Here is a 288,358-nt window from a genome sequence, read left to right as displayed (position 1 = left end):
GTACACACTGGTGAATGTATACTCCCCCAATACGGACCAAAATGTCTTTTTGAATCAAGTTTTAACACAAGTCAGCCTCTTAGAACAGGGCACGGTCATTATAGGTGGGGATTTTAATAATGTACTTGATCCAGACATGGACAGAACCCCACGGGCAGCTTTATTACCCCCGCACTACCGTAATATTGTTACCAAAAAATCCATGAGCTTTACTAAACTTATTGCGAAACACAACCTTTATGATATCTGGAGAGTCCACAACCCCACGTTGAAAGACTTTACCTACTACTCATCTCACCATAACTCTTCTACTAGAATAGATTTATTTTTGACACACCCGACTACGCTACAACACACTTCCGGCAGTTCCATCCATACTACCACATGGACAGATCACTCAGTCCTTGCATTCACATTGCAGGAAACATTCCAGTTCGAGACGAGACCGCCCTGGAGATTGAATGACACACTCCTTTCTGACAAGACGATAGCTGACCAGATCGGTACAACTATTGCGGATTTTTTCACCCTGAATGACAATTCCGAGACTACGGACGTCAATCTCTGGTGTACTCATAAAGCGGTACTGAGGGGACGCTTGATTAGCATTGCCGCTCACAAAATCAAACAATCTAGATTGAAACACAATCAGCTTTTACGGCAAATACATGACTTAGAACAACAGCAGCGCATTATGCCCACTTCCGAGATTAAGGCCCAACTAAATCAACTTAAAGAAGAGGTCAATCTATATTTTATTTTGAGTAAGTGTCAGAATCAGCTAATTAGACTAAAGAGCATGCATTATGTAATGGGTAATAGAGCTACTTCCATTCTTAAGAATCGCTTAGTACAGCAAACGTTATACCATAGAATAGAGAAAATTCAGACAAACTCTAGTGAAGTTCGAATTAACCCCAAAGACATAGCAGATACATTTGCTGAATTCTATACTGCTTTATATAACCTGAGGGACGATCCAGCTATACATGTCCCCACAGAAGCGGACATCCGCGCATTCCTTGATCGTATGCACTTGCCGGCTGTCTCGAGCTTGGCATTGTCCGCGTTAGACAGGCGTATAGAATCCGAAGAAGTTAGGAAAGTGATTGTCAGTATGCCCCAATCTAAGGCACCCGGCCCTGACGGATTCACAAACAGATATTATAAATCCTACTCTGCACTCTTGACTCCGTATCTCACTAGAGCCTTTAACGATGCAGTCAGCACCGGGAAATTTCCGCAAGAAATGCTGAAGTCGTACATTTCCACCATCCCTAAGCCAGGGAAGGATGATACAAAATGCCCCAATTACCGCCCAATCTCACTATTGAACGGTGACTTAAAAATATATGCCTCTGTCCTAGCAAACAGAATTCAAGCAGTACTGCCTCAGTTGATTAGCACCGACCAGACAGGGTTTGTTAAAGGACGTCAGCTACATGACAATACCAGACGACTTATTACTATAATACATCAATTGCGTAGACTCAACAAGCCATCTCTTATATTAGCTCTGGACGCTGAAAAGGCATTTGACAGAGTGAATTGGTTGTATCTCAAACTGGTCCTCGAAAAGTTTAATTTTCCTCCATTTCTGATATCTGCTATTATGGCCCTCTATTCCAGTCCGACGGCTCGGGTTAATATTCACGGTTTTCTGTCATATGTCTATATGATTGTGATGGTTTCCTAACCTTTTCTAAGCTCCAAAAAGCTTATGGTCTCTTAGATGTACAATTATACACATACCTACGTATACGACACTATTTCCAGGCGAATCAATGGTTGGGGAAACACCGGCCCACCCTGTTTGAGTCCAAATGTTGGACGCCTATTTATAAAAACAAAGGCACCTCTATTATATACAACTTATTGATACAGCACCGTGTGGATGAGGCCCCTGCCGCCCTTGTAAAGTGGCAATCAGATTTACAAATACCTTTATCGGTGGACACTTGGAATCAGCTTTTCCAGCAAACCTCTAAGTTTTCGAAAGCACTTAACCACCATGAACTAACATTTAAGATTATGTATAGATGGTATATGACTCCGGATAGGATACAGCGAGCTTTTCCTCTTTCATCCAACTTATGCTGGAGATGCCATAGTGCTGTGGGGACAATGTTACATGTTTGGTGGGCCTGCCCACTGGCGCAAACATACTGGTCCGCCATCCGGGACTATATCCACCAGCATACGGGCATACTCACCCTGTTTCAACCTGCACTGTTCTTATTGGGCCTGGGAATTCCCAAGGTGGACCGGAAGACCAAAAAATGGATTATCCAAGCACTCCTAGCCAGCAGGAGCCTTTTAGCACGATATTGGAAACAATCTGCCCTGCCTTCCACCCACGAAATATCCAAGGAGGTTGAGCACATCCAACTATATGAGCGAGTATTCTGTTTTTGCCAACAAAAGTCGTTCTGATGTTGATCCAAGGAGTACTGTAACTACCCCCTATGAGTCTTGCTCTATGCTGAGATAGTATTGTAGTCATGAAGCTCTGTTGGAATATCTTTTTGGCGTTATGGGGTTCTCAACTGCATTTTCTTATATGACTTACTGTACTTTTGTGTGGCAGCCAGATCTCCTTCCCTCCCCTTCTTCCTTCTCTTTCTCTCTTTTACCCCCCCCCCTTTTACTACTCTTTGAAAAATTGGTTGTATGACTGATCAAAAATTGTTAAAAAAAAAAATCTGTTTAGAAATAAAAAAGAGCATATACTACACTAGGCATATGCATCTAGGCGTTAGCCATGCTTATTTTATTTGCTTCTTGGAGATAAGCCTTGTACACTATTAATGGATGTATGAAGTTGCACAGGCATTTCTAATATGATCATTATTCATTTAGTGAACTGCAACATTACATGCTTTGCGACAGTAAAGGGGTGATTTCAAACCTTGTAAGTTCTAATGCTGGGACACAGGCGCCAGGCTTATAGGCGAAGCTTCCTCTGTATTCCTTGGCAAAAATGAGGTCCTGCATACTGGCTTTGCCTTCAACAACCTTTATACATTGTCTCTGGACATATTGTTTGATTTGACTTATATCTCTGGTTTCAAATAGCAGCTTCAGTGAACGTTCAAGAATCTGAATATTTAAAATATACATTGGTGAAAATGAAGACATAGTATCAAAAGTAAAAATATGCAAACAAATACAAACACACACAAAATCTACATAATCATAATTTGCAAAAATAAATACAATTTACAGGAAGGTCATATTTTATAAAATACAGTTTTTTTTAACATTTCTTTTTCTCTACAATAATACCAGTACCTTGTATAATCATAATCAAGCTGCATAAGTCATACTCGTGACAAAACAATCCTAACAACGACACACACACAGAACAATGTCACAAAAATCTTCATTAAAAAAAATGCCTTGTATATGGGGCCAATAGCTGAACCAGTGAGTGGGCAAATCTCACAGCTTGTTAAAATCTCAATCACTTACCACTGGTTAGTAATTTCCACTTAAAAAAAGACCACTGGGTGCTACTAAATGCATACCAAATTATGCAGAAGATATAACCACAAGGTATGGCAAAAAATCTCTTGGGTTGTTAAAAATGACCTTGTAAGTTTGTATGTGTGGTGGTAGAAGCAATTCATATTTGAACTATTCCTGCCTTCTAAATCTGCCTTATGTTTTTAGAATCCCTTAAAATATTCATTTTTGGTTGTATTACATTTACTGTATATAGGAGAAGACCTGATACATGTAGGCAATATATACTCAAACAGCCCTATCTGTGTGTTACCTGCAAACAACCTTTCTTCTGTTGAAGGAAGACCTAGCTGTTAGGTTAGAACTACCAATATCATGGGCAGTGTAAACTAGAACAAGTGAGGGTTCTTCTTACGCTCTGCCTAGGAGTGATCAGTGTATCAATGCTTCAATCCTCCTCAGGGTTACCGCAATCCCTATGTAGAGCCTTATAGGCCCGAAACATGTTGTGTATGTTATGTAGTCTGAATAAATAAGTTCACAGCAGAATTGCTTCTTAAGTGCTCTCCTCTAATTACTACTATAAGGATCATGGGCAGTGTCAAAGATCTTTGCTGTTTTATAGCCAGAAAGGCAGATAACCTTGTACATAAATTGGATTTTCATTATGGTTACTGGGACAACAAGCAATACAGAGCATGATGTTGAAATAAAGTCAGTACCATTGCTAATTTTGCCTTACCTTTCCAACAGCAGGGCAAGCATCTCTTCGGACTGTTTCAATTCCCTTGGCATCAAAAACGGGATCCTTTTGGTCAACTGTTTCATACATATAACCAACATATCTTTTCTTTGTTTGCAAGACACAGGGCAAATAAACCTGCAATATATGGTAAACACCATAACATAGTCATTTGGACTGAAAAAGTTGCACATCCATTCAACCTTTTGGTCAAACAGAAACCTGCCTAACTGCTCACTAATGCCAATTCCTTGCAAAAGGTTAAAAGTATTTATGCAGTTTTATGGAATAGTAAGAAGATGAACTGCAGCTGAAAATGTCATATTAAACGCATGTAAAAATTACATTTAAAAACACTAGGTATCATCAATACACAGCATTTTCTGTAATGATCACACAGAACCCCAAATAATCTCTGGTTCTTAGAAAGGGCATTCTGCAAAATGAGAAAGTCTGACAATGTTTGGAATGGGATGGAAGACACTGTCATTTTATGTTTCTCTTTCTGCTATCCAATCATCAGTCTTACCTTTTCAAACTTCAGTTTTATAGGTTTTGGGTTAGTGGCGGTTACAGCTTCGGCAATTTCCTGCCCAATCTTGAAGGACTGTTCCTTTGTAGCCCCTTTCAGCAACACAAACATGCTGAAAACAATAATGAACAATCTAATATTATTAATTGCACAAGAGTTTCTAAAAATGTCTGTGTGTTAAAAACAACTGTTGTAATTAGGCTACATTTTCAACATTCTTCACCTCTACTTTAATGTACTGTTTGTTCATAGGTTGCTGCATAGTGTGTATATATATATATATATATATATATATATATATATATATATATATATATATATATATATATATATATATATCATATTTGTGCTATTTTCAAACTCCATATCAGAGTCCTACATGATTGCCATCATATGAATTACCTGTCTGTATCCCCATAGACGACCTTTGCTCCCCATTTCTTTGTGTCATTGACAAGCTTTATAGCACGTTCCAAAGTCTCCCGTGCTTTGTGGATAATACTGTCTCCAATCTGTTAAAAAAAAAAAGGATTAAAAACACCTCCACTTCATTGCCTTGATACATTTTATAGACAGAAATAGCAAAAATACACTTAATTATACAATGTAAAAGTAAATGGACTTCAAAAAGCCCACTAGTATTAGCCTTGATATTATACTGTGGAGCTCTGCATTAAAATATAAAACACTTGTCTGTCTCAGTGACTAAAAGGTGGCAATGGGTGATGGATTCCTTTTAGATGCTTAAAAAAGTGAAATTCACAAATACATTAGAAGTTTTCAGTGGATAGAATTGTTTTACCCTACCTCCACGCATGGCATCCTCCCAGAGAAGTTAGCAGCAGTATAGCCAAATGTAACATTGGCAATTAATTTGAGACCCAGTTGGCGAGCATCAAGCAGTCGTGTAAGGCTTTTATCTTGTTTATAATTTTTCATTGACTGTTTCACCATTATCCGTGTCTTTAGTATCTCTTCAAGCATCCTCGGTAGCACCCCTTTTCTGACACATGCCTGAATTATAGGCAAATAATACATTGAGCAGTGTGTGAATCATTCAGCATTTTCAATTTATCACATGGATGCACACAAGTTTTATTTATATTTTTCCTATCCTAAAACTGGATTAGAAGTGTAGCTATGGCATATGTTGGAAACCTGTGAATTACAGGAAGGCCATCTCCCATAGACTTTTAATCACATACGTTTAATTTTTAAAAATAATTTCCTTTTTCTCTGTAATAATAACAGCACTTTGTACTTGATAGACTCTAAACTGCCTGAATACAAATTGGTGGCTGAACAATCCTATTAGGTTTATTTAGCATTTTAAGGACTTTTAGCAGGCTTAAGGTATGGGGATGAATTACAGAAAGGTCTCTTATCCTGAAAATCACAGGTCCCAAGCATTCTGGATAAAACATCCTATAACTGTATACTAATATTTTTGGTTCTGTTTATATGTTTATACATGAACTAAATGCAAAACCACAAAACACAAGGACCTATTTACAATTCCCCACTCAGTGTCGGACATTTTTTTTTTGTACTTTGACCACCGCATGGGGCATTGTGCAATAGATCAGCAGGTCTGTGAATGTGCCATGAATGGAATGCTGCCTGTGTTATGCATGTAGGTGCCCATCCCTTACACCCCCACCTGCGCCAGGTAGGAGCGGCAGGATGTGTAGCCCGCATCAGGGCCCTAAGATAGACAGTAAGGACAGGGCTGAGCTGTGCGCTTTCAGTGAGCACTGGATTTCATATCCAGCACTCAGTGCAAAGTGTAGCATCCAGGGGCCGCAAGTGCTTCCAAAATTAGCATTAAGGAGCGCTTAAGATCTTGCACCCCCCAGTGTCTAAGATGTCCCATATTGGATCCCAATGTGCAATGGTACAGTGTATTCTGGGCCCCCATCTACGGTGTAACCATATATCATTAATTTTATATCAGAAATTTTTCAGGGATCCCAAGAATAAATTAGAATACTTTGTCCACAGTAAATGTAATGAGTTGAAAAGACCTCTCCGATAATTTTAAGATCTACAATGCATAAAATATGATTCTGTTAATATGTACTGACATATTAAAATTACATGCAAGTGGGAACCTAACAAAACAATGTTCCTTTTTACCTTTACAAATGCAACTCCATTGGGAGATACTGTGATATCATTTCGTAGCTGGTACAATAGATCAGGAGGAACTTGAAGAGATGAGCAGCCAAATTTGAAGTCTTCATATCTGGTATTAAAAATAACATGTTACGAGTTATTTGTGGTAGCTGCTATGATAGCTTATGCAGGGAAAACCAGAGTTCAAAAACAACAAATCCACCTACCTTTTTACTCAAATCAATGCCCATTGATTTAGCAACGCAATTCTGGAGATATTTAAACATAAAACCTCAAATTTAAATATTGGTCCAGAGCAACCCAAAAGCCTCCCAATTATTCTATTCTTGTGCAATAAATGGACATGGTCAATTTTGTCACATATACTATCAGGACTTGCAGTTACCCCAGGTTAAATGCAATAAAACTGCAATATTCCTAAAATTGTCCTCATGAATTCAGATCTTACGGACATTTTAAAGACATTTTACCAACAACTAACAAATAAAAGTGGATGAAGCCAAATGTGGACCCGAGTACCTCCACCTGTAAACTGCCACTGTTCTTAATACACTCAAGTTCAGTCTTATGCCTCTATTGTAGCCTTAAATAAAGGGGCAAAATCATGAAATGGTCTTTCCTAACTATATATATGAATATATGCCCTAATGTGTGCACATTAGGATTCGTTTTGGCCAGGCAGAAGGATTCGGCTGAATTAGAATCCTGATGAAAAATGCAGAATCCCGAATAGAATCTGGATTCGGTGCATCCCTAATATATATATGTGTATATGTATATGTGTATATATATATATATATATATATATATATATATATATATATATATATATATATATATATATATATATATATATATATATATATATATATATATATATATATATATATATATATATATATATAACTGTATATAGATGTTCCCTGGGCCAGTGCCTGTTTTTTGTTTTTTTTTTAAAATGAAGCACAGGCCTGGGTAAAAAATGTAAAGGTTTAATTCACTGTGGAGTTAGAAACATGTATATATACTCCACAGTGAATTAAACCTTTACATTTTTTACCCAGGCCTGTGCTTCATTTTAAAAAAAAAACAGGCACTGGCCCAGGGAACATCTATATACAGTTCTGCTATATTCATCGTCTCTCCCAGACATCCCTTTTTATAAATATGATTTCTCAGCCTCAAAACTATAGGCCAGTTAGTCTGACGTCAGTGGTAGGAAAGCTTTTCAAAGGGTTAATAAAGGATAAGATACTGGACTTCATAGCAAATTATAATACTATGAGTTTGTGCCAGCATGGTTTTATGCGTAATAGATCTTGCCAGACTAACTTAATTTCTTTTTATGAGAATGTAAGTAGAGACCTCGATTCTGGGATGGCAGTGGATGTGATTTACTTAGATTTTGCTAAAGCATTTGATACAGTGCCACACAAAAGGTTACTGTTTAAATTAAGGAATGTTGGCCTGGAACATAGTATTTGTACCTGGATAGAGAACTGGCTAAAAGATAGACTACAAAGAGTGGTGGTAAATGGAACATTTTCTAATTGGACCAGTGTTGTTAGTGGAGTACCGCAGGGCTCTGTACTAGGTCCCTTGCTTTTCAACTTGTTTATTAATGACCTGGAGGTGGGCATTGAAAGTACTGTTTCTATTTTTGCAGATGATACTAAATTGTGCAGAACTATAGGTTCCATGCAGGATGCTGCCACTTTGCAGAGTGATTTGTCTAAACTGGAAAACTGGGCAGAAAACTGGAAAAGGTTCAATGTTGATAAATGCAAGGTTATGCACTTTGGCAAAAATAATATAAATGCAAGTTATACACTAAATGGCAGTGTGTTGGGAGTTTCCTTAAATGAGAAGGATCTAGGGGTCTTTGTAGATAACACGTTGTCTAATTCTGGGCAGTGTCATTCTGTGGCTACTAAAGCAAATAAAGTTCTGTCTTGCATAAAAAAGGGCATTAACTCAAGGGATGAAAACATAATTATGCCTCTTTATAGGTCCCTGGTGAGGCCTCATCTGGAGTATGCAGTGCAGTTTTGGACTCCAGTCCTTAAGAGGGATATAAATGAGCTGGAGAGAGTGCGAGACGTGCAACTAAATTGGTAGACTGTCAAGGTTGGGGTTGTTTTCTCTGGAAAAAAGGCGCTTGCGAGGGGACATGATTACACTTTACAAGTACATTAGAGGACATTATAGACAAATGGCAGGGGACCTTTTTACCCATAAAGTGGATCACCGTACCAGAGGCCACCCCTTTAGACTAGAAGAAAAGAACTTTCATTTGAAGCAACGTAGGGAGTTCTTCACAGTCAGGACAGTGAGGTTGTGGAATGCACTGCCGGGTGATGTTGTGATGGCTGATTCAGTTAATGCCTTTAAGAATGGCTTGGATGATTTTTTGGACAGACAATATAAAAGGCTATTGTGATAATAAGCTCTATAGTTAGTATAGGTATGGGTATATAGAATTTATGTAAAAGTAGGGAGGAGTGTGTGTATGGATTCTGGGTTTTCATTTGGAGGGGTTGAACTTGATGGACTTTGTCTTTTTTCAACCCAATTTAAGTATGTAACTATGATGTACAAATGTGGAAATTTTTTTATCCTACTACCCAGTCTAAGTTAAGAGAGGGATGTCTGGGAGACAGCAAAAATGTAGTAAAGAAAGAGAATAAAGATGATAAATTTGATCAGATATTTATGATTTTGAAAACAAAGTAGAATATACTAATCATTCAAGTTGAAAATTTTACCTGAACGCCAAGCAATATTTACAAGCAATCAGAGACATTTCAGGTTGAAACAGTTAAACTAACTAATCTAAATGGAGCAATTGTACTATAAAACTTTTTATAAAATTTTTGCTGCCACTGCCACCAGAAAAGTCTTTCCACTTTTTACCGCTTACACTACTGAAAGAAAATCATCCTTTTCCATGCAGATGGATCTCAGCAAAAAAATGCTCAAGTGGTCAAAATGCCCTAACTGCCATTAACTATAGCTTACAAAGAAAACACTTACTTCCCCAGGTTCTCAACGTTTCCCAGACAAGTAGAGTAACAATAATTATATGCAATTACAATCGATGGGTACAATGACTGGAAATCCAGCACCAAAATGCAGTTGCTGTAAAATCGAGATTCTGGCTCCATGACGAGAGGAATACATTGGGGAGCTCTCATTTGAGATCGCTGTTGGATACTTGGAGTCAAAGGTATGTAATTCATTGGCTTTGCAATGCGAAGCATCATTGACTCAACACGGTACTATAGAGACAAAATTAAAAATTATTTTTACTGTCAGGAGAATCTGCATATTATGCTCTGGCTTTTCATAATGCAGTGCAGCAACAGCAAAATACAGTACTTTTAATAAAATGCCCAGCAGAACTACATTTCTGTAATTGGTTACTGAAACCAGACATAGATCCACTTTTAACATTTAATTTTAAGGAAAGCCAATAACACAACACAAAAGGCAAGGCAGAATAACCCAAATTTCCATCCACGGCATTAATTTGTTTCAGGGGAATATTTATATTGGCTTTATACACATACAACAAAAAGAATGTGTATTACCTGTGACCCTCTTGTTAGGACATGTAAAAACTGAATCCCAAAAAGTCTTGCAAGTTCACTAGTTCTCCCAATCAGGTCCAACTTCTCTAATAACTGCAGAGTTCCATGTACTCGACTCATGTAATAATCGGCCATCTTCCATCTGTAAGTAAACCACACGCAGGCTTACCATTAACAACATAAATGTATGAATTAAGCAGTTTGGAACTGAATAGAAAACTAAGCTTTGAAAAACCAAGTAAATATAATGAATACTTTACTTAATTGTAAATTGAATGCAATCGCAGATACACTCACTTGTAAGCAACTTTTCACTTATAATCATGGACTACCATACCCAGTTATATCCTATACCCATATATCTATGTCATGTGTGTCAACACATGACATAGATAGATGGCAAACACTATAAAATCACAAAACCAGCTGACCAAAAGAGTAGATATTTGGCGTGATGCTCCAAATTACAGAAAAAAACATTATCTGGAATAAATGCACTATGCAGTCTGACTAAGGAGAAAGACTGCAGAAACAAAATTAGGTACATTTCTACATGACTTCAAATGCAAAAACAGTTTCCAGAGACATTAGTATTTAATATAAAAGTGTTAATTGTTACCTGAGCACATCTTTTCTGTTATCAAACCAATCTGATAAGGATCGAAAAGTAAACAATGGAAATCTTTGATGAAGGATATGAAATGCCACATTTTCAAAAGTATAGTTGGTCAATGCCGCCTGAAAGATAGAAATTTTAAAAAGGTCAGAAGAAGCACCAGACTGAATATAGGTCAACAATTCAAAAATTCTTATTGGGCTGGCACCACTCACAAACTAGTATCACCCACCATCTAGGAGGATTATCAGTTGGGGCAATTTTTTAAAGGTTTCTGCCAACTAGTATCTACATGGATAGTTTAATTTTTTTTTAAACTGTAGGACCTATTTAAGAATAAATTTTGCAATTAATTGCAAAATTGTGGCTATTTTGACACTATTCAAGGTACTTGTGCCTACACATGCTCCCTAGCAACTAATGGCAAGCAACAATGCATCCCTTCAAGTTGTTTGGATATATCGTGCGTGGAGCTCTGAAATTAATACCAGCTTTGGCCTGCAAGTAACTCTTAGCTGAGCATTGTTGAAACCACGCACCAGAAGTGATGCTATTTGCACACAAATGCTGTTATAAAACGTGTGCCACAACAAACTCCAGTGTGGTTGCAGAGACCCTGGAATTCTAAAAAAAGATGCATTGTGTGAGAGGAAAACTGGTAATTGGTAAATGAATATTGCTATTTTTGACATACCCCAGTGTTTGTTAAAAAGATAGTTCACTTTTACTATTTTATTATTCTCAACTTTTCAGGTTTTTTTTTCATTTTTGTTCATTTTTTTAAATTGTTTGCCTTATTGACTTTTAATTAATATAGAAAAAAACATATGCTGGTATATCTTACAGGCAATAAAAAAATAATGCTGTTGTCCCTGCTTTTGACAGTGCCATTGCCTCCCTTTAGTTGCCTATGCCCCAATGACCTCATACAACCCCCCCCCCGACAGTTAAGCAAATAAGCCCCTGCTAATTTTTCAAATTATATTATAGACAGGAAGATTTTTGTCTTTGAAGTAATAAACACATGTAAAATCAATTTACATTCATTCAGTAATATTTCTATTAGTCAATGAATGAAAATTAATTCAATTAATGATACAAGGGAATGACTTGTTTATGGGGTCTGAGAGTTACCACTCTTCAGTGATCACAAACAGTGGAGCTGGCCAATGAGGTGTCTCGTCGTAGTGCTTAAGGACCCAGCATGAGGTGACAGTTGTTGGTGAGTGCTTATTTGTTGTTCTTGATACCCCCTGGAAGTAGAGCAGAGTGACTGGGGATCTAAGTATCTGTAACTTTTTTAAAGGCTGCTTAAACCAAAGTGTCTGAAAACTTCTGATCTATATTGCTGTATGTGGTATTCAAGCAAACAAAAGTGAGATGTGCGTATAGCATAAAAATAAGGTGTGCTGCTGTAAATACAGAATGTAAAAAAATGATTTCTAGTCTGCAGCAAGAACATTAAAAGTAAGAAATCTAAAAGCTTACTGGAAATAGTTTCTGCAGATTATAGTAGTAAATATGACATGTGATACTACCTCACTTCTCATCATCCTCCAAACATTTAGTACAATCCGACCAACTATGTTGATTTCACTCATGGTATCTGCTCCATATTCATCCTTTTCTGATGAAAATCTGTTCTCATTCTTATCATCTGCATGTTAAATACAAAATTAAAAATGTTAACAAAAAAAAAACCCCACATGCATGTACTACCCCTGCATGCACAGATGCACTATTCTAGCAAAAGTAATGAAATGGTGTGTTTATTCACTCAAGAAATTTTGTATACATTGCATACATACAATAGTCCATTATGGACCCACCTGGCACCCTGGAAAGCTGCTGGCACAGATCTACATTTAATGCAGATGCCCTCTGCAAGAGATAACCCCAAGAATGCATTTGGACTTCATATCCCAATAAAATGTCAGGGTCAAACCTATAATTAAAAAAAAAAAACACACACAAAATACACAGGTTACACAAAATACACACCTTGTTTTTCCCCCACACAAAAATATGGCAGGCTACCATAGTATTACATGTATTACATATCCCCACTCATGACTGTAAATAAATGTGACCAGTTTTTTATTCATCTAAAAGCATGTTGAAAAATTAGAACAAATTTCTGTGCCAATTGCAGGATTAACAAAGCAAAAATACAACATACCTTCTGACAAGGCTTAACAACATCACAAACAGCTGTTTCTCATCCGTTGCATATGTAACTTCAAAGCCTGTAATGCCAGATCTGGCAAGAAATGGCGTTTGTCTTCTACCACCTGAAAGGACAAAAATTATCAATGTAAGGAAACGATAAATTGTAAAATAAGGCACATCAGCTCAAGCAAACTATAAGTACAGAACAAGCTAAACCTTCCTGCAGCATAAGGGTAAGGGCATACCTGGAGATTCGGGGAATCGCCTCTTCTTTGGGGCGACTAATCTCCCCGAACTGCTTCCCCGTGTCTTCCGTCTGCTTCAATGCATTCGCGGTGCTTCGATTTCCGAAGTCGCCCAAAGTTTCCTCATGAGTAAACTTCGGGTGACTTCGCAAATCAAAGCTGTATTCAAGGGGGCAGCCACAAGTCTCCATTTATACCAGATGGAGATAATAAAAACTTGGAAGAATTCATAATTCGCCCAAACAATAATCAATATTAACAAGCAATTTACAAAAATACATCCACCCACAAAGATCAACAGCCTCTAGTCTCTCCCTCACTGCATGAAAGGAAAAAAATACCAACTAAAGATTACAAAATAGCCCATGGGTTGTAATGCATTATGACATGCAAGAAGTAGCCACTATAAAAACCGAATTAAAAATATTTTCTATGGTGCTACAAGGACAAAGAACCTGCTTGACAAATATTTACCATGACCATTTGGAAATCCTTAGCGAAATATTAACGAGAAAGAATATATACTTGATATAATAGCTTGTGTATTCATATAGGATAAAACAAGAACCAAGATAATAGTAATTAAAGTCACAGCAATGTCCAAGAATCTAATTTAAAAAGCCTTTATTAGACTTATGGTTCAGATCTCTGACAACAAATTACATTTTAGGCCCAGACACAGCCTTTTTTTTTCAAGTACAGGCATGAAACCTATTATCCAGAATGCTTGAGACCTGGGGTTTTCCAGATAATGGATCTTTCCGTAATTTGGATCTACATACCTTAATTCTACTAGAAAATCACGTAACCATTAAATAAACCCAATATCCTGGTTTTGCTTCCAATAAGGATGAATTGTAACTTAGTTTAGATCAAGTACAAGGTCCTGTTTTATCATCACAGATAAGGAAATCTTTTTTTAAAAATTTGGATTATTTGGATTATTTCTGGATAATGGGTTTACAGATAACAAATCCCATACCTGTATAACAAGAACCAAGTCCATACTTGAAACAAACATTAGAAATAAGGGAAAAATTTGTGCATCATTATCACCTAATTTAATTTGGCATTTAATATCATCATCATCATCTATTTATATAGCGCTGTCAAGATACGCAGTGCTTTTAATATAATTATAAAGATTATTAGCAGACACTTGTAACATGAGAATATTGGATTTAATCATAAAAATACACAACGAGATAATCCACTTTTACAAAAATATATCTATATATATTACCTCTACAAAAAACTACTACTCAATTATTTTTTTTACCAAACTTGAGCTGCAGGCTACACCCCAGCAGGAGCTGCATATATGACTTTAATGTTCTTAAATTCAGATAATAAGTATAATAATGTCATATCAATAAGCTGCTGAAGCACTTGGCCAGGCATGGGGAATAACTCCTTGGTGATATAATGATTCAATATACCATAAGGTGATGACTGTGCTGAATTACTGTTAATGCAGTGAAAGCCTGCTTATACCAGATGCTATTCAAGCAACTCAGCTACACACACACACTGCATTTCTTTGAAACAAAATTGAGAGATTTTAACTCTCACTGAATACATTCAAATTACTCCTTTATGCCTGTGGCCACCTATACATCTAAATCCACTGATTTACAGCACACATACAGTCTAAGGATTCAGAGCCATAAATATATACTTTCTGGCCCTGAATCTTACATTTTATCTGTGCTAGTAAACCAGTGGTTCTGCATACATAGTTTGATAAAAGGACATTCTTACATGTCTCTATCAAAAACTCAATTTTATTAAGAGAATTAAAAACCCTCAACTTTGGTTTAAAATAAACTGCTTTAATGTGGGTATAGCAGGAGAATACCTTCTATTACAAGAAGGCTTGCGCTACATTAATTGCACATTGGAACCTTTTAGCTCTCTTCTCCCTAAACTCTCTGGATCTTTTGTTTGAACTAAATATCCAAAAGGATGCAAATAAGTTTATCATGAAATGCACTATACGTCACAGAGTTAAATTTACCCAGGATCTGGTGTTTAAATATAGTAGCCCTAAGGGGACAGTATATTACCTTTTTTTTTTTTTTTTCCAAAATTAGTTCAGTGAATACAGCTTGTGTAGAACAAACGTTTCGCCCATTGCTTTCTTGCACTAAACATGGCAAAAACTGAAAGTAAAGCTACATTCTACGTCCTATGCTTACAAGGCATCTCAAAACAAATAAATAGTTCATTGAGAAACTCTCTGCATAAACAACTGCCTCCCTTCCCAAAGCTGCAGCTTTTGTCAGGCTTAGAGAATAGAAGCAGCTCATTATAAATAGGACTTTTCAGTTGTATTCAGAAAGAGAAGGACACGGACACTGCACATGCATTAAAGTAGCAGCATTTGTTTGAGTGCGGAAGAATCTGAACACAAGTGGATGAAAAGATGTGAACAATACCTGTAATTACTTGCATTCCACTCTAGATAACATTAATATTTAGGTTGCCTTGTTATTTATTATATGTGTATAAGGGACATTAGCTAAAAATTAATTAAAAAGAATAAAGGCTTTTCATTTTATATAAAACAGAAAACAAAACGAATAACAGAATTGCAAAGCAGATTAAAGCAGATATATGTACCATCACTATTAGCTTCTTCAAGATGAATTACAATAGCACCAGTAACTTGTCTTTTGTTGGTGTTTGACAATAAGGAGTCTGATGAGATGCAGTAGAATAGAGCACATATGGGGTCAAATTCTGGATCAGGTTCCAAGTCTCTTCGTGTTCTTGCATGTAACTCCATGCACATAAGTGTTAAATGTTGCACCTACAATAGGAAATACAGAAGTAAATGTTTTGCATGATCATCATCTTCATTTATTTACATAGTGCCAGTGATATATACGTAACTCTTTATATTAATTTACTGTATAATAAACAGGAATTCAATTTTTTACAATTTTACACTTATTATAATGCCTGTCTTAAGAAAAATAGGGTATCAACTTTTTTTCTATATTAGGTCTTTTCAAAGTATTTGCTTAGAGATAGCTTTTATTTACCATATCTGATTTCTTGTGGGTCAAGTATTTACCACAACTTGACAGGCTCCTTAAACAGTCTTAACATTTTCAAAATGTTATGTAGTGACTTGTAAAAGTATTGCACATGAGTGTACCTGTGACTGTGTTTAAGGATCTACCTTAAAATGATACTGACACTAAAAAAAAAACTACATTTTAAAATATGAATGTACATTAAAAGTTACCTATGTTTGCGGAGAGATTTGTTTATCTAAGTAATTGTTAGTTGAAGTGTCTAAACCTGACTGTTTTGCCAACCTGACTGTCCCATCTCAGCCTGTCAGTTAAAGTTTATAATGCTAACAAATATGGCAGCCCCTCATACATGAACATGGGGCATGTAAACGCATTGTGCAAATACTTGATGGCAAAGTTATAAGCAGCTTTCAAAGGCAGTAACATGATCAATGTAAAAAGAGTATAAATTGTCAGTATCTCTTTAAAGGCACTTTAAGGTACCAATGAGAAAAGCCAAGCAATCCAGTCAGGCCTGGTTCCTCTTTAGAAACAATCTTCAAAAAATCTTAAGATCCCACAAGCATCTCTACAAACCATTAAGCGCACATATAAATAGGCTGAAAGGCTGTTGTGCAAGGAAGAATCCTGTACTCCTAGCCCAGCATGAAAAATTCAGCCTGTTTGCAGATGATCACCAGGACTCCTTTTGGAGAATGGTCCTCTGGTCAGAGAAACAAAAATAGAATTGTTTGTGTGAATTTGCGAATAATGATGCTTTGTATAGAGGAAGTATAGTGAAGTTTAAAGGGGTTGTTCACCTTTAAATAAACATTTCGTATGATGAGCAAGACAATTTGCAATTGGATTTATTTTTTTATTTTTTGTGGTTTTAAAGTTATTTTACTTTTTATTCAGCAGCTCTGCAGTTTTGATTTTTGAATTAGAGACTAGAATATGAATAGGAGAGGATCCGAATAGAAAGATAGAGTAATAAAAAGTATCAATAACAATAAATGTGTAGCCTTACAGAGCATTTGTTTTTCAGTGACCCCCATTTAAAAGTTGTAAGAGTCAGAAGAAGGCAAATAATTTGAAAACTATAAAAAAAATAAAAAATGAAAGCCAGTTGAAAAGTTGCTTAGAATTAGCCATTCTATTACATAACTAAAAGGTAACTCAAAGGTTAACCACCCCTTTAAGTATTAGGTTTCTTCTGTGTACACTATTTCTCTGTGCCCTGTGCACTTATGTTTTGCTGCTAAATCATTAACTGCTGCAGCAAATGGTTATGTTAAAATTATTTTTGTGAACTATATTTAGAAAGGTAAGTTACCTCATGTAACGCTTTTGCATCCTGAAGGTTTTGAACACTGACTTTAAAGCCATATGAGTTATTTAGAGATGGCCCCTCAATCTGAGATGTTTCCCTTTTCACCTGAGCCATAGTAGCAAACTGATTCTGTGGGAAAAAAAAACAGAAAAGCTATAAAGTAAATTCAAACACCTGTCAGCAATCCTTTAAAGGTGTTATAAAATAAACTGCAGATATTTGTTTAGGCCATTCAGAACACTTAAAATATACACATATTAGACTCCTAGCCCTATACATAGAAACACACTGCCACACCATATAATTGAAAAGTACTATTGAAAGATGGAAATGCAGCAGTGTTTGACTTTCCTTTGAATCAGGAACAGTAAAAAAAAACAAGTTATCTTTTGCAGTATACCATTTTAAAACATGACACTGTCTAATTTCTTATCAACCTAATTTACAGTTTGGATGACAAAGTTGAGCCATGTCCATCAACTTCATTCTTATTTTAAAATGAAAATTGCAGTTGAGGAAAGCAAGTAAAAAAAAAAAAAAAACAGTCTTACAAAGCTGTCTCCACTTTGGCTACAGAAGTGAACAACTACTTAGTGACATCAAAATGTCAATTTACAGCTTTACAGTCATGACTGACTAGGAGATTAGTTGCATCCCTCTTAAACTGGCCATAGATGTAAAGATCTTTAAAAGATCTTTTCGTTATCGTGAGAAGACGATTATCTCGAAACGATTGTTTAAATGTACGATTTGTCCATCAACTAAAAAGACCATTTCAAGCGATATTGCCAGGAAAACTGAGGGTAGCTGCCTGCTTGGCCCTTTAAACATAGATAGATTGCACTGGGACCGATAACATTTTTTTTTAGCCTGGCCGATCAATTTTTTGATAGATACCGGACGAAATATCGTAAGCTGTACGGTCATTTGATTCCCACTAACCTCACGATAATTTGAGGGATTGGTTGGATTTCGCTAAAATAGGTCATTCACCAAAGAAAAATCTTTGCGCCTATGGCAACCAATCTCCTAGTCTGTCTTCACCTAAAGCAGTGTATAGTGTTGCACCAGCGTATGCCATAGGTAGCAAGCCAAATGAGTGAGTAATGAGTGGTAATCAAGACACCAATGTCTAAGTGGTTTACAGAGTTAATTAGGATTAGTCTGTTTTACTACAGTTAGCCTTTCTTATCTCTTTCACTTTTCTTCTTAGTGTTAATTAGTGTGAGTTTTTTTTGTTACCTCACTTTTTTTCTTTCCACATGGAAGGCAGGGTGCACAGTGAAAACAATGGGGTTGTACTTTGCACCCTGCCTTCCATACTAGATGAATTGCTACAGGTCTCTGCACTCCATTACGGACCAGATAATACAGCACTATGTGCATTGTCTGTCATTCATATGGGCAAGTTAGGGAGAGATTGCTGCATTGGTGTAAGGTATACAGTGTAGACAAATCCAGGACAAAAGGGATGTGATTTTATGTGCAGGCCACATGGTATGCTAAAACCTAGGAGATGAAGGAATTATCTGCACGCACAAGATTTGGTATTGAGTTACAATGCATGCTCTTGCCCAGGTTTTCTTAGAGGAAGTTGAATGATGTCTAAATGTGATGCAGAAAGAATTAAGAGCTACAGTAAGTGACTGATCAGATTTACACTGCCGTTTTAGATGCAGCTGTATTCTAATTCACCTTGCCCTTTAAGCCTCTGATGAATATTTGCTGATTTTGCTTTAAGACATATACATACTAGTGTGGTCATTAATACGCCCTTGTCTTGCAAATACAACTAATTACGGCATTTGGGTTACTCTTGACCCTATGATGTATTATTATTGGTATTACCAACACCTCCTTCAACCTTGTTCCATGGTAAAGTGATGCATTCTGGGACTGGAAGGTTTTGTTTTGGCAGGTCAGATGTAACTTTTTTATTTATTTATTTATTTTTTTACCTAAAACCAACTTAATAAGCTTGTCTAAAAGGGACATTTTCCTTTCCACCCGACAGTGTGTCCTTTTTGGTAGTTTAATTTATGGCTAGCAGCACATATTGCAATTATATAATCTTTGTGAGCATAGAAAAGGCAGATCTGCTTTTGTCCACCACTTCAGGCATGGCATTGACCCGATAACCAAGATAAAAAAAATGCATAGTATAGCATTTCTGTGCTAAATTCACACCCCTATCACCAATGGCCATCCTGTAATGGAGTCCATTATATGTAAATAATTGATTTTTTCATATAAATTTCTCGTAATAATAATAATACAATACCTTGTACTTGATGGTAAGAACTGCATAAATCTATATACCGGTAGGTGGCAAATCAATCCTATTTTCTTTCTTTAATAAGACTTAAGGTATGGTCATCCAAATTACTGAATAAAACTTATTTGGAAAACACTAGGTTCCAAGCATTTCAAATAATAGATTCCATAGTTGTATCGGCAATCTATATATACTAAAACTTTGCAAATACAAGGAAACATGTTGCTTATGTGAAATGTACTAGTACCTTCATCTGAGTTGTTAGGAGTACTCTTCGAAGTTTATCTGGATTGCATCCTCTCCTCTGGCTCAATCTTTGGGATACGGGTTCTAATTATACAAAATAAATTAGATTACAGATTGTTATAATGATATATAAGGTTTCCTATGTCTCTCCTCTATTTTAAGGGAAATATTTAATTTGCCCTCCATGGGAAGTTTTATGAACAATAAATTATGCACTGTGTTCTTAGAGTCTTCTTTGATATGGTTAACGTTTTGATATAAACAATGTGAAATGACTTGGATCATTTTAAAGAAATACTGTCATCTTAAAGGGATACTGTCATGGGAAAAAACATTTTTTTCAAAATGAATCGGTTAATAGTGCTGCTCCAGCAGAATTTTGCGCTGAAATCCATTTCTCAAAAGAGCAAACAGATTTTTTTATATTCAATTTTGAAATCTGACATGGGGCTAGACATATTGTCAAGTCATGTGACTTGTGCTCAGATAAACTTCAATCACTCTTTACTGCTGTACTGCAAGTTGGAGTGATAACACCCCCCCCAGCAGCCAAACAAAAGTCAAACAACACTCAATAGTAAAAACCCATGTCTCACTGAGACACCTTCAGTTACATTGAGAAGGAAAAACAGCAGCCTGCCAGAAAGCATTTATCTCCTAAAGTGCAGGCACAAGTCACATGACCAGGGGCAGCTGGGAAATTGACAAAATGTCTAGCCCCATGTCAGATTTCAAAATTGAATATAAAAAAATCTGTTTGCTCTTTTGAGAAATGGATTTCAGTGCAGAATTCTGCTGGAGTAGCACTATTAACTGATGTGTTTTGAAAAAAAACATGTTTTCCAATGACAGGATCCCTTTAAATAAAAATATTACAGGTATGCTGCAAAAAAACCAGCATAGGTAGAGAAACAATATTGCAATATGCAACAGAGTAATTTAATAGATATAAGTATGTCTAGGCTCCATCTAAAATACCTGTAACTACTCATTTTAATTCAGAACATGATGCATCCTTAATAGTATTAAAAACTTTTTCATTTAATAATTTTTTGAATTTCCTTGCACTTTCAGAACAGCTTGTTGAAAAACAGAATAAAGCCTTTACTCAGAGTTTAAAAGTACAAAACAAGAGCACTTCAGTTAGAAAAAATACATAGATCTGAAATACATTAAAAAGGCAATTTTACAAATTTTACAATTTTTAAGCTTCATAACCCCTATGCAATATTATTAACAGAATAAAGCCTTTACTCTGAGTTTAAAAGTACAAAACAAGAGCACTTCAGTTAGAAAAAATACATAGATCTGAAATACATTAAAAAGGCAATTTTACAAATTTTACTGAAGGGTATCTTCATAACCCCTATTTGCAACATTAATAATATTGCATAGGGGTTATGAAGCTAAAAATAATTAGACCCCTTAATGGTGAAAAGGTACTAGAACCAATTCAAATTGTTTTATTTGAATCTGTGTACTCAAGGGAATTGAACAAAAAATGCCCTAGAAAGCTTTCAATTAAATCTTATAAACAAAATAGTTCCTCCAGACTCATAAGCCATTACTCTTATGTTGATTTTACAAGTGCCATTTTGATCACGGCAGTCATCTCAGCGAGAACCGCAAAGCTCTAAATCTGTTGCTTCCTGACAGACTCTACTCAGTCAGCTGAATGGGAAAGAAAATGTCTATGAGTGATGCTAGTGCTTTTACAGATAAAAAAAAAAAAAGACAGTAAAAGCATTTGCTTTTGAATGGGGAATGGCTGCCAGTAGGTTTTTATCTCTTTTATGTGCAGATTTATCGAATTTAAAATTGATGTGAATTTTTTTTTTAACTCTAATAAATTCCAATGTACTCACAACCCTATTCAAAAATGTGATTGTCTAAAATTCAATCGATTAGGAGCAATCCAAAAATGTGTTTGTATTCTAATTGAATACGAATGAAACTCAAATCGAATTTTCCTCCAAAGAAAAACTCGAATGTCAGGAAGGCTATTAATATATTCAAATGGGTCAATGTACCTTTGCTATTGATTTGTAAAAGAATTTGTCAGGTTTTAGGTGGCGATTATTCGAATTAGAACTGTATCTACGGTCAAAGTGGGCTAAATCTCACATTCGATTTTACCTACAAATTGGGGGATTTAAATATGAATGTGTGAATTTTGACACCTAAATAAATTTAAATTTACTATTCGACCCTTACTTAATCTGCCCCTTAGTGTATATGAGAGAACTGTGGTGATCAAATCATTCCATGTGCAATCCAACAGACAATATATAAAAGTAGAGGCCATGCAAGGAGAGACTCTAAAAGCAGAAACCATTCTTTATTAAAGGGACAGTAACACCAAGAAATTAAAGTAATAAACATGTCATGTACTGTTGCCACGCACTGGTATGTATCTCTCATAACTACTTTGTTAAAGCAAAGATAGGATGCCATGACAACAGCTGAATGCAGTTGTGGGAGAAGCTGTTAGCAATTAACTAACATACTGGGGTAAAAGAAGGACTTGAGTCAGGTTGTGGCAGTTTCACACAGGCATTTTATAGGTACAGGTCTCTACAATCAAAGGCTTCCACTTTTACCGAAGTTACATCCTATGCATGTTCTAAAAAGTGACAGTATATTTGTAGCCCCTTAATAAGCACTCAAAATAGACCAGAAGTCAAAGGAGTGCCACAGTAAGTAATGTAATCAGACTAGAGCAAGAGAAAGTGTGAGCAAGCCCATGAAGTAATTAAACATTACAGTTGCCTCATGTTGCCCATGATTTTATACCTGATAACAAAGGACTGTACAGGAGAGCTTCAGAGGACTCTGCTTCAGGCTTTCTTTCTACGACAGGTGTACTGTGAATGCAGGTGTGTGTGGATTTCTGCTTGCCCTGCGAAACTTGAGAAGGAGAAAAGACAGAGAAATCTGTGGATTCATTTTTCACTTCAGTTTTTGCTTCACTCTCCAAAAGTGGCGATGGGGAAATACCTCTACTTTTAAAATCCTTGTCATCTACTGATGGATTTGTATTATCAGGAGAAAGAGTATCTTGCCAAGGAGTCAGAATTGGAGAATCAGGTGAAACAGAATTGTCCAACAATTCATCTTGATCACTCCTGCCACCTGAGGCAGGAATGGATGCGGTAATATCAAATTCCCTTTTAATAAGCTGAGGTTCTGCACTGTCAAGTACAGGAGGGGGACTGGCTAGATGAATTTTTATATTATTAGCAGTCTCTGGTAGATCATCAGAACTTGCTGGCTGTGCCAATAAAATATGGATTTCCTTTGGAGGCAAGCTGTTACAACCAACAGGCACAGAAGTGGTTTTAATAGCATTGCTTTCACTTGCTTCTTGAATTTCTTTATCTTTGCATGCAATCTTAGATGTCTCATACAGTTCTTTGGCTTGAAGCCACACTTGAACTTTTTGTGGATGTGGAGCACTTTTACATGGCATGATCACTAGTTTTTTATCATTTTCAGAATCAAGACTATCCTTTCTTCTTTCAGCCATCAGGCGGCTCACCCGAGATGGTGAAACAGGTCTAGGGTTTTGTGTCATTGCTGAAAATGCAGTCTTCCAGAACCGAAGTCCCTCCACTGAAAAGTCGCCTTCAAACTCAAGAAGATTATATGGCAATTTTGTTTCTATTGTGAGAATTCTCCCACCAACCTCTCTGCAAGGAAAACAATATAATGAATAGGTGATTCACTTTAATATCTAGATGTACATTAGCAATTTATTTTGGCTTTTTTTTGTTACTATTTATAAAAACTTATTCAAGAGAACTACACACTCATACATGTAAGCCTCCATTCCCACTTAATTTGTAAATCATTATTGTAGGGACCCACTTCCAGCTGTCAGAAATTTTCAGTTTTTCTATCTGGTGCTCAATTACAATACAGTACATATAATATATGCATACACGAACGTTTGAAATACATACAATATTAAGATAAAGGCGATAAAGGTGAAACTAAAATATCAAGCTAAATTTACAGTCTTCAACGAATACACAATTATTATAAAAGTATTAGATATATAAAATCACCTTGGTTTTTCTGGCGCATCGGAAGGATTGCTAAAAAATGGTTCTTGGTAAATAGTTTCCATAAGGTCGTGGTCCAACAAAGTTGCCATTATTTCCTCACGACTTGGGGGTGACATGAGAGGTTTTAATATGTGCACTGGTCGTGGTGTAGAATTTCCATTTTTGGACTGTGATGGGGAACTAATGGATCTTGGAGAACTGTCAGGAGTTGGAGTTAGTCCCCCACTGTGTCTTGATAAATATAATTCTAAATCATCAGAAACACTATCACCTTCTGGTGAAGGTAAAAGCCCTGTAAATGAGGAATTGGAGTTAGGGGGATGGGATGCATCAAACATTGTGTTTTTAATTTGGCATTTAGTCCCAGTTTGAGTCCATTCAGAGTGAGCACAGTTAAACGCAACATCTTTTAGACTAATGCCTCTGTTTAACCTGTATTTGTCTTCTGACTGACAGTTATAAAGCCCATCGACTGAGTGTGTATTATGGCTATTTTGAGAAATTAAGCAATTTTTCCACTGGTTTAGGAGAGGGTTTTGTTTAAAGTCAACAGATTTTTCAAACATATCTGGGCTAAGCGAACTTGGTCTTATCAGCGGATGCCCTAAGGAATAGGGTTTCTTCTTCTCTGACTGTTGTAACTCATGATTTATACCTTCATTATCCGAGACAGGAATAGGAAAAGGATCACTCAAAAATTTTTGTGGTAAATTTTGATCTGCTGGAATAAACTGGCTCCCAGAGTATAAGGTACAAAGACCAGTCTGACCTACAGCATTAATATCAAAGTTGTAGTTATGCTCAGGTGACAAACTGTCTTCAATTGAGTAGCAGCTTTCAAAGCTAGGTTCAGAAAAAAGTCCAGGGCTTCTTTCAGATGTACAGATTTTGCTCTCAGAATCACACATATGTTTTCCCATGCCAGTTTTAACATTCTTAGCCACCTTAGATTTTGTGCTTCTTGGGGCCCTTGTTTTTTTACTATGTGTTGCAGACTTTCCACTTACACTCTTTGGCTCAGATGGACTAGATAAGCTCAATTTAAGCTTAACAGTTGACTCTTCACTGCTTGATGCTACCTTCTGTTGTTTTTTATGAAGCAATTCCTTAAGGACAGCTATTCCAGAATGTGCATCAAGAAGTTTCTGTGGGGAAACAGACTTTATACTATTCTGAATAGCTTTTGTGCAGGAGAAAATTTCTGGTAAACAATTTTGACTCGCTCTCTGAGTGGCAAATTGAGCAGCATCAATGCTATCCCCTTTTTGCTTTTGTTCTACTGCTGTTGTTTTAAGAGTGCTTTTCAAAGTTGTCAGAACAGAACTGTTTGGTGAATTAAGTGCTTCATGGCCTTTCTCTGAAGATATGACTGGCGTGTTTGAATCACAGTGCTTAGATGTATCAGCTACATTTCCAGCATGATTAAATGAACATGGTAAAAGCTTTGGCTTTTCAGAGACAAGAGAACTTGGGGAATTCTGAACATCTTGAAGTTTGCCAATAGATGTCAACAGCCTTTTCTGGGCTTCTGCAGGATCTTCTCGAGTCATAAGTGAGCTAGTTAAAGTGAACTGTGCATTTTGTATTACCTGAGGTGAACGGGTATATGAATTTTGGGTTTTGCTTGGAGTTGAGCTACACTCCTTTATTTGAAATGCATTAGGAAATTGAGTGTTCATTGCATTAATACTAAATGTTTTGATACCTGGGCTTAATGGTACAGATGCTGTTGCTGAGCAGTCTTTCTGAATACTTGAAAATTGCTGCAAATGTAGTGGTTTTGGGGTTCCTGTGAAAGAACTTACATTCCCAGGTGAATCATTCTGAGTACTATCTTTTGAAGGTTGCGTTGAGTGCACATGCCCTGTAGAAAATCCAGATAAACTGAACTCTGTTGTGATGGCTGGAAATGACTGCACAACTCCATTTAAAGCAGATGGAGTTTGTTCTTTATGCAACAGAGAAGATTGTTCAGAAACTCTGGGTTCAGCGTTAGTTTTTTTATCTTTAATTTTTATGTGCTTTCTTGGAGCCTTTTCACTTTTTTTGGACATTGACTTGCCTTTCTGCTTTTTCCCATCTTTGCCTATATCAGACTGGCTGGCTTTTTTTGGCTGTTTCCTAATTGCAGAAGGACTAGTTGATGTCTTTTTTCTAGGTTTGTTTGGCTGAACTCTCTTTTGCAGCTTTTTCACTGAATTACCATATTCTTTATTACCATCTACTAAAAGTGAACTTTTAAAAAGAGGCATTTCTGCAACTGGAATTGACACAATTTCTTCAGCTCTTGGGTCAGTGGGTGACCAACAACGAGGTGGAGACATATTTATGGGGCTTGGACATCTTTCCACAAGAAAACCAAGTTTTGACATTACATCTTTGTAGTCTGTGTCACAGTCTTCTGTTTCAGCATTATATGTTGGCATAGGAAGTGATAAAAAAGAACGTATTCTTTTTCTCCGTATAGACACAGCCCTCTGCAACATTTTTGTTTCTGTTTTAGGTAGTCTACCAGTTTTTTTCTTTGCAGATTTTTGCTTTGTTTTTCGTTTGTTATTCTTCTTTGGTATTACTGGAAATATTGGGTATTTGGTTGCAGGAGATTCTGGCACTTTGGGCCAGAAATCCTTTAAAGGTGCCATTCTGTTATATTGTTTTATCTTATCCTCTGTTAATTTGACCTGTTCCTCACTGGGATCTAGTTTTTCCAGTTTCACTTGCATGTTTTTTCTCCCTTTAAATCTATTAATTATGATGTACTTGATAATTACTGGTGGTAACTTATTAGAAACTTTTCTGCGCTTGTGCACTTTTTGAAAACTCTCTACATCATCCATGGTTTCCTCAGGCTGAGGTAGGCTTGATTTTGAGTTTGTTGCACCCTTAACTGGCTCCCCATCTTCACTTTCAAAATTGACTTTCCGTTTTGCTCTTAAAGTGTATTTATTTCCACAGATTTCCAAGGATGGTTCTGAATCTGTAGCCCCTACCTCAAACTGACAAGTAAAAGCGTTCAGTTCACAAGCATTACTTTGAAATGCACCGTCATCCATCATTACTGCCATATCGCATGATGGTACTCTGTCAACATCAGGAGGACTTTTACTACATGCATTGCCAGGGGCATAACTGCTGTCCTTTCCAACTGTGTTTATAGGATCTACAATATCCTGGTATGAAGGGCTTGGTATTGTATCTATACCTGTAACTATACTCTGTTTTTGAAGATTTGTATTTTCACGGTATTCTACAGACCCTTCATAACCTAAAAGGTCCTCAATATCTTTTGCAGTAGCACTGGTGTGCTCATTTTCGACAACTTTTTTTTTAACCAGTTTCAATCTTGACTGTTTTTTACATTGCTGAACCTTATAAGTTACTGGGGCAAGTTTTTGGGGACGGTTTAAACAGTTTGAAAGGACAACACTTGGAAAAAACTTATAATGTGTTGCCTGCTGATTACCACTGGTCATGTCTGTTGCATGTTGTTGAAGCTCTTCAGATCTAGCCTTACGCTTATTTGGGCTTACATCATTTATGGCATTATCTGCAGTGTGCAGCATGACTCTGCTAACATCAGCAGGAGGTGTCAAGTCACTGCTTTCATTAATAGTTCCAGAAAAAATTTTGTTTGGAGTAGAACTGCAGCATTTATCACCGACGTCTGCAGACCTTTTCATTTTATGATTACTAAGCTCTGTGAGATTTCTAGGATTCCGATCCAATATGCCTTCGCTAAGTTGGCGAGTTATTTTTAAAAAAGATATGTCCTTATCGGTCTTTCTAATACTTGTGAATTTTCTGCATTGCAAATGTCTATTCACTAATGGGATGCCATCTTCAAATGCTGTCTTGTCAATTGCTGGAACTGGAGCAATATCATTCTTGCTTGCTTCTTCATGTAGAACTTCTGGACATGTAGAATTATTAAAAGATGATGGGTATTTCATATTGCAAGTGCTATCATTTGTGAAAGAATGGACAGAAAGTTCAGGTCCCTTTTCTTCAGCTGGCTGTGGAAGCTCTTCTATCAGACCTTCTTTTTTCAGAATATGAGACGAAAGGGCACTTGTGTGTTGACACTGAAAGGCTGTTTTAGCAGAAGACTGTGGTTCGAAGGAAGCAGCATCTTTGTGAAAGATTGAATTCTTTAGAGATAACTTGCTTTTTGCAATAACGGAAGAATGGGTAAGGGTGCTTTCCTTATTCAGAGGGTTATCTGGAGGGGGGAAGAAAATTTTTAATTACAATTTAAACTTGCTTAAGAAGGTTACCAAGTTTGAACAACTGATTAAACCAGGTGGATACAGAACAACACTTAGGTAGAAACACTAAAATAAAAGTGAACATTAACAAAAAAACAATAAAACACAAAGAAGACAAGTTAAATATATTTACAAATTAGATGACATCATTTTGGTGTTGCTTTATCTAACACGCATGTCGCCACTAAATAATATATGATTATAAATGATTTATTGTCTTAATTTTCCAGAAACTACCAATGCATTTTTTATTTACCACTGTTTTCATCTGCTGTGCCATCTAACTGAGGTATAGAAAGATCAGCTAAAAGCAGCCGGTTTCTACTCCATTCCATTTCATCATCTGTGGAGTCATCTTCAGAAGAGCTTTCTTCGATACTCTTAAAACTAAAAAAGGCAGAAAAAAAAATGTATTAGGTTAAGTGCAAAGATATTCATAAAAACTAGTTAAAACCATGGTTTTCTAATACCACAATATTTCCTTTTTCTAATTTCTAATACTGTCTAAAGCAGGAATGGCCTTTTCTGTTCAGACTTATAGAAGTATAAAAATTTGGCATAATTGGCCTACATAATTTATAACACATTTATGACATTTAGCCTGTTGTAGGTTACAGTTCCTACCACAAAGCTGTCATAAAGCTGTCTAAATGTGCTTCGAAAACCAGACAACATCAGGATCCCCAAAAATAGACAAACTGTAGAAGTTATGATAGAATCATGTAAAGTGCATACAAATCATTAAAAAGCATAATCTAATAGAGAGTATGTCACAATGCTGGCCATGAATCTAATTAACTTTTAAATATTTATACAGTCATAACATTTACCCATTTTGTACAACACACTATGACGATACATGATAAAGTATTGTTAATGATGTTAACTTACTCACACATTTAGTTATATATTTTTGTCATACTATGTGCACACCAGAATATTCAGCAACTGGGAAAAGTCTAATGTGTTTAGGTCAATTTGCAGTGACTTGGTATCACTTAGAGGTACAGTAACAAACTGTGCTTGGCATAGAACAAACACAAAGCATTTTTACCTGCTTAAAGTGGCTTCCAGCCACTTACTGTATCTTCCTGTGTGTAACACAGGTAAGATGCTTTAATTCCATTCTCCATGCTATGTACCATTCAGAAACCTCACTTGCAGGCAATCAAAGCGTAGGGGAAAAAAAACTTTAAGTAGCAGCCATGACACCACTCAGAAATTTAGGATTTCTATTTATACAAGACTTTCTGTCGTGGAATTTAAGTGGGCAAAATAAGTTATTTGGCATTATGCATTAAAAACTTACTTTCTTTTGGTATTATGTTCTTCAGTGTTGTTGTCCCATCTCTGAGACATTAATATGCTGAGCTCCATTTCCTCCTTTTCCACCTGTGGCTCATTCTCTTCATCATCACTATTCTGCATACTGTTGTATCTTGCAGATAAAGAGTGCTGTGATAACCGTCTGGACATGTCCATCTGGTACTCATCCTCTTCAAGACCAGCTAACAATTTAACCATGGCTTGATCTTGGTTGTCGTCCACTAATAAAAGAGCATTTTTAAAAAATTATGATTTCTTAACAATGTATTTATTCTATAACAATAAAGAATAAATCCTGGTTGTTCTACACATTTAATTGACTTGGAACTTACCAATAAACCTTCTTTAGGTAAAATACAGCTCAAAGTATCTCTACAAATATTTTACGGATATTATCCTTAAATTAGCATCTTTTGATTCCATGGTGGATTGTTAGTGATCAAGGTGGAGGAGCTGGGCATTGGCAAGCCTCTAAGGATCTACTACCAGACCACTTGTCGTCCCTACATAACTGTGCTTACAGTACATGGGACAGCAAGAGGCATATGCGGAGGATTGTGAGAATGGTTACAGACAACCCAAAGATCACCTCCAAAGACCTGCAAGAACAGCGCAATTTGCAAAAAAAAAACAAAACACAACATTTGGATGGCAGGGTGATGAGAAAGAAGCCCTTTCTGCACTCGCGCAAACACACACAGAGTCACTTGTTGTATGCAAAAGCTCATTTAGACAAGCCACAGTCATTTTGGAACAAAGTGCTTTGAACTGATGAGACAAAAATTTTGATTTGGACATAACAAAAAGTGATTTGCATAGTGGAAGAAGAACACTGTATTCCAAGAAAAACACCTGCTACCTATTGTCAAATTTGGTGGAGGTTCCATCATGCTGTGGGGCTAGTTTAGGGACTAGAGCCCTTGTTAAAGTCAAGGGTCGAAATTCTTCAGGATAATGTTCAAGCATTAGTCACAAAATTGAAGTTACGCAGATATTGGATAATTCAACAAGACGATGACCCTAAACACACTTCGAAATCTACAAAGGCATTTATGCAGAGGTAGAAGTACAATATTCTGAACTGCCCCCCGACTTGAATGTAATGGAAAATATATGGGATGATTTGATATATTTGTCATATATTAAAAGGAAGTTGCTACCAGCCAATGATAAACAAAACTGCAAGAATTAGAATTAGTCATCTACATATGACTGTAGATCTGTGTTTATTAAAACACAAACATGTAAACAGAGACTATGCTCCTATGTGAGTACACACACACTCAGACAGATAGATAGACAGACAGACAGAATGACAGATAGATACACACACGCTCAGGTGTTGACCCCTTATCTGGCCCTCTCCAAAAGCTGAAACTCGGTTGCCAACAACAAAAATGGCATCTGCCCTTTCATCCCACCATCTGCTCCAAAATCTAGAAATCAAATAAATTAAACCAGTAACTAGTAACCTAGTAGCACAAAAAAAAAAAAAACCTCACAGTTTCAGTGTTATGCACCAACTTCTGGATTCCTGTGGGATCAAATACATTTTTTTCCCCCAATTTCAGTAGATATTAAGCATATTGCTCTGAATTATGGAATAAAATATATGGAAAGAAAACAGCTTTACATAAAAAATAAAAAAAAAAGGTCACATTTTTAAAAAAAAAAAAAAATAGGTAAAAAATATGAGCAAACCATTCATTATACAGTGTCATGGTACATACACTTACTTGACAAAGATATAAATACTTACAGAAAACAGGAGACTGACTCAGTCTCTGTGACTGGAAAATTTGACTGGTTTCCATGACGTTTAAAATGGCTTCCTCATCAATGACAGCGTCCTCTTGCTCTTCACCAACACATCCTTTGTTCCCTGATACAGTGTGAAGAGAGAATTTGCTTAAGATCCTATTTTACAATAATAGCTAACAAAGATGCATGCATAGATAAAAGGGGATTGTGCATTTTGCAATGTTCTAGTTTGTAGAATAAGTCTGTTTTCTACCCAGAAAATGTCAGATGGGAAAAAATTGAGTCAGGTGGTGGTGAAATAAATAAATATATGCCCCCACAATCTTTCCCACTTAAATAATAGTTTTTACAAAAGCCAATAGGACATGAGCTGCAGCAAATACAGCAAACAGTCCTACTGGCTTATGTATGAAAAATTCAATTTGGTGCGCAATGTGGGGACAAAGTGAGAACAAGAGGCAGGGAATGATTGTTGGGCAATGTGCCTGGCCCAAAAAGCCTGGGGAGAACACTGTAATTTCTATATCTGGAAATCAAAGTCCCCTTAGCAAACTTTATGTACAAAATGATAATATGTTGTGCCTTATGTAGTGATCACAACATGAGATTAGTTTTAAAACCACATTAAAATATTTTTTGACTCAGCCCTATCTTGACATCAGACAAAGAATAAAAAAAGAAAATTATTAAAGGATAATTAAACCTTTAAAGGGGTTGTGTTCCTTCCGACACTTTTTTCAATTTAGTTGTTTTCTTTTAGTTCACCAGAAGTAAATTCCAATGTATTTATATTTTCTATTTGTGATATTGCCGTTTAAAGTTCAGTTTTCACCTACTTTTGTCATTCTGAAGCAGCTTTGTGATGTGGGGTCACTGACTCTGTAAACTGTTCTAGAACATACATTAGTTGATACATTCCCCTTCTTTGGCTCTGCTGAGCAGAATCTTTGAGTTTCATTAAAGGCAGCTGTTATAATTGGTACAATAGTTGCTAATGTTCCACAAATGCTGCTGAGAAATGTATTAACTAATGTAGTATACTGCAACAGCTCAGAAACTGATATTTGGATGGAAATCTTTAAAATGTGTGCAATGACATGCACATGCCATTGCGGTTACTTCTGCAGACAGAGAAACTGTCTTAAAATACAAGGTGTAACTTTAACCTAAAAATAAGTCATTATCAATGCTATACCAGGTGTGACGTAAGGCTTAACATATATGGATCTTTTCCGCAGCTAGAGTATACATGTGAATGGACTGCTTCATTCTTCACCTCCTCTGTCTGAAAGGCATGGGTTCAGTCTGTCAGTGCACACACAGGGTGGATTTTGACAGGAAAATGCACACTTCAGCTTTTCACCACCAAAATCTATTGTAGACACTTTTCTTAGGTTAAAGTAAAACCTGGCAATTTACTCCAGTATTCTCTTCCCTTTGTCTGTATAAGTAAAGGCCATGGCATACATCTGCCATTGCCCACATTGTGAGAATTGATGCAAACCTGAGAAGAAACTCAGTTTCTATAAAGGTAATTTCCAAAGCTTGGAAAATTAACTTGTTCTGAGAAAGCTTGCTGTAATTATAATTTTAGTTAGGAAATAATGTGTTTCACTTTTACACCAGTTTAGTTATGTCACCAGTCTTACCATGGAACTTTCTGACTGGCTAACTAGGAGACTCCCATCAATGGCCAAGGGTAGACAGTGGCACAGTGTCCCCAAAATGTGTTTGCATTTGTAGAGAATAAAATTTGTGAAAAATGTTTTCACTATATACACAGTTAGGTCCATAAATATTTGGACAGAGAACTCTTTTCTAATTTTGGTTCTGTACATTACCACGAATTTTACATAAAACAACTCAGACCCAAAATGCTTTAGTTCCTCGCATTTTTGTGCAAACTTTCTGTTCAACCCACTGAATTAACAGTTCAACTGCATCTGAATTGTTTCATTTAAAATTCATTTTGGTAACGTACAGAAAAAAATTAGAAAAAAGTTGTCTCTGTCCAAATATTTATGGACCTAACAGTACCAAAAAAAATTTAGCCTCAGAATGTATTTGCCTTCACAAATTACATTACTACAACTAACTACAAGATAGTTACCATCATTTGCTGTCTTCTGATACTTATCTGTCATTTCTCCAATACGGATCATCTAGATGAATTTGCAGCTGAATCCGATTCACAACTTATACAGTTAGGCCCATAAATATTTGGACAGAGACAAATTTTTTTTCGAATTTTGGTTCTGTACATTACCACAATGAATTTTAAATGAAACAACTCAGATGCAGTTGAACTGCAGACTTTCAGCTTTAATTCAGTGGGTTAAACAAAAAGATTGCATAAAAATGTGAAGAACCTTTTCAACACAATCACTTCATTTCAGGGGCTCACAAGTAATTGGAAAAATTAAAAAACTGAAAATAAAATGTTAATTTCTAATACATGGTTGAAAACCCTTTGCTGGCAATGACAGCCTGAAGTCAAATAAAAAAATATTTTTGCCACAGGATATGAAAGAATAGGTAATTCGATGATTTTCAAGTTATTTCTACATTTAAATGTATTTTCTCCATTCCTGGCTCTGACTCCTGAAACAATGTTGCAAGTCAACATTGTTTTAAGAGAAAGGAATAAACAAATGCGGTTTCCGACTGCAATTATATTCACAAATTCATTTAAAATACCTGAAATTCATAATGAATATATTGGAAAGTTAATTAGAATTACAATTTCTTTCATCATGCAATAAATAAATACATACAAGTTCTTGGGTGGAGGACTCCTCTAACATAATTTGTTTTCAGATCACTGTGAATAAAATAAAAATGCTCATTCTTACTTTGTGGTTCGTCCCTGTGAACATCCACCATATTTGCTTGTGAACAAAGAACATCAGGTGAATCTAGCTGGGAGTGCAATGTAAGTTCCACAGAGAATTCCTCAGACAAGTTACTACAGTCTAGAGAATTCGGTAGTGTCCTAAGTAAAACAAAACAGGCAAAATGGTAGACAAGATAATGAGGTACACAAGATAATGAAGTATTAACATTTGTTTTATGTATAGTGTCTATTTGATGTTTTGAATCCATAAAAGCTGAAATAAATATATATATATATATATATATATATATATATATATATATATATATATATATATATATATATATACACACACACACATACACACTATAACTTGCTAATTAACTGGTTAGATGACAGGCCAGTTTGAACATCAGTCCATGTTTGGATCAAACAGGTCAGAGAAAAATCACTATATAGCAAGCATAAATCAGTATTTTTGTGAATAGCTTTACAAGGATTGTTTTATTATTACAGAGAAAAGGGGAATCAGTTTTAAAAACTAAAATTATTTGCTTAAAATGGGCTATATGGGAGACGGCCTTCGTGTAATTCAATACTTTCTGAATAATGGGTTCTCGGATAAAAGTGATCCAAATAAAAAAAATATATTAAACATATAAAATAGTGTTATTAGGTCTGAAAACTTTCCACAATGTTCACGCCCCCAATCAGCATCAACATTGAACACCTTTTAGGTAAGTTTAATTTGTGTAATGATTATTGATCGGTACCATTTAACTTACTTACAGACGAGTACTTACAATGAGAAGTCATTTTGTTTCAGGATTTCTTTAAGTCTCTTCTGAAGGATTTTTTCACTTTCTGACATTGCAACATACCCACGATCTTCAAAACAAAAAGACAGGTTTACCCAAAACAGGACCATGGTAGTTTTTCCATTAAGAAGTTCAGTAACTCCTCAAGGCAGGTCTCAAGATGAATATGTTTATATTCTTGAACGTTAACCATACCCTAAAAAATGGCTACATCACTGGATCAAGCAAAAACAATATATCAGTTTCTGAAGGGCACATATCGCAGGGATTAAAGAAGCTAAAGCACAGAAGTATTAGGGAAAAAAACTCATATACGTTTAAATGGATGAAAGCATGATTCACAGAACAACATTCTCCTGCAAGTTAGAGGATTAGAAGGTTATAAAATGAAATCAAACTTTCTCTTATACAAATGATTTGTTGCTTCATTTACAGATATCCATATAAGGGTTCTCAGATCATAAAAAAATGCAATGTGCTTTGTTTCCAAAAAGCTATACTATGATCCAAAGGCTTAAAAGGAAACTAAAGCTGATTTTCAAAATCCAGAATCAATGCAACTTTTACATAGTTTTTATACCATCTGTTACACAAATGATTTGTGTACAGCTCAGATCTTAGATTATACTCTTTCAGGCATTTAGCATCAGGCCTTACCAAATGTGCATATTTGTGGATGTTCACACAGTAAATATCTCCATTTACTAAACAATCCACCTGTAATGTAAGATCAGCAAACATGCAACATTGATAGGACAAAGCACAGCTTTGCAAACGTATGTTACTTATGGCACAGATCCAAGTTTTTGAGAATTATTTTGCAGTAAACTGTGACTTCAAATGCTATATTCAGCAAGGCCCCATACTTATTTTGCTTCTATATATTTTTAATACACGTTTTTGGGAATTACAGTCTAGTTTGTTCATTTATTTTCTATGGCTAAATGTCATGTGTTTAATGGACAATTTCTGTAAACTCCTGCAAAATATACTAGCGTTAAATATAAAAAAAAAAATTGTGTGTATTACACATCTGATAGTAACTAAATGGATAACTCTTAAGACTTTTTCCTGCAGGCCACATAGAAATGCTGATGAAAATAAAAGTTGCCCATTGTAGCAGATCCTTTGCATATTTGTAGAAATTAAATGGATTGTTCACCTTTAAATTATGTTCAAGTATAGTGTAGAGAGAGTGAGGCAATGTGCAATTTGTTCTTTGAGTTATTTAGATTTTTATTCAGGAACTTTCCAGTTTCAAGCCCAGCAAAGTGGTTGCTATGGTCCAAATCACCCTAGCAACCATGGCGATTTGAATAAGACACTGGAATATGAATAGGAGAGGGCCTTGATAGAAATATGATTCATATAAAGTAGCAATAACAATACATGTGCAGGCTTACAGAGAATTTGTTTTTAGATGGGGGAATGACCCCTATTTGAAAGCTGGAAAGAGACAGAAGGAGGCAAATAATTTAAAAAGTACAAAAAAATGTAAAATTAAGGCAGATTGAAAAGTTGTTTAAAATTAACCATTCTATAACTTACTAAAAGCTAACATAATGGTGAACCACCCATTTAAATACTGAAGCAGTCAGGATTCTTTGTTTAACTAAGGATCTTTGAGTAAAATATAGTTTAACTGGATGATTGACCTGTGTAATGTGACTATTCCTCTCTCAGCATCTGTTTCTCTTCATTCTGTCTTCATGCAGCAGTTGGGTGTCAGATGAATGAGCCAACATATCTTATAGGGGGGCTCCCTTTCCTAGCAGATGTATTAGAGCTCACTCAAATAACTGATTCCATTACAAACAAAATAACTGCCTTTTGCACAAATTCTGCATGTAGAGAAACTGGATTTCTGGTTATTTTAATAGCGTGAGCTCTAATACATCTTCTAGGCAAAAGAAGCCCCATCCATTCCTGAATGAAGACAGAATGAGGAGAAAGATGCTGAGAGAGGGATAATGAAGATAAACTTGACTTTAGAAACGGTACAGATTTTTAATAGATTGTATTTAGAATTTTTATTATTTCAGTGTGCTGAAGCTTATATTAAATATAATACATTTCACCATTTTTAGAAGCTGAAACAGGACCAGGGACAGCTATCAAAAATCATCACAAACTATCACAGTTCCACCAAATACGAACTTTACAATGTGCCTTTCAAATCTCAAGTAAAGACTGGGAACCAGTTGCTTCTACCTATACTATACTGTCCTAGACTCCCCCTGCTGACTAGTACCCTTCTCTGATGGTGACAATGTAAGTGTAACTTTAAGCAATTGCTCGAGTGCATCTAGGACCTCCTAAGAAGCGAGCTACCTTTTACACTTGTAAGTCATCTATGAAAAATTCAGAGAAGGGTAATTGCATGCCTAAAAATTTATTTGCACAGGTCTTATGTACATCAGACCATACGCCGGCTCAAAACTTTAATGTTAAAATATTAGATCTTTTGCACCTTTGCAACTCATAAGTCTAAGTTTACCTTGAGAATCTGGAGGGCTTATTTGTGAGGACTCTCTCTTTTCTCTACGGCGCTGTTTTTCATCTTCCCATATTGCTTGCAGTCCAGGATTCTTTCCTATCTGAGCTGCATTTAGAGACAAATTACAGTCAAAAACACAAGTTTAAATGTCTCAGGTTGTAACTGCATACATGCCACATCCCCTAGCTGTGAAAAAATACTGTAAAGAGATAGCTCTAATATGAATTAAAGTCTCCTTACATAAAGCATATTGATAGGTGAGCCTTGCCACATAGCAGGCAACAAGCTTACTAAGTTGTAATGAAATGGAAGCAAATATCTGATTGGTTGAAGTCAAGTTAGCTTAATGACTATACAATGACTATACAATAGATTTTATTGCTTCTCTCTAACAAGGAACAATAAATAGTATATTTTACCAGCTACAAGCAGCAGTAAAATATTGCCTTGTCTCATATTTTGCAAAATATTTACAAGAAAAAAATATCATATTAATGTATCTAAGAAGTGTACTTTACCTCAATATACTGCTTATATCTGTGTTCTTACATGCATTGACAAAAAAAAAAAAGGTAATTGAAATGGTCCTGTAATTGTATGCACCCCACACCATCGAAAAAAAGTAGTGGATTGAGGGTACCCCAGAAATTAAACAGCCAGGTATACTTATATTATCATAATTAAAATAACCTACAGAAGTGTATAAATATTCATATAAGCTAAATATAGATTGCTTGGGGGGCGTGGCCTGCATGGGGAAAGGCTAGGACGTGTGCCGTGTGAGCTCCGACCTGGGGTGCAAAAATACTGCTTTTATCCTGTTGATACCCGGTGAAAATTGTAATCCTCCCAAGAGGCAAGTACCTTACCAGGGTGGCAGCTACTCCTGATGGTGCGGAGAGGTCGGAGCAAAAGCGCGGCACAAGCAAAATCTTCGAGGCGCACCATGGCAAATCAAAATGGCGCCGATCCGTCTGCACGCAGCATGACGCCTGAACACACACTGGGCGCACGGGATGCGGCTGCACAAAGGCTCGCGCAGTTTGTAAGGGACCCACAGGCTCAACGGCCTGCTAAAGGTGAGACTAGCTGTCCACAGGGCACTGATTCCCAGCGGTTTGAAACTCCAGGGAAGGCTGCAGCGCCTGATCCACTACCCCAGGCCTCACTGAGCCCTGAGCCCATAGAACCCACGTTAAATGAGGTTCTGTGTGCAATTACTTCTAATCACATTGTGCTCATGGGGAAGATTGATGAGCTTAAAACTGACTTTGCGATTTTGAAACATGACACCCAAAAGCTAAGGGAGAGAACGGGGGAAGCTGAGAGGAGGATCAGTGATCTGGAAGACCTTACTCGCCCCATTCCAGGCGGCCTAACTGCTGCAGAATCGCATATTGCTTTATTGGAGGCTAAGGCGGATGATTTGGAGAATAGGCTCCGAAGGAATAACATCAGGATCCTGGGGCTACCTGAGAGGGCAGAAGGAGCTGCAACTGAAAGATTCATTGAACAGTGGCTTACTAGCACCTTTGGCCAATCGTCATTCTCATCGGCTTTTACAGTGGAGAGAGCTCATAGAGTTCCAGGGAAGCCACCTCCGCCAGGTGCCCCCCCCGCGACCCCTAATAGCACGTTTGCTAAACTATAGGGACAGGGATGCGGCTCTGGCAGCGGCTAGACAGGCAGGAGAGATTCTTTATGAAAATCAAAGAATCTCCTTATACCCCGACTTCTCTACAGAGGTGAGAAAACAGAGAGCACGGTTCACAGAGGCAAAGCGGCTCCTGAGGCAGAAACAGCTACCGTATGCCATGTTGTTCCCGGCGAGACTGAGGGTCAATCTCAGTGGTAAAGCCTATTTCTTCACCAAGCCGGAGGAGGTCATACAATGGATGGAGGAGAGACCACGCGACTCCCCGCGCAGAGATTGATGAGGATTTTCATGCAGCTTGGAATATGGTGGGGCCATACCTAGTGTATGGGCGATTGCGGTTGGCATTGTGGCTCCAGCTCTCCTTTTTCTTTATTGTCCTGGGTTTGGTGGACACATTCGCTTATCTAATTTTCTGCTTGGTTACATCTGGGACTTCTCGCAGGACAGGTAATGGTCTTTATATTACTGCCTAATGGGACACATTTTCAGTATATCTATCTTGCCCCAGGTTGGAGGGCACCGGTGTGGACTGTCGGTGGGCACCTCCTGGACTGGACTCTGTGCGGGTACTAACCCCACGACAAAGTTAAGGCTTGTTTCAGTTATGGGCAGTAAACTCACTTGTAATATGTTTATGAAGTGGGTGGGGTGGGGGTGGGGAAAAGGGTTTTTGGTTATGAATGTTTTGTTGCTTGATGTCACATGTAACGGAAGATTGTGTAAGGTTCTACTACTGTGGTTTGGCAGACAACTGCCCATGATATCTAGTAAGATATCAGTTAGGAAACTTGAGAAACATGGCATCGGTTAACATCTTATCGTGGAATGTGAGGGGTATGGGGGACGCCATAAAAAGAAGATTAGTCTTTGATTTTATACGTAGGCATAGACCCCAATTGATATTCTTACAGGAGACTCATTTGGTGGGCGGGAAGACGCTGTCCATGAAAAAGCCTTGGATAGCTACGATGTATCATTCAGTGTATTCCAGCTATTCTAGGGGGGTCTCTGTTCTGATATGTAGATCGTGCCCCTTTGTAGCGGAAACGATTATTTCGGATAGACTTGGAAGGTTTATAATAGTGCAAGGCACTTTGTTGGGAAAGAAAATAACTCTGATTAATGTGTATGCACCCCCCCACTATCTGATGGTTTTTTGCAGGAACTGACCAACAAACTACTAACCATTGCAGTGACTCCGCTACTCTTCATGGGTGACTTTAATGCGGTAGCTCAGGCGGATTTAGATAAACTTCACCCCCCCAGAGTATCCTCGGCAATTTTAAATAGATGGCTGAACACTTTTCAACTGGTAGACTTATGGCGGGTGCGTAACCCGGGGGTGCGGCAGTTCACATGTTACTCTCCTGGTTCCAATAATATGTCTAGAATTGACTTGGCGGTAGGTTGCCCGGAGTTTAATAAATGGGTTCAAAAGGTAGAAATACTTACGCGAGGCATATCTGATCATTCCCCCATTCTGCTCACCATGTCGGCCTCGCAATCACCAGCTGATCGGATTTGGAGATTGAGTCCTTACTGGGCTAAGCATGACCAGCTTCAGGAATCCATTCATACTAGCATAGAAAATTTCCTGGCACTAAACAAGGAAGAAGTCTCCCCACAAATAACATGGGATGCCTTTAAAGCTTTTATTAGGGGGGAGTTTGTAAGTAATATTAAGGCGCTGACAGATAGCTATCAAAGAGATCTGGTGCAAAAATCTGCGGAGGTGCAGGAAGCTGAAATTAGATATGTGGCACAACCAACTGACCAAACTCAAAAATTATGGCAGGACAAACAGAGGGCGCTACAGTTGGCCCAGGTGGAGCTTACAAAAAAGCATATCCTTTATCAGAGGTCCAATATTTTTGAGTTTGGAGATAAAAATGGAAAGTTACTGGCTCTATTGTCCAAAGAAGCGGGTGGTTCAATGGCTATACCAGCGATTAAAGTTTCCACTGGGGATATTGATTCCACTCCAGAGGGTATCAATGATAGGTTTATGAGCTATTACGCAGATCTCTATACTTCCAAGATGACAGTAACGAATGAGGAGGTAGATCAATACTTGTTTGACACGGACATTCCGGTATTTGATGTAGGTACAATAGCACAGCTAGCCGAGCCAATTACACAAGAGGAGGTGGAGGTGGCGATTGGAGCCTTCCCGGGGGGTAAAACTCCAGGTTTAGATGGCCTCCCCATTGAGTGGTATAAGCAAAATGTTAAAAAGATAGCCCCTCTGTTGGTTAATTTGTATAATGATGTCAGGGTAGGGGCACCCTCCCGGAGTCTATGAGGGGAAACGCTCATTATACTTGATTTCTAAACCAGGCAAGGACCCCTAGAATGCTCCTCGTATAGGACCAATATCGCTTATTAATGTGGATGCCAAGATACTGGCAAAGGTGCTTGGGAATAGATTGGCACCACACCTGGCCAAGGTTATTTCACCGGATCAAACGGGCTTCATTGCCGGACGCACTACTGATATTAATATCCGACGGCTGTTTACTAATATTTCAGTTGTACATGATACCCGACTGAGGGTGAGAGGGTGGTGGCGTCATTGGATAATGAGGAAGGCGTTTGATTCGGTGGAATGGCACTATTTATGGGCCACAATGAGGAGGGTGGGTGTGCCCATAAGAAATACATCAAATGGGTGCAGGCACTTTACCACTTCCCGGTGGGCAAAATTAGAACGCAACACCAAAAGTGTCAAAGGCCTTGGCAATTGGAAGGGGCACTAGACAAGGTTGCCCCCTGTCCCCTCTTCTGTTTGCTCTTGCCATGGAACCAATGGCCTGTCGCATTAAACTTTCGCAGGAGGTGCAGGGGTTACACCTGGGTTCGTGTAGGGAAATTATCTCCATGTATGCAGATGACACTCTCCTTTATCTTCCTAATCCGAATTATGCCTCTCAATGGGCGCCTGGCCATTAATAAACTCACACACAAGGTATTCAGGGCTGAAGATAACTGGTCTAAATCAGTGCTTTTTCCCCATTGACCCCCTCCCGCCGAACCTACCTCAGCATTGTCCATGTCTTCAGTGGCGGAAACCTTTAAATACTTGGGCATATGGGTACATTCGGATCTCCAGAAATATGCTGAGTTGAACGTACAACCCATCCTCAAATATATACTGGAAAGGAGGGAGGCTGGTGCATCTCCCCCTTACCCTACTAGGTAGAATTAACTTGTTTAAGATGATAATCCTTCCAAAACTCACATATGTATTTCGACAGGCCCCGATTGGCATTACACAAAGCTATTTTTTACCAAACTAAGAGTATGATGTTGTCTCTATTTTGGAACAATGCTCCACCCAGGTTAGCCTTGGCACTCTGCAGCTCTGGTAGCCAACTTCTTTCAACAAGATCCACTCACCTTATAAGAAGAATATGCAGGCACACAAAATGCCTCAAACGGCCACGCTCCTCCACACTATATCCTCAAACCCATCCCCCAAGGTCAGGGCCCCTGGCAAGACATCCCCACCACTACACACCCACAACAATTCAAACCGCCGGATCATCACATATCCCCAACTCTCCCACCTCAAACCATCTCCTCCTGTGCTTCCACGCTCCCACACGGCCTGTCTCATAGCCACGAACACCAGCGAAAGCTCAACCACAACAATCATCATACCTCCTTTGAACACACAGACGCCGACACTGCCGCCCAAAAACTGGAAGACCAACCGCATCCGGTCTACACAAAAGAAATTACCCTTCATCCATGTAATCACTTGCAATAGCCTCATTGTCCCACAATCGACACGCCTCCTAACCTTTCAACTAACGTCCGACCCCACTCACGAATCGTACACCCTCGTCCCTAAACGGGTATACTCAAACAGCTACGACCTACATCGCACTCCGTATATTCTCACCTCTCGTTCGATCCCAGCCTACCCCTAGCTTGCGTGTGGCGCATCCTACAGTCAATTCCAACGCGCTCATATGTCACGAAATTTAATCAATTGTAGACACTCTCAGCTACACAGTACATCGCACCGCCCACACGATCCCTACTCAGACATCCCTCGTATCAAGCAGCATCCCTACGCGCCTGCCGAGCTCATATCCACGATGCCGGTGAGCGAACCAAGCTCGGGTTAATCCCTTCTCTTTCATCCCAACAACCATCACTACAGCCTGCACGCCGAGGCAGCATTCCTATGGCCACCACAGCTTATCTCTGGGCGAAGCCACAACTACCGTCGAGGTCGCTGCGCGCAAGAACTCTCGCGAGAATTCTGCATCAATATAAGGCGATTGCGTTACTTCCTTTCTCAGAATTCTGCGTCTGTACCCCCAATTAAATGTTGACCTAGCACATCCTCCACCGATTGCAGTGTGGCGCACTGTCTTGCAATTTTACCCCAAATGCCAGCCGCACTGTTCGGGATTCTCCCCACTGTGGTGTAATCCCAGACTCCAGCATCTCCGCACTATCCCGCAGCTATGGGCACGATATGGAATTAAGTACATCTCCGACGTTATGCCTGATGGTAACCTCAGTTCCTTTCAGGACTTGAAGCAGAAATTCTCTCTCCCTAATCAAATGCTCTTTAGGTATTTGCAACTGAGGCATGCTATAGCAATTCAGTTTCAGTCTGGCCCACCGGATATTACCCCCAGGAAAGTAGAATTAGATATTCGCTCAGAGGCTATTAGGAAACCTCTTTCATACTTTTATGCCCAACTGGTCAGGGTTGGTAGTCCCTCACTCACCAAACTGCTAACTAGATGGCAACAGGATATCCCTGGGCTTACTTCGGAGGAATGGGAGGAGATTCTGGAATTGAGTTTGGATGGGATTATCTGCAGTAGGGATAGAATGACCCAATTGAATTACCTGCATAGAATATATCTTACTCCCTACAGGCTGAATAAAATGAACCATGATTTGAGAGATGAATGCCCCAGATGTTCTAACTCGCCAGCAAACTTTATGCACATGATTTGGAATTGCCCGGTTATGCAGACGTTTTGGGGAGAGGTCAGTCAAATCATTAGTGTTAAAACTGGTATCCCAGTGCCACTGCATCCTAAGGTGTTGCTATTGAATCTGCTAGGGGAGATATCCCACAACAGGGCGCAGCGGACGCTTTTGATCACTTTATGTATGTACGCAAAAAAAGCTATAGTTTTGAAATGGAAATCCAGAGGGGGCCCAACGGTACAGGGCTGGGAGCAACTCATTAACAATGCGCTCCCCCTGCATAAACTCACATATATGAGAAGGGGCTGTCTGGAGAAATTCAATAAAATTTGGGCACCTTGGTCAGAGGAGGATGAGAGTCTGGGCTAACTGCAGTAGATGAACATATCTGTCTACTACACTGTTTTTTGTTTTTTTTTTATTTTATTTTATTATTTTTCTATGTATAAGTAGTTGGAATGAACCTGTGTATAATAACCTGAAAGTGAAGGATGGCATCAAGCTGGTTAATGTTTGTAATGATTGTTTATTTGGTTAATGAGCAGGAAAACTGTGTTGCAATGCTATTATACAACTGTATTTCTGTATGGCTATGATTGCACAATAAAAGAATTGTTAAAAAAAAAAATATAGATTGCTTAATATTCACATGGATTATCATTACTAAGAAGATTTTCAGCACAGAATAGATATTTGTTCAGGTCCCACAGATTTCCGTCTGAGACATGAAACAAAAAAAAAAAAAGGAAATAAAAGTAAATACCTTCAATTTCTTGTCGGTTTATAATATCAGCAGCTACGCCATCTACTTCTAATTCACAGGTACTTATTGGCTCCACATCTTCCAAAATCAAAGAGCTGTAAAAGAGTAAATTCCTGGTAAAAACTCTACAACTGAACAATGAAATGTACCATCCTGTGAAATGCAGAGGGTTAAAGGAGAACTAAACCTCCCACGGTGATAAGTCCCCACTGGCTCCCCTCCCCCTGCACAGTCTTACCCCTGAATTCTGTCCCCTCGAGAAATAGCGACCGCACATGCAGAGTGAGCGCAGCAGAGCTCAATGGTGCCATCTTCTTCTCTTCGGTAATCGTTGTGTCTTCTTCCTCTCCTTCGGCAATTTCCATCGCAAACCGGAAGATTGCTCCAACTGCGCATGTGCCAATATGCGGCAATTACCAAAGACAAGAAGATGGCGTCTGTGAGCTCTGCTGCTCTCACTCTGCATGTGTGGTCACTATTTCTAGAGGGGACAGAATTCAGAGGTAAGACTGTGCAGGGGGGAGGCAGGGAGGGGGGCAGTGGGGACTTATCACCATGGGGGGTTTAGTTCTCCTTTAAGAATGAAAAGTCTCACTAAGGGGTATAAAATTAAACAAAAATAATCGCAATACAGGTATGGGACCTATTATACAGAATGTATGGGACCTGGGTTTTTTCTGGATAATCTTTCCATAATTTGGACCTTCGTACCTTAAACCTACTAGAAAATAATGTAACCATTAAATAAACCAAATAGGTTGGTTTTGCTTCTAATAAGGATTAATTATATCTTAGTTTGGATCAAGTACAAGGTATTGTTTTATGATTACAGAGAAAAGTATTCATTTTGAAAATTTTAATTATTTGGATAAAATAAAAAAAGAGTCTATGGGAGACAGCCTTTCTGTAATTTGGAGTTTTCTGGATAACATGCCCATACCTGAACTTGGGCAGCTCCAATTGCCAATGAAGTAGATGTTTCTAATCTGGTTACACACACAATTGCTAATTATTTTTAAATTTACTTTTGGCAATTGGCTAAGAGTAACGGTGATCAAAAATAGTGGGGACACCTAGGCATGAAAGTGCAAACTGCCAAATGCTCTTCTCGCCCCCTTATCAAGGGGATCCATCCTGCAACATCTTACATAGAGTAATGAGTTATGGTGACTTTACAGACAGGGGTTTTTATAAAGTTGTCAAAAGCCCTTTAGGGGTAAAGTACAAGTAAGTTTCATGTGAGGAAAACTCAAGATGCTACACAGTCGTCAAATGGGTTTTCATGAGACAAATGATAAGACAATATACTTTATCTGCTGTCAGACAATATTTGTACGTTATTTTTATGTTTAATATATAAAAACGCATCTATTTAACAGCTCTACGGACAACCATTAAACTGCACCTGCATCTTCGCCCAACCTGTGCGTAAAGAAAAAAAAAAGGAACAAGAGCACTAAAACGTTATTTTTATGCCTTATACCTTCCCTGGTGCAACGGGTGGGTAAAAATCAAGACCAAATGAAAAGTTGAGTAGAATAGCCCTGCTATTGGAATTATGTGAATTTCTATCATAACCTGTGCAAAGTGCATAATTTTACAAACCTTGGTATTTCATCTTCTTGCCATTGGACAAAAGTAGAAGAAAATGATCTTTCTTGGTCCCTATCTTTACACACACCTGTACCATGTGATGAGCTATCTCCTAGAAAGCACAAAAGGAAAACAAATGTCACATGCATTTGATGCCTCCTTCATATCAAAATGTTTACCATGCTGGACCTCTAACAAATGCTTCATTCCAATGCATGTTATTTCAATGATCCAATGCTTGTTAAAGGGGACCCATCACCCAAAAAAAATATTCAAAATCTTATTTTATCACATTAGTCAAGCAAAATTAACTTTACTTACACTATATAAATTATTTGAATCTGGTTTCCATCAGTCTGGGTGACAGGTCCACTTTAAGGAACAAAACAAAACATCACCTTTAAGAAAGAACTTTGTGAGGATATTGGGACAATGTTTTATTGTCCACTGCATCTAGAATAAGGAGGGTGGATCACCGGTCCTAGACAATTACCTGATCACTGTGCTGGGGGATGTTGCTCCTATTTTAAGTATTAGAGTAATGGAACATGGGCATTTTGTGCAATACATGACAAGGACAATGATTTTTAACTCAAAGGTATTTATAGCAATTTGTTTTTGGTCACACTAGAGATGATTTCATGAGGGTGACAAAACACCCTGTGGGCCATTACCCTTAAGCACATTGCATAGTAAATCTCTACTGCGCATTGTCAATGCCACTTACAATGTATTGCACTATCGGACAAAAAAAATCAGCAAGCAGCAAATCTACATCATGGTGGGAGTATATGGAGGAAAATTGGTATTGAAGTTTTGTCCTCTGGAGAATAACTAGAGGACTACAATCTCTACAAATAGCTCCATGGAAACAAGATTTCAGAGTAAGCTTATCGCGATTCAGTATTGTTTGCCCAGCGTGAGCCCTTATATATTCCAGATGAATGTATGTGTTTCTTTACAATGCTTCGGTGTATGCAGTGCTTTACAATATTTACAATACAGTAATAGTACAAAGAGGGGTACCAACACTGCAATAAATACAAATAAATTAGGCATGCACTGAAACCACTATTTTGGATTCGGACGAACCCCTAAATCCTTAGCGAAAGATTTGGCCGAATACCAAGCCCGAATTTGCATATGCAAATTAGGGATGGGAAGGGGAAAACATTTTTTACTTCCCTGTTTTGTGACAAAAAGGCATGAAATTTCCCTCCCCACCACTAATTTGCATATGCAAATTAGGATTCAGTAAGACCGGGCAGAAGGATTCGGGCGAATCTGAATCCTGCTGAAAAAAGCCCGAATCCTAGCTAACCAATGGGTGAAAAAAAAAAAAAAACATATTTAAAGTGGACCTGTCACCCAGACACAAAAATTTGTATAATAAAAGTCCTTTTCAAATTAAACATGAAATCCAATTTCTATTTTTTATTAAAGCATTCATAGCGGTTGTAAGCTCATTTAAACATCTCAGCTGTCAATCAAATATTGTCCGCCACTACTCTATGCCAGTGGCATATAGGCGGGGCAGACAATTACTTTCACTTTCCATTCAGCACTTCCTACATGTCACTGCTCTCCACACATTCCCCCCGTTCTCTTTAACATTTAATTGTGTAACCAGGGCATGGGGATGGAAATCGGGTCCCCCATTCTGGTGCACAAACAAGATTCTGAGATGATACAAGGCTTGTCTTAATAAGAGTGTCCACAAAATGGCTCCTGCCTGTTTGCTATAATTTTGAAATCCCAGACTGAAGGAAGCAAAAATTAAATAATTTATATAGTGTCATTAAAGTTCATTTTGCTTGACTAATGTGATAAAATAGGATTTTGAATAATTTTTTTGGGTGACGGGTCCCCTTTAATGTATTTGAAAATAAAGTCACTAAATCACAAACACAAAATGTATTTGTTAACTCCTTAGCTCATATGATTGTTATCTTAAAGAAGAACTAAAAGCGAAAAATCAATATGGCCAAACATGCCATATTGTATATACTCAACGTATTGAACCAACCTAGAGTTCAGCATCTCTATAGTAGTAATGATCCAGGCCTTCAGAGTTGTCAAATGAGTTTCCCATCTTAGATTTTGGAATGTCTGAGACACACACATGCTTAGTGTGCTTTGATCGGCTATTGGGAAGCTAAGTTTAGGGGTTGTCAGAAATCATCAAGCAGAAAATTAGATTCACCTGTCATTTAAGCTGATCCTGCAGGGCTGATTATAAAATTGTTCTGGTTTCTGAGCTGCCATGTATCAGTTATCTGAATTATTAACTAATCAGCCTTATATTGTGGTCCCTAAGCTCAGTAACAGCAGCACATAGCATGTGCATTGAATCAGCAGAAAAGAAGGTGGGAACTACAGGGGCATCCTCATTGGCACAGATTTGTACTGCTAATAGGCTGTGGACCAATACATGAACCAATACAAAATGCAACACATTTCTGCCCAATGTCTTTATTTAAGCCTTAGTTCTCTTCTAATGAGAATAAAATTAACCTATTCCTGAAAAGGAAACCAGAGAGCAAAGCCACCTATAATTTATTAAAACAATGTATACAATGTACAATTTCATTTGTAGAGTTATCCATTTTGTATTTCTAGATGTATTCTATTTTGCAAGAGAAAAAAATATTAATTACTTAAACTGTTAAACTGTTAAAACTAAAAACTGTTCCTTATGGTGTTGTGTACCGTAGATTTATGGACTCTCAGAGAGCCGAGTCCCCTGACTTGGGCACAAGATGGTGTGGATGGCATAAAACCGGAATCTTTTTAATTTTTCTCCCATAGCGCCAGATTAATTGCAGTGTAGCTACTTTAATAAACCATTATTCTTTCAAGAATCTAACAAATGTTCGATCATGTATTTCATTATGGTATGAAGTTGTATGACTTATGTACATATGAATGTCAATGCATGTGTACAGGTTTTTAATCAGTGTAATTAATTCATATATATTACGAAGGAAATAAAGGCATTGTTAATTCTAATGTCATATAATCAAAAATTGCTTCATGGAAAACACAGGCATCACATATTCACATTTTACCTTTCCTCTGAGCTCTTCTGAACTTTACAGCAGCAAGATTGATTAAGTTCATTCCATATAAATTATAATCAATGAATAGCTGAAGAAGATAAGGAACATGGGCCTCATGGGGTTGATAGCACTTATTCATTACAGCACCTCCTTGTAAAAGTTCACTGACCCTGGGCATAAGAAGATAAACAAATATATAAACATTTTGTTTAAAAAGTAACAAACCCTAAACATTCTGGGTAAAATAAGAAACCAGAACAATAATTCTTAATTTTCACCTGTCACACTGCTCCCTGGAGTTAAAAAGCCTTATTTAGTAAAAAAAACACACATACAGAACAATGTTTCAAGTATTTTGACTTTTCTCACCTTAAACATTGCTCTGTATCTTAGCTATGTAGTAATAAATATTTTTTAATTACATTTGGTTCAGCAGTCCATCAACAAATTGTATTTGTTGAAGTGTTAGCCAATGTATAGGCACCCAGATCTCATCTTGCAAAAAAGAACTAGATAAAACGGGGACAACAGGATGCTGTTGCCAATTTTATTAGCCAACAATTCCATTTAAACTAATTTTTTAATAAACATTTTGAACAAAAGCAATACACTTAAAAGGTAGAAAAAAAAATCACAAAATCATCATATCTAAATCATACAGTAGCTGCAATGAAAATGCACAACTGATTATTTACATAAAACTGGTATTGGGAAAAAGATTTCCAAAATATACACAGAACCATGGTGATATACCCAATATTACAAAGAGCACTGTAATAACCGAAATTACAAGGGGTTGGTGGGCCTTCCAACAATATTATGCGGAAGGGAGAGATAGTTTCAGTCCCAGCGAGATGGCCTATTAGGCCCAAGGTTCCCAAATTTTAAGAAATTTGTCAAAACTCATGAGTGCCAGAAAGAATTGATGTGAATTTTTCATTAATCATTGTATTATTTAAATGAGCTTTCAACAACAACATATTGAGCAGCACTGTAAAATAAATGTGTTTATACAAAGAAATCACATGGATTACACACATATAACATACAGAGTTATATACATAACAACCAGTACTGGTACAAAAGGTGAGGAAGGCCCTGTGCAAAAGAGCTTACAATTTAAAAGGTATAGGGAAAGTGTGGGAGTGAGCAAGATCAGAAATAAGCAAGGTGAGAGATGTAGCATATGGTATTGCATTTGACAGATAAACCAAATGAGGGAAGGCTTCTCTAAATACGTGTGTTTAAGAGATCTTTTGAAAGAAGGTTGGGAGAAAGCCGGAATGTGAAAGAGAATTCCAGAGGAGGGGTGCAACCCTTACAAAATCTTGAATGTGACCATGTGATGAGGTAATGACAGAAGAGTAGATGAGCAGATCAGTAGAGGAGTGTAAGTGGTTGGGCAAGTATCTAGAGATGAGTTCAGAGATGTAGGATGAGAGTTATTAAAGTCTTTTGAATGTCAGGGTCATTCGTTTGAATTTTATTCTGTAAGTAAGTGCAAGTCAGTGCAGGGATTGACAGAGTGGCATAGTTCATTATGGACTGGAGAGGTGACAGTCTCTGGCAGGGAAGGCCAATTAATAGAGGGTTACAGTAGTCTAGATGTGATATGATGAGTGTGAATAAGAATTTTGGCAGCATCTTGGGTCATAAATGATCGTATTTTGGATATGTTCCTTAGGTGAAAGTGACATACCGGTACGTTAATAAGTGACTGGATATGAGGATTAAAGGACAGGGCAGAATCAAGGATAACCCCAAGGCACCGGGCCTGGGATGATAGTGGAATTGTTAATTATGTGAGATACTTCTGGGATGTTACAGGTGTGGGGGAAAGAGAATCATTTCAGTTTTAGAGAGGTTTCATTTAAGGTAGCGTTGTGACATCCATATAACATATATCCATGTGACATCCACTAAAGCTGGCCATAGATGCAAAGATCATCGAACGATCGGACTTCCCCATCTCCCGACCTGCCACTAACCATTCCAATCAAATAAAGTAGTAAAAGAACTATTGGCCGGGGGTGGAAGCATATAGAGAAAATAATAAGGGGCCCAAGGGGAGAAGATGATATACCAAGACACTGAAGGAACGATTAGTGAGGTAAGAAGAGAACCAGGACAGGGCCGTGTCACAAAGGCCAAGAAAATGGAGGGATTGGAAGAGGAGAGAATGACCCACCATGTCAAATGCAGCATAAATATCAAGAAGTATTAGTAGTGAGAAGTATTTGTTGGCTTTTTCTCTTAAAAGGACATTAGTTAGTCAGGTTAGGGCCAAGAGTTTTCTATTTCACTACTCGCCAAGTCCTACCCCTTCAGAAGCCAAGTTCCAATATATTGCATTGATGAGCTCTAACAGGATCGAAACAGGCTGTCTGCAAGTTTGGATATATGGCTCTGAACCATTAGGCTGTATCTGTGCTATAAAACCAGCGGTTCTGGATGCATAGTTGGTCAAAGAGACATAAAGGAGTGATTTGCACGACTCAGCCCATGATGCCTTATGGGAGAATTAAAACTCGAATTTTTGGTATTTAGGCAGTGCTCAGTATGGCATGAGATAAGTAAATAACTTCTGATTTCAGAAGGCTTCACTTTGCCTTTAGTTGAGAAAGAAAGATTCCAGTTGAGAGTGAGAGATTAAAAATATAAATTAAGGCTTTGATTAGACAATGATTGGCATTGTGGAGAAGTTTGGAAGGAATGGGATCAAATGGGCAGGTAGTAAAGTGAGAAGAAGCCAAAAGTTTTGAGACTTCCTTATCAGTTACAGGAAAGAAGGAGCACAGTAGAGACTGGGGAGTGAGGCGGGAGGGTGGTGAATGTCTAGGGGGGGTTTAATAGTGTAATGTCACTTCTGATGGTGTCAATTTTGTTTTTGAAGTTCTCAGCAACATCTTGAGCAGAGACAGATATGCACAGAGGGAGTGAGGAAGGGGAAAGAAGAGTGTTAAAGGTAAAGAAAAGTTGTGCAGGTTTTTAGAAAGGGAGTTAATAAATGTAGTAAAGTGCATTTGTTTGGCATGGGGAAGGCTGGCATTATTATTATATTAGTGCAGGGCAGATTTGCAGTTCCAGTAGTCAGATTCTAAGCGGGATTTGCGCCAGTGAAGCTCAGTTGCAAGAAAGTGTCTTTGGAGAGCTTTAGGATCAGCAGTGTGAAAGGAAGGGTGTAAGTCAGGACTTGGCATTAAGTTGTTTAGCTGCCTTGAATATAATAAGGTAATCAGTTATTGTTAATATATGACAGTTAAATATAGCTTTCCAATGGAACTCTTTAAATGAACATGTGTAAAAAGGTAAAAATGTACATGTGTAAAAAGGTCAAAAACTCTCAGCCCAAAACATTGAATTGTAGGGCACAGCCACCATATCTGACCCACAATGCCTTCCTTGACACAGTTTCTAAAACAGAGAGCATATTGAAATACTGATGTGCGGGTTGACCCAAAACCTGCATTGACCCGTTTGTTGACCACCAGTGGGGCGGGTCTGGGTTGAAATTTGACCAACTATTGCGGGTTAGGGTCGGGTCCAGGTCAGACTGTGAAAGCACTGCTGCTGAAGATTCCCTTTCTTGGAACCAGAGGTGCACACAGAAGTAGTACTCAGAGTAAGAAGACTCAGGTACGGGCTGGGCTTGGGTCCTCCAATGGCAACATTTTGTGACTTAGGGTCAGGTGCGGGTTAAGGTATTGCGGGTTAGGGTTGGGGTCAAGGTATTGTGGGTTAGGGTCGAGTGTGAGTTGAGTTTTTCCTGAGACTGTACATCACTAGAAGGCATGCTTTCAATTGTAGCTCCTGTCAGAATTCTTCTTTCCAACATACGTTATATGAGAAGGAGGTACATTGCTAGCAGACTCCATCAAAGTTCAATACAATAGAGAAAATAAACCTTCTGAATTAGGAAAAGTAACACAGTTTCAAAACCAAAAGTACGCATAGAGGTCTCTATATTTAAGATTGGAGGTAATGTTACAATTGGTAAAAAGCAAGCCAGTCCTGTAAAAAAAGGCAGGAGGATGAATTTGTATTATTAGAATCAAATTGGGAGCAGGATCAGTAAACATTACTGGTATACATGCCGGAGACCTCTAGTGACCAAACAGAGGTAAAACCATAAACTCAAACATTTCTCCAAGGCATGTTAGTAAGTAAAAAAATATACTTTATTTACATCAATAGTTAAAAAACATGAAAAGTATCCCCTCTAACGCTTCATCCAGAGTGACCGCCGAGTGGCTATAGATAGCGCTGAAGCTCTGCTAACTGCCTGTGTTGCGTCTAAGGCCGCCTCGCAAATATATTCATTTGCGTCTTTGATTTGCGTCGCCAGCTGCGAAAGTTCTTGTCTTGGCACTCCCGAGAGAATTGCCTGAACAAGGGATTCAGACCATGTTTGTACTGCCCTGCTAACCCATGCTGTAGCCAGGATAGGGCGAAGGGCCGTGCCTGAGGCTGAGAAAAGGGAACATAGTAACCCGTCCATTTTCTTGTCCATCTGGTCCTTAAAGGACGAGGCATCTGGTACTGGAAGAGCTGTGTTTCTGGATAAGCGCGAAACTGGAGCATCCACTGAAGGAGGAGAAGACCATTTCTCTGTGGTATCTGCAGAAAATGGATAGAGTTTGAGGAATCTGCGGTTTGGTTGGAAACGACTTTCCAGCTTGTTCCACTCCTGTTGGATTATTTGCTCAAGTTGTGCATGAGAAGGGAAAGTAGGTGCAGATCTACTACGTCTTTTAAACAGTATCTTAGACTTATCTGTACTGGTCTCTGGTTCCTGTATGTTAAGAGTCTCCAGAACTGAAGTGATTAAATCATCTATCGCTTCAGCAGAGAATTTTGAAGGTTCCTCATCTAACATGTCAGAACTGCAAGATAACTCCCCCTCTGATAGACCAAGGGTCTCCTCCCTGCCTGGTACAGGTGAGGAATCTCTGGAACAAATGTCACTCTCTTCGTCCGAAGACGAGGGTGCTCTACGTTTTGATCCCCTATGTCTGGGTTTATCTAGTCTTGACAGGATTTTATCCAAAGATGATGCTAATTTTGGTATGCCAGTAGCTAACTGGGCTGCCCAATCAGGAATTACTGTCTGGATTGGATTAGGTACATCTGTGACAGTCACAGTAGGTGTCTGAGGATTTTGTTCTGTTTGAATAGGAGCAGGGCCTGGGAGTTCTTTCTCAGGCTCAGCTGTTTTACACTTAGAGCAACTAGGCTCTTTTTGCCCTGAGGGGAGCTTTTTGCGGCACTTGGCACATGCAAGGTATTTTACCGCGGCTGTCTTCCCCCTGGAAAAAAATGGCCTCACTGTTTTCCTCAGACATGGTTGGTAAGGAAAAGCCTAATAGGAGTAAAGGTCGCTCTGATAGAGCCAGGGGGAAAGTCAGGGAAGGAGGCTAGTATTTCTAGTCGCCGTGTCCTGTAGTTGCACAGTTCCCTGCTCGTGCTGCGCTGTTCAGTAAGCGACTGTTCCCCTGAAGAGAATGCGCCGTTCCGGTTGGTAGTTTCGCGCCAGTGCGCATCACGTGGTGTGCGGCGGAAGAAACCCGGAAGCGCTATAGTAATCCGCTAGTATGCGTATGTGCGCTGTTCCTCTCCGTGCGCTAGAAGGAGAGGACGCGCATATTAAACAAGAGGCCCCCAGAACATGCGGCTATGCTCCCCTATCCGTTAGTGGGATAAACCGGTCGTCTTTGCCCGCTGTCCTCTCCTTGTTTGTCGCATCCTAGCGATGCTATGAGGAGAAGGGCGACGGTCCGCTCCCCCCTCCAGTCATAGGGGGGAGGGAAGAAGGCTCTTACTGTTATAAGACACCTGGGACTAGGGTATACTTACCCTCCCCCAGGGTCCCGAAGCCTTCTGTGTCCTGGCCAGTTCACTCCTCCTGCACAATGAGAGAAGGTGATAAGAAAAACTGGATGGAAGTAGCTGTGCAGCAATTACCCCAGAGACACTTCCCACGATGGGAGAAATATGCCAAGGCATCCTACACAGTGTAGGTGACTGGTATAACTCCTTGTACAATAGAATAAAAATAAAAGTTTCTTGACATCTCCTGACCTCCTGAGGACACAACAAAAAACTGGAGTAGGCTCCGCCTGCTGGGGGGTATAGCCAGCGGAGGAGGAGCTAATTTTTCAGTTGTTGTGTCCTACCTCCTAACGGCATCAGCTATACCCCCATGGTTCCCCTGTGTCCCCCAAGCATACACTAGAGAAATAAAGAAGTGTAGGGGAAACAGTTTTATTACTATAGAATTAGCATTTTTGCATAACCAACTACAGTTAGTAAAAGGCATCTCTGTGATTGTAACACTCTAACCTATATCTTCTTACAAGTTTGACAAAAGTGAAATACAAGAAGAGTGAAAGAAATAAATGTGATCTGAAATTCTATTTAAGTATTAATAATTACAAATCGAAATATGTTTGGGTTATAAAATAGTAACAGTTTCCCAAATATGAAATTTGCATGAGTAACCTTTAGTTAATTGGTTTGAGTATACTTACCGTTTCACCATTGCTGGATTGTAGAGATAGATCTTCATAAACTGTATTTCTTTTTCATGATAACCATAGAATGGCCTGTAATAGGAAGTACAAAAAATATAACATGATTATAAAGCCACAGTATTTATAATTATGATTATAAAGCCACATATTAATAATAAAATTTTTTTTAAAAACTGTATAAATCGGGCCAAAAAAAAAAAAAAAATACACACACACACAAATATATCTTTTTATTTTTTTAAATTGGGAATTGCCAAGCTGAATAATAAGTGGCCTCAGTACATTGCAAAGTTTTTAGCCCACTATATTGTTCAAGAAGCATTGCCTTTTAGAATAAGGGATGTGTGCTTGTTTGTGCTTACAAGAGGCATGGAATAAATAGTTCAGACATGTTACAGGTAAGCTTTTGAGCCAGTGCCAGCATTTAAACTAGCAAAATTTATTAAAACCTGCTTTCTATATATTTACAGAGATGCACATGAAATTTTGGTCAAACAAGTTACAAAACTCAGGTAACTTAGCTTTTAGGCAACATTAGTAATAAGTGGAAATAAGATGATAAAACAAGATGATAGCATTCTTTCCAACATTCCCATTACAAAATCATGTGTCTTGCCTCTCTGTTATTCAACCCGAATCATATTCCAATCATTACCTTTACACCAAGACTGATCTGCGCAAACTCTGCTACTGTTCTAACTGGCTAACCCTGTACATGGCCGGAGATTGGGGGATATCTAAGTGTGTGTATCCAAACATAAGGGGGAGTGAAGGAACAAAGGACTTAAATACTGGAAACAACTTTTGATTACAGGTAGCAAATCCAAACTGAGCACGGTAGCAATTATGTTGGCTACAGGACATGACAGAGAAATGAGAAATCTATCAAAAGATTGGGTAGGCAGTGAACAATGAAAGAAGTGAAAGAAAAAATGGAAAAAAAATTAAAAGGCAAAGCTAATGAGCCACATGTATACTTACACTCCAGAAACGACTGTAATCTTAAATACATGTTGGGAACTGGCTGCAGGGTTGCCTAAAGCCACATTAAGTGCTCTGTCAATGCTGAAAGCTATCTGACGAAGGTAACGTTCAGGATCCTGCTGTCCGTATCCATCATATGGAGTATACAGGTAAGGGAAAATACCATGAAGATGCAGGCAAGCCCTCTGACCTATCAATCAAATGGAGAAAAAACAGATCTGTGTTATATTTCTCTTTTGAAAAGATAATGAAACCAGAAATCAACCCTTTTTTTTACATCTATCATAACATTGTCTTTGCATGATTTTTATAATTCTGCCATTAATTAAAGTATTTGCCCAATGCTTTCCAATTAACTATCTGATCCCCCATGTTCAGCATCAGTAGTTCATTAGCATTGAAAACTGACAGGTTGAGAAAGGACAGTAGTGTTGGCAAAATAGTCAGGTTTAGGAATTTCAAGTAACAATTACACATATATCTGCAACAAAAGGTTTTTTTTTAAAGTTTTGTTCACCAGAAATAAAGACTTTCTATAATTTATTTGTGACCATTTTTAAAGTTTAACTTTTTCACCTGTTTTTCTTTCTTAAAGGAACAATTCAGTATAAAAATAAAAACTGGGTTATTAGATAGGCTGTGCAAAATAAAAAATGTTTGTAATATAGTTAGTTAGCCAAAAATGTAATATATAAAGGCTGGAGTGAACAGATGTCTAATAAAACAGCCAGAATCCAACTTCCTGCTTTTCAGCTCTCTTACTCTGAGCTAGTCAGCGACTTGAAGGGGGGCCACATGGTACATTTCTGTTCAGTGAGTTTGCAATTGATCCTCAGCATTCAGCTCAGATTCAAAAGCAACAGATATGACCCATGTGGCCCCCCCAAGTCTCTGATTAAGCTATGATTATGAGTATCGTAGCAAAGAACACATAAGGTTTGTTGTAGTAAAGTCTAATTTTTGTTTACTGGCCTGGTGTGGGTTTATTGTGAGTGCTACCCCATCCAGATTTAGGGTTGCCACCTGGCCAGTATTTTACCGGCCTAGCCGGTAAAACACCTGCCAAGGCCGGGGCCGGTATTACAAATTTACCGGCAATGTAGCTGCCGGTAAATTTGTAATATCCCTAACTAAAGCCCTTGGCCTGCCCCAATCTGCAGAAAATCTACCTTTTCTTCGGCGCCTGGCCAGTTGCACGCCGCCCCCTTTGACGTCTTGCCCCACCCCTTTGATGTCACATCCAATGCACGCCGCGACTCCGCCCCATTTGCAATCACTCCCCGCCCCCTTCCGTCGCCACATCCCACCTCTTTTTACTGCCCCCAGCACCAGCCGGTGCAAATTTTATTGAAAGGTGGCAACCCTATCCAGATTCTGTAGAACTACTACATGTGCTGAAGGTCTAACGCCTAGGCACCACATCATTGTGTGCAAATGTCTACTTCTATGCAGTGCTGCATTGGCTATATCTTTATAAGTTTGAACTACTCCTAAAGACTAATGGGGTTATGTAATTAAAGGCACTAAGTTTACCCAGGGGCAGTAACCTATAGCAACCAATCAGCAGGTAGAATTTCCTGGTTACGTGTTTAAACGCAAACATCTTATTGGTTGCTACTGGTTACTGCTCCTGGGCAAACTTAGTGCCTTTTATTACATGTGGGGGTAAGTGCTGTAGTTCCATGAGAATCCAGAACAGTAAATAAGTAATCACCTAAAGGACACAGTGCCAGTTCCAGCATTTTAACACATGCATGATTCCCAGCTGAGTGGGTGGCAAAATGTTCAAATGTGATTTTTAATAGACACAGTAATGTTCTGATTCACAATTCAGCCCACCCAAGCTCCACACCCTTTTTGTTGTATTGCCAACTTGTAATTTTCAGTACTCTGAGAAATGCCCAAGCAAGTCCCCTTCCCTCGCCCTTTTCACTGACTGTGTGGAGCAGTGAAACAGACCTTTCTGCCGTGCTGTCTCTTGTTGTACTTCTCATAATAATCAGCTCTCTGCTGGCAGGCTGCAAACAGCAGACCGTTTATAATTGATGCTCACTCTGCAATCCACTGATCATGTCTGCTGTCTGCAGCCTGCCAGACTTGCCAGCAGAGAGCGGATTATTAGGAAAAATACAACAGGAGACAGCACGGCTGCAGAGAGGTCTGTTTCACTGCTCCGCACAGTCAGTGAAAAGGGCAGGGAAGGGGACTTGCACGGGCAGTAATCAGTTGACTCCCAGACAGTAGATCAGGAGCGGTCCACTTAGCAAGAAACAGAGCGGCCCCTCGGGCAATTGCCCGTATGGGCACATTGTCAGTCCGGGCCTGAAGTAGAGTCCTGACTGACTTGTTATACATCAAATCACTCCAGCCTTTATACATTACATTTTTGGCTAACTAACTATATTAGAAACATTTTTTTATTTTGCACAGCCTATCTATTTACACAGTTTTTATTTTTATACTGAACAATTCCTTTAATGAGCTCTGTGAACTGTTCTAAATGATACATTAGTTGATACATTTTATATTAAATGGATAAATGTCTTATCATTGGTCCTATTCAGCAGAATCCCCGAGTTTCGTTAAAGGGGAATTCCACAAAAACATAACTTAAGCTTTTTGAAAAGTAAACATAATTTCAAGCAACTTTGCAATATAAATCAATTAATTATCATGATTAATCATGATTTGTAATGGTTTGGAACAGTTCCCTAAGCCTAGCCCCCTGCTCTCCTTCTGATCTGTCGGACTACTTTGCTGAGCTGGCTGACTATTGTTACTTTGTATCAGCAGCCAGCTATCCTCAGCCTGTATCCTCCAAAACCCACAATTCCCTGCATACATGATTTCAATAAGAAACAGAACATTATAGTGCAATGCATTGTGGGTTATGTAGTTCCTGCATGCTGTCTGTAAGCTGTGGATAAGTTGTTACAATTTGTAACATCAGTGTTTTAGTCCCTCCTTCTCTGCCAGGATTTCAAATGATTCAGAAAGAGAAGAACTGTTAAACAGCTGGATTTCAGCATATAAAACGGCATTTATACATACTTTTTGAAGTAACAGGTAACTGTGAGGGTATATTATGGGTTTGTGTGTTATGTGGGCCTCTTCATCAAATTTTGTTTTGGAAGCCGAGTTCCCGTTTAAAGGCAGCTGTTATAATTGATACGATACTTGCTAATATTCTACATATGTTGCTGAGAAATGTATCAACTAATGTAGCAAATTGTAACAGAATCTGAACCTTGTTTACTGAGCTGCCAGCAGCCAGACTGAAACACCAAACAGAAACTTTAAACTTCAATCCTGGAAAACTGTCAAAAATAAAACATGGAAAGTAAATGAAACAAGTCTTTATTTCTGGTTAACAATTTGAACTGAAAAAAGGTGTTTGGAAGGTGAACAACCCCTTTAATTACAGGTTAAATTACAAGATGCTATACAGTAGCGATGTGCGGGTCGGGGTTTCCCTGACCCTAACCCGCCCTGCTAATACCCGCGCCCGCCTGCACCCGCTTCCGGGGGTCCTTTTATAGACTCGCCCCACCGATGACGTCACAATGACGTCACAAAAGAGGGGCGGCGTGAGCAGACGCGACACTATAAAATCGGAACCCGGAAGACGGATGCCGGCATTTGAAGGTGACGGGCGGAGAGAGCAGGAGAAGAGCTCAACCCGCACCCGCCCGGAGTACTGCGAGGTCGACCCGAAACCCGCGGGTATCGGGACGGTCCGCACATCACTACTTTACAGGTATAACAGTTATCCAGGCATTATTTGCTTAAGTACTTGGATCAATATCCATTACTATGTGAAACATTGATACATTCAATGTAACAATAGAATGGTAAGCACAGTTCACAGTAGGTTGATAACTTTAGAAGCAGTACACCTATAAAACTACATTGCCAGATAAGGCATACTGTATATTGCTTTGTATGTATCACTTTATGGTGTTTTAGCTTAATTCAACATGAATGTGCTGCACCTAGAATAAAATCAAGTGCATGGCATATTGTGCTCCCACACATCTTATTGTTTCAGTTTTCAATGAGAAAATCCAGAATATAGGCATGCCTTTTCTGGTTCTAAGATAATTACTGACGTGAAAACAATTGCTAAAATCAGAACATGTATGTTATAAGGATTCAGTAGCAATATATTTGCTATCCTCAATCATGAATGGCAGGGGACCTTTTTACCCATAAAGTGGATCACCGTACCAGAGGCCACCCCTTTAGACTAGAAGAAAAGAACTTTCATTTGAAGCAACGTAGGGGGTTCTTCACAGTCAGGGCAGTGAGGTTGTGGAATGCACTGCCGGGTGATGTTGTGATGACTGATTCTGCTTTTAAGAGTTTGGATGATTTCTTGGACAGACATAATATCAAAGGCTATTGTTATACTAAACTCTATAGTTAGTATAGATATGGGTATATAGAATTTACATGTAAAAAGTATAGAGGGGTGTGTGTATGGATGCTGGGTTTTCATTTGGAGGGGTTGAACTTGATGGACTTTGTCTTTTTTCAACCCAATTTAACTATGTAACTATGCACAAGTTAGGGTGCGATGCCTACATTGCTCCACCTGCCCATCCCTGCTGAATATATATATATATATATATATATATATATATATATATATATATATATATATATATATATATATATATACACACATACACACACAGTACTCCTAGGCAACCCAGGTCTCCGTCATCTGAGACCTGTCATCAGGTCCGGACTGAGAATTAGGCCCTGGCATTTCAGGTACACAGAGGCCCAAACAGCCCCCACCAGCCCACTAAATACTGACTTTCTATGGCACCTTATAGCAGCCCCTCTGGCATTTGCCAGAACCCACAGATTGCCAGTCCGGGCCTGCCTGTCACAATCCTTAAAGAGGCAAAGGCAATTTGCACACTGCCTTAGTGGTTGTATACAACCCATACAACTCAAAAAGATGGAACCCACACAATCACATCTTGTATAGCACAAGTTGTGTCCATATTGAATTTGTTCAGAAAACAGAAGACAATTAGCCACCATTTAAAATATAATTTGCACAAATAATATATGACCAGGTTTACTAACTAATAGCTATATTGCATTTAAGATGTGCCCCCTAAAAGCTTGTGTTCATTTCAATCTGCTTATTTAAATATGGTGCAATAGGACACATATAAAACACAACTAACACAGGGGTGCAAATATAAGCCATACATTACATTTTCAATAGTCCATCATTAAAGAAGGCCCTAAAAATACGGTGGAACTTCAACTTTACATTGTCTGATTTTTAAGCTTTTCCCCATTGTAACCTGTTTATGTGGTCCCACCAAAATATAATTCATAATGTATTTCCCTGATTTCACATTTTCCTGGATTTGACGCCATTTTTTCCTGGTCCCCTGAAAAAGGTAAACTGGGGGTTTTACTGTAGAATGGATTACTGAACAAAAAAGCTGAAAGAAATTCAAGTACTTTTATATATGCTTTGACTTTTTTTAGATATGTATCTACTATTACTAGTCACACAGCTTACACAACAAAAAATGGTTGATTATGTCCATGGGTCACAAAATTAATTCTGAGAAATAAACAAATACCGATACAAATCTATGCTCCCCCACACCCAACAGCTCTTTCCTTTCCTCATCAAACTCTTGTATTGAGAACATACACATACGTGATCAATGGACAGGTTTATTTTATTTAATGAACATAACAGTCAGTGGGTGAATATGGATTCCCACCACTTCTTTTTTAATAGTGTGAAACTATTAACTACTATATTTTGGATTCTGAACCTCCAAATTTAATATAATGATCATATGAAGATTTACCACTGTCTGAATGCTGCTGGTACAAAATCACAAATTTATTGGAAACACCAGATCAAGATCTATACATAGTTATAAGGGCAATGTTTCCCTCAGTCCAACAATAAACTATAGCCAATGCACCACAAGCTTTTACAGGCTTAGCTTTTGCGGTATCAGCAATCCTTATATATAACAAACCATTAAAGAAATCCGTGCAGCATTGATACTATGAAACAATTCAGCCATGTGCAGTAAACAGTAAAAGGCAAATGCCCAGGGGATAAAGATCAGCTCTACTAAACCACAGCAGCAGTTCCTTTATATAGTACTACTCCCATATGAAATTGTAGCTGTCTAGTCACAAGCTCTCTAAAGATTTAAATAATCGAGGTGTGGTACAAACAATTTTTAAGAACCATTTCTGTTCTGCATTATTCTACAGTGACGGCAAATAAAAACAACAAACACAAACTCAACGCAATTGGGAAATTACAGATTATTCATACATATACAGTAGTTACATAGTAAATTAAGTTGAAAAAAAAAAACCACATGTACATCAAGTTCAACCTTTTATATCTTTATAAAATCTGCCTAATTGCTAGCTGATCCAGAGGAAGGAAAACAAAAACACCCATCTGAAACCTCCCCAATTTGCCTCAGAGGAGCAAAAAAATTCCTTCCTGACTCCAAGATGGCAATTGGAGCAGTCCCTGGATCACATCGGTACTATCAGTTACTCTGAATATCACTGTATTTCCTAACTTGCTAAAAAGCCAGTCAACCTCTTAAAACAAATGTATCTGTACTCATCTAACATATCAGTACAAATCCACAACGTCACTGTTCTCACTGTAAAAAAAACTCTTTCCAAATATGCAGTTTCTACTTGCAGATTCTATAACCAAGTCTAATATCTACAAGGACTCCAGGGTCCTTCTCTATTGTGGGTTTGCATAACACAGTCCCATGAAAGGTATAAGTGGCTTGCATATGTTTAAAACCCAGGTACAAAAACTTACATTTATCAACACTAAAACTCATCTGCCCCTTAACCACCCTGTAAAACCCAATTAAGAACCCTAATCTATGTAGAGTATGTACTATAACCAACCACCCTCTGTACACTATCCTTTAGTCCATGCCCAATCTATGTACAAACATTACTAAGATCAGCAGCCATTAATTTAGAAAGCAGTCATGTGGTACTGTACCAAATGCATTGACAAAATACAAACTTTGTATGTGATTGCTTAAAAAAACCTTAAATTGTCAACTGCTGCCTTGATTTAGCTGAGCCATCTGTGCCTTTATCAAGTGGGTCATGCAAATCTGACTCCTCTATTTTGTATACACTGAAGAGAAAGAGATATGGCACATTTTCCCTCTTTATAACCACATTATTTCCATTATTTAATGGAGCTACATTTTCAACTGTTCAATCTCCTGCAACACTCTAGCCATTCTCTCCCCCAAAGCTGCTGCACCTCATCATCACGGAGGTACACACCCATGCCTGGCCAGAGTCTGTAGCTGAATTACCCTAATTCTCCACCAAACCCTCCTCCATACACCAATTTTTCTTTTGCTCCTTGCCACAGATTACCCTATCCACCTTTCTAATAATTGGATCCCCTATAACTATGACATGCATTTCCTTGCTAGCAATCCTCCCCCCTACCATATCAGCTATTTCAGAGCTGTCCTCCCCAGCATCTTCAGCCAAATATGTTGCTTTGGACAAGCTGTTACCCTCCCATCCCTTACTTCCTCTCTTAACTGTGACAAACCTCTTATTAGCCTCCACTGTCCACTTCACTAGCCCCTGCTAGTGGTTGCTCTACAAGTTGCCTATCCCCCCCCCCCCCGTTTGCAGCCCCACTCAATGCTGCTAGTTGCTCCTTAGATTCTGCAAGTCCAATTCCAAGAGGAAAACCAATTCTCCATGGAACTGTTGCTCGAAGAACATGAACTCATCCTGACACCATGTGCACACTGCATACTCCCAATTCCTATGTAGTTTCAACTGCCTTTTGGTTTCTAACACTTGATAAACACTTAGACCATGTGCAACACTCACTTAGCAGCTCCCTAAATTGCAATGCAGTGTGACATTTATATAATGCTCTCAGAACAAATAAAGGACCAAGTTACCAATTCTCTTATGTGTAGAGCGCAAGTTGGTGCCAAAACTCACATCTCACCTGCAGAGTAAATGTAAGTAACTACCAATTGTTAAGTGATCCAGCCCCTCATGACATCACAGGTTCAGAATGAATGTAAGTTTAAGTGTTGAGCCAGTTGTTTAAGTGTTCAACCTCATGTTACTCGTCCATATTAGTCACCCATGGATACAACTGTAATTATACTCAGAAGTAAGAAAACAATTAATCCATTATAGATAAAGAGACTATTCCACACAAACAACAGAGGAAGAAGAAATAGCAGAGATAAGCAAATGAGCATATAACAGCTGGGTTTTCTGTGACCAACAGATCTATTATGCATCCTGTATTAGATAAGAGGGATCCAATTATTGCCTTCCATCTCCCTATTTTGCATTTTCTCATGCAGGGATGCCATTAGTAATCATGGGGGCCCCATACTATTTAGTAAGCAGCACCTGCCTTCATCCCTAGGCAGACAGCTAACCATGACTGCAGCTATAGTTCTATCACAGTCACAGCTGCATGTATAGAAATCATTGATACAAATAATTTAAATACCAGAAACACATGTAGAACTATAAAGAAAAAAGTAATGGAAACAACACTACTTTTAAAAAATTTTATACATACTTGTGATACATATTCTGCTTTATAGTTTCTTGCCAATTCCTCACATTCAGATTCAGTGCAGAGAACAGCACTAGAAATCAACATAAAATGGGCAGGCCATCACACTGTAATCTAAACTGCCAAGAAACATATCACATTGGAAAGGGAACAAATTATCACAGCATAAAGCTTATTAACCATTGACTTCTAATGATAAGTAGCTATCAGTGTCTGAACAGACAGGTTACAAGTAAAACCTCAGCGGTGAAGGGGTTCATTTGTTTTCATTTCTTGATTTTTTTTCTTTTAACTTAGGGAAGGAAGCAAACCAGAATACTAAATGCATAGAACAATATCCAAATAAGGGCACAAAAAATAGTAGGAATGCAAATAATTTATGTTTTTTTATCGAATTGATGGTTTGCTTTAGCTACAGTTTTGGAAGAGAATTTGATTGTTATGGAACAAAAGATTCTTGTTTTGTTATATCACCTCCACCATGCTGTGTTTCAGCTGAAAATGACTAGTTAGAATGCCATGTTTCCTAATACAAAAATGCAGGATAATTTAATCTAAACTCAGAAAAAAGGAGATATTATAAAATGTAAAGTTGTTAAAAGAAATTAAACGAGGCCTCTTAATTAGTGATGAAGGAGAAGCAATAAAGCTCAAGTGCACTGGCACTGAGACAGGCTTATTTACAAGCGCAAGTGTATTTTTAACTTTCTGCACAAGTCACCATGTATTTTTACTCACAATGCATCTTTTTTTCCAAAATTTCAGCATAATAGTGGCACAAGGTAGCGTTGCATTAAAATGAGCAATAGTATGTGCACTTCTACACAAACTAGATGCAATTTCTCTGAAAATCCTTTGTGTTGGAATGTCATACTTTCTGTCCCTTGCCATCAAAATGACAACTACATTTAGTGATGGAGACTGCTGTGTGATGCTGGAGCTACTAGCCGTAGCTGATCTCTACTACCTGCTGACCCAAACAAACCGAACAATAAAAAGGTGGTCATAAACATGCATGGTATCAGTCTGCTCAGCCCATGGGCGGATTGTAAAGTACACTATCTTTGTTTCTTGCAATAAGCTTTATTGACAGCATTATGTTATACTAAAAATAAAAATAATTACAGTATGATGCTCTCAAGTAGTAGGTGAATGGAACCATATGAATAGAAACATAAGCAAGTAATAAGTAAAAATAAAATTGTTAACCTCTCAGAGGCTAATTATTTCTTTACTGCCAAGGTCAGAAAGCCCCATTTGAAAGCTGGACACTGGCAAATAATTAAAATACTTAAAGACTTTAAAGAGTCTTAAAGACTATTCAATGTCCCACTTTATTTCTGCAATAAAAATAGATACTACAAATGCAATGGATTGGTTACTAAGATGTAACACTAATGACTTTCAATACTGAAAACAAAATCAAATCAACTAATAATTCAATTTGTAAGCTTAGTAAAACACTAAAGGTGGCCATACACGGATAGATCCGCTCGTTTGGCGATGTCGCCAAACGAGCGGATCTCCCTCCGATATGCCCACCTTGAGGTGGGCAATATCGGGCTGATCCGATCGTGGGCCCTAGGGCCCAACGATCGGATCCTAGCGTTCGCCAAACGGGCGGTCGGATCGCGGGACCGCATCAACGAACAGATGCGGCCGCGATCCGACGGGATTTTTAACCCCATCCGATCGAGATCTGGCCGACTTTCGGCCAGATCTCGATCGGGGAAGCCCGTCGGGGGCCCCCATACACGGGCCAATAAGCTGCCGACTTGGTCTGTCGGCAGCTTTTATCGGCCCGTGTATGGCCACCTTAAGGCATCAGTGGTGAGAACTGCACTGTGAGCCTTTCATCGTTTAACATACTTATTTGATTACATGGTCTATAAAAGTGTATGCTTTTCTTACTTCCATATTCCTGGCATGGAGAGATTGTACACAAATTCTCTGTCTCATGAGAAATGGGCTGCAGTTTCATTTGAAGAAATTCCAAGCAGCTGGCTCCCATGTTCTCTGCCATTAGCAAGACCATGACATAACGACGCCTTTCCTGTGCTCTGCATTCCTTTCTAGGTTTTTTTCCAGCTAGTATTAACTGCTGGTGCTTAAAATTACCTGTGTTTCATGGCCACAAGTTTCCTGTTCATACATAAAGTTAATTCAGGTACAGATTGTCTCCCATTATACAGCCTGAAATTATAAACATATTCCCTATTTATTACCAGTCACATTCCTCATGGAAACACAACTTTGTCACTTATACAGTATTTTATACAATATAAGGATATACTCATGTGTCCATATCATTTATAGCCAAGTTACAGAACTTGTTCAGTAGATGAGTTGCACTCAATGTCAAATGGAAATAAATGAATACAAAGTATCTTTGCACAATTTGTCCGGAAAGTGCTAAGTCTGCTGATAATGTATTGAGTACTTTTAGCAAGGAAAGAGGATAGAGAAGTTATTGGCATTCTTGCAGAAGCAAACGTTTGAATACTTCTTTACAGTTTGACAGTATATGGTTTGAATATCTTTATACACAAGAGTCACAAATAAGATGTAAACAATATACTTATAATTGGTGGTTAATGATCACAACTTGTTTAGTACAATAAACAACGTAGCCCCTTTTGTAAAATATAAGGCTACCTTCACATCAGAGTGCCATGACCTGTATAAAAGTACTCGGCTTTCTGCCTTGTGCCTTTTATGGACATGGAACACCATGTCGACTTATAATGCAGGTATGAGACCTGTTATCCAGAATGCTGGATGGTTTTCTGGATAAGTGGTCTTTCCATAATCTGGATTTCCATACCGAGTCTGCTAAAAAAATATTTAAATATAAATTAAACCCAATATGATGGGTTTGCCTCTATAAAGATTAATTATACCTCAGTTGGTATCAAATACAAGGTACTGTTTTCTGACCCGCAGTCTGGCCATCGGCTGGGCAGGTTTGGGGCGAAATTTAGCCAACCGTTGCGGGTTACGGTAGGGTGTGGGTCAGACTGGGAACATATACTCCTATACTGCTCCCGAACATTCCCTGAATTGAAACCAGAGGCTTGCACAGAAGTAGCATGAAGAGCAAGATAATGTGGATTCAGGTTCTACAATGGCAGCATTTTGTGGGTTAGAGTTGGGTGCAGGTTGAGGTTTTGCGGGTTAGGGTCAGATGCAGGTTGAGTTTTTCCTGACCCTCACACATCACTAGTATCAACTAATATTTCAATTTAGAACAGTTTACATACAGAGTCAGTGACTCCCTCCCAGAGCTTCTTCAGAAAGACATACAAAGGTGTAAAATTTACCTTTAAACTTCAGTATATTAAAAAATCTGTCAAAAATAGATAGTAATTGAAAAAAATCTTTATTTCTGGTGAACAATCCCTTTAAGGTCTGGACACAAACACTTAGACCTTAAGCCACCAAGCACCAAGCGGCTTTATCACTATTACAGTCTACCTTTTTCCACATTTTCCAGTTTGTTGCAATGTATGCGACTGCTTTGAGCAATCATACGCTTTAGGGGCTTATGTAATAAAAAGTAATTTTGCACAGGTGCAGTAACCCATAGCTACCAATCAAACAGAATTAGGTTTTCTTTAATTAGGCAAACATTTTTTTAGGTGTTGACTTGCCCTTTAATAATAAAGGTTTACATCTGTGAAGTTAGGGCTCATTTGCCACCTGTGCCATTTTTGGCTTGAGAAGAAGCTAGCTGAATTCATGTATTGTTTTGTGGTTAAGCTAGGAATCTTCCCATTAGAAATACTGTGCACGTAAGTTTACATAATGTTGGCCATTTAGCTAGCTGGTAAGACACCAGCACTGTTTCATGAGTAAAGGACGACAGGAAGAACATTATCCTCCTCTGGCACTAGAACTATGTCTGGCAGCACAGGCAATAATCTACAAACAGGATATGAAAGAGCCAAAAGAAAAGACCGAAGGGCATTTTCATTCTTTAACATCAAGCATTATCAAAGTTTACTGATGGATTCTTATAATATTTTTTTATAATAAATAAGCAATATTTGAATATTTTCATTCTAAAGTCACTGCTCACGTTGGACTCTGCAATTAATCCATAACATCTGCCATGGTTTACAATCATATAAGAGGTGGATATTCTAAAAAAAAACTAAATCCAAGCAGATGGCATGCCCCTCAGGCTCTGTCAGTATATATACAGGAATGGGACCTGTTATCCAGAATGCTCGAGACCTGGGGGGTTTTGGATACAGGATCTTTCTGTATCTTTCTTCATACCTTAAGGAGAAGGAAAGCTACCAAAGCAGTTTATTGCCAATAGATTAGCCACAACAGCACAAGCTGTAACACTATATTTATTCTGTGCTTTCCCATACCTGAGTAAATGGCTCTAGACACTCTCTCTGTTTGTTTAGGAAAGCAGCTACCATATTAGCTTGGTGTGACATAACTTCTTGCCTAAGTCTCTCCCTGCTCCCCCAAAGCTCTGGGCTCATATTACAGCAGTGACGGCAAGAGGGAGGTGAAGAGGAGCAAACTGAGCATGCTCATGCCCTGCCCTGGAGGGTTAAGCTTAAAGAAGGAAGTCTGACACAGAAGCCTGTGTACACACAACAGAAGGAAAGAAATACAGTTTTTCTTTTGACAGAGGGTTTACTGGTGTATTTATATAGACCTTTCTGATAAAGCTTACTTAGTTTTAAGTCTACTAGAAAAACATGTAAGTAACTAAATAAACCCAATCGGATGGTTTTGTTTCCAATAAGGATTAATTATATCTTAGTTGGGATCAAGTACAAGGTACTGTTTTATTATTACAGATAAAAAGGGAATCATTTTTAAAAATTTGGATCATTTGGATAAAATGGAGTCTATGGGAAAGGGCCTTTCTGGATAATGGGTTTCCGGATAATGGATCCAAAACATAAATATATAGACATTTAAGTGTTTCCTACATACACATTTACAATTCAAATCCATAAAAGTAACATCCAAAGTGAATGAATTTAAGGACATCTTTCTACAGACGGATAACCTTTAGGAAGTTATCCTTTCTTTGCAAGATGACAGGCAGCTTAATGGGCTCTTGAATCCTCTCTGTGCATGCGACACTGAATGGCATTGAACAACAAATCACCCAAAAGCTCTAGTGCATTTTCTTGCTGCTAATCACTTAGATATGCTCTCTGACACTTTAAGTCCTATTACCCCTTGTGCCATTGCTTCTAGAGGGTGTTGCGGTGTCACTGCACCAATGTATCACTGGCTTCAGAGTGATAAGTGGATTATATGAAAACTATTTGCCATATTATTTAATGACAATAAGGGGGGTATTTACTAAAAGCCAAATCTATTATAGTTATATAATTTTTTTATTAAACAAAGCCGACCTATTTCCCATCCACTAATTTAACTCATTTATCAAAAATCAGCTAGAAAAAGTCAGTGCAAAAAAAGTCGAGACAGTATCGTGCGACAGGTTTTAGGTAGAGTATTTTCAGATTTGGATTTTCAGCAGCTTTGGGTTACAATAAATCTCTAAAAATGTGAGGTTTTTTTTTCCTCTAGAAATTTTAGTTTTTCCCTTTAAAAACTCGGCCAAAAAGAAATCGAGGTTTAATAAATAGACCCCTTTCTCTCATGATAGAAATTGAATTACTAGCTGCTGGAACAAAATACTTTTACATTTATTTAAAAGCGCTTTTCCTACCATTTTTGTTGTGCAATTTGCCGAGGAATTCTTATGAATGCTACTTGGTTGTAACTTTGTGCAGAAAACCAGTATTCAGTATAACGGCCATATAGAAACTGGTAGATTTATCTTAAAATGTTATTGTTATTAGTGGAACTCAATCATAAGGATTTGACCTAGAGTCCTGCAGCGGGTCAGGTACCTGCGGGTTACCCCCAAAAACCTGCTCTACCCTGCGGGTTGTGGGTAGAAGTTCCGGGTGCGGGTATAGACACGGGTTGTCGGTTCTGCGGGTTTGCAGGTCACAGGTCGGGCCTGCTTCCGATGATGTCATTTCCGGTTTACAATGACAGCACTTCCTGTTTTACTCACTTTTTTCTGATCACGCCTACTTCCGATAATGTCACTTCCAGTTTACAAAGACAGCACTTCCAGATTCTTTTTTTTTTGTAACTTAAATTTTATTTGGTTTAGCATTTAAGTTTCCAAGCATAATAAAAGCACAAGGTACAGACATAACAGGAAAAAAAGTCATGTATATCGTTTTCACAAAGTTCTCAGTTGGTAAAAAAGAAGGAGTGTGGGAGTTAACATGGATGTCAGAGTAAACGTACAGAGTTACAGAGATGGTTGGAAAACATTGAACGACCAGAGGGCTTGAAGTATAGGTCAATGAAGCAATAGAGATGCAAGAGGCCTGCAATAGACAATCATCAGCAATACAATTATCAACATCCTTATTCTCATTCCCCCCCTTCCACCATACGCGTTTGAGATACATAATAGACCCATTTCGACCAAACAGCGTCATGCTTAGGTAAGGATCCGCGATGTTTGGCCGTCATTTCTTCCATTAATTTCATATCCCTGATACGGGAAATTGTCTCGCCTATGGATGGGGCACGAGAAGACTTCCAATTGGAAGTAATAGACAATCTGGCCGCAGTGTAAATGAAATTCAGAAGCTTCTGTTCTGGGGGGGAGATGCCTACATGTGGTAGGCCTAGTATTGCATTAGAGGCCTGAATTGGGATCTCATAGAAAAAGAGTTTCGTCACCAGATCCCTAACCGCTTTCCAAAATGCAGATAGTCTCGGACAGGACCACAATATATGGGAGAGAGAGCCCTCCTGCCCACAAGCCCTCCAGCACAGCGCTGAGGTAGTTGGATACATTTTGCTTAATTTCACCGGGGTATAGTACCAATGGAAGATAGCCTTGTAAACGCTCTCTTTCTGTCTTACACAAGTGACACTTCTCCTGGCATTCTCCCATACGTCCTGCATTGTAGCATATACCTGTGTTTAGGAAACGGTTCCTCTAATACAGTGTTAAGTACAGAATAAATAGTCGAGATCAACGCTTTCTGTGGCAGACCCCGGAGACACGTCCTTTCAAAGAACGTCAGTGAGCGAGATGGAGGACGCCCCTGGAACACCCCCTTAATGAAATGTAGAATTTGCAAAAAGTCATAACACCAGGTCTGGGGGATTTGATACTTCTCTTGAAGTTCTGCGAACGAGTGGACTCTATTCTCCAATGGCTTGAGAAAATCATATATTCTAAAGAGGCCCTTGGAACCCCAACGGTTCTGGAAGGCGGGAGACATCCCCGGGATAAAGCGAGGATTAGCCAGAACGGATTGCATAGGGGACGGGAAATTGGTCAAGGGAGATTTCTTGGAGCAATGTTCCCAGAGTCTAATAGTGAATTTAGTTGCCTGCAAAACATTGGGAGGTAACTTCACCGGTTTAGGGGTCTGCCACAGAAGAGCATTCGGGTGAATAGGGGCCAGAGAAAGCGAGTCAATGAGTGCCCATCTAGAGGTAGGGTGATATGTGGTCCAGCCTAACACCTGTCTAAGTTGTGCCGCTTCGTAGTATCTGCGGATATTGGGTACTGCCAATCCCCCCTGAGATCTATTCATAGACATTACCTTTCTGGAGACTCTGTGTCTCGACTTCGCCCAAATGAACTTAAAAAACATGGTTTGAATATTCTGCAGGACAGCATTAGGCACCGTCACAGGGAGGGTCTCAAAAAGGTATAACAGTTTAGGCAGGATAGACATCTTAACAGCTGATATCCTACCCAGCCAGGATATCGTGTAAGTGCCCCATTTTTCCAGGAGCGAAGAAATGGATGGGGGGTATAGTTGTATTTAAATAGTTGAGAATAGGAGGCCGTCAACTGTACCCCAAGATAACGGAGCGAATGTTCCCTCCATTTATATTTAAAGTTGGCTTTCAACAGTTCCCTCACATGGGAGGGAGTATTCAAAGCTAAGGCCTCTGATTTCTGGAGATTCAGCTTATAACCCGAATAGGTGCCGTATAGAGTAAGCAATTTGTGCAGATTTGGGAGAGAGATTATGGGGTTGGTAATGGTTAGAATGACATCATCTGCGAACAGGGCCACCCGGAACTCACTATCCCCCAGCCTCGGACCCGTGATGTCAGGATGTTCCCGTACAGCTGTAGCCAGCGGCTCGATACTAAGGGCATAAAGAAGGGGAGAGAGTGGGCAACCCTGCCTGGTACCATTTGAGATAGAGATAGATTGGCTAGGAGCCCCAGGTAATTTAAGGGTCGCCGTAGGTATGGAGTAAAGAGCCTTTATTGCCGTCAGGAATGGGCCATCGAACCCCATGGTATGTAGCAGATCGAACAAAAAGCCCCAATCCAAGCGGTCAAACGCTTTTTCGGCGTCCAAACTAAGGACGACCGCTGGGATTTGGGCTCTATTAATAAGATCAATTACATCAATAGCTCTACGGGTGTTGTCACCTGCTTGTCTGCCCTGAATGAACCCAACTTGATCAGGGTGGACAAGTCCAGGCATTAAGGGGGCAAGTCTATTGGCCAAAATTTTCGTAAATAATTTAAGGTCCGAATTCAGTAGAGCAATGGGGCGGTAGCTGCCACACTGGTTGGGGTCCTTTCCCTCTTTAAGCAGTAAGGTAATATACGAGGTCAGCATTGTCGGTGGAATAGGAGAACCAGTGAGAAAGGAGTTAAAGAGTTGGGTCAGGTAAGGAAGAAGGACACCATGAAACGCCTTATAATATGCATACGTAAAGCCATCTGGGCCTGGGGCCTTCATTGAGGGAAAGGCTTTTATGGTAGCTGCAATCTCCTCCGCAGATATGGGAGCATTGAGAGTCTCTAAATCAGATTGGGAGAGCCGAGTTTTAACATTATCCCTCAAAAACGCCTCTCTTAGCTGATCCACGGGCCTCCCTGACACAGAAGGACGGGTACCTATGTTGTACAATTTGGAATAATAATTACTAAACGTCTCAGCTATGGCCTCAGGAGAATATACTAGCTGGTTATCTCCTGTATCTATCGATGAGATAGCCGTCTGGGCCAGTTGTTCCCGCAATTTCTTGGCTAATAAAGTGTGAGCCTTATCTCCACTCTCGTAGTATCTCTGTTTGAGCCATCGGAGGGCCTTTTCCGTGTCAGCTAAAAGTAGGGTTTTAAGGTCTCTACGTGTCTGGGATATTTTTAGTCTGATCAGTCTGGTAGGAGTATGACTATAGGACTTCTCCCAATGTACCAGCTGACGCTCCAGCTGCGATATGCGGAGTGTTCTCTGTTTTTTAAGCTTAGAGGAGACGGAAATAAAGTGGCCTCTGAGGACTGCTTTATGAGCTTCCCATAAACATGTTATATCCTCTACCGACCCTCGGTTAGTGTCAAAGTATTCCGTAATGGTTTCTAAGGCCTTCTGTTTAAACTCTGGGTTATTCAGGAGAGTTTCATTTAAGCGCCAATGGGAGGACCTCTTAGGCGGGTGTGTTACCTCTAATTCTAGCATCACTGCAGAGTGATCAGTCCAAGATGTGGGGATAATAGTGGAAGTGGCCGGGACTAAGAGAAGGTCTCTAGACACAAGAAAGTAATCTATTCTAGTGGAGAGTCTATGTCTAGCGGAAAAAAAACGTATATTCTCTCTCAGTGGGGTGGTGCACCCTCCAAATGTCCCTAAGGTCAAGTTTACGGAGTAATTGGCGGAGTCCTTTGGAGTGCTCCGCCGTGTCCCTGGCAGTGGGCGGGAAGGACCGATCTCTCAACTCCGAACACACTAAGTTAAAGTCTCCGCCAATTACCGTGGGAACCGAATAGTCCCCTCTAGCTTTGCTCAACCTGGAGCGTAAAAACTTCAATTGCCTTCTATTTGGTGCATAGACATTCATAACGGTCAAAGGCTTGCCCCCCAGTGATCCCCTGAGAATCAGATATCTGCCGGCCGGGTCAGTATCCACCTGAGAAACCTGGAACGGACAATCCCTATGTACCAGAGTCAGCAAACCTGCCTTCTTAGAGTCTGCCGAGGCCTGATAAACCCTTGGGTAGAGATTAGACTTCAAGACGGGGCTAGGACCATCAGCACGCTTAATATGCGTCTCCTGTATCAAGGCAATATCAGGCCTGAGCCGATGAATCTCTCGGATGGTTAAATACCGTTTAACCACACTATTTAAACCATTAACATTAATCGTGAGAAGCTTAACCATTATGTACAATCAAGATAGGGATGCTCATATGAAACACTGACATTGTAACTCGTGCTATAGACCAAGCGTAGCAGTGAGAAGTATATAACCATTTGAGGAAAAACCAGCAACATATAGGCAGTGTAACAACAAAGTAAACCCACATGTAGCAAAAAAATAAGTGCAATAGAGAACCGGGGAGAAAAAGAAAAAATAAAAAGTAAAAAAGATATAAAGTCAATAAAAAAAAAAATAAAGAAAAAATTCCAAAAATAACGAACCCAAAGTCACGCAGAAAATCTGCAGGTGTATGTCAATGGGGTCAAGGTAGACCGTACACAGCCTTACTGGGTAGCGTCCCGGAGGTGGTGGAAGTACACAAATATGAAGAACAGAGATAGTACTCACGGATCCTCCATGGCAACGGGAACCACCACATCTGCAGGCATGGGATAAGGCACAAAGAGAATGTGAAAAAATCTGCCGAATGGATGGACGGCAGGCTCACACAGATGCAGGTGAGGACGGAACATTCTTTGGCGATGATCCTCCCACCTTCGTCCACACTGGATGAAGCTTGTCCTGGGGTCCAGAATCTGCAACCGAAGCCTCCTGCTGATGGTCTTTGGAGGAAATACCCAGATCCTTAAGAAAACGTGCGCCATCGGAGGGATCTTGGAGTATGTATTGGCGGTTCCCTTTCGTAGCCATCAATTTAAAGGGGAACCCCCAGCGATATATTATCTTGTGGGCCCGGAGGGCCTGAGTAACAGGGCGCAGCTCCCTTCTTTTCCGCAAGGTGATTGGGGAGATATCATTAAAGATTTGGAGCTGATGACCCTGGTGTTCAATGTGGGGGGTATTGCGAGTCTTACCGGTAATAGCGTCCTTGCTTTCAAAATAATGGAGGCACACCACCACATCCCTGGGCCTGGTCGCACCTGGTAGCCTAGGTGCCAGGGCCCGATGGGCTCTATCAAACCGCCAGGCCTCCGCTGGGAGATCAGGGCAAATGCTGGAGAAGAGGGAGCGTAGGAAAGCTCTGATGTCTTGAGGGCCTACCTCCTCCGAAATGCCTCTAATGCGTAGGTTTTGGCGCCTGGACCTGTTTTCCACATCCTCAGCGTGGGCTTTGAGAAACACTACTTCTTCTTGCAAAGTAGCATGGCTGTCTTCCAGAGCATTATAACGCATGATTAAATCGTCCAAGGCCGCCTCCAGCTTGTCTGTCCGGTCCCCCAGGCCGTTAACATCAGTGCGTATGTCATGGAGGGCAGCGCGTATCGTGCTTGCGACAGACTCAGCGATCTTTTCATGCAGCTGAGAAAGCTGTTGTGTGAGCACTGGTACAGTCACCAAGTCAGGTGAGGGTAGAACTTGCCTCAATCCCCTTGCGTCGCCAGACAGATCCCCCTCTGAACCTGGGTGCGCTGGCGATGAGGCCTGCGAAGGCGGGCGAGGATCCGCATCGGAGTCATCGGCGCCATCTTGGAGCGCACGTTGCGAGGCCGAGGGAGTTTTCTGCAAAAAAGGCGACATCGTGCCTGCCTGGTCCTTATTTTTGCGTTTTCCCATGCTGGGGATACTGTCCCACACTGGCTGCTGGACCTGGTGCAAAACAAAAACGGCTCAGTCACGCTAATTACCAGGGTTAGCTGTCCCGGTACACGGAGCTCCGTGAACTTGCGACTGCACTACTCCATGCCGCGCATGCGCCCCCCCAGCACTTCCAGATTCTTGATGGTCAGCGGGTCGCGGATCCGGGTTGCGGATAAGGTACTTGCGGGTCAGGTCGGGTAGTGGGTCCAGGCGTGTAAGAATTCGGGTTGCGGGTATAGGTCGGGTACGAGTTCCAATACATTGACCAGCGCAGGACTCTAATTTGACCAATAATATTCTAACAAAAATGGTTTTACTCTTGATTCATTTTAGAGTGTTCCAGGCAGGCTCTCATTATACCCACCTAATAACTACTTAAAGTCACCTCAGATAGTCGAGCTTCACCAAGGATGTGCCATAACATAGGGGTAAAATATGCATTAATAGAGAGGGTCTGCCTTGTCTCATTGAGATTACTGTACTTGATGCGACTCTCACATCACTTAAAAGACATAGCGCACCATCCTTTTTTCTGTTAAAGGGGTGGTGCACCTTTAAGTTTATGTTTAGTATGTATAGAATGGTCAGTTCTCAACCACCTTTCAAATGGTTTTCATTATTATTATTTTTTTTATATTTTGAATTATTTGTCTTATTCTTCTGACTCTTTCCCCACTGACCCCATCTGAAAAACAAATGCTCTACAAAGCTACAAATGTTTTCTTATTGCTACTTTTTATTACTCATCTTTCTATTCAGGCCCTCTCTTATTCACATTCAAATCAATGCATGGTTGCTAGGATATTTTGGCACCTAGCAACCAGATTGCTGAAATTGCAAACTGGAGAGCTGCTGAATAAAAAGTGAAATAACAAAAAATACATATAAATAAAGCTGGCCATAGACGCAAAGATCCGATCGTACGAATCAACGGACTTTCCCATCTCCCGACCCTCCACTAACCATTCAGATCAAAGTCTTACCATTCCGATCAAATAAAGTAGTAAAAGAACAGATCAGCCAATGTTCTACATCTGAAAGCAATCGTATGATAGTTATGTCTGACAAAGCTAGTGAAAGTCTCCCACTGATAATCGTACGATCGGCAATACATACAGAAATATTATCGGCAGGCGACAGAAATTTTCTAACTTGTCCAATCGACCAAACAACCGATCTTCGCCGGACGAAAAATTATGGGACTCTCCACAGACGGTCCGAAAATCGTACGAATCCACAATTCGGATCGTTGCGTCTATGGCCAGCTTAATAAAAAATTCAAGCAATTGCAAATTGTCTCCGAATATCACTCTCTACGTCATACTAAAAGTTAAAGGGGTGGTTCACCTTTGAAATAACTTTTAGTATGATGTACAGAGTGATATTCTGAGACAATTTGCAATCGGTTTTCATTTTTATTTTATTATTTGTGTTTTTTGAGTTATTTAGCTTTTTTTATTCAGCAGCTCTCCAGTTTGCAATTTCAACAATGTGGTTGCTAGGGTTCAAATTACCCTAGCAACCAGGCACTGATTTGAATAAGAGACTGGAATATGAATAGGAGAGGGCCTGAATAGAAAGATGAATAATAAAAAATTTGCAATAACAGTACATTTGTATCCTTACAGAGCATGTGCTTTTTATAAGGGGTCAGCAACGCCCATTTGAAAACTGCAAAGAGTCAGAAGAAAAAGGCAAATAATTATAAAACTATAAAAAATAAATAATCAAAACCAATTGAAAAGTTGCTTAGATTTCTGTCGGCTGCCGATAATATCTCTGCATGTATTGCCGATAGTACGATTTTCAGAGTGAGACTGTCATTAGTTTTTGTTGATTGCTGTCAGGGGCAGAACATCGGCTGATCTGTTCTTTTGTACTTTATATGATCGGAATGGTTACTAGCAGGTCGGGAGATGGGGAAGTCCGATCGTATGATGATTCGTACGATCGGATCTTTGCATCTATGGCCAGCTTAACCTGCTGCTCCCAACCCAGACCTGGCCCGCCATTCCCCCTCTATTTAGACCCGCGCCCACTCCGCAGTGATGTCACAAAACGGGCAGGGCAGGCGCAAGTCTATAAATTCTATTAAGTCCGGAAGTGCTCGGACAAAGATTTTGTGGAGGAGCCGGCCTAAACCCGCGGGTAAACTAGTCCGTAACTATTATTACTGTAATAGTAGTAATGTAATACTTTAGTAAAGCTCAGAAAATACACTCAATATGAAGCAAGCGAAGAAATGTATCAACTAACATACCAAGTTTAGAAAGTCTGCCCCCACCCCCCAACTGAGCTGCTCCTATAAAAGATTAAAATGAAAAGAAACCCCTTTAAATTGGAATTTGACTTTGAAGATTACAATTATGCCCTATATATTAATGCAACCCAGGGTGGGAGATTCAATCATTTAATTATAGTTTGTTATTTTTCTAAAAAGATAATAATACATAGTTGGACATATTAGCTATTTGAATTGAACATAAAATAACTCCAGCCGGGCGTGCCCCTTCGTCAGGTGACCTGACGGAGTGGCACACCCCCGAAACGTTGTATTGTTGGATTGACATTAAACACGGGAGCAATCCCTTGAGCATGCTACGTGTGCTGGAGTTATTTTATGCTCATTAATGTTGGAGGGGCCGTCCTCCTATACCCCAGGCACCGTACGTAATTATTGGGAGAGGCCAGGTGTGCGTGTGCGACTCCTTTGCCTATTTGAATTGAACCCTTAAGCAGTGCAGATCAACCTAAGGCTAATACCACAACAAACGTTACAAACAAGTAACCAGTATATGCCGTTTCAATGTGTCGAAACAGCTTAACGCTGTACACGGTGGGCCGGGGGGCACACGCCCCAGACCTTCAGCAAGGGGAGCAAATACCAGGAGACTTCAAGAGAGGCTGGCACAAGCCTGGGACCCATGAAATAATAAACCCGGAGTCAGATAGTAAAAGGTTAAAAAAGCTTACATTTTAATTTCCCAAAAATTAAGAACCAGGGCCTGACGCGTTTCGTGTCTACCAAGGACACTTAGTCATTGACATCTTCATAGATGGCATGAAATTGAAAAATCTTTGGAAAGTCTCTTGCATTATGGAAGTACCCACCATCCTGAGGCAACATCTGCCATAGATAGACATAGTGTATGTTCGTTCAATTATAAGACTACAGTATGATCTTTCAAAACTGCCATCTCAGCATCCCCAAACAAAACAATGGCCTCACAATTTTTCCAAAAACCATCCAATGGGCAAACCAAATGATTCTATGTATTGCCAGTTTACTAGTGTGTTGCACTGTGGGGTTTCTGTACTTTGCACCATGCCTGTTTAGTATATTAGCCTATTTATAAGGGATACATCGAATCAGCTTTTTTGTTTGTGTGACCAAAAGTCATGTCATTTTAAGGATTCAGATTCTGTTCAGCCTGAATTGCGGGTCAGGTCGGGTATTTGGCTGAATGTAAATCACGCTGGACATGTTCTGGTTGAAAGTTAAAGGGGTGGTTCACCTTCAAACAACTAGTTGTTTTCAGATTGATCACCAGAAATAACGACTTTTTCCAATGACTTACTATTTTCCTATGTGTGACCGTTTTTCTAATATTGAAGTATAAAGTGTCATATTTCACCTTATGAAGCAGCTCTGGGAGGGGGGTTGCCGATCCTGTAAACTGTTCTAAATGGATACATTTAGTGGATACATTTCTTAGCATTGTCCCTGCTGAGCAGAATCTCTGGGTTTCATTACAGGCAGCTGTTAGAATTGATACAATAGTTGCTAATACACCAGATATGCTGCTGAGAAATGTATCAACTAAATGTTTCAAAATTGTTTAGATTCTCCACCTGAATTACTGAGCTGCCACAGAAACATCAGAGACAGGAACATTCAACTTTAAACTTAGATTTTAGAAAAACAGTAAAAAATAAATAATGTAAAGTAATTTATTTCTGGGGAACAATCTAAAAACAACTGAATTGAAAAAAGTGTTTGGAAGGTGAACAACCCCTTTAAATCCATCCTTCCCTTCTCTTCATATACAGGTACGGAATGTTTCTCTGACCCTTAAAGGGGTTGTTCCCCTTTGTAGGTAGTTCACCAGAAATAAAGACTTTTTTCAGTTGCATTCTATTTGTAACCAGTTTTCTAATATTGGAGTTGAAAATTTTATTTTTCACCTTATGTCTTTCTGAAGGAGTTTTGGGTGGAGGGTGGGTCACAGACTCTGTAAACTGTTCTAAATTGATACATTTCTTATCTTTGACCCTGCCTAAAAATTTCATTAAAGACAGTTGTTATAAAAGTTGCCAAGATTCTACAGATGCTGCTTAGAAATGTATCAACTAATATAGCAAATTGTAACAGTTCAGAATCTGCAACAGGAGTACTGAGCTGCCAAACTGAAACACCAGAGACTGAAACAATAAAATTTACATTTTGGAAAAAAATTAAACATCCTATCAGTTTATTACACCAAATTCCAAATTAAAGGGGTGGTTCACTTTTAAGTTAACTTTTAGCATGTTATAGAATGGCTAATTCAAAACAACTTTTCAGTTGGTATGCATTATTTTTTTATTGTTTTTGAATCTTTTCAGCTTTCAAATAGGGGTCACTGACCCCATCTAAAAAAACAAATGTTTTGTAAGGCTACACATGTATTGTTGTTGCTACTTTTTACTACTCATCTTTCTTTTCGGGCCCTCTTCTATTCATATTCCAGTCTCTTAATCAAATCAATAAATAGTTGCTAGGGTAATTTGGACCATAGCAACAAGATTGCTGAAACAATTCGAAAACCTCAAATAATAAAAAATTAAACCTAATTGCAAATTGTCTCAAAATATCACGCTCTACATCTTATTAAAAGTCAACTAAAAGGTGAACAACCCGTTTAAAAGGACAACAGCTAAATAAAGCAAGGATGGCAAGCAATTTACATAATCAGCCATACAGCTAAATCCTCACTAAAAAGAAATCCAGTTCAATAACTGGTGATATACTGACTGCTTAATATTTCATAGCCAACAGCCAATAAACAGGTTAGGGACAATTTCTTTGTCTTTGTGAATATGCTTACTACCTTTTAGCATTGTAACATAAAAATTATTTCAGCATCTAATTCATGACATTGATGGCATAGTTATCATAGGAAAAGTATTTCATATTTCATGTGATGAGGCGATAAAAGCACCTTCTCAGCACAGCTATTTAACATGCAGGATGATATTTTCTTTACATTAGCTATCTCAGATACAAAACAATTTTCTCCTTCTCAACATCAAGCAGAAGCAAGCTCCTTTGTCTGACTTCACAGACAGTATACACGACTTGTGTCAGTAAGAGCCTTTCTCTACACACAATTATATTTCATCTCGCATATGGAACTGCAGCCACTGTAACCCTCACTGTTACATTTATGATTTGGGAAGTGCAACACTGCTCAAGGACATTATGTTAAACTAACTATATTAGAAACATTTTTTATTTTGCACAGCCTATTTACCCAGTTTTAATTTTTATACTGAAAAATTACTTTAAGGCTGAGGGCACACTAGCGGAATAGTAACATAGTAACATAGTAACATAGTAAGTAAGGTTGAAAAAAGACACATGTCCATCGAGTTCAACCTTTTTTTTTTTTTTTTTTTGTTTATTAACTACCTATCTGCCAGTTGATCCAGAGGAAGGCAAAAAACCCATCTGAAGCCTCTCCAATTTGCCTTAGAGGGGGAAAAAATTCCTTCCTGACTCCAAAATGGCAATCGGACTAGTCCCTGGATCAACTTGGACTATGAGCTATTTCCCATAACCCTGTATTCCCTTACTTGCTAAAAAGCCATCCAACCCCTTCTTAAAGCTATCTAATGTATCAGCCTGTACAACTGATTCAGGGAGAGAATTGCACATCTTCACAGCTCTCACTGTAAAAAACCCCTTCCGAATATTTAGGCGGAACCTCTTTTCTTCTAATCGGAATGGGTGACCTCGTGTCAGCTGGAAAGACCTACTGCTAAATAAAGCATTAGAGAGATTGTTATATGATCCCCTTATATATTTATACATAGTCATCATATCACCCCTTAAGCGCCTCTTCTCCAGCGTGAACATCCCCAATTTGGCCAGTCTTTCCTCATAGCTAAGATTTTCAATACCTTTTACCAGCTTAGTTGCCCTTCTCTGTACCCTCTCTAATACAATAATGTCCTGTTTGAGTGATGGAGACCAAAACTGTACGGCATATTCTAGATGGGGCCTTACAAGTGCTCTATACAGTGGAAGAATGACCCCCTCCTCCCGTGACTCTATGCCCCTTTTAATACAGCTCAAGACCTTATTTGCCCTTGATGCTGCTGTCTGGCATTGCTTGCTACAGCCAAGTTTATCATCTACAAGGACTCCAAGGTCCTTTTCCATAATGGATTTGCCTAGTGCAGTCCCATTAAGGGAATAAGTGGCTTGGATATTTTTACATCCCAGGTGCATGACTTTACATTTATCAACATTGAATCTCATTTGCCACTTAGCTGCCCAGATTGCCAGTTTGTCAAGATCCTGTTGCAAGGATGCCACATCCTGGATGGAATTAATTGGGCTGGATAATTTTGTGTCATCTGCAAACACTGATATATTACTTACAACACCCTCCCCTAAGTCATTAATGAACAAGTTAAATAAAAGTGGACCCAATACTGAGCCCTGGGGGACCCCACTAAGAACCTTACTCCAAGTAGAGAATATCCCATTAACAACCACCCTCTGTACCCGATCCTGTAGCCAGTTTCCTATCCATGTGCAAACGACTTCATTAAGCCCAACAGACCTTAGTTTAGAAAGCAGTCGTTTGTGGGGCACAGTATCAAACGCTTTGGCAAAATCCAAATAGATCACATCTACTGCCCCCCCACTATCCAGAATCTTACTTACCACATCATAAAATGCAATCAAATTCGTCTGACATGACCTATCCTTCATAAAGCCATGCTGATTGTTGCTCATAATGCCATTCATTAGGACAAAATTTTGAATGTGATCCCTTAACAAGCCTTCAAATAATTTGCCCACCACAGATGTCAAGCTTACTGGCCTATAATTGCCAGGCTGAGATCGTAATCCCTTTTTAAATATTGGAATAACATCAGCTTTTCTCCAATCCATAGGCACCATACCAGATGACAGTGAATCTGGAATCTGAGAAAATCAGAAATAAGGGCTGGTCTAAAACTGAACTAAGCTCTCTTAGAACCCGGGGGTGTATGCCATCAGGCCCTGGAGCCTTGTTTACATTAATTTGTATTAAAGCTTTTTGAATCATATCCTGAGTCAGCCACTGACTAGATTGAGCTGAACCATTCGTGCAGTTATTAAGCGAGCCTGTGAACCCAGACTCCTCTATTGTATACACTGAAGAAAAGAACTGATTTAACACATTTGCCTTATCTGTATCTGTTACAACCATACTGGTACCATTATTTAATGGAGCAACACTCTCAACCTGAATCTTTTTACTATTAATATATTTAAAAACTTTTTAGGGTTAGTTTTCACCTCCACCGCAATTAACTCTTCATTTCTTTTCTTAGCCTTCCGGATTGCTGATTTACAACATTTATTACAGTGTTTATATTCATTAAATGCAGCTTCTGTCCCTACAGATTTGTAGTTTTTAAATGCCTTTCTCTTCTTTCCCATTAACATCTTTACCTCTGTATTAAGCCACACAGGATGATTCTTAGAGCTTCTACGTTTAGTCCTTAAGGGAATAAATTGAGAACAGTAATGATTTAATATCATTTTAAAGGACAACCATTTCTGTTCTGTGTTTTTAGCTGAAAACCTAATGCCCCAATCAATGCTCTGTAGGGCAGCCCTCAAGGCACTAAAATTAGCTTTGGCAAAATTCATGGTTTTTGTTGCCCCAGTATATTTTTGTTTTTTGCACCAGACATTAAAAGATATAACATTATGGTCACTATTACCCAGGGGTTCAATGACTTGCACATTTGCTATAAGTTCTGGGTCATTTGAGATCACTAAATCAAGAATAGCATTTTTTCTGGTAGGCTCCTCAACAACCTGTGCTAAAAAATTGTCGTGCAATAAGTTTATAAACTTGTTCCCATTAACTGATCTAGCAGTACCGTTGCTCCAGTCAATATCTGGGTAATTAAAATCCCCCATTATCATTACTTTACCTAAACTACCTAAAAAGGAGGGTTGTGGGTGCACTCCTAAGGCCATATAAAATATATATTACACACACATACACAAGTGTGCACCTATATATACAACTTTACTTTGCCTTCATTATAGTCTCTTCGCAATCACATTTTTTTAAAAATGGGCGTTGGTTTGGGCAGTCTCCCTTTTAAAAGCTGCATATGCAGGTGGTAGGGGAGAATCTAGTCCATAGATTGAAACCAAGCTTTTATATTTTGATCACAGGTAAACAAGTTAGGGACCGCCATATGGGGTTTACCTTGACGTGGTATGGCTGCTTATCAATTTTATGATCATAACTTTGTAACAAAAACCCTGTTTTTCTTTTTTTAGACAGGGGATTATTGTATATAAATATGTTTTTATATGGATTTAGGAGTGTTCCCTCTGAGAGTTGAGCCATGCAAACAGTGGCTTCAAACTGCCCGCTTTCACGTTTTTCAGGCTGATCTTCACTTGGCTCTTAGCAGCCACACTCAAGCAGAAACTGTTCTTTTAAAGGACAAGGAAAGGCTGGACCCCAAGTATGTAATATTATTATCCCCTATGATGTACCTGATCGCTAAAGTAATACAGTGGAACCTCAATTTTACATCCTCTGATTTAAAATTTTTCCTCATGTTACATTGCTGTTTTGTGGTCCCACCTATATATTATACATAATACATTTCCCTGATTTTACATTTTCCTGGATTTACACCATTTTTTTCTGGTCCCTTGAAAAACGTAAAATGTGGGTTCTACTGTATTTTCAAATACTTATGTTTTCTTCTGCTGTGACCCCCCATACTATTTTCTATAAATACTCTGTTGCGACTACCATGTTCCTTCCCCTGATGTCACTAAGATGGCCATGTCGAACAATCTAAGCATGCACCAAAATCACTAATTCTAACTTCTCACAAGACACGCTCGCGCATATTATTTCTACATTCTGCACAAGCTCAGCGCAGTTTTGGTTGCATAAAAACCAGATTTATGGGCAAATATAGCCTCCTGTAGGATGCCAATACACATAGGACTACCAAAGAGCCAATCATATCCTTTATTTGGCACCTCCAGGAACTCTTTTTATGCTTCTGTTGCTTAGCAAATTTTTACATTTGAATGTAACTCACAGGTAAAAAGGTTGGAGACCCTCTAACATAATCCCATTTGGAAACCATTCATTGGCTTGCTAAAGGGTATTGCAACATTTTACCTCTGGTGAGGAAAACAATATGGCAGCCCAAACTGAAAATATGTAGAGGAAATGCTCTTCCAAATGCACAAGGCTTGTGCTTTAGTACTTTATCAAGAATATAAGGGATTGTCTTTGCAACTAGTTTTACATGTTTAGTGGGGAAAAAATGAAGTGCCTGTCCAGTACTGTTACGTTAAAGGGGAAGTTTAACTTTTAGTTAACGTTTATTAGGCTAAGTAATAGCCTACTTTTATCAAAGTGTCAATTGCCTTCCTCTGCTGCCTCTTCCAGCTTTCATAATGCAGTCAAGAAACCTTTTTCTTCTTGAGGCTACAATTTTATTGTTATTATTACCTATGTTTCTATACAGACCTCTCTTATTCATATGCTAGGCTCATTGCTAAAGTAATATGGACGCAACCAGAGAGAAAAATCAAAATAATTAAAAAATAAAAAAGGAAGACTGATTTAAATTCAGAATATCGTCGCCTATATCATAGTTAACGTTAATTTAAATGTGAGCTACCTTCATAAAAAGGAAGAACATTCCCAATATATAAATAGCGTTACTATTTACCAATTATACTATTTTTCAAAAATATTTTATTAAATGTTCAATAAAAACTATTATCATAGCAGATTCGCCATATGAAACATTTATCTGCATGTTAATTTACAGGAATAGGAGATGCCATGATTGTTTGGAGGAGGTATATTCTCTGCTCTGTTGATATGCTTTTAACAAAGCATCTCCCAAACACAGGTGCTCTATTGTTTCACTCAGCAAAACATATATCATTTTCTTAACCAACAACTCGATAAAATTCAGCGCTGTGCAATATGTTGGTGCTCTAAAAATACATGTTAATAAATTATAAAATAATGTGCCTTTATTGTAAATAATGGGTAACTATGAGACAGATGTGTTCTGTTTTTTAAGCATGTTTTTTTCCTGTGACAGTATTAGGGGCATCTGCACGTTTATTCAAGATCTCACTATAGTGGTTACCATGGTGACATCAATGGCAGTAGTTAGGGACCTTTCTTTCTGATTTAGAATTTCTAAGCTTCACTATGAATAAAAGCTTGCAAAAATGTTCAACGATGATCCAAATGACTGCTGCATACATACTTAAAAAAAGACATGTTTCTTTTGGTCACCCTGTTTAGGAACATGGATGTATGCATATGTACATGTATGTATATATGCTTTATTTAATAAAGCATTTATCAATAGTTCTGGGAGAATACATAATTTGTATTTTAATGTAAAACAGAAATTAAATTTCTACAATCTATCTTTTTTCCAAAAAAAAACTTTTGTGTATCACCATGCATTTTCATTGGTGAAAAGCACTGGTACCATTCTAACTGTGTAATACACTGATGGGCATAGGCAAGTTTTTTTTTTTTTGGTTCTTTGGTAAACCTGGTAAACATAACTAGTAGCACCAAAAATAAAACAGTTAATTTGACATGGCATGTTTTTCCCTATTCTGCATAAGTACAAATCTTCTCTCTGGAATACAATCCCTTCTCAACTGCAGCATGCTTACCCTGCTGTGTTCAGCTTGTTTGGGTCTGTTTTGTTCACTGTAACATTAAAAATACAAATTCAATCCCCAGCGGTAAGCTACAGATATTTTCAAAGAAAAATATAAGCTTCATAAAAAATTTTCCCTGAAGGACTACAGCACATGGAATTTATTATCCACTGGCCAAGAAGCACCATAGGCGGCTATATCTCAAAAAACAATGCCATCTGTGTCCTCAGCCTAAGTGAACATTTTGTTAGGACACCTTAAATTCCTGGATCTTTAAATAAAAAGAAGGCCCAAATGAATACCAAAACCAAGAGAGCTGCATTGCTGCCACCATAATCCAATAAAAACTGAGCACATCTGGAAGTGCCAACAAAATTTCTGACTCCCAATTTGTTATATTAAAAAAAATATTTCAGTAGACCTAGACTGGTTTATTAAGGCAGACACTTCTATACGGAGACGCTTTACAATTGGTCTTCATTTTTTAAAGGTTTTTCAGTTATTTAGCTTTTTGTTCAGAAGCTAAAGCAGTTTATATTTCAGCAACTATATGGTTGCTAGGGTCTTATTTACCATAGTAACCAGGCAGTGGATAGAATGAAAGATAGGTATATGAATAGGAGATGCCCACATAAACAGAGAAGTAATAAAAAGTAACTAATAGTTTGGCCTCACCAAGCAATATATTTTGGCCTTTGGGGTCAGTGACCCCCATTTCAATGCTGGAAAGAGGAATAAGATGAAGGGAAATAAATTAAAAAACGGGTAGAAATACAGCATTCTATAACATACTTAAAAGTTAAAGGGTATGTCAACCCCAAATTAAAAATGTGCCTAATAAAAGAAAATATAATTCTAATCAACTTTCAAAAATGTATTTATTAAAATGTTTCAGTGTTTTTAAAGTTACAGCATTTGTAAAAACAATTTGTGATTGAAAGCACCATTTGTCTAACCCGTCTGTTAATTTTTTAAACAATGTTGCAAAAATACCTCAGCAGTTAATCAGTTGTTAATCAGCTTAATTGTCTTACATTGTATCAACAGCATGAGCCACCAGGGCAGAGAATAGAAAGGGACAAACACTGCTTTCAATAACAATATATATACAAATAACTTAATATCATGGTTATATACACCAATAACATTCAACCTGAAGCTTTCACACTGCCGATGAACAAAAAAAACGAGCCCCACAGGTAAAGTTTATCCCTAATATTGATACAAAGAATACATCGGTGGAATAGAAATTTAAAAAAAAAAAAAACATGAAATACTCTGCAACAACAGAAAAACGGTTGCCAAGGAACACTGTATCTGAACCAAAACCACATTAATGAATGCATACAATATGCCAAGCAGGCATCTGGCAAGCAGAGGCCGTAAAGATGTTTCTGAAACACATTGCCCAGCACCCTACCACTGTAATATACCAGCAGACTACTTACTTTCTACATATTAGACATGCGTATCACCTAGACATGCCTAGACATTTAGGCTTATGTTACACCTGAAGATTTTCCCACCGGTGTATTTATGCTGAAACCCAGCCAAAACCACCAATCAATAAGTTCAATGGCAACAATAGTTATGGTTTAATACATGCTTGAACAGAACAATAGCCAAACACAGAAGTAAAAATAAGCACTTTATCTTTTACATATCTGTAAATAAATAGAAATGTAAGGACATGTATTTTAACAACAGCAGTGTTACTATTATTGCACATGGTACCCCGTAAAGCAAATTATTAGTACATTTTAAAGCTTTATTGCATCAAAATCATTGTGTCTGCAAGACACAGAACAGTTCAATCATCAGGACTACAAAATGTGTTTTGCGCATGTACATTTTTTTTGTCAGAGCACTGGGAACAGAAAGAAATATCATCACTTGTGAATGACAGTCGTGCAGACACAAATAACCTTGGAGACAACAGCAGACATAGGAAAAGGGAGGAGAGAGAGCACAGCTTGCAGGTGATTCGACAGATCCTCCTTGATGATTAGCAGGCAAAGGCTTGTGTCTATAAGAGGTGCAACTCTGCATGCCCTCTGGGTAACACTACGCATGAAGGGAGGCGCTTCCCACCTCACTCACAGGCAGGTCATGTGAGGTCTCCCCACCATCTCTTTATAAATCCTGTTAGCAGTGCATGGAACGGCACAAAAGATGCTTTTTTCCCACTGTGTACTATCACAAGGAGCATTATGCACCCTCTCACAGCAAACTAACAATCATATATACATACAGTAAAAAGGATTCAGTGCCACGTCTACTTTATTGCTTGCTTCAACGCTATTGTCTCTAACTGACCACCATAATACACTATGGTTGCATTGGTTATTTGAGAGAAAGGTGGGACATAATAAGAAATCTGAATGCTTTAAAAAAAACAAAAACCAAAACACTGCAATGGTTTCAATGAAAATAAGTTAATACCTAAAGGAAATGTGTTATTTCAGCACCAACAATGAAATGTGTTTTGTTTCAAACATAATACAGGTTATTAAAAAATTATAGATTGCAAATACAGCAAACCATACAGTTATTCTGTGTACATTAACTTGGAAATACAGAATGGGTCTTGAGCATGCGCATAGCCCTACCTGACAAATGAAGTGTTTAAATCTAACCCAACATGTCTATCTAAAGATCATACACAAAAACATCTGCCCCTCTGCTCAGCCAATCGCTTGCCCCCGTTAACGAAGGGTCCTCTGAAGGTCAGCTTGGAATGGACCACATTAACAACTAGGGATGCACAGAATCCACTTTTTTAGATTCGGCCGAACCCCTGAATCGTTTGTGAAAGATTTGGCCGAATACCGAACCCGAATTTGCATCTGCAAATTAGGGGTGGGAAGGGGAAAACATTTTTTACTTCCTTGTTTTGTGAAAAAAAACTCGTGATTCTCTCCCTGGCCCTAATTTACATATGCAAATTAGGATTTGGATTCAGCCGAATCCGAATCATGCTTAAAAATGCCGAATCCTGGATTCGGTGCATCCCTATTAACAACCATGGACCACCTCACACAATGCCACTTTCAAGCCTGCCCAATAGATATGTGGCTAATTATCCACCAGAAAGGTCAATGAGCTGCCATATGCTGATCATATGCAAGCTCCAGTCTCAGCTTTCCAAATATTCTAAAGGTGGCTATACATTCACAGACTTACATAGTGGGTCTTCTGTGTCTAAAAGGAAAAATACTGAAACATTAGCCATACATAGGGATGAAGGTGTAGGTAATCGTTATGTTCATTTGGTACAACAGCCTGAAAAAGTAAAGAGGATATGCTGCTCTTCTTGTTCTATCAGCAAATAAACCCGCTGAAAAGATGCATTGGCAGAATACATTTTCAGCTTGGACATATCAATTGCGACCCAAAAGTATCACAGGACAACTTGTGGAAACTCGCCACACACAGTTGAGCATAAATGGTTGAAATTGGTCAAACTGCCAAATTGGGAAAGCTTTACCCCTATCATCTATATGATGGTACCCTCTGCTTGTCAGTATTCAGAACAATGTGCGAAGATGTGCTTCAGTTCCACTGCTTACTGTGAATGTTTTATTACATTTCAGCTCATGCTTCTCAATCTGACTGCGTGACTTGGTTTTAGAAATGCACATAGCTCTTCTGTTTCAAAACATTCTGAAATGATTAATTAAGGAACTGTATGCCAATAGAAGGTTACTGTTGGGGGTTGTGAGCATATTCACATTATTCCAAATACACATGTAAAGGCATATTGGTAAGGAATCTACCATACTGAAACCAGTTATCCAGAGCAGGCTAAAATACAGTTCTCCACACTTTGAAAAGACCCCCTATTAGGTTTCAAGCATTCCGAATCAGATATCCTATCTGCAAACCTACCATTTTAATCAAGTGCTGGCAGCAGAATTTCCATTTTACAGGCATTATAAATCTGACTGACTCACAAAAACAGATACTGTACACTCAGCCATACATGGTGGAATCTTTTCATTTTCTCCTTTTTTTTCCCCAGACTAAACAACTGTGTCTTTTGGTGCTCGGTAGTACGTAGGATAGCCAAAGAGTTCAGGATAATCTTCAGCACACATAGCTTATTAATATTTTAAAGGGGGAGGAAAAGTGGCAACACTGTAAACTTGACAAGTATATAATATTCGAGCAAAATTATGTTTATGATTAGCCTCTCAGAGTCACAACTTTAAATATGAAAAAAATAGAATGGGTTTATTATAGAGAACTAGAAGTTGTGAATGTTAAAGGGATCCTGTCATCAGAAAACCAGTTAAGTTAAGAAAATCAGTTAATAGTGCTACTCAAGCAGAATTCTGCACAGAAATCCATTTCTCAAAAGAGCAAATAGATTTTTTTATATTCATTTGTCATTTTGTCAATTTCCCAGCTGCCCCTGGTCATGTGACTTGTGCCTGCACTTTAGGAGAGAAATGCTTTCTGGCAGGCTGCTGTTTTTCCTTCTCAATGTAACTGAATGTGTCTCAGTGAGACATTGGTTTTTACTATTGAGTGCTGTTCTTAGAACTGCCAGGCAGCTGTTATCTTGTGTTAGGGAGCTGCTATCTGGTTACCTTCCCATTGTTCTTTTGTTTGGCTGCTGGGGGGGAAAGGGAGGGGGTGATATCACTCCAACTTGCAGTACAGCAGTAAAGAGTGATTGAAGTTTATCAGAGCACAAGTCACATGACTTGGGGCAGCTCGGAAATTGACAATATGTCTAGCCCCATGTCAGATTTGAAAATTGAATATAAAAAAAATCTGTTTGCTCTTTTTAGAAATGGATTTCAGTGCAGAATTCTGCTGGAGCAGCACTATTAACTAATTAATTTAAAAAAAAAAATGCATTTTCGCATTTCAGTATCCCTTTAAGACTTCATTTTTACATTTAAAAAAGGACTGTGAGACAGCATTTGTGACCTCCAAATATAAGGCCCCAGTATTAGAAATATAGACATTTGGGTTTTCCACTCAAAAGAGATTTTCAATCAGTGACCTTCAGCTAAAACATGGACCATCTTCCACTCTGGCACAGTTATTTCCACTCACCGATAGCTCATGTCTTTGTTACAGTCCATGACAGCGTGTACAAGACATAAACTTCCTAAAAGACTTGCATTCCGGAATGAGCGTGTCCCAGTTTCATATGCAGCTAGCCTGGCTGTCCTTGTAAGTTTGATCTTTTTTTAGTAACCCTTAATGCTGGGTTTATTTAGTAGCCCACAGTCCTGGTGTGGATATGTTTACCCTATAATCAAGATGAATGTCCAACATGAAGCCCTCCAGCAATTACTGGACCACCTCTCCTAATCAGCATTCTGCTAGGGAGTTGCATTTCAGCAACAGCTGTAGGGTCATACATGGTATGCAGTCCTGGTGTAAGTACCCAAGGTACTTACATTGCTTAGTCTGTTTTATAAACACAATCTATGCATCTGTAACGTCAATCTCTAACAGCAGCTATACATCTGTGTGACCATTTCTTGTGGTCACGGTCACATAAATGTTTCAGCTAAGATCATGCTCTGTGTTGTGTCATGTGCATAACTAGATCACACATATCTATACATGCCAACATTGGTTCTAGGGTGCATGCTCTGCCCCTGCTATGCAAAACAAAAGAAAAGCTATAAAGCAATCTTTATAAAGTCTCCTTTACTACATCCGCCAGATGTGGTTTACAAAATATAGTTAAGGGCATTTTGGTGTGAGGACAGTAGGGAAATAAAAAACAAATTGGGGTGTCAAATTGTTGGCCCCCAAGCAGTAACTAGAATCACTAAACTTTTCCTCAGCTGGCACGCAGAGGTACTTTTCTGAATAGTGCCACCATGTTTACCTACCACAGGTGTCCCTTAAAGGAGAACTAACCCCTAAAACTTAATAGGGCTAAAAATGCCATATATTATATACTGAACTTATTGCACCAGCCTAAAGTTTCAGCTTCAGCGCTGATTATTAAATTCTGATGCTAGTTGCACTGGTTTCTATGTTGCCATGTAGTAATTAATTATCTGTATTAATTACTAATCAGTCTTATATTGTGACATTTATATTCTATATATACTGTATATTATGAGGGCGTCCCTAAGCTCAGTAAGTGACAACAGCACAGAGCATGTGCAGTGAATCAGTAGAAAAGAAGATGGGGAGCTACTGGGGCATCTTCAGAGACACAGCTCTTAACTGCTTAAGGGCTGTGATTGCCTTGGGCTGATACAGAAGCACAAACTATAATGTACAACATTTCTAGCTTACTTCTTTAGTTGAGCTTTAGTTCTCCTTTAAGCTGCCTTGGTCTTGACACATGTGAAATATAGTATTTCTTGGAATCCACTGTACTACACACACATCCAGCTTAAAGGGCAAGTAAGTCCATCTTGGTGCTTTTTGCCTATAAGTCCACATACCCCATTACCAGCCATATAGCCTGTTTCAAACTGGATCCAAGTGATTGGGCCTATCAACACAAAATGCCTACACCACATTCAACTTAGCCAGATATTCTCATAATCAGTGTGTGCACAGCAGCACTGCATGCCTATTCAGTAATCCTGCACCAGTGCCTATTTGGGTCAGGGAAATGAGCAAGCACATACAGATCTATGAAGTGCATGGTGTTAGTTGCCATTCTTGGTATGCCCTGTGAGCTATGAGGAACATTTGGCTAATATAGTCACTATCAAACAAACAGAAAAAGGGCAGTAAAAGTGTGATATATCTGTTATAAGAAGGGCTTAAATTGGACACATCCTAAAAAAAATTAGCATTACTGTTCCTGTAATTCAGTGCAAGAAACACCTGGTTGTGCTGGGCTAAGTAACAAAGTACCCAGGACCTGTTAATTTTTAAGAGAAGAGGTACATTGGCCTTGAATTAAAAGTTCATTGATTATAGATTTTAGTTTAGAGTGTGCATACCAAATTGGTATCTTCAGTGGTTTTTACTTTCCTTCTCAAAATCCACATCCTTGCCAGCGTCTTTGATAATATGGCAAACCATGTAGAAGTCTATGTACTTAGTCCTGATGTGGTACACATAACAGACTGCCCAAATCTGGGAAAATGAGCCTCTAAAAGTAACCTATGGCAGACAATCAAATATTGGTTTCCTTGTTGCAGATGTAGCTGCCTAAACAAAGCAAACTGACTGCTATGGGTTTCTGGCCATTTTGTTTGCCAAACTGCAAATTGTTTGTGAATAAGCTCCAGTGTAGGCACACTGGAGCTTATTCACAAACAATTTGCAGTTTGGCAAACAAAATGGCTCACAACTATGAGCCTGACTCTTGACCAGACCACAATTAAAGCATCATCCAGACACATGAATGGATAGTTCAAATATAAATAGATAAGCTGCAGCTCATCGTTAGGGTAAGGGCACACCTAGCGATTCGGGGAGATTTAGTTGTCGACTAATCGCCTATTCTTTGGGGTGACTAAACTCTCTGAATGCCTTCCCTCTGTCTTGCACCGGCAATAATGAAAAGTTGCCTGCAGCATGGCACACAAGCCGCTTCATATTCCGAAGTCGCCCGAAGTTGCCTAACGAGTAAACTTCGGAATATGAAGCGCCAAGTGTACCATGCCGCAAGCGACTTTTCACTATAGCCGGCGCAAGACAGAAGTAAGGCGTTCGGGGAGATTAGTCACCCCAAAGAAGAGGCGACTAGTCACCAGGTGACTAAATCTCCCCGAAATCACCAGGTGTGCCCTTACACTTACAAGTACTTTTTTTGCTGGTTGTCCTGCGGGGGGGGGGGGGCTGTGTTAATCTCTCAATAGAATCAATCAGAAGAAGAGTTGAAGTGCACACTTGATAAAGTGCCTAGCCCAAAACATGTAGTGTTTTTCATGTCCCCAAATAAAATTTGCAGTCTAAAGCTGGCCATAGACGCAAAGATCCGATCGTACTAATCAACGTACGATCTGACTTTCCCATCTCCCGACCCTCCACTAACCATTCAGATCAAAGTCTTTACCATTCCGATCAAATAAGAACAGATCACCCAATGTTCTGCCCCTGACAGCAATCGTACGATACTTATGTCTGCCAAAAGCTAGTGACAGTCTCCCTCTGAAAATCAATACACGCAATACACGCAGAGATATTATCGGCAGGCGACAGAAATTTTCTAACCTGTCCGATCGACCAAACGACCGATCTCCGACAGACGAAAAATGTCGGGACTCTCCACACATGGTCCGAAAATCGTACGAATCCACGATTCGTACGATCGGATCTTTGCGTCTATGGCCAGTTTAAGACTACTGCTGTGGATTTGTCCTGCACTTCAACTCTTCTTCCGAATGACACATGAATGGATATCCATATACCCTGGAATGGCTCTGTCTTATGTGCCTGGAACAGACAATGTCACCCTGAATGGTGAACCCTGGGGCATCCTTTAACTCAGCCTGTATGCCTGATAATGGAGAAGGTGCCATAACCTAACTTGTGTTCCTGACCGTGGGGAAAATCTTTTGACCCAGCCGGTATGAGATAGACTCGCTAATCCAGGCCAAATGCCCTATGTGTAATGTCGGACTGGCCCACCGGGATACCAGGAAAACTCCCGGTGGGCCCAGGTGTCAGTGGGCCCTTGTGCTGCTAAAAATTTGGCCTATTTCCTGGCCATTTCCTATTTCTTTGAGAACAAAGAGGCTAAATAAATGGAATAATAGATTATAGCATGTAAAAATAGAGACTAGGAGAATAGAGGTTAAGTGAGGAGAAGAAAAATAATAGTACAGAGAGTGGGCCTCTGGTCTATGGTTCTTTGGTGGGCCCCTAGTCTAAGGTTTTTGGGTGGGTCCCTGGTGTCCCAGTCCGACACTGCCTATGTGTCCAAATCTAAAACGGCCAGTTTTCTAAATCGTGTTTAACCTAGAGTGATCCATGGACAAGACTGTGTGAAATCCTTGATGATGGCCAATGCACTGCCCCATAGCCAGATCATGTCCCAGACTGCACATGTTGTGCTCAGTGTCAGAGCCTATATACCTGATCTGGTTTAGGTCCTTGGTTTTACTCAAAGAAGGCACATGTACTTGAACATGCCAATGTATCATTTTGGCCCAAGTTAGCCCATGTCACACTGTGTATAACAAATCCTGTCAAGGCCCTAGGTCAGAATGCCACATGTGGTCATCAGGGGCAATCCTGGCCCCTCCACCGCCTGAGGCAGCAGCAGTTGCTACCGCCCCTCCTCCCCAGTTTGCTTACCTTTTTGCGCCTGAGGGGGTCCACGAGGGCGGCAGAGAGGGCCAGTACGCTAGCGCATCCACTTTGAAAACATGAAATGTGGCACTTAAAGTAAAAGGAGCGGCATTTTGCCGCCACTGGTACCTAGTGGGGCGCTGCTGCCTGAGGCGAGAGCCTCAACTTGCTTCATTGGCAAAGCGCCCCTGGTGGTCATAGATTGTTTCCCTGACCCAGTCTATGTATGACTGCAGATAGTCCCATCACACAGCTGTGTTGCTAGTCCTAGAATAGCCTACTTACCATATCTAGGTGCCTGAACTAGGACAGGCCATATAACAGGCTGTGTGCATAATGCTGAAATTATTCTTGTGCTGTGTACCTCACACTGAGACAAAGCTTGTCCAGTGTGTGTGCTTTAACCTGTGTTGCCCATGTGTAGCAGACCCAGGGGTAGTCTGTGTAGCAGTTTGTGAGCCTGGCCCTGGTGTGCCCCATGTCTTTGCTAGCCTGACTCTAGGGATCTGTGCCATGTCTCACAAAGCAAAAGGAATGTGTCAGTTTCTCACCTGCAGGGGTGGCTCCGAACACCCTCACCACTGGCACTCTCCTCACCGGACTGTCTCTGAAGTGGGACCTTGTTACATCCAGCCCTGGCAACGGGGCAGCCAAATAATAATCCGCCGTGACAAGGCGCAGCGAGAACATCTTGTCTGGAGCAGTGGGGGCTCCCACAACCCCCTGGTAGCAGGATCTCCGCTTCCTCTAGACTTCCCCCGCTACAGACAGGAAGATGTGTCTGCAACCCGGAGACTTCCCCGCGCACAGGGACCGCCCAGCAGCAGCAGCTCAGTAAATATGTGTGCGACGTGAGGCTGGGAGCAAGCGTGTGCCGGCGGGGCTGCCTACGGGTAATACGTGTCTGGTGGCCCCAGTTTGGGCAGCACTTGCTGTACATACACATATGTCTGTGGGACAAACACGTCTCTGGCAATAAATGTTCGTGCCTACGTAGCGCAAATCTTACATGCCCTTCTCTATCTCCCAGGCATATGTACAAACACAATGTCCATGTATGTCTTTCCTGTCATACTATCTACATAGCGCGCAAACGCCTGCTCCCTCCCCCAATGGAAATGGCTTGCCATATAAATACACATATGGAGGGGGCTTTACGCACTGTCTCTCAGCGCTGACTATCCGTGGCCACAATCACTTTCTGCCCCCCACCCGGAACCTCATGACGGGAGCGCGCTCTCCAGTCGGTCAGCGTGACTTTGCCCTACGGTCAGGCTCGGGCTGCGACGGGCGCAGCTGTTGTTGCCATGATGGTGACGACACTGCGAGGGAGCGTGAGAGGGAGAGAGTGGGCGTGGCTTGATTGCGTGCCCCTGCACAAGGTGGGGGACTGGGAGAGGGCAGTGCTCGGTTTCCCTGCCCGCTGTTGTTTGGACCGTAGTAATACACTGATTGCTTTCCACTCACAGGCAAAAGCGTAGCCTACAACTGTACAATGTACTTGTATGACTGCTCCCAGCGGCGGACAACTGACTGGGCGCCACAAAGGAGCCAGTTTTTGTATGTGTGTGACTGTGTGTGTGTATGAACACATTACATGTTATGACACAACAAATTAAGGGTTAAAATGGGGAAACATTTACTCGGTTGGTGGAAGCTGGTTTTGGAACAGGAGACAAGGGCCTTTTGAAAGGGACGTGGACCCAAAAATAAAATTTCTAACCACCTTTCCATTATACATAAATACATTACTGATGTCAAAAAGGTAATTGCCGTTGAAAGCAGTACTGCTCCCATAATGCCAGCTCCAGCCAAGAATCCATCCCCCCACAATGCCCTGCACGCGTCTTCAATCTGTCAATCAGCTAATTTGCTACATTGTTTCACTAGTCAGTCCCAGCAGTGCAAAGAATAGCCAGGGACAGACATATACTGCTTTCAATAGCAATTCCATTAACAAACAAGTTTAAAATTACCCTCTTATTGATACTTGGGGGAGGCCATTGGATGGGTGAACAATAGCTGTTGGTGTTGCACATCCAGTTTATGTGACTCAGGGTTAACAGGTTGATGGGTTTCCAGCCAAATTGGGCTACTTATTTAAAGCCCAGGTGGGTTTTGAAAGTACAAACTAGCCATGCTACAGATTTGGGTTACTTTTTTGGCCTTTGGTTGGTTTGTACTTGGGAAACCAGCCAAAGTTTTTTCTTGCCCTAATGTGCCAAGCCTGCCTCTCCCAATGCCTGTTGGGTAATGTAGTTTTGTTTAACAATTTGCCAACTGCCAAGTTTAATGTAAGACTACAGTCAGACCTGGATTTGTGGAAAGGCCACCTAGGCCCGGGCCTAGGACGGCAGGATTTTAGGGGGGCGGCATGCTGCCCAACCACACCCACATTGGTCCAGATGATGAAAATTTGCACGAAAAAAGGGGAGGGGACAGGGGCGACAAATTGCAGTGGGCCTTGGGGCGCCCACTATGTAAATCCGGCCCTGACTACAGTACTTGAGTAGAAGTCGGGAGTTACCAGATTTTGGGCTCTGTACCCCAGTATCCTGTCCCTCTTAAGCATTCTCGCATAATTACGGTGACTCTTCAATTTCAGACAATTTTGGGGCAAAAATCTGCTAGCCACCAAAATGTTTAGAGGTTTTACCAATATTTATTGAAATTGTAAATGAATTAGGGACTCGTGGGGCCCTATACCTCCTGGGCCCCTTTTGTACTTACACCCCTGGTGAAAGGACATCCCATTTTGCTTCATAGAAAAATTATCAAATCAGTGATAATTAGAAAAAGGCATATTTTCACAAATATTCATTTTTTTTTAGATTTTTTTTTCACTGCACACAGTGTCGGACTGGGATGCCAGGGGTCCACCAGAAAACCTTAGACTGTGGGCCCTTTTTCCAAACTATTATTCCTCCTCTCCTCACTCAACCTCTTTATTCTCCTAGTCTTTTATATCTGCTTAATATATTCTTCCATTATTAAGCATTTTTCCCATAAATAAATAGGGAATGACTATGAAATAGGCTAAATGTTTATAAGCATGAAGGCCCACTGACACCTGGGCCCACCGGGAGTTTTCCTGGTATCCCTGTGGGCCAGTCCAACACCGACTGCACATATTGTGCTACTTTTAAAGTGCCTTTTGGCTGGTTTTGTAGCTGAATTTGGCTGGTTTTGAAAATTAGACATGGAAACCCTGATGTGACTCATCCCTTAGATGGGGCCTTATGTCCTGCACTATCTGGGGCCTCCTCTTCTGTAACTGGCCAGCACATATTACATGCTAAGGCACAAAGGGATTATGTTTTGTGTGTGAACATTTTTCTTTGTTTTAGCCAGTCATTTATCTGTATAACACACACACACACACTCACGTAATCATATTTTTTATAGTGTGTAGAAGTATCATGCAACCAATATAGAAATCACCACAAACTGTAATGTTGGATATAATCTAATCTACTTGATGGGAATTTTAGAGCTTGACTAAACTGAAGTGGGTCATGAGGCCTAGAATAACATCCTTTATGTTTCTTAATGATTTACAGCTGCGGTGCAGCAGAGCTTATGGTATGTACATGGGGGCGTTGCATGTGCTGCTGAGCGGGGGGGGGGGGTCACATAGAAAAGCAAGCGCAAGTAAAGAGGGGAAGTACAAAGCTCATGTTCTTCCCTGTGTTAACTTTTCCCTGTATCCCTGCTGATACACAGCAATGGGGATAAATGATGCCTTATTTTACATACATTTTTATCCTAGGTAAATGTGCTACACTGCAGCAACACTTGTGTAAACATAACATATGCACAATCTGGAGGTGTCAGAAATCTGAATCTTCTTCAGCAGGCCAGTTGTTGGGGACTGGAAGGCAGAAGCCCCAGTGGAGATCCTTTCTATATTAGTGAGTTTTATAATGCAGCTTGTTGGCCTTAAAAGTCTTGCACTCTATGCTGGGGCCTTCATGAAGTTTCCACGTGTCCAGACATGTATTCCAGTCAGATGGGTAAACGCCTTTAGCTAAAAGGACAGTGGCTTAGAAAAGTTTAGTGTACAGACAGATGAGGAGATTAGTTGGCCATGAAAAATCTTCCCTACTGCTGGCAACTAATCTCCTGCAATTGCTTTCCTACCAGCAAAAATGTAAATCGCTAGTGGGAAAACATGCAGCACTTCATTTTTCGGATGTCACCCAAAGTTGCCTCATGAGGAAATCAAATTATGCTTAGAATAACTCATATGTGCGTATTCGTAAAGCTCAAATGTAAAATTTCGCTGCCAAGTTCATTTAGAAGTCAAGGGGAGTTGACTATAGCAATATCTAGTGCATTTTTTCAATATGTTTTTTTTTTAAATTTTTCAACCCATTGAAAATGATAGAGTAAAAATTCCAGCTAATCAAATGCTTTCATGATTTTTTTTATATCCAGGTGTCTCGTATTTGTTAAAGGGATACGGTCATTGGAAAACATGTTTTTTTCAAAACGCATCAGATAATAGTGCTGCTGCCGCAGAATTCTGCACTGAAATTCTTTCTCAAAAGAGCAAAAATATTTTCTTATATTTAATTTTAAAATCTGACATGGGGCTAGACATATTGTCAGTTTCCCAGCTGCCCCCATTCATGTGACTTGTGCTCTGATAAACTTCAATCACTCTTTACTGCTGTACTGCAAGTTGGAGTGATATCACCCCCCCTTCCCCCCCCCCAGCAGCCAAACAAAAGAACAGTGGGAAGGTAACCAGATAGCAGGTTCCTAACACAAGATAACAGCTCCCTGGTAGTTCTAAGAACATCACTCAATAGTAAAAATCCAGGTCCCACTGTGACACCTTCAGTTAAAGGAAAACTTTACCCCCAAAATGAATATTTAAGCAATAGTGCACAATTAATTCTTAAGAACCCACGGGGCGGCCCTTATTTTTTAAAATGGCAATTTTCTATCCAGGATTATTCAATGGCACATACTACTATAAAAAGTATATTATTATGAAAATGGTTTATTTACATGAAGCAGGGTTTAACACATGAGCTGTTTTATGCAATATCTTTTTATAGAGACCTACATTGTTCGGGGGCAGGGTATAGTTTTACTTTAAGGTTACTATCCTTACTATTTGACTTAATATTTTAAACATAAAAGCAGGTGGGTAGTTGGGAATGCTGTTGTACATACGTTTGTTATTCAGTAAAAACATGACAGTATTGTCAAACTGGTATGCACTGCAGCAGGCTGCAAATATGAAAGCTTTACTTTCTGCCCAAGTGGCAGTGTTAGTGTTAACATATTGAATAAATTATCTAGCAGACGTTCTGTCCCCATGGTGCTAGAGCACCAAATGTGGTGATACTGCTTACATTGTGCACAGTGCTTATTATTCACATGCTAAGGTTCTGCACTGAAGAGAAGGTGTTTGCCTTGTAAGGCAGCAGCTGTCATTAACAGAGTAATGTCTGGGAAATAATTCAGTTTTCCAGTTTCAGTCCTTATTTTATAGCAAAAAAGCAGTAAATTAATAATTCATTTCTTTACCATGTCTAACTCAAGTCTCAAAGATTTGATTGGACACTTATAGTCCTGCAACATCAGGGATGGATTCTTTAAAGGGGTTGTTCACCTTTAAATGAACTTTTAGGGGGTTATTTATTAAAACCCTAATGTTAAAATCTCAGAAAATGTGCGTTTTTTTTCACTAGAAAATGCACATTTTTAGAGGGTAAAAAAAAAACCTCACATTTTTCAAGATTTATTATATCCTGATGCTGCAAAAAAGCCTGAATCTGAAAATCCGCCATCTCGGACCTGTCAAGATCCTGTATAAGTCAATTGGAAATGCATCTACCGTATATACTCGAGTATAAGCCGAGTTTTTCAGCCCCCAAAATATGCTGAAAAACTCTACCTCGGCTTATACTCGGGTCAAGCGCAAAACGGTCGCCGGCGCCTAAGAATAGTCGCCGGCGTCCAAGAATAGTTGCCGGCGTCCAAGAATAGTCGCCGGCTTCCAAGAATAGTCTCCAAGAATATTCGCCGGCATCCAAGAATGGTCGCCGGCATCCAAAAAGGAGACGCCGGCACCTCTAATGGGAGCAGAAATCCTCAATTTTTTGATTGAAACTTACCAGAGGCTGCTGCATTTCTCACCCTAGGCTTATACTCGAGTCAATAAGCTTTCCCAGTTTTTGGAGGTACCTCGGCTTATACTCGGGACGGCTTATACTCGAGTATATACGGTATCTCAATTTGAAGTTTTTGCTGAAGGTCTTTGCTGGGTTTAGACAAAAACTCAAAAAATTAGAGCAAAGCCTGAAAAACTTGATCAATTTGGGAAAAAGCCAGAAAAAGTTGAGTGAATTGGGGTTTCACTCGATTTTATCGGGTTTTGAAGAAGAAAACCAGCACTTCGTCAGAAGAAGGGGCACGCCCACGAAACGTAACATTGCAATAAACACTCAGGGCTTTGCCCGCATGCATTGAGCTCTGAGTGCTGGTTTTCTTCTTCCTAACGTGTTTCATTAAGGGTTGCCGATCCCTTTCAACTGTGCACCGGGCCAGCTTTTACCGGAGAGGTCAGGGAGTGCTGGTGGGTTTTGGAACTTTATCGGGTTTTGCCACAAAATGATTGAATTCACTTTAAAAGTGAACCACCCCTTTAAGCAACATGGCTTGAGAAGGATACAATTTTTGCCATCTTTGTGCGTACAGTAGCCTAAGGGCCCTGCTCCCATGGTATTTTGTTACAGACGATTAATTTCCTCTAGCATGGGCAAAAAACATCTGAAGCTCCTTCCCACCAGCTGAAGGTCCCTTGCCTGCATCTTAAAGCAGCGGCAATGCATTTATTTTACCACCGGCTACTTACCCATGTGACAGGGACCTAATGCATGCAGAATAATCCTTCAATGAGAATCCAAAAGACTGGTCAGTGTAAACCTTGTACCCTGTTCTTTGTTCTTATAATTAGAGATGAAATCAGAGACAAGATGTTTGCCGTAGCACTTGAAGGTAGGATTTGTGGAATATTTTGTCTGCAATTGCTTTCTGCCTCATCTGAAAAGTCAGGGTGTGCAAAAGGTGAGGGGTTGTGTACATTTTAAGAAGCATGAACAATTTTGACTTTTATTTTTGTTAATAAACAAAAAGGGGGGTTTGTGGGTGCACACCTAAGGCAAATTTCAAAACATTTAAATATTTAAAGCCCTGTCTAAGTAATTCAAGTAAATATGCAAGTGCATGTTATTTTAAAAAACAGGGTTTTTTTGTTACAAAGTTATGATCATAAAATTGATAAGCCACCATACCACGTTTTATTTTTGTTCAATTGAAAAATACAAAAAAATCGGCAAAATCATTTTTTTTTCAGCAACTATCCATCAAGAGTTGTACTGACTTGCTGTAAAGTGCAATAATCGACAGAAACAAATATTTTATTATGTCTACATTCAGTATATGCATTAAAGGCTAAGGAATTCTGTCTTGTAGGCCAAGCAGCCATACCAGATGACATTTACGAACAAAACAAAGTAGAGGCACATTTTATCTTACTGCACCATCTAGTGAAAGGATCATGTATTACAGATCTTTGGAAAAATGTTACAGGTATCATTGGATATCATTATAAGAACCGTCAGAGAATTGCAGTACCCCTTAAATGACTTACACATTCAAAAGTGAAACGTACATTTGTATTGCCAATGCAATATTTCATATCCAGCAAAATCAAACACATTTTTGTCTTAGCATCAATATGTGTGATTAATGTATGTTAGTGTTAAGCTGGCCATAGACGCAAAGATCCGATCGTACGAATCATTGTACGATCGGACTTTCCCATGTCCCGACCTGTCACTAACCATTCAGATCAAAGTCTTACCATTCCAACCAAATAAAGTAGTTAAAGAACAGATCAGCCGATGTTCTGCCCCTGACAGCAATCCTACGATAGACAAAGCTAGTGACAGTCTCCCACTGAAAATCGTACGATCGGCAATACACGCAGAGATATTATCGGCAGTCGACAGAAATCTTTTAACCTGTCTGATCGACCAAACGACCGAAAAATATCGGGACTCTTTACACACGTTCCGAAAATCGTACAAATCCACGATTCGTACGATCAGATCGTTGTGTCTAAGGCCAGCTTAAGTCTGTAAATGTATGTGTGAGGTGTGTGGGTTTGTAAGGTTGATGGTTGTAGTAAACACTTGAATGTGAAGCACCACGATAGCCATGCACACTTTATATTAAAGGAAAACTATATCCCCAAAATGAACACTTAAGCAACAGACAATTTACATCATATTTGGGGGCATATTTATCAAGGGTCGAATATCGAGGGTTAATTAACCCTCAAATTCGACCCTCGAAGTTAAATCCTTCGAATTCGAATATCGAGTATGGTTTCTTTGTATGTTTGTGGCCCTTATTTTTTAAAATGCCAATTTTCTTTTTATGATTAACCAATGGCACATACGACTAGAAAAGTACAGTATATTACTATGAAAATGGTTTATTTACATGAAGCAGGGTTTTACATATGAGCTGTTTTATGCAATATCTTTTTATAGAGACCTACATTGTTTGGGGGGGTATAGTTTTCCTTTAAACACAGAGAATAAAACAAGCAAGTACAATAATGCTCAGACCCCAGTGAAATGCCCTCATTAAGAGTAAAAGTAAAAAAAATGCTGGATATCATGTCTGCTTCCTCCCAGCAGATTGTTGGAATATCAGGAACCTTGAACAAGACACCTTGTAATGTGCAGGCCTGCTATGCTTGCCCTCATCAAGGTCTTAGGATTGACTGTACTTGAAGTAATGGCAGTTTTCCAACAGGTGGGGTTATAAATACCTCCTCCCGTAACAAACGCAAGATGAGATGGTTTGTTTGCTCTGGCCACCGATAAATATTAGTGTTTCTCAGCCAGGCTGGCACATGCTCCTGAAAGACAAATAATCAATATGCACATTCATGTTCACTAAACATTATTTTAGGTGTTTTTTTATTTATTACATTGTTTTCCAAAGCTTTAATAAAGGAGATACAGTCTGCTTGCAGATTTCTTTCTTTCAAAATGAATGACAACTTAAAGGAGAAGGAAAGTAATTTAATACTTGGGGGTGAAAAAGTTAGGCACCCCCAAGTGATTGTATTCAGACTGGTGCTCCTATCAGCAGAAAAGTACACCAGCATGGGTTCTTCCATTGAGCACCATGGAGTGATCCTCTTCCTGCTTCTTCTTTCATCTTGTGGGAGTGTACTCACAGTAGAGCAAAAAGCCAAACTTTAATGAAAAAGCCGGTTATTTCATTCTACTGTGCATGCGTCTGCCCTGGGAAATTTGAAGAGAGAAGAAGCAGGAAGAGGATTGCTCTGCAAGAACCCTGGTTGTTTGCTGCTGATAGGAGCACCGGCCCAGACTGTTAGGTTAGTAAATACAATCACTTGGGGATGCATAACATTTGGCACCCCCAAATATAAAATGACTTTCCGTCTCCTTTAACTCAGACTTCCTTATCTTCTCTAGAGACCATTCTAGAGTGTGCTACTGCTAACGTATACAAGAAACCAGTGCAGGTCATGGAACACTAGCCAATGGACATAACCACAATACATCCAGGAAATGCTACAGTCATTTTTAAAAAGCAAAGACCGATAACAGCAATCTTCCATTGTGTTTTCGGAGGACAGGATACCAGCTTCACTTCAAAGATTTAGAGACACTCTTGGGCTTCTGTGACACAACCTCCTAACATTTATATGAATTGAAATTGTGTGTCACTTTGTCACAGGCTGTTTTTGGTTTATAAATGCTGAAATTTGTGTAGACATATTGTTTGTACTATGGAAAACAACCACCACATGATCTCACAAGCCAGTGTTTTTCCAACCAGTGACTTTGATGTTGCTCCTAGTGGCCTCAAAGTAGGTTACCATTTTTAAATTTCAGGAACTGTTTTCCTGCTTGGTGGCTCACCAGCACTTTTTTTACACCTGAGTGTGGCTCACAAAGAAATATTCGGGGCCACCTACCATAACAAAGTTCAGTAAGAAAACATTTGATGCTTTAAGTTGAAATATAAAAGAAGACACTGTAACTGTAACATGCCTAAGTATTTATTAATCAAAAAAAGTCTACAGCTATATATATATATCTTACATCTAACAACTTCTCTTTCTCCTAATATCCACCAAAACCAAATTTGTTTGTTAGCCTGAGAAGTGAATGTCAGAACTACATAAATACAATTTTAGGAGGGTTGTCCAGATACATTTGATCATATATAGAAAATTATTTTGGCATAGAAATTAGCTAAGACCCTGTTGCTTAACATAAATTGTATTAAAATATTCTCCCCAATAGATATGCAACTTACCATTGTAGCATTCTGGAAAAGCACTGGAATGAATCTGAAATTGAGGCTTCCTTGTTTTATAAACTCTATTTGCATCTAAAAATAAGATATGTAATAAAACAATTCCATTGTGTTATATGAATATTTTATTGCAAGAATACTGAAATTGTAATTAATACTGTATAGCCCAAAACATATGTATTTGCTATCGGTCAAGCCACTAAGCCATGTCACAGCAAAATGGCCATAACTCTGCATAAACAAAGACAGCAGAGACATAAGCATTTCTTATTGGTGGTGTGTATAAATGGAAAAAATTTAGCAATTCAAATAATTATTAGTCTTTAAAGGGCCATCATGAAGGGAAAATATATAGATAGATACTATTTATGCATTCTTTATTTTCTTTTTTAAACCATAATTTTTCTAAAGATACAGTGAAATGGGTTGCTAATTAGAAATAAACTGGACTGAAACATGGATAAAAGGGTAAAGAGTGAAGGAGTATTACTATAGTAATAAACGGGAGACAATAATTCAATTTAGTTAGCCTGAAAGCATCTATAAAGACTGAAGTGAACATTAATCTCGTAATTGCCAGAACACAAATTCCTCCTAACCTGTTAGTCAATCAGCATGTGTGTATAACTTTATTTACTAAGTGCTACATGTATAGGCAGAGCTGTAGACATTTTACAGAGTAGAAAAGTACACATGGGGAGGACAAACAAAAATAAATACTAATACTAAACATTCATAAGTATGAATAAAAAGAGACGAAGTGCCATGAGCTAAAAGAAGAGTATGAAGGAGGTCCCTGTCCCCTGGAGCTTACAATCTAAGCAGGTGGATAAAATACAGACACAAATCAAAGGGAAAAGTGTGCAGAGATTTTGGCATTGGCCATTAGGTGCCAGGAATGGACCAGACAAGATATGTTCTAGTGCTCCAAAAGGTAGGATCTGACTTTCTTTTTGAAAAGATTGAGAGTGGTCCCATACAGAAGAATTCAGGCATAGACTTACAGAGGTAAATAGCCACGTAGTAAAAACATTTTAGACAAGAGATGGCAGTGAGAATGGATATTATAAAAAGAAAGTGACGGAGTTGAATGAAGATGGCGGCCAGGAATGTAAAGAAAGACAAGTGAAGAAATGTAGTGAGAAGCAGAGCAGTGAAGGTCTTTGAATGTTAACAGAAGGAGTTTGTATGCTATCAATTGCATACAAGCAGACATGATAGGGATTTAGGCAATGGATATACAAATTCCCTCTTAGGGGAGACAGGAGGATCCTTGCAGCAGTAAGACAGAATGCAGAAGAGAGAAGTTGTAGTCTGTGAGACCGGTTAGTAGGAGATTGCACTAGTCAATACGGCACAGGATAAAGGTATGGATTAGTGTTTTATGTAGGAAATAGCAGCAGGTTTGGGCAGTGGCATAATACGGTTAGAGACTAAAGGCACTCATCCAAGATAACCCCCAGACAGCATGCCAATTAACAGGATCAATGGTCGTTGCATTAATAGTAAGGGTAAGGTCACACGGGAGATTTAGTCGCCCGGCGCCTCTTCTTCTGGGCGACTAATCTCCCCAAACTGCTTTCCCCTGTCTTCCGCCTGCTAAAATGAAAACTCGCCAGCAGCATGGCACTCGCGGCGCTTCGTTTTCTGAAGTAGCCCAAAGTTTCCTCGTGATGCAAATTCAGACGACTTCGGAAAACGAAGTGCCACGAGTGCCATGCTGCAGACGATTTTTTTCATTAGTCGTTGGGCGACTTAATCTCCCCGTGTGCCCTTACCCTAATGGTAAAAGAAGGGAAAAGGGCCAGGTTTTGATGAAAAGACTATAAGCTCGGTTTTAGTTAGCTTCAGTATGAAGTGGTTCATCCAAAATTCTAAGCTGTCAGTTAGAGATCAGGGTCCCAGTGTCAAAGGTTAATGATAGGGTGTCTGTATACAATGGACTAAAATGGGGCATAATTATTCAGTTTAGTTTGCTGAGCATGCAGGTCAGGATCAAAAGCAATCTTACTGAACAGTTATATCCTGTGTGACCCCTCCCCATTCTAGTCTCTTACTGACTAGAGAAAAGATTTTTGTACCTTTCGGTCACGGTAGAATGCCTGTGTCACGGCCTCTGTCCCAGGTAGAGGCTAGTGCAAATGCGAAATCTTTAGAGTTGTGAACAAACAGGCTCCAAACTGCAGAAGCTGTGCTGCAAGTTTTTTATTTTAACACAACATGTTTCGAGCTGTGTGGCTCTTTTTCAAGTGTCTTACTGACTTACAGGTTAGAGATGCAAAGGAAGAAGTAGTGTTCTGGCTGTTATATTAGCTATCAGTTCACTCCAGACTGTACTTTCATATTTCATATTATTAATTAACTAAGTTTCCTTCTTACTGCTGGGCATTAGCACAACAGAGCACCTTACTACTTACCATTCTGTGTATGTATCTAGTATGCAGGCCATGATCATCTGATGGTCGGGATGAATCAGCCTCTACATCCACCTTGTATTGTGGACTGATTGCCACGATTATCATGACACTCATCTGTGGCAAAAAAAGAATGCACAAAAAATGCAATGAAACAGGTTTGTATATTATAAAGCATGTGTTAGGTCAAGAGAAATTGGGTCCTTAGCTGTGCATAATGGCTGAGACCCACCTAAAAAAATTACATAATTTAATGATTGCCAACTGTAACGGGCCCGAAGGCACAGTAATAGTGTAGACCAAAGAGGAGACCAGACCAGGTTCGAGGTACAAGAGGGTTTATCCAAAGAATCGTCAAAATACAGGCAAATAGGTCAGACTAGGCAGAAGACAAGCAGAATCGAAGAACAGGCAGGAATCGGTACACAAGAATCAAATATAGAAATCACACCCAGGAACTCTGTAGCAGGAACCTATAGTTGGGCAAGGACTGGAGGGGAAAGTAGGTTTAAATAGTCTCTGGGTTGGCGCCAAATTTTGACGCGCTTGCGTCAGACGCAGACGCCAGCGTCCTCACGCTGACGTCTTGACGCCGGCGCCCGATTCTGACGCCGGCGTCCGTTCCGTCGCCGACGACCAATCCGGGAGTGGGAAGAAGGTGAGGTCATAGAGCTGAGCCCAGCAGGAGCCATGTGGTGAGGCAGGTGGTCGCCATCTTGGACGCCATCTTGGACGCCATCTTGTCGACCAGAGGTAGATTCCATTACAGTACCCCCCTCCTTAGGGGGGGCCTCAGGACCACCAAGTCTAGGGGAGAGAGGGAATAGTTTATGGAATCTACGAACCAAGATGGGCGCATGGACATCTGAGCTCCTGACCCAGGAGCACTCCTCGTGACCGAACCCCTTCCACTCGATGAGATATTGAAGAGTGCCCCTGGAAAAACGAGAGTCCAAGATCCTCTTCACCTCGAATTCCTGGTGATCGTCGACCAGGACTGGAGCTGGGGAAGAAGAAGAAGAAGAAAAGGACACAGCAGGCTTAAGGAGAGAGACATGGAAGGCATTCGGGATCCGCATCTCTGGAGGGAGTTGAAGACGAACCGCCACCGGATTGATGATTTCAATGACAGGAAAGGGACCGATGAATCTGGGACCAAGCTTTGGGGTAGGAATCTTCAGGCGGATGTTACGGGTGGAAAGCCAAACTTTGTCACCAGGAGCATAGGGTGGAGCGGAAACCCTCTTCTTGTCGGCAAACCTCTTCTGGACCAGGGAGCTCTTCTGCAGATTAGAGGCAACAGCAGCCCAAATAGCCATCATGTGAGCAGCCTGATCGTTGGCAGCAGGAACATTAGTGAGGAGAAGATCCTGAGGGAACGCCAAAGGATTCTGACCGTAGACACAGAAGAAAGGGGACTGATGCGAGGAAGAATGCAAAGCATTGTTATGGGCGAACTCAGCCCAGGGAAGGAGATCTGACCAGTCGTCTTGGCACAGGGAAACATGGCAGCGAAGAAACTGTTCCAAAGCCTGGTTTACTCTCTCAGCAGCTCCATTGGACTGTGGGTGATAGGCAGAAGAAAATTGCAAAGAAATGTTGAGAGCTTTGCACAAGGATCTCCAGAATCTAGACACGAATTGTGAGCCACGGTCAGAGACGATCTCGGCAGGAAATCCATGGAGGCGAAAAATATGTTGGATGAAAAGCTTGGAAAGTTCAGGAGCAGAGGGAAGTTTGTGGAGGGGAATGAAATGAGCCATTTTGCTGAACCTGTCAACGACAACCCAGATGACAGTGTGACCGGAGGAGACAGGTAGATCCACAATAAAATCCATGGCAAGATGAGTCCAAGGACGAGATGGAATGGGTAATGGAAGAAGGAGTCCTTTGGGAGGAGAATGTCCAGACTTGGAAATGGCACAGATGGTACAAGAAGAAACGAAATCTTTAACATCCTTTCTCATGGATGGCCACCACACCAGGCGAGAAAGGAGTTCGGTAGTCTTCTCCACTCCGGGATGACCGGCCTGTTTGGAACTGTGAGCCTGGGATAGGATAGACTGGCGACAATCAGGAGGGACAAAGGCAACCCCTAGAGGAATATTGTCAGGAGCAGAGGCTTGAGCGGAAAGGATTTGCGAAGCCAAGGAGGGAAATAGGGCAGCGACGATCTTGGAGGAAGGCAAAATGGGTTCAGGATCTTCGGAGCAGGGAACTTCAGGAACAAAACTTCTTGACAAAGCATCAGCCTTCCTATTTCTAGAGCCAGGACGAAAGGTGATGACGAAGTTAAAACGGGAGAAGAACAGTGACCATCTGGCTTGTCGAGGATTCAAACGTTTGAGGGACTGGATAAATTCAAGGTTCTTATGGTCTGTAAAGATGGTCACGGGAATGGAGGATCCCTCCAGTAAATGTCTCCACTCCTCCAGGGCGAGTTTCACTGCCAATAACTCACGATTCCCCACATCGTAGTTCTGCTCGGAGGAGGAAAATTTCTTAGAAAAGAATGCACAGGGATGTAGCTTCCCATCCAAGGATGATCTCTGTGACAAGACAGCTCCAACTCCCACATCTGAGGCGTCGACTTCGAGGAAGAAGGGAAGAAGAAGTTCGGGGTGTCTGAGAATAGGTGCAGAAGAAAAGGCAGTTTTCAAGGCTTCAAAGGCTTCCAAGGCTAGAGGAGGCCAGTGCTGTGGTTTACCCCCTTTGCGGATAAGGGCCAGGATAGGAGAGATCTTGGAAGAGAAACCTTTAATAAATTGTCTGTAATAGTTGGCAAAGCCAATAAATCTTTGGATAGCCTTGACACTTGTGGGGAGGGGCCAATCAAGAATTGCGGAAACCTTGGCTGGATCCATCTTGAAACCCTGCTGGGAGATGATGTACCCAAGAAAAGGGATGGAAGACACTTCAAACGAACACTTTTCCAATTTAGCGAAGAGATTATTCTTTCTTAGGCGAAGAAGAACTTCCTTCACTTGGGAGCGATGCTCGAGGAGATTTTTGGAAAAGATAAGAATGTCATCCAGATAGACGACGACACTTTGCCCCAACAGGTCTCTGAATATATCATTTACAAACTCCTGGAAGACCACGGGGGCATTACATAGTCCAAACGGCATGACTAGATATTCATAATGCCCGTCTCGGGTATTGAAGGCGGTCTTCCATTCGTCCCCTTCACGAACTCTAATGAGGTTATAGGCACCCCGAAGATCCAGCTTAGTGAAGATCTTGGCCCCTCTTAACTGATCGAAGAGTTCGGATATTAGGGGGAGAGGGTATTACGGGGGCATTACATAGTCCAAACGGCATGACTAGATATTCATAATGCCCGTCTCGGGTATTGAAGGCGGTCTTCCATTCGTCCCCTTCACGAACTCTAATGAGGTTATAGGCACCCCGAAGATCCAGCTTAGTGAAGATCTTGGCCCCTCTTAACTGATCGAAGAGTTCGGATATTAGGGGGAGAGGGTAACGGTTTTTAATGGTGATTTTGTTTAACCCCCTATAGTCGATGCATGGTCGCAGACCTCCGTCCTTCTTTTCGACAAAGAAAAATCCAGCACCAGCAGGGGAGGAAGAAGGGCGGATGAAGCCTCTTTGGAGATTTTCCTGAATGTAGGTCTTCATGGCAGCCGTCTCAGAGGGGGAAAGAGGATAGGTGCGACCCCGGGGAGGCATGGAACCAGGAAGAAGTTCGACCGGACAGTCATAGGGTCGATGAGGAGGAAGGGTCTCTGCAGAGCCCTTATTGAAGACATCAGCAAAATCTTGATAGACGGATGGAAGGGACAACTTGGAAGAAACAGAAGAAACCTTGATAAGGGGTACAGCAGGCAAACAGTTCCGTTGGCAATAGGGGCTCCAGCGGGAGACTTGAGAGGAGGACCAGTCAATGACTGGATTATGGGTGCACAACCAGGGAAGTCCCAAAACGAGTGGAGTTGAAGGGCAATCGATGAGTAGGAAGGCCAATCTCTCCAGATGCATGGTGCCTACTCTAAGAGAAAGTTCAGCGGTGGTTTGAGAAATAATGGCCGAAGACAGAGGGCGGTCATCAATAGCCAACACCCGCAGAGGAGAGGCCAAGGGTTGTAGGGGAACCGCATGACGAGCAGCAAAAACTGAAATGAAATTTCCGGCAGCACCAGAGTCCAGGAAAGCTTGCACTGGGATCTTCTGGGAACCGAATTGGATCTGTGCTGGAAGAAGGAAGCGTTGAGTAGAGGGTTGGGGAGAATGACAAACACCACCCAGATAGGTCTCCCCAAACCTACCTAGGTGCTGGCGTTTCCCGGCTTCACAGGACACTCATGGGCGAAGTGCGATTTGCCCCCACAATACAGGCATAGGCCGGCAGCCCTTCTCCGTAGCTTCTCCTGTTCGGAAAGACGAGCCCGTCCGATCTGCATGGGTTCCTCAGTAGATGGAGCAGAGGAAGCAGAAACCGCAGGAGTAGGAGAGGGAAAAGCAGAAGCCGGATTGAAGAGTAGGGGTCTCTGGAAGCGAGGAGCCAGGGTGGATTGGAACCGGGGATACTTCTTCGAACGCTCTCTGTCGAGCTCGAGTTGAAATTCCCTCTGCCGGGTGTCAACCTTTATAGCCAACGCCACCAGATCCTCCCACCGAGAAGGAATTTCCCGGGAGACCAAGTCGTTTTTGATCCGCATGGCTAGGCCGTTGTAGAAAGCGGCATGGTACCCATCATTGTTCCAGGTGGTCTCCGCAACTAGGGTGCGGAACTCAATAGCGTACTCTGGAACAGAGCGAGTGCCTTGCTGGATCTGGAACAGACGAGCAGAGGATGCCATAGCTCGACCAGGGGCATCAAAGACGACCCGAAGTTCACGGATGAAGGCACTGGCGTTGTCAATCAAAGGGTCCCCCTTCTCCCACAGAGGTGATGCCCACTCCAAAGCCTTCCCCTGCAGGCGAGTAATCATGTACCCCACTTTAGCTCGTTCGGATACAAACTGACCTGGCAGCAGGGCGAACTGGATCTCGCACTGGTTGATGAAACCTCTGCATGCATCAGGATCGCCGCTGTAGAGGGGAGGCGCAGGAATGCGAGGTTCCGAAGGCTGAAGTGGGCTTGCAGGAACGGCCACAGGGACCGGAGCCACAGGTGACAATGCCGACAGTTTGTCCAGGATAGCTTCAAGAGCCTGAGCGAAGTGTGACTGCTGGGCTTCGTATGACTGCATGCGGGAAGCCAGACCGCGGATAGCGCCACCGACATCAGGTGGAGCTGGAGTCTCCTCCGAAGGGTCCATGGCCCAACTATACTGTAACGGGCCCGAAGGCACAGTAATAGTGTAGACCAAAGAGGAGACCAGACCAGGTTCGAGGTACAAGAGGGTTTATCCAAAGAATCGTCAAAATACAGGCAAATAGGTCAGACCAGGCAGAAGACAAGCAGAATCGAAGAACAGGCAGGAATCGGTACACAAGAATCAAATATAGAAATCACACCCAGGAACTCTGTAGCAGGAACCTATAGTTGGGCAAGGACTGGAGGGGAAAGTAGGTTTAAATAATCTCTGGGTTGGCGCCAAATTTTGACGCGCTTGCGTCAGACGCAGACGCCAGCGTCCTCACGCTGACGTCTTGACGCCAGCGCCCGATTCTGACGCCGGCGTCCGTTCCGTCGCCGACGACCAATCCGGGAGTGGGAAGAAGGTGAGGTCATAGAGCTGAGCCCAGCAGGAGCCATGTGGTGAGGCAGGTGGTCGCCATCTTGGACGCCATCTTGGACGCCATCTTGTCGACCAGAGGTAGATTCCATTACACCAACATGCAAATACAAAGGATCTTGGAGGACTGTATAATTTAAGTGCAGGTATGGAACATTTAAAGAAAAAAAACATATGTGTTTACAATAGAGCACTTTACACTCTTGGCAGAGAATCTCTTCAGAGGAACTAGTGATGTACTGGACATCCCCCTGAAATATATTGTGGAAAATCTGCACCCACAATACAGCTTTGGTCCTTAACTTCAACTATACATTACTCCCAAGGAACTTTATATTTTATCTGCTTTTTACTGACCCAGAGGGACCACGCTGATGCTGAAGCCCAGAGTAAGCACCCTATCCACTTTACCCTTGAACTGTCTCTGTATAAAGCCAAAAATTATTTCTTTTGTGCAACCCTTAATGACAAAATCCCCCAAAAAAATGTTCCAGCACACTGGTAATCACACTGAATTTTTTGGTTATTGGTGGTTGTTTAACTTTTATTGGTGGTTGTTTAACTTTAAATGAACTTGTAGAATGACGTAGACAGTGATAGTCTTAGACAATTTGTTTTTATTTTATTATTTGTGGTTTTGGAGTTAATTAGCTTTTTATTCAAAAGCTCTCCAGTTCATAATTTCAGCAATATGGTTGCTGAGTAATGTATGTAATGTATTTGCTCAATGCAATTCTTCCTAACAGCACCATATTTGTCAAATCACACTGGGAGCCATTTCTCAAAACTAGGCAAATTTGCCCATGGGCAGTAACCCATGGCAACCAATCAGATTGCTGCATTCATTGTTTTACTTGCAGCTGTCTTAAAAAAGCTAATCACTGATTGGTTGCTATAGGTAACTGCCCATGGGCAAATTTGCCCAGCCTGAATGTCTTTCTTTTTTCTATTTGAAAGGCTTAAAATCATCTTACTTCACCTCCTATAGCTTTAATATTGCACTGAAGATATAAATATATAAAATGGATTTACTAATTCACTACCCAGTTTATTAGTGTAGGCAGAAATTAATATGATTAATGCACTGTAATTATGGCAAGGAATAATCTGTGTTTTACTTACATCACTCAGATATCGTTCCATCCACCTGATAATATCCATGCCTCGTAATGATCCCTCAAGCACGTCCACCTGTGAATCAATCATTAATTCCTTAGACAGGATTGGCATATTACTAAAGGGGTCACAAGAATTTTATAGCAGTGTTGCTTCCCCAAAATAGAATCCTTTTTACACTTGACCCACTTGTCTTGGTATAGATCATATGATCAGCACTGAGCCGCACTATGTCTGCCTTCAAAGATTACAGTGTAATAAAGGCAAAATAGACATTGTTATCTCAAAATTTGCTAAGTGCGGAAATTTGCCAGCGACGGCTTCGCAGGCAGCGCAACACTTTACCAGGCGAAAATTCGCTCAGACAACGCTAATTCACTAACATGCAAAGTTGTGCCCAGTGCACCGAATGCTGGCGAAGTTGCTAGAGTCTATCTCCTTTGCTAGTGAAGTAACGCCTGCGCCCGTTAGTAAATCGGCGAAGTTCTGAAATGACGTCACGCTGGCAAATTTTCACCAGCGTTAGTCACTTCGCCCTTTAGTAAATTTGCCCCTATGTCTGATAACAATAGGACTGGTTACACTAAAGTATGATCCTCATTAGAATAGTCTGTAAATACTTTTGTAATGCCTAGGTTGGAGAGGTAGAAAGTTTTAAAGTTTAGGCTATGGGTACATGGAGCTTTAGGCTCGGTGGCTCTCAGCCTGTTTATTTTTGCAGGCTGAGAGAAGCAGATACACTGTGTAAACCATCTCTATTGATTTTAATAAGATCAGCTTGCTTGCAGTCAAAGAGTAGTGCCGAGGACAACCCAAAGACATCTGCTTTCATGTATTTGGATGAACCATCCCACTGCTCTGCTGCGTGTGATTATTAAAATCAATAGAGATGGGGCACGGAGCAGATCCGCTTTTCTCAGCCTGCAAAAATACACAGGCTGAGAGCAGCAAGGCCGACAGCTCTGTGTTCCCATAGCCTTAGATTTTTGGACAGTTTACATCCTCGTTATGCTTGTGCCACACTGGGGCTGAAATTGGCCGAAATACACAGGCCGAAAATCAGCAGGCCAGTTTCAGCCCCTGTGTAGCACTAGACTTCAAAATATCCAGCTAGTCGTCCCACAGATACTGTATGATTGGCTGTACACAGAGATAGCCAAATGCTATTCTTGTAGCTCCTCCTTACTACCTCATCTGCCAAAGCACCATTTATCCATAGGCAAGGTGCACTGGCAAATTACATTTTCAGTTTGGAAATATCAACTCTGATCTAATGAATTTGACACCTGAGGTGAATATTTTGTCAGCATTTAGCTGCTAAAAAAAGGTAATTTCAAAATACACATACATTTTTGTTAGTAGGTATACAAACGTAATGATGCATAGGCTGAATTAAAATAATGTTTGCTCCCTTCAAACTATGGTACACTGCTCCTTCCCTGACTCAACACATAGAGTATTTATTATTCAATCTGGCAATAAATGTAATACTCACTGTGGCCTGAAATCCATTGGCTCGGAGAAGATCTGCAAGACGGAGTACCTCCCAGGCAGTGTCTACAGAGTATGTGATAAAAACTTTACCTGCAATACAAATGCTTCTGTTACTCCTGATTACATTACAAGCTTATGCAAAGCCTTTAGAAACTACTGGGAACTGTCTACTTAGTAGAATGGCTTTTTAACTTTTTTTAGGAAACATTATTCATGGATATTTTAGACAGGCTTTATATAGAAGTAGCAGCAGCTTACAGCATAAACGAGGAATAAATTAAAAAGGGCTAAAATGAAGCACGTACGCATTTCTTCTGGTAAATTGCTTGTCTTTAGTACACCTCTTGGTTCGATCCTGGGATTTTCTCGATACCTTCTATGATGCTGATTTTCCTGCCACTCATATTCATTCACACCGTGAGGAACAGCACCCACACGCATATCAAGCTGTTGCTGTGGTCTACTACAAGGAAGCAGACTATTTTTTACTTATATTGCACCAACAACACAGCACTGCACATAATATATATAGTGAGGGCAAAGAAGATAGGAAAATCAATTCTGTACAGTATAGAAGCACGGGATGACAATAATGAAGTTATTGGAAGCTTAAAAGGGTAGTTGACATCTGAGTTAACTTTTAGTATCTTATAGAATGTTTTATTGCATTTTTTCAATTGTACTGTATTCATTATTCAATGTATGAAGTACAGGTACGGGTCTGCTATCCAGAAAGCTCCAAATTACAGGAAGGCCATCATCCATATTAAGCCCAATTGAAACTTTGCTTAGAATTGGCCATTCAACTTAAAGGTGAACCACCTCTTTTAAAGCAGAAAACTTTAAATACAGGCCCTCTTTATTTGTCTTCTATCCCTTAAAGTGTTACAGATTTCAGAATCACCTTGAGCAAATAAATCACATTTGACATACTTGTTTGGCTGCTGGGGTATTTCATGGTAGTATTGCTGCTGCAGAGGTGAGTTATCATTGAGCATGCAGTGCGGATAATGCCTTTTCTCTAAAACATGGAGATTAAACAAAGAGCAGGGTATGTTTATTAAAAAATGCTTCCAGTTTTACCTGAAATAAACAAGGTTGTTGTACACAAAAATACAGAGTTGCACTTTTCTACAATGGCTAATAAATATGCATTTCCCACTGTAATTCTCTCCACAATTTGCAGAGGCAAAAGCTTGAAACCAGTGCAAAACTTTATGACTGCCTCGCCAATAAAATGCCCTTTGTAAATTTACAACTGCTATATTAGCAAGGTGCAATCTTATTAGCCCAAAAGCTACCTGTCTTGGAGAGCATAATAAACTGCCCCTATCTCTGTATGCAGATTTGTTTTGGTCATTGCTGCATACAGGAGGAACAAAGTTCAAGGGAAGACAGATAATTGCTCTGGAGCCCTGTAATTAATTAAAGAGTAAAGCTGCACAGAGCAATTTGCACCAGAGTTTCAAGCCATGACACAGAACACAATGCAGATTGAACCTTCCTCTGGGTGTGAAGAAAGTACTTAGTAGCAAGCTAGTAAAATTGACAGCTTCCTGAATATTTGTTTTAATAGCTCATGTAAAATAAGCGTTGAATAGAACATGTGCTGAGCAAAAAACAACATGGAGAATGTACAACATAATACACAGAAATAAAGAAGGCAAGTTTGAAGGGCTCTAACTTTATTTCCATAGGAGTCCTGGGCCTGTGGGTTTGTGCTTTAGTGCCCCTATAATATAAAGGAAAGGAGTTTTGAACATCATTATGATATCTTCATGCAAAAATATTGAATCTGGGCATTGCGGTTAGAGACCTCATATTTGACAATACTTTATAATGACACTTAATTGACGAGTAACACTGGGTTTCACAACACAGTATTGTATATAGTAATTGGTTCCAAGTGTTCTGTAGCCACTGTGGAAGGAGATGGGTGTTAAATACACACAAAACTGACTTATATTCTGTTGCGTTAAATGTTCGTACAGATCTGCAAGGGATGAATGAGATCATTTATAATATATAATGCTGTGTGTGACTGTACCTTGCACAAATGACATTGCTCATGGGTATTTACTGAAGGCACCAGAGAAGTATTTTGAAAAGCAAAGAAGGAGAAGAATGCTCACTGGGTAGAGCGGGAGACAATACAAGAACTCACCTGCTCTAACATGATTTACAGGATCCATGCTACCACTGTATGAAATAAGAGTTTGTGGAGCATCCAAGTTATTTATACCCATTCGATCAGGGGAATGAGAGCCATAGCCTGTGTCTTTACTTGGAAGATACATCGGTTGACCATAGCCTGTGTGGTTCTGAGATGGTCTAGCTCCTTGGTCAGCATCTCTAGAAATGGCCTCTGGATAGCAAGATTCATCATTTTCCTCTGGTATACTGTTCATCCTATAAATACATCAAGAGGAACTCAATCAGCAAAGCAGGACACATAAGAAACCCATCCAAACAATGGCAAATCATTCATGCTTTCTTACCCTCCCATGCAGTGTTTTATTCCGATAATCCACTTCTATTACACTCATCAGGGGGAGTGCCCTTGGAGCAATTGTGTCCAGTGCTTGAATTCAATTGGATGCAATAGTAGGCAAAATTTTCTGTGTCCGGTTGGCATTATGTTTACTGTTCTGTATTAAAATTATATTTGGACTTGATTTTTTTAGCCACATTTTTGCCGCATGCAGTGGGAACTCTGGTGCTACCGTGACCTTTAAGGTTCCCCTGTGTCAACCTTTAAATGAAGGTATCTGTGTGATAACATCTTTTATCATGCAACTGCTGTTGTGGTCATTACTGGGCCCTTATTTATATTAAACCTATTGCCAGAGATGCAATCCCTGCAGAGCCCAGAATTTGAGGTGGCAATGTTATGCTTTAGGGAAAAGCATTTAGTATGTTTTAAGAAAGTTGCAGCCTTTTCAGTTGAAAATAAACAAATCTAATTTGCAAGCCTTTCTATGTTTCCTAGGTTTGGTGTGGTGCTTTAATAGGCCACAGCCACCCAGTCTAGCTAGTGATTTACTGAAATAACCATGAGGTGCATAAACCAGGAAGTGGGTACAGGAAGTAGGTAAACATGTTAAACATCCTGTCTGCCTCACAAATTACATTTCAGCTTGTGTACAAATGATATTTGGCAATACACAGTCCCATGATGGAATCACTAAATACCTCAGCCACTATTTGCAAAGCATTGATCCAACCTGACAAGGGCCTGGTTCTTGTAAGCCCAATGATAACTCTATGAGAGGGGAAAACAAATCTGTTTAGTGAAAATAAACAGCCACTACAAACAAAAACCCAAAACACCCACTGGTGGCCATTAAAAAAGAAATCTATTTACTCACTCTGAAAACTGATCGCACAAATCTGGGTGCATTACTTCAAAACCATCAGTGATGCTCCAAGTTCTGGACAGCAGGACAGCAGCCCGCAGGGTTGTTTCTGAGCTAAGTTCGCTGCTGTCGCTCCATTCAGAACTCAGCAATGCTGAACGTTTCACTATAGTTCAGCCTGGGGCCATCTTGTGCAATCAGTAATCAGAGCTCAGTGAAATGAAGGGCGGAAATGCATTTATTATTACAGCAGTATGGATTTTTTTAACAAATGTTTTTTTAACAAATGTGTAATGCTCCGGGCTCTTTGTTTTTGACTTACATCCCTTTTAAATAATGTGCTGTGACTCCCACATCTCCCAAGGGGACCTGCAGTGCTGCAGTTACTTGGATTAGCTGGACCCCCTGCTGTCATCAAGCTGCAGACCTGGGTGGGGAGATGAGCTAGAATGGCTGCATCTTCTTTCATGGGCCCACTGGTCAACCTGATGCCAACCTAATGTCGAGCGCCAACAATTTAACGATTACCTTTCCCCGACAAAGTTTCCATTTAGGAACAGGAACGTATGATACAATAAACCTTCACTGCTGCTTGATTAATTGCCGTGTTGCTAAATTTCCTTGGAGTGCCATCACCTGATATATACCGTATATACTCGTGTATAAACCGACCCGAGTATAAGCCGAGGTACCTAATTTTACCTACAAAAACTTGTAAAACGTATTGACTCGAGTATAAGCCGAGGTAGACTTTTTCAGCACATTTTGGCTTACACTCAATTAAACCTCTCCCTAGTTGCTAAGGTAATTTGGACCCTAGCAACAAGATAGCTGCTGAAATTCCAAACTGGAGAGCTGCTAAAACATAAATTTTAAAACTACCAATAATAAAACATGAAAACCAATTGCAAACGGTCTCAGAACATCACTCTCTACATCATACAAAAAGTTAACTCAAAGTTGAGCAACCCCTTTCACTAAAAAGATATCTACATTGATATTTTGTCCCCAAGTGAGAATCATTCATGCTAAGCTGCACAGAGACCCAGTCAGTCCCAGTAACACTGGCTTACTGCTGTGGCTGTTAAAGGGTTATGGCAGGCCATTTATCCAGACTCTCATTACTCTGAAAATATCCCCAGCAACCCATGAGAGAGTATATGTACAGAAGGGAGGCTGTTAATGGGTTATTTCCCATGAGATGGGGCATTCCTATAGCCATGGCTGCCAAATGAACTCCACAGCTGAAAGGCTACAGAAAGAATGTACTGATGCAGTCCGCTACATGAAAGGAAGATTTCCTACAAATGCTCTCACCTGTGTCCGCTGCTGTGGCCAGACCGAGCACCAAGCACACCAACAAATGCACGCAATGCTCCAGCTCCATGTTAGAACTCACGGTAATGCTCTGCTGCCTGTAGCTCGTAGAAATTATGTTTTTTTGCTTTGTGCACCAGCCTGCGCAGTTACTTGGCCACAGCGCATCTCTAGAGTTCCCGCAGGCGCCGCAGGACGGCGGAGGTGGGGGCCTGCAGTAGGAGGAACTACGCCTGTCGCCTCTGATGACATCACTGTGAGTGAGCGGGAGATGCGGGCGGGTAGGAAGTGAATGGTGTGCGCACGCAGGAGCGTATGTTCTTCTGAAGCGCAGCCATTCGTCATTGACTCGAGTATAAGCCGAGGTAGACTTTTTCAGCACATTTTGTGTGCTGAAAAACTCGGCTTATACGCGAGTATATATACGGTATACAGTATATATATATATAATGTCACAGCATATCTCTATGTGTGTATATAAGACAGGTACTGGTACACAAATACAAGCACTGACACACAATTCAGCAGCTGGAGGAGGTGTTATGGTTTCTGTAACCACTTTCTGGTTTGTTCTCTTACTCTCTCCATATCATGCTATTCCCTCACTCTTTCCTCTTTTGTTTTCCACTTTTCCTCTTCTTCCATCTCTTCTCTACTTTTTGTCCCACCCATTTTTCCTCCCCCTACATTTATCTTCTGATCTCTTGGTTTGTACTCTTTCAATTCCTCTTCTCCCCCTTTCTGAATCCCCCTCTTTTTATTAGACTTCCCCTCCCCCTGCTTCTCTAACCCTTACATTTTCTACTCTGCTCCCCATATATTGTGTTTTTTCCCTTTTGCCTCCAAACTTCATTGCTCAGTGCTTGTACTTGTATTTCTTTTCTGCTAGTCAAAAAGTCTTGCTTTTTTGCCTCTCTTCTAATAAACAATTGAAATAAACCTCCTTTACACGAGAGCACAATTGTATTAGGTGTCCTCTCATTATCAAATCACTGAAGGTCTTGATTGTGCAGGATGTAGAGGAGTATAAAGAAAACGGCAAGCAGCCCAGTCTGATACTGGCAGGGGGGCTGGCTAACTCAAGTAAGTGCCCCCCCTTAAGTGCCACCGGGCCCCGGGACAACTGTTCCCCCCATGATGGCAGCCTTATGGCCTTTATACTTCTATTATTCTATACTTCTATTACTGCATGTGTGCAACCCAACTTCTTTTTTCATCACAGCTTAATTATGTAACTACCGTATGTATGTGCCCTGGGGTTTCATTTGGAGGGGTTGAACTTGATTTTTTCAACCCAACTTAACTATGACTGCAATCCCAAAGGTTCACTGATGATGCCATGTGATGTCATCATAAAATCCTTAGATGCCACCATACAATTGTTGGGTTAGTTAATGTTAAGACTGTTTTGCCTAATTATTCATTATTAATATCATCATTATTAGTAATTCATATCTGGTCCTGAGGTAAAAAAAACTAACTCTGTAGGTCCGTTACATACTTACTAGCCGTTTCATTATCTGGTTTATTTACAATCTCTGCTATTTTAGGGGGTTGTTTTGGTTTAGGCTGATGAGATTGACTATTTTAACTGGGAGTAAAATCTAAGTGCTCAAATATATATATACACCTGGGAAACTGACAATATGTCAAGCCCCATGTCAGATTTCAAAATCAAATATAAAAAAAACCTATTTACTCCTTTGAAAAACAGATTTCAGTACAGAAGTCTGCTGGAGCAGCACTAAATCAGGTCTTTTGAAAAAAAAAGCATGGTTTCCCATGCCAGTATCTCTTTAAAGAAGAAAGAAAGGCCTATTTACATGCTGGTTCCAAAAGTTAGGCCGGTGCTCCTTTCAGGAGAAAACTGTACCGTCTTGAGGGTTCTTCCAGCAGGCACCACGGAGTGATTGGCTTCCTTCTTCTTCTTTTAATTTCCCGGAGCAGACACATGCGCAGTAGAACAAAATAGCCGACGTCTTTGCTGTAGTTCGGCTTTTCACGCTACTGCGCATTTGCACCAGCGTGAAGAATGAAGAAGCCGTAAGCCGATCGTTCTGTGGTGCTCGCTGGAAGAACCCCTGGACCGGCTGAGTTTTCTGCTGATAGGAGCACCAGCCCGGGATTTCAGGTAAGTATATACAATCACTTGGGGGTGCCTAACTTTTGGCACCCCCAAGTTAATAGGCCTTTCTTTCTCCTTTAAGAAATGGTGATCAAAATGACCAAAATTTACCTTATCCCAGGTCCCACACATTCCAGATAATGAATCCTATACCTGTACACCTGCTAGTTCTAAACGTATTGTAATTTGAAAGTGTAACTTGCTTTCATTGTATAAATAAATAATAAATCAGTTTCTTGTATAGCAGGGACCTAGAATATGCACCTCTTTACTAGCTAAATATACATACAAAGTCTGAAACAGCAGTGAAACAAGAATAACAAGCTACGTGCTGGCCCCTCCCACAGACACTGCCAATATACAGGGAATAGCCAAGTGACATTATTTCTAACCTGCCAGCATTCTCTTCTGGGAAAGGCAATTATAGAAACAAAAACACCACAGGCAAAAATGTCACAGTGTTCGTCTTAAGCACAAAGGCCATGATATCATGTAGTCCTTATATAAGAGATATAGTGAGAGAGAGAGAGAGAGAGAGAGAGAGAGAGATAGAGCGCAAACTCAGAGCCAAGGCTCATTGCTATAAGAACTACAATTAGCAGCTGATTTCATGCCTTTTCTGAGAGTTTACCTTTGGGCTGGGTCCTGGGCCTGAGCTGTCGGTGAGTGCGTGTTGCTAGTAAGGCTGTCACTGTATGAACAGGAAGAGGAACTAGCGAGTTGAATAATATGCAAATATTATGGATAGTTCCTGGATGTGTGTGTGTGTGTGTGTGTGTGTGTGTGTGAGGACCGAGGAGGGAGGGGGAGATTGCAACATTATATGTGGCCAGGACGTAGATGTGAGTACAATAACAAAGCGAGTCTGCATTCTTCTTCCACGCAGGAGCATGTGTACTCCAGACAATGTCCTAAAATGCTTTCCATATACACGGGGCTACTTGTGTGTCACAGCTACCAGACAATTCTCCTTTGTTACTGTGGCTTATGGCAGTCTTTTTTTCTGTCCAGTATCTGCACAATAATCTCGAAATGATCGTTTAAATGTACAATGTGTCCATCAACTAAAAAGACCATTTCAAGCGATATTGCCAGGAGGGTAGCTGCCTGCTTGGCCCTGCAAACATAGATAAATTGCACTGGGACTGATAACATTTTTTTTAACCTGGCCAATCAATTTTCTGACAGATGTCGGACGAAAAATCGTAAGATGTACGATCAATCGATTCCCACTAACTTCACGATAACTTGACGGATGGTCGGATTGCACTGAAATCGATCGTTCGCCAACGAAAAATCTTTGCGTCTACGGAGACCTTAAGATATTTGCGCACTTGCCTATTGGTTATATGAAGGCGTATATGAGGGTTATAGTTGGCAGTTTACTAGGATTTACTTAACCACAAAGAAAATATAAACCAGCCATCAAATCATTAAAATAAGTATTTAAACAAGAATATAACAGTAAATAAAGTTTTAAATAGATTATTATTATTGATAATCACTACGGGGCAGATTTACATATGGTCAAATATCGAGGGTTAATTAACCCTCGATATTCGACTGCCGAAGGTAAATACTTCGACTTCGAATATCGAAGTCGAAGGATTTACCGCAATTTTCTTCGACCAAGGACCTTCCCCATAGGCTAACATTGAGGTTCGGTAGGTTTTAGATGGCAAAGTTTTTTTTAAAGAGACAGTACTTCGACTATAGAATGGTTGAATAGTCAAACGATTTTTAGTTTGAATCGTTCAATTCGAAGTCGTAGTCAAAGGTCGAAGTAGCCAATTCGATGGTCGAAGTAGCCAAAAAAAACATTCGAAATTCAAAGTTTTTTTTATTCTATTCGTTCACCCGAACTGAGTAAATGTGCCAATAAGTATCCTAATACCAACCCTCTTCCAAATATTGGCACGTTGTCTAGTCAGGTTTTGTCGGAATTGGTTCTGTTATACCCTGAAGTCTAGTGACCCAGCCGCATCTGACTGTATATACAGTGATACCTTTTATTGGCTAAATTAGTAGAAAAAACTTTTTCAGGCTTGGTGTAATCCCAAAGAAGGAACCTAAATTGATTTCAGAATTAATTTTAGAATCTACAAAAATAGCCAATACAAGGTATCACTATATTTCCCAGTTTTGATGCATGCATAACATTGTTGCTATGTAAATTGGATTTTAAAGGGGAACTATCATGGCAATTAAATTGACCAGATGCACAGATATACTGATTATATTCTTAAATATATTTATATATTTGTTTGTTTTAATGTATTTGTTACAATATAGAACATATTGGGAACATATTGAATCTACTTTTCTAATGATTATTGTCTGCTAAATTGTAAGTGCAATACAGCTTTATTTGAATAAAGGTCCCCATGGACACAAAAGATTTCCATTGCTGAACGATTGATTTCAGTGCAATCCAACCAATCCGTCAAATTATCGTGAGGTTCGTGGGAATCGAACAATCGTGCATCTTGCGATTTTTCATCTGACATCTGTCAGAAAATTGATCGGCCAAGTTAAAACATGTTTTTTGGTCCCAGGGCAATGTATCTACCGTATATACTCGAGTATAAGCCGACCCGAGTATAAGTCGAGGTACCTAATTTTACTTACGAAAACTGGGAAAACTTATTGACTCTAGTATAAGCCTAGACACAACTACAGCCCTGTCTCCCAGCAGCGCACATTCTGCCAAAGTGACCCCCCCAGCGATCAACCAGACTTCTTTGCAAAGTTGATGGTGACAGAGAATTGCCAAACGGATTACTGTGTGCATTGTCCCACTGTCCCACTACCATGTGCAGAGGGTGCTGTTTGATATTGCCATCACTGTTAACCAACAGAGGGCACTGTGTGATATTGCAGTCACTGTTATTCTTTCATATAAGAGGGCGCTGTGTGATATTGCAGTCACTGTTATTCTTTAATATAACCAACAGATGGCGCTGTGTGATATTGCAGTCACTGTTATTCTTTCATATAACCAACAGAGGGCGCACTGTTATTCTTTCATATAACCAACAGAGGGTGCTGTGTGATATTGCAGTCACTGTTATTCTTTAATATAACCAACAGAGGGCGCTGTGTGATATTGCAGTCACTGTTAATCTTTCATATAACCAACAGAGGGCGCACTGTTATTCTTTCATACAACCAACAGATGGCGCTGTGTGATATTGCAGTCACTGTTATTCTTTCATATAACCAACAGATGGCACTGTGTGATATTGCTCTCACTGTTATTCTTTCATATAACCAACAGAGGGCGCACTGTTATTCTTTCATATAACCAACAGATGGCGCTGTGTGATATTGCTCTCACTGTTATTCTTTCATATAACCAACAGAGCGCCCTCTGTTGGTTATATGAAAGAATAACAGTGAGAGCAATATCACACAGCGCCATCTGTTGGCACTGTTATTCTTTCATATAAAGAGGGCATTGTGGGATATTGCAGTCTCTCCCCAACTGTACTGTTGGTATAGGAATGATTAAAAGTGACTGCAATCTCAGCCGACCCGAGTATAAGCCGAGGTAGACTTTTTCAGCACATTTTGGATGCTGAAAAACTCGGCTTATACTCGGGTATATACGGTATGTTTGCAGGGCCAAGCAGGCAGCTACCCTCCTGGCAATATCGCTTGAAATGGTCTTTTTAGTTGATGGACAAATCGTATATTTAAACGATCATTTTGAGATAATCGTGGTCTCACGATAACGAAAAGATCTTTTAAAAAATCTTTACATCTATGGCCAGCTTAAAGGTGCTTATACAATTTGACACAATGGGAGCACACCCCTTCTTTTATGTTTATTTGTAGAATTTGTATTTAAGCTTATATAGTTGTCAATAAAAAATATGAGAAATACATTTAAGTTACCTATGTAGAACAATGTGATGTGAGGTCATTATTGTGTCTGGGTAATCAAGGATCTAATTGGACTATATCAAGTTGATCCAGGGACTGGTCCAATTGTCATCTCAGAGTCAGGAAGGAATTTTCCCCCTTTGAGGCAAATTGAAGAGGTTTGAGAAGGTTTTTTTTTTTGCCTTCCTATGGATCAACTAGTCATTAGTAGGGATGCACTGAATCCAGGATTTAGATACGCCCAGGATTCTGCCTTTTGGATTCAGATTCGCCTGAATCCTTCTGCCCGGCCAAACAAAATCCTACTTTGCATATATAAATTAGGGGCGGGGAGGGGAATGGAAATAAAACATGTTTCCTCTTTCCAACCCTAATTTGCATATGCAAATTAGGATTCAGATTTAGTTTGGAATCAGGCAAATCTTTCAGGAAGGATTCCAAAATAGCGAATTAGGTGCATCCCTAGTCATTAGGCAGGTTTTATATAGACTTAAAAGGTGTAACTTGATGGACGTGTGGTTTTTTTCAGATTTTAAATTATTGCCCACATAGCCAGCTGAATGGAATATGGGGCCTTATAATTGACTACATCATTCAGACTATGGGACAACCTCAGGGGCTACTTAATGCACTACACAAATTTTACTAGCGTTGGACCAGGGGCCCACTGGGGCTACTGCCTCATGGGACCCCCACGCCACAGCCCCCTCTGGCCCCCAGCTGCAACGCCCCTCCATAAAATAATAATCAAGTATGGATTTAACAGTATTTTCCTATACTGCAAAGTAAAGTAAGGGCTGTATCAGATGTAAAGGATTCTTCATAAATCATTGCCGAATAAAGCCAATAAAATATTCTAACATTTTTCATGGCCAATGGATACGTACTGTTAGAGAGAAAAATCTAGTCCCATATATATTTTACTGAACATTTACAGAAATGTGTACCTTAGTTATAAATAGAATAGGGTATTGTTTATATGAATGATGCAATATTTAAAATCCCAGAATTGCCTCTACTGGCAAATTCAATATACTGATTCAAGAAGGGGTTCGATGTAAGTGTGAAAGTATTGGACTACTGGTTTAATATGAATTAAAGGACAAGGAAAGGCAAATCACAATAAGGGGTATATGGAAAGCCATACCTGAATACTGTGTTATATTGCTTCTATTTCATCCAGCTTCTATGCCACTTACTAGATCCAAATCCATAGTCTTCACACAAGAGTTTAATACAGGGGGGAAAATGCAATGCTATGCTTCAGCAGCAATACCAAGACCCAAACACATGCGCATTGTGTAGTCTTCTGAATAAGCGCATGCATTGATCTTCCTCTTTGTGAGCACACTTTCCCCACTATGAGCAGGGATGTTGCGCATGTGCTTTTTATGAGGATCGTTCCTCTTGATGACGTCAATACTGTAAAGATGACACCCGCGACCAAAGCCAGCCAAGAAAGTTTCTTTAATGAAGCAGCTACTTTCCTGTGCGTTATTTCTTAATGAAAACATAATTCTTTTTCTAAAAATTAATGTGGTTAAAAATTAATGTGGTAAAAATGCCATATTGTATAAACTGAACACAGTGCACCAGCCTAAAGTTTCAGCTTGTCAATAGCAGCAATGATCCAGGACTTCAAACTTATTACAGGGGGTCACCATCTTGGAAAGTGTCTGCGACACTCACATGCTCAGTGGGTTTTGAGCAGCTGTTGAGAAGCTAAGCTTAGGGGTCGTAGCAAATTATCCAGCAGAAAATGAGGTTGGCCTGTAATATAAGCTGATGCTACAAGGCTGATTATTAAATTCTGATGCTAATTGTACTGGTTTCTGAGCAACAGTGCAGTAATTATCTGTATTAATTACTAATCAGCCTTATATTATGACATTTCTATTCTATATGTACTGTAAATTGTGAGTCAGTCCCTAAGATCAGTAATTGACAGCAGCACAGAGCATGAGCAGTGAATCAGCAGAAAATAAGATGTGGAGCTACTGGGGCATCTTTGAAGGCCCAGATCTTTACTGCTAAAGGCTGTGGTTGCCTTAAAGGAAAACTATACCACCAAAATGAACACTTAAGCAACAGATAGTTTATATCATATTAAGTGGCATATTAAAGAATCTTACCAAACTAGAATATATATTTAAGTAAATCTTGCCCTTTTACATCTCTTGCCTTGAGCCACCATTTCGTAATGGACTCTGTGCTGTCTCAGAGATCACCTGACCAGAAATACTACAACTCTAACTGTAACAGGAAGAAGTGTGGAAGCAAAAGACACAACTCTGTCTGTTAATTGGCTCATGTGACCAAACATGTATAGTTTGTTGGTATGTTTGAGAATACAGTGAATCCTACGATCCCAGGGGGCGGCCCTTATTTTTTAAAATGGCAATTTTCTATTTATGATAACCCAATGGCACATACTACTAGAAAAGTATATTATTATGAAAATGGTTTATTTACATGAAGCAGGGTTTTACATATGAGCTGCTTTATGCAATATCTTTTTATAGAGACCTACATTGTTTGGGGGGTATAGTTTTCCTTTAAGGCTGGTACAGAAGCCCAAAACATAATGTACAACATTTCTAACTACTTCTTTAGTTAAGCTTTAGTTATCATTTAAATGGACAACAGCAAGGCCTGAATTAGGGGTAGGCAGAAGAGGCATGTGCCTAGGGAGCAATGGAAGCGGGGCTATAGGCAAGTACCTCTTCTTTTGCTACCCCTACTCTGAGCCCTTGTCTCCTCACTGCCTGCACATCCAATGTATTTGTCCTCCAGTATGCCGGCATCACACGTGTATGTGAGCACAACCCTGCTGTACCAGCGCAGCGCATGTGCACTTTCATGCGCTTGTTCTGAGGTAGAGGGTGAGGAAGCTGGTAGGGTTGTGTAGGGTAGGGCCTGGCACTGGACAATAGTCCATTTGCCACGTAGGATTCAGGAAGAAGTTTTGCCCCCTCTAAAGCTGCCCATACAAGGGCAAATTCAGACCAATCTGGTAATTTCTATGCCCATGTATCCAACTGACACCTTAACAAATATCTGGTCAAAAATTGGCCAGATTTCTATTGGGCAGGTTTCAAAATCCTTTCAGATGAGGATGGCCTCAGCACATTGATGACGTCCTCTACTGACAGGCCTTCATAGGCCTCCCTGTGCTTGATCTGGCCCTGCATATAGGTAACCTGAAATGGCTGCCTAAACGCCAATATTATACTGTAAACTACACTTGCTGGTTCAGGAATGACATTTTATATTGTAGAGTGAATTATTTGCAGTGTAAGTCGGCAGCTTATCTGTCCAAGTATCGGGCCCACTGACAGGCCTGCCGACAAAACACACTGCTATTTCACACAGATTCTTACACCAGAAGTTATATACACGTGATTTTGTTGTTACATTTGCAATATGTGGTGTCATTTATTCACTTTGCTTATTAAAAATTGCCACATGGTATTTTTTCTTCTGTCTCTTAAGCTATATAGAACATCCTGTTGATTGTGTTTTTTTTTATGCTTAATGCAGTTTCTCGTAAATGTATTTTGTGGCGGTTGCTAAGGAGATGGCCTTGATTTTCCACAAAGAAACTATGAGAGGCATGAAATAAAAGAAATAGAACTGTTAGTTACAGCTTCTGTGGCTAAGACTTTAATCAGCAACTGAATCAGATCAGCACCAATGGAATACAGGTAGACTATTAACATTTAGAAACTATAAATTCAACTTTCCCCTTTGTACAGATCACACATGTGACCTACTTAAATCTACAGGGAAATCTGAAAGTATGGGGGTTATTTATCAAAGGTCGAATTTCAAAGCTATGTGAATGAACTCAGAATTTGAATGGTTTTTAATTTAAGAAAAACTCGAACGTAAAAAAGGCGAATCAGTGAAGTCAGAGTTTACAACCAGAAAACTCAAATTGATTGAGTCTTCGGCAGAAAAAAACTAACATTGATTCGAATTGATCGAGTTTTGGAGCGAAAACCCACAGAAAAAACCTTAGACAGGCTATTAACATCTTCAAATGGTTCAAGGGACCTCTGCTATTGACTTCTACATGACCTCGACAGATTTTAGATGGTGTATTTTTGAATTCGAGCTATTTCCAGGGTCAGGGTATAATAAATCTCAAAAAAGTTTAATTTTTGTTTTTAAAAAACTCCAAAAAATTTTTTTTCAACCTGGAAATTTTAATTTTTTTGGATGAAAAAAATCAAATTACATCATTTGGGAACCCTTAGATATTATATGCATTTGTGCATCAATACTTGTAAATGGGAAAATATGAAAGCATGAACTATGAATTTGGGGCTACCTGTTAATATTTCCACTGCAATTATTTTAAGGTTTATTGGTATCATTTGTTGGATCAGAATTTTAAAGCCCTGTTTAAAGTAGCAGATTTGCTCAATGGGCAGTACTTTTGCTTGCAGCGATGGAATCCTGAGTTCAATTCTGGTTTGGGCAGTATCCGCAATGAGTTTGTATGATCTCCTCTCTGGGTACTCAGTTTTCATCAGGTTAGAGGCAGGTTAATTGTCTTGTGATAAAATTGACCATAGTATGTATGAACGTTGAGGACATGAGGTTGTAAGCTCTGCTGGAGTAGGGCCTAATGTAAATGAGAAACTATCTCTATAAGGCGCTTTGCAAATGTGTCAAAACTATATAAATAACAACAAAGTATCCACAACTTTAGGATTCAGCCTAAAGCTGGCCATAGACACAAAGATACGATCACTCGAATCCTCGAACAATCGGACTTCCTGACCTGCCGCTAAACATTCCCATCAAAAAAAGTAGTAGTAAAAAACAGATCAGCCGATGCTCTGCCCCTGACAGCAATCGTACGATAGTTATGTCCGACAAAGCTAGTGACAGTCTCCCTCTGATACGATCGGTAATACATGCAAAGAAATTATCGGCAGCCGATAGAAATCTTTTAACCTGGCAGATCGACCAAACGAAGATCTCCATGGGACGAAAAATGTCAGGACTCTCCACACACGGTCCGAAAATCGTACGAATCAAGAATTCGTATGATCGATCTTTGCGTCTATGACCAGCTTAAGACCAAATCCAACAGAAAAGATTTGTCCAAATCCTGAACCAAGTTCCAACTTTAATTTGCATTTGTAAATGAGAAATCCCAGAGTATGAAAAAAAAATAACCTGCAGTCATGTGATATTTTAGGTTTCAAATTAAGTACGGCCAGGCGCTTAAGATTTTCTGATTCCACATCCTGCAATAAAGGCTGGGAATTGATTGAATCCCAAACTAATTTGGTGCATCCCTTATAATAGATAATAATGGTAAATAAATGGAAGCTTTTACTCCTGTCAACATTTCTTTAAGTTTTGAAAGCTGTCCTGACCTGTCCTTAGTAATGTTCACAGAAGTGGCTTTTTGGAATTTTCACCTTTAAACTCATGACCTAATGTGATTAAGGTTAGCAAGGTTTACACATATAAACTTACAGTTAAAATTACCCTGCTATCAATCTGGGACTACCCAGGGCAGCAAATAGGCATTTGGGGAACACCACGCAGGGCTGATTCTTGGCCAGGATAAAAGCAGGCTGAGATTAGTCCCTAGACTGGCATCAGCCTTCTCCTGTGACTGCACCCGGAGCATTTTATTGCCAAAATGTATTCCTACCTTTTTATGTACCTGCACCCAGGCTGATACAGTGGCTCCAGGTCCAGGCGCATGAGAAGAAGACTGATGCGAACAAAAAGGGCTGATTCTAGGCCTGTGTTTATCTAGAACCAAATATCTGGCAGTCATCAGTCTTACATTGGGGGTGTCTGTTCCACTGATTGGGAACTTTGGATTCAAGTTTTTGAAAAACACCATACTATTTATTAATGATGTGCAGGTCGACAAATAGTTGAACTGATCCTAAGTCGCCGGTCTGCTTCCCTTTATATATCCGTACATGACCAGCCCCCGTTTCTGATATCACGGAGGGGGCAGGCGCATCTATCAATAGACGTGGCTGGAAGCGAGGCATAATTATGTCGTGGACGGGATGGGCGGCAGGAAATGCTCAGCCTGAACTCGCCTGCAACCCAAATTTCTTGTGCGTGTGTTGCTCTGAACCCGACCAACCCCCAGGTATTGGGCCAGCCTGCACATCACTACTATCTGTACAACACTTCCCATTGTAGAGCCATTTTCATTTGATGTACTAACCAAGTGCCTGTGTTACAATATAAACATGCTACTTAATTGTTTTTGGATTAAATACAACCTGAAAATAAAGATGTAAAATGTTCAGATTTAATTACTAAATTAATAAAGTTAAACAGTTTTCCATGTAAAATCTTAAAGAAATAATAACAGGAAATTAGTTAGGACGTTAAACTGCTAACATGACTGATAACCCAAATGAGGACCTTGTTTGTTAAACATGTTTCAACTAAGAATGGTACAAAGAATCACTCGTTTTGCATTCCCCATGAAATGCATAGTGCATAGTAATTCCACTGGAGAACCTCTAGAGACCCACATAAGTGTCGGTGTTAAGTACAGAACATTGATAAACACATAGGTAAAAAAGGAACAATCTGGTTACTCCTTATAGGGGGTCATTAAAAAGATTGTTGAGCTAGGCGTGGCTCAATGAGCTACGACACTGTGGGAAATATATTAACTTTGAGCTGAATGAGATTAGGGCATCAACACCATGCTTTCAAGAAGCGTAATCATACTTTGCTAATATCTGTCCTTTGATAGCACAGGCCCATTACCTAGAATACTCTTTGCATGGCATTAAGTAACGGTTCCTCTTAAACCTCATTCAGGGACATCAGCTTTTCCGTCACCTGGTCAATCTATTTATTAGGCACCAGAACCGGTAAATACGACCAGCTACAGCAGGTGTATCACAACTCTTTTGCTTACGGCATGGCAGCAAACTAATATAATATTAAAGATACGCTTGGCTTTGGATTCAAAGTGAACGAAGAAGAACATGAAAGTCAGATGTTGGCCTTAGCAAAAAAAAGAAAGAAAAAGTAAACAGTAGCTAGCATATACAAAAAGAGTAAAGCACGGGACAGTTTCCTCTCTCTTTTTTGTATTTCTGGGCTGATAAATGCTGAATGTTCCAAAGTATAAATCAGAGACTGTGAACCGCAGCTCCCAGACTCCTTACCAGTTGCTGCTCACAAAAGGAAGAAGGCTGCACTTTCCTCTTCCTTCATACAGACACAACCATAGTCTATTAGAGCATTTTTCACTGGTCACGAGACAATCTCAGAATACAGTCTTATATATCAATGAATCTGAATAGTGTATGGCTTAACAAAACATTGGGACTACAACTGTGTTCTTTGTTAACAAAAAAAAAAAAAAGGTCCTCTGTCTTTACATATTCAGCATTGTTAGCGAGTCTTTTTATCGGGGAAACAGCAGAGAAACAAAGACCTTTCCTAAAAGGCATCCAAGTTTGACTATGTACAAGGTGTAATTGATGACTGTATGTACAATTGTATGCATTATATGTATATATAAAAAAAAAGAAGCAAAACATGGAGAAGATTGCATCAATACTTTTAAGTGAAATATCCTCATCAGATGAAGAGGGCACTTCTGCAAAGCAATACTTCTGAAGATGGTTACTGGCTGAAATGACAAGTGCTCCGCTTTTCAAAACCCAAACTGAAAGGATCAAAGGCTCTATGATTGGGAATTGGCACAGAGTTACAATTGACCATGTAGAGAGGTCTTGCAGTTTATATAACATTGATAAAATGCGTTATCTCAAAGTCCTTGTGTATGAGTACTGGGCTTTTTTTTGTGTTTTGCTTTTCTGATAACTTTCGCCACAGTTTTTGTCTTCTTCAAAAGAGAACATTCAGATTATTATATAAGTGGTCATCAAAATATTGTGGAAGTTCTCAGCTCCACACCTGTGTGCAGTCTGCACTGGAAGATAAGAGCTCCTTATAGTGGGCACTCAATAAACTGGAAGCAAATTCTACGGGGTTGAACCTGGCGACAACTTTCTGCAGGCAGCATTTTACAGGTTGTCTCCAGGCTGATATTGGGGCTCAGTGGCAGTGAAGTAATCCTCCAGGAACCCTTGTAGATATTCAAAAGTTGGGCGTTCCTCTGGGTCCTTTTTCCAGCAGTTCAGCATAAGCTCATGGAGTGAGATTGGACAGTCCTGCGGACATGGCATTCTGTAACCACGCTCCACTTGCTCCAACACTTCACGGTTGTTCATGCCTTAAAATAAAAGCACACAGTTACCTCTACACATGATGTCTTATGTTCTTACTCTCTCTCATTGCTATTAAAGTAAAGATTTCTCCATTCCTAAGGATTCACGTATTTGCTCAAACCAGTCGTGTTGGCATCCCTTGTGCAGATTTTCAGTAAATGGTTCTCCATGAAGCTACACCGCCTCTGATCTTTTGAGCTGATCTCTCTTGCAACCTCTGACCTACTTGCACTTTCAACTCTCACTTCACACCATATACAGTAGAAGCTGGGTCAGAGACACCAAAGGGTCAAGGCCTTGTCTAAACACTGACCTCTGCAGAGACAGACTAGCACTAGTTCTAAACAGCAATACATTCACACAATTCTTTCTTTTTAGTCTCTCTGATTAAACGTTACAGCTTAGTAGTCACAACACCACAAAGCATATTATGCATCACTATGGCTATGGTAGGAAGCCCAAACGAATCTTTCATCAGATCAGACATTTCTAGACTCTACGGACATCATTTACAGATACCTTGGATGCAAGTGAAAAACCACACGTGCCTGGGGTCTGGTGATGTGAAAAAAGTCCAGCCCATAGTGCCAAGTGCAGCACCAGTGAGCACAGGGCAGGTGGTAAGTACTGGACTCCATCGTGGCCTGTGCACTCAAGTGCTTCCCAACTTGCATGATGCACAAATTAGGGTAAGGGGTGTGAGTGGGGCACCTACATGCCTTCTTCTACCAGTCCCTTATAAATACAGAGCTGCTGAATGCATGCAGTGCTATATTCATGGGGCAAACACAGTTCTCTGCGCACTTTAAAGTGCATAGACCTGTGGCAATTTTTCTACATGCAGGGAGGACACAAAGTGCAAAAAAACATGGTGGATTGCACCCATTTTTTACTTTGCACCCTGCCCTGAATGTAGTAAATGTATGGCACCTGCAGGGATACAGTCTGGTCGTTGGGGTCTTTTATATACAGTACAAAGAAAACCCAAATATATATGTGGTCATGTACATAGGTGAAAAACACCCTAAACCTGAACAACAAAATACTACTTGAATATTGATCCATGACGCTGAAAACTGTAGTATAAACACATTCATGGTATTGAAAGCATAGTTCCACCTAAAAGCTGCCAAGTTTTTCTTCATTACAAAAGCCTGTTCTGAGAGCTTTTTCCAGCACAAAAGCCTGCGTTATTAGTAAATTTATGCAGGGCTTTGTTAAATGTTTTGCCCTACAACACATAAAAAGAAAATGTCAGCATGTAGTAACATAGAGAGACATTTTGTATAAAGTATTCTTAGCTGCGGTGCCCCATCAAAGCTGACTATGTGAAGCAAGTGTATTATTCCCTCTTGCTTCTGGTCGCTGCCATTTAAATACGACAAATGGCAAAAACTGCCTTGGAAACAAGATTCCAGTGAAAAGCAGAATAGTTTTGCATTACTCCAGGTTACTGTAACTGGTGCAGAATATATGGTTCCTGCCACGGCTAGATATACCACAGTCTGTAATAGTATGTAGACACTTACCTGGATAGGGAACTCTTCCCTTTGTGACAAGCTCTGTCAGTAAAATTCCAAATGACCACACATCTGACTTGATAGTGAACCTTCCATAGAGCGCTGCTTCAGGAGCCGTCCATTTTATGGGGAACTTTGCACCTGGAGCAAAAGATATAAGAACATGTCAATTCTGCCATTTGCCTAAAAACTTGGCATTGAGTCATTCATCATATTTTCATCTTTAAAAACAGTTTCAATTTTGGCCCAAATATATGATTTGATAAAGCCTCTACTGTAATTAGATCACGTTTCAGATATCAGAACAAGTGTATGGTGGCCTGTATAGTGGGCCTTTTGCTCTTTCTGGAACACAAAGCATTAACTCATTCTACCTTTTTCAGGTTCTGTTTCTTTTTCTATTCATTTCCAGCAATGAGAAAGAAAGAGTTAGTTTAGTAGTCTGTGATGAGGCCAGGAAATGACGTGCCAAATGCATTGCCACAGAAAGCAGGAGAATTCAGGGAGGCTGGCAGGGAAATTTCTCCCGAAGAATTTGTAGAGAGTATGAAAAAGCTGATAGATTTCCGCCTGCACCCTGTCTGTGATATTGTCTGCCATCTGTCTGTATCCACTGTATTGCTCTGTGCTCTCACACAGCTTGTACTAGAACGCAGAAAACACAGGAGAGCATGGCTGCCCACGTAGAATTAATCCTAGATGTACTTTATTGAAAGCTGTCCCCCTGGGTGTCGTGTAATTTCTATGTATCAAATATTTTTCATAGACTTCACTGAACTGCCATCTATTGGGCAAATTATTTTGAAAAACATGTCAATCTGGGATGGATATCACCTTGTTCCACTGTAAGTGAGGGTTCAGACAGTGTTTATGCACCTTTTCTATTTAAGCCCAACAAAATGAGCTCATGTCAAAATGGGGGTTATACATTTCCTTTAAATACACAATTCCTGTCCCCTGCAAGACTTCAGTGAATGATATTAATGAGCTGTTACATGAAGGAATATGGGGCATAAGAATTTCACATCACCTTGCTACCGAAGTCTGTGGAGCTATGTCTCTCAAATACTGTAACTCTAAAGTGGGCCCCTCATGCCCATGGAGCACTGTCGTTTTGAAAGAATCTCATGGATTTCTGTTCTTAAAGCATAATATAACCTGCAGACACCTATCGCTTATATTAAATGTATTATTTTTATATATATGCTTGGGAACTCCCAAACTACCTTTTTTTGAGCTGAGGCATTCTTCCTACACATACATATATCAAGCTGACTAGAAAGTGGAGATAGAATACACCACACGTCACCACTTTTATACAAAGGGGCCAACTTATCAAGTGCTATAAAATGATTTACAGCAGATAAACAGCATACACTAATTAACTTAGTAGTGTCTTCTTTTTCCATAGAGAGAACACTGTCTTTTACTCCTTTAGATGCATGCCGTAACTTATTGAAGTAAATTGGGAAAGGTGTATGCTGATATAGACAGTATTTTTCTGTCTTTTACGTTGGAATTATAAACAGAACTACTCCATTGCCTAAAATCTATACATAGTTCCTCATGCCCCTTCTCCTTCAGCAATGGTCAGAGCCATAAAATAAAATATTCTTAGATGCAAACAATCCTAGTACTAAAACGCTTGTAGAGAAAATGTGTTCAATATCTCACACTAAAGCGGCAGTGAAATGCCAGCGATTTAATCATGCTCTCAGGAACCTGCTGATCCAAGTTAAATACTATAAATACAACAGGGATTTTAAACTTTAGTGTCACTAATTCTCTCTGGTTTCAATTTTAAATATTCATTCATTTTTTTGTTTATTTAACATGGCACATAGCATTAGGATATTCCAATACACTGCCCTGCAGATAATTAGGATCTGCTTTTCCATAAGAAAAAATCCCAATAGTCACACAATGCATCTACGTGTTACTTTCTTCCCATCACACTGCTATTTGTTACCATTCTCTCTATCAATACCTTTACAGCAGGGATATACTACAAGCTCCCAGGAACACATCAATAACTGTAACCTGGAGGAGGATTTGGGGAATTGGAGTTCAGCATCATCTTGCCAGCCAGAGGTTTTATAGCATATAAAGTCAATAAAGTCAATTTGTTTTGTTTTCAAGCTAGAGCTACGACTCATACACAATATGCGTACTGTATGAAACATTACAAACAGCCTGAAAAGACCATTTTTTTTCTGTTTCCCCAACTGGTTTATTTTAGCGTTACTGCCTAAGCTGAATAAAATATCATATTGTTAATATTGTGCGATTTAAAAGCTTTTCTGTAACAGTGCAGAGATTGCATCTATATTAATAATTCCAAGGCTTTTGCACACAAAAAGACTCTTTCACAAAGCTCAACCATGGTTGCAGTATAATGGCAGCAGTCACTCACAAATTGCCCCTTTTGGCTTATCAGCTGCAACTGCAGCAAAGGCAAGACTGCACTCAGCAGCAATGATGCTGGAATTGTGGGGAAAACGTATTCTGGATAAAAAAAGCATGGTAAATTGTCTCCAAAATTTGCATATTGCCCTTGTATAAATAAATGAACCCTAACACCCAAAATACTGGAGTTAACCGAGCCCTATATGGTTGTTACCTGACTCTTGGAAATGCAGACTTGGGCATGCAGAACATTCCCAAGTTGCTTGACAATTGTTTATAAAAGCACTTTAAACAATGGTGAAAGTAATGATTAAGCACTAAATTATCAAAAACTGTTGGCACCAAAGTGCCTAAAATTGCTTTAATATGTACTACATATTGCTTCCCACGTTGCTGTTACCATTAAAATCACGAAGTAAGAAATTGCCAGACACGGAAGGCCAGTGTAGCGGGAAAATCCCCTGCACGTTTATTTTGTCATATGATGATATCATATGACAAAATAAACGTGCAGGGGGGGATTTCCCCGCTACACTGGCCTTCCGTGCCTGGAAATTTCTTACTTTATATTGTCAGAGAGGTGCCGACCCCTCCAGCCAACACGGGGCATTCACAGTCAGGAGAGAAAATTAGGAAGTTTTTGCTACCATTAAAATCACACCAGCTGTTTCTTTCTTACCTTGCCTTGCAGTGTACTCATTGTCTTCAATCAATCTAGCAAGGCCAAAATCAGCAATTTTGCAAATGAGGCCGTTTCCAACCAAAATATTTGCAGATCTCAGATCTCTGTGTATATAGTTCATTCTCTCAATATAAGCCATGCCAGCAGCAACCTGTCAGTAACAACACCAAACATGGTAAATAAATCTGTACGCTGTTAGCAACAGTAGGTTGAAAAAGCAATAGTAAAATAAATGCAATAATACAAATTAAATGAACTAAGCTTACACTGTAGTTTTACTAATGATGACTTTAGTAAATGATGAGACTTTACTATACCTGGGCAGCCATGTCAACTAAGTTTGGCAACTTCAAGGCTCTTCCTTCTCCATCCTTTAGGAAATCTAGCAAACTACCTGCATTACAACAATATAAGCCACTTAAATTTTTTTTTAAAACTAGGAATTCCAAATGCATTAATAAGCTACATAAGAATATCCCCAATAGGTTATTAACTGAAAAGACACATCTAGTAAAGGGAAAATAAACTTTTCTTATCCGTGTTGCTGAAATTATTGTACAATAATTATATTCTAAAACTCTCAGCAATATATTATCAAGAGAATGATGATTGATTTATTAACAGAGCACAATAAAAAAAGTCCCCCAGTGTACCTGCCACACTGTATGCATCTTCCCTGAGGTGTCATGAGTATTATGTGCTGTAAATAATGTGGCTGAATACAATCTGCTCCATCTCTGGGCGTTTCAGTTCAGAGCATGGCAGTCTAACTTTGGCTAAATATGTTTTACTGAACATTTATAGAAACATAAAGTAATTTTGTAATCTATGTAATAATAGGTATTATATATAAGAATAGACTTAAAGAATTCTGACCTTTGCTCATGTACTCTGTGACAATGTATATGGGCTCCTCAGACACCACAGCGTAGAGTTGCACAAGTTTATCATGTTTCAGTTTTTTCATGATCTGTGCTTCTTCTAAGAAAGATTCTGGAGACATGGTGCCTGGCTTCAGTGTCTTTATGGCCACCTTTGTGTTTCCGTTCCATGTACCTGCAGAAGGACATACCCAAGAGCATGCATATTAGCACCAGCCAGAATAAGAATAGAAGGAACCCATGCCATTGGCTCTAGAGTGTAAACCTGTACTATGCCATTGGCTCTAGAGTGTAAACCTGTACTAAGAAGCTAGAAACATTTCTAGTTAGTTTCCAGTTGTCTATCGTTGGTGTGCTTCATTGCTAAAGACTTGCTCCCCCCTTCTCTACTAATTCCAAATATCTATCTCTTTCAGAGTAGCCAGTTGGTCACTGGCTACATGAATTTGACCTCAGCAACAGTTAAAAATCATAAAACAATCCCAGCATGGGAATTCTCCAGTGCTATGCAAAACCCAGAAGGAAAATGTGGGGGTATATTAGACAGCTTTCTATCAACGCAATGTATATACGATATAGAGGTGCTGGAATGTAAGGATGTTATAGGAAATAATGCAATAATATACTATGAACTAACCCTAATGATAGAGGTGTTCTTTGCTATTTATTTTAAAGGCCTGCTGGTATACACTCATAGCCATTGGCATGGACCCCTGCTCTCCTACACATAACTTGGCATGCAATAACATAGTACTTCAAAAACAAGCTGCGTGCAATAAAAAAAAACACACCCACCAAGAAAATAAAATTACAATTATTCTCACACTGAAACTGCCAATGTTAATGCAAGTTTAAAACTACATTCTGAGGAAAGCCAGCGTGGGAGATCAAGTGATATTAACAGAATAATTGGTTTTAGACTGGAATTAAAAACTAAACACACACTGTTATTGTCACAGGCACTACAGAAATTGAGGCTAGATTTTGTTTAGAGATGCACTGAATCCATAGCTTTTGGATTTGACCACAAAAAATTCTGCTGAAGTGTTCTGTTTGGGCTCCTCTAAACATTTGCATAAAGTGCTGGGCATTCAATGCAATGTACTTAAATTAGAAATGTTGTACCATTTCTTTGAAATAATGGATTCTGTGCAGCTGATTTCACTGTTCCTCTCCTCTGCTTTCTGAAGCTGCTAGCAGGACTTTTCCAGGCCGGCCCTTGTCTGCATTCTGAAGGGCAGAGTCGGGTTGTTTTTCACCCAGATTAGTATTAACAATAAATAAACAAATTAGGCAACCCAGATCTGTTTCCCTGCCCTTCGGAATGCAGACAAGCACAGCAGTTCTTGATTTCATACTACTCTTACTGGCTGGCCAGGAAAGGTCCTGCTTGCAGCTTCATCAAGCAGATGAGAACAGTGAAATCAGCTGCACAAAATTGGTTATTTTAAAGAAACGGTATAAAATTTCTAAGTGAAGTACATTGCAAATATCCTTCTTTTTAGGTTTATGAGCAGTACCTGCAAATTTTTTTTTTACTTTAGATCCCCTTTAATCAATGAAATGCTAATTTGTAAAGTTTACTGTTGAAAAAAGCATAAAAGATTTTAAATGTAAATACAGCCCAATGTTTCAGGGTCAGGCCACACTGGACGTTTTGGGGAGATTTGGTCGCCTGGCGACTAATCGCCTCATTTTTGCAGCGACCAATCTCCAAAAAATGCCTTCCCTGACTCTGCGCCGGCTAAAATGAAAAAACGCAGAGGCAAGATTGGAGATTGGTCGCCGCAAAGGCGAGGCGATTAGTCGCCAGGCGACCAAATCTCCCCAAAACGCCCAGTGTGGACTTACCCTCATGGATTTCCATTATCTATAGCTGCCTCTTCTATTTGTCAGTCTGCAACTGCAGATCAATCCATGACATCTATCAATGTGGAACTTGAAGCATTTAAAAAACACACACTCAATGGGTCTGTTCACCTTAACATTAACTCTTGGTATGAAGTACACAGCATTATTCTAAAACAAATAGCCTTAATGAAATGTTTACAGTTTTTTGTTCTGCTGTTGGGTTATTATGGCTAGCTACCAGTCAGTAATTTGGTATCAGTTACATTCACTGCTAACTTTGTGCCACATATATTGATAGATGGTTATCCAGATAGATACCTATAAACAGATGTGCCAAACTTGATGGTTTTCTTTAACTTACCAACTATGCATTTGATAATGGACTGTAGTCAATATAATAAAAACTTACCTTGTGGTTTATAGTACATTGTTTCATAAATACTATAGCCTATGGGGAAACCTGGAAATAAATAAACTGTATCTGGCACAGTTTCCACTTTATTGCTGTCTTTAATGCCTTCTCTATATATTATTTTTTCCTACGTAGAATGTTTTCTCCTAAGCATGAAATATTGTCCACCTTACCAAACCACACTTCAGCGAAACAGCCCTGACCGAGCTTCTGCTCCAAAGATATTGTATTCCGTGCAACCTCCCATGCATCCTTAGCCAGTCCAACAGTTTGTGGAGTATAATTCGGTGCAATCACAGTTAAATTAAAACACAAACCATCAGCTTTCTCTATAGGAAAAGGATTAATAAGAAAACAAAATACATTTATGTCAAACCACAGCATGCAATAAGAAAGATGGAAGGTGATTGGTATAACGTATATATAAATGCCTTATTGTGTTAGACAACTTAGTTTATATATACTGTATAAATATATTCTTTAAAAAACACTTCTAATATTTTGGCCATAGGAAAGTCCTTAACAGGTCTTCACACTAGACCACAGCAGATCTTTGCCACTCAACAATGAATTTCCTCTCTGGTTTGACCCCTTCTTCAATGAGAGGTTTAAGAAAGGGCTTTGAGGTTTTCATGGCTTAATACCTACATGACAAAGCTCCTGCTTCTTGTATGCACTCACTTTCCATCTTTCCTCACATTGCTCCACACAAGAGCAGGTAATTAGATTTATGAAAATATTCACTGCATACCCATCCACACTTCCCCAAACTGCCCATTCCCCAGCCTCTTGATCAACTGGAGTGATTCTCTTGGTATTTCCCAAACATCTTTGGTTTTGACAGACAGGTCAGTAAGTCTTGGCATTCCTTTATGACATGGCACTACCAAGCGGCAACACAGACCTGCAGCTCTCTCTGAAGAGGTTTGAAAGAAGAAGGCAGAGAAGACAAGAAAAAATTGATACAAGGAAATGAAGCAACATTAAGCATCACAAAGAAATGGAATGGCACATATAAGCAGAACTGAGCATATTTAAAGTCAGGGCAAATGAAGTTAAGCAATCAGGTATAGGTATTTCCCACCAAGGGAGTGGGGAGGAAACCTTTCATATCCTGTGACACTCAATGTTTTCTGCATGGGAGATATGTCCGATACAATTTATTGGTCTGTTGCATTTTTTCTTCTATCTGTGCTATCTGACTGATTAGCTGGCATCAATAACAAAATAATAAAGGTGCTGTTATTGTCTAATAGCATTCTTGCATTTGTAATTTTAAAATGATGCAGTTGGTCTTTGATAGATTCAATATGTTGTGAAGTATGGGAATCACGCACAATGGCAGGTTAACTGCAATTCAGCTTTTTATTGTGTTACCACACGACATGTTTCGGTCACACTAGCCCTTTTTTCACACTTGATGCGTGATTCCCATACTTCACAACATATTGAATCTATACGGGATGTCAGAGACGGAGCATCCAGGGAACCACCACAAGAATTGATATACAGAAAAAATAAATGCTAATTAGTGTAAATCAACTTTATGGTCTTTGATAGATAACAGAAGCAAGATGATATTTTATTAAGGTGACAGACAACATTCGCAGGGTTAAGCAGGAAGAATAGAGTGAAAGATCTGCTTAAAGCTCACAAAGCCAAGAATATAAACATGTTACCCATGGAAAGTGCTGGAGACTTAGCCAATAGCATTCTCAGACCTCAGAGGAATACACCCACTTTAAGGAAGCATGGCACTGATTACATCCGTCTGGTTACATACGTCTGGTATCTTTTCATGCAGTGGCCAATTTTAAAACTAATACTGAATTTAGTATATACTAAATATGCCTGTAGGCAAGATGTTTCAATAGATTTGTGTTACTGAAGGAAAACTCAGTGTTCAGTGCATGATTGGTAGCTGATCAGGGCCTCCAAAAATCTTGGGGGTCTCATACAACCAAGAAGTCTCTCTCCCCCACATATTTGCCTTTTGTTTACAGGAGCATGAGGCCAAAAGCTTAAAAGCTATCTCAGTTGGTAATTACCAAACTGGTAATACTTTACTCCACTTTTTACACAGCATGATAAATAAGCCCCTCAATGTAAATATGCAAAGAATGAATGGTGTACTATTTGTCTAACTAAATAGTACTGTATCTGTGTAGCCAATCATATATACATTTAAATTAGGGCATAATTGCCTTTAAAACAGAATACATATTTGTTTTATTTTTTCGACCCGAACAGTCCCGTAAGGAGCTTTTTGTTTCTCCCTTTAATGCACTTTATCCACTGATATATCCATGTTAGAGTAATGATCCTTGGGGCATGGCTTGGCATAGTCCCTGAAGGTACCAAGGATTGAAAAAAAAAATTCTACTACAGAAAATGTTCCTTGTTTTCTTTTCTGCAAAATGAACAAAAGTCCTTCCCTCTGGCAGACAGGTTTGTTTCTAGTTTGCAACAAAGGCAAAGAGTCCTGATATGAACTCAGAGTCTCAAACAGATGCTTGAGGAATTCAATTGTTTAGGCTTCGGCAAAGAGATAATGTTTCAGTTCCTGTAGAAGGGATTTTAATATCCAGAATAATAACTGAGTCACCAGTAATGTACACAGACATATTACTGTTCAAAATGAATACTGTAAAAATTGAGTTGAAGGGAATAAATGAGGTTCTTGTACTTAAACCTCATAAAATCGGATATGAGACAGCAAAAGTAATAACTTTGTCATTAATTATTCTTCATATGATATAATCAAATCATAATGCACAGAATGAACCAGTTGGCCCATGTAGCCTTGCAATTAAATCCTTACTTCTGGTTTTAAGTCCTTAAAACTATTTTATATCTACCCCATGCAAGAATTTCTTTAATGAATTAGTACCTACTACATCTGCTGAAACACTGCTTCATGCACTCATCGCCCTTTATTCTAAAAATAATTTCCTTATGTTAAATTTTAGTCTTCTTCCCTCCTGCTTCATATTGTGTGTCCTGGTTCAAGATGTCTGAAAAATGGTTTTATTCATTTAAATGTTAAATAGCGTCTTTTAATTCTATGTTCTAAACTAGACACATGTAAGGTATCAGTCTTTCCTAATATTCCTGTTATTTAAAGCACATATCATTTTCATTGTCCTCATTTGAAACGTTTCTACTTTATTAAAGGGGTGGTCCACCTTTCAGTTATTTTTTAGCTTGTTATAGAATGTCCTATTCCTAGCAACTTTGCAATTGGTCTTAATGTTTTTTAATATAGAATTCAAATTATTTGTCTTCATCTTCTGTATATTACCAACTTTCAAATGGGGGTCAATGACCCCAGCAGTCAAAAAATGATTGCTCCGTAAAACTATAATTAATAACGCAACGTTACGTAATTTGAAATTCTGATTTATTGTTTTCTTTCAACTGTTTTCAACAGTACCTTACCATACAGTGGATGGTTTTCTCATGTAGAAGGAGAAGAGTAGTACATATAATGTATGAACAGTCTGTGTGCCTTTAATACATTTCTCACAGACTGTGGAATATGATTTAAAAAGATTTCTTCTTTATCTGAAGAACAGCCATTATGCTTTTGTAAGTGTTGTTTTGGAAGAAGTAGAGTACTGCTTGTGTCTAGCTCACTTAACAAGTAGAAGTAGCTGTAGTAAACACTGTAGTGGACACTTTCTATCCTACAAAAGAGTGCTCTTGCTTGGGGGTCTTGCATTGGGGCTGCGGCCTCAGGAGGCAGCAGCCCCAGCACTGGAGCTGGTGACTGTGCATAAAATTTTATTAGCCCCTCTGACATTTTCTAGAATCTACAGATTGCCAGTCTTGGCCTGTTTCAGACAATAGAGTAACAGAAGACTTACAGTAGATATCGGCTTCTGATTGCTTATATGTGAACAGTATCTACACAAGTGTTATTGGTCATACCTGAATAATGTTGAACCAGTTGCTGTAAGGTTTCAAACTGGGCTCTAGTTGTAATATAATAACCCCCGTTATCAAGCTTTCGTATTTTATAATGCTTGACATGGTCTCCCTTCATATCATCCCAGTCACGAATAGACAAGGAATAGGCACCTGGAATAAGAACACAAAACACCTAAATTAAGTAAACCACAAGATTAGATTTCCTAGATTTTCAAATACGCTCATAAGAAGTGATCTGATAATAAATTATCCATTAACAATGCTTCTAAATGATTTATAACTTAGTAAAAGGAGATTACTGCATTATTAGAGAGTGCAAAAAAACCATTTACATAGCACTTTAGAGATATTGTTCATCAGTCACAATCTAATGTCTAATATTCAGTTAAGCAATCAAAGATGCATCTTGAGCTAACTGTATATTTATATACAGGTATGGTATCTGTTGTATGGAAACCCATTATCCATAGAGCTCCAAAGCACTAAACATTTCCATACTGTTCTATTTCAACTAATAAGTCATCATTTCTTGCTTTTTCATAAAAAGACAGTACCTTGTATTTTATGTTCAATTAATACTGACGGCAGAGCCGTAGTATTTTTAGGATATGGGGTATTGTGTATGGCACTACTCCATTATTTATAAATACAATGGTATTTTTTATTACCTAACTTTATAAACAATATGGGAAATCAGCTGATATAGCCCCAAAAACACAACACTGAAAAAACCCAAGGTACTATGGAGAGCACTACTGTACTATTTAGAAATACTTTTTACCCTTAAAGGCCTAAAGCTGGCAACACATAAAATGATCCAGCAGTTTGCTAGTCCTGCCTAGTTTTGCCACCCCTGTGGTGAGTCCAATCAGGAGTGACAGGGACCTATTGCAGGTCCGCTGGGATTTTGAAACCTGTCAGTATCTATCTGGCTAATCGCCAACCAGATAAACAGGCCATTCGCTTGCCTCCACAGACTTAATGGTTAAGTGGAATGGAAGGGGCAGGTATTATCAACCAATGTATGGCCACCTTGAGACTTAACTTATTGTTTAAACCTAATGTACAATTCAAGGGTTGTGCTAGCATGTCTCAAAGAATTATAGAGATTATCCTGATTTCACTTCAGTGTTTACCTGATGTAAGGAAGGTAAAATATTAGCCGTACTTGTTTTAATGGATTCTTGTTTACTATTGGCAGTAACCTACAAGTCCAGCTCCAGGGATAATCAAGGGCAGATGTGTCTGGAAACACATTGCTTCCTTTAATATTCTTACAAGCCAGGTTGCTATTTTCACATATTCCCTTGATGGTGCAGCCCTAAATTAGCTTACACTGAGGGTTTGGATTCTCTGCATGTGAGAATAAGGTTGAAACACGGCAGCAACAGAATTCTCCCGTCTCACACATGAATAATAAACTAGCATTACGAAGAGCCAATAATGCTAGAAATTGAAAATATTTTATTTACATTTAAAGGTTGTCTGTTTACCGCGTGTATATAAAATATTCCCTGGTTTTTATTTTATATTTAACCCTATAGGTATGTAGAGAGCCTAGCTTGGACATCTGAAGTCTCTGTTTCCTAAGCAGCTAATGCATAATATTTAATTCATATTTATACTACTTAATATCATATTTAAATGGCTACAAAACCCTTTGGTATTACTGGCCCTTTAGGACAAAGGCACATAGGATACTTTAAAACAAGTAAGTCAGTAAAAGTGCCTAATGCATGCCTAAGAATGACTTTTGTTGCCCACGATTTGATGGGGATGACAAAATGCCATGTGCCATTGCCCTTTGGTGTTTTCTCTGGCTGCATTGCCAATATGGCCCCCAACCCCATGTGTGCACTGACAGGTAGATGTCATTTATGCCAATGCTGAACAGACACAGGTCAGCATCATGTGCGATAGACCTTAAAGTGATTAAAACAACATGGCTTTGCTGTTTTACTGTATAGGTGTTAAGAATGATGAATTTACCTTTGGTTGTTTCACTTTCACGTATTAGATAAGTACCCCTTGGGTTCCCAAAAGAGAGCAATTGCCTTTCTGCATCTTTCCTGCCCAGTTTGCCAAAGTACCATCTGAGTCAAAAAGAACATATCAGAAACATTAATCATTAATAATAATATTGCCTCTTTATACAGATAGTTTATTGCATTTCAATATGTTGCGAAAAATGATTATGAATGCCCCTATTTCTCCTTGCTCTTTCTCTAACCATTTTGTCTTCATTGCAACATCCTTCGTGTTATGTTTTTCTCCACTCACAATGCCCCAATAAATATGTAAGTCACCATTTTAACTCTTACTTTCCATGCTTTTAATTTTTTTTTAATTAATCTTTTTTTTTTTACCATTTCTAACAGTCCCTGTTAACTTACTGACATGGTTAACTTGACTGATAAAGAGTTGTCACCTATATAAAGTGGTAGGAATTCTTACTAAAAAAGTGTTGTGAAGATACTGACATTGATTATCTAATATCTTATGCACATCTTACTGTCTTTAATGCAATCTCAAACAATGATCCTGTTATTACTGATACACTATAAAATAGACTTAAGGTGCAATTTAGGAGGAAAAAACCCAAAAACGTACTCCTCTGCTTGTATAGAATCCACCGGTGCAACATAGTTACTGGGAATGTAACCAGTGCCTCCAGTGGTTAAAGAGCGAGCTTCCCACCAATCACCTTCCCTGCAGAAATAAAAACAAAGCATAAGGTATTGGCAAATTATAGAATAGAATTATGCATAAAAACACACAAAGGGGGGAATGTAATAACATTTCCAAAGAGAACAAATTTGCCCACAAATAAGAATAAACATTTGTTGCAATGTAATAGACTTCTATTGCAGTGCGAGTCTTATAGGGTTTGTTCATCTTCCAAACACTGTTTTCAGATTGTTCCCAGGGAGACGTTTTTTTCAATTACTTTCCATTATTTATTTTTTACAGTTTTTTCCAAAATCTAAGTTTAAGGTTGAATGTTCGTGTCTCTGGTGTTTGAGTTTGGCAGCTCAGTAATTCAGGTGCAGACTCTAAACTGTTAGTTGATACATTTCTCAGCAGCATCTGTGGAGTTTAAGCAACTATTGTATCAATTCTAACAGCTGCCTGTAATGAAACTCATTCTGCTCAGCAGGGACAAAGATAAGAAATGTATCCATTAAATCAGGGGTGTCCAACCTGCGGCCTGATGAATGTGGCCCAGTTTGACCTTCCGCCAATCCAGGAAACGTCATGTTGCAATGTCACACACACAGAGCGTATGTATGCGGACGCTAATTGTGTGCATGTGTGCTTTAAATTTTACATGGGGTGTGCGGTGTGTGGCTTCCTAGAGTAGGAAAAGCAGTTAACAAGTGACCATTTGTTTACTTACAAGGTAGGTAAGCATTCTTCAGTGGCATCGCCCGCTATGCTAGGAGTATATGCAGAGCTTACATTTGTTAGCAACTTTTTTCAAGAATGAAAACACAATGGCAGATTTATCAAAGGTCGAGGTGAATTTTCAAATGAAAAAAATTTGAATTTCTAGCTATTTTTTGTGTAGTTAGACTAGGGAATAGTCCAAATTCGATTTGAATTTGAAAAAATGTCAAAAATTTGAAATTTAAATGTACTGTCTCTTTAAAAATTCGACTTCGACTATTTGCCCATCTAAAACCTGTCAAATTGCTGTTTTAGCCAATGGGGGACCTCCTAGAATATATTTGGAGTCAATTGGTGGACTTTGAAAAATTGAAGGTTGTTTTGGAAAAAACTTTGAATCAAATTTGATTGAATGCGCTATTCCTTAGATTTGCAAACTGACCTATCAGGCCAAAAATAAAAGTTTGACTTAATTTCGGTTGGTCTTTTTGAAATTCGATCCTTGATAAATATGCCCCGAACAGTAAAATTAGAACCAAATTATCTGATGAGCACCTTGAGAATCACAGAGAATTGCAACTACTTCCATTCAACCAGATAATGATACAACAGTTTCTCAAACACAATGTCAAAAATCCCACTAGGTTTATGATACCCTCTTTTCTTTTACTTTTACAATAAAATACATCAAAAAGTTAGCGTTAGTGTTTGTGTGTATTTCGAGTGTGGCCCCAGAACAACAATTTTCTTCTTCCAGTGTGGCCCAGGGAAGGCAAAAGGTTGGACACCCCTGCATTAAATGTATCAATTCAGAACAGTTCACAGGGTCGGTGACCCCTCCCAAAGCTGCTTTAGAAGGTGAAAAAAGACACTTTACAATTCAATATTAGAAAAAACGGTGACACATAGAAAATAGAAAGTAATTGGAAAAAGTCGTTATTTCTGGTGATCTATCGGAAAATTACTAGTTGCTTGAAGGTGACTAACCCATTTAATTGTGACATGCTTGATGGTGGCGTAAACTCTTGTGTTTCTGGGAGTTGTAGGGCATCTGTAGGATGGGTTACTGCCTGCCCTGAAAGCTATATCACTTTTGTGTTAAGCAGTACAAGACAAGAACAATGAGACTGAGTTCTGTTAACACTAGCAATGCATACACAATACAATCCATTTTATATAAATGCATGCAGACTTTGTTCAGCTAGTATCAGTGTGTCCCTGAGCCAGCCAGTGGAGAGAACTGAGACTGCGTTGAATGGGGATGGCTGGTTTCATGCCGCACTTTACCAATAACAGATTTCTTTGCAGAAGAAACACAATGCTTTCAGTTTCTAAGCAATCGTTAAGTGTTTACTGGAAGGAATCGGTGGAATTTTATAGCGTATCATAAATAAACACCACATATTGTGCATCTTCAAGGTAAACTACTGTGGGTGGTGGCATACAATTATGTGTGCAATTACACAGGCTCTGTGATGGCTTTGTCCAGCAGAATACTGCACAATGTTGTAGCATTCTGTACACTCATAACTCCCTTTAACTGTCTATGTAAATGTAAATAAATGGTATATAATGCCTGCTTATAATCAGAGTATAGTTATCCATTAAAAAAGGCAGAGGCATGGCTCTAGAAGTAGTGGAATTTTAGTGGAAGTTCCAGAATGAACGTGCAGAATACATATAGCTTGTAGAGGTTGCTTTCTTTTTATCATTGGTGCTGCCTCCATTCTTTTCTGCCATCTGTAATTCCATCTGATGTACTGTGGTTTTATTTATAATTCTTCTTTCTACAGATATTCAGTTAAATATTCCAGGCATCATTTTGTTATATAACTGGGTGAACTGGTGGGGCCAAGGGGGAAAAATTAATTTGCCAAGTGAGCAGTATTTAACATATACTGTTAGTAGTACAATGCAGGCAATGCAATGTGCCTTTATTCTTTATATTTGTAGTGCTGAATTGTGTAACATTTTGTTCTGTCACATTTCAGTATTGCATTTAATCTGCACTACCTAAAAAATGATATATTGACGGAGGGAGGTTTTGTAAAGGAGAAGGTAAATGCAGACGTAAGTGTTCATTTAAAGGCAGCAATGCCACTACTTTGTACCTTGTCACATGTATTTTCCTTTAAATGTAGATTCAGCTCTGTCAGCTAATGCCATATATTTTATTGTAGTAACTTACATCAAGTTTCCCACTAAGGACACAGCAGGGACATTTGCCTTTCTAATAAATACTTCTTTATCATAGTAAGGAGCACAGTACTTGCTTCCCAAACACACAATAGCTTATAAGATTTTACTCTCCCACACATATTCTTAAATGGCCACTATACCCCACTGTTCAACATGAGTTCCCCCTTGTTCACTATGAGTCCATTATTCAGGAGATTATCTAACTCTAGTAAAAACTGTCCAAAATATTTTGTTTGGTTAAATATATAATATTGATGAAGCACCATCTGTATGGGATCCAGAAGACTGTGGATTATTCCAAGTTATAAGATCTTATTTCATATTATTAGTGTTCTATTTGTAATTATTAAATTAAATTGCCCTATTAAATATAACATGACAACCTGCAGCACATAATTGAATTTAATAAAAGGGACCTCTCCTTTAAGGCCTGCATTAAGAAGAAAAAATAAGGAAGCGCATTTCCCCACTAGATGGCTCTCTTTTACCACCATATTATGGTAATAGGCCACTGTACTGCAATAAGCACAGCACTGTATTTAAAGCGAGGCACAAAATATCACTATTTCAGCAGTGTTCTAAATTTAACATTGAGCTCCATGCTAGTAAATGAAAAAGCCATATTCATCCACTGCAGTGAAATTACAGGTTTGGAGCTTGCTAACAAACAGCAGGCAGTGGGGACAGAATACAGATTTTACAGTACAGTAAATACACAGGCTTCATTCTCAGTATGCTGCAATGGAATGCTATTTGTGGATTATTTTGTTGTAATTAAAGAAATGTTTGCACTCAAAATATCCCGGTTATTAGCAAATTCCTCAATCAGCTGCCAATATTTGCCAGGACAATTACATTCCTTTGGGTAACGTTGATTAAAGAGTAAAATAGAACTACAACTGGGAAGAATTATAGGGCTTTATCCCATCTGAATCTATTTAAAACCAATGTATTGATTTTTCCATTAAAGTACCAGATTCAATTCAGTGAGAAAAGGTTATCTCATGGTTTATCACGTGAAAAAATCTTTTCCCCTAATTCAGTTCCAGTTTTTTTCCCATTGACTTCAATAAAGTTTTCATGTGATAAACCATTTGCATCTCAAATTGAATCTCATCCATGACTTTTCACCTTTTTCTCAATGAATTGAATCTGGCGTGTTATAGCTCAACTTCCATATACACATATTACAAGTATAGGATCCATTATCCGGACACCCATTATCCAGAAAGCCCTGAATTACGGGAAAGAAATATCCCATAGACTTCATTTTAATAAAATAATTCACATTTTTAAAAGCGATTTTCTTTTGATCTGTTATAATACCTGTACTTTCTCTACCACAAAGTGCACACACATGAAAGGTGGGGGCAGTAGACACTTGAGGAGAGGCAGGGATTGTGTCGGTAGTGGGGACCCATTTTTTGTGGGGGGCCCGGGGTACTCAAGTTACAGCACTGGATAGACTTTAACAGGTTGTTCCAAACAATTTTTCGAGTTGAGTTGTTTTCAGATTGTTCACCAGAAATTTAAACTTTTTTAAATTGCTTTCCATCTTTTATTTATTTTTTTACTGTTTTTCCAAGTTTAAAGTTTAATGTTCATGCCTCTGGAGTTTCAGTCAGACAGCTCACTGATCCCGGTGCAGATTCTGAACTGTTACAATTTGCTACATTAGTTGCTACATTTCTCAGCAGTATTTGTGGAATATTAGCTACTACTGTATCAATTATAACAGCTGCCTTTCATGATACTCAGGGATTCTGCTGAGCACGGACAAAGATAAGAAATTTATCAAGTAATATATAAATTTAGAACAGAGTCGGTGACCCCCCCCAAGCTGCTTCAGAAAGACATATGAAAAATGAAATTTTAGACTATGATATTAAAAAAACATTCACAAATAGAAGGTAATTGATTTTCTATTTCTGTTGAACTATCTTCAGATTACAATTCTAATTACAACAATTGAACTGAAAAAAGTGTTAAAATGTTTGCTGAGATCCATCACTGGGCCTGCATTTGTATATGAACTTATTTATTTATATTAGTTGTTTAGTCTTTCCAGTATATACAGTAGGTCTGTGCACTCCTCACTACACAGTTCTGTGTATACCGCATTTCTTTATTTGTGTTGGATCATTTGGGTGTATCAGTTATTGTCTCAGATTGTTGATTAGTTCGAAAAACCCAGGGACAACAGTACTTGATTTCATCCTAATGAATTAAGGTGACCATAGACAATATCGGCAGAAGACTTGGCTATCAGTCAGCTCATCCATGCAAGGATGAGCTTTTTGGCAAGGCCACAAAGGCCTGAGCCTAGGGTGGCGAAATTCTAGGGGAGCATTCCACCCAGCAGCATAGGAAACATTACAGCACATTAACGCGTACGCACACTGGGGTGGGTGCGTGCCAACGGTGGGCACTAGGACCGTGAGGCCTTGGGGCCCTGCGACTATAAATCCAGCCCTGGGCTCATCGATTGGGCTGGCTGGAAATTTTTGATCGGGCGCCTTTGTAGGCACCTGAACATTGGCCATTGTTAGTGCTGAATCGTAAGATACAGGTAGAATTCTATTGTATCTGACGATTCATCTCTACACGTGTGTATTAAAAACAAATACTCTATTCCAGGAAAGATCGTAATTGTAATGTCTATGGCTAGCTTAATTCAGACACTCCATCTACATCCCCTTGTGTTTGTTAGTCTGTTGTATGGCTTGTCCCACCCTGATGCAGGTTTAGCAAATCCCCAGTCTTGACAACCACAAGCTCTCAAACCTCCACTGATGTCTTTGCCCTGGTGGTTTTACAACAATTCACACTTCTGTGAGACCTATACAGTACAGTAACGCTCTATTCTCTCAGAGAGAACTATTTAGAAGGCTTGGTTGTGTATGGATGCTAGGACATTCTGTGCTGAATTTAACAAATGTCTTCCCTTGTAGTAGTACTCTGGGGTGTCAACTGAGTCTATCCAATAGACATTTACAGTATATAAATGTAAGGCTTATACAGTGTCGGACTGGGACACCAGGGGCCCACCCAAAAACCTTAGACCAGGGGCCCAACAAAAAAATTTAGACCAGGGGCCCACTGTCATTACTATTATTCTTCCTCTCCTCACTCAACCTCTATTCTCCTAGTCTCTTTTCTTTACATACTATAACCTATTATTCCATCTATTTGGCCTCTTTGTTCTCATAGAAACAAGGAATGGCCATGAAATAGGCCAAATGTTTAGCAGCACAAGGGCCCACTGACACCTGGGCCCATCGGGAGTTTTCCTGGTATCCCTGTGGGCCAGTCCGACACTGGGCTTATACCCAGAAGAATCTGCTCTGTTCTCACAATCTGCATCCAAAATCATTTCTAAGATAATGGAGCAAAGATAAGGAGAGGAGGGTGTGAGAGAGGAGCAGTTAAATAATCCAAGGTAAAAGCACAAGCATCCACTTAAGGATCCCATATAAGACTTTGACAAAGTTCACACCAAAAGGTAAAAGCTGTAAACGGCTCAGTGTACTGATCAATATTTCATTCATGATTAGACATCTCTGCATCTGCTTTGAGAATGAAATCATTTCCCAGAAAAGACCCTGCCCACTTGCAGCTGCCAAACACTATGGCTAATTTACTCTAATGATTCATTTTCTGTTTGTTTCCTTATTTTACTTCTTTTTTTTTTTATAAAACAAACAGACAAATCTCTAGATTTCATATTAAAAGATGTACAGAATATTCTCTGTATGGGTCCCTAAGGCCAGAGTTGCTATAGCTTAGGCTCTTGCTTTTTTCTTCCTAAAGATATTACGTCTCCAGATCAGCCACACTTACGAGCTATTGAGTATTTGAAATTTTTCTCCTTTTTGAAAACTTAAATCATCTTCTGTTCTTGCTTCATAGTCATACAGAGCCACAAAAAGCGTCACTCCTATGGAAGAAGAAGAAGGGACATTATATTATTAGGTGCCACATAAACTCATGTGTAAAACAGCCATGACATACTGGAAAAAGCACATTGTCCACTGTGATTGATTCCATATGTTTACTGCCAGTTTTACAATAAACACATCATGGAAATAATCTCCTGTATTTGATGGGGACTATTTGTCCTTGCATCTCAGTTTGACTAAATCTTCTTCTTTCATTACAATTAGTTCTATTAATGTGCAGATTAAATATTGCTCACTACCTAAAATAAATCTAATATCCCGGATGTTGCCTAACACCCTCCAGCTGGCAGTGTCCAATACTAGGAGTTGTAGTTTAGTAAGGGATGGAATGTGGCACCAGCTCCCTCATTTTATGCTATATAAGAATACCAAATCATCCATAACAAAAAAAGGCAAATAAATATAAAACTATATAAAAAATAAATTAAATAAATATATAATGAAAACCAATTGAAAAGTTGCTTAGAATTGGCAGTTCGATGACATACTGAAAGTTACAGGGGTGGGTGAACCACCCCTTTAAGCTCAGTTGTACTGTTCAGCTCAGCAGGTTTATGGAAATAAAGGAGTATATCAAAAATTACTTGTATTAAATTAATCATTTATAATACAACTACAACTTGGCTGTGTTGCTAGATGGCAATTGTTCTCCACTGGAATACCTTCATGCTCATGGACTCGGTTTAGAAAGGAGTCAAATTAGAACTTCAGAACAAAATGACTAGTTGGCTTCACATACCTGTTCCTCCCCTTGTACGCAAGGTGCCTGTGTGCGATGAAGAGTTCACCCCACCAAACACCGTAAGTCCCTGCCCTGCAGTCGCATGGAAGTTGTTATAGTTTGGAATGGTCGTCACAGTAAAACTGGGATAATGCTGCGGGGTGGGATCCGTCCCATAGCGGTATCCTAAACTCTGAGTTAAACTGTTATCCCTCTCATCTGTCAGTTTAGTGGCTTCTTTATCCTTGCATTGCACACAGCCCATTATCTATATTCCTAAAGGAGAAAATGCAATAAATACAAATGAGAAATGTAAACATTATATAACAACTACAAAAGCTTATTATATCCATAAAGTAGAGGAAAGTGAGAGTATGTATATATGTAAGTGTAAATGTGAAGGCATTTAGGCCGTGGCTAATCTAAATTTCAGTTTTAATTAAACATGCCTGTGTACATTAGCCAACAAGGACTATCTGTGCTTCTCTTGTGCCCATGTTTTGCAGGCTAATATAAACCTAAATATAAATACTGTTGCTGGAAAATAATGCCTATTGAGAACTGCTTTTATAGGACGTAGCAACTTGCCAGGGATCACATAGTCACTATCCTGGTCAGGAATGTCTTTTTCATTCAGTTGGTCTTCAATATAAGTTTAAACCCCAAACAACATACAATAATAATAGCAATTAATAATAGCAAGCAGCACAGCAGAAAAATTGAGGATAGAGGTTGCTACTGTCAGGCTCACACTGGAAAGCACCAGGGGATATGGATACTGGTTTCTGGCCCATATACTGCTTGGGAAAACTGATAGAATTTATACAGACAAGTTAGTGCTGGGAGGTAAAGCTACAGCTTGCAAGAGAATTACATCCTGTGTTGATAGCTATGACTACATATTTCCAACCACTATAGGGTTTGTTTGCAAGGACCCAGGAGCTGCATTGTGCAGTCCCTGCCAAAATGCAAAGTATTTTCCTATATAAGCAGTCTTTAAGAAAGGCTTGCACATTCACATCATAGTTACTGTATGTAGAAATATGTGCCTTGTAGTAAAAACATCTCAATGTCTTGGTACAGTACTTGGAAACCATTAACACGTGAGGGCTGAATTAAATTCTTGCATGTTACAAACTAGTCACTGAGAATAAATAATCCATTGACTGACAAATCATGCTTGAATAATGGAGCTTGAGAATTGCAAGTTCAGTTCAGCCACCATATTATTTTTGATCTTGGCAGCATATGTTAACTGCTATTAATAAACCAAAGACCATCTGCAGAACAAGTAGAGACTCGAAAGCAAAAATAAATAAATAAATAAATAATATATATATATGATTGCTAGATATTCAGCTCACTCATAGTTTGCAATGCACAATAAAATCAACTTTGATCCTGGTTTATTTAAAATATAGAATATAACATATTAAAATATATATAATATAATTCCAAAATGCAGGGATGTTACATTTTATGCAGATTGCGCGGGACCTGGGATTCTCCGGGTAACAGCTCTTTCTGTAATTTGGATCTTCACCTTCAAGTCTACTAGAAAATAATTTAAACAATATATAAACCCAATAGGATTAATTATATCTCAGTTTGGATCAAGTAAAGGTATGGGATCTATTATCCGGAAACCCATTATCCAAAAAGCTCTGAATTATGGAAAGGCCCTCTCCCAGAGACTCTATTTTATCCAAATAATTGAAATGATTAAAAATGATTCCTTTGTGTAATAAAAAAAACAGTACCTTATACTTGATCCAAACTTACATACAGTTAATCCTTTTAGAAAGCAGAACAAGCCGATTGGGATTATTTAATGTTTACATGATTTTGTAGTAGACTTAATATATGAAGATCCAAATTACGGAGAAATCTGTTATTCGGAAAATCCCAGACCCGAGCATTCTGGATAACAGGCTCCATACTTGTACAAGGCGATGCTTTATTATTACAGGAAAGAATTAAAAAGAAATTGGGATTATTTGATTAAAATGGAGTCTATGGGAGATGACCTTTCTGTAACTCTGAGCTTTCTGGATAACAGATCCCATACCTGTACACAGGGTCGGACTGGAGCACACTTTTGGAGCCCCCCCGCGTGCATGCACAAACGCCATCGCCCGGCGCACATGCGCAAACACAGTCACGAACACCAGCGGGTACCGCACACTTTTTACTTGAGGCTCCGCAGATTGGGGAGAGGGCCCAGCCCGACCCTGCCTGTACATGCACTGCAGTATGAAGCGCTGCTTACTGAGCAATAGACAAAAATGACAAACATAATTTGTTTGCTAACAACGGTTTCTTCTATATAAGATATCAAATACTTTGTATAAAACAAGATAAGTGGCATTTCAGTGTACTTGGGTAATAAGATTTGATGCCTTTCTGGACAGAGGTTGTCATTTTCTTTTAAGGAGCTGTTTGTTATCTCCTATTTTAGCGCAGAGTCTTATTAACTTGTCACAAATGAACACACTATAAAAGAACCCAGATTTTTTTTTGTATAATATTGTTATTTTTTACATATAATTACGCATAACAATTAGGCTGAAAAGCATAAACTAAGAGTCCCTTGGCATAATTGCAGTAACTCATCTGCATTACAATTTACATAAAATGATAAATATGTTTGGAAACTGGGGCTAGAAGCAGCAGATGACCTACAGCAGTAAGGTTTTACTAATGGTAATGTCCTCAGCTGCAATGTACACCTTTAGGGGATAGATTCTCATATAATAGATGGGCCTTCATGTTCCAATGCAGAAAACCTAGTTTTTTTTCTAAGCATGTTTCATTCCGGCTTTGCTGTGTTTTCATGGCAATTCAACTGGAGGCAGATGAGAAACTGACAATATCTCTAGCCCCATGTCAGATTTCAAAACTGAACATAAAAAAATCTTGTGACACTTGTGACATGGGGCACAGTCACAAAATTGGCTAGAGACAGACAGGAGTGTAAAACTTGCGTGAGGGTGTGGGTGATAAGCGACAACAAAACTTTCCCAATATACCCACTTTGATGGTGAATGCAGGCCGCCAGGGGTAGGACAGAATCAACAAGCCAACGAGGTCCTTTGGCCTGACAGGATTTTTACATTTATACAATTTTTGGCCACAGAACAGGTCAGAGGGACCTATACATGGGCCAACAAGCTGACCACTCAGTCCTGAAGGACTGAATCAGCAGCTTTTACCGGCCCATGTAAGTCTAGAACTGCAGGATTAGACTAGAAAAAAGATAATACTTTTTAAAGCCTTATCAACTCCATAGACATTGTTTAAAATTTGGTTCAAGTCGGACAGATATTTGGCAGGAAAGAAACTGTACTGGCTCCAGGTTATGCAACCTGCATATTTGATAACTATGTGGCCAGGTGGACATGATTTGCATTTAAATTGTACATTTTCATCCTCTTTTAGAATCCTTTCTAAATGAGTCTCATAAAAATAGCTTGTGCGGTAGCTGCAGGACATGATGGTTCAGCTCCTGTCAGATTCAATTTTCTTACTATCATAAAAGAGCCTGAAAAAATGGCGGACAATCAAATAGCGTGGAATTCCAAAAAAGCAATGCAGCTTTAGAGAAACAAAGAAAGGATGCATGTGATGATGTAAAAAAATGAATAGGATAGAGAAGCTGTTAGAATGTTCTATATGGTTGGGAAATAGTTTAAGGTAAAGATAACCAGGGGCAGGTTTCCTGAAAGATCTAAAAGTTTATGCCAATGGTTTAAATTTTGCTGTAGGTGAATGCTGTATGCAATGGCAGAAAACAAGTGGTTAGTTTTGTGTATACTCCTAGAGTACAGTGAAGAAAATCTCTTACGGGAACAGACTACGTGTATAGGATCCATTATCCGGAAACACTTTATCCAGAAAGCTCCAAATTACGGGAGGCCATCTCCCATAGACTCTATTTTAATCAAATAATTCACATTTTTAATAATTGTGTCCTTTTTCTCTGTAATCTTAAAACAGTACCTTGTCTATAAATACATGTTAATAATTCTATTGGGGTTAAAATTATTTTTACAAAGTATGGAGATCCAAATTACCGCACGCTTTCTTATCCAGATAACCCCAGGTCCCGAGCATTCTGAATTAAAAGACCGGTTGGTCCCAGATCTTTTAATAAATAAGTAGATATTCTTGGTTTTTTTGTTTTTTTTTAAACGTGAGTTTAGACGTGGTTGAAAATACCTTTAATACTATACAAATTTCAAATCTTGCTAAATAGTCCTCTACGCGTAAGGAACAGGCATTTTAGAGATGTTCAGCAGTTGAATTTTTCTGTAGATGTATGAAGGAGGGTGGGATTTAAAATCACACTAAGAGTTCTTCCACATGATGGGTGTTAGAGGAAGTTTTAGAAATGTGTTATCGCTGGGACACCCAAGTTTAGATGGCATAGAAGCAAAAAGCCTGTGTTAAAGCAGCCACACATGTACAGATATTGCAGGCTGGACAATTTTTCCAATACTACATGTATGTATGTAGTCCCTGTACCTCCTGTGCATCTATCTTCATTTTACTTTTTACATTTAAAAAATGTAACAATAATTACTTTAAATATCTGATTCTGATATATTCTAGGTTTTGAATAAAGGACTATGGATCAGCTGTGGTGGAACAGAATGGAAACGCTGTCTTAAACTTTAGTTATGTTAATCGCATATTGTTCATTTGTTGGGAAATATATAATCACACAGCTAGAAGCTCAGCAAGCCCTTAACAATAATTTATATGACTAGACAAATACGGATTTATGTGTATGTAAAAAGCACCATATTGTGACAAATGTGAATGTGCTGGAAATTTTAATTAATAGGCCTGCAACACGCTCACATTTTCCAGCCGCTAAAGGCAAGTATAATGACTTTTGGAAATGACTGTGTATTTCTCATGATGCCAGTCCTTTACAAATGTTTTAATGCTCCATTGTTTTTTTCTTAAATGCATAGCTAGCAGCACACAACCAGTTTTACATATTAGGGCTCATTTACAAACACAAGGCACAAAACTGTTCACTTGTGCTTTTCCATGCTCCTTACAATTTGCATGTAACACTAATGTACTGGTTTCCATAAGTGCCATTGCACAAGGTGTAATACATACGACCATGAAGACCTTGACTGGGAGGGCCCCTAAGGGGGTTATGTAATAAAATGCACTAGCTTAGCCCAAGAGCAGTAACCCTCAGCAACCAATTAGCAGGTAGCATTTAAGGGAGGTGCAGCTCGAGCTGACACGTTGCCATGTGACGAAACGCATGCAACGTGTCGGATGTTCTGGAGATACAGGAAGTGAAGGAGAAATCACAGGTAAGAACTACATTTATTGGACTGTCGGATGAAAACACAGCATGCACTGAGAAAACTCCCAGTAGGCCCAGGTGTCAGTGGGCCCTCTTGCTTCTAATCTTTTGGCCTATTTCATGGCCATTCCCTAATTCTTTAAGAGGATAAGAGATTCTTTAAGAGATAATGGAAGAATTGAGTATAGTATGTACAGATAAAAGACTAGGAGAATAAAGAGGTTGAGTGAGGAGGAATAATAGTTTGGAAAATGGGTCCATGGTCTAGGGTTTTCTGGTGGGCTCCTGACAGCCCTAGGCTGCCTGGCCGGGCATAACGCCCACAGACGCGCATACGCAGAAATACCAAATATGCGCATGCGTGGAAATACCGGATGCTCGCATGCGAGAAAAAACTGAATGTGCACATGCGCAAAAAGCCGGATTCATCTCCAAGCGGGGACCAGACTAGGGGGTAGGAGAAGCAGAGAAGGCACGTGTCTGCTCTGCCTACCCCTAGTTCCGGCCCTGAGCAGGACAAATCCAGAGCAGTAGCTATGACTGCAAAGTGCTCTTATTGGGGAAAATTGCACCACACTATTTGCTCATTTGATAATGAAGGTGACTTGACTTGAAAAACGGGACAATTGGGAGGTATGCTAATGCAGTTCCCAAACATAGCAACAGACATTATTTACCATGGTGGAGCTTATTTCTACCTAAATTGGTAAACTACTGGCAAGTTGCAGCGATCACAACAACAAGAATGTGCATTTTCCTATCATAATGCATTGTACTTGTGTTTGTAAATGAACCCTATTAGCTTTCATATAGAAATTGATAATGACTTGCACACTTATGTTCTTACATATATCAATGAATCTTATATGTTTGGTTGTTAGGGAAATACCCTTTAAAACACTCTGGAGAAAATGATTCGTGTAAAGAGTAGGTTTTTACTTCCACCCACTGCTTCAGTCCTAATATTGTCTTAAGTGCCAAAAAAGAGGCAGCCAAACAAATTAAATGTGTCGGGTGGAGGCACACTGCCATGCTATCCGCAAGGGAACGTGGGAAGAGGCATAAGTATGTTCCATACAGCTCAGCATTCAAAACGACAGCCAGCAGCCAGCATGTTATTCTCTAGCATGATGCCATCAAGTGCCTTGCATATGAGCAATGGAAAAATCGGAGCCATGGTAATTACATGTACACAGTACATAACACTTGAAGGCTATCTTGTTTGCAAGATCTTCCTATGTCCACTGATCTACTATAACCATGCCTTTGTGTGCTCTGTCGCTGTAATTGGAATTAGTGCTTTCATCTAGCTATGTTCATATACTGATCTTAATTAGGCAAAAACAACAGAACTGATTGGGGTATATTCATTAGGAAATATTATGTAACTGCCACTGGCATTAAAATGAGAAAAAAGCAGAGTATTTTGGCTAAAATAATCTGGACTCTCCCTTGAGTTATTACTTGATATTGTGATTGCTCACTGTTGACCTTTTTTTTTTACTTAAAGTGGACCTGTCACCCAGACATAAAAAACTGTATAATAAAAGTCCTTTACAAATTAAACATGAAATCCAAATTTTTATTAAAGCATTCATAGCTGTTGTAAACATGTTTAAAAATCTCAACTGTCAATCAAATATTGCCTGCCCCTCTTCTATGCCTTAGGCATAGAGACGGGGCAGGCAGTTACTTTCACTTTCCATTCATCACTTTCTAGATGTCACTGCACTCCCCACATTCCCTCCATTATCTTAACCATCTCATTGTGTAACTAGTGCATCGAGATAGACATCAGGTCCCCCATTCTGGTGCACAAACAAGATTTTGAGATGATGCAAGACTTGCCTTAATAACAGTGTCAACAAAATTGCTCCTACCTACTTGCTATAATTAGGACATCGCAGACTGAAGGAAACAAAATTCAAATAATTTATACAGTGTTAAATTAAAGTTCATTTTGCTTGACTAAGGTGATAAAATAGGACTTGGAATATTTTGTTTGGGTGACGGGTCCCCTTTAAGTGTTGTGGTTAGGACACACCACAAATAGGAATACACAGAATAGATTCTATGCGCACACAACTTAGCGCTTAAACTGACCCATCCAAGTTCCAACATTCTCTATGCATGTTGTGCCGTTTGTAAAAACAATTTTTTTTGTAAACATGGCTTGAGAGGGGACAACTGCATGCACACACATCAAGTTAGAAGCTGTTTTATATATATATATATATATATATATATATATATATATATATATATATATATATATATATATATATATATATTCTATACTTTTTCTTTACATATCTCTTTTTCCTTTTGAAAATCTGAACATAGGGTAAAATCTCATTTGCACCACACTGACCTTTAAAGGAGAAGGACAGGCTAAAACTAAGTAAGCTTTATCAGAAAGGTCTATATAAATACACCAGTAAACCCTTAAATGAATGCTGCTCTGAGTCCTCTGTCAAAAGAAACACTGCATTTCTTTCCTTCTTTTGTGTACACATGGGCTTCTGTATCAGACTTCCTGTTTTCAGCATAAACCTCCAGGGCTAGGCCTTGAGCATGCTCAGTTTGTTCATCTCTGCTGTAATCTGAGCTCAGAGCTATGAGTGAGCAGTGAGAGACTTAGGCAGAAAGTGATGTCAAAACAAGCTAATATGGCAGCTGCTATCCTAAACAAACAGAGAGAGCTTCTAGAGCTGTTTACTCAGGAATTGTAAAGCATTCTCCAGAATAAATATAGTGTTATAGTTTGCACTATTGTGGCTAATCTATTGGCAATAAACTGCTTTGGTAGCTTTCCTTTTCCTTTAAGGCTATATTTCAAAGAGGATTTATTACCCACTAAATAACTTCCGAAGGAGGAATGCTTACAATCTAGTATACCTTGTACAGTCTATGAGCACATCTGCATGAATTATTTTATCATTCCATGGACAAACCCTACATATTCTGGCTGGGGGTAGCAATTGAGCTGTTAGTCCCTCTAGGCTTTAGATGTGGGACAAATCTAGAAGTTACACAACGGCATAGTGCAAAGATGTTCATGACGAAGAAACAAGGGAAATATTTACAAAAAGTCATAACTTAATTAATTTACTTTTAAATTCATTAATTTTGAATTAATTTTAGTGGATTTGAAGCTCAAGTAGTGAAGTGCCTGGGTTTAATTCTCCTGTGATCGATTAGCTTGTTTTGATGTGGAAAAAATTAAGCCCTGCAGAAGCTGAAGCTTTAACGCTAGATACACAACCTTGGGCTTTGCCTAGAGAGGACACGTGAGCTCTATCTAATAGACTGCAATACCATTACTTCTGCCAGTGTATCATTTCTACAGCTAATGGCATATTTACCAACAGAGAAATTCTAATTTACTTCTACCTTGACAGTTGTAAAGTGGTCAATTTGTCGATGTCATGTTCCATGCTGACAGGCTTAAAAGGGGTTCAAATCCCCCTGGCAAACGGAGTTTGCAGCCCTTTCTTTTAAATATAAGACTGATCTGGACAAATGATGTCATGTACAAGGCCTTGAGAAAGGTCCCAGAGTAGAGCGAAACGTCACGTTGGCTGTATATATGAACCAACATCTTCACATATCTGTATGCTCGCTACTAGATAAGAGGGGCCCTGGCTAAATACTAGACATCAATTAAATTGAATACCTCTGGTTTACTAACATTTTTTTCTAGCAAAGGATGTTTAAAATTCTGGAACAGAGACGCTTAAAGTGATACTGACACTAAAAAACTACTTTTAGAAATATGAATATACATTAAAAGTTACCTATTGGTCATGTTGATCATTTTTTGCTGAGAGGTTTATTAGTAATTGTTAGTTGAAGTTTGCCAACTGCCAACTGTTTCTGCTGCACAAATATGGCAGCCCCCTCATACAGGAACATGGGGCATCAGACAGGTAATGTAAAAGCATTGTGCAAATACTTTATGACAAAGTTATAAGTAGCTTTCAAAGGCAACATTTTGATACATGTAAAAAAATAGTTTAATTTCTGGTGTCAGTATCTCTTTAAGCAGTTGCCATTGATCACTAAACCTTAAGCTGGCCATAGACTTTTATTCCTTGCACCACAACGTTTGCATAACTATTGTTCATTTTAATGCAATGATCTAAAAGGAACTTCAGTTTTATATTGTAGGATTAAAGTATGAAAAACAACAAATCAGGTGACAGCAATTGTACAAAAGTTATTTCCCAGAAATAGTAGTGGCCTATGGATATTGTCAGATAGACAATACATGCAAAGTATTTCATTTAATTATATCTATGGCCAGCTTAATGCTAGAAATAGTAAGGCCTATGGCAAACTGGATGTATTGACTGCGACAGACTTTTCAAGGAAAACTGTGGCAGTCCCATCACATTACCCATCCTCGGCAAGGGTGGGCCCCTATTCTCCTCACTCCCTTTCTGTCACTGCTTGTGTCAGATGACGTACTGAAATGTACATACAATATAAAATAAGGTATAATAAGACTAGCTGATACCTTGGAGGTCCATGATCTTTATCAAAGATCATCTTTGTATTAAAACATATCACTTATTGTGTGGGGCCTAATTTGATGTACTTTACTTGAAGGCCAAAGCTGCCATGTTACCCTTAGAGACCTTATGTTTCAAACACTTTGAGTTTTTTTTTTATACCAGGCTAAAGTAATCTAGTAATTGAATAGTTAATTGGAATACATGAATGCTTTTACTTCATTGTAATTATTTCACACCAAGTCTGTCTGTTAAAAAGAAATCAAGGGAATATCGAAAGGGGAGATCTGACACCTGAAATTATCCTGACATTAGAAATGAAAAAAGATATTTTTACTTAAGGTAATTACTAGAATTATCTGAGGAGTTATATGTTATAATAATGGTTCAGTTATAATAACGAACATTCATATTATAGGCCTACATATCAATATAAGTATTTATTTTAAAAAATGAAATAGCCATCTTAGTTACCTAAAGGTATCCTGCCTGTATATACACAGACAGGTCAGTTTCTAACTTGCCACAAAATTCTCAGTTTGTTGGTTCCATGTAAAAGGATAAGAGCAGCCTTTTATTAGAAACAAGGCATATGTTATACCACTCTTCATGCTGTGTAACAAAATAGCATTCGTTTATTAATAGTGTGCAAATCTGCCCACTGCAGTAACCCATAGCAACCAATAAGCAATTTAATTATGTGGTTTCCCTCTACACACTCTACATACAGTCCCTAGTTAAAACAGACACCAGCATCACTGCTAGTGTAAGGTGAAGTATCAATTCATGCACACAACCCCCAATCATCTTTGGGAGTAAATAAAAACCAACAACAGTGTGAATTCTAACTAAAACCTCAACTTAACAGCCTATATATAAATATATTATATTAATGTATATTTATTGCCCAAATATTAAGTCACAAAAAGGAAATCTTTTAAGGTAAATCAATTTATACTATCAGGATAGTTTGCCAGAACACAGATATACGGATTAATACATTTATATATTGTCTATTTCTACTGATGTATCTAGTTTTTGTTAAAGTGATACTAACACTAAAAATTTTCTTTTCAAAATATTAATCTATATTAAAAGTTAATTATAGTTCATGTTGATCGTTTTTCTGCTTTGATAAGTAATTGTCACTTGAAGTTGCTAAACCTTACTGTTTTGCCAACCTGACTGTCCCCTCTTAACCTGTCAGTTAGAGTTTCTAATGGACTACTGCTGCACAAATATGGCAGCCCCCTCATAGAGGAACAGGGTAGTAAGAAAGGTAATGTAAAAGCATCAGGCAAAATTATAAATAGCATTCAAAGACAATGTTATGATAGATAATTGAAAAGGTTATTTTCTGATGTCAGTATCTCTTTAAGTACTTAAGGGTCATTGAACCTTAAAGGTATACTTTTTGGGAATTAATTTCTATATGTTCAATTATCCATGGACTTTATCCTATCAGATTAAAAAGATAACAAAGGTACACAATAATTATATGCTTTAGTTTGTTTACTTATTGTCTCCACTTTTTGTTTTTTTGATTTTAAGGTTTCATATTTGGAAAGGCCATAGGGATGCTACCTTTGCCGGTGGCTAATTTCAAACAAAAGGGGGCAGGCAGATAACATTGGGGGTGGGGCAGTGATGTTGGGTTGGGTATGATGGTATCAGAGGCTGGTACAATGATGTTGGTGGAGTTATGTACAGTTTTCTCAAAGTTTTGAAGCATACAGAAAGTTTTGAATAGACAGCATTTTGAAAAACTGAGATATGGAATTGAAAACCATATGGATAGCAATCATATTTCTATCTATATTCTACCTGATGAATAAACCCAATCCTTTAATTAGAGGTATGGGATCGGTTATGCTGAAATCAGTTATCCAGAAATCTCAGAAATACAGCAATGCTAATGTAGATATAATGTTTTTATTTTTGATTGATTTGCTTTTTTTGTTTCTGTAAGAATAAGAAATTAACTGCACTTGATAATAACTAAGCCATGTCGAGGTGAGGATTTTAGTATTTGAATGTTATTTATTGGCCAGATTATTGTTCAGATGACACAAGGCCGAAAACCAAACAGAAAGTTGAGAGCTGAACAGGCCTTAGAAAAACCGAACTGTTCGGGTGAAAACCGAACAGGTGGTAACCCTAATTGGCTAGGCACTTGAATTTGGCCAAATCCAAATCTTGCTTTAAAAGACTCACATTTGGCCAAATCATTTATCCTATTATCCAGAAAGCTCTGAATTACGGAAAGGCCATCTCCCACAGACTCAATTTTATCCAAATTTTTAAATATTATTTCCTTTTTCTCTGTAATAATAATACATACCTTGTACTTGATTGAAACTAAGATATAATTAATCCTCATTGGATGCAAACCCAGCCTATTGGGTTTATTTAATGTTTACACGATTTTCTAGTAGACTTATGGTATGAAGATCCAAATGACGGAAGGATCCGTTATCCGCAAAACCGCAGGTCCCAAGCATTCTTGATAACAGGTCCCATACCTGTACAAAAGTCCTTATGCCCATCCATGAATATGATTGAGAATTTGTAGGGAGATTTTAGACTCTCCAGTACATTCTGCAAGGGGACCTAATAATATTTGTGAGGTAGAACAGCTTTGCAAAAAACAGGGGTAAAAATCCTAAGGCTCTTCACTAGCTGCATGTAACATTCAGAATCTATTATAAATCAGTTACTAAAATAAAATATACTTTTAAGTATAAGTTACACAGAAAAAAACAAAGTGTATTGCGAACTAGCAATGGTTCAGATGTATACTGGTGTACATATAACATTCATACTTTCATTTCCTCAAAAGGGGTTCATAATATGCCAGGAATAAACAAACAAAATTGGAGAAAAGGTAAATAAAATCTAGTTCATGTATTGTTCTTTTGAATATGGGTGGTTCAGCTCTGAGAAAGTGATAGGGGAATATGGTTTTAAAACTAATATGAGGCCATTTCAGCACAGGCCCACCGAGCCCTCGTTGCATGTCTTTCATTCCCCTGATATGCGTATGAAGAAATTGATAGGTTATCCAGCCAAATATGAACACCTTATAATCCACCCAATAGAAAATGTTCTGACTCATCTAGAGCAAAGAGTTGAGTTGGCTAAGAAACATGAGCCCCTCCTCTCTGCTTTAAGTTATATTCAGTCATTTATTCTGAATAGTTGCTGGGGTCAGATTTTTTTCTCTAATAATTATAGTAAACTAGCGAGCTAAATAGACAAACAAGTTGAGTTACAAATGGCTCTTTCGAAGTCATGAGTCTTGCTGACTTGAAACCCAAACCACTGTAATACTGCAAACAAGAGTATCTAAGGGAATTCTAGCAACTGAGTACATGCCATTTCCTAGAGAAATCAATTTCAAACATTAATAATATTAGATTTTACTCAACAATGTGCCTATCCTTATACTTCCCCTAAAATAAACCAAATATTTGCTTTTATTAGTTTATCTACGACTAATACTCACAACAAGATCAACCACATCTTTGAATAATTCACTATTTCTCTTATGCTTGCAAAAAAATGTACTTTAACTGCAGATCTTAGCCAACTGTGAGTTCAGTCCTGAGAACAGATGCTGCTTATTAGTTACACATGGAGACAATGACCTTTCCATGGCTACAGTGCAAATAATATGAAAAAAAAAGCATTCTACATAGCGGCTGTGCTCCAATTGTGCACTCTCTGAGAACACATTCCTGCCATCTTTACTAATGTTATTATTGATAAAATGGTCTGTATATGTACAACAGTCACAATCTGTAATTAAGGGCACTTTGTAGCGCTAACAAAAGATGTCAAAAGAAGACTGAGAAAATTCATGCACATAAGAGTTGTTACGGCTATTTATGTAACCCAGGCTGGTCATTTTGAATAGTTGTAAATTACATCAGCAAGTATCCCTGAGAAAGTAAATCTCTTTATGAATGGGTTGGTGCCAATTTCTTGTCCCATTTTCTTGTTGGGCAGCCTAGAAACCAGAGAATTCTGCATCAAAACTCAATAATCAGAGCAGGGCAGTCATTAGAAACCACTGGGCCAGGTGCAACAAAATTTTCTGGGCCCCCTGGGCCCTGCCCACCCCAGATCCTGTCCTCCCCAGATTTTTAATATTTAATTTATATTTAATATTTTATATTGTCTGTTTCCCAGGTGTTCTCAGGTCATGTGACTTGTGCTCTGATAAACTTCAGTCACTCTTTACTGTTACACTGCAAGTTGGAGTGATAACACCCACCTCCCTTCCTTCCCCATCAGCAGCCTATCAACAGAACAATGGGCTGCTAACCAGATAGCAGCTACCGGACACCTCTGCTAAATGAGTTGGTTGCAGCGCTAAAAGTGATCCCTAGGAAAACCCCTGCTTTTTCCTGCTTGGTGTTTTTCTCAAATCTACCACTAGGGATGCAATGGAAACAAAACCTAGGTTGTGGTATAATACAATAGAAACAATAGCTGTTTTAAAGCAGTGCCATGCTGAAGTGCTGGCTCCTTCTCAAAGCTCAGGCACAATGCACTGAGATGGATGCCTCCACACCAATATTACAGCTAGAAAATTAATTTGTCAGTTGAAGAATACAATTTAAATGGTAGAGTGAATTATTTGCAATGTAAACAGTGTAATCTAGAAATAAAAATAAACCATTACAACCATGACAGAATCCCTTTAAGGTAATGTCAGCAAAGGCAACCTGTTGTGAATGTGTATGTAGTGGAGACACTGTGTAAACAGAAGAAATAAGGTGTTTAAGATCAGTACACACAGAACTCATTATGTGACAGGTACAGTAATGGAAGGACATACACAATTCTAGATGATATGTAAAATCATGCTTTAGTCAAATGCACAGCTCTCTGCAGATGGTTGACAAATGGTTAGGTGTAGTAGGATGCAATATACAGTAGCCATGTGCAAACCTATGCTGGTAGTTTGCCTTTTTTTGTTAGAGATTCCATCTGTTTTTAAGAGAGTTAGGAATCCAGAAAATGGGCTTGGTGTCCCTGTGAAAAATCTACCAGGCTATAGCACTCTCAAACGCTGGAGAGATGTCACAAGGCTCACTATAGTCTGGGGATGTAGCTAGTGGAGTTTTCTAGTCTTCAATAAACATTCTGAGCTGAACTCTAGATGGTGGTTCCCAAACTGTAGGGGTCTTGGAGAACACCCTTGGTGTGGGGGAACACAAAGGTGTAGAAAAGGGGCTTAATCCTAAAGGTCGGTTAAGATGAAAACAGAGTACAGTATAAATGTTTGTTTACTGTGCTTGATATCCATGAGACTAAGGTATAGTTTTCTAATATTTACTGTATATAATGTTTGTAAAACTAGTGGGCCATGCTAACTATTTATGATTATAATCCTTTATTTTTAAAGCGCCAGCACCTTACAGAGATTACATTATTTATATCAGTCCCTGGCCTATGGAGCTTGCAATCTAAGGTACCTACCAAATTCACACACACACGTGTGATGATTAATATTACCAGGAAACAATAAGGTAAAGATCTTCAACAGAAGCCTGACCCCAATAAGTGTGAAGATTTTTGCTCAGGATACAACTACATGAATATGAGTGCCTATATCTTTATTTATGTATACATATACAGATAAATGATCATGATGCCATAATTATTCAGTAAGACTGCTACAGATTCATGCACTCAAACTGTGGCAGCTTTCTCCATTCTCATTGCTTTTCTCTCTTAGTCATGTTGACTAAACACTGTTTCCCAAAGGACAAATGTCCGGAAATGAAACATATTGCCGAAATACATCTGGTCAGACTGTTCTGTCACAGAATGCTTAATGGCTGTGAATTTATGACTGAACATCTGGATAGGTTTGTTGGATGGATAGGTTTGTTGGATAAATTTCCCATCAAATGATGTAATATTGATTGTAGACCCCTTGTTGCAAAGATGTCTTTAAATGGAATAATATTAGCAGTATTAGTCTTAATGAGTAAAAGTCCCCTGTATAATTGGATCACGGGTTGCGATATCCTTCACTGACAATAATGGAATCTAGAAATGTAGAATTTATTGGTATCAGAAAGGGTTAATGCTTTTGGCAATTTCTATAAGAAAATTACAAGTTTCAGGCAAATAAAAACAGTCCCAAAAAAATAATCTACATGTATATGATATTACATGTATATGATATTTAGCACCATTAAACTGTAGATCTGACATATATTCTGGACTTGTCCAGTTATCAAGCCATTTTGGGAGAGAGTGACACAATGTTTGCTTAAGGTGTTATTGATCGATATTCCACTAGATCCTTTGGTATTGGTGCTGGGGAAGAGAATCCCTAATATAAATAATCCAACCCAAAAGCTAGCCAACTCCATCTTAACAGCTGCCAGATGTACTATAGCGGGGAAATGGAAAAATACCTTTCCTCCGACGGAGGCTGACCTCCTGGAGAGAGTTCGGTATATTAGGAGGATGGAACAGCTGACTGCACTTCGAAAAGATAATATTGATAACTTTAACAAAATTTGGTATAGCTGGGACACCGCCCAATTGGGGGGACCATTGCTGGTAACTTAGTCCAGAGTGCCGGGCGGCTACTATACCTTGCATCCAGACCATTGGACTGATTTCCTATGGTGGGAGAATTGGTGGGGCTGGAACGTATTGGGGACAGGGTGCCTAAGAACTCACTGTGCCCGAGGGGGCTACGAGGAGATATAGCCACTGATTGGAATATATGTGATTTACCTCTATCATAAAGCAATAGAGTTCTCCCTAGGTTTACCTTTATTAATGAACACTTTGTACCCCACTGTTTACTTTTGTATATGTTTTATTGAAATGTCACTTGGATGCATCCTTGGGTTTGCTGGGTGTTCACTATACTACTCTGATGTAACTGTATATGTTTACCTCTTGACCACTGGACAACTTTTATTATCTTTATTTTTGCAATGCTTTGTATGGAAAAAATATTTTCTTGAAAAATCTTAATAAAAAGAAAGTTATAAAAAATAAACTGTAGATCTGTAGGTCTAGAGCAATTTGCAGCGTTCCCATCTATGAACATTAAGGCTACAGGCAATGCTACTTCCACTTAAATAAATGTCACTAAGATACATGGTCATTTGTTTCTTAACGCAGCAGTTGCCGATCCAGCCACTTCAACACTTGAAAATGTGTCTCTTGGAGTCTGAAGTTCTAGTACAAGCAGTATCGAGATGAGCTCAGAGCAAACAGACACATATAGGCAGCACAGCAATATTACAAATTGCAGTATAGTGATGAAAAAGGGCTGCAATATAAAGGGCAACTAAATACAGATCAGCTTGATTTACACCAACACATTCCAATGTTATTTGGTATGGTTTTATTTTACTCTACAGAACAAATGATAATGAGAATCTGATCATAAAACAGGAAAGGCCCAGTTCCATCCGGGCAGTAAGAGAGGCCTATCTGAGAAACAGTAGTTGTGGCAGTGCTGGCCTGCTGCCGAGAGGGTCAGGGGGTCATCTGGCAAATCCGTGCGGAAACACATTAGCACAAAGCTGCTGTTTAAGCAGGCAGAATCCGACCCCCCCAAATGGAAGGAATGAAAGAAGAGTAGATTTACCCTCCGGAAATATAACAAAGAGCCACTCTGCTTTCCTTTCTTTTTTCATTATCACTCTTAAGGAGTTTTCTGTCAGAGGATTTTGTGAATATTATGGCCTCATCTATCCCAACACAATGCGTTATTTTTCACTCTCAGCAGTATATCTAACGCCGTCCAGAAATCATCTAGGCCCAAGCATAATGCTCACTGCTGTCTTCTCAGATATGGACTTGATTAGATATTCTGTATCACTCGGCAGTAGAATGCAACCCTCCTAACACAGCTTGTGTCCACAGAGATCAAATGAGGGAAACGCTCATGTCATAAACATCAAACAAGCACACTTTGGCACCAGCCATCACTTGGCTAGGTTAGAGAAAGGCCACTGCTTCATCCTTAAACCCCCACTCAGCTGTCAAGTGGAAAATCCCAGTGCATACGTGGAAGATGCTTTAAATGAATCATGGTAGTAAAACAAAACAGAGGCGCCAAAAGGATAAAAATAGCTAAAAGCACTTAAAAACCCAATGGGTAATTCAGAGGAGGTAGTAATAAACTTACCTCCTCCAAGCAGACACCAACAAAAGTGGTAATTTTCAATAGTAGTTTATTCACAAAACTGTCGCAATACAGTTTTGTGAATAAACTACTATTGAAAATTACCACTTTTGTTGGTGTCTGCTTGGAGGAGGTAAGTTTATTACTACCTCCTCTGAATTACCCATTGGGTTTTTAAGTGCTTTTAGCTATTTTTATCCTTTTGGCGCCTCTGTTTTGTTTTACTACCATATCGAGTCCACCCCGAGTGGAGGGGTATCATCCCCACTTTCTTCTTTTACAGAGAGCGACTTCTTATTCCTGAGTGGGGTCAGGATAATTTCCCCACCTGCCTATACAGTGGTTGCCTAGCGGTAACCCTGGTTTGTGAGTATTAACTTGTTTACTCTACCATTACTCCTTGTTAAAACATATTACACTATTGGGGCTCTTGGTGTTCCTTTTTGTCTCCAATTTTAAATGAATCATATTAGAGGAAATATAGAAAAGGAAATAGAATAAATCTTTCATTTTCCATATGTATTACTGTAGGCCAGCAGTCACATATAAATACTACACGGATCGCCTTTTTCCATGTGCACTCTTTTAAAACTATTTCCTTTTTCTCTGTAATAATAAAACAGTATCTTGCACTTGGTCCAAACTAAGATATAATTAATCCTTTTCATCATGTTTACATGATTTTCTAGTAGACAAATTATGGAGATCCAAATTACAGAAAGATCCGTTATCTGGAAAACCCCAGGTCCCAAGCATTCTGGATAACTGGTCCCATACCTGTATGAGCTGCATCATGCTGAAATAAGAAACTTAAATACTGTTTATGAAATAATCACGTTCTCTTCACTATCCCCCCTTTCAGCATTTGTCTCTCTTTATGCAGGAGTCGAGTGTCAGATTTTGATCAACAGTTACATTTAATATGCCTTTTAGGGGCTTTATTTTCTAGCAGATGTATTAGAGCTAACTCAAATAAGTGAGATAATTACATATAAAATCTAAAAAGTAACTGACTTTGTCACAAATACTGCATGTATGAGAGACAGGATTTCTGGTGATTTTAAAGGGGTCGTTTACCTTCCAAACAGTTTTTCCAAATCAGTTTTTAGACTTTTTTCAATTACTTTCCATTATTTATTCTTTACTGTTTTTCAAAAATATAAGTTTATAGTTGAATGTCCCTGTCTCTGGTGTTTCAGTCTGGCAGCTCAGTAATTCAGGTGCAGACTCTAAACTGTTACAATTTTGCAACATTTAGTTGATACATTTCTCAGCGGCATCTCTGGAGTATTCTCAACTATTGTATTAATTCTAACAGAAATCAGACTTCTGACTAATGCATGAAAAGAGAATGAAGAGAAACCGATGCTGAGAGGTAAATAATAATGAGTAACTTGAGATATTGCTGTATATTTATTATGCAAGATCTGCAGCGCTGTACAATAGCAAGGTAAATAGAAAGGCAAATATATTAACATTAAACAAACAGATTAAAGACTGGCTAATACAGATGGGAAGAGGGCCCTCCTCCTCTTTTCACAAAATCACAAAAAATATAGGAAGCGTTAGCAAATATTCTGTGTAACACCTATATGATATGAACATATCTTTTGCTAGATTTAGAAGTGGGTGAAAGAATTGTGCCTATATTTGGGCACCGCTTGTGCTTAGCAAAATTAGAGGGTTGAAACTCTTTTCCAAGTATGGGATCCTTTATCCAGAAACCCATTATCCAAAAAGCTCTGAATTACAGGAATGATGGTGATCATAAAGTCCAATTTAGGCATATAATTTAAATTATTTTACAATGATTTCTTTTCTCTGTAATAATGAAACTGTACTATGTACTTCGTCTACTAAGTTGCATGAATCCATACTGGTAGCAAAACAATTCTACTGGGTTTAATCTTTAAAAGATTTTTAGAAGACTGTAGGTTTGGTTATCTAAATTACAGAAAGACGCCTTTTCAGAAAATCCAAATAATAGATGATTTACCTTAAATTATTTAAGACAATGTATTTGACATGAACTAATCTGAGGCTACACCACTGTGGCCCAAGCCCAAAGGGGAAAAGGCCCTCCTCCAATCTACATGGTTTAGAATCACTTTTGGCATTCTTGGAGAGGTATTACAATAAAGGCCATATCATATTTGAGTCAGGGCAAAATAAGCTTTGAGAATGGGGCTCATCTGCTATTACCCATCGCCCCCTCAAAGGGGATGTAAGGCATAAAATCCCATTTTTACTTTCTTTAATGAAAAATAAATCTATCTCCAATATACTTTAATTAAAAAATGTGTAACATTTTTATAATAAACCTGACTGCAGTGGAATTCCCCCTTCGTTTTACTAGCTCTGACAGCTATAGACAGGAAATTTCAGACAGTACCTAACTGCTCTGCAGGGAAACTGATCATACTTTCAAAAGGCAAGGGGTAGCCCCCCCACCTTACTTCACTGACCTAGAGCCACTTTGTTTGTTTCCCTGTAAAGCAGTCAGCGACTGTGTAGAGATTCGTATCCACAGACCCAGTGCAGTCTGCAATATTGATTATTAATCAGTCTTGCTGTATCAACTTCTATGGCAGATATTATTTGACATGTGCTGTTTTGATAATTTATGATGACCCCAAAGCTTAACCTCCCAACTGAAGCCCAGGCCACACTGAGCATGTGCGTGGTCTTGGTCTTGCAGAGATGTATAACATAGTTACAAGATGGTTACCTCCTGCGGCCAACTTTGAAAACATAAATCATTTGTTTAAAGGAGAAGGAAAGCTACGGAGGCATTTTATTGGCAATAGATTAGCTGCAATAGTGCAAGCTAGAATGCTATATTTATTCTGTAGAATGTTTTACCATACCTGAGTAAAAAGCTCTAGAAACTCTCTGTTTGTTTAGGATAGGAGCTGCAGTATTAACATGGTGTGACATCACTTCCTGCCTGAGTCTCTCCCTGCTCTGGGCTCAGATTACAGCAGAGAAGGGAGGGGGGGAGGAGAGGAGCAAACTGAGCATGCTCTTGCCCAGGGCAATGAGGTTTAAGCTGAAGGCAGGAAGTCTGATACAGAAGCCCATGTGTACACAATAGAAGGAAAGAAATGCAGTGTTTCTTTCGACAGGGGACTCAGAGCAGCATTACTTTGGGGGTTTACTGGTATATTTAGATGGACCTTTCTGATAAGGCTTACTTAGTTTTAACCTTTCCTTCTCCTTTAATTAGGCTTCTGGTGCAGTACGTTCATGTTTATGTTTAGTATACAAAATACAGCATTTCTAGCATTATTCTATTTTAGACTTTAGTTCCCCTTTAAACCTAGCTTTACTTTGCCAGGATATTAAACGCGACAACATCCTGGTGACCAGCAATGGATATATAAAAATAGTGAATTCTGGAATTGCAGTTGAGGTAATGGTTGAAGAGAAGAAAATTAAAGGCATGACTGAAATACCAGGCCCCAGTGGTGCAATACTCAGAATTGATTTATATAGATGTAAGGCACTGAAGGATCTGATCTCTCTGCTGCTTCACATTGATTGTATCACTGCTGCAGACACTTTATGACATTTAGAGCTTGTGAAAAGTAATTCTAATTTTTTGCAGGGTGCTGGTATGATGTCATGATATCATAGCTGGTGGTCACTCTGCATCATCATCTGCAAAATCAAAACACCATTCTGTGTAGGCTCTCACAAGGAAAAGTAACTCCACATCTCTCATTCTTGATGAGCCCCTTTTTCCAGAATTGCTTAGCTCAGAAATGTTATATCTTCTGAAAAAGGTTGGGGTCTTGAGAGGAGATTCCTAGTCCTGCTATAACTTATCTATTCCCAGGTACATAGCAGTATTCATAGCAGCAGCCCTGATCCTGACATTCACTCTCATTAAATAGTTTGCAATCTATCTGGCACAGTGGTAAGGGTGCAGCTTAATGTCAATAATGTATAAATATATTCATATACTTTACATAATTTTTTTTTAAAATATCCTGGTGAAGGACCCAGACAAAAGACTGGGCTTCATCAAGAACATCTAAAAACAGCCAGTTTTATTGTCACCAACTGTGTATAGGTAATTCATGGAATACATAAACCCAGTCTTAGGTAAACTGTTTACAACTTCCAATAGGAAAATATTTCTCCTATAAATTTTCAGTATAGAATTATTATACTATCATTTGTCAAAAATAGACATCAAAGAAACAATTTCAGTTATTTAGTAGTTTTGTGTTATCTAAAAAAGGTTCATTAAAGGGCAGAAGAATTGCACCAATACACCAATAAGACTCTCCGCAGCATGCATGTCCAAGATGAGATAATATCACATCACATTTCAGGATCCATTTTATGAAACCAGTGGTAATCAGGAAGCCCAAGGAGCACAGTGGATTTTCAAATTAGAATGTACTGTAAATCTTCAGATTTTCAATATCAGGATGCCAGCTGAAAGTCATTTTCAGAAAGTGCTGCCTCTTGGGATGCATAAGGACCAACACCATAATTGAATTCTACAATTCTCTGACATCCAGCCAGCTTCTGCCTTACCTTCAGCCTATTTCTAGGGCCTTTACTACCAATTACCAGTCTACTCTAGTCTTCACTAGTAATCTGTAGTCTTCACTACCAGTGGCGAACTATAGATGAAGCAGACCCCGAAGTCGCAGGGGAGAGTGCTGAGGAAAAGGGGGATCCCGACTGAGGGGGTCTGCTTCCTCTATAGCCAACAAGAACCCCCCTCCTTCCCCAGTCACTCTTTTACCTGCAGCAGGGAAGCAGAGCACGTCAGCATGGGGTGGATAGTGGGCGGAGTCTGGGTGGAGAGTGGGCAGCGTCTTGGGGGTAATGGGTGGAGTCTAGGAGGGAAGATGGGGATCAGAGTGCGCTGGGCCCCTCTGAAGATTTATTTTCAGGGGGGCGGCCCACTCTAGTTACGCCAATGTTCACTACGATACAAATATCTAATACTTTTATTAGACTCTGCTACAGGTCCTTTGCTTGCTTTTAGGCTTTAAAAATAAGCCTTACTATTAGCTCCTACCTCTTGCCCTTACCACCAGCTACAATCGTCGGCCCTTAACAACAGCCACTACCATCACCCCATAACACCTCCCCCTTCTTTGGTCTTACCAACAGCACCTATCTTTGCCATAACACCAGCCACAACTTCTCTCCCATACCACCAGCCACAACTTCAGCCCATACTACTGGCCACTCACTTTATCTCATGACACCAGCCACAACCTTCGACCCATATAACCGGCCACTGTGTTCCCCAGTTCCCGAGCATTCTGGATAATAAGTCCTATACTTGTATTTACTTGAATAAAACACTGAAATTCATTTTATTTGTTTCTGCATCATCTTCAATAAATGCTGTATTAGGAAGACCTCTATTTTAGAGAAATACAGATGTACTTTTATAAAAAGACTAATTAAAATAGCACTTCCATGTATAGCTTCGGTATGCACACTGGGTCCTAAACAGCAGCCATTTTTTGTTTTTAGTCTTCAAATATATAATAGATAACTGAATTGTAAAATCACCATTGTAAAGGCAGGAATACAGACAGATAGGAAGATAACTCCCTCCTGCAGTGTACATTGAATTGAATAGAAAATTGTGTACTGGAGCATTCTGGCATTCCCCATTTCAGTCAACAGGAGGTGCAGCAGGGGATTTTTTGCACTTTAGGGCAATGGCACAAGAGGAGATTAGTCGCCAGCTCTTCGGAGGACGACTGATCTCCTCCAGATTGCCAGTGGTAAAATATATGTGGTGCTTATTTTTCTGAAGTTGCCTCATGAGGGAAAGGTGGGAGCAGAACTGGAAGGCTTATAAAAAAATGTCTTCTAAAAGCACCTCAGAAGAATAGTTCCCTTCACTCCTTTCATACTTTAGCCACATTTTGGGGTAAATTTATCAAAGAGTGAAGTTCCGCCACTAGAGTGAAATTCCGCAGCTCTCAATTTATTTCTATGGGATTTTGAAAGGCGTATTTATCAATGGGTGAAAGTGAAAGTTCACCCTTTGATAAATATGCCTATGCAAATCCCATAGAAATGAATGGAGAGTGGCAGAACTTCACTATTAACTTCACTCTTTGATAAATATACCCCTTTGATTTGTTGTACACCGAGCACAATACTGTAACTAACCAATGTAAGGTAAAATCTCATCATATCACAAGTACATTGAGCTGCATCACCCCATATCCCAAATATTATAGGCATTTTAAGGTGGAATATATTATTTTTGTTGTGGGAAGAAGTAGGAACGAGTTACAGACAGGGAATACTGTTTTGTATGTGAAGAGTGGATTTACCAGATTTTCGTAAAACATTCTGTGTGCTTCCCTAGACACTCACAAGTATGTTATTTGTTTACTTGGCCAGAGATGCAGTCTTTTTAAAAAAATGAGACAGCAGAGCAAAAAAGAGAATACAATGTCAGCTCTTCCAACATAAAGTGGTTTCATTTCATATGTTTCACGTGCATCTTTACAATACAGAGAATCACATTGAAAAAGCCACTTATGATAAAGTACTGCAATCAGTTTTCCATGGGAGACAGCTGCAGCTGTTGTTTTACTTATCTTTGGTCAGGAGCTGCTGTATAATAAATAGCATACATAATAATCAAATGTTCCAGTTCTTATAATTATAGGAGATTCAGGGTACCCCGAAGGAAGAGCACCCAGTTTAAAAGGGTCCTTAACCCAAAAAAGTTTTTTTTTTTTTTTTTTGCTTAATGAAAGAAAACACAGTTCTGAGTAACAAAATGCAATTTACATTTTCAGTGTATTTATAAATGAAGTTGGAAAATCATTATTTATTTATCCTTTTCTATTTTCTGGGTCCGACTCATAAACAATGATACAGGAGTGAGGTCTTCTTCAGGTCTGTTCATCTGTTAGCTTACAACATTGTTTCAGGAGTACCAAGAATATTCACCAATACTAAACCACTGAATATCTGTAATTGTTTTATATTGTGAAGCTGATTAGAATTACATATTCTTTCTACGCAAAAAAAGTTTGCATGAAAAGGGGTTATGCAATAAAAGGCAGTAAGTTTGAACTGGAGAAGTAACTAATAGCAACCAATCAGCAGGTAGCATTTACTGGCCACGTGTTTAAAAGCAAAATTCTTATTGGTTGCAATGGGTTACTGCTCCTGGCAAACCTGGTGCCTTTTATTACATATGGGGGTTAATGTGCTCACCTTAAACAGCATGGAGTTCACACCAATCAGTTAAAAAGCCCTGCTATGCAAGAAGACTTACTAAGTTACTATAACCACACGGATGGCACCTAGGGTTGCCACCTGGACGGTATTTTCCAGGCCTGGGTGGTAAAAGTGTTGGTTTATCCCAATATTATTAATAGGGAAAAAAGATAAATATATAGGAAGGCCGGTATTTTTTTTTCCAGAAAAAGTGGCAACAATAATGGCACCACAAAGGAACTTCTGTTATCAGGATGTGTATTTTGCATACATTAATTTTTTAATGTATGCAGGCATCTAATGCGGGAATTTACTGTAAATTTATCCTCTGAAGTATACAGTCAGCAAATAAAGGTACTGGTGCCTTGTGTCTATGAATAAGAAAGCAGCGCTGGAATGTTTTGTTTTCTAAATCAGGCCAAATCCCTAGGCACTCTGATCTGTTGCATTACTGAAATCGATCGAAACGCAAATAAAAATGTATTATAAACTTACTGTATTTAATTGTCATTTGATTTCTCTGATATATCAGTTTTAGACTGCTAATATATTTTGGCTCAGCAGCTCTCTCATAAACCCTATGGTTAACAGACTATAAGGGTGGCACCATACAAAACTTAACTGACGGAGGTGTAGTGCTGCAGTGATTTATATATAAGGTTAGCCAAAGAGACATCAGTAATATGTTCATTTTTGAAAGATCACTTTACTAGATATCCACCTGCTGTCGTTTTATTCAATGTCTGCAGAAAAATGTGTTCCAATTATGTTCTACAGAAAATAATCTGCACATAAAGCTAATTCCCCTGTGTCAAATTCGAGGGAAATGAACAATAAAGTACAATAAAAAAAACAAAAGCTGTACATGCTCTACAGAGTCAATTTTAGTACTGAACAAGACCAGACCATTTCATTTAAACATGTCCTGTTTTATGGGAGGCTTTTTTAGGTACAACTTAAAATGGCAAATATTAGGTATCAATATAGGTGTCATTAACTTTTACCCAGGATCCAAGTGCTAGAGCACTAAGGAGTGTATGAGTGTGTGAGATTTCTTAGTGCTCATGCACAATGGCAATTTGATCTTGATCAGTACAATGAAATTAGATCTGACTGTCCAATTGTGTAGCTTGTTTGCTTCTACTAAATTGTACTGCAGTTACTTATGACTTGCCACAATGAGATCTTGCTTTAACTGTACAACCCAAGTTAAAACATAAAGAACAACCAATAAACGAGAAGAACTCATATACAGCTACAATGCAAGACAACCAACTGAAACTGGATCAATTTCAACAATCACATTTTCTGCAATACAACTAATCTCAGTTGTTTTCTGTTGTTCCTGGTCTGAACATGTAATTAAATACATTATCCCTTTTTGGGTCAGCTTCAGATGGCTTTTTTACACAATCCCTTGTTAAATTAAAAGTTAGGTACAATCTTTTGGTGAAAAAGTTCAGCCTGATGAAAGTGTGCTTTTTTTTTTTTTTTTGCAACTATATAATTGTCTATTTTCACATAAAAATAGCATCTAGTCACGTTGCTAAAATAAAATTAGACACCAAACAATCATGTTTGCTGTGAAACAACAAAGACAATTGCATGTAATAATCCTTATCCCAAGTAGAAGTAGTTGTTTGTTTAAATGAGGTCAAATCTGCAGGCATGATTTTCCTTGACTTTTTGGAAATCGTTGAGCAGATTTTAATGGATTTTTTCTATCTTTATCATGTGACACAAAGGCATGGGAGCATTATTACATTAACCAACTGGATACCACTTGGGATCATATCTTATTGCAGAAATCCAGACTGTGTGATGCTTCCATGGTGTCAAAGTAACTACAAACTCCTTTCATCAAACCTTAACTTTGTTAGTGTGTTCATAATTTATAACTAGGTTTCTTGCACTTCAGAAAGTAAGCAATCTAGCTAGGAATAGGCAGCTTAAAATATTAAACAGGAACAATATTTGGGTAAAAAAAATGCTTAAATAATGTCTCTAGGATATGCTGGGTGAAACTGAAAAGACAATTGTTCTAATCGAACACATCTGGGATGTTATTTCATTAGCCCTTCATTGAGATGAAAGAGGTATTGAGAAAGTGCTATTACAAGATTCATTTCTGCAGTAAGGTTGGCCGTACACACACAGATGAAAATTTGTAGAAAAAGTTTTGTACAATTTTCTGTTCATTAATAAAGGCCTGCCAATACCAACCATGAGTCAGAGGGCTGTTACTTGGCATATTTTCCAATCACACACACAAAATGACAACATTCATGAACAAACTGGTTACAAAAAGCTACACTCTATAGTTTGGATGTATATGCAAGACACCAAGCCAGTTTCAAAACCTGTTGAAATCGTACAGCCATAATGTGGCTATAAAATGATGTAAATGTTCAGATGATAATCAGAGATCTCTCCGTAATCCTTGGATATAAGCTTTTACAAAAATTGCAGACTGCTTCCCAGATGGCTGACTATTAATCATGTACCAGAGAGGAATCTGCTTTAAACTGTGAATGAGAGAATCATGTAAACATTGGCCCTTTCACTCAAGATCAATTTACTGTCGCACGTCACGCTTGCTATTCTCTGGTAGGGTTTTTTTCTTTGAGCGGTTAGTGTCCTACAGCTTGGGAACATTGACCCATTAATGACCACTATCTGCTTTCTAACCAGGAAAACACTGTTTTCAAAAAACATGCAGAAAGGACTAAGACCCACTGCTTAGCTACTTGTAATAAGCAAAGACAAGCTAGAAGGGCCTTTCTCCAAGAGAAAAGCCTCTCCAATTTCTGTGTATTCTACAGAGTCTTTTACTCTGGGTGATATGGCAGTCTTTAGCAATCAGCCTCCAATGAAAGTTTTTCACTGCAAAAATCTCAAGAGAGCGGACTGCAGGCCTCATTTACAAATACCACAGAAAAAGTTGCTGGAACACTAAAGGCAGGAGCACACAGAGGGGATTGTAGGCAGGTGGAAAAAAGAAGATCTGGAGTCATTCGCTCCTTTGTGTAACCCCATTGACAGGTACAGGGTCAGCCTGTGGGGAGCTACACTGAGCAGATATAGGTGAGGAAAAAACAAACATTTACATTTCCCCCCAAAAGAACCAGATTACATCTGATCCATACAAAATGCAGGTGGGGGAAAGTAGGCAATCCACAATATGAACCCCTCCTTTCACACATCCATGGAGCACCTGCACTGTGGGTTCAAGGCAACCCTATACTTTATATCTGCCTGAGACAAGATGCAAAGTACAAAAAACAAACACCTTTGCCATGTACTGTAAAAAAATTATGGTAAAAACCCGTTGCACTACAGTAATGTCCTTCCATTACTTTTCTCCTCACTATATCAATGCTTGTCTTGTGGCTCCATTGATCTACAAACAAGTAAGACACCAAGGAACTGCAGATGGCATACACAATAGTGGTTTCAGATTACATTAAATAGGAAAGGCCATAGTTAACTAAAAACTAAAGCGGTAACTAACAGCTGCTTATAGGTTTGACTTTCATGGATCATGGCTTACAAAGGTCTGATGAAGAGTGTGTAGTTGCAGAACATATTCTGAAATTAACGCCTTAACTGAGAACATGGTTTTCATTTTATAAGGTCAAATGTTAGCTTTTTTATTAAAATTGTCAGGCTATTTCCATGTGATCAGCAGATGACAGAATATGTCTTTAGAGAAACAAACCCAAAGACGTTCTGTCTGGCGCATAGTAGTGACCTGGGGCAGCGAATACACTGTATTCTTGCACATGATACACAACCCCTGTATGCATGTTAATATAAATAATTACAAATACTAGTACTTTATGGCACATAATTGTATAATGCAGCAGGGCTGAATAATATACATTGGCTATATGGGGGCACTTATTAGGCCTGTACATGTGACACTGTTAAGGCAGCTGTGCTTACATGTGTGATACAAGGTGAAACCAATTCAAAGTTCTGCTGTTCCAATTATATCCACTAAGTGGATGCTCTTTTATAAATATAGGTGCACCACTGCATCCATAGCACCCGAGCAGATCTTTGGTTTATGTTACTAAATTCAATTTGTCTAAATCTGGTCATACACATTAAGATCTACTTGATTAGCAACATTTGCCACCTACATTTTGGGCCAAATTGGGCTAATCCGATTGTCTGGCCAGGAACCTATGCAGACCCGTTAGGAGGGGGTTCACTTCAACTACAGATGCATCCAGTGCCTGATGAGATTTTTAATCTCGCCCTCTAGATATCAGGATGATTTTTGGTCAGATATCTATTGGGGTGGGCATTGGAAAGGGCCAATTCAGGGCAGATAAGCTGCTGACTCCATCTAAAGGGGCCTAATTGTCATCTTAAATTTGACAGAGTATGGCCAGATCGAGTACGGCCATCTTAACCATTGCCAATTTCTTATTGGTTGCTATTGGTTGCTGTATATCTCAAAGGTCATTGAGGGGAAAAAAAACAGATAAGTAATATAGTGTAGTATTTAAAATAATTTATTATATACGAACTTAGAGTGATTTTTTAAATGTTTAAATACACCTAAATTTTGTTTCGTGTCACCTTAGAACATATATCATGTGAGATACAGTTCCCTTAGAACAGAGGGTATTTTTTAAGGGGTTGAAGTTACACCCGTGATGTCTAGTTGTAGTTCAGCAAGAGCCCATACTCCGGTTCCTAGTGAGTCTGGCAGGAGGTCATACTTACAAGAGGTAAGTTAGTAAAGGACATTGATAATGGTAAGTGTTCCTGTTCACTTCCAATCTTCTTGCATCCATAGTGAGTAAAATGAAGCAACATGTGTGAAAGCGTTTAACAATTTTAATAAATAAAAAAGATTGCACTCACAAAATTTTCTTTAATAAAATCACTTTAAAAACATGTAGCACATCCAAATGTTGTTCAGAGTCCTTCAATGTCTCTTTCAGTCCAGCACGCTTGTATCGGATCTCCGACCGTCGCTTCCACACTCCTGTGTCACCGCTGACGTGATTCGTCAACGGGCAATAATATTGATCCTTTCCGTCTCCTCCGCTACTTCCGGTTCGAAATAGAAAGCAGTGTCTTCCGTGTATCCGATAGATTTGGAATCTAGCTAAAAGAGACGCTGAAGGACTCTGAACAACATTTGGATGTGCTGCAATCTATCTGTGGAAAGTGTCTTTTTAATGGTGGAGGAGAGCCCCTCTTTTTTGATTGCCTGATTGGGGAGACACCGTTCGTTTTAGAGGATCAAGTATATGTAATTCATTTGGTTGCTATGGGTTACAGAACTGCTGCAGTTAAACACAGTTCAAACTCAATTGAATTGAAATACATTGAATGTATTTTCAAAAGTTTCTCCTTTGTACTTAATACAGTATGCACGTTAGTGGCCACAGTGAGGCTGAAAATATTCAATCTTTAAAATGCAACTAAAAGTGTAGGTTCCTAATGCCTTACCTCCCTTTCCCCTCCAGTTTCCATAACATGACTTTACTGAGGCATTCTAGAACATTAGCACGCATAAAAAGTGTTATCTGTCAAGCTTGGCTTCTCCTTGGACAATTTCCTAGATCCAGCTAAGGCTTGCCTGTGAATTAGTATGGAGAGGTGCAGCTGTACACTATTATAGCCTGGATATGAGCCATATACCAGCTAACTGGCCACAAATAACCCCTATAAAATGCCACGCAGATGCTGACATTGATTTTAAGCATGCTCGGATCACTTCTACTCTGAAAAGTCTTATTTTCTGCATTCCGGGCTAATTTTATTTTGAGACAGACTAATGGTGCTCTAGATTGCACATTCATTCAACTGCATTGCCATTTTGTGATTCCCTTCTTCAAAAGTTTCACATTAATTACAGACCATTTTTTGAACTTTGTTTTAATCAACTCTACTAATACAAACCAGCTTGTTATCTGTAATCAATGTTATCCATACTGAGATTGTTAAGTCACATTTATAGTTTTTTCCCTGAACCTTTTTCACATAAGACTGAGCCGCATGTAGCAATAGGCTAGAAAGTTATGTCAGTGTCTATGAATCTCTCTGAAAGATCTTGGCAAAGGAGTTCTTAAAGACAAAGGAAAATATTAAGTGCACTTACTATGGGCAGAGGCTTTTAAATTATTTATACATTTTTATCTCACCCTCATCCTACTTGTTCCTCATTTCTAAAAATGACCAACCCTCCTATGCATATCCTTTTTATTATAATACAATTAAATTTTCTACACAAGCCTTTTTCTGTTTTTCATGTTTTCTGTCACACTGGAGGTTCACAGTTCATATATTTATATAGGGGATGTACTCCCTATTGTAAAATATAAAGATTATCACTGATAACATCAATATAACTGAATATCCCCCCAATTGTGAAGGCAATAGTGAATAATATATGGTGCTGGGTTCTCTTTGGGGTAAAAATGATCATATTCTTTAACATATCCTCTTTATTGGAACTTCTTCTAGATCTGCTATGGTCCCTGTCCGTGTTTCAAATGAGGGGTGGGTGATCCCAACGGTTCATGGCAGAAGCACAGTTGGGGGGTAGGCAATCACAGCCCTGCATTCAGTGGCGTAACTAACTAGATATTACAGGGCCCCACATCAAATTATTTTTCAGACCCCCAAAATGTGTAGAGGTTGACTTGTCTTACCAATATTTGATGAAATTTTATATGGAATAGGATCTCATGGGGCCCCTTTACCTTCTGGCAGGCCTGGATTTGTGGAAAGGCCACCTAGGGCGGCAGGATTTTAGGGGGGGCGGCATGCTGACCAACCACACCCACATTGGTTTAAAAAAAGACTGGGGATGCACAGGAGATACAATCATTTTTTTAATTTCCTGTGTGCCAATCCCCATTTACACGAATATTGGGTAGGGAACAGTGGCGGCGAACGGCAATGGGCCTAGGGGTGCCCGCTATGTAAACCCGGCACTGCCTCCTGGGCCCCCCCTGCAGCTGCAGGGTCTGCTTCCTCTGTACGCCCCTGCCTGCATTCACACAAGCAAAGACATCCTTCCGTTCCCTATCAGGCTAGCTGCTGGTTAGTTCTTGTCCTACAGTGCAGTGCCGAGTGCCACTGACACCCCTGTATGGCCTGCAAAAAGGAGACAGCAGGAAAGGGAGCAGATGGGCAGGACTAGTAGTGGTTTTTGCAGAGATTTTCAATAAATAAGCCAAAAAACACTACTTCCTTCTTTATTTAAGAAAGTATAATGCACTCTCACATACTTGGTTTTAACACAATACGTCTCCTTTAACGAGATACTAACACCAGAAATTAAACCTTTTTTTTACATCTATCATAATATTGTCTTTGCATGCTATCATATTTGAGCTTCAGCAGTCCGTTAGCATTAGAAACTCTAACTGACATGTTGAGAAGGGACAGTCAGGTTGGCAAAACAGTCAGGTTTAGGAACTTCAAGTAACAATTACTTACAAAAGCAGCTCTATCAGTTAAAAAACGATCAACATGAACTATAGGTAACTTTGATGTATATTAATATTTTATAATAATTTTTTAGTGTCTGTATCACTTTAAGCAGTCAGTTTATGTTTTGTCAGACAGGTCTCCTTAGGTCTGCAGAGTATAGAGCCTACCTGACACCTGACTGAAAATGTACTAGATAACTATTGACAAGCAGGTTAAAAATGCCCACTGAGCAAGGACCTCATAGACCTGTTCAGTTAATACAAGACTACTGATCAGCAGGGTTGTTATAGTAGCCACAAAAACACGGCTTGCCACTGAAATTGCAGCTGGTATGTCACTTAATTTGTGTAATGGTGCAAAGTACATTTACAGGCATTTCCTTCCTTTATTCTACAGGACTCCACAGGTGATTTCCAATGAAATAGCTTTTTCATTAAATTCTCTGATTCACAAATCTGAAAAGCACTAAATATTGCATATTTACAGTATTATTTAAGCACTGTTTGAGTGTATTCATATGAATTAATATGTGTGAGCTGTCACTGGCTGCAGTAAGGGTCCAGGAGGCAGGGGCGATCCTGGCCCCTCTGCTGCCCCCCCTCCCCCAGGCCCCTGGTACCTAGTGGTGCGCTGCCGCCTGAGGCGACAGCCTCAACCTGCCTCATTGGTGAAGCACCCCTGCCAGGAGGGACAAAATTCCCATGCTAGAATTCTCTTCCTCCCTTTAGACTATCCAGCTGCGGAGATCCCACAACAAGGGAAAAAGGAAGAGGATGTCGGCATTGTGGGAGTCAGGGAAGACTACACATGTTAAAGGCAGACACAGTGTGAAACATGTCCCAAGTGAACTGTTTTAACGTTTAGCAGCCCATTAGGGAAAGATTACATCCGGTTTAATCTATGCATAAGTTATTTTTCCCGTGATCTGGAAGACAAGGTATACTTTTTTATATATGGCATAGAGATCTGTCTCAAAATGATGATGCAAGTTAAGGGGAACATATTAAATAAGCAGTGATTAAGGAAAATTAGAGAGAACAGAAAAGTGTGTGGGATCTGAAATAAAATGCAGACAGTAAATGGTTAGGATACCCAAATTAAATGTTGCTGTACTGCTAACAACAAAAGGCAGACAAAGCAATAGAGCCTCAGGAAAACCATTGCACTGGGAGTGCTGAGTAAGTCTTATGGCTACTTCTATTGGTTACTTACTGAACAAAGGGGGTTATGTAATAAAAGGCACTAAGTTTGCCCAGGAGCAGTAACCCATAGCAACTAATCAGCAGGTATCATTTACCGGTCACCTGTTTGAAAGCAAGCATCTTATTGGTTGCTATGGGTTACTGCTCCTGGGCAAACTTAGTGCCTTTTATTACATATGGGGGAAAGCGAGATAATAAAGCTCATACCCCCATATGTTTGCCCAGGAGCAGTAACCCATAGCAACCAATACGATGTTTGCTTTCAAACAGGTGACCGGTAAATGCTACCTGCTGATTGGTTGCTATGCGTTACTGCTCCTGGGCAAACTTAGTGCCTTTTATTACATAACCCCCACACAGTTTCGCATTTCTGTGGTAAATAAAAGGACTAAAGAAAGTCCCAAATCATGGACCCAAAATTGTCAGGGTTTACTGGAATATGGGAAGTCTTTCATATGAAACAAGGGACTAATTGGATATTAACCGTGGCTGCAGCAGATTGAGATGTGTTCTAATTGACCATCTCTTTAAAATTCCAAATTTGGGAGGTATGACTCTGAAACGCCAAATGCACATTTCAGCAACCGTGCACAATTATTCTACAATTCTTTGAAAGAAAGTTCTGTTCTGAGAAGAAAGCATGGTGATTTGCACTGATTTTTTTTATGCGCCTTAGTAATGCAATTATTATTTATGTAGAAACAAGAAACTCTATCCTGTGTACTAAATGTAGCGATCGTACCTGGTGGTCTAGTGGAGGCCCACCGCGCCATGCTGGTTCTTCTAAAGCCGCAGGCGCCTCCTTGTAATTTGACAAAATGTTTAGCCCCATGTCAGATTTCAAAACTGAATATAAAAAAATCTGTTTACTCTTTTGAGAAATGGATTTCAGTGCAGAATTCTGCTGGAGCAGCACTATTAACTGATTCATTTTGAAAAATTTTTTTTCCCATGACAGTATCTCTTTAAAGATCACCACAGTCCGCTAATATGAAATTCCGCCACTCTCTATTCATTTCTATGGGATTTTGAAAGGCGTATTAACTTTTAAAAATCCCATAGAAATTAATGTAGATTCAGTTACTGTCAGTTACTGAGCTTAGGGACTGATTCAAAATATACAGTACACATAGAATAGAAATGTCACAGTATAAGGCTGATTAGTAATTAATATGGATAATTACTACACGGCAGCATAGAAACCAGTGCAACTAGCATCAGTAATAATTAGCCCTGTAGCATCAGCTTATATTACAGGCCAACCTAATTTTCTGCTTGATAATTTGCGGCAACCCCTAAGCTCAGCTTCTCAACAACTGCTCAGAGCCCACTGAGCATGTGAGTGTCACAGACACTTTCCAAGATGGTGACCAGCTGTGACGAGTTTGAAGTCCTGGATCATTGCTGCTATTGAGAAGCTGAAACTTTAGACTGGTGCAATACGTTCAGTCTATAAAACATGACATTTTTAGCCCTATTCATTTTTTAGGGTTTAGTTCTACTTTAATGCCTTGCCACAGGTATTTATGACATCTGATATTACTCTTACTCTATCATTAAGGGTTGTACACAGTTCAATATACTTTCAGGTCTTTCAAGCACATGAGGCAAAAAACATTTATGCTCAGAACAGCATTTATCTGCATACCATTAGTATTTTATTTTTAAAAAGTCTGCAAGCCTTTTACTGCAAATTGTTTACAGAGCAGAGAATGGTTAGCGTTAACATCAATACTTTATTCTAAAGAGACTCTAATCAACAAGTTTAAAGTGGTGATGGGGAGGGGAACAACTGCATAAATTAATATGGCCCACTGAAGAAGACATGGATTGAACCTTTAAGTGCATCTGGCCTTCCATCCAGATAACATTTAAGTAATTCATAGACCAAACCAGCAACCACCAAATTAAACTGAACTAATTACAGTCATGAAATGCATTAAATGTGTTACAAAGCAAGACACCATTATCAGATATATAATGCAAAACCAAGATCCTGCACCTGGAAACATTACCTCTGCTCAGGTGCATGATTTTAGTGCTGAAACGTGTGATTTTGCATTTCTCACCATAATCCTCTGCGTCTGCCTGCAGAACAGCAGCAGAGGAGCAGTGTGTGTGTGTGTGTTAGGTGATTCTCAGCCTGTTTCTCTGCAGTTTGAGATCCATATAGTGTGGGCCTAGACTAAGGCCAAGGTCACGCTGGGCTGATTTTCAGTCCAAGTATAAACGCAGGCCAATAATTAGTCCATACACCCGAATCAGCACTTTTCTGTGTCTGCACCCAGAACCACTGCATGGGCCCAGGTGCAGAAACACAGAGTCGATTTTTACGCTAAAACAGTATGAGAGTATGCATTTAGATGCTGAAATTCTCTCGGATCAGCGTTCTGGCTCATTCTTCGCTTGCGTTGGTCTGCACGCTGATCTGCATGCTAAGAACCAGTTCAGTGTGCCCTTGGTCTATGTCATGAATTTTTTTTTTCTGTTCACAATATCAAATGAATGCTCTGCAGTTGGTCCAGCTAGGCATGCCAAAGGAATATCAACAGAGCTCATTTAGGAACACAAGTTTTAAGTGTGGTTGTGTTAAAACTAACAAGAATGTTGCACTTGCTGATGCTATTCATTAAATACACTTGCATCCAAACCTATTCCACATTGTTGCACAGAGCAACCGTTTGTTGGTAGTGAGGAATCCTGCATAAGTGTGTCTTACACAAAGAAAACCTGAAGCAACCACTACCCTTGACCATGGTGGTAATTCCAGTGTTCCCACAGCAGAATGCGCAATAGGCGCAAGACAATAATAGTGAACTATGCCTGCCTCAAAAAATCTTACATTGTGCTCTTGATTAACGTGTGGATCACTGTACTCAGTCACACTGACAATGAAATGGTAGGAAAAAAACATTACATTGTGGGCAACCATTGTACTTTGTGCCCTAAACAACACTTTGCACATTGTAGGTTGTAAATGAGCACCTATAGTGTATAAAGGGGTAGGAAGTAAAAACATAGATAGGGGAGCTTACCCAATTTAGTACACCAATTAACCAATCAATATTTGAATGGGCAGTAACCCTCCCTTTGGCAGTGTAGGTCAGGGCTAGTCAGTCTGATTTCGACTTTCCACTTGAATCCATATGGCTCATTTACAAAGTGGAAGGCAAGTTGCAAACACCTTTACACCTTGCCTTCCAAGCTGTCTGAATTGCCGCAGGCCTCTGTACTCTGTTTTGGAGCACAGAGACCTGCCACCTGCCACCTGAATACAGCATTGCATCCATTCAGCAGCAATGTATTCATAAGGGGTGGCCAGGTGAGTCAGGTGCACAGGCAGAGGATTCTGGCTGCAACAGTGTTGGCCTGTGCCCTCCGACATTGGGCTCTGCACCTTTCGTCCAGATCTCTTATCCAACACAAGTGTGCAGCCATCGTCAGAGAAATGGTGCTGCCTGTATGAGGACTTTGCACTTTTTCCCTAAGTCTTTGTAAATGACCCCTTATTTCACACTTTTGGTAAGGTTTTACACATAACATTAACCTCAGACAATTAAATGTATCAACTCTAAAAGTATAACATAAGAACCATAGATTTACCAATATTTCTCCAAGCTATGGTAACTTGATTTCACCACATTGCTTCTTTTAGTGTCCCTGTAAGATAAAAATTACAGATTTATTTCACCAACACACATAAGTGTAGCATAGGGGCAAAAAAATCAAACTCTTTAGTGGTCATTCAAAAAAGCACCTGCTGGAGATATGGTTGCTGCTTTGCATGGTGCATTGGAAATAGATTAGCTACGTTCTTGAAGCACCAATAGTTGAGTGTGGGTGAGAAATCAACACTTTACATCAGAGATGTGACAGCTTTTCTACCAGCTACGTCAAGTCACATGAAATTAGCACAACAATCACACATTTGTCCTTAAATGCTCATCCTAATTGTAACTGAATAGCAATGCACATTGCCCATCAGAGTACTCTGTAACAGATATACTAAACTTGCGGTCAGTACCCAAAACTGGGTATAGTTTTAGTCTACATGATCTCCCTAAATAATGTGAAACCGTTTCTTAGAATTAAATATAGTGGTTAAAACATGATAAACAAATGGTTAAAAACCAATTCTTGGGCTTACATCTGATTCCTCAACATCATTTGATTCCCTGAGAATAAAGGTTAAAAAATATTGCTGTAGAATGTGTGACAGATCCTCATTGGAATCCTATTTGATAGCCATGAGTACATAATTTAGTAATGCGGAAGGCAATGTTACTGACTGACCAGGATTCACATATTTTAGACAATGATGGAAATAGTTCTTCTCTCTTCAGGTAGAACAGAAGGCTCAGAGTTTCAGTTGCACCGCAGTAGTTTGGAAATCCTCACTGGTAGGCCTAATTGGGTGTTATGCAGTGCTGTGTGTTGTCTGGCATCATCATAAGTGGACTCACGCACCACAATTCCCCCACATGTTTCTCACAGATTCAGTAGTATACTAAATTTTAAGGCAACAGCCATGCTAAATTTTTAGAAGGAGGGTTGTGCATTGTGCTACAAACTCATCACATCTCTGCCCTACAATAAAAGAACAAGGTCACACCTCATCGGAAGTGGCACTTAAACACACCCCTATCACACTTATTATATGACAGCCAAAATACAGAAAAATAAAACTTTCCCTTTTGCTCTCTATACAACTTATAAATGCATTTACAGCCATATTGCCAAGTTTCATGCAGGTTTCTGCTACAACTGTCAGAACCATTGCAGACAGGAGGGAGAACTTTAAAAAATACATTTTGCTTAGAAATAAAACCCACCATGAATGCTCTACCTCTTATGATATCATAACACATTGGTTAGCCATCCATAAAACTATGCTTAGAATTACATGTTCTTTCTCTATGAAAATAATTATCAAATTGGGTTTTATTCTCTAAAAGTAGGATAAGGAATCTTTCAGAACCAACAGTGTAACTTTGTTTGCACATACCTATATATAAAACAGGAAAAGCCATAGTCATATGGAAAACTAGACTTCTAGTGAAAGTCATAAATTAAAGATTTCAAGTTGAGTTGTCATTTGGCTGATATCTTAACAGAAAGTCAGTGCACAATTCTGGTCCAAAATCACACACGCTCTCAAAAGCTGACAAATATACTTTGCCCTTTTATTTTCTCCTATTCTAGTTTAGCCTTCCAGCTAAAGCTCTTTTGTCATATTCCATTGTGGGTGTTAGTCTTTCATGAATTAAAACAGTGCCAAAAAAATGATGAACACACTGTTGGAGTTTCCAGATCCACCCACTACCATCATCTATTTACCCTGACAGTGGTTGGAATACAATTCCAATTATCCTTTGCAAGCAATGTAAACACTATTCCTCACTACTATTTGTTTAGCTATGGATTTGTGTGGTGCAGTATTCTACCACAAAAGCTCTAAGCAAATCATCAGAAAATGGTTCTTCACATTAATAGACTGTGACATTTAATAATACTTATTTTTTATCTTTTTAAAATCAGTGCAGAGTAGACACTCAAAATGCTGTACAAGATACACATAGATGTCACATGATTTCCATCAGTGGCAACTCAGAAGTACAATTCTGGTTGCTTAGCAGAAAAAAAAATGGTTGTAAGTCAATAAAAAGTGCACCTGAACATGGTGCTAATTCCAGGTTTCCCACAGCGGCTTTGTGTCAATAGACGCAGCACTCTTGTGACAAAAGAATCACATGTTAATGCCATTTAAATGCCAAGTTTTGTAAGTTATGCAATCCCCACTCTGAAATTGTTACCTCCCAACCTTCATCTGATCTGCATGCACACAATTGTGTTGATTCTGATACACTGGATGCAACTTCTTAACGGCCACAATTACTCTGGAATTCAGGGAGAAAATGCTGCATTATGGGTAAAAATTGGCATTCAAACTATGCACACTGCACTGGGTTGGTAAATTACCCATATGTTCTTTTTCACACCCTTTACAAGTAAAACACGATCCTTAGAAAATGATTCGCTTCTCAATGAGGAATGGTTGTAGTATGAAAGGTATATATATGATTATAACACATTAAACAGACACAATATGATACAAAGCATCACCTATAATGCTTTTTGAAAACAGTGCCTTCTACATGTCACGTTTTGACTTTGCTAAATGAGTCAAGCTGTTTTCCAAGAAATCGTGCCATTCTTTTAAAAAAAAAAAAAGCATGGGAAACAAAACTGAGCAGTAAGACTGATGTGTAAACCTTCTACAATGCTCATGATGGAACTAAACTACACCTCCCTAAATTGCTGACAGCTGAAGACTGCTCTGCATGAATGTACAGTATGTATTGTCCCAGTTGGGTTCACATTCATGCCTGATTTTTTTTTTCTTATTACAAAACATGTTGCCACCCTGTGTTTATAGTGTCTTGAAACAAAATGGTTTGAATTACTATATTTATTATTTTTTATACTATCATACTGACATTTTGCAAAATTTTTCAATATCTCCTACAATACAAAATGCCTCTCTATAAATAGTAATAGTTCATTTCATAACATGTGGCATATAAAAAAAAATATATATCAATTGCAATATTTTTCCCCCTGCTTGTATTATTACTGTACTGTAAAACTTTACAGCTTATCCCTGACACTTTAACCAGGCTAAATTTGTCAGAGCATAGAGTCCAGCCCAGTCATGTTGGGCTTGGGATAGCTATATCCCATAGGCTGCCAATTTTTGTACCCTTGCCTATGGAAGGATGCACAAACCCAACCCAGTGTGACCAAGGGGAGCAGCTCCCATTCCACATCAGTGGCCCTTTATAGGTAGGGTAATTACCACTGGGCTAGTGGTGATTTAGGGGCACAGTTGTTAAAATAAAAAAAAAACAAAGCAATGCTTTATGTCTCAAAGCCATTATATGAAAGTGCAAATATTACTTTTATTCTCTTTTTACTAAACATCTGCTGATAATATACTGTATAAATTAAATATATAAATATTGCCACTCACTTTGCTTGATACATTTTGGCCAGTCACTAAATGGTCAAAAGACATATAAAGCCTCTGTCCAGTTAGATTTTTCAATTAAATACTGTGTTTTCATCATGATTATAATATATTGAAAAGCATCTGTAAAATCTTACTGATTTTTTTTGTTTTTTGTTTTTGTTTTTTACCAGAAAGGGGCTTACTGGCTTGCTTGCCCTTTCTCTTGTTATATGGAAATGCCTCAGCGATGTGGGCTTTACAAGGAGAAAAATAAGGCACTCTTCCAAAATCCAAAGCTTACTGGCTGCAACACTGGCTGCATAGTTTGTGAAACACTAATTTAAAGGACTAATGTCACCAGAAGACATATTTTTTTTTCAAAACTCATGAGTTAATAGTGCTGTGCCAGCAGAATTCTGCATAGAAATCTATTTTTTTTAAAAGAGCAAACAAATGGATTAGTTTGTACTGCTAAAAAGTACACTTAAGCAGGAAAAACCCTGCTTGTGTGTTATTCTCAAGTCTACCCCTAGGTGAGGGCTAGTGACTTGGGTCGTTTTGAAGTTCAATGAGAAAGGGGGGAAACAATAACAGTCTCAAAGCAGTTCCATCCAGAACTGCTGGCTCCTTCTCAAAGCTATTGGTTCAATAATACAATTGATAGTGAAATATTTGCAATGTAAACAGTGTAATTTAGAAATAAAATGCAAACCATTAAAAGCATGACAGAATCCCTTTAACAATAGCAACAGAAGCAATATAAGATAAATAATTGAAGAACTTTGCAAGAGCATTTAATTATTATCAATGATTTGTTATTTATCTCATGAATTCTGTTCAGCTCTTGCAGACAACTTTTGGGGAATATGGACGTGGTACCTCTGGAGAGTGTTGGTAATATTAAACAGAGAAGGAGAAACAAACAAAATATCCTAAAAAAAGCAGTGGGCATACTTTTACTTTTTATCCAATAGTAGTAGTAATAGTAGGAACTTTATCCAGTAGAGGATATGTTATCATTTCTTTTTAAAAAGCTTCTTACATAAAATGGGTAGAAACCTGATCTCCACTGACCATGAACAGCAGTCATCTGATTAATCCTTTTACCAGTCAACCACATTTATTAGATGCACAATTCCCAAACCTCTAAAAACTACAAATGGCGGTAGACAAACCCTGTTTTATGTATACAAAGTGAATGGATAAAAATAATGGGAAGGAAGATCATTCTTCCTCATTGCCAGGAAATGGAAACCCTTAAGGCTATGACTTGAAATATCAAGCTTTCCCATTACATGCCGCTGACATTGTAAAAGTATGAGGGGAGCATTCTGCCATGAAAGCACTGAGCAGAGTAATAGCTGTATTAAAGGCTACATTGTTCTACATTGCTCTACTGAAGCATGACGGCTTATTATTTTATGCTGGGAATTCAGTGTCAGTAGTGCTAATGCATGATCTATGAACTTAACAGGGCATACTCATACAAGTCTTTCAGAAACCAGCATGATATGGTACACAGTAAGATCAATTTGTACATATGATCTTTTATTTATTTTCACGCGCATTGAATTTAACTGAAAGTGCAATACTTTTGCACAGATGGTGGACATATTATGGACACATATGGTAACTGCATGTGAAGTCACATAAAGAGGGTTATGTATTAAACCTCAAATTTATCAAGTCAGGCTTTTTCGTGCAAAAAACAGTTTTCGCGGAGGGAAAAAAAACTTTTAAATTTTTAGAGATTTATTACATGCAGCAAAAAGCCCAAATCCCTAAATCCGCCATCTCAGACCTCTTGTGGTCCTGAATAAGTCAATGGAGAGGCGCCCATCTCAATTTGAAGTTATTGTGCTTTGCTCTGGGTTTAGCCTGAAAAATCCCCAAAATGCTATTTTATGGACAAAGACCTGAAAAACAGTGATTTCGGAAAAAAAGTCCAGAAAAATTGCTCGATTTTATCGGGTATTTTCGCGATCCGATAAATTCAAGTTTAGTAAATAACCCCCTAATTAGTGTGTTTAAGTGCAGCAGGCGGAAATACAGTATTTGAGGTCTACAGCTTGCCCTTCATCCTTTTCCACCAGCTCACCAGTCAGGGTGCCATTAAATGACATTATGAATGATAGCGGATGAACAAAATGGGTGCTCCAAATGCCTTTAGCCCAGGGATATCAGCCTGTGGGTTGCGACCCCAAAATCGGTCCGCATGTTTAGAGTGGGTACATCACTGGTTCTAACACAATATATGGCTTGTAAAGCCAATTTGTTTGTAATTGTTAATCTGCAAGATGCTCACTTGCTTCTACTGGTTTAATATTTCTATTTTTTTAAGCCACTAGTGTGCTGTACTGCTATGCAGCCAGTCTACTATTCTACTATTTATCAGCAGAATAAAAACATGCAGACTACATGGAAATGTAACCACAATCTGTCATGGATTTAACAAGAGGTCTATAAAATTGAAAATAACTTCCAGACACATGGTTATCTAGTTGCTGTGTCTCATAAAAATACCATATGAAATTATTTTTACAATACATACAATTCTATTTTGTTTTAATAATCAGTTTTATTAATTATATCTTAAAACAAAAAGGTATCCTCGTCATATAAACATTAAAAGTGTTTTGTGTGGTTGTTCGGTTTTAAGGTCCCCCCAGCTATTCTGAGTAGTGACATGCCTGAATGAATTATATACAAATCCATTAAGACAGCTGTCGCACAAGGGCATACCCTGAATTAAGATAAATTAATTGTTCTTTATGGGTGTCTCAAAGGAAGAGTCTGTAGTCTCTACTGTATAAAAGAATACTCTGTCCCACACTGTCACCAATTATCCCAGCAGATTTGATTTGAATAGCTTTGCTCCCTGCAATCATACCATACAAATATTTACAATATAGATGTTGTATGTGCTAAAGCATGAGTATCAATTAAAAAATCAATTAAAAAGTAATCTACTATTTGTCAAATATCGAGGGTTAATTAACCCTCGATATTTGACTGTCGAAGTTAAATCCTTCGACTTCGAATATCGAAGTCGAAGGATTTAGCGCAATTCGATGGAAGGAATAATCGTTCGATCGAACGATTAAATCCTTCGAAACGAACGATTCAAAGGATTTGAATACATCGATCGAACGATTTTCCTTCGATCCCAAATTGGCTATAAAGCCTAAAGGGACCTTCCCCATAGGCTAACATTGGTGCTCGGTAGGTTTTAGATGGCGAAATAGGTGATCAAAGTTTTTTTTAAAGAGACAGTACTTCGACTATCGAATGGTCGAACGATTTTTAGTTCGAATCGTTCGATTCGGAGTCGTAGTCGAAGGTCGAAGTAGCCAATTCGATGGTTGAAGTAGCCAAAAAAAACTTAGAAATTCAAAGTTTTTTCTATTCGAATCCTTCACTCGAGCTAAGTAAATGTGCCCCTAAGAGTTAACTCAAAGTGAACAACCCATTTAATATTTCCTCCAGTTTCAAAAAATGCTGAAGCCACTCTGCATAGGAATACCTGGCATAAATAGGATCTACCTGCCAATGAACACATGCCTTTTTTCCCTATGCAGAGTGGCTCTTTTGTTTTTGACCTGAAAACCTTGACAGGTGGATCCCATACATGTCTCTTACTACACACGTGTAAAGGTAAGGTTAACAATTTCTTTGCAGGTGTTTTTCAGTAGCATCATGTGACATTCCTTCACACAGCGTAACACTGACCTCATTTCATAAATACATTACAAAAGGCTAATATTTTATGCATTTACATTATTTCTGGCAAGTGACCACATAATTATCAGAAACATCTGTTTATTTCATATGTACAGATTTGTTAGATCTTATGTAAATGGCTTTAAAAATGAATATTATTTGTAAGGATGGCAAAGTTTGGCTTTAGTTTTACTGCATGTCTACATTGATGATGTTGCAAGTAAATGTAGTTGTATTTTACATGTATATAAAGGAGAAAATATTACCAAAACCAAGAGGGGTGTATGACTACTAAAGCAGTAATCTGAAACAGCTTGTCAATAAGAGTGCTACAATATTAAAAAATAGCATTACAATCCTATATCATAGATCATATAGGATCCACTCATGTGGCAAGGTCTTCAGTGAATGTTTGATGATCCATCAATGGATATGCCAAACTGGGCTAATCCAATCATTTGCCCCTTAGAGCAACAATTTGTTGAGATAGTACTACTTTAATGTATACCTCCGAACTGTCCTGCTTTTTGCAAGAAGGTCCTTGTTTTCATCTACCCACCATCAAATGTCTCGCAGCATCACAAGTCCACAGTTGAAAGCTCACAAGAGGCAAGACTGAGACATCATTCACAAGCACCAGACCCCAGAGGGGAGCTTCATAAAAAAATAGCATGTGATTTTATAATTCAGCATGGTAATTAAGAGGGTGCGGCTACAGGTGGACATGGTTTTCAGTGAGACACAGATGTCATGCTTTTCATTTTTCAAATGGTTATTTTTCAAACAGGCCAATGTGGTCCTTATTTGATAGATATTTATCTTGAAGGTTTAAAAAAAAAAAACCTGAAAAAAATCTGAATTTCTCCAAGGTTTCAGCTGGACAGGCCCCATACTGCTAAAATGGTCTGACTCCTTCTACTGGTGCCTGTATGGCCAGCGTCCTTTCTATTTTCAGTGTATATCTAGAATAATCGACTAAATAATATTGTATTGAATAGCAAAGTCCCATTACCTTGATGAATGTTGGGAAATTATCATTGTGGTAAGTCTTCCTTCACCGTATTGCTGTACATGTAAGAAGTATGCTTCTCATACAGACTTAAAGTGCAAACCATAATCCACGATGATGGACAATGACCGTTCACTAACAACAAATAGCTTTCATAGATATGCCTTTATTTTCATTTTCCAATTTTCCTCCATTACAGTAGCCCCATTCTCCACATATAATGCATCCAGATAAGTGGACATTTGTTAGCTTACATGTGGAATGAACAAGGATAATGGTTTATGAACAATAAACTGCAATTTACTTGTTTGCTACCTTTTTTTAAGTTCAATTTTAGTAAACAAGACATACAATATGCCTTTTAGGTGCACTGGACGGGGTTTCAGGTAAGTACATGAGATCATTTAGGGGTGCTTAAGTTTTGGTACCCCCAAGTTAAAAGACCTTTCCTTCTCCTTTAAGGCCTACAAAACACAAAAGGCTGGCCTTCAAGGGAACCAGAATACCTCCTGTTGGCCTCAAACATTAGTGCTTCAATTGAAGAGGACACTCGCACACCCGTTGTGTAAATATATGGGTTCGCTCGGTTCACAGTGATTGGAGGATACGGCAACCTCCCAATGAACTGCATAGAAAAGAACCATACTGGCAACCTAGTCTTGTGTCTGCAGGGCAAGCCCTTGCAAAAGTTTTACTGCGGTGGTGCAACGTTTCGGGGCTTGACAAAGGGGTGGAGCCCCGAAAAGTTGCACCACCGCAGTAAAACTTTTGCAAGGGCTTGCCCTGCAGACACAAGTCTCGTGTGCCAGTGTGGTTCTTTTCTATGCAGCTCAAACATTAGTGGACATCAGCCAAAGTATATTCCCTTTCTTATTTCCACCTTTGGAGAATATTAACACTTATAAAATCTAATTATTGGTTGTCAGGTTCTCTGTTGGGCCCTAGAAAGTCCATTCCAAACCTGCCCATTGGTGCCTGGGTGATTATAAAATACTAACTGGACTTTCATTTGGTGAATTATCTTGTCTTAAAATTATCTTGTCTTTAAAAGAACTTGAGTACCTGTACTAGATATCTTACCACCAGCAGTGGCAATATTATAGAATACAATGTGAAAACACATATTTATAGCCATTAACCTCTTCCGTGGTTATAGCAATTAATCTCCCTTTTCAAGATAATGAACAAGAAGATAAAAACAGTTAAAAGGTAAACTTGGCTTGTTTTACTATAAACATACAAGCAGTTTTGCTTAAATAAACTGCTCAGTAATTATCTTTCTATAATTATTATTTCTATTCACCTATCTCTTTTTAGCTGGTAACATTTTGACAAGACAAGGAAAAAAAAATCTGCCAAGTTAGGTCCCTGCCTGTTTAGAGAAGTTTCCATTTCCAAATAATACATGTCAGAATATTAATTACAATAACTCAACAATTCTTTTTACATTTTTCCCAAAGCATGAACACTAATTACAGACAATTTTGCGTGTGCTCTTATGCTATCATCCTAAACTGTCTCTTATACTGTAACCTACCAACGTATAGAATTAACACACTTCATATCTCCCTATAATCACATACTGTACTTAATTCAGTTGCTGCCTTCCCTTTGTTTCTCAAAAATGTTTACATATTCGCACCTTATTAAAATCTTTAGACTAGCTTCCAATCAATCCATATAATGCCTATAAAATACATAAGGTTAAGCAAAGCTGGAAATAGGGGTAGGCTGGAGAGGCACATTCTTCCTTTACAATTGGGTAGGAGAAACTAGAGAGAGGGGTGATTGCAGGGCAGCGGAAAAACAAAGAGCTGCAGTGGAAATATTGAGGCCCTGTGGACCAAATAGCAGATGTGGGGTTTTGCCTGCAGGCCGGCAAAGGGTTTGGGCTGAGTGTGCAGAAGAGATGGGAAGGCAGGGCACCAGGTCTAATAGTATTAGCTTCGGTGCCAATATTGCTGGAACTGAAGGTCATACTGAGTAATTTGGTGTGTTATGCCACCCAGAAGCGTAACTAGAGGGGGGCGGGCCCTGGCGCAGGACGCGCAGCCGGGCCCCTGCCCCCCTTCGTACACCCGGAAACTGGCCGGAAATATGCGCCGCAACAGAGGTGCACAGACTGCGCGGACTGCCGGGGGGCCCTGAGGCACCCCCTGCTCCCCCGGTAGTTCCGCCACTGATGCCACCCATGCAATTACCAGCTCTGCAGTTAGGTGAAAACATACTCTTACGAGCCCTACCATGGGCATAAGATATGGTCTGCAGCTTATAGGAAATATTAAATAAACCCAATAGGCTTGTTTTGCTTCCAATAAGAATGAAGTATATATTAGTTTGAATCAAGTACAATGTACTGTTTTATTATTAAACAGAAAAATTTGGATCATTTGGATAAAATGAAGTCTATGGCCTTTCTGTAATTCAGAGCTTTCTGCATGACTGGTTTCTGGATAATGGATATAATGGATTGAATATAAACACTCAACAGTTTACAGAAACTTTCTTGGCTAAGGTTGCTCAGTATCTGGTGAGATCTCCAATATGTTCATAAAAAGTTTTCTTTATTATGTGTTTTTCATAAAATTGTATTACTAATTTAAACTATATGCATATATTACATAGCAACTAGGGATCCACCGAATCCAGGATTCGGTTCGGGATTCAGTCAGGATTCGGCCTTTTTCAGCAGGGTTCGACTGAATCCTTCTGCCAGGCCGAACCGAATCCTAATTTGCATATGCAAATTAGGGGAGGGGAGAGAAATTGTGTGACTTTTTGTCACAAAACAAGGAAGTAAAAAATGTTTTCCATTTCTCACCCCTAATTTGCATATGCAAATTAGGATTCGGGTATTTGGCCAAATCTTTCGCAAAGGATTTGGGGGTTCACCCGAATCGAAAATACTGGATTCGGTGCATCCCTAATAGCAACCTATCAGATCTTTTATCTTTCATTTTCTAACTGGTAGCATGCTGACAAACTGCTGATTGGTTGATGATTATTTAGCACCTTTGTTCATAGCCTTTTTGTACTTGTACCATATACTATAACTTACATGTGGCCTTAGCCCCCCCCCACACTAGCTTTATGGCAAATGATAATATTTAAGGGGTTGTTTATTAAAGTTCGAATGCCAAAAACTCTACATTTTTTTACTATAAAATACAAATTTTTAGTGGGAAAAAAAAAACATAGAATTTTTCAGAATTTACTAAAAATCCCAGACCTGCTGAGTTCATGTAGAAGTCAATGGGAGAAGTCTCCAAGATTTCTTGATCTGAGCTGGGTTTTGTGCAATAGTCCTTAGATTTCATGGTTTTCAGGCAATAATGCAAAGAAAAACAGGGTTTTCGGGCGGCAATCAGAAAAAAACATACGATTCTAATTTTTTAAAGATTTTATCGCATTTTTCCCCATACAGGAAATTCTTGGAAAAATTTATAAGGGGAATAAAATGAGTGCGGATTTGGCCAGACTATTTTACCGGAAACAGTATGGTCAATGGCTCCTAATGAAAGTTACCACAGATTGTGTGACTATCATAGGGACTTAATAAAAAAGAATCTAAAGAAAATAAGAAAAATGATCCATTCATATTTCATTGTATGACTTTTTTTCCCCTTTTCTTGATAAAAGCAACTCCAAGCCCTAGCTGTTAAACACACACACAGGAGAATGATTGAACCTACGTGTATTTTTGTGACTAACTGTCTAGTTTAAAGCGCAGAATGTACTGTGCTTTAAATGTCTTTTCACCACATTCTATTCTTTGCAATGGTACTTTCTATGAGCTATTTGTTCCTAGAGAACAAAAGATCCATTTGTACCAAATCTTACGTATGCCTGCATATTAATATATCTAGTACATTCTGTTTATTATTCACCTAAACATCTTTTGCAGAATGAAGAAACTAAATGAGGGTAAACTCATTCTGCACAACTTTAATACAAAGGATGGTTTCTTGTCTAATTTGCATACTTATGCAATTGACTTGATACTTGTGCAACTGGCTTGATTTTGACCAGAACTAGTCTATGTTTTGGCTGAGATGCATTTATATATGTACAGAATCTTAGAAAACTTTCTTTAGGGATGCACAAGTCTTTCTGAATTGTATTTGAGTGACTTTTTTAGCCTTTAGGAATTTAAAGGGATTTCAGTAGACTTAGAACTTAGAGATGTTGTTTGACAGAGCACATCCTATAAGTCAGATGTAGTTGTATATGTAAAAAATAATGGAACTGATATTCAATTTTCTCATCCTCCCTCCATGCAATTTTGAGAATGTGGGAGCATTTTAAGATATGAGGGGGTTTTCCTTGACTTTCTGACCACCATGCTAAGTTGTCTCTGAAAGTTTTCTCAGTTTTACACATACTTTTCTTAGTTTTACCCATACTTCCTTGACTTTCATAGTCTCCCTTAAAGGGGAGTTAACTTTTAGTATAATGTAGAGCAGTGGTCCCCAACCAGTAGCTCGCGAGCAACATGTTGCTCTCCAACCCCTTGGATGTTGCTCCCAGTGGCCTCAAAGCAGGAGCTTATTTTTGAATTCCAGGCTTGGAGGCAAGTTTTGGTTGAATAAAAACCAGGTATACAGCCAAACAGAGCCTCCTGTAGGCTGCCAGTTCACATAGGGGCTACCAAACAGCCAATCACAGCCCTTATTTGACATCCCCATGGACTTTCTCATGCTTGTGTTGCTCTCCAACTCTTTTTACATTTAAATGTGGCTCACGAGTAAAAAAGGTTGGGGACCCCTGATGTAGAGAGATATTCTGAATGAATGTCGATATTCTGAGACAACTTGTTATTGGTTTCCATTTTTTTTTATTTGTGGTTTGTGAGTTATGTAGCTTTTTATTTAGCAGTTGCTAACTTAAATGTGAACCATCCCTTTAATTGCCATTGCTAGTTGATATTATGGAAGTTGGAAATGGTGAGCTGGAACCATTTTGTAGTATTTTTAGAGAGTTCATGCTTTGTAGGCTTCATTTTAAAATCCTCACTCTTGCTTAGAGGAGCCCATAGTTGTTGAGTGACAGCCAAAGTTTGGGGTGTCAGATAATTTATTAAGCTCTGACATCGTCAAAAGTGTGATAAGTCCTAATCGCTAGTAATGGTGTAATTAGGGTCAGGGAGATTGCAAATACATTTGTTTATTACTGGAAAGGTGGCCAAAGTGTGCCAAAATTACTATTTTCTTTGCTCCTATGTTTTAAAGTTAGTTAAGTAATATGTAACTGTGCAATAACATTTGCAAATATGTTTTCATCTGGTATAAATATTCAACAATGTTTAGTCTTTGCTTAGTCACTTTTCCCTTAACATTTTTATTTCTGTTTTGTATCTTGTAATTTAGAAGGTTGGTCTGACTGTAACTTATAACACACTTGTATATTCTCTTTATTCACTTGCACTTCTCCAGCCACCTACCTTGACTGAAGCACATTACGGAATTAGTTATCTCAAGCACAGCAGGTGAACATATATTTGAAACATTTTACGGTCTGGCATCTGCTGCTTCTGATTTATACCATTTCTCAACAGGTTTTTATGATTAGTTTTATGGATAGTATACAGAGATTTCCCCAGAGGGTTTAAGTGCTAGATTTTCAGTGTTTCTACAGACCATTTCTATGGAGCAGGCAAGCAGGCAACAATGAGGAATGTCCCATTGGTGGCCAGGCTTGCCAGGGGTTTTGTGGGACCATTTTATGCAACAGAACAGCAGAAGGTTTTAGCCCTACCGTTCCTCCCTCAAAGGGTAGATAAGGTAGAGTCAGATAAGGCAAAGTTGTGCTCTTTGCATAGAGCAAAGAAACAGATACACTCATTATATATTATTATTATAGTATTTATAAAGTGCCAAAGTTCTATATACTCCTTAAAGACTCACTCCTGCCTTTATTAGAATAGTTTAATCAGAATGACCACAAGAAGCCTTAGGGCAGAGACACAAGATATATCACTATATACCCTGGTATAATAAACATCATCTCACACTTCTCTGCAGCTTGACAACTTGACAACTGTCAATATACCTGTATTTGCATGAAATTACTACATGTGCGCATCATAACTCACAGAAATATATACGGCTTGGTGTATACTAATCTGATCCACCCTCATATTTTAAATATGCTTTTTTCATGTTTGCCTTACGTTTGGATCACCAGTTTTCATCACCCTTTGTAAGGAGCAGGAGTCTACCTCATCCATGCATCTCAGTGACTGTCCATTCAGTCCATCATAATCCCTTCTACTTACTGAACCTAGAACTGACACATTAAATATATTCTAGTGAGGCCAATAAGGCTTTCAACACAGTTGAGTGGGAATTCCTGTGGGCAGTCCTGCAACGGTTTGGATTTGGGGCGAATTTCATAAAATGGATACAGTTATTGTACAAGAAACCCACTGCCTACGTTTTTGTGAACGGGGTAAAGAGTGAAACTAGGGAGAGGTACAAGGCAGGGGTGCCCCTTATCTCCCCTGCTGTTCGCACTATGTATTGAACCCCTTGCACTCTTAATCAGACAGGCCCACCAAATAACAGGACTAAGGCACAGGACAGTAGAGGAAAAAATATCGTTGTATGCGGACTATGTACTGCTTTACCTAGAAAATTCAGGCCCCTCCTTAACTCATGCAATACAGGTAATAACGGAATATGGGAAACATGCTGGAATAACAATAAATAAAGAGAAATCGGCCCTATTCCCAATAGACCTGATCCCAGAGAACTACAGATTACAAATAATGGGTCAGCAAATTTAAATTTCTAGGGGTAGAAGTGGAAATGGATATAAGCAAATATGTGACAAATAACCTAGAACCAATAATCAGGAAACTGCAATTAGCAACCACACAATGGCCAACCTACCACTGACACTCTGGGGGAGGACCAATGTTATTAAAATTATATATCTGCCTAAGTTTCTGTACATTCTCCTGAACTGCCCCACTTACATTGAACCTAAACTATTTCAGAGAATTGATGCTATAATCAGGCCCTTCCTGTGGTCAAATAAGGCCCCTAGGATTGCTTTGAGTACTCTCTCGTTATCCAAACATATGGGCGGCCTGGCGCTCCCAAATCTGCATCTATACCATGTGGCCTCTCAAATATCATACCTGCATGCCTGGTTTAATCCAGATACGGAATGCCCACTCTTAATCCTCCAAGCTTTAACAGTGGGATCATGGGAAGCCCTACATAACAATCCATATAGGCCAGGAAACAATACCCCAGATCAAATTCTCACTATAACTACCCTAATTAAATTATGGCAAAAGGTGATGAAACGTATGGGGGAAAAGACACCCTATATAAGTACTAAACAACCACTATGGGGTAATACTATCTTATCCCAGAATTCCAGACTTCATATACTGGCCACAGCGTAATATCAAGTATCTGGAACAACTGCAAGTGGATGACACTTTTCCCACTCTAGATCAATTGCAGCAAAACATGACGCCACCGCAACTTATGCAATATCGCTATCTGCAACTAAGGCATGCCTTCAGGGAGCAGTTTGGCACCTTATCCCTACCCTCCCACTCCAATAAAATTGAGGAGCAGACATGGAGTGCCTCCCCCACGAAAGTGATATCCAGAATATACAAAGCACTTATACATGAGTAGTCAGAATTCCAAACTCCCTAACACTAGACCTAAAGTGGCAGGTAGACATACCCAACCTAACCGAAGAGGAATGGGAAGACGCCACTGAGGACCCATATTCTCATCTGGTCTCAGGGAGAGACAAACTTATTCAATGTAAACTCCTGCATAGGGTATACATAACACCCCAAATAGGGAAAAGGGAAAATGACGCTTGTCATAGATGTAATCAGACCCCTGCTCATTGGCTACATCTGTGGTGGGAATGCCCTCACATCAAAAAATACTGGGGGAAAATAGCAAGGTATATGGTAAACGACCTGGGTCTACCACTGACAGCAGAAACAAAGCAGGTGCTACTGATGCTACAGAAGATCTCCCAAATACAAGTAAGGCCACTCGCACCTTGATTAAAATTTTGCATTACCATGGTAGGAAAACAATCCTTATGCACTGGATGGGAAGAGAAAAACCCACGATGAAAAAGTGGAGGAGGCAAATAAACATGGTACTCCCATTATATAAGCTTACACATGAGAAAAGGGGAAACACGGCAAAGTATAAGAAGATTTGGTAGCCATGGTTAACACAAGAAGGATTAGATATAGACTAGACCAATCAAGAGCATTAGGGAAGAATAATGCGATAACAGGTACCCCCTCTTGTTTTTTTGTGTGATGTTTAATACTGTGCTGTATTTTCAAGTACAATATCGCTGTTTTTATATGTGATTGTTTGTATGAAAACAATAAAAATCATTTAAAAAAAAAAAAAAAAAAAAAATATATATATATATATATATATTCTAGTGAAACATTCATTGTGTCCTTTGCCTTTAACAAGTAACACTCATTCCAATTCCTTGACTAGTTACCAGCTTCTATAGTTAAATTATTTCTAAAGTTAACAGGGGCGGGCAGGTGTGTAGGGTATAAACTTAGGGAACTCTACTGGCCAGCTGTAGTTGAAAAAAAAGACACGTACATCCAGTTCAAGGTTTTGTCCTAGTAAAATCTCCCTAACTGCTAGATGATATTTTCTGCAGGGCACACAGAAGACGTGACCAGAAATATTGGTACTATGTGCTTGTGTTCAAGGGGGGGACCAGACAAATAACTTGTATGTTTCCACATTTACACAACTTACCACATTGCTATTATAAAGGAGCAAGGCACATCAAGCCATGTTGCAAGGTACCCAGCCAATAGGCCTGTTGGTTGAACAGATGGATATTGCATGACTTCCATTAGTTTAGGCACTATCAAAAGGTGCACTGGCATATGACATTTTCAACTTGGATTGACTGATGCAGTCCTACAAGCACACACCATAGTCTGTTCTAACATCAACACTCCTGAGGTGACATATATGTTTACGTGGTGGATCAATATAGTCAAAATCAGTCAAACTGCCTGACCATGCCTGGAAGCCATCAATCTGGCATACAGGGTACCGCAGGAAGGCAGTTTATTAATCTCCAGATGCATCCAGTTAGTGGGTGCATTGGCAGATATAAAACCAGTCACAACTCAACCTCAGTTTTATTTCCCCATTCCAACAGATGTTCAAAAATGCACAATATCCAGTCAGAAAACAAAAAGGTTGGCCATACATGGTCACATATATTGATTAATTAGGAGTTTGTGTTCACAGTAAGCAGTTTGAATAAAAAAATGTCTTTATGCCTGTACAATATGCTTTTGCTAAACCTTAGCGGATGAAAACTGCACTCACAGCTTTACTATAAGACTGGTATTTACTCCTACCAACCACCAGCAGTTTAACTTTCTCAATGTAAACTATGTTCTTGCATTTCCTAGCCTGTAGTAAACTGTGTTACATAGGGATATAAAATCAAAAAGAAATAGCTAACAGAGCTTCTGAGGATTTTTACTTCAGATCAGTGCTTGCCATTTCCCCCTCCCGAACCACCATGCAGGCACAGTATCAGATTATTTCTTTCAAAAACTGGTAGGACTATACACATTGTTTGCAGATGTGCCCAGCAATGTTTCCTCTAAGCTGTGCGCTCATGCACATACACACACGTTGAGGCCAGTGCACACAACAAATTGAGGTACACTTTGCATTTATTTTGACCTGCACACACAGTTTTAAAAGTGCACACAGAAGTTTAAAATGTGCTCACAAAAGAATATATTTGTGCACATAGCTGAAAAAGCAATTAGATGGAACATTGGCGCCCGGCCCTCTCAGATTTTACAAAAACAGCACCAATAAGATAGGAGAGGAGGGGGAGGCTTCTAATTATTTTATTTTTCTCCTGCCAGCTCAGTTCAGCCCCTCCTGATATTTTTTCTGGGGAGAACACTGTTGATTTTAGCAGCTGAGCAGAGCTCCCTGAGTTCTGCTGAACTGGAATTCTGAGGGTTGATTAATTATGCAGGTGCTTCTCCAATGAGAGACTTGAACACAATAGCAAGATTGCAAGTAACATGGGTATTTAGAGAGTTGGGCTGGAAGGAAGCAGCACCTTTCCTTCGACTCTCAGTTGTAATATCACCTGGCTGAGTAGGTAATAAGGAGACTGGAATCTCATTGGAGCCCCTGTTGACCAGATCAGCAGCCCTGAAGGAAATCTGTTGACCTGTAAGCCCTGTTTAACATAATAAATCTGATAATAACATTAAAGGAATTGTTCAGTGTAAAAATAAAAACTGGGTAAATAGATAGGCTGTACAAAATATAAAATGTTTCTAATATAGTTAGTTAGGCAAAAATGTAATGTATAAAGACTGGAGTGATTTTATGTATAACAAGTCAGTCAGGACACTACTTCCTGCTTTTCAGCTCTCTTGGTTTACACTGACTGGTTCAGCGCCTACACGCGCCTGAGTGAGTACAGCCCCATTTGAAATAATGACTTGCATCTATTCCTGCGCTCCCCTGCGGCTGAACGCCAAAAAACGGAACGCAGGGGAGCGCAGGTCAAAACGCCAGTGAGTAAGAGCCCTAAAGGAGAATTAAACCCTAAAAATCAATATAGCTAAATATGGCATATTTTATACACCAGCCTAAAGTTTCAGCTTCTCAATAGCAGCAATAATCCAGGACTTTAAACTTGCCACATCTTGGAAAGTGTCTGCGACACTCACATGTTTAGTAAACTCTGAGCAGCTGTTGAGTAGCAAAGCTTAGTGGTTGTCGCAAATTATCAAGCAGAAAATGAGGTTGGCCTGTAATAGAAGATGATGCTACATGGCTGATTATTAAATTCTCATTCTAGTTGTACTGGTTTCTGTACTGCCATGTAAATATTATTATATTGTGACATTTATATTCTATGTGTACTGTATATTTTGAGTCCGTTCCTAAGCTCAGTAAGTGACAGCAGCACAGAGCATGTGCAGCGAATCAGCAGAAAAGAAGACAGGGAGCTACTGGGCATCTTTGGAGGCACAGATCTTTACTGCTAAAGGGCTGTGGTTGCCTTGGGCAACCACAGCCCAACAGGAAAAGAACTTCCCTCATAAAGCTGAACATGCAAGTTGCCCAGCCAAATGTGTTCATGGTGTTACCAAACCCAGGCATTACTCTGACCTTTAAACTTGCTATACGTTATATATACAGGGAGGGAAAATTTTAAATTAATATATTGTTAATATGATTATTCAGTAGCATTTCATATGAAGGCACATAACATATGTGCTAGAGCAGTGCTGTCCAATTTATGTGGTACTGAGGGCCGGAATTATTCTAGCCTACATGGTGGAGGGCCAATAATGGAAGCCAGTTTTGACCATTCCCTATTTTTAAACTACACCCACTTTAAACCACACCCATTTTACCACAAGACCATGTCCACATTAACGGTGGTAGCACACTAAAAAAGTTAATGGTTGGTGCTCACTGCAGGGATATTACTTATCACTCATATGTAAATAAAATTGTCATATTAAATGAATTGTTCAGTATAAAAATAAAAACTGGGTAAATAGATAGGCTGTGCAAAATAAAACATGTTTCAACATAGTTATTTAGCCAAAACTGTAATGTATAAAGGCTGGAGTGACTGGATGTGTAACATAACAGAACACTACTTCCTACTTTGTAGCTCTCTTGGTTTCCACTGATTGGTCACCAGGCAGTAACCAATCAGTGACTTCAATGGGGGCCACATGGGTCATAACTGTTTGCTTTTGAATCTGACCCATGTGGACCCCTTTAGAGTCGCTGAAAAGCAGGAAGTTCTGTTTTGTTAGATATCCACTCACTCCAGCCTTTATAGATTACATTTGTGGCTAACCAAACATATTAGAAACATTTTTTATTTTTTTTAAATTTTCAAAGCTAACAACCCCCAACACAAATACCAGGCTTATGTTCCACAGGCAGAGCAGGGCACACACAAGCAGAGTATGTCACACACAGGGAGCGTAGGGAAGGCAGAGTATGGCACATACAAGCAGAGTTTGGCTCACACAGGCAGAGTATGGCACACCCAAGGACCATAGGGCAGACAGAGTATAGCACACACAGGGAGCAAAGCAAGCAGAGTATGACACACACAGGGAGCATAGGGCAGGCAGAGTATGGCACACACGAGTATAGGGCAGGCAGTGTATAATGAATAATATGGGCAGTTTCAGTCTGGGTCTCAGGTGTGAACAGGTGTGAACAGTACAGGGCTTTAGGGGTGTAAACAATATAGGTGTTACACGTGTTAACAAAGCAGGGGGGATTACATGTGAACAATACAGCGGATTACATACTTTCAACTGTCCTGTTTTAAGAGGGACAGTCCCTCTTGACAGCTCAACCCGAAGACCCTCATTTGTACTGGAAAGTCACGATTTTCTCTGCACTGAACAGCCCGAAAAAGAAAACGTTTCTAACTTAATTGGTTTTTGGCAGAGAGCCCAAAACAGCCACAGCTACAGATAAGATATTTTGTAACAATTATGAGATAAGCAAATAAGTAATTGTAACAATATAAGATCACAGGTCTCTTGGGAGAAGTTAGACTCACATCTTAAAGGGCAATTCACCTTTATTAGCAAAACTGTAATAACTGAAAAAAACACAGAAATATTTTCAAAACCTGACAAATTTTGTAAAATGAACATGATAATTAAGGGGTGTAGCCACAAAATGGGTGTGGTCAAAAATTCACCGCACTGCGCGTGGCAACTTTTTTGTCCCTCTTTTTATTTCCAAAATGTTGGGAGGTATGGGATTACAGTCTGAATTTGATTAAACAATGCAGGGGCCAGTAAATCTCTGTAGTGATACCTTTTAAAGCTTACACATGGTAAGCAGTCACAGCAGGCAGACTTTCATGTGGGGGGCCACACAAGGGGGTTCACGGCCAGTTGGACAGCCCTGTGCTAGAGGATCTTGACAACTCCTTTCAAAGTGTGACAGTTCTATAAAAGATACATTGCTCAAAAGAGCAAAAAAAGCAAACAATGAGGGCAAATTTATTAAAATTCAAACTGGGGAGTCCTAAAAGATTCCCGACAGTTCCAATTTTTCATAGGAAAATTGCATGCAAAGTTTAGAAGTTTATATAATATCACTTTTTTCTCATGCCACTCCGGGTAGCATGCAATCAGTCCACAAGCTTACTAGTCGGTAACAACTTGTCAGAATGCATATATTTACATTACAGAATAGCTTATGGCACTCATAACTTAGAAGTTTAAGCAAATTATTCTGTTGAATGTAAACATCAGTCATCAGTCAGAAGTGACTCCAAGCCTGCCAAGATTTGGAGCTGTTCATGTGTCACCTATACAATTAAGTCTGATGCGCAGGGAATTTTTTTAGCCAGCAATAGAACCCTAGATTGACACTTCCCACTCACCAGAACGGGGAACATTTCAAATTGCCAGAATGTTTTTATTAGGCCATGAGCTCATCATTTTTATTTAACCTAGAGCCCCCAAACCAACCATCTTGTAATTTCAAAAGCAAAAAAAACACTTAGAGAAGAGAAAAAGGAGTGTTCAGAGTGCACTAATGTGTAGATACCCACGCTTCCTTTCAGTGGTCTAATGTTCCTGAGGAGGTCTGTGGTTCACAGTGAGAACATAGCTGTCATCTTCGCAAGTTCAGTTTTTATTTGGTTTCTATTTCTGCTTTATTTATCCAGGCAAACAACATATTATTTTGTTGTTTAGGCACATTTCTTAGAGCAAACAGAGTATATTATTATATTTTTTTTTAAATTACAAAAGAAATGTCATTCAAAAGCAACAGCCGACGACAGAAAAAGTATGAAATATGTGCAAAAAGCAGCAGTATATAAACAATGGTACAATATATTTGCACTAATTTTATGACAATTTCCCTTGATTCTCTGCTTTGTTGATTCCAGTAGAGCAGCATGCTTCCACTTCAGATATTAAACAACTTTCTAAGGGAATAATGTTAAACACTTTACAGATTACGCACCAGGTGTAGTAAAGGCCAAAATCAGAGACACAGGGAATTCAAGTCAAACAGGGCCCCATAGCAGTGGGACCTACACAAACTCAAAGGTTTAATTATGGGCTCCAAATTGAATAGAGTTGGTGCAAACTTTACAGATTTTAAATTACCTCAGACTGTTTTACCTAGTTTTCCTGTTTTACACAACAGAATTGCTGCATCTTACCTTCAGTCCATTGGTAGTTTAAAAAGTTTCACGTGTGGCTACTAGAGAAATTCCCTTCAAACTAACAAGAAAAATACAAACTAAATTAAACTTTAATTTTCTTCCTCAATACACTATCTGACAATATACAAAGTATGCAGGCAATAGGTTCACAACAAAATATTTAACTATTGATAGGGAGTCTTTTAAGTTTATATAAAGGTTTATATTAAAGTTCCACAAATAAATCCCTCTTTGCTGTGGGAAAGTGCCACAAAGCTCAATTGGGGACACAAAGAGGAAACCAATAATGTGACTATACAGAGGGGAAAATATGTGACCTCCTTGTAGGACATGTAGCAATTCACAAGGAAAGAGGCTTTAACATTTTCCCTATTGCCAATATATCAGATATACCGAGCATCTTATTAAAGAGTATGACTTTAGGAACAATAGATATAAATAGTATTGTTTTTTACTTTTACAACACCAACATGTTAGCTCCTTGTTTGAAACAGTCAAAGCAACCAGTTTCATCAGTAGACAATTTAGCATGCCAGTTTTTATTAATAATGGGAGAACATACAAATTATATGCAGATTGTCCCCTAAGCAGCATTGGACCCAGAATCCTAGACATCAATGCTAATAACTATGCGCATTCTGCATGTTAGTTACTAGAAATGGAAGAGATTAGTCATTGACACTAATGAATACGAGTGTGTGGGTATTAAAATAAAAAAGGCTGTGTATGAGTAAGATTTGACTGTCAATATTTTTAGAATTCCAAGGATCAAAATCTTGTTCCCCTTATATTTTTGTTTTTTTTAATAATTTTCTTTACTATGAGGTGTGATAAGACTGAGTCAAACCTTAAGACAAGAAAACCAGAACTGCAAACAAAATAGTTTTCCTTCAAGGGGACCTGTCACCCAAAAAAATAATTTCAAATCCTATTTTATCACCTTAGTCAAGCAAAATAAACTTTACCTACACTATATAAATTGTTTGAATCTTGTTTCCATCAGTTTGGGAACTCATAATTATATAAAACAGGCAGGAGACATTTTGTGGGCACTGTTATTAAGGCAAGCCTTGCATCATCTCAGAATCTTGTTTGTGAACTAGAATGGGGGAACCTGATGTCCACCCCCTGCACTAGCTACACAATTATATGGTAAAGATAGAGAGAAAATGTGGGGAGTGCAGTGATATCTAATAAGTGCTGAATGGAGAGTGAAAGTAATTGCCTACCCCACCTCTATGCCTAAGGCATAGAGGAGGAGCAGGCAATATTTGATTGACAGCTGGTATTTTTAATTGAGTTTACAACAGCTATGAATGGTTTAATAAAAAAAGAATTTGGATTTCATGTTTAATTTGAAAAGGACTTTTATTATACAGCTTTTATGTCTGGATGACAGATCCGCTTTAAATGAGGACAAAACCCTAGCCCATATTTAGCCCCCTCAAACTCCCTGCCCACTACAGCCATTCTGTTTAAAAGTGTCCCTGTGTGCTGACCTGCCATAAATCTGCAGAGCTGCACAGTGGAGTTCAAAGGCACCATCTTCCCCTGATAATCTTCTAGTTGTTAGCAAACACGGATCTTACAGGAGCATGTGTAGTTGAATCCATGTCAGCTCTGACTGAGCATGCTCCCACAAGATTTGTATCAGAGAACAGGACTCTGATGCGCAACTATGCAAATTTATGGCAGGTCGGCACACAAGGGAACTTTTGAACAGAAAAGATTTTGCAGGGAGCAAGCTTGCAGGGCAGGTAGTGGAGGGGAACTGAAGATGTGCTAGGGTTTAGTTCTCCTTTAAGTTTGACACAGGTTTCTGGAGCTTTGACCTGGATTGTGGGTGGTGGTAACCAGAGTTCCCCTGGATTAATAGGTACAACTGTGCTCGATTCAGAACAGGAGGCAGGAAGGCCTAATTTGAAAAACCAGACAGGCAGTTTTCACCCAGATAGCTGTTCCAAAAACTGGGTTGTCTGGGTGAAAACCAGACAGGTGGCAACCCTAGCAAGGAGCGCCTTTTGACGCACGTACCTTTAATCAATGGAATTTCTTTCACCACTGGCTCCTGGGAAATTTGTGTGACAGCAACTGCACTCGTAATTGTAAATTACCCTTAATGACGTAAGGCACCAACAAGTGAAAATCTTATGCTTTTCAGAAATTGAGATTTGCCCATTCACCCACAAACACAATGTTGACTGTGTTACTGCTAGCACTATATTGGTGAAGGGTGGAAGAGGGGGAGGCACATACAAATTCCTGCACCCACCCCCTACCCACTTCCTCTAACTTGCACATAATTCAGCTGTAAGTTAAGGAGCAGCAGCAAGTTCAGGCCACAATAGGGCCCCTTCATAAGCCTCAGGCTTGAGAAAGGGCAAGAGTGAGCCGAAATGTTGCCTGGTTGTCTGACCTTATAAATTACATTTTCCACTTTTGCATCTACAAGGTGCTTCAGCAGTATTTTTCTCCTGAACATCATAACAGAAACACCTAATTAAAACTAAAATTAACTAATTTGCAATTAGACATGATACTGTGGGTGTTTCAAATTAATTTTAAAGGTAATTACCAATATATCATCTGCCAAAAGACAACTAAATACTAGCACTTCTACTGATAAGCTTCTAACAGCATCAGAACTAGAATAGACTTTGAAAAACCTCAACAGTTGGTGTTCCAAGGCAGGTGTAATGGACATTTTAACATTCCTGGAACAGTGGCAAGCACCAGGACATCCTACAGCTGGCCATAGGCTCAAAGATGAAGTTGTACGAAACGATGGTTTGCATGATTTTCTGTGTGGGTTGTCCCAACATTTTTCGTACCATGTGATTGGTCGTTTAGTTAATCAGACAGGTTAGATTTCTGTTGGCTAACGATAATATCTCTGCATGTATTGCCTATTTGATGATATCAATGGGTGAATGTCACTACTATTTGTCAGACATTCGTACGATTACTGTCTGTCAATTAATGGCCAGAACATTGTCTGATTTGTTTTTTTACAACTTTGTTTAATCTGAATGGTTAGTTGCAGGTCAGAAAATTGAACGAACGACATAAGGATAAAATCTGCATGTCTATGGTCAGCTTTACAAGCAAGAAAAGATGATCTTGGCATGACAGACTTTTGCCAGCAGCGGAGCCTACACTTTTTATTACAAAATCCTTCATCCTACAGTGAGATTCGCCAACATTTGGCAGCCCTTTACAACAGAAGGCTATAAACATCAACACACATAATGCCAAACACAAGAGGTAAAGAGGGCTTTACCAATTAAAGCTTATATTAAATGCTTATATTTATGGAAGGTGAACATTAGGTCTAACATTAATAATGCCTGATGTATAACTGTCTAATAGCAATGATACCTGCTCTAGAGGCATAGAGGTGGGGCTAGCAATAATGATTGACAGCTGAGACCTTTATAATAGGTATGAATGTTTTAATTAAAAAAAAGAATTTGGGTTTCATGTTTAACTTGAAAAGTCCCTTTTAAAGGATTTATTTGGATAACATAAGTATATATGTATATTTCTATGTATTTCTCTTTAGTTAAACTGAGTGATGGGAGTCTCCATCTTTTTGGTGGTACATCCACACATACAGTATGCATGTGCTATTTTTCCTTGCACATTAATAATGGCAAAATACTATATGGCACAGCACTGCCACTGTCTCTACAAAGCAGCATTTCAAGAGTACTCTGCACAGCTGCATATAGTACATGGCACCAACTGAGACCAGATGAAAGATTGCTCCCTAGAGCACTCATCTCTTGTATACCTGACACAATTCCTAATATTCCTTCTTTCTAGCTCTTTCATTTGAATGAGAAGCTCACTGCCAAGTCTTCAGAACACAATTCAAAAGATATCACATAGCCATGTGCAAATTCTAGGCTGAGTCCCAGCTTTGAACAACACAGACAGGTAGTTCTAGTCACAAGAAGCAGAGCCAGACCCAATTCTAAGTATCACTTTCACTTGGTTTTGATGTTTTCCTTAATAGTGTGCATAAGATAAATCTGTTCCTTTAATGTAGCGAGAGAATGATATCTCAATGTGGAGCTTTCTCAAATCCATGCTATGCTGCAGATTAAAACAGCATCAGTCTTTACATGAAACACAGTCATGCTTCTAATTGCTGTAAAATCACATTTGCATAGACATGACTTTGACCTACTTTAGTCAAGGTAACCAAGTTTGAGGTTTATTCATTTTGAAAACCTATGCTTGAAAATCACAGTGGACCTTTAAAAGGAAATTACCCTATTCACTAGCAGTAATAATTATAAGGGCTATTATTGCTTCTTTAAAAGAGATGAACTGGAAGTAACACACCCACACATGGCAAATGTAGGTACGGGGAATAGAGCAATTTATGGGAGTAGTTTGATGGAAGAAGGGGCTGTGTGGCGGCCCTACTGGTTAAAAAGTAATAGGAAATTTAGTTCCCGTTTAAAATGCTATCTGACCCTGACAACCATAAAAAATAATACTGGATAAGACTAGGCTTTTACTGACATTTTTTTTTTATTGTTTAGCTCACTATTGAGGGCTACCGTTCATCTACCAATCTTGTTTTCTAAACTACTGCTTGGAGAGCTAAAGAACAGAATATTTAATAATTCATAAATCAAAATACAGTTCAAAAGTTCAGGAGAATTGAAGAATAACATGCTACATTTTATTAGAATCTCTGAGCTATTATGGCTGCAGTTATTAAGTTTTGCTCACTTAGGCGTAATGGCTCCTTCTGTTGCCACTGCACATGGCCACCATTTTCTCCGGCTTCTTACATAACAGGAGACTGCAGCTCCCTATAGAGAAGTTGAGCACAAAATTGTAAATAGCATACAGGTATGGGATACGTTATCCAGAAACCTGCTATCCAGAAAGCTCTGAATTATGGAAAGATTGTCTCCCATAGACTCCATTTTATCCAAATAATCCAAATTTTTTAAAATTATTTTCCTTTTCTCTATAATAATAAAACAGTACCTTGTACTTGATATAACTGATCCTTATTGGAAGTAACACCAGATAATTGGGTTTATTTAATGTTTACATGCTTTTCTAATAGACTTAAAAGAAAATTCAACAATTTTAAAAAAAAATCCCTACCCCCCCACCCCACGTAGGCCCCCCTCCCTCCCATAGCTGCCCCCTGGGGAAATGCCCCTAACTTTATACCTACCCCTTGGTGCAGTTTCAGGCATTGGAGTTCCACGTGGGGTGGGGATGGTAGTGTTTTTTTTTTTTAAAACATTTGAATTCTCCTTTAAGATATGGAGATCTAAATTACAGAAAGCCCCATTATCCGGAAAATCCCAGGTCCCAAGCATTCTGGATAACAGGTCCCACACCTGTGTTATATAATGATTAATATTGCCATGCTTCTGCAAACCAAAAATAAATACAAACTAGGTAAAGAACACAAATGCACAATGGTGCTCTGGGGGGCAGGGTTGTCAACTTGACTTCATCTCATTGTTTCAGAATAATTGCTCGGTTTTTTTTCTTGCAACAATGGAAATTAATGGTAGAAAAGAAAAACACTGTCTATGATTGATTTTTTTCAGTGCCATCATTTAAATCAATGACATTCTAATTAAATACTGGCAAAAATTAATATTAGAAGCCTATTAAAAAGTCTAAAGGATTTATTATATTGTCACAAAGTTGTGCTTTTCCCTGCATAAAACACAATGCTTTTTAAGTGATCTTCATTATTCACATTCTAGTAGAAAACAAAATGCAGCTCGTCCCTATAGATTTTAAATTCTATAAATATATTTAAAAACTCTGAACTACTTTTCTTTCCAAGATATAAAACCTATTATTGCAATTCCTTGAATGAAAATTCCTCAAATAAAGATCATTGATTTTACAGCCTCCTTGGTATTCCAGAGTCATCAAAAAGTTTTCTCGCGAGGAAACTTCGGAATACGAAGTGATGCGTGTGGCATGCCGCATGCGATTTTTCATTTTAGCCGGCGCAAGACAGAGGTAAGGCCAGGTGACTAAATCTCCCCAAATCGCCCAGTGTGACCTTACCCTAAAGGCGAACTACCCTTTAACCAGATGACATTTCATTTGGACTCACACCTTGCAAATGTAAAATTAGTCTATTGAAAATGTTTATGCTCTTTTTTGCATTGCCACGAAGTTTGTTAAACGCATAACACATAAATATGTGGAGCCTGGTTTGTTGCAAAATCTTATGTGATTTAAAAGAGATAAACACACCATAAAACTGGCCCACTGTGCTCCTTAGTTCTCTAAAGAAGATGAACAAGAACATTTACCAATGAAAATGCTGCTTACCAGCATGAGAATTATTCTATTGAATATTGTCAATAAAGCCAAGTAAGGGGGAAAGAAAATTCTCCCACCTGTACTCTATAATTAAAAGTTAGACGTGGCTGATGTGATAGCTGTGACTCTGAACAAGGCAGAGCTGTATTCCTGGCACACAAAACTATGCTCAGATGGGGTTTCTCTCTCCAAGGCAATAGATCCAGATAATGTCTTCATTTCCTCTTCCCTTCATCATACACCCATGATTTCCTACAATAGAATTGCCATAATGTTCAAGGGAAATCTGGCTTAGCTACACACACTATAACAGCAGTTCTAGGGAAGTGTCATGCGTCCTGAAAATGAATGTTCAGTCTGATGCAGACCCTGGGGCTGGGACGAATTTGCCTAATCTGCAGGTTTTATATGAAAATTCTACCTCACAGTTCTTTAGGGCCCAGAGTCCCATTTGTTAGCAGTTTTATTGCACCCTATTCAAGATATAAACAAAGGAAATGACAAATTCTTCAACACTTCAGACCACCCAAACAGATCTATGTTATAGAGCCTGGGTAATTAGGAAAATAGAAAATGTTCAATGCTGTAAAAATGCCACAAAAGGGAGTTTTCACATGATTACATCATTATAATAACTGATTAGCACAAGTTAAGTATATTTATTTACAAATGAAGAGACCCATTCTGATGTATGTTGCTGTGCATTAGAGATGGGCACGAAGCTGTTTCACATATCCATTCATAAGGTTCAGGAAACAATAGTTAAAGTGGATATAAACCCAAAAAATAAATGTTTTTCCTAATGAAAGATAGTGTAATCATCTAAGCAACTATCCAATAAATATTATTTAAAAACTCTTGATGGTATTAAAGTTATTGTAAATGTAACACTCATTAAAAGCAGTATGTATCTATTTCCACTGATAGTTATGAATTTTAAAACAATGTAGCCAGAGCTAAATGATTTACACATTTGTCTTGGTTGGAGGTGAGTCGGCAACTTCTGACTACATTGTTTCAAGGGTCAGAACCAATGTTCCCTCTAAGGTGTGCACTCGTGCACACAAATGTTGAGGCCAGTGCACACAAAAAATTGTGGTGCGCACAAACAAATTTTTGTGAACACACCAAATTTTGTATTAATTCTGACCTGAGCACACAATTTTAAAAAACCACACACACAAGTTTAAAAGGTGGGCACAAAAGATTTTTTTAGCGCACATAACCAAGAAGGAATTAGAGGAAACATTGGTCAGAACCCATACTGCAGAAAGGGACACACAGATACTGCTTTCAGTTTGAGTTGGTTTGTAGTTAGTTTCCACTTTCAATTGCAGTTTAAGAACATTTTAAAACAATTGGATATTTGTTATTTCTTGAATTAAACAGCAAAATTTTAATTATTCTATGTTTTACAAAAAGTATGTTCAGCAGAAGCGCTATTCCTTGTACTTAACAAGGGGTATACCGCCCCTTTAACTTCGATTCTAAAACAAGGCAGTGGCAGAACAAATGTTATTGTTTCCCATAGCTTACTAGAAAACCATAAATGTATTTACAGAACAGGTAATGTCAGATATTGCTTACTGTGATTTTATAGATGCATTGTATTAGGGACAGAAACTAGGTAGGCTAAAACTACTCAAGTGTGCTCCTTAGGAGTAAGCCCCATGGGTAAAGAAGCCCTTGGTATTTGATTGCTTTTCTGAAATAGAGCATTAGAATGCATATAAGATAAAAGTGACACAAAACTGGTAACACTATTTTCACTGAGCAAAAATAGCAGTAAAACAGTGTTCTAATTTCTTAGGAAACGTAAAATTACTGATTGCATATAAGCTACTAGTGTGAATGAAGTATAATAAAAAAAATATATATAATCTCTGTGCCACTAGGACATGTAGCTGCTATACAAATAAAGGATGAACATAATACTAATACATATGAAATGAGTTTGGATCTAGTCTCTGCACACTACGAGAAAATCAAGCAAATAGTGCATCTGTGTTTTCTATATAATACCCATCACAGCCTTATTTCCTGTTGGAAACCACCCTCCTCCCTGATATGACGTTTTGTGTTTCCTGTAGGGTTTCTTTTGTGTTTCCAAATCTTTGTGTTAGTGCTCTGTTTTTGGGATAATTTACAATAGGAACGCGGGTTTTCAGTAACTAAAGAAATTCCCTTGTAAATACGTAAAGCCATTTTCTATGTACACCATAACAGAACTAAATAGCTGCTGACATAATCCCTCTAGGAAATGGGCTAGATAAAAAAAAACCCAGAAAACAGTACTTATTACTATTATTAAGAACAGTTCTAGGTTCAAAAACTGGTGCAACATTACCAGAGGTGCTTCAGGGGTTCATGCCACCACCCCTCACATTATGGGGCAGATTCACTAAAGGGTGAAGTGGCTGTAGCTAGCTAAAATTTGCCAGAAATCTCATCCGCAGGGATATTGTCAATTTACTAACAGTCGTAGACGTCAATTTGCTAGCGAAAGAGGCCGTCGTTATCGCAGCTTCTCGTCCTATCGCCAGGCACATTTTCGTTCAGACGAACGGTCGTTACTCCGCAAATTCATTAGTGCAATTTTACAGAAAGTTACCTCTTTCGCCAGAGTTTCCTTCGCTACCTTAGACCTGGCAAACTGATAAGATGAAGCTACATCCTCCTCAATTTTATGCCATTATATTCTGTATGCCGGAAGCTCATAAAAATTGTAAAAAAAAAACACTGGCGTTTTTTCATTTTTTAAAGATGGAAAGTAATTAGGCTTAAGAAGATTTTGGATAAATTTAGACACATGGCATACCCATGATTTTAGAAAAAAATCTCAAGTTTTCCAAGTTGTAAAAAAATACAGAAAAATTCTGCAAGAACCCTATCCAAATACTAAGGAATTTTACAAACTACCTGTAGTTGTGTACTGATGGTATAAAATGTGTGACAAGGCAATACAAAGGAGAGTTGATCTTCACTAAAGGATACGTTGAAAGGATTGAAGGAAGATGCCTTCAAAAGTCCTAACTATTTAAAATGTTTGTTTTAGCATTTCTTTCCCAACCAATGGGGGGGGGGGGCATGCCACATTTGTTTTAGGGTGGGCTCATGTCTAGGGCATTAGAGGCTCTCTTTTGTCTTTATTTTGCTTCCTTGGACATCTGTATTAAAAAGTGGTCACTTCACGCATTTGAACTAACATACCTAATAAAGACATCCATATGACCTATATGTACCTGCCCTATTCAAAGTAACCTAAGAGTAATAATGAAGTTTCACTCTGAAGAATTAAAAGCTATCGAAATATCGCTATGAAATGGTCACGCTGACGAATTAATGTTAGCGAAACTTCACCAGCGTTCGGCTGCTGAGACGCAACTTTGCATTTTAGTGAATAAGCATACTGGTAACGAATTTGCACCTGATGAACTGGCGTGAAGTGTGGCGGACTGTTCGCTGTTAAAAATTCGACCTTTAGTGAATTTGCCCCTATGTCTTTTATGCCAGAGTAGCAGGAAGAGGAGACATGTGCATCTCAGAGAGCACAGTACAACACTTGAAGACCATAATTTCCATTTTTGCAGCCCCTGGTAACCTGACACACACTGAGGTTGCCCCCTTGTCTTATGGCTAAGTGTGCCTAATGGTACTTAAATATACTTGCACTGTGCTCCAAGTTTGTTGTGCCTACTTTTTGTATGAGGTACAAAGTGAAGCATGCTCAGGTGGATGTGAGTCCTGTATCCAACGCCTGTCTTGAGGTGAGGAAAGAGCCATCGTTGAATGCTGCACCTATCGTAGCTCAATATTGCACTGGTCAAATCACTTGCGTTTAAAAAGTGTGTAAATGCACACCCATGCCACAGCAGTTTAAATAGTACTAAATGTTTTCATGATTGTCAAGAAAGTGTAAAGCCTACTGAAGGAGGATAAATCTGCCTCTAACTTTCGGGACATTTTCCTCATGTCTTAAACACAATTTCTAAATTGCATATATTTGAGAGGTAATACAGGTATGGGACCTGTTATCCAGTATGCTTGGAACCTGGGACTTTCCGGATAATGGGTCTTTCCGTGATTTGTATCTTCTTACCTTAAGTCTACTTGACAACTATGTAAACATTAAAAAACCCATTACGTTTTTTCTGCTTCAAATAAGGATTAATTATATCTTCGTTTGGATAAAGTACAAGCTACTACTTTGTTATTACAGAGAAAAAGGGAATCATTTTTAAAAAGTAGGATTATTTGTATAAAATGGAGTCTGCATGGGAGACTGCCTTTCTGTAATTCAGAGTTTTCCCGGATAAAGGATCCCATACCTGTACAATTTGATCCGTTAATTGCCACATATTTTCACTGAGCATTAATATTTTGTCAAAGTGAGAAATTATCAGCTTGTTATCAAATGGTATGTATAAAATAATTTCCTTCTGTGTAAATTAGCCCAATTGAATAAAATAACTGAATGTACCTTTTGTGTGATACTGCCTACTATTCTCTGCATTGCCAAGACGGGGGGGGGGCACATTTACTAAGGGTCGAATATCGAGGGTTAATGAACCCGCGATATTCGACCATCTAAGTAAAATCCTTCGACTTCGAATATCGAAGTCGAAGGATTTACCGCATTTACTTTGATCGAACAATCAAACGAAAAATCGTTCGAACGATTCAAAGGATTTTAATCCATCGATCGAACGATTTTCCTTTGATCAGAAGAAAAGCTTATGGGGAAGGACCCCATAGGCTAACATTGGTGCTCTGTAGGTTTTAGGTGGCGAAGTAGGTAGTCAATTTTTTTTTAAAGCGACAGTACTTTGACAATCGAATGGTCGAACAGTCGAACGATTTTTAGTTTGAATCGTTCGATTCGAAGTCGTAGTCGAAGGTCGAAATAGCCAATTCGATGGTCGAAGTAGCCAAAAAATACCTTCGAAATTCGAAATTTTTTTCATTCTAATCCTTCACTCAAGCTTAGTAAATGTGCCCCTTAATGTGGCAGGTAGAGATGGTCACCTTCCAAACACTTTTTTCATTTCAATTTTTTCAGATTGTTCACCAGAAATTAAGACTTTATTCAGTTGCTTTCCATATTATAGTTTTGACCCTTTTTCCAAAATTGAAACTTAAAGTTTACTGTTCCTGGTGCAGATTCTGAAGTCTTACAATTTGCTACATTAACTGATTTCTCAGCAGCATCTATGGAATATTAGCAACTATTATATCAATTATAAAAGCTGCCTTTCATTAAACTGAAGGATTCTGCTGAAGGTGAAAGACTAAACTTTGAACTTTAATATTAATAAAATGGACACAAATAGAAAATAGAAAGTAACTAAAAAAGTATCTATTTCTGGGGAAACCAACTGAACTGAAAAAAGTGTTTTGGACGGTGAAACTTAAGTTACCATGGTCCCACCCAAAAGCTGACACCCCCACCCAAACATCATATATATTTACATTAAACTTAGGCACTGGTATTCTGAGATTCTTTTTTAGTTTAAGCCCCACATCAGTCTGTAATTGCAGAAACAAATATAATGACAAATAGACATTCTGCCTACATCTCACCCAGGATTCAGGGATTTAGTTTGGGATTATTTTTGTAAACATCAGATTTCATCAAATCCTTGCTCCTTGAAGAACTGAATTCGAACACTAAGGGGCAGATTTATCAAAGGTCGAAGTTAAAAAAACTTCGAACTTAGAATTCAAAAAGACCAACCGAATGGTGGTTGAAGGTTTTTGGGGTTGAAGTGGGCCTACTTCAAATCGTTTTCTTTGAAGCAAGCAATTTCCATAGGCTGCAATAAAACTACACTACAAGCTGGGAGGGGGTAAAGTAATATATGATCAATCAATCAGCAGCCAGCGTTAACTGGTTACCTGTTTAAAAACAAACATCATATTTGTTGATATGGGTTACTGCACCAGGGCAAATTTTGTGTCTTTTATAACATTTTGGAGATGTCTAAACCATGGTAGGCCAACCTTAATAACCAACAAATATAGCTCTAAATACATTTTCCCCCCTAGAAATTTGAAGGTATCTGCTAAAAATAAACACGCTTTTATTGCAGGCGTTTTGGTGCAAGTCACTACCAATATAAACATACAGTGCTCAATTTTACATTGCTACAAACACTTTGTCGTCATTGCACATTACATGATTACATTATTATGTCTGCCAATGCACCTAACAAAGCTTGGATTGATAAAAATTTGTTTTGGTGAAAACGTGAATTAGTCTAAAGGTTTGTGGAAGAATAGAATGAATAATTGGTAATTTAGAGATATGCTTGGCTGATATAAATGCATGAAAATGCTAACAGGTGGTTTTATTAGCCTCATTATAGTTTTGTAATAATGTGCCATAAAAAACACCACGTGCGCCATAACTCAGTGAGAAAAGACCTAAGCTTATTTTGAGTGTCAGTGCTCTGCAATGAAAATATTTGAGAGAATAAAATGTGTAGCGTTTATTTGCGAAAATGAGATAGTAACGGGTCTGAATACTTTTGCATGTCATTTACTGTAACTGCAATTTTCCTGAAGCATAGATTTCAGTTAATGGAGCTGCACATCCTCAAATATGTTTGCATAAACTCTGTAAGAGGTTAGATCTACTTTGAAAACACTGAAATGCTGATAGCAGCAAGGAAATGGAAAGGAGAAGAGCGATATTGATATTCTTTCTGCTGTAATGGTTTGCCTTAATTACTTTCATATCACTACTAAACCTAATCTATAGAAATGCAAATTTGCTTATACACCTTTTTAGACTTATCCCTTTGTAAATTCATTTAAAGACTAGAATTCATAAGGAATGTTATTGTCTACAACAACATTTGACTTCATATATTTAACTGCAAGATAAATTCTTCATATTTATTACTTTTAGTGCTCCAGATTATATTTACTGCACTGAATTCTATATTTGCTTGAACAAAAGCCACCCCCTTGATTATCAATGAAAAAAGACAATTACCAGAAAACTGCAACTCCAACACATTTACAGTCACTAACGGTGTCCGAAAAAAAAAGATGAGCTTGAATATATGATGATCCTGTTTTTTCAGCCTGGAAAATGAGAAAGAAAATACATTGTGCAGTCAGTTACTAAATACTCTTTTCTGTACCTGTCATACATTGAATGAATGAGTGATAAGAAAGAAAATTAGCAAGATGATAAATAGTTCATCCTTTCTGCTTTACTTGTAACCATGGCATCAACTACAAATAAGGAAGAGCATACAAAAAAGAAACAATGTAGCCTGGGTGCATGTAAATTAATAATGTAGAGTAAAATGCTTTTGAAAGGGCTTAAACAATAGAAGCCATAAAAAATATCTATACACAGTTGGATATTTCTTTAAAGAGGATGTAAAGGCATAAAAAATAAAATCCCATTTTTACTTTCTTTAATGAAAAAGAAACCTATCTCCAATACTGTATACTTTAATTAAAAAATATGAACGGTCAGAAACCTGACTGTATGCAGTGAAATTCCTCCTTCATTTACTTGCTCTGACTGCTGTGGATAGAAAACTTCAGACAGTCCCTAACTGCTGTGCAGGGAAACAATTATACTTACAGTCAGCAGGGGGCAACCCCCTCACCTTACTTCCCAGCCATGCAGAACTCAAACAGCTTTGGTTTTTTCCCTATTGAGCAGTCGGCGACTGTGTAGAGATTCGTATTGAATTTTGTTTTTGCTTTATATCCCCTTTAATGTTTCCAACTCTAGTGGCAGGGACAAAGATCATGGAGCCAGATTTATACAGATAAACTGGGATTCTATTTGGAGGTTTTTTTTTTGCTGCAGCCACTGGTTCTGCAGAGTTGGAAAAAGTTTGTATTAAACAATACAAAAACTATAAAATCCACATTAGATTACATGACAACATGACAACATAGGACCCACTGCAGTCTGCATATCCCCTTTAATGTTTCCAACTCTAGTGGCAGGGACAAAGATCATGGAGCCAGATTTATACAGATAAACTGGGATTCTATTTGGAGGTTTTTTTTTGTTGCAGCCACTGGTTCTGCAGAGTTGGAGAAAGTTTGTATTAAACAATACAAAACTATAAAATCCACATTAGATTACATGACAACATAGGAGCCACTGCAGTCTGCATATTCTGATTATTAATCAGTTTTGCTGTATCAGCTTCTGGCAGATATTATTTGACTTGTGCTGTTTTGATAAATTATGACGATCCCTAAGCAGCAGCTCAGACCACACTGAGCATGTGCATAGTTTTGGTCTTGCAAAGATGTTTAACAAAGTTACAATATGCTGACCCCCTGTGGCCAACTTTGAAAGCATAAATCATTTGTTTTATTAGGCTTCTGGTGCAGTATATTCATGTTTATGTTTAGTATACAAAATACAGCATTTCTAGAATTATTCTATTTTAGAGTTTAGTTCCCCTTTAAAGGAACCAACATAGCCCCGCTTTTCAGGATGGGTCTAATGAATAAATCTTTTCCAGGGACACTGCAGCTGCCCCATGTTTGGTTCTTGTAAGGTCGATAGATCACAAGTGCACACATAAACAGAAGTCTGCTATGCAGAGGGATTATCTGAGCTCTGATAATTCATCTCACAAGGGGAAAAATGGATTGGCTTCAATCTCGCCCGGTTTAGCTCAAGAAATATCAAAAAGCATTGATTTTTCATGATTAAAATAAGACAAAAAAAGAACCATCAGCCCAAGCTCTATTCACTATCTCATGTAATTATGTATGTACCTGCACCAATATATGTTCCTAATGCCAAAATGCTTATTCAGACTTTTCTGATGGGATGCATGCAAGGAACACATATGCAAGGAATCCCAGAATATAGCACCAGCCTTCAGGAGGCGTTTCTCTGGTGTGTATTGGCAACTGACTTGCACATAGTAAATTGCACACATTAGAGCACCTGAAGTGATATCACTTTCAATCTGTGTGCAGAGAGCCGATCACTGCATTCAAGATAAATATTTGGAAGATGTGCTAATGAATATGTATATTTTATTTTATATATCATCTTAAGCATATTTATCTGTAAAAAGGTAAATAAGGGTTCATAAGGAATATAAAACTGGTTCGACCCTGTAATGTAACATTCCCTAGAGAAGAGAATCTAGACTGAGGAGATTTATATAAAGTGGTTACTATGGAATATAAACAGACATAAAAGAAAAAGTACACATGTCCTAACCACTGAACAGTTATCAGAAAAATAGGCAGCAATGGTCTCTAGGTTTCTAAGAAACTGCCCTGCTCTGAATACTTTGGATTCTGACTAAATTAAGAAGAAGACAAAGTTACATATAAGTAAGAAGCTTGTAGCAAACCCACGGTCCAAGGGTGTTATCCTTATTCCTTGTCCTTTAAAAAACAATTATATATATATATATATATATATATATATTTTGGATATGTGCTGCCAAGAAGTGAACTTTTAACCCAATATCGGTCTTACACTGCTCTGTTTAAAGGTACCGTATATACTCGTGTATAAGCCGACCCGTGTATAAGCCGAGGTACCTAATTTACCTAAGAAAACTGGAAAAATTTATTGACTCGTGTATAAGCCTAGGGGCTGATTGAAAATCAATCTGTACCTGCACCCACTGAATAACAATGAAAGGTAGGCCTGCCCACAGTTTAAAAAAAAAAAATTGTAAGCACACCAGTCACAGTAAAATAACTTATAACTCAACCAGGGGCAGAGAGATGGAAAGATGCAGCAACTACATACGAGGCTCCTTCTGCGGCCCCAACAGTGTGCAGGACACATGTAAATGTTTACAGTCCGCAGCAAGAGCTTTGAAATTCCTCTGCTTATTTTGGTCACAAACTCTTCTAGGAGAATATGGCCTGGATGGGGGAAGGGGGTCCAATAATCCCATTATTATAAATAAGCCCCTGTTTAGCAGTTGGTGCTGCCATGCTGGTTCCTGTAGGGAGAAGATAATCCATATAGAATACAGGGCTAGCAGTGGGTGCTGGGAAATAACACAACACTTTATACAAAAGGGCCCTGGTCCCCACACCCCATTTTGTGAGCCTATGAATATCAATGAAGTGAGGAGTTACTAATGACACACCCAGGTGCTGAAAGTAGGGGTTATTTTCTTTCAAATACCGTATATACTCCGTATATACGCCAATCCCTCACCGGATCCCTCACCTCCCTCTCCCATAGCGCATCAGGACTCTGTGACTGACTGTCACGATCGCCGCCCGGAGCAGGTCCAGGAGCTCCGGGCGGCGCGTCCTTCCCTGCCGGCGTCGCTCCCAAAATGGCGGCGCCCATGGCCGCCACGTGGGTAGCGGCGCCGGCGCCTCTACCCACGTGGCGGCCATGGGCGCCGCCATTTTGGAAGGACGCCGGCAGGGAAGGACGCGCCGCCCGGAGCTCCTGGACCTGCTCCGGGCGGCGATCGTGACAGTCAGTCACAGAGTCCTGATGCGCTATGGGAGAGGGAGGTGAGGGATCCGGTGAGGGATTGGCGTATATACGGAGTATATATGGGAGAGGGAGGTGAGGGATCCGGTGAGGGATTGGCGTATGACCCGCGTATAAGCCGAGGTCGAGTTTTCAGCACATTTTGGGTGCTGAAAAACTCGGCTTATACGCGAGTATATACGGTATACCTAAGAAATATTTATACAAGATACAAAAGCCCAAATTTTCTATGTGATATGACAGATTGGTGTCTCTATACATGGGTGATTTGTCCTTCCATCGGCTTACTTCCCAGTGCATGGGTTCCTCCGAAGGGCCTGCCTGACCAATATCTGGACGAAAATCAGTCAGATATTGACTGAGCATGGTTAAAGATCCCATTAGGGTGAGGGCCCACATCGGCAGGTTGATGTGGTTCTCATCCCAACGGCCTGCATTTACCTCAAAGTGGGAATATTGTGGATAAATCTGCTCCTTGACATTACCAAATGAGCGGATCTTTAAATGTATGCCCAGCATACGGTAAGTCAGCAAGTACAATTTTCCTATGATTTCCATTGACTCCAGTATTCTGACAGGGTTGTTGATATGCCTTACAATATATAACGCTTTCTATTATTGCCTTTAATGTTTTCTACAGTGGTGTTTACATTGTGCATATAACTGGGATAAAAAGGTTCCAGTGCACATTTGTGGCTATAGTGAAGAAAATCCATTTCTTGCAATAACCCCTTTTTTAATTACAGAAAAATCCATACAATGTACATTAAGAAACTGCCATGTGTGGGAAAATCAATAGCTCTTCTATAAAGTGAAAGTATTGAGCCTCAAGGAAATGTGAATATAATAAATACTGTTTGGGAGATGTGGGTACATCTCATAGAGCACAATGAAAGGCAGATCAGGGAATGGAACAACTACCACACTGTATGCTTAATGAGGCATCTATACATGTGCATGAGAGACGGGTCACGAGAAGTTCATAACATGACGACAGAAGTGACCCCCATGCTCAACAAGAGGAACATTCTGAGTATGGGTTCCAATAAGGGTCTATCTCTGAAATTTACAAAGCAGTCTTTCACAGGAAGCATCTGTTTTTTGCTTTATTAAAGGGGATAAAAATCCAAAAATAAAATTTTGAAGGAAAATGTAATTATAAGCAACTTTCCAGAATACATTCATTAAACATTTTCAATGATTTTAAAGTTATATGTATTTGCAATTAAAAACTGCTGATTCTGTCTCTTAAGGTAAAGCTACACGGGAAATTTTGATCATATTTTGTGCGTCAAGACTTTATCTGATATTGTCATCCAACACTACACAACACCACAGAACAGCACAAAATTTGCAGGATCCTACGAAATCTGATCCCCACAGCTTTAATGTTAAGTCGGATAAGATAAAGTCGGATGGTGTTGTTTGTTCTGCATCTACATCCAACATTTAGGGGGTTATCCCCGTATCGATTGATTTTTTTCGGGTTTTTTGCCTGAGACCCCAAATTTTTCAGATTTGTTGGCAATAACTTCAAATTGAGATTGGTGCCTCTCCCACTGACTTATACAGGACCTCAATAGGTCTGAGATGGTAGATTTTCAGATTCAGTTTTTTTGCTGCATGGGGGAATCTCAAAAAAAAATCTATTTTTTTTTCACTAAAAATTCTAATTTTTGCCCTATAAAAGTCTGACCAGATAAATTCGAGGCTTAGTAAATAACCCCCTCAATTTATTTCAATGGAAAAGAAAGTCAGTTAGACAGCATCAGATTTTATCTCGCAGCATGCAGTCCTCACATCTAACAGTTGTGTCGGATGGACATATCAGATTTTTGTAGCAGTCCCAATATATTTTGATCCATGCAAATACTGTATATCTGACTTGTAGGATGACTTTTTTCCTTCCAGCAACATCCTAAAAAAATCTCCTGTGGAGCTTAGCCCTTAAACTAAAAAATTATCAGGCTTGCAAGCTTCAGGTACGTCGATTCAAATTCTGGTATCAAAAAGGGTTATATTATTATTATTATTAACATGTATTTTTAGAGCACCAACATATTGCACTGCGCTGCATTTAAAAATAACTTTAAAGCCACTTGAAATGTATAACCAATGAATAATGAAAACTGGCTAAAATTACAGTTTCTTTTATTATACAAAATATGGTTTGGGGGATAGAGCTAGATTTCATATTACAGATTACTGTTATTTGAGACAAATCATGCCCTTGCCATATTATATAACAGCTCTACCACAAAGAAATGATAAAAAGAACAAAAAAAATGACTTTGTCCCAAGAAGCAGCAGCAAGGGGTTATTACAAAACTCATGACAGATAATGCCTTCTGGAACTATAAACTTCAGAACAATTATTTTACTCCTATTGTCATACATCAATGGCATATGGTAAATCCATTCATAAGGCCTTTCTGTAGTGTACTGAAAAACACAATATTAAGAAGAAATACAGTTTTCACTATGACTGGCTAATGCTAAAATGAACCAGCTGCTGAACATACCCTTAACACTTTTTATTTGAAAGAATACCTGTTTTAGTCATACAGATGGGATGCATGGGGTAAAGCTCCCCATAGACGCGACGATTCTTCTTGCCAAACGACCGATTTTAGGGAAGTCCGACCAATCCTTCAAAATTATCGTGCGGTTAGTGGGATTCGAACGATCGTACATCTTACAATTTTTCGGCCGACATCTGTCAGGAAATTGATCTGCCAGGTCAAAAAATCTTTGTCGGTCCCAGTGCAATCTATCTATGTTTGCAGGGCCAAGCAGGCAGCTCCCCTTTGTTTTCCTGGCAAATTGGTCTTTTTAGTTGATGGTAAATTCATACGATCGTACGATCATTCTGAGAAGATCGTGGTCTCACGATCAGGATCTGATCTTTTAAAAATCTCAACCTCTATGGCCATCTTAAGTGCACCTGTAATTAATCTGTACACATAAGAGCACTCTTAAGGGCAGATTTATCAAAATGTGAGATTAAAGTTTAATTAATAAAAACTCACCTATTGATTCCTATGAGATTTTTAAAAGTATTTAGCAGTGGGTGAGTTAGAACTCACCATTTGATAAATATGCTATAAAAATCCCATAGGAATGGACAAAACATGTGTGAGTTTTTATTTATGAAAATCCAAACTCACATTTTGATAAATCTGCCCCCCAATTTGTAAAAGGGTTAGCTTTTGTAATGAATAAAAAACAATAAGTCTCCAGAGGTAACTGCACACTTAACAAGTATCAGAGCTGTACATTTTTTTATTATGCTTCATTGCATAGGTATTATGCTTAGAAATCATGAAAGGTCCTTTCAATAGATCTGTTGTAGGAAATAATACTACAGGTACCCTTTATCTGGAACCCCTTTATCTAGAAAGTTTCTAATTACAGGATGGCCATCTGGACTCCATTATAATCAAATTACTCAAATGTTTAAAAATAATTAGCTTTATCTTTGTAATAATGAAACAGTAACTTGATCCCATCTAAGATATAATAAATCCTTATTGTAGGCAAAACAGTCCTATTGGTTGTTAATGTTTACATCATTTATAGCAGTCAAAGTAGGGAGATCCCATTTACGGAAAGACCCCTTATCCAGAAAACCCCAGGTCCTGTTTATTAGGATAGGCAAACCTATCCCAATAGGTGCAGTTACCAAGACCAATCTTTTTTTCATGAAAACAATTTACTAAAAAGGAGAGTAAATAAAATGTTATACTAATACAGTAGCTTCTGTGGATTAATTGTCCACAGCAACAAATAATCTGACTCGGGATCTTTTCATAAGAAGGAAAGTCACATATTTCTTATAGAGGCTTACTTACAGAAAACACTGCAGTTATTGTCAATTTCCTTCCAAAATATGTATGAAGACAATACAATTTGAAATATTTATGCTGATTTCGAAGAGCCCTCTGTTTCCATAAACAACCAAAGAGCAGGCTTATGAATATCCAAATGTCCAATTCCAAAAGAACTGCCAATCAAAAAAAACTAAATAACATGTTAACATGTTTTGACTAACATGTTAACATGTTTTTATTTGCAAAATAAAACCCTAAGGCACTCAACAGCTCTAAAGCCAACAAACATGGAAAATACTACAGGTAATATCCTGAATTAGCACCTAGTTTACCACAATAATAAAAAATCATGTTTAAAAGAGAAAAAAAACATACATATGGAGCAGCAGTTGGCTGCTGCTTGAGACGTTTGCTCCATCTGTAACATCTATGTATGTATAAATATAGAGCTGGCCTTGGCAGAAGCCTCAGCATATTGTTATAATTTGTTTATATAGTGCTAACAAAATATCACACAATTGGACTGCATTTTTGCATTTTGTAATTTTGTTTAGCTGTTCATTTTGAGGCTGTTAAATCCTCTATACATGCACATCCACACCAATACAACATGCTTACATATTATTGTCACATTCAAAACATTGAGCAGAGTTATTCAGGTACAGAAAATATTAACCCCACACAGCTTGCAACCTAATTCAGGTGACATATCTGACCATAGTCTTATTATTCAGATGATTTAAAGGGATTCTGTCATGGGAAAACATACTTTTTTACAAAAATCATCAGTTAATAGTGCTCCTCCAGTAATCCTGCATTGAAATCCACTTTCAAAAGAGAAAACAGACTTTTTATACTTGATTTTAAAATCTGTAATGGGGCTAGACATACTCTTAAGTTGGCCATAAACGTGGAGATCCGCTAGTTTGGCGATTTGGCCCACATTGAAGTGGGCCCAACGATCAGATCAGAATGGGTCTGATATGGGCAGTCGGATCGCAGGACCACTTAGCATATTTAACCTGCCCGATCGAGATATCGTCGGTTGGCCCCACACACGGGCCAATAAGCTGCCGATTCGGTCTGTCGCCAGCTTTTATTGGCCCGTGTATTGAGGTCTTTAGGACCCCAAGTGCTCTCAGTCATGTAACTTGTGATCTGATAAACTTTAGTCACCCTTTACTGCTGCACTGCAAGTTGGAGTGATTTCACCCCCCCCACTTTAACCCCCAGCAGCCAAACAACAGAACAACAGGAAGGTAACAAGATAACAGCTACATGACACCTGCATTTACAGTTACAGGTAGGAATTTCGGGTCCAAATATAGATGCAGATCAGGTTGTCTGTCTCATCTTATTTCTTATCTTATCTATATTGCACTCCTTTAAATTTTTCCTGTCCCTCCTATTCTGATGATGTCACTTCCAGTTTGCAGCAACAGCACTTCCTGTTTAATAGTGGTCAATGGCTTGAGGATAAGGCAGTTGTGGTTCAGGTCTTGTAGCAAATCCAAGTGGCTAAAAATTCAGGTTGCGGGTCACAGGTTGCAGATTGGCACAGGCTACATAGCCAATGAACCCCAATTTTTATGGACTGAACTGGAAAACTTTAAAATTTTAAATTAAAATGTATTTTTAATGGATGATTGTTTAATATTAATTTAAATCAAGTAATCAATATGCAGTGTGGTGGTATCTGGACATAATTTCACCTACAGTGATTTAGCAATGTCAGTACATAAAGGTGGATTAAAAAATGGATAGTTACTGTTTTAGCACTGCCATCCACAGACTCCTTGTTACACCCCTAAAAACAAAGTGTTCAATTTTTATTCTAAAATATGCTTTATATATATTATTGAAACAGTTCTGTTTCCCGTCTTTCTGAATAAAGACCCATTTTCAAAAGGGGCCATATTTTACCCCTGGAGAGTTCTAGAATGCATTTGCATCCTCCCCCAGTTCTTCTCATAAGGCCTTTTGTTATATCTGATATTGCACACAGTGGGAAGTGTATAATATTTTGAATTAGTAAGTGTTTTGTATTGGACACTACAAACTCTGTGGTTTACTATTAAATATTTGGAAATAAAAGTCTTTATGGATTGCATGTTCTTACGTTCCATTAATAAATTACAGCCATGTACATGTTTTCACTGCTAAAATTTAGTGCAAAAAAAAAATCTATTTCTACTATATTCTTTGAATTAAGGCAGATCGTTTGCAGAGAGAGAATGCAACTTCGTCTATCAGAAAAACAATGTAAGATATAAGATTTCTTCTACACTTAAATAAGCCACCATCATATATGTCTGTTAATAGCTTCTTCCATGTGAAAGTAAAACATTTCCTTTTAGAGCAAGAAATCTGCATGAGATATTTTACTACTGAATAGCAGGGCAAATCAGATAAAGGATTTTTTTTATCCTCTCCCAACTAAAACTGAAACGAGCAATTCTCTTCTTGTTTTGGTCAGCAATTTCTAATTGCTTTGCCAGCACAACCTTTACCTTTAAATTAAATTTGCATTAACACAGAAGGTAAGATTGGGGCAGATCAAGGGTAGAACGTTTGCCAGTAACTTTGTAGTACTGGACTCCTACCACCTAGGCCTTTAATATACAGGTCAGTGAAATACAAGTTGGTGGGCAAACCTATAGCCATCCAACACCCACAATATCTCAATACCTGTAACTTGGATCTCCATGCCTTAAGTCAACTAAAAAAACATATAAACACTAATTAAACCCAATAGGATTGCTTTGCCTTCAATAAGGACTAATTGTATCATAGTTGAGATCAAGTACACACTATAGTTTCATTATTACAGAGAAAAAGGAAATGTTATTTCATGAAAATGGAATCTATGGGAAATGGTCTTCCCATAATTCCTGGATAATGAGTTTTCAGATAACTCCATTATTATCCCCACTCCCCAGGCCTGGTGCCTCGGTGTTATATCTGATTCTGTCCTCGCCTTCACACTGATCTTGCCCATTCCTGCCACTTCTATCTCAAATTGTACTTGATAGATCGCAAGCTCTATTAAACAGGACACTCTTTGAATCCTGTACTGATATTTTTATGCAATCTGTATAAACAATTCTTTTGTACCTGTAACGTAAGGTATCTCAAACTCAGAACTAACCCCAAGAACCCGGTCACGGCTCACTTTTCTGCCTATACCAACCTTATTTGGCTTCGGGAGCAGTCCTCCACTACTCAGATTCTGCAGGACTTAATGTGAAAGGACCAAGGAGAGAGATCTGAACAGGCTAGGGAAACAAATATATGTGGAAAGAACGGGGGAGCAGTCACCGAGACATGAGCAGGCAGGGTCAATACCAGACGGGCAACGCAGCACCAAAACAGATAACAAAAGAGAATTTGAGGCCAAAGGCCGAGGTCAAAACAAACAGTAGCATGGTACAAAATCGGGATCCAGAGAATAGTCAATATACAGGCAGAGGTCGGTACAGGTGGCAGGATGGCAGAGTCAGGAACAGGCAAGGGTCAGGAACAAGAATAGACTAGAGAAGTGAACCCAGGAACTATAGGAATAGACCTTTATGTTGGGCAATGGGAATAAGACATTTGCGCCTTTAAATATTTCAATTCCAACTGCGATGATGTGACGCGAAGAAGACAGCCGAAGGTATCCAAGCCACGCAAACAAGGAAGCGGTATCATGGTGAAGAAGCAGGTGTGGGCATCCCCACTAGACCACCAGATTTTACAGTACCATAATGACATATATGTCATTACAAAGCAAAAAAATGCACTGAAATGGTCCCAATTTTTACTCACAATGCATCATTAGTCGTGTAATAGCAGGCACATGCTATACAGGTACCTCTAGCTCTTTATAGTCAGTAACGCAGATTCTTCTAAGAATGGTAAAATGGTATATTTACTCCAGAAGGCAAAATATTTTCTTTGTGGTGATGTGACTGCTGCTCATTCCCACTCTTGCTTTGTGTCAGACAAGTTACATTATGAAAATAATCCAGGATGGAATTACTCACAATAGACACATTTCAGTTTTGTTTATATCAAAGCAGGAAAAAGAAAACAGCTTGACAAATAATTTCCAGTCATCGAACAAAAATATCTCAACTGTTTGTCTCAGTAAATATGTGGGTGTAAACATGAATCAAATCGGAAACTGTGCCCTTCTATTTTATAGAATTCTTGCTATTTTGTGGGACTCATACTTTGTGTAAACTACATTCAGGGCTGTATTTAGGTCCAGTCCTGCCCAAGGCACTATACTTCAACCTGTCCCCTTGTCCCAGTGATCGGAGAGCTGTCCTTCTGTCCTTAACATGCGCTCTGGCGCAGGGGCAGGTACTAATCCAGAAGACCACTTAACTATTGGTAAGTGGTCAATAATGCAGCAGAGAATATCCAGTAGCACACTAATCAGTTGTAAGGTATTTAACCCATATACTGTACACATGTACAAAGGGCAATATTTCAGGCCCCATGGGCCCTTTATCAAGCCTTGGAATTTTCTCTACAGCAGATGCAATGTCATCCAAGTTATTATATTATCAGATGACTAAAATAGCATTACTGGGGATGTAGGTCACTACCAGTGTTAGGGCTACATAATAAGCCAAATTCATCTCCTTGAGTGCTTAGGCACAAAATCATCCCCAGAGCATCAAAAGGCAACTGGCACTCCCAATCTTAGGTGCTGAAATCCAAAATCATCTAGAAGCTGCAGCTTTTCCATTATCTGTCTTAAAAATGGTGAGCTGCAGGTTGGAACTAGGAAAACTATTTTTTGTGCAGAACTTACTCTATTTGAGTGATTTCAGGGAACAAGCAAGTTCCAGTTGTATAGGTAGGAATAGAAATCCCTCTCTTTCAGCCAGCAAATTTACAAATAACATAATGTTAACAACAATTATAATAATTATATGGTAGTCATACACAGAGTTTTAAACTTAATGTGACAAACCAGTCATCTAAAAAATATGTTTGTTACTATTTTTCGTAGTTTACAGACATGTAGATAATTTCCAAGAATTTAAGTGAAATCCAAAGAGCAACTGGCATGCTTTCCTGCTAGCTCTAACACTTAATGCAAAGCACTTTTTATTTGTAATTTGTAGAGGACAGATGTATAATTTGTAATGCTATCCTCCTATACTTTTGCTAATTAAACCACATATTAACCAGATACTTGTTACAGCAAATGAGTCAGAATTTAATTTCCCAATAACAGAATGACTCTGTAACATAATAGACACGCCCACCTAATTAGCATGTTAGCTGATGGCAAAGAAAGAGCCTTCGTATTAGATTGTTATGGAAGGGATGCATTTATCAATTTTAAAATGATTTATTGCATATGTGACATGAAACTAACTGCCTCAAGACTGCTGACAATTTGTAACAACATGTATTAAGAGAAAGCTGGGGGAGGGGGGTTAACAATTTTCTTAGCACTTATCACTTTCTCTCTGTGCTTTATACTGTAAATCACTGTACAGGTTCCCTATGAAGGAAGTAATGTATAAGAAAAAATATTCTGTAAATGATGAAAAAACAAATGTAGAATGTATTTTATTTTACTGTGTGTTCCATCATGAAATATAATTTTCCCATAAGTATGCAACCAGCTGCTATTCTAATGACTGTGTCCCTACAAACAATCTGTATACAGAAACATGAAAGTCAACAGGAATCTGTACACATAACTGTTTATCAGTTAGTTACATGAGGTCATAAAATCCTTTGCCATATAGGCTTCCCATCCAAGTGCAGTTTCATTTATAATTTACTTCTGTCATTCTGTGTTTTTCCAACTCATAATCCCCAGTGCAATAAAATTTAAGGTCTCAACAGAGGAGTTTGCAGACTTTCCTTTTCGTACATTTAGGAAAGCAGGTCTGCAAACTTTTACTACTGGACTTGCACACTGCATTTTTCATACGCACCCCCCAAACTGAGAAGCCTAATTTTAAAATGGGATGTAATTACAAAAATAAATTTGTCTAATGAAACAAATTGTAATGCTGAGCAATTTTCTAATAAATATTTATTATGTATTTTCAACAGTTATATGAATATGAAAGTGTGCATTTCTGCACCTAAAACCACTCCGTGTGCCTGCACCCAGGCCAACGTAATGGATCTGGTTGCAGGAAAAGTAAAGGGCTTAATCCAGCATAGGGACTGATTCTCGGCCTACATTTTTCAGTAGACCGAGTTTCATCCCCATGTGACATTAGCCCAACTGTAAGTATTCTGTCAGCTCTGAAAATTGTTGCAAAGGGAGGAGCAGCATATATAGAGCTGGCATTGGCCCTCGCTGTTTAGTAATTAGATGAACATTATTACCATACACAGTGTGAATTACTGTAGGTTGGACTGCCCTCTTTGCTAAAATTTCTAGCAGCTTCCCTAACTCCTGTTGGGCTTCTACCATTCTGATAATAGTGTCAGTGGACTGGGAGTCAGCCAGAGCTTGTGTTATATCTGATTCAGTTTGTTGTCTAGCATATTTAAATGTGAACGATCGCGAAAATGAAAATTTAATATAAGCTTCATCATACTGAAATAAGTCAACTAAATACTGTTTCTGAAATAATCAAGTTTATCTTTAATATTTCTCTCTCAGCATCTAATTCTCTTCATTCTCTCTTCATGCAGGTCAGATATTCATTGGCAGTTAGATCCAATATATCCTATAGTGGGGCTCCTTTTGCCTAGAAGATATATTAGAGCTCACTCTATTAAAATCACCAGACATCATGTCTCTCTACATGCAGAATTTGTGCAAAAGGCAGTTATTTTGTTTTGTACTGGAATCAGTTATTTATTTGAATGAGCTCTAATTCATCTGCTAGGAAAGCAACCGCCCCCCATAAGATATATTGGATCATTCACCTGACACCCAATCGCTGCATGAAGACAGAATGAGGAGATACAGATGCTGAGAGAGAAATAGTAAAGATAAACATTATTATCATTATTCAGAAACGGTACAGAATTTTTAAATTGATTGTATTTAGAAGCCTATATTACATTTTCATTTTCGTGATAGTTCCCCTTTTATCAAAGAGATAGAGTGAGCCCCTTATAAAGGCCTTACCAGCATCCAGCAGACACAAACAAGTCAGACACAGAACGCTCATTACGCTCGCTTATTGTTGCCGCAAAGTAGGAATTACTTTCATTATCCACGGATGTTGTATCCATTTCAAAGTGGGTCACCATAGTGCACCCTGGTTTTTGGGGTTGCACCCACATTAAGTCACTGGGACATGATCAGAGCAGGCACAGAGTAGTATCTTGACATTAAAAAATTTCAATTGTAGCTAGAAAAAAGTCAATGTGAGATAATGCAGCAGTGGAGGCCTTGTAACATGTATATTGCAGTTTTTGTGGATTCCACCACTTCCACACATTTTTTTTAAGTAGGCAAAATGTTATATTTTTGGGTTTAGATTCCCTTTTATGTAGTTCCTAATGGTATGCAGTAACCTCATACAACTATAAAGGGAGAGCATACATCCTTTTTCAACAATAGCTGAGTGATTAGGGCTTGTGCAGAACATACTTTTTGTCTATTGTTTTAATTAAGAAATATCTATGTTTCTGTTATTTCTGGCACAAAATAAGTATTTGGAGCCAGTTTCGCTTTAGAACTTCCTGTCACTTCTAGTCACAAAGAACTTCAACAATGGAGATGATGAAAATAATTACCAGTCTACTGAGTAGCCCCTAATAATAACCTGATCAAAGGCTGCTGCTTAGATAAGGGAGGGATTTGTTTGTTTGTTTGTTTAATGGTAAATTGAAAGCTCTGAACAAATTGCCCTGCTCATAAAGGAAGGTGCTGGTGGGTTCAGTGAACATAGACAAACTTTCAAATTAGTGCTTTAGAATGGCACAAGAGAAAAGGATTTTTTAAGGAAAATTAAAACTACAGACAGAATGAAATTTCAGCACAAGTCCTATTTAATTAAATTTTAGCAAAGTGTTTTTAGGTATACACTGTCCCTTTAACAAACTACACCAACGCATAATGATCTCTACGATAAGTGCAGTTATGCTTAACATAACCTGCAGTTTTAATATGAATGGTGTAACCACAGACAAATTTCCGTGGTCTTGTTCTTTATTACACTGCAAACTTGGTTTTCTCAATTAGAAGTGCACCTGTTTCAACCCATGGATGGAACAGGCAATTTAGCATTTTCCGTTGAGCTTTATGTAGTAGGGTTTAGTTTGGGGCATATAAAGAAACATGACCACATACAGTTGTGCTACATGCAGCTGCTTCACTCCTTCAATACCTGCCTGATTCTGTTTAACCTCCAGAAACTGGTAATGTTAAAGTCATTAAAGTAGTGGTGAATTTTTAATGGTTTTCATTATTTATTTTTATAGTTTTATAGTTGTTTACCTTTTTCTGACACTTTGAAGTTTTTAAATGGGCCTTGCTGACTCCCTTCTAAAAAAACCAAATGCTCTGTAAGGCTACAAATGTATTGTTATTGTTACTTTTTATTAATGATCCTTATATTCAGGCACTCTACTATTTATATTCCAGTATCTTATTCAAATCAATGCATGTTGCTAAGGTAATTTGGACCCTAGTTACCAGATTGCTTAAGATTCAAATTGAAGAGATGCTGAATAAAAAGCTAAATAACTCAAAAACCACAAATAATAAAAAATGAAAACGTATTGAAAATTGTCTCAAAATTGTCTCTACATCATACTAAAAGTTATCTCAAAGGTGAACAATCCCTTTTAAAGAGAACTCTGTAACAGAATATGTACCTTCAGCTGTAATGATGGCTTCAACTATTTACCCGATGAACCATATTTGTACTTATACGTATGCTGCTTACATATAATGAATGTTATCTTCAGTCCAGTAATCTATGGGAACCATTTAAACCCTATTCCATAATTTAATTAAGAAGAAGCACTACTAGACAATTAAAAATAATTCCTGTATGCTGCTCCTCGTCACTGTACTAGTGCAAATTTCACCTATCTTAATAAATAGAGGCCTGGGGTTTATGTAGTAACATGGTCAGATATTTACCCTGATCCAGAAACCCTCAGCAGGCAATATTTAAGTTTGTGGGTTTTTTTTATTCATACTATATTAAAACAAATGTAACTGCTGATTGCCTGTTGTCATGGGTTCATTAATCAGGACAAAGACTTAGGAACAGCTGTCATCTCAATTTCCCATTTAATTTTAAGGAATTGAGCTATTCAGCAATTTCCAGCAGGCTTTAGAAGTAATTATCCTCTGCACTCCTTGTTCTTAACATCATATATGACAGAATATGCCTCAACATGAGCCTGCCACCAAAGATTTTTATTAAAAGAGTAATAAACTTCAGCCATATGCTGGCTTGAATTTTTTTCTTATGAATTCATGGTTTTTCAAATAAATGACATCACTGAATGTAAATTCCCTCACTTAACATGCTTACTACCTTCAGTTACCGGGCTGGGAAGTACAGGCTGCATTCCACTTAAAAGCCTTATTGTATTATTTATTTTGCCTTTTATACAGACCCAATGCATGTACCGACTACAGTACAGCATGTTCCTCCTTTACATTTGACTTGTATGTACAAAATATTCATGGAGAAGATTAGATCGTTTTCGCCCAGTCTACACAAGCACAATATATCTAGCACCATAAAACTACAGAATGTCATTAAAGAAGGAAAGCTACTGAGGCAGTTTATTGGCAATAGATTAACCACAATAGCAGCGCCGGATTTCTTTGTGGGCCGCCCCTAGGCCACGCGGTCCTAGTGCCCGCCTACACATCCCCTTCCCAGCGCGCTGGCGAAAAAACACCGGTGCAGCTGGTGTAATTGAATGGGGACACACACGTCCCCATAATGCCTTGCCGCAAATCCGGGCCTGCACAATAGTACAAGCAATAACACTATATTTGTTCTGTAGACTGCTTTACCATGCATGAGTAAACAGGTCTAGAAACTCTCTCTCTGTTTGTTTAGGATAGCAGGTGCTTTATTAGCTTGGTGTGACATCACTTCCTGCATGAGTCTATCCCTGCTCACTCATAGTTCTGGGCTCAGATTACAGCAGGGAGGGGAGGAAGGGAGAGGGAGAGAGGAGCAAACTGAGCATGCTCACGCCCTAGCCCTGGAGGTTTATGCTGAAAACAGGAAGTCTGATTCAGAAGCCCATTTGTACACAATAGAAAGAAATAAATGAGGTGTTTCTTTTGACAGAGGACTCAGAGTGGCATTACTTTGAGGGTTTATTGGTGTATTTATATACAGTAGAGCTTTCTGATAAAACATACTTAGTTTTAGCCTTTCCTTCTACTTTAATGGGCATTTTTAGATTGTTGGCACTGTGTTTGATAATGACGTGCCATTAAATGAGCTCAAGGAGAACTAAAGATAACTCGTAATGGCCTGATTGCAAGGCATCAATAGGTATTATAGTTTTAATTGTGCAATAAAGAAATAGCAGATATAAAATATCAGTTGGATATGCTTTCACAGACCAGAATGGAAGCATGTTTTGGCTATAATCTTGTGTGGCCTGACCCTAAAGACAGGACATTTAAAATATATTCTATTTCAACAGTGCTGTAACCTATTTTCCTTCCTTAAGGGTCAGGCCACACAAGCAGAAATCTTCTCATCTTCGGGGCGACAATCTCCCGAACTGCCTTCCCCCTGCCCCCCGCCGGCTAAAACGAAAATCGACTTGGGAAGGCACACGCGGCGCTGTGAAAACCAATTCCAAATTGTCTTAGAACATCACTCTATACATCATATTGAAAGTTAACAAAAAGGTGAACAACCCCTTTAAATAGGGTAGCAGTTACTATGTATTTTGCTCCATTCAGTTCTCATTCTAACCTAAGAGGTGCCTTCTTGCCAGTGACAAGGTCATACTGCTTTATGTTGTGCATGGTAATCTTTGGTCATTACAATGGGTTTATTACAAATGTGACACTGATTTTATGCCAAAATATAACTTTTAGTTTAAACAGCATTCAAGGAATACCTGGCAATGGTTTCCTTTTGCAATGAAATGCAAACTTTAATAAGAGTTTTGTTAATAATACATTTGGCTAATTACAATCAATCACATTCATTCCTGATCAGTCCAGGTCTTTACTATTTTTGCTCACATGTGTATTAGGGGTCTTTCTTCTTATTCTGTGCACCACAACTTCATCCATTAATCTTTATATACTGTTATAAAAGCTTATTACTCATCCACAGTGTGCTCAAGAAAAAATCAGAACCTCAATTTTTACTACACATTGCCCAAAATACAGATGTGTCCTAAGAAGAACTAAATCTCAACAAAGATTTAGCTAAAAATGCTTCACATTGTATTTTGGACTTCTGCACCAATCCAAGGCAACCATAACCTATTAGCAGTGAAGGTATGTGCCTCTGAATATGCCCCCAGTAGATCCCTTAGCCCATCCCAGAATAATACGAAGAAAACATGTTGTGATATATCATTATTATAGATGCCCCAATCAAGCAGAATTCCGCACAAATGATAATAAACATCAAACCTTTCTATCCCTTGAGTGCAAAAATTACCATCATCATAATATGATGCATTATCACTGAAGCAGGAAAATTACACGAGTCTGTTATTCGGAGTTAAATATTATACAGAAATGAAATTGCCAGAAGGCAATTCCTCTGAGACTAGCTGCTAGATTTCTAGAAAAGGAAACAGTGTAGAGAGAGCTCAGTGGTATGTTTGAAGACAAATTACCTGGCATATCTCCATATTCAAATACAATTAAAGAAACACTCTTGAAACAAAGTGAAAATAAAAACTACTGTTGCCACTGGGGTTAATAGGGCTGTATGCTACATGAATTTGAAATTTGACCTTTGATAAATGTGCCTCAGAGTGTGCTAATCCTATAGTTTGTGCCTTACATGTAGTATTGGTGGCCAAGGCAATATTACTTAGTCTGGTGCCCTGCTTGCCTGCTCACCAACTCCTTCCTGCCACAAGGTCCACCACACATCCGTCACACATCCGTGTGTGCTGAAGGTGTTAGCAATAGACACGTACTGGCACATAGTGACGCCATACTTCTTTAGTTTACTGTACTGGCACGTCAGTACATCTGTTGACACCTTCAGCCCTAAAGAAGTATGTGAGAGCAGCGCGTCACTATGTGCCAGTACGTGTCTATTGCTAACACCTTCAGCACACAGGCACCAGTATAGACCAAGTGGCAAATCATTTCACTAATGTGCCTTAATATTACTGCTATGGGATTCCTGATCACACTGTGCTGGGGGGCCTCATTATTATTAATTTCATGACTGAAGCTGAGGGCCGGTGTAAATTTGAAAACGGGCCACAATTGGCCCCCTGGGCCACACTTTGGACATGCCTGCCCTAGAGTGCTTTCCTCTCCCGCTTACCACTAGTTCCGGCTTTGCCTATAGATCAATCCATGTGTAATGGGCACTTGGGATTTGGAGGACAGTTCTGATCCACCTGCAAAATATTTTTGTGCTTTTTAAACTTATTTATTATACAATGCATTTCTATGGGAGCTCCTAAGTCAAAGCTTTCTGGATAAAAGGTTTCTCAATAAAGGATCCCATACCCATTCCATTGTATGGATATGAAAAATAAACTCTAGGCACACTCTTGTATATGCTACTAGAAATGTATATACTAGCCTACATATATATATATATATATATATATATATATATATATATATATATATATATATATATATATATATATATATATATATATATATATATATATATATATTCTACAGAGCTTTATGACTCATGAAAATGACAGTTTTCGAGTTCAATTCCCCTGCCTTCTCATAAATAGGTCAGCTAGTGAACTGTGGCTGTTACCTATTTTTGTATACATAAGCAGGTATTTCAAAGCGTTCTTCATGAGTACAATTTGCAGTACACACTCAATTACACACACACGATAAAGACAAGGTTGCAAAACCTGATAGAATAAGAACCACCTGTCATTTTGCTGACAGTTGTCATTTTTTTTGTTTTTTCAAACTATGTGCCAGAAACATGCAGGGAGAGGTTACTAAAAGTATTTGTCTGCATTCCAAGTCCTTTTGTTTAATATGGTTACCAACAAATTGGCTGCCCATACATGGGTTGATAAAAGCTGGCAATATGGTCCCTCCAGACCAAGTCTGCAACTTAATAGCCTGTGTATGGTGCCCACCGACAGACTTGCCGAAAATCAGGCAGATGTCAAACAGGCAGGTTAGAAAAATCCTGTCACATCAGCACATTGATGCAGTGCTTGTCTGATGGATCTCCATATGTTACAACTGTATGATCTGATAGGATCAACCTGATTTGGCCCAGTTCATTGGGTGCCAAATCAGGCCAAAAATCCATGTGCTTGGCAGCCTCTGCTCTGCTCCACTCTAAATGAGTGGATCTCACAGTGTATGGTCATCTTAAGCTAACTGCTTGATTTGATCTACAATACTCAAAACTCCTGCAATGAAAGGTTTACTGATCAATCAGAATGTGATACTAGGGGGTTAATTGCCTAACAATATGAAGTGTGGAAAGTGCAAAAAAGCTGAGATTTCTGCACTATGCCTTCTGCTCTACAAATTTCCGCAGGTCTCTGCACTTCATTTCAAAGCACAGAAACCTGCTGCTTCCCACACTAATGGCGCTGTCTGTGTTAGTGAGAGATATATTGGTGAGGGGTAGAAGGGGGTGAGGGGGGCAGACAGTAAGGACAGGGCTAGCCTGAACTCCCTGATGCTGGCACTATATACAGGTGTAGCATTCCCCAAGGAACTAGTGCCTGGCAAGTCGGCTCTAAGGGGCCCACTATTGCACCCCTTAGTGATACCTAGGGGTTATTTATTAAAGACCAAAAACCTGAAAAATTATTGTTTTTTTTACTATAAAATCCAAGTCAATGGTAAAAGTTCAGAAGATACCTTGATCTTCACTGGGTTTTGTGCAATAATCCGGAGGTTTTGTGGTTTTTGAGGGAAAAATACAGAAAAGACTGAGTTTTCGTGAGGAAAATACGAAAAATTTGTATGATCCGAATTTTTCACAAATTTTTCAGGTTTTTTCCCACATAGGAATTTTTTGGGAAAATGTATTGATAAATGAGGGGAAAAAACCCGTGCGGATTTGGTCGGAGTTTTTTTCAGAAAATAATGAGATAAATTCTTTTTTTTTTTTTTTTTAAAGGTTTTTATTTTTGTTTTCACAACAAACAACACACACAGTAACAAGTACAGCGAGGCTACGACAATCCAAATCAGTTATACATCAAAATAAGTCAACAATTTGTATGAGCATATAGCATACATCCATGAATGGGCAAGGGGAGGGGACGGGGCACCTCGGTCCAAGGACGTGGGACTGTTAAGGAAGCGCAGAGCTAGGGGGCTGCTGCAGAGTTGACATCTAGCCAAGGGTCCCAGACCTTTTCAAATTTGTGGGGACAGCGTCTGGCTAGGTATGTGAGCTTAATGACAGGAAGCTTACTATTTACCAATTGGACCCATTGTTTGGTTGTAGGTGCTTGAGGGCTCATCCACTTCATTGCAACAAGTTTCTTTGCATAGAAATACACAGACTTTAGCAATATCCTAGTTTTGTTTAGGGGGGCCAGCTCATCAACAAGCCCCAGCAGGCACACCTCCGGGGCTAGTACCCCGGGGAGGAGTAGCTGATCGGAGAGATATTTTACCACTGCAGTCCAGAACTCGTGGACTAGCGGACAGGTCGAGATAAATTCTTACATTGATAAATGAGCCTTTTAATGTCACTGCAAAACTAATCTATCCTTATAGATGAACTATATCTATACAATAGCCTTTTTTTTACACATGCTAAATTAGTTATGTTATATCTTCTGACATAAGAGGTTCTGAGATTTAATTGTTAAATTACATTATTACAGTGTATGTCTCATTCTGATGAGTTACACATTTACAGTTTCTCCACTGTAATTATAGAAAAAGTATTTTATATAAAGTGTAGAAACCCTGCCATAAAGCCAAAAATACTGCCATAAAGATGTGCATTCCAGGAAACAATTTTCAACATTCAAGAATTTTACAATTGTAATTTAAAAATGGAAGTAATTAAGATGTTTCCAATTTGATACTACTTTACACAAGATTACATAAAAGTATCATGCAAAAGTTAACCTTTTCTTTTTATTTTGACCACATATTGCTTTTGGCAGCGTCACCTGTGTTCTAGCAAAATGTAACAGTAATTTAAAAGATCAGCACAAACAACAATACCGCAGAGTTTTTTCTTTTTTCATGAAACTTGCAAGGCATCTATATAACTAGAATTGCTCCCTCACAATGCCACTCACATGACAACAACCAACCATCATGAGGCTGCTGTATACTCTACGGCAGGGATCCCCAACCTTTTGAACCCGTGAGCAACATTCAGAAGTAAAAGGAGTTGGGGAGCAACACGAGCATAAAAAATGTTCTTGGGGTGCCAAATAAGTGCTGTGATTGGCCATTTGATAGCCCCTATATGGATTGTCTACCTACATTGAGGCTCTATGTGGCAGTGCACCTGGTTTTTGTACAACAAAAACTTGCCTCCAAGCCTGGAATTCAAAAATAATCACCTGCTTTGAGGCCACTGGGAGCAACGTCCAAGGGGTTGGAGAGCAACATGTTGCTCACGAGCTACTGGTTGGGGATCACTGCTCTACGGTGTACACTTCTAAAACCCTCTGCAAGAAAATAGAAACCATTCCCAGTGTCAGTGTGCTTCTAAGATCTTCTCTATAACCAAATAAGTAAAAGACACTCCAAATTATTTTGCTTATTTGGCACACAGAGAGTTCTGATTGGTTACCAGTCTGGAAAGTCCTTTTCCGCTCCACAGAGATTGGGATTGTGTCAGCCTAATTTTATTACAATTGCAGCCAAATTGGGTGACTGGGTCCTCTAAAACAGCCCTTGTAACTTTTGAAAAGCTCCAAAATACAAGAATGCAGTTAGACAAGAGGGTATTAACACATTGAAGTACATAAAACATTACAAATAATACTGGAGATTCTTTAAGATATGTAGAAAAAAATTCAGTCTTAAGAGGCTGTATTTTAGTACTTACATCAAAGATGTCTGACTTCTAATCTCCATCCCTGCACAAATACATCTTGAAAAAAAGCAAAATATATTTTTGTGAAGTTTGTGTTTGCTTCCTAGAGAATAGTAACCTGAAACCTAACAGAGTGCATTCTAACATGTGGCCTGCAAAAAAGATTTGCAGTGGCCCCCAGGAAGTTACTTCATAACTACATAAAATATAATGTGGGTATGTGAGAAGCTTAAACATAGTTTACATTCTTATGAAATCACCAGACGTACATATGCAAATAAGTCCATATATGAAGCTGCCATTGCCCTTTCTAAAGAGGCTAGGAAGAGTTGCTTTTCAAAGATTCATGTTTATACATTGTTACAAATATTGCGAATATTTACTGATAAAACCTGATAGCATTACGGTTAAATAAATGCTGCTTGGCCGAAGCAAGTATTCATTAAAGGGTTTGCTCATCTTTATATTCATTTTAGTATGAAACAGAAAGGCATATTGTAAGCAACTTTAAACAGAAAGGCCTATTATAATCAACTTTTCAGGTAGTTATTATTTATTTTGCGTGGTTTTCAAATTATTAGCCTGTGTCTTTGCAGCCTGCAACTAAAAGTGATGTGAGAAACTGTGAGGATTCAGTTTTACTGTTATTCTTATTTTTCATTGCTTATCTTTCTTTACAGGCTTTCTGGTATTGATTTGGTATTCTGACTTCCAGACTGCTGCCTAGTTGTTAGGGTAACCTTATCAATGCAATGGCAGCTGAAATTCCAAGCCTTAAGAATTTCAGAATGAAAAAGGCTAAAGCTGGCCATAGACATACGAATCATTGTACGATCGGACTTTCACACCTCCCAAACCTACCACTAACCATTGCGATCAAATAAAGTACAAAAGAACAGATCAGCCAATGTTCTGCCCCTGACAGCAATCGTACGAAAGTTATGTCCGACCAAAGCTAGTGACAGTCTCCCACTGAAAATCGTACAATCGGCAATACATGCAGAGATATTATCGGCAATCAACATAAATCTTTTAACCCGTCCGATCGACCAAACAACCGATCTCCGGACAAAAAAATGACAGGACTCTCCAAAAATCATACGAATCCTCGATTAGTACAATCAGATCTCTGCGTCTATGGCCAGCTTAACAGGATCTATTAACCAGAATTGTTGGGACATGCAATCTTGCACCATACCTTAAGTCTGGTACAAAAAAAACCATTTCAACATGAAATAGATCCAACAGGATTGCTTGACACCAATATGGATTCATGCAGCTAAGTTGCTCTATAAGGAACAGTTTAGTGTAAAAATAAAAACTAGGTAAATAGATAGGCTGTGCAAAGTAAAAAATATTTCTAATATAGTTAGTTAGGCAAAAATGTAACGTATAAAGGCTGGAGAGACTGGATGTGTAACATAATAGCCAGAACACTACTTCCTGTTTTCAGCTCTCTAGCTCTGAGTTAGTCAGTGACTTGAAGGGGGGCCACATGTGATTCAAGCCAGAGTTATGACCCACAGCCCCCCACTCAAGTCACCGATTGGTTACTGCTTGGTAACCAGGGCAACCAGTGAGTGGAAAACCAGGACAGCTGAAAAGCAGTAGTGTTCTGTTCTGAGACTAGAATATGAATAGGAGAGTACCTGAATAGAAAGATAAATAGTAAAAAGCAACTAACAATTTAATTGTAGCATCATAGACTAATTTTTGGCTCTTGGGGGTCATCTGACAAAAATGATGCTCAATTAAAACTTTTCTAAGAAAGGTGCATTCTTTAACATACTAAAAGCACCTCAATGCCTTAAATTCTGCTACAGTAGAACCTCCATTATAGGTTTTTCAGGGGACCAAAAAAATGGTGTCAAATCCAGGAAAATTTTAAATCAGGGAAAAGTTTTATGCATATGAGACCACAAAACAACAATGTAAAATGAGGGAAAACTTAAAATCTTGGGATGTAAAATTGAGGTTTCACTGTATATAGAAAACAGTAGAGCATACTACTTACAAACATACTGGTTAAAATGCAAAGAACCAGCAACCAGTCACACACTCGTTTTTTACTCCTCCACTACCCGGATCAAAGAAAATGGTTAATGACTGACTATCTACTATGGATTAATACACTGGTCCTGTTTAGCTTGTGAGTCTACCTCGCTATCATAATTCTCTAGTAGACCAGCATAAACAAGCTGGTGGTTTCAAATGGCTGTAACACAGAATCTGGATAATAAAATTACATCAGCGTGACACACATACTGACTTCAGTCAGCAGAAGCAGCACATCAGCTCTTTGTAAAGGACTCTGGGTAGCTGCCAAAACCAGTAGCAGTACTATTAGAGAGCTGCACCAAAAATACATTGCATTTTAAATTAAAGGCATCAATTTACATTTGCAATCCATGCAGCCATCTGAGAAAATAAATGACATTAATTAGAGCCCAGGGCAGAAACCCTAAGTCTTTTTAATTCGGGACAAATATGCTAGTAAATAAATTGTACATTAATTAGATATAATTCAGCAGGAAAACAAATCAAAAGTGTTTATTTACTTCATGTTCTATAAATATTCTTTTCACTTTTCACAATGTATATCTTTTAAAAGAACACAAAAGATGTAAGTGGAAACTGCCAGCCGATTGTGTAAAGTTTGCGGCCCCCCACTCCCCATATATCTGTGCCTACTTCCTACCAGGCCCGGACTGGCAATCTGTGGGTTCTGGCAAATGCCAGAGGGGCTGCTATAAGTTGCCATAGAAAGTCAGTATTTAGTGGGCTGGTGGGGTCTGTTTGGGCCTCTGTGTGGGCTGATTGGGCCTCTGTGTACCTGAAATGACAGGGCCTATTTTAATTCTCAGTCCGGGCCTGCTTCCTACCCCTTTTCTGCCTACTCAACACTCCTTTCCGCCTACTTTCTACCTTTCACCACCTTGTAGTAATATTCCCCATTTGAGCAGTAGGCTAGCAACCCTATGACATGATACATGGATTGTACAAATATACATGTACTTGGTAGCAAAGGTGAGCTGGGAAAGAACTGTGTACTAGCAGCAAAGTGTGTATGTATTTTGCAGAAAACAAATCAGATAACTATGGTATATTTTAGTTTTCACATTAGAGGCAACTTGCTACAGGAAGACTGCGGTTGACTTCCTTTCATACGTTTAGTTTAAAGCAGCTGACCTGCACTTGTTTAAAAACCTAAATCACATTTGTATGGTTTTCGTCTCATAAATATTGTTTACGACATACATATTGTATACATTTTTATCAGGGAATTACACCACCCCATGATTGATTATAATAAATACAATATATATAAATATATAAATATATTTTTACTACATTTAAACTACTAATATCTGAGTGCTTTTGGCCACATTTTTAAGTAGTCCAAATCCATGGCTCCAAACAGTCTGAAATGGAATTGCATTAAAATCACTAGCAAGGATTTTCAAGCTGAAAATTACAAAAGGTCAGATGCCAGTTTCAGGTGATTCTCTGCGACCTGAAATATACCAGCAAAGATTGTAATCCAGAGGAGTCCAAGTCATAGCCTTCTGGTATTGTCAACACCAACTGCAATTCTCCCCTGCTGTATTTATGAGAATTTAAGAGTTTGACATTGCTTTTTTTCTATTGCAATGATCTATACTTTAATTTGAATCATTTTAAGATGAAATCTGCATATAAACCAAAATCCACCTTTAAAACAGACTACTTTAAAGTGCTTAATTTGCTACACAACGCAGATTTATTAAGCCTGCTTCTTTAAATCAAGAAATTTGCATGAAGCAACTTTTATTTTAAACAACACTCCATTATTTTACAAATTCCATGTCGTTGTTTTACAGTATAAAAATAAAATAAAGCTGGCATGTCAGTAGATATTATAGGAATTTAAGACATCCTGAAGGTTAATTTTAACAAAGCAAATGTTACTTCCTTGTTACAAGCAGAAAGGAATGCCATTGTTGACTGATCTGAAGAGAATCATTTAGGATTGTAGGTAACATTTACTAAAACACATTAGTAAGGGCCACGGACACACAATATGATGGTATCATTTGATGGGGCTGTCCCTTGGCTGGACAGTTCTGTTTGTTTATCCACACCTCACACTCTGGGTTGCTAGGCCACACCCTTTGAAGCTACTGTAAAGTGTATACTGGTTAGTGGATTAGAACTAAATAGGAGTATTGTTGTAAATCATAATGAAGACTATGAGTAAACAGCAAGCATGAGAGACATTATCACTGTAGGCAAAACTTGGCAAAATTCCTTTACACAGTATTTGGAAAAAAAAACTAACAGCTGAAATCAAGATAAAAGGTGTAATTTCACTAAATAGATATTTGTATGAACCTTTCCTACACAAGAGTTCTGGGCAACGCACTCTTCGGATCACCCAAGGAATCGCTTGGTCTTCAGATCAGTGGTAAAAACTTTGATTCTATTGAAGATTTAACATTTTAACAAACTGTGTAACCCTGCGCCATGAGGTCTGACGCGTTTCGTGTCACTGCACTTCATCAGAGACCTTATTTCCTCCTGGCCAATCGCCCTTTTAAACCCACTTAACCCCTCCCCAAATCAATTCATTCGTGAATTAATCCTTCAAACATTTCTTAGATACATATTTAAAACAATTGTAGTATAACTGTACCCTTAAAAACAAGCAGTTCATTATTCATGTTTGGATCCGTTGGATATTTAATTTCTAATTACATTCGTTTTTATTTCTAAATTTATTTAACAGGTAATGGAACCGGCATTTGAACAGAATATTGAAATAGATTAACCTATAACAATTTCCCGTGTATGTTGATTTGCCATAGGACTCGTAGTAAAGATAACTGTCTTGAAGTCCCAATAAGTGACGCTGGGGAAACTGTTTTTGTGAACCTTTCCTAGCAAAAGAGGTAGTTTATATTTAGCTGCATTTAAAAATTCAGGTGTCATGCTGACTGATCTTTAAAAATAACCATGTTTCCTCCTATGTTAAGGCTATGCACCACATTTGGTTAGTTTTCATTCAAATATACAGTATATTCACATTAAACATGGGTTCAAGGTCTAATGCAGTAGAATTATTCAACAATAAAAAAAAACATACTGTCACGGTCAGCACCCAACACCAGAACAAATGCCAAGCACCCTGGTCTCGGCTCGTGCTTCACCTGTAGTGTGACCGCCTTTGGCCTCGGGAGGAGCCTTCAGCTACTTGGATGCCACCAGGACTTAAACGAGAGATGCAAGGCAAGAGGTTCTGGATAGGCAGAGGGGCATGACTGTTAGCAAGAGTCTTTTGGCAGAAGGTCGTAGTACAAGACGTTAGGCAATAGAGTAGTCAGATCAGGCTGGGTCGAGGCAGGCAGAGAGTAAGCGAAGTTAGGCAGGCAAGGGTCAAAATCTGGAAGTCAATCAGAGGGTTAAAGGAAAACTATACCCCCAAAATGAATACTTAAGCAACAGATTTTTATATCAAATTGAATGACATATTAAAGAATCTTACCAAACTGGAATATATATTTACATAAATATTGCCCTTTTACATCTCTTGCCTTGAACCACCATTTCGTGACTCAGAGATCACCTGACCAGAAATACTACAACACTAACTGTAACAGGAAGAAGTGAGGAAGCAAAAGGCAGAACTCTGTCTGTTAATTGGCTCATGTGACCTTACATGTGGTTTGTATGTGTGCACAGTGAATCGTACGATCTCAGGGGGCGGCCCTTATTTTTTAAAATGGCAATTTTCTATTTATGATTACCCAATGGCACATACTACTAAAAAAATTTATTATTATGATAATGGTTACTTTACATGAAGCAGGGTTTTACACATGAGCTGTTTTACTCAGTATCTTTTAATAGAGACCTACATTGTTTGGGGGGTATAGTTTTCCTTTTAGCAAAATCGGAGTCGGTAAACAGGCAAGGGTCAGGATATGGACAGTAGAATCGTCAAAAGGCAGGCAGGGGATCACAACAGGAATCAAACAGGTTCAAAACAGATTTAGCAAAAGCTCAGAAGCACCAGGAACAAACTCCTATAACGGGCAAAGATTTCACATATGTCACTTTTAAACTTTTGAATTTCGCACTAATTGTGCGCTGACGTCATGACGCCAGTGCGCATGCGCCTTTAAATAGCAGAGGCGCGCGAGCCTTAGAGAGACCCACACCGAGGAGGAAGATAGCGTGGCGGGCGTCCCCGCCGAGGGGGCGGCAGGCGTCCCTGCCGTCCCCCCACTAGACCACCAGGGTGAGTAACCTCTGTTGCACATACCTTCTAGCAGCTGGGCCAAAAAGTCACTTTACCATTTACTAACACGTGTTTATTGAGAAAACCCCAAGTAATCACTGATGGTTTCTAACAAAAAGTAAATGAATCCCTCCAAATGGCTATGTGACTAAATATTAATGTCACTATTATAATAAATACCTGTAGTAATGTACAACAATGCAATGGCATAAATAATCATTAAGTGAAAGATTAGTATACTTTCTTCAATACACCATAAGTGAACCTTGCTGGCTGGGAAAGAAAGGGGCAGCTGGATGACTGGAGACATTCCAGATCCACTGCAAATGTATGAGAACTACACCTCTAGGAAAAATAACACAAAGAATGCAAACCCCTAAATATCTGTACAACAAAGACTACTAAAATGATGAAATGACGTCTCATTTGTATTTGATAGGGCAAGTGTAAAAAACAGGTGAAGGTTACTATGTAGTTTGCACTTTGCACCCTATCCTGCACAATGATGAATACAACACTGCCTGCATCCACTTATGCTGTTTTCATGAGGGGTGGACTGAGGGGTATGTCCACCTTGACCTGACTCCCTATCTTGCAAGTCATAGAGAGTTTAAGCAAGTTCGGTTAGCATCAGCAAGTGCAGGGTGCAATGGCTCCCTATACTTACCTCTGCCCTATGGCAAACAGTAAAGAAAAGGCATACTGTTTATAGCAAAATTCAGTCAAAGGCAACTGGACATTTAGAGTTATTTTTTTAAACTGTTTCACCACTGATCAGAGTGGCTTCTTCAGTGCAACTGAAAAGATAAGGCTTCTTTGCCCTTGACGGCGTGTACCTCAAATCATATTTTTGATACAGAGTAAGGTGCAGAGTGCAGCTATGACAAAAGTGGTTAAAGAATAAGCACAAAAGGGCCCGATTTTGAAACCTGTAGCATTTGCATCTAAAAGACCATTGCATGATAAAAAGACCATTCTGTTCTCCTGAGCCTGTTATACATTGCACTGCAGAGAGGACTGATCACTGAAAATACTGTAAAAACAAGAGAAGGATACTAAGACTACAATACAGAGACAACTATACTACATAAAATAATATACTGCTGTGAGAGTCATAAGAAAACCATATTACAGAGCATCTAATACAACAAAATGAAATGTTCCACTGAGCATACTATACTGTAAAAAGTCACATATACTGTGTTAAAAAAAACTACACATACATTTTGAGCGCTTTTACTCAGGTGTTAAAGATGCCCAACTATTTACTGTCCCAGTGGAAAATGAAGTTGTTAAGCATTACCTCCACTACTTCATTGCAAAGACAAGCAGTGGGTAACAGAAGCAAATGTAAAGGAAACTACTTTTGTTAACAATCAAGCAGTAGGAACATATGTTAACAAAAAGGTGTACATCCCCTTTACCACTTTGCAAGTAAGTTACCCCAAGCTTCCTAATGGAGAACAAGTTCATTACTTGCACAAAGCAGGACATCCTGTTGAACTCCAGGGTTCCACCTGGAGCTCAAAGCACAGAATGTCTATACTTCACCCCAGTACTGTTTTGCAGGCAATGTGCTGTACACAACAGAAACAGGAACAGGAAACACCAAACCAAGCATATTTGGTAACCAGGGTCATATTTGTGAATAAAGAGATTTGATTATCGGTCATAAATAAGCTACACTTAATTAAATGGTGTTGAATCCCTAACATTAGACCAGCATATTGACTTAATAGTTCCTACATCTGTCAGTCACTGTTAAAAGCTCTGCAATATATGAGCATATTGTACCTCTATTGTAACATATAAAGCTATTAGTCTTTTGCTGTTTTACATGATCATGAAACACCTCTGTCACTTCTAATACAGGTCAAGAAACAACAACTTTATTTCAGCTAATAACCTGTCTGCATAACTGTAAATGTGAGTAAGAAAACAATAACCATCCAACAGCATTCCTGTTTCTATTCAGTTGAAAATGAAAATGTGCTATCTATAGATTCTGCTGGTAGGTATTGCTTGAGAACACATAAAACATAGTTTTGTGTGATACCCACTTGCTGGCAGACACACCTACCACAAACACAAGTGCAAATCTTCTCTACCAAAATGTATTTTTGCTCCGATTTTCTAACTTGCTTAAACTCCCTATGACTTGCAAGATAGGGAGTCAGGTCAAGGTGGAAAAGCCCTACATACCCCTCAGTCCACACCTCATGAAAACAGCATAAGTGGATGCAGGTAGTGTTGTATTCATCATTGTGCAGGATAGGGTGCAAAGTGCAAACTACATAGTAACCTTCACCTGTTTTTTACACTTTCCCTATCAAATACAAATGAGACATCATTTCATCATTTTAGTTGTCTTTGTTGTACAGATATTTAGGGGTTTGCATTCGTTGTGTTATGTTTCCTAGAGGTGTAGTTCTCATACATTTGCAGTAGATCTGGAATGTCTCCAGTCATCCAGCTGTCCCTTTCTTTCCCAGCGAGCAAGGTTCACTTATGGTGTATTGAAGAAAGAATACTAATCTTTCAATTAATGATTATTTATGCCACTGCATTGTTGTACATTACTACAGGTATTTATTATAATAGTGACATTAATATTTAGTCACATAGCCATTTGGAGGGATTCATTTACTTTTTGTTAGAAACCATCAGGGATTACTTTTCTCAATAAACACGTGTTAGTAAATTGTAAAGTGACTTTTTGGCCCAGCTGCTAGAAGGTATGTGTAACAGAGGTTACTCACCCTGGTGGTCTAGTGGGGGGAAAGCAGGGACGCCTCCATCTTTTTTTACATTTGCCTGTGGCTGTGGTAAAAAAAATCAATGTAAAGTTTCAAATGAACCTTCCATAAAACTGTGCCATTTGATTTTCTACTGTAGCAGGTCAAAAATCATAAATACAGACACAAAAGAATACATTTAAAAGAATGGTGCTTACCAGCATTATATCAGTCATATTATCTTACATACAGAGATCATTGTGTTACTTTAGTTTCAAGATATTACACTGTGACCAAACAATGTGAAGGTGATATACTGATATTGATTATTCTGTTATAGACAAACAGTGTTATATGCCGCAAGGATAGATAACTAATAAATAAATACCCCCTACTGTACAATATAAGGATATCAGTAATAACTCTGAAGTGACCGGTAAATATAAATCACTGAACAGAGTGACAAATATACTGAGGAAAAGTCACAGATATTAAATAATAGTAAATATTAATTCATAATATAAATGGCCATTAATAAGGTCACCATGAATGAGATCCAGTCATACTTGCTAGACACAGGGCAGATGCTGGTAAGTCAGCTTACCATGTGAGCCCTTAAGTATACAAAGTATGCTTTAATTCAGTATTTATGTGTTTGTAATGAAAGGAAAAGGGCAAATGGCTGGCAGTTGTAATAAGGTAAGTGAGAAATAGAGAGCAAAACAGGGATGAGAAAAAAGGGACTCTATCAAGGCCTCTAAAACACTTCATAATTATTAATAGAAAATAATAAACAATGCTATAATGTAATGCTCGGCTGCAGCAAATACAATGAGGACAGGAAGAATTGTTCAAGTGGCCTCATATGGCATGTTTGTGAAGTATAATCCTAGGGCCACAATATTGTGTCTGCATGAAAATTTGTGCTAAGGCTGGCACCATACACACACAGATATGTTAAGCAGGAACAGCAGGAAAGTAGGCCTAAAGGAGTTTCAAGAGGAAAAGTATGGCTGGAAAAATGTAACTTATCTGAAGGGAGGAAGGATGTGGGAGTCGATGGGGTCAAAAACAATCAGGAAAAGCAAAGTCTCAACAGCCTATTTTCAGCATTTTGCCTTCATGCTTACAATGCTAACCTACCAATTGAGATACCACAGCTCCCTATTTCTCAGTCCTTTCCACAAGAAACATTCTGTTGCTAATTCCATGCTTTTAACCTGGCTCTGTCATTAAAAAAATAAAAACATATCTTTGAAATTCAGCTTCAACTTAAGGGCAGCTTGAAAAATTTGAGGAAAGCATACAGTACTGACAAACTGCACAGAAAGCAGATTCTTTGCGGAAACCCTGGTGGGCAGACTTTCTAATCCACCTAAACAGAGATGGAAGTGATCAGCATTCAGAAATATACAGCACTCACATCGCAGATGGATAGGGACAGAAAGGGAGAAAAAAAATAATGCAGAACAAAAAAATCCTTGTTTAATGTCCCACTACACTGGGTGTTTTGTGGCTTTTTTGTGCAGTTAAATGAAAAGGGGCTTTGTGTACCACTCATCCCCATCTATCTGCCAGTGATTTTTCTCTCTATTCTGGTTACATAAAAATAAATGAGGGCTGTGTGATGTGTTTTCTCTATATCATTGAACTGCTGGAAGTAGGAAAGGCACCTTATAGCTGTCCTCCTCATTGTCAGTGGCTAAGAATGCTCCGTTGTGGTGCCTGGCTGGGTGACGGTCATACACTACTACCAACTTTCTTTGAACACTATTATAGGTGTTGTATACAGAGCTATAATGAACCCTCAGATAGGTAGAAGCATACACATTGTTATGATCATAAATACAGTTTTACTTTGGAGTGTCCATACACAAAGTATTTTTAATACAAAAATGTAGCGCTGTAGCAATAAATACAAAATATAGCACAGAAAAACCACAATGATTAGACCAATGACTGTTACAATTCACATATACTCCTGAGCTAAATCCCACCCCAAAACAAGGAGCACAGCTTGTAAATGCAGTGAACTGTATCCAATATTGATGCTCCATCGAGTGGAACATCCTTTACATCAGGGCAGTTATTTCCCAATAAATATACAATATACCAAAACTGCAGGCACCAGGGGTCATTTGTCTGTCAGCTTTTCGTAAGTGTTAAAGATAAACACCAATATCAGATCAAGACGGGAGGAGGGGGGGGTTATTAATCTCACTGTAAATACAGAGGCTTGCACTGGGGAGTGCACAAATCAGCACCAGGATGGCACTACCCAACACAAGACTTATGTGAGTGGAATATAGTATACAGCAGCACCATGATAGAAAGAGACTGCTCCAATTTGCACCTCTTATTCCTACAATTTCTTGTGCTTTTTGTGGCAAAATCAAGGCCCAATTTAGTTAGAGTTTTACATGATGCCGACCGCTTAAGCAAACAATCCCTCTCTGAATATTATCAGTCTCAGTACTAAACTGCATATTGCTGCTACTAAAAAGCCTTGTATAAAACCTGCAAATGACACACACACAGTCACACCAAACTGAGATCCCATTGAATTGATATCTATAAAAGAGTGTATAATGACTGTATAGCTATAGAAGCAATCAGCTTATATTTGTGACTGTGTGCCTGCTCTAGTGTGTGTGTGTGTGTTTGTGTGTCTGCTCTTGAGTGTGTGTGTGTGTGTGTGTCTGCTCTAGTGTGTGTGTGTGTCTGCTCTAGTGTGTGTGTGTGTCTGCTCTAGAGTGCGTGTGTGTGATTGTGTGTGTCTGTTCTAGAGTGTGTGTGTGTGATTGTGTGTGTCTGCTCTAGAGTGCGTGTGTGTGCCTGTTCTAGAAATGTGTGTGTCTGCTCTAGAGTGTGTGTGTGTGTGAGTGTGTGTGAGTGTGTGTGCGCTCAGTACTGCACTGTGTGTCCTCTAATCGGCCATGAGCATTAATGTCTTGTGTTCATCAGCAGCTTGGCATACGGCAGGAAAGCCTATTGTAAATTTTACACAAAGGAGAGGGAACAAATGCAGCACAAGCAAGAATACATTCATCTAAACAGGGGAACAATGAAGCTCATAAACCCACCCACAGGCAGACATCCCGCAGGGCCCTAGGATATAAGGCAATGGCAGCAGCCCCAGCCACACACACAATGGCTCCAGAGCCAAGCTGGATTTGTGCACCAACTGCTACTGCATCATGTGCCTGCACCGTGACACACACACACACACAGACGCACGTTTGAGAGTAACACAACACTGACAGCATAGACAATAGTATACCTGCACTGGCCGGCCTCGGCTCCGCATTCACATCATCCTGGGTTTGGTACCGGGCTCTCTCCTCCTCCTCCTCTCCTGCAGTAATGGGTGGGTTCTGGGAGGCCGGGGCAAGCACGCTCCAGTCCCGTCACACACACCTGCTCTTGCGCAAAGGTTCAGCGTGACAGGCAAATCAGTGCAAGCGACAGCGCTGTGTGTCTCGTACAAGACTGTACAGTGTGAGTGTGACAGCAGCCGAGCGGCTTCCTCCTCCTCCTCCTGTGTGTGACCGTGAGGGGGTGCTGCTAACAGAATAGGCTTGTGACTCTCCCACACACACACTACTGATACACCAACAAGTATTCGCAGGGAGGAAATCCCTACATTCCCGTCCCAATACACAAACTTGTGAGTCTGGCCTGCTGCACAGGGGGAAACCGTAATGACAAAAGCTGCAGATTTCCTTTACTGGCTGCTTGCCTCAGTCTCAGCTTGTGTTCATCCTCCAGCCAACCCGGCCCGGCCAACTTGCTCAGCCCACTGCAAGGGAGGGTCCTTATCCATCTTTTCCTACACAGCACTCCTCCTCCTCAGCCACTCACTGGAGACCACCGCGCTTCCCTTCTATGATGCCTAACCACGGGCCTCAGCTGCTCAATGATATGGACACAATTCAAAACCAGCCAAAGACTATAAAAAACAAGCCAAAAACCATTTTAAAAGTAGCGGACTTTATACACTCCAAAATCTTAATAAAGTAAAACAGTAAGGGTATCAAATCAAATAAGTGTCTGGAATTTCCCAATAACTTTTCAACATAAAAGAGGACATTATCACATTTCCCCTGTAAGTTTGGACATATTTCAATAGACATGAAAAAGTGCTTAACAATACATTATATATATATATATATATATATATATATTACACAAAAGCCATGGATATCTTGTAAATTATATAATTATAAACGGTGAGTTCTGATGTCATCAGTTATAAACTGTGGGGGTAGTGATGTCATTTCTGTCACATGACTTGTGTATTATAATAAATAAAGTACCCCCTGTTGCAAAATATGAGGAAATTAGAAGTTACCTCAGAGTTCCGTGACCTGTATAAAAACACTCGGCCTTCAACCTCGTGTTTTTATATGGTCATGAAACTCCTCTATAACTAATAATATCCTTATAATTTACAAGAGGGGGGATTTTATTCACTATATAACACAGACACACATCTCTCAATCAGGGCAGCTCCAGCCATGAGGCAAGGTGAGCTGCTTCTGGTAACTTTAAGAGCCAAATTTCTGTTTTTTGAAACGGAAATTCGGCTCTGCTAGTGCAGCGAGCGCAATAGTGCTCGCTGCACTAGCGATGCGGCACCTCCTCAACCGGCTCTGACGCTAAAAGTTAAGGTGGCCATACACGGGCCGATAAAAGCTGCCGACAGACTTATTGGCCCGTGTATGGGGGCCCCCTGACGGGCTTCCCCGAAAGTCGGCCAGATCTCGATCGGATGGGTTTAAAAATCCCGTCGGATCACGGCCGCATCTGTTCGTTGATGCAGTCCCGCGATCCGACCGCCCGTTTGCCGAATGCTAGGATCCGATCGTTGGGCCCTAGGGCCCACGATCGGATCTGCCCGATATTGCCCACCTCAAGGTGGGCATATCGGAGGGAGATCCGCTCGTTTGGCGACATCGCCAAACGAGCGGATCTATCCATGTATGGGGACCTTTAGAAGTGCGGAGTGGGAGGGGGGGCAGCATCAGGGCTGCTACCTCAGGCAGCAGCAGCCCCTGAAATGTGCCTGCTCTCAATCCCAGCAAACAGGGACACAATATACAATGGATGTACACAAACATGCCATACATTCTCCTTATCTTAAATTGTTACAATTACACATACAATTATAGTCCGGACTTTTCAGTAAAAACACGGGACTGCGGGTTGAGCTGTCAAAAGCAGGACTGTCCCTCTGAAAATGGGACAGTTGGGAGGTATGTGTCATGTACCTATTTAAACATACACTGTACACAAAACACAATACATGCAGGAAAATTAAAAGGGCTGTACAGAGAAACACTCAACAAGGACATGTCCACAGTACCTCTGTCTCAGCCACTCCTCCTAATATCTCTGATTCACTCCAGAGTCCAATTCCAGCCGCACACGCTTAGTTTGCATAAAAAATTGGGCGGGTTTTGAAAGTCCAAACCCACAGCAACTTACAAAAGTAGCCCAAACCCATGGACCTTTAACATTTTACAAACAGCCCAATTTGACTGTAAACCCGCCAACCTGGCAACCCTGACAACCCTGACGTACATTCCTTTCTAGGTATCTAACCTGCCTAATAAATATCCTTATGGTCCTCATTTACTACTACCATTTACCACCACAGTTTATACCCTCCTAGCATTCCACCCAGTGACGGGCCAGGCCGGGCAGGAGCCCCAGGTAGCCTGGCCAGTCCAAGAGCCCAACAACAGCCTGGCAATCAAAAAATGCATGCACAAGAGACTGTTCATCGGTAAGAAAAATTTAAATCCCCCCCAAATCCTTCTCTATTTATACATATTTCTAATATAAACTGTGTTCCCTGTTTGTCTTACACAGCGAACTCAAACCGGAGAACATATTGGTGGATGACCAATTTTGGCCTTGTCTGCACCGGTATGTTTGGAACAAAGACGCGGTGCAACTATTATGGAACACCAGGATACACGTCACGGCTGGTGAGAATCTCAGTTCTTGTACATATACACAATATTTGTCATTATTGATGTGTTCCTATGCCACTTGGCCTATTAAAACTTTGAGCCTACAGGACTGCCTCAGTCGCCTAATCCTCCAGCCCCTCCTGGGTAATTTCATTTATATATTTACTTTGTTGGCCTTCAATCAAGCATTGGTTTGCCAATTCTGCATACCTATATGGTAATCAGGGTTCTCAGTATGAGAACTTTTAATAATTAATCTTTTATTTATTTGCAAGGTATTATCAGAGGAGAATTATGACGCTGGAGCTGACTGGTGGTCATTAGGTGTCATCTTGTATGAAATGGCAACCGAGAAGTTCTGCCATTCTGCCGAAAGGGAACCTTGGAAGATCAGGTAGAAAGGATTATTAACGGAGAGCCTGAATATCCAGACTCCATTTCTACCATGCTGAGAGACCTCTTACAACAGGTTAGTAAAATCAGAAATGGACTTTTAACAAATGCTACTAGAAATAGGAAGTTACAAAAGCAGGATGGTTTTAAGGTATTTAGTTAATTTGTTATGGAGGAAAGTTGGCATAAGAAGTACCAATCTGTGGCCTCTCGTTGGAGTAATATAGAATAACTGGTGCCATAAGTCAGGTGATCTTCATAGTTTCTAGGCAGGAGGTATGATGCTTCTTTTTATTCTTCTTCAAGTGTGCCAGAAAGGAGTGCATTTAGAGCCTGGGGTGAAAAGTCTTCAGAAGAAGAAGGTCATGCAATGAGGGGGGGGGGGTTAGTGTGAAAGCAAAGTTCAGTAGTAAGTAATATAGCAGGGCAATAATGAAAGGTTTAGCCAGCTTGAGTACCATTAAGGAGAACTAGTGGCATTAGATCTCTGCTGGTTTTTACCTGATTTTTTCTGCCAGGTCCTTATCTGCAGAGCTCTTCTGGTTCTTGACGATATTCAAGGTCACAAGCCATAACCTAGGAACAGTTATATCATTTCACATGTAAATGTTTTACTGAATGGAAGGTAGAAAAATAGATGCAATACTTGAAATAACTTTTCATTATTTTCTTTAGCTCTTGATGAAGAAGGCCTTGGTGTGAATGGCAACATCCAGGATCGCCCATATTTTTCTACTATCAGTTGGCCGAAAGTGGAGAAAAGAAGGCTGCAGCCCCCTAAAAAACACAGTGCTGTAAGTACATAAATGTGATGTTCGATCTCATTCACCCAGGAGGGGCAAACTCAGTTAAATGGCAAATCAGAATGTTAAACACCACCATGGCTGAAGGGAATCATTATTGTCTGACCTTGTATTTTTATTATTTCTCATAGAAAGCAGCCACAGGGTTCATTAAGAAGAGCATCTCGTGCCCGAAAGAGCACCCCAGTGAGACCCGCATGCTCAAGAGGTTCAATTACGTGAACCCAAGCTGGCTAGAGTAATGTGTCTGTGCCATCATTAAGGTAAGTCTTAAATTGGAGATTATATATCCAGGGCCCAATAGGTTTGATTAGACTATGGTTCTGAAATCTCTATTTTTGAATGTCCCTTATGCTAGACCACCAAAGAATAATGTTCTGTACCCACAGTAATTGACAGAAAATGTATCTTTTTCAGATTCATCCCATCCAAGTGGTGTGCAATGTCCTCCAGGAAATCACTACAGCCTCCACTGTTTCAGCCTGGAAAATTGAGTAAGATATAACATTAAGGGGGTAGTGGGAACACTCAAAAGCATTAGAGAGGTTATTGTATGATCACCTTATATATTTATACATAGTTATCATATCCCCCCTGTGTACAGCAAGTAATATCTAATCCATTGCTAAACTGCAACTCTAGCACCAATTTAGTTCTATTTTCCAGTATTTAGGGTGGCAGCTGTCATTCTTATACATTTACTATTTCCTCCTTATTTATAGCACTGGGATCAAGCATCATCTTTGCCAGCGCTGTCCAGTGGCCTGTGGGCTGCATCTGGCCCGTGACCCCCACCCCTTTGTCTGGCCCCCCATATGAAAGTCTGCTTGCTGTGTCTGCTTACCTTGTTTAAGCTTTAAAAGGTATTGAAATTAACTGGCCCCTGGCCTTGTTTACTCCTCAAATTCAGACAGCAAACTCCTGCATTGTTCACCCCTCTATTGTTCACACCCCTAAAGCCCTGTACTTTTCGCACTTCAGACCCATACTGAAAGTGCCCACATTGTTCACCTGTTCGCAGACAAATTGCTGGAGGGGCAACAGCATTGTGTCACTGTATGATAGCACAGTATGAACTTTCCATCTTAGAGTGGTCCTGCTGTATTCTGCCTTCCTTATGCTCCCTGTGTGTGCCATACTCTGCCTTTCCTACGTGTGTGCCATACTTTGTCTGCATGTGCCATACTATGCCTGCCCTATGTTCCTTGTGTGTGCCATACTCTACCTGCCATATGCTCCCTGTGTGTGCCATACTTTGCCTGCCTTTTGCTCCCTGTGTGTGCCATACTTTGCCTGCCCTACTTTGTCTGTGTGTGCCATACTCTGCCTGCCCTATGCTCCAGTGGTGTAACTACCGGGGGGAGCAGGGGGTGCGATTGGGCCAGGGCCCACACCCCTCAGGGCCAGGGCAGCTCACGCACCACTGATTCCGGACAGAAAACCATGTATGAAGGGGGTGGGGGGGCCCGGTTGCATGTCCCACACCAGGGCCCGCCCCCTCTAGTTACGTTACTCCCTGTGTGCTTCCTGTGTGTTCCATACTCTGCCTGCCCTATGCTTCCATTTTTCAGCCCTCCACGAAGGCCAGAAAAATTCCGGCCCTCATTAACACAGTAGATGGACAGCACTGGTCTAAGGTGTCTTCATATCTGCTGGTACTGCTTGGGGTGATCATCTGCTAAGAACCTTTTCATTCCATCCTTTGGGTAATTTTACTCTTACGCCCTTTACTCTTTACCATCTTATTTTGTAAGGTTGTGGATGATGTTCATATGCAATTGTCAGCAGACCCGGATTTATGTTAGGGGCGTCATGCAGCCCAGTCGCTTGCTGAGGAGCACTGGGGACTTGCAGGCAGGTGGCGCTAGGACCACATGGCCTAGGGGCGGCCCTGATTTTGAGATACCCATGACTCCTTTATTAAAGCAGCTATAAAGTAGTGTATTTTACCATAATTCCAGAGCAGTGCATCTGAAAGGTCTAGATGGTGCTACTTATAACATTTGTCATCTGCATACAACTATGCTGTGGCAATTAATGCAGAATGGCTTCAGGGTTCCCCTGTGTCAATTGATGCACTTGTGTACAAATTTTGGAATGAATGCACAGGCACTCAGCACAACTAAGTACAATTTTAGACCCCTGGCTTATGTAGATTGACAAAATCAAGGATTTGTTGCATCCCTACAAAAATCGCATATTTATTTCACTAAATCAGCTCATGGTATCAGGGCTGCATTTAGCTCCAGTACCCTTTGCAATCACTTGTGCAAAAAATCCCCCATCCTTCCGCATGTGGCACACATTTTTTAAGCACCTGTAGGCCCCAGACCCATTTTTCCAGTGCTGCCCTGGGCACCAGATCTCAGCCTTCCCCCTTGTCCTGGTGACAGTGTATGATGATCTGGCTGTCCTGCACATGCACTGATTGTGACAGAGGTAGGTATCTACCTCTCCTTCAGCTCATCTGCCAGATAATTCAGCAAGTATCTGGCGGGATTTTTTTTTAACCTTGTAGGCACATATAGTCTACACCCTTAAAACTGATGCCCTAGACATAGTAAATGTGACCCTGCTTGGTATGGTGTTTCTAAATAGAGAGAAAATCACTCTAATGTTGGCACTACAAACTTTAGCTTTGGACTCATCATGAGGATTAATTTTGCAATGTGTCTTTAAAAGCCAAGAAATAGTTGCCACTTATATAGAAATAAAAATGTGGTGGGTCACTGATCTTGATCTGAATTTCACACATGGACACATCAAAATGGACTCTGCAAAGCTCACACATGTCTCAGACAAAAATCAGGAATTCCATTTTGTCTTCCGGATTCTGAACAGAATCCATGTTTCATTCATTGTGTTGTTAGAACAGTCACACAATACTGAGTTTGAAACCATCTCTAAAGCTATGAATCAATAACAGTCTGGGCCAGATTCAAATCAACGAGAAAACATTATTTTATGGTTTAGAACATGGAAACATATGAGCGAGATTCAACTTGAGGAGGAAAACGTTTTTCATAATTTTGTTTTTATTTCTATTATGTTTTCCTCTTGTTGTTTCTTGCTCAAAGAGAACATGTGTAATTGAATTAGGAGATAAGCTTTTATTTTGTTTTTCTCAGTACAACCTGATCTTTTCTACCGTGGCCTAACAGTCTCTAGCAAATAACAATATATGTGAGACGTTTTAGATGTACTGTAGATGTGACTGTGATCGTTCCATGGAAAACCAAGGTAGTGAGTTGATGGAAACAGATTGTTGTTTAGCTTTACAGCAAATCAGTTATTAATAACTGATTTCTATGAGTTACTACTCCCTATTAAAATGATACCTGCTTTTTAACCCCTCCCTCCCCCCTTTGCTGGTGTAAAAATCAATACCTGGTGTAATTCTAAGATTCAGTAGTTACACACCTATCCCTTGCAGTAATTTACTATAGTAGTCATTTGCTAAGAGTCTGCCTAGGGACTGATTTGCTGTTAAAAACTCCATACTGTTTAGCAAGTGTAATTTTCACAGCCCTAATAAATATAATTTGTAAATTACAGTGAAACAATGCAAACATTCCTACTTAAACTTTCAAGAGTACTGCTCTGATTATGAAAGGAATCCTATTATTTTTCTCTGTACTTGGATAAGATCATCGTTTTAACTGATAAATAAAAATTGGATGAACACATTGACCAAATCTATAGCCCATTGTTAATTAACACAAACTGCAGAGACATTAGTGACCAGAAATGTGATACAGTCTTTTGACAGGTTAATGACTAATTAGGCCTGTTTATGGCACATGACACCTGTTCTTTTCTCGGACGAGCTGTAAAATAAAATACCTGTTCCACTTGAATCTGAATTCCTACAAAATTATGAATCTAGGTCACTGAAGCAGCATTTAGCATTTATACTGTAAGATTACTAGTTCAAGAGACCCTTCTAAAAATCCATCTAGAAGGTTTGACTAATGGTATTTAATATAAGTGAATCAGTCTACAATCAGTGCTGAATAATGAATGCATTATAGTGTCTTGCATTCTTTAAAAGTCTCCCTGATTTTTAAATAATCTCATATTATTACAAGGGTCCATGTCTTCAGATATATTCTTGCTTCAATTACAGACGGATGTACAGATATTTTCTGCACAACTATACACACTAATGGCAGAAATAGAGAGGGAGCAGGGGGTGTGACTCCCTCAGGGTGATGTCACTGCACCTACAGAGGTGCAATGAGTTGAACTGGTTGGTAAGGAGAAAGGGAAACAGTGACAATGGGGCCCCATTGAATAATTTTCATCAACCTAGTTCAATTCAACAAATTAACAGTCAAAAATCCAACCTGCACAGATCTCACTCAGTGGACCCACATGTATCATGTTCCCATTACTTGCATCCGACAAACATACCCTTCTCACCCTTAACCCTCACTGACAGTAACCATCCATACTAGAAGCCATATTAAAGGGATCACCATTAAGAAAAAAACAGAGGACTGTTACAACAAAGCAGAATGTCTGACAGACCTGAGCTGTACTCACAAATAATATTACCTTACCTTACCTCCAGGCCAAGTACCTAGTACCTACAGCAGGACTCTATTTTACAATCTAATGAATTCTGACCTTCAACGGCTAGTTGAAATAAACATATTATAGAAGATTAAACAATGAACTGTCCTGTAACTGTTTTCTTGATCAGTGCTAATTTCTAATGCTAAGAGGCTGATTATTTACCTGTGCACTAGACCAGGTAGCACCATGCCCCCAACTTACTTACCTTTCACAAACCTCACAGTCTACCCAGTAGGTCTGAGGCAGGGATCCCCAACCTTTTAAACCTGTGAGCAACATTCAGAAGTAAAAGTAATTGGGGAGCCAAATAAGGGCTGTGATTTGCCATTTTTAGCCCCTATGTGGATTTTCAACCTACATTGAGGCTCCGTTTGGCAGTGCACCTGGTTTGTATGCAACCAAAACTTGCCTCCAAGCCTGGAATTCGAAAATAAGCTCCTACTTTGAGGCCACTGGGAGCAACATCCAAGGGGTTGGAGAGCAGCATGTTGCTCACAAGCTACTGGTTGGGGATCACTGCTGAAGGATATAAAAAAACATGCAATGAAGAGCCTTCAAGACAATCTTATCATGAGCAGTGCCCCCACATATGCTACCTAATGTATGCTAGGATAGGGCTATGCTCGTCCTTATGTATGCATGGAGTAATGGGCATAAAGGGTCTGATGGCCATGCTGTTATTCACCCCCTTTACTCTTTGATGAGGGCGGGGTAGCTGGTTCTAAGGGACACTAGTAAATAACATTTCATTACCACCATTACATACAGAGTAAGGGAGAGAGGGATTGAGTACATGACCAATCTCATTTTAAAGGAGAAGGAAAGGCTAAAACTAAGTAAACTTTATCAGAAAGGTATATATAAATTTACCAGTAAATTAATGCTGCTCTGAGTCCTCTGTCAAAAGAAACACCACATTTCTTTCCTTCTATTGTTTACACATGGGCTTCTGTATCAGACTTACTGTTTTCAGCTTAAACCTCCAGGGCTAGGGATTGAGCATGCTCAGTTTGCTCCTCTATCCCTCCCTCCTCCCCTCCCTGCTATAAGCTGTGCCCAGAGCTATGAGTAAGCAGGGAGAGACTCAAGGAAGGAAGTGATGTCACAGCAAGCTAATATGGCAGCTGCTATCCTAAACAAACAAAGAGAACTTCTAGAACTGGTTACTTAGGTATAGTAAAGCATTCTGCAGAGTAAATATAGTGTTATAGCTTGCTCTATTGTGGCTAATCTATTGGCAATAAACTGCTTCGGTAGCTTTCCTTCTCTTTTAAACCACTCCCAATGAGAATAGGGTGAGGAAACAGTGACAGCTTAGGACATGGCCCAATTAGTCCACACCATTCTCAGGCTATGGTCAATCCAGTGGAGAAACCCCTGATTCTTCCCCTGTGTACTGGTAGTTTATACTGTACTGTGTACTGTAGTGTATATTTTTTTAGTCTGCCTGTAAAGCTGTCTGTATGTGCAGTGAGAGGTGGTTTGCCTTTGAAGTAACTTGCATTTGTGCAAAGGATATTGGGTATTTCTGCTGAAAGATTGAGATGTTGCTGCATATAAAATAGTCTGCAATCATATCAGATTTCAAAAGTGCTGTTTTACATGTGAAACAGCCTTCTTGCAACAGATGCTTTTTAAAGCAGCCATGTTATGTACAAAGTGTATTAAAAGGATTGCTCACCCCCATGGCTACGAAGCAGCTTGTGTATATAAACTATTGTAGAGAAGCAAACACTCCAGTTTTACAAGTGCAGCACAACAGTACATTATATTGTCATTCCTGTAATACACTTTCATTTTTGGCGTTACTGTTTCTTTAACTTTTAGCATGATGTAGAGAATGATATTTTGCAACTGGTTTTCATGTTTATGATTTGTGGTTTTTGAGCTATATAGCTTTTTATTCAGCAGTTCTCTAGTTTGCAATTTCAGCAATCTGGTTGCTGTGGTCCAAATTACCCTAGCAACCATGCATTGATTTGAATAAGAGACTGGAATATGAATAGGAGAGGGCCTGAATAGAAGGTGATTAATAAAAAGTAGCAATAACAATACATTTGTAGCCATACAGAGCATTCGTTTTTACATGGGGTCAGTGCCCCCATTTGAAAGCTGAAAAGAGTCAGAAGAAAAAGGCAAATAATTAAAAACAACTATAAAAAATACATAATGAATAATTGACAAGTTGCTTAGAATTGTCTATTCTATAACATATTAAAAGTTAACTGGAGAACCAAGTGAAAGTTGAACCGTCCCTTTCAATGCTATCCCTCTTGTGAGAAGGCCTTCTGATGCTGCACTTTGTGCCTATCTATATTTAGTGGCACATAGTCATGAGTGAATATGTCCTGTTTTGTGGAAAAATTTGTGAAACTGCTAAAAAATCAGCGAAATGGTGAAAAATTTCCAAAACTTTCAAGTCAATTTTTTACACGTGCGACACTCCAAATGCATTAAAGTCAATTGGCGTTTTTTTTTATGGCGACTTTTTTGTCTCGGTAACAAAAAGAATTCGCTCATCACTAGTGGCACATGTTTAGTGGCACATCTGTTACAGCAAATGCATTCTATTCTCTCACACTGGAGGGTTTGCATGAGGAGAGGGACTTCAGATTTGCATAGTATTTGGGAATCCTCCTTATTTCTTGTTCTATGTAATTTTCCTTGACAGATGTTGCTTTTAATTTTTGATCTGTATATAAAAGAAACTGAGAATTCAACGCTAAGATATTACCTTCGGTACAAATGTTCTCCATTAATTCAACATCTCTGTTGAAGGCTTTTGTCTAATAAACCTTTATTCACAGTTTGATTCACAGGGCCACCTTTAGAAATCACGGGGCCCCATACAACAAAATTTTCAGGGCCCCGACTACTACAATCTCCTACTAACTGGTTTCCCAGACTCCCGCTGCTTTCTCTTCTGCTAAAATTTTCCTGCTCTCTCATAAGAGGGAATTTGTTCACCCATGACTGCCTGTTAAAGTAGAAGGAAACTCTGTAGAAAAAAACCCCGTACCCCCCACCCAACATAGACCCCCCTCCCTCCTCCCCCCAGGCTAACTGTCCCCCCTGGGGAAATGCCCCATACCTTATACTTACCCCTTGTCGCAGATTCTGGCAGTGGACTTCACGGCATCCATCTTCCGGGTCCTCTGTAATCTGACTGGGAGATTGGTATGTCGGTGCATGCGCAGTTGGAGCAGTTTGCTGTTTTTCGACAACTGCACATGCACCAAAATTGACAGAGACTGACAGAGACAAGAGAGCAATTGGACCAATACCTGGATCAACAGCTATCTTCCATAACCCTGTATTCCCTCACTTGCTAAAAAGCTATTCAACCCCTTCTTAAAGCTAAATCTAATGTATCAGCCTGTACAACTGATTCAGGGAGAGAATTCCACATCTTCACAGCTCTCACTGTAAAAAACCCCTTCCGAATATTTAGGCGGAACCTCTTTTCTTCTAATCGGAATGGGTGACCTCGTGTCAGCTGGAAAGACCTACTGCTAAATAAAGCATTAGAGAGATTATTATATGATCCCCTTATATATTTATACATAGTTATCATATCACCCCTTAAGGGCCTCTTCTCCAGTGTTAACAACCCAAACTTGGCCAGTCTTTCCTCATAGCTAAGATTTTCCATACCTTTCCATACATACTCAAATTTACTCTTTTGTATTTATCCTTTTCAATTGTTCCCTAGGCTTATTAAAGTTAGCCCCTCTAATACAAATTTCTAACAATTTTTAAAATGTTTTATATGAATGAATATATATATATATATGTATATGCGTTGATACCCCAATGCACGAATATAAATCTTTTGATATATGCTTGATGATCGTGGCTGTGAGTGCTTTCATGGATTGGGGAGTGTGGGCGCCCCTAGGCCGCCCGATCGGACAGCACGGCCTAGGGGCGCCCACCCGAGAAATCCGGGCTTGGATATAATCCAACAGCTGCTAGCCAAACATTGGGCAGAAGCTGGGCATAGAGCATGTATCAAGCCATGCTAGAGGAGGCAAAGATAAAATTTTATTAAGACGCAAAGCTTACTGGATATATGAGCTTGACTTTGTGGCCCCTAGGGGCCTGAATGGACAACTTGTGTTAAACAGTTTTCTAGGTTAAAAAAGATTTCTCCTGTTTCTATCCATGTGATTATGCTTCTACTAATACATTGACACATCGGGGGATGTGGATGAAGTTGTAACAAGTTACATTTTTCTACTGAACAGGATGGATTGCTAACTGTATCGATCGCTTCAGAAACAAAGTATACAACATTTTTTTTTAACTGAATGGGACTACAGTATATGATATTTACACTTGCACTGGGGATGTACATTATTGACACCAGCAGTGAGCAAGTTATACTACAAAATGCACTTTATTTGTTTATTTGTTGCCTACTGTTTTACATAATTGTTTAATGATGTAATTGTTGAAATGCACAGATTGGCCAACCTTTCACGAGGTAATGGGATGGTATAAATACTGTTCACATAATATGCAATTTATTGCCTAATATATGATACACATGATATCAAATTTGATATAATTTGTTGCCTAATGTTTTTTTATGTGGATGTTTAATATCATATCAGTTCTGTTGGTCATTTCCTGACGGCTCGTCAGCTGGTTTAGACTATGATAAGTTATAAACAAAATAAATCATGAAATGCAAGTTCTACAAACTGAAATAGATACTTCTAATGTATTTCAGCGTAACAAAAATAACAGCAGGTGGCAGCATTGTACCTATTAAAAATGCAAGGACTCTGCAGTTTCACAGATTTAAGGAAAAATGTTCTAACTTTAACTGTTATAAGTGGATGCACATATTATTGATTTTAATTTATACAGATCTGACATAGACCCGGAGCTTTACAGAGATTATACATCATTCACATTGGCCCCTGCCTCAGTCTGTTCACTATCACTTTCACACTATAATAATTTTTTATCAGGAGCCAATTTACCTGCCTGCCACAGTAGTTGGAGGAAACCCGTGCAGACACATAGAGAATATACACATTTCTTGCCGATATTAGTCAGGATTTTCACCTGGCCATTCCTAAATATTAACTTTCTTCTGCTTTAACCATTCTTTGGTAGATTGATTTTTCAGTTTAGAGTCTTTGGTGCTACAGAAATCAACACCACTTCTGTTCTCCCTATGGCAGACGATGAGGACAAAGCTGGCCTATGTACACTAAAGCTGCACTGAGCACCTTGTGTTGTATTTTCAGCTGGGTGCAGTCTGGGTGCAGAGTACAGTATACCTAGGAAAGCAACTGCTTGTTGGGAACACTCATGTGTGTCCTGGGGAAGAGTATACTGAATTCAAAAAGCAGACCAGAAAACAAGAATTTCGAATTAAATGGGTTAGATTCTTACTTGTTCAGTACTAAAACTGACTCCATGTAGCATGTATAGCTTTTGCTATTTATAATTGTACTTTATATTTTCCTAGAATTTGCCATAGGGGAATTAGCTTTATGTGCGGATTTTGTTCTGTAGAATATATATTGGAACACAGTTTTCTGCAGACATTGAATAAAACTACAGCAGGTGGATGTTTGCACTATAAAGGAAAAGTGATCTATTTTCAAAAAGTGAACAAGCATTCATGATACATCTCTTTGGCTAACCTTACATATGCATTACTGCAAAACTACACCTCTTTTTCTCTCTGTGTTGCCACAGAGAGAAAAAACTAAGAATACAAGTTTGCATTTCACAATGTAATATAATTCATTAGAGTGTTTTTGGATTGTCAATTTTAAATGTGCATTACACACTTGAAGCACACAATTTTTTCAGTTTCAGTTTTAATACATACACTGCAAACTATAAAAATTGCATGCTTCCAGTGTCGTATACAGGGTTGGACTGGGCTGGTGGGACCCCGGGAAAAACTTGGTGGGCCCCGCCAGCCCAGACCCATTATTATCTCTGCTTCATGAACTCCCTTCAGCCCCTGGTTGTCACCACGAGCAGGAAAAAAAAGGTAGGTGTGTGTGTGTGTGTGTGGGTGCTGGAGAGAGGAGTTGGGGGGCCTGAGGTGTTGTTGCCGATGGGATGGGGGGATTTGGAGGCCCCAAAACAGCAGCCCCGGCAGTCCCCATGCCCCCCAGTCTGACACTGTTAGAATACACTCTGATTTACAATACAAAACACTCCAGAGCCTCTTATTTATAGGCACCCTGCACCACTACCTTTATTTGCTGACCATATATTTAAAAGGGTATATTTCTGCCCTTAATGCCTACCCATCTCTTAAAAACAAATGCCTGCAAAATCCCCTTTCCTAGACGTTCAAATGCTGGACTCTGTTCTTGTACTTGAACAATTAATTAGCCGTCACACTGGTAAACTGAAAAGTCACAATAAAGTCTGGAACCCTTGGCTAGCCTACAGAGGTATTTGTAACGAATAACTTTTCTTGGAGCATTTCATAATGTCGCTTTTCACCTAGAGGTTCCATACTTATTCTCCGCCACAGCTCACCCATGCATTTCCTTATTCCCTGTTTCTTGATTCAGACAGCATTTTTATTTGTTATTGTTATTCGTCTTCTGTTATGTAATTTGTATCACAGCTTTCACTTCATCTCATAGCACTTCACATTGCCTGGCATTGTGATATGCTACAATGGAAAGAAATTATCTGGATTTCATGTTATACACAGGAATGTCTGTTTATTAACACCTGAATTTGCATTGCGGACTGGGATGTCCAGTAACTGCTTTTCCTGTAAATCACAACTTGTTTCTTTACTAAAATAAAAAGCACTATACAAAAAAAAAAAATGCCTGCAAAATACACATTCTGATGCCAGAAGTTCTTTTGTGGTGCCATGCATGTAGTTATAATAAGTCTTCTTGCAGAGCAGTGATTCTTAACTGAGGGGGTCTGGAATCCATGTTGTTTAGGGTGAGCACATTAAGGGGTCTATTTATCATGCTACGTAAAACGTGAAGTGAATCATTACTGGCCATGTTGCCTATAGCAACCAATCAGAACTTTGCTTTTGCTGAAATCTGGTTGTCACCGGCAATGCTTCACTCAACTTTTTACACAGCACGATAAATAGGTCCATAAATGCTTTAATGCACAGTGGTAGGTTGGTTATTCATTTGTCCCTTTACTGTGCCTCTTGAAAACCTGTAGCAGCAAGAAGAAAAAATATGAATTTTGTACATGAAGCTCAAATATTAGGGGTCCTTCACCTAAAAACTATTTTTACATAATAAAAGAAAATGTAATTCTAAGCTTTCTAGTTTGAATGAAAACAATCAAAAGTAGTATTATGTGCTCTCCTGGCTTTCACACCTGAAACAATGTTGCAAAATAATTGATTGACTTTGAGAAGACCTGACTCCTGTTTCATTATTAAAAAAAATAAATAAGTGAACCTTTTATTTTAAAGTTCCTAAAAAGACCTCCAAAATGACTTACCTCTCTCCCTGCATTAGTGAATCTGATGTCTTTTCTAAGATAGATGCTGAAACCTGATGCAGGTAGAGCACCCAGTTTAAAAAGGTCCTTAACCCCAAAATCAGTCCTTATCCTCCAAAGAGCTGTCTACTGTACATACTTGGTGCCTCCTGCTCCAATGGCAATCAATCAAGCATGTGCAGCAGACAGCCCTCTGACTGGCTTCCTATTTAAAGGAGAATAAAGACTCAGTAGATTATAGAAGGCGTTGCTTTATGTTAGATAAGGAAGTGGACTGGTTTTGGGGTTAAGGGCCCTTTTAAACTGGGTGCTCTTCCTTTGGTGTACCCTGACTCTCCAATAATTATCAGAACTGGAACATTTGATTATTATACATGCTATTTATTATACATCAGCTCCTGACCAAAGATACATAAAACAACAGTGTTTTTACACAAAGTCCAGCATTTCTGCAGCTGTCTCCCATGGAAACTTGCAGTACATTATCATAAGTGGCTTTTTCAATTTGATTCTCTGTATTGTTAAGATGCATGTGAAACATATAAAATGAAACCACTTGATGTTGGAAGTGCTGACATTTAGTGATGGGCGAATAAATTCGCCTGGCGTGAGTTCCCGCATTTTAAATTCGGGAATCTCGGCATCAATTTCCGATCTTCATGATTTTTTCGTGAAAACGTTCGAATTGCTAAATTTTTTCATGAAAGGGTTCGAATTGCTTGATATTCCCGTGAAAATAATGTGGATTGCTCGATTTCTTTGTGAAAACGCTCGAATTGCTCGATTTTTTCGTGAAAACGTTCGAATTGCTCAATTTTTTCGTGAAAGGGTTCGAATTGCTTGATATTCCAGTGAAAATAATGTGGATTGCTCGATTTCTTTGTGAAAACGCTCGAATTGCTAGATTTTTTCGTGAAAACTTTAAAATTTTCATTTTGCGAATTTTGCGGGAAATTCGTGAATTTTTCGACGAAGCGAAACGGGAGAGATTCGCCCATCACTACTGACATTGTATTCTCTGTGCTGCTCTGCTGCCTCATTCTTTTAAAAAGACTGCATCTCTGGCCAAGTAAACAAATAACATACTCGTGAGTGTCTAGGGAAGCACACAGAATGTTTTAAGAAAATCTGGTAAATCCACTCTTCAAATGCTGCCTAAGCGCAGGCATGAGCTGTAATTTGGCACTGAGTGCTGTTGTTAACACTGCAGATTTAAATTGTATTATTACTGTATGTTGTACACTAGCTAGGAGTTTAGCCTTACATATATTTATGTATATTTCACATGAGCATATGGTCTAAGTGAAAAACTTGCCTCAGGGCTAATTCCCCTAAAAAGTCTTAGTGCCTGCAGGCTTGTGAAGTAGTTGGTTCAAAATACATTTGTTTCCTTCCGTGGTTCAAAAATAATTTGTGCCTTCAGTCCCAGGGATGCTCACAAGCTGCACAACCCCTGTAACTATGTGCTTGTAAGAAACAGCTACCAAAAGTTCTATACTTTGATGCATTTGTGTTGTACAATATTCAGTGATTTATCTTGTCTTTTCATAACCCACATGGTAATGCAGCCCTAATGTGCACATTTTCACCTGCAGGTGCCTTGCGTTAGATTGTGCTGTATTAACCCATAAAGGCTATTGAAATGCAACATTTGCACTTATGGTTTTCTTAAATAAATAGCTCCAGTTCCACTAGCTAACAACACAAACAGTGCCTAAAGTTACAGTACAGTTTCAGGTGTAAGTAAATTGGCTGTTCTCCCAGATTTTAGGTTCAGTGCAATGACACAGCCACATTCCATATTACAGATGCTTCGGTGGGACAATCTGAAACTTTGTTTTAACTTTTACACAACTGCTTTTGAACTGCCCATATCTGGGCCACTGATTAATGGGTTGGCAGCTTATTGTATAGAGCCAAAACCATGTCTGGCCAAAATACTGTTTAATCTGGTTTAAAATTCCCTTGAGCCAGAAAAAAATTAGTGGGGCACACACAGAAAACTTTTCACATGCACAGTCAGTATCCAGTGATACTGGACTATATATACCATAAACTTTCACATCTACCAAACATAGATATTTCTATTAATATACCATGGTTGAGATCAAACACAGTATACAATTTTTATATTTCTAATCTTGATTTTTTTTACTCACAATTTTTACTTCTTTGTTTGTCAGAATCAAGCCTGTTACAGTTAGGGGCCCATTTATTAAACCTCAATTTTTTTCTGGTTGAGTTTTTTAAGAGGGAAAACTCGAATTTTTAGAGGGGAAAAAAATTTGAATTTGTAGAGATTTATCATACCCCAAAGCTGCTAAAAATCCAAATCTGAAAATACTCCGTCTCAAACCTATCAAGGACATGTCGTTAATGTTTCTTGACATCCTGATCCACGCTGGTTTTCGTTCGATAATCCAATAAATAGAGTTCTTCGAGAAGAATTATTGATAAATTAGTTCAGTTCATGGATGGGAGTTAGGTTGATTTTGCGGAATACTCCTCATATGATTGGGCTAATTACTAACTGAAGAATAAATACTCCTGGGTATGGGTTGGGTGCGGGTTTTAAAAAGCAGACCTGTGCAGGTCTCTACCTTATTTTTATCTTTATGTGTAACATTTTTGCATTTTCATACTTATATATACAAAAACTTTTCAATACTAAGTTTTATTAAAAAAAGGAAATGCAATTTAACAAGCCAGTTCTGTCCTTTAAACAAAATACCCCCCAGATAACCCCCCTTGGATGTTGTGTTCAAAAGGGGTTTATATGAACCATATTCGTGATTTGAATAGTCAGAAATCCCTACAAACAGGACTACAACTGCTTTGATCAGGAATGTAGGCTAACGGAACACAGGCCTGTTACTCTGCATTCCGCTCCCTGAATGTACTGTATGAATGCTGCTAGACTATGAGCCTATCAATACACACACACAGTGAAATTTGTAGCAATAACACATTTTTTTGTGATTCCATTTTAAAATCTGCTCTGTTGTGCAGTGATGGCTGAACATTTTCACATAGATTTGAATCTGACCCAATAAATGCGTATGCCAAAATAGTTTGCAATCATATTATGGGCCACTTTCAATTCCATGGGAAAATGCTATTTTTATATTATAATATTATTTTATGATTATCACAGGAAAATGTATGCACCAGATTCAATTTCAGGAGAAAAAACATTTCCCCTCATTCAGTTACATCCCCCCCATAGACTTCTATAGAGTTTTCATGTGATAAATAGCGAGGTAAGTTATTCTCATTGAATTGCATCTGGCTCTATGGGAAAATCTGGAATTGAATTAGGAGATAAGCTTTTTGTCATGGAATTGCATTTGGCAT

General features: G+C 39.0%; 3 protein-coding genes across 13 annotated transcripts in view; all 3 read right to left on the bottom strand.

Annotated features, from left to right (window-relative positions):
• The window catches only part of rev3l.L (REV3 like, DNA directed polymerase zeta catalytic subunit L homeolog), a 105,794-nt gene extending 6,434 nt beyond the window's left edge, over window positions 1-99,360 (bottom strand). The window contains 29 exon segments of the mRNA NM_001170448.1: window positions 2,909-3,099; window positions 4,208-4,345; window positions 4,737-4,851; window positions 5,142-5,251; window positions 5,547-5,753; window positions 6,876-6,984; window positions 9,909-10,153; window positions 10,466-10,607; window positions 11,085-11,203; window positions 12,620-12,738; window positions 12,911-13,026; window positions 13,261-13,372; window positions 16,118-16,307; window positions 17,855-17,980; window positions 20,374-20,456; window positions 23,166-24,061; window positions 24,440-28,658; window positions 28,961-29,091; window positions 30,014-30,251; window positions 31,790-31,912; window positions 34,644-34,783; window positions 35,428-35,512; window positions 37,940-38,044; window positions 45,319-45,413; window positions 46,924-47,023; window positions 49,980-50,140; window positions 56,498-56,572; window positions 57,482-57,674; window positions 98,648-99,360. Coding sequence (NP_001163919.1) covers window positions 2,909-3,099; window positions 4,208-4,345; window positions 4,737-4,851; window positions 5,142-5,251; window positions 5,547-5,753; window positions 6,876-6,984; window positions 9,909-10,153; window positions 10,466-10,607; window positions 11,085-11,203; window positions 12,620-12,738; window positions 12,911-13,026; window positions 13,261-13,372; window positions 16,118-16,307; window positions 17,855-17,980; window positions 20,374-20,456; window positions 23,166-24,061; window positions 24,440-28,658; window positions 28,961-29,091; window positions 30,014-30,251; window positions 31,790-31,912; window positions 34,644-34,783; window positions 35,428-35,512; window positions 37,940-38,044; window positions 45,319-45,413; window positions 46,924-47,023; window positions 49,980-50,140; window positions 56,498-56,572; window positions 57,482-57,674; window positions 98,648-98,786 — 8,822 coding nt within the window. The 5' untranslated portion in view covers window positions 98,787-99,360.
• A 6,033-nt stretch (window positions 99,361-105,393) lies between these two features.
• LOC108716826 (E3 ubiquitin ligase TRAF3IP2) lies at window positions 105,394-126,745 on the bottom strand. Of its 6 annotated transcripts, none has more exons than XM_018263297.2 (9): window positions 126,638-126,745; window positions 121,373-121,617; window positions 120,142-120,229; window positions 119,514-119,686; window positions 119,210-119,298; window positions 117,721-117,789; window positions 110,900-111,013; window positions 108,483-108,557; window positions 105,394-107,046 (listed from the first exon to the last, which is right to left on the bottom strand). In XM_018263297.2, the coding sequence occupies exons 2-9, from the start codon at window positions 121,614-121,616 to the stop codon at window positions 106,891-106,893; spliced, it is 1,008 nt and encodes a 335-aa protein (XP_018118786.1). In that variant the 5' UTR covers window position 121,617; window positions 126,638-126,745; the 3' UTR covers window positions 105,394-106,890. The 6 variants fall into 6 exon arrangements, with proteins under 6 accessions (XP_018118786.1, XP_018118783.1, XP_041418921.1 ...); XM_018263294.2 differs by lacking the exon at window positions 126,638-126,745 and adding an exon at window positions 122,577-122,736; XM_041562987.1 differs by lacking the exon at window positions 126,638-126,745 and adding an exon at window positions 122,577-122,736 and having other exon boundaries at window positions 119,514-119,668.
• Window positions 126,746-136,178: 9,433 nt separating this feature from the next.
• Window positions 136,179-269,578, bottom strand: fyn.L (FYN proto-oncogene, Src family tyrosine kinase L homeolog). 6 transcript variants are annotated; one of them, XM_018261614.2, is made up of 14 exons: window positions 269,060-269,578; window positions 233,319-233,410; window positions 197,604-197,660; window positions 160,107-160,364; window positions 159,249-159,345; window positions 152,433-152,531; window positions 151,812-151,915; window positions 149,823-149,972; window positions 146,066-146,221; window positions 143,625-143,804; window positions 143,066-143,142; window positions 142,746-142,899; window positions 139,670-139,801; window positions 136,179-138,145 (listed from the first exon to the last, which is right to left on the bottom strand). In XM_018261614.2, exons 4-14 carry the CDS (start codon window positions 160,351-160,353, stop codon window positions 137,937-137,939), a joined length of 1,605 nt encoding a protein of 534 aa, XP_018117103.1. In that variant the 5' UTR covers window positions 160,354-160,364; window positions 197,604-197,660; window positions 233,319-233,410; window positions 269,060-269,578; the 3' UTR covers window positions 136,179-137,936.
• Window positions 269,579-288,358: the final 18,780 nt, after the last annotated feature.

Source organism: Xenopus laevis, chromosome 5L, assembly GCF_017654675.1.
Source record: "Xenopus laevis strain J_2021 chromosome 5L, Xenopus_laevis_v10.1, whole genome shotgun sequence".
NCBI lineage: Eukaryota > Metazoa > Chordata > Amphibia > Anura > Pipidae > Xenopus > Xenopus laevis.
Note: the sequence above shows the minus strand (reverse complement) of the source record. Positions and strands in the feature narration are given on the sequence as shown.

Excerpts from the sequence above, each read along its gene's own strand:
- LOC108716826 (XM_018263294.2), bottom strand. The coding sequence starts at position 122,608 with ATGCACCCAGATTTGTGCGATCAGTTTTCAGA. Across the intron at positions 117,790-119,209 it reads CCAATGGATTTCAGGCCACA|GTGGACGTGCTTGAGGGATC; the intron begins GTGAGTATTACA and ends ATTGATTCACAG. Across the intron at positions 107,047-108,482 it reads TTTTCCAGAATGCTACAATG|GAGCATGTGCCAGCCTGGCT; the intron begins GTAAGTTGCATA and ends TTTGTCTTTCAG.
- fyn.L (XM_018261613.2), bottom strand. The coding sequence starts at position 160,353 with ATGGGCTGTGTGCAATGCAAGGATAAAGAAGCCACTAAACTGACAGAT. Across the intron at positions 152,532-159,248 it reads TTTCAAATACTCAATAGCTC|GGAAGGTGATTGGTGGGAAG; the intron begins GTAAGTGTGGCT and ends TTATTTCTGCAG. Across the intron at positions 138,146-139,669 it reads GGGAAGAGTTCCCTATCCAG|GCATGAACAACCGTGAAGTG; the intron begins GTAAGTGTCTAC and ends TTTTATTTTAAG.